At 43.7% G+C, this 288358-nt stretch overlaps 1 protein-coding gene across 1 annotated transcript; it reads left to right on the top strand.

Moving 5' to 3' along the window:
- The first annotated feature begins 85614 nt into the window (after nucleotides 1–85614).
- KITLG (KIT ligand) lies at nucleotides 85615–241222 on the top strand. The gene is made up of 10 exons (XM_060245157.1): nucleotides 85615–85852; nucleotides 149234–149347; nucleotides 182488–182550; nucleotides 197722–197898; nucleotides 199218–199380; nucleotides 199899–199982; nucleotides 233503–233612; nucleotides 234943–235019; nucleotides 237909–237988; nucleotides 240300–241222. Exons 1-9 carry the CDS (start codon nucleotides 85838–85840, stop codon nucleotides 237946–237948), a joined length of 843 nt encoding a protein of 280 aa, XP_060101140.1. The 5' UTR covers nucleotides 85615–85837; the 3' UTR covers nucleotides 237949–237988; nucleotides 240300–241222.
- The last annotated feature ends 47136 nt before the right edge of the window (nucleotides 241223–288358 follow it).

Raw genomic sequence — 288358 nt, 5'->3', positions numbered from 1 at the left:
GTCAAGGCCATGAGGGAACCAGCAGTGGTGCTAACATGCACCGCACTCAACGCGTCCCAGGCAGCCTTGGGAGTGTCCTTCCCTCGCACATAAACCAGCTGGTCATCTCCTATAGATAGCACTATGTTGGCCAGTGCCTTATCCGATAACACAGTCTCGGCAGGAGATAAGTCAGCAGGGGGGTTACTCACGAACAGCCATTGCCCTTCACGCTTGAGGTAGTGTTGCATTCTCAGGCTCCACACCGCGTAGTTGGCTGAGGTGAGCTTCTCAACGGCTACTCCAAGCTGTTGCTGAGCCATCGTGCCGACTCCTCCTCACAGCTGGCTGCCGACGTCCCTCTGGCTCTCAAACAGAGAACGGTGGTGCTTCTGTGTCCTTCACCGGCGTTGCTCGCCTCCGGCTCTTTCCAAACTCACAGTCAGCTCACCTCTCAACTCTCTCCTCCGCGCAGCGGAAGCGTGCTGGGCCCATAACCCTATCGGAGCGGGAGTAGCAGAGTGAGGGAGATGACTTGCCCGACACAGGGCTTCAGGAAAGAAAATCAGGCAGACACGTGCAACTAGTGCCAAAAGGTGTATTAACATATATACACAACAAGTGCTCTCTTGTGCAGTCTATACAATATCACCTCCACGGACAAAGTGCTTCGCCTAACCACCATCTCACAGGGAGAGACCTGTGTGATGCACACACAGATCATATATAGTCCAAGCAGCCAATCCTGGCCGTGCTGACTCAGCAGATTGCATCACTTGGCTTCTGCCGGCTCAAGCCGGTCTGCTGATCAGGTCACTGTGACCTAGCCTGGCAGCTAGATCACCAGCTGTCATGCTGTAGCTGTCAGACTGGGTTTATGTAGATTCTTGCTCCAACAGGTACATCATATAATTAGAGGCCAGAACATTGACCAAGCCAGCCAAAATGGCATTCTGGTGCGTTCCAGCTCAAAAAAGTCCTGGCTACAATATACATCTGATTTTTAAATTTCCATCCATTTCTTTTCCATGTTACCAACATTCAAAAGGGCTGTACAGCAAATTAGGAATAACATTATTAACTTCATTTGACAAAGTGCATACAAACAATTTAGTCTCTTCCTGGCCTTGGGAAGTAAGGGTTGTGAAAGTTTGCCTGAAGCTCTAAATTTAAATTTAAATAACCATGCCAAATCATTGATTTTTGGAAGACAAGATGAGGCAATCAAGATCTTATGTATTCCCATGTCCCAGTACTGGCTCAAACGCCTTCAAATGAGTTCAAGACAAGATTCTCCCCCTCCCGCATGCTGAAAAATGAGTATTTGTTGGATATGAAACAAATACATATTTGGAAGAGGGAAGAGATCATACTCCTCAGAAGGCTATCTACATTTTATATGTTGCAGACTCAAGCACACATGTATCAGTAGGTGACAGAAGGAAAAATTATGAAGGTGGTTCTACTAGAAGTTTCTTAATATCTGATGTCAATTTAAAAAAAAAACTTTTGAATTAATAACCCTGCCTGGAAACTAGAGTTACAAAGCATATAGTGCAATGCTTAGCAGAGAACCTCTCATCTAAGACCTTTACTTTCAGTGGGTTTTAACTGAAATAACACTGCATAGGACTGCACTGATATTTTTCTTAGTGAGACAAACCTAGTGAAATAATATTTATATAACCAGAGTATGCTAGAAAGACTTGCAATGGTAAAAGAAACAGTTTGAAAACAGGAGCTTGTGACAATTAGAGAAATATTGAAGGCACACGTTTCTTAAACTTCTAGTGCTGAATCTGCGCTGTAAAATGTCTTAGTATTGTTGTATTCTTTCATTACTTCAAAATTATTATCAATGGACCAAAACAAATTTAAGAGTGGTTATTTAAGTCAAATACCATCTCCTCTGCTTGCCAGGATTAGAATGCAAAGCTACTGAAAGTAAACACATTCTTTCACCAAGGACAATGAGAATGGGAAGCTTTGGATCTTTAACAAAAAAGGTGACTGGCAACCAACCTTATCTGCCCTGTGATTTATTGTTTGTTTCAAATACAAAGAAATCCCCCTCAGTTTATACCACCATGCCTTAGAAATTTGAGTATATGCAGGCCTCTTTTTAGGCAGGAGCTCCAGGACCTCTAAATGTTGTGTTCTTTCTCTCCTCCCTCCCCAATATTTGCTTCTGGGCTCCATTGCTCAAACCCCCTGTGAGAACTTTGCTGAACTCTAAGATCTGACAAACTTTCTAATATTTCTCCCCACAAAAAAAATGGGAAAATAACCAAAACACATAAAGCAGACAGATGGAAATTTTAATGCCCCTGTGGCCACATAGGAGAAAGTAATTTAAAAAGTATGATGGGAGTAAGGTTTAATTATGACAATTATAATTCAAGAAGCATTTTAAGGTAGATGCTGAGCTGATATAATTTAGTATACTTTCAGAAGTGTCAGATGTCAGAAGTGTGTGGTATATGAAAATAAGTTGTGCTAATGAGCTACATCACCTCTTTTTTAATTAAATGAACCCTGAGTATATGGATCAAATCTCTCTGAATCAATATAGTTTATCTTCTTCCAAAATGCAAAATCTGGAGCCCTGAATCACATATGCATAGATCCACTCACAAAGATACTATAAAATCCTAATCAAAGTTGGCTTCTAATCCAAATCAGACAGACATAGGTTTCTGATAAACCTGAGCAGGTTTCATTGGATGTAAGGATTCACCAAATCCTGCAGGTGGAGGAGGCCTGATATGTATGTTCTGATTCTGGAGACAAGGGCTTTTTTGGTAGACATCACCATTGTTTCACACAGGGTTTTTAAAAGAAAAACTCCAGCAGGAACTCATTTGCATATTAGACCACACCCCCTGACTATGTGTTCCTGCTTGAAAAAATGCCCTGCTGGAGACTGTTCTACATGCACCCACGCTAGTCTTTGCCACAATGGGGTGATTTAATAATCACAAATGGGGTTAAGGTATTGAAATGCCAACCAGTATCAACTCTCCTTCACCTCTTGCATTATAATTCAGTAGACAGTGATTCCTGGAATTATCAACCCCCTGTCCAAGATTTGTGCAAATTTATGAAGGGAAGATTGAAATTTAACTTCCTCCAGCATTATTCTTCACTACCATCTCAGGAAAGTGACAGGGCCTGGAGCAGTGCAACTGCTGCATTCCTCGGAGCATTCCTGCACTCACTTCAAACAGTAGTGACCTCAAACATATTAGCTGCCCTCCCACCTAACCCAGTTTAAGGGACTGCAGAATTCCTCCATCTACTTCATTTAGCCTCCATAGATGTTTCTTGAAAGGGGTTTTTGAATTTGAACTGGAATGAGTAGTCACTGCACTTAGATACTTGAATGTTAGATACTTCATTGATTAGCAAAAGTCAAGCATGCCATCCTGGAGACCTTCAAGCTGCGCATTAGGAAATATATCTTGAAATGGAAGCATTCACCTTACATACAGCAGAAGACTGCTGCATTTTGAATTCGCCAAAGTCCATATCATTTTAACACATACAATAATATATGTCTTGCTTTTTCCACAACACAGTGCATTTCTCTTTACACTAATTGCTATCTCTTCATGAAGCTTACTATAATGTAAGAAACTTGTCAAAATATTGTATGTCTTTTTAACTTGGCCTGGATGACCAGTTTTAAATAATGATTAAAAATGGCATTTTTGTAAAATGATCTCCTTCCATGGAGGTTTTTAAACAGAGGCTAGATGGCCATCTGACAGCAATGAAGCTCCTATGAATTTTGGTGGAGGTGTATGTGAGTTTCCCGCAGTGTGCAAGGGATTGGACTAGATGACCCTAGAGGTCCCTTCCAACTCTAAGATTACCTCTAATTACATTTCCTGGTTATGACGTAAGTTTCTTTGAAGTATCTGTAAAAACAACAAATAATATTTCTTTTGATCTTAACAGTGATCTCTTAAATGTCTAGAGTTATTTGATAATTTCAAAATTACATTATATAAAGTAGCTTCTATCTGCCCATTTTACATTCAACACACAGAAAGTTGACATTTATTTGGAATGACGATAGTTTCATTTCCTGAATGATAGTAAAGCAAACTGAGAATCTGGCATTAGTTTTTTCCTCTCCTTTATTAGTAAAACAGTCAGCTTTTTGGATTTATAAAGTAAGTACTTAAAGATCCTTACAATTGAAACTACATTCAGAATAAGATATGTACTTATCAAATGGGCACCTTTGCAGTATACACATCTAAAAAGGGCTGACTCTTTTATATTCTGCACCCCCTTTTCAAAACCAGTTTGGTGTAGTGTTTAAGTTTGCAGACTCTTATCTGGGAGAATCGGGTTTGATTCCCCACTCCTCCACTTGCACCTGCTGAAATGGCCTTGGGTCAGCCATAGCTCTGGCAGAGGTTGTCCTTGAAAGGGCAGCTGCTGTGAGAGTCCTCTCCAGCCCCACCCACCTCACAGGGTGTCTGTTGTGGGGAAGGTAAAGGAGCTTGTGAACCGCTCTGAGACTCTTCGGAGTGGAGGGTGGGATATAAATCCAATATCTTCATCTTCTTCATAATACATAAATAATTGTATTTAGTAAACATATACACTGAGACACAAAAACGATATATACACTAAGAGGACATGAGAAAATTCTTTCTGGGAATTATGTGTAATGAGAAAATAAATGTGAATAATACTTTCAGTCACATATTAACCCATGTCCACATGATTGGTTTAATCCACAGGAAAACTGACTGAAAGTTGTGTGGACTGTCTTTAAACTTCAGAATCAAGTTAGTTATTAACTTTTTGCAACTATGTTTAGTTCTGGGTTATAGATAAATCAGTACAACACAACTTTTGTGTGCTTCTATTTTGTTCTTATTTTTTTTTTAAAAAAAAAAAATGCTTTCTTATTTTCTTAAGTAAATCTTCCCTCACCCTACACATGTTTCTTTGTTTCTGGTTTGCTTCTATATATGTATTATGCTTTTATTGATCTCATAACATCACTCACACTTACCTTGAGTGTGGAACGTAAGGTACTACCTGTTTTTGAAATGGAAGTATTTGCTTTACATACAACAAATGTAAAATTAATGTAAAATGGGCAGATAGAGGCTTTTAATGTTTTGCACTAGTTGAGATTGAGAAAGACACTATGGAATATCAGGAAATTAAACCCACTAGAGTAGTAACCCTTTTGCTGTGATCGTCATATCATTTAAAACATCTAAGAGATACTTTACTGCAGGGTATCCAAAGCAGGAGTACTTCCCACAATAAATTCCTTTATGGGCTGGCGAATTGTGTTTTGTAACTCAGGTCATTAAATATGGAAAAAGGATACAACCACTATAATTAAATAATTAAATGACAAAGGCCATTTTTCACTAATGGCGATATTATAACATTTCATTACTACAATAAGTGATAACTGGTAGGCGCTGGAAACCACTGTTACTTTGGTGGTCTTGATTCTGTTTTTCATATTTGTGAGAGGTAAGGAGAATAAGAGAGGCAGCGAGTACAGATAGGTTTTGAAGGTGGCCATGTTAGTTTGAAAAAGAGCATCTTTCTACCAGGAGAGTTTGTGGGTGTTATGTGAGAATAATGCCCCTATTTCCAGAACATCATAGTCACCCGCTTGGTTGCCAGGGTGCCTGGAGACTCAACTCACACACATCTACCAGGAGAACGTGGGTTTTGTCTACTAAACTGGAAGGGACTTATGAGTACTAACAGCCACAACACTGCAGCAGCACTCTGTTTCTCTGGAAGAGTGCTAACCAGAAGAACAGATGGTTTCCAGTCGCTCCATGTGATCCCCATCTTGGCCTTGTAACGGAAGAAGGTGCGCCGCCAGGAACTGTCCAGGCAAGCGGTTTCCAGCCTCGACCATACAATCCATCTTGGGAGGCTAACATCACCAGCAGCTATCTTCCTGCAGTGCCAGACTCCATCACAGCGAAGCGGGAGGCTCACGTACTCAACAGATGTCACCTATGCATAAAGCCATCAAGCTTATCTTAGGTGTGGATCCTGTCAGACTGCCTAAGCCTTTGTCCAACAGAACTCAAGACAAAGACTGGTGCCAATAGAAGATCGAAGAGGAGGAAGAACATCTTCACCCAGAGCCAAGTTTCTTTGTATAGACAAGGTGTTACCTAGGTAGCAATTTGGCCATCTATTGTCACCTTTTTAGATAAGTTTGATAGACCTAAATACCCCCTACCTTAACAATTTTTCCCATTCTTTCCCTTAATGGTCATCCTGGAGCCTCCCCCTTGGCCCATTATTACCTGGAAGTCCAATCAGGTAACAAAGGCCAAGTCTGCTCATTGGCTAGCTATGAGCATCCAATCAGGGACTGCCAATTAACTGGCTATTGGCTACTGCATAAGTCCAGCCCTTATTGTCATTGCAGAGCCTCCCCTTTTTCTGAGGTCATGTACCAGCTGACCACTGTCATCCGCCCCTTTACCTCCCATCCCCTAAGGGCTCAAGGTAGTCCTTATAACCTGTGACCCAGCTCCTCACAGGTGTGCATCTACCAGTTCCGCTGTCTATATACATCCCCAATTCCTGATCAGTTGAGGGTCCCCTCCCCCTAGTCCTCGTTTGTTGCCATTGGAGCCTTCCTTGAAGACTACGATAGGTGAGTATCACCCTGTTTGTCCATCCTTGTGTTATCTCTGAATCTCTCTCTATTTTTCTTAGGACTGTAAGTATGTTCTATGAGTTTATTACCTCGTATGTATGTCTATATTTTTCTACAATAAATTTAATTGTTTTTACTTAATTAGTGTCCCTGGTAATTTTAAGCAATAATTGCTGGACGTGTATCCTGTATACAAAGATCCTTTTTAAGCCAGGTGCCCACTTGTCAATTCCCCAACCTCGTTTTGAGGGCATTTTGGCTTACAGTTACTATAGTGGAAAATCATCTCAGTAGGCATTTCTACATACTACTTTCCTATTGATGGCTTCTCCTTCATTAATTTGTTGCAAATAATATTCACAGATAAGAAGAGGTGTTTAAATATCACTACTGCAGCGTGTCTCTAATTTATTTAACGTTTATAGAGCATATAATGAAATCTAAGAATGCTCATTAGCTAAAACACCACTTCCTTGCCCAAATTGGAACCAAGAATATTTCCCTAATTTTGTTTTTCAACTAAGATTAGTGAAATGCAAAGAAATTGGCACTACATCTCCAATCATTAAAGATAATGTAATCCAATAATCAGCTTGTTATCCAAATTAAGATAAGGAACTGAACTGATGAAACTGATCTACATGCAGAATTAAAATTAAAATTTTGGCACCCAGTTTCTACAGTAAAATGTTAAATTACTTTAAAGTTTTACATTTTCTTTCCTGAATCAGTATCAGTCTTCATGAATACCAGAAGCTTTAATTAATGATTGCATTTAACTTTTCACCTTTTCAATAATCCAACTGCTGTTTAGTAGGAGCCATAAGGAGGAATAACAACCATATATATTTCAGTTGGCAAGTTAACAATATAAATAATATGTCGCTTTTAAAAAACACTCATATAAAATATGGCTTTGCAAAATCAAAGCTTAATTTCACAATAGCTGAAATGTACCCTTATACAATCAATTTACGTTAAAAGAGGCTTGGGGGTAAGAGCTGGTGAAGAGTCGTGATTAAAGACAAAGTGGGAAACCTGGGCTTGAATCTCCACCCCTGAACCTCACTAGGTAATCTTTGGCTAGTCTCTTTTCCTCAGTCCTACCCATTTTACAAGCCTGTTGCAAGATAAAATGGGAGAACCAGGTTTTTCTTTTCTTTTCCTGGGGGACTGCAGCAAAATGGAGTTCTGGAACCTCTTTGTGGAAACAAAATTCTGCAAAAAAAGTTTAAAAGTTTATGAGGGGCACCTGTATATTTTGCCATCATTTCCCTCTTGAGAGTTCCAGAACCTCTTTTTCCAGAAAAAAAAGCCCCGGGGAGAACCATGTATGCTTATCACCCTTTCTTAAAGAAAAAGCAAGATTAAAAAATGTCAAAACACCACAGTAAGATGCCTTTCAGCCTAAACTGCATTTATGTTCAAATGTATTTGGCACAAAAATACTTGTAGAACAGGTATTTCATTTTCTTGAAGTTTTCAAATGGATAAAAGTCATCTGACCTATATCCTTATATTCTTTACATCCAAAGCTGTGTTTCAAACAACCATGCTATGCTTTCTCTCTTATTTTTCACATGAGGTAAAGTAATACCAAGGCATCACTCAGAGGAAGAGCACATACCTTGTATGCATAAGGTCCTTCATTCCACAAAATGTGTGATGTAAGTCCAGCTGGAGGATCCTCTGACCCAACTTGCAGACATATGTACGATGGAGGAAGACTCACCTTAAGAAGAAGAAGAAGATATTGGATTTATATCCCGCCCTCCACTCCGAAGAGTCTCAGAACGGCTCACAATCTCCTTTACCTTCCTCCCCCACAACAGACACCCTGTGAGGTGGGTGGGGCTGGAGAGGGCTCTCACAGCAGCTGTCCTTTCAAGGACAATCTCTGCCAGAGTTATGGCTGACCCAAGGCCACGCCAGCAGGTGCAAGTGGAGGAGTGGGGAATCAAAACCGGTTCTCCCAGATAAGAGTCCGCACACTTAACCACTACACCAAACTGGCTCTCCAGTGCTGTATAACCCAATTCTGCTCCAAAGAGTGGTATAGTGGGAGGAGGGGCTTCATCCTTCCCCCCATTTTCCTCTAGTACGATTTTCACTAGAAAAAGTGGTTTCAGGCAGCCCTGTTTGTCTCACTGCCAGGTTCCACATGTCTGCCCAGAACATGTAGACAAACAAATGAACACCATCCCCACAACCATTTTGCTTGTAAAAAGAGCATTGGAAGGAAGGAGGAAGCTCCTCCTCCCAGCACACCACATTCATGAGCAGAACTGGGCACAGCAGTACTTTTTAAGGTGAGTCCCCCACATATGTGTGATTGTAAATTGGGTTGGGGAATCCTTGACCCATCTTTCATCACATATCTTGTGTAACAAGCATCTAAATGCCGAGCAAAGTGATTGCAGATCTTTCAATAGGAAAGGCTGAAACCTCAGAGAGCTACTTCCAGTCAGAACAGACAATATTGAACAAGATGGACCAATAGCATGATTGGGCATAAAGTAGTTTCATAAATTACTATGACATCAAGGTCTTCCAAAAGTATTTATTTGTAACTTGGGTTTCTAATATAATTGCCCTGACCTGAATAGCCCAGACTAGTCCGATTTCATCAGATCTCAGAAACTAAGCAGAGTCAGCCTTAGCTAGTATTTGGAAGGGTGACCTCCAATGAATACCAGGGTTGTGATGCAGAGGCAGGCAATGGCAAACCACCTCTAAAACATCTCTTGACTTAAAAACAAGTCTAACTCACTACCTAGTAGTGCATAACACTAAAAGAGCTAGAACTTCTGGCTGCCAGACAATCTTAGGATCTCCTGGCTATATTACACACAATACCATATGGTAATTAATCAATTCTAATGTAAACTGCAATTTAGGACTAGCTGAACTAATTCGGATAGCTTACTTTCCTGTCTTTCTATTTGACAGTGGAAGCTGTTCTGCAGGAGACCTTGTGTAGCCCCATTCACTGTTCCTCCCTCTGCCTTTTTTGCATGGAAAGTATGAATGGATTTTCAATTAAGTTAATGACTGAATGGTGCATGGTAAACAGAATACATACAAAAACATTTTATTACAATTGCCTTGTCACAACATGGTTGATAGATATGATCCCAGTGCTTTTTGTTTTGTTTTTTTGGCTTGGAGGACAATTTCATCCATATGAATTTCATCTCATAAATTTTCACTTGCTTCTCCTCTCCTTTTCTTTCTGGCCCTGATGTTTGGCATAAGGTTTACACAACTTTTCCAAATGAGATCAAAGTAGAAATTTGTGCCAAGCTGCAGGAAAGGCTTGTACATTTTGCTACAAGCATTCCCTGGTTCCAGAACATCAAGCTACTGGCTATAACTAATTGGTCTCTTAAATCAATTTCTAAGACTAGCATCAATGCTAAGATTTTATATATGTGCATATTATTTTCAGTAAGTTCTCAATACAGCTATACATTAATTAATTTCATTAGTTCTCAATACAGCTATACGTTAAACTGCTTATTTGGAAGTATATTTACAATATCACTTTTAAGTACATTGGTAAGGGACTGATTCCGTTTGCCATATAGAAAAGAAATGCTGTTCTTCTACTGTAGTACACACTCCCAACATTCTTTCTCTGTGTTTATAAATTGGGGCTCAGAGTTTTAAGTGGCTATTCAGTGTGACTGAATTCATTGTGGCCTTGTAAAACAGATTCTTTTCATGCTCCAAAAGGTATCCTACCTTGAAAACATGATATAGCTGTGATTTCAGTGCTTTATGACACTGTATTTACACTTCTGGTTATTGGGAAGCAGCTACACTTGACTCAGCCCAAATTGACAAACTGGTATGTTTAAAATCAAAGAATGAGAACATCAGCTGATTGGAAGAATGAAATTGTCAGCCCTATCCATTTTTAAGATATTTCAGGTAATTTAAGTGATGTCAAGCCTTTCTAGGAATTGGGGGGACACTCTATGGTTTTACGGTGATTCCAAGAGAGACACGGCATCAGTAATGGTCACATTGTTAGCTCAGCTATCAATTTCAATTTTACTCTTCTGCTGCTGCTGCTCCAAGCAGTGGCAGGAATTGCCAGATAGAGGAATCAATTGTCCCCTTAGGGGGATTAGGCAACCTTTCCCCACAACAGAACTGCTCAGACACTGGGATTTAATAGATGGCACTGATTTATTCCACAATACTTTGTAGCTGCAGGAACACATGTAATTAAGGCATTTTCTTCCTATATCTACAAGTGGTGTGTGTTTTCTCTTACAGCTGAACAGATTCTTGTAAGCAACTGTGAAGGGGGTTGCAGATAATGTGTCCATTTTTACAGAAAAGAAGTATTTCCAAAGGAAATATGAAGGGAACTGAATTCCTGTAGGCTTCATGAACAACAGAAGACGGTCTGGAAGAGAAACTCTGCTTGCCAGAAGGAGTAAGCAAGGTGAGAGTGAGGTGCTTGAAGAACTGTCCATCCATTGGAAAGAACCCTGCTGCCCTTTCTTGGAAGTTAGTTCAGGCAGTGGGGAATCTGAATACATGTGAGGAAAAAATGTCAATATTAGCTTTGAGTATGTGGCCAAGGCCAAATAAAAAAGATAATATTAAAAAGAATTTAAGAGGAGTCCTGCTAGATCAGACCAGTAGTCCATCTAGTCCAGTATCCTGTCTCATACAGTGGTCAACCAGTTCCTCTGGATGGCCAACAACAGGGCATAGAGACTGAGGCCTTCCCCTGATGTTGCCTCCTGCCTCTGGGATTCGGAGGCCTAGTGCCTCTGAATATGGAAACTCCCCTCAGTCACCATGGCTAGTAGCCATTTATAGACTTATCTTCCATGAATCTATCTAATCCTCTTCTAAAGCTGTTTATTCCTATGGCCATCACTACATTATCTGGCAGTAAATTCCACATTTGAATCACTCTTTGTGTAAAGTAGTAATATTATTTAGATTACCTCAGGGCTAGGCATTCTCCTGTAATCAGCTGGAGGCATCTTTGGCACTTTAGAAGTGTGCAATTTGCAGATGCAGCAGATTACTGGATGACCTTTGTAGACAACATTCTTTCTAAATACCAGACATAAATCTAAGCACCTCCACCTTAACATTTCTTTTGCATCCATCCCACACCTGTGCAAGGTGAACCCATATTACCTAAGCATTGACCTAGGCCTTAATAAAATCAAAGTACCTCTATCCAGCCAGCCCTTTTACTTCTTTTGGTACTTGAAGTATAGTCTGTGAAAGAGGGTGGTTTTTTAAAAAAAAAATGCCTACAGAGTTCTTGTCAGCGGTGTACCATATGCAAATATAGTTATTGCTGAGGTTGAGGTTAACTGCCATTTCCCTTCTTTTGGGGGGAAACAGAAGGAAAATGGTAGGCTGAATGTCATCTAAGCCAAGATGATATGAAATCCAGGGAGTCTTGGGCTCAACTTGTAACACCTCTGAGCTACTCAAACTGAGGATGTCTTTTTTTGATCCACCCCTTTTAAAATTCTGCTCTCAGTGACACCATCCTTCAATCATTACTTTTAAATGTATTTATTTTCTCTTAACTGTGTTCAAAATGCATACTTGGGGGGGGGGCATCAAGTCCCAGCCAATTTATGGTGACCCTGTAGGGTTTTCAAGGCAAGGAACATTCCAAGATAGTTTGCCATTGCCTGCCGCTGCATAGCAACTCTGATATTCCTTGGTGATCTCCCATCCAAATACTGACCAGGCCCAATCCTTTTTAGCTTTTGAGATCTGATGAAATCAGCCTAGCCTGGGCTATCCAGGCAAATGTGTACTAAATCATATCTATGCACTGTGGCCCAACATGTGCCTTTTTTTTCTTTCACGCAAGCCTAATGCACAGAGAAGCATAGTTCTCTGGTGGTCCTAGGAGTGAGGCAGTCCTTACTCCTGGGAACATAGCTCCTCCTCTCTGAAGGCAGGACTGGCTGACAATTTGATCCCGGAGGAGAGGGGCTTGTCCCCTGGTTTCTCAGTTGTACCAGCCCTGCCTTCCCAGCAGGACATGCTTCAATTGTGCTCTTAAGCACAACAATCCCGGGGGGGGGGGGAGATTTGGAGGCAGCCTACTGGTACAAGGGACAATGGTCTACTCTCATCCAGAGATGCTCTGCCTTACTGCTTAAAGGTTAAGCAGCAACAGCTGCTTACAGGTTTCAACCACACACAGGGAGTGGTTGAAACTATGCTAGCATCTAGAAAGGGGTCCACAAATAGGGTGTACAACAATACTTGGAGGGTCTTTCAATCCTGGTGTATGGACAGGGGGTCCGATCTGTTAACAGCCCCAGTGGGTGACATCTTATCTTTATTGGTATAAGCTTTTGTGTGCAAGCACACTTCTTTGGGAGGGAGGGTGGTTGATTGGCTAGTTTCTTCTGACAATCATGATTTACATTGAGGAAATTATTTTGGCTTATTCTAAAAATGGGTTTTTTTAAGATTGGATTTCTCTCTTCCTATCTAGATTTTAATTTCTTTTATAAAAGACCCTGATTAGGAATTTGAACATTTGGATTGGTCCTTATATCTTGGAGAGTGGAGTGATTTCTGATGCAAAATGATAATGGCACACATTGGTAATGAGACAGGAAAACTAGCTCTCGGTTCAGTCCAAGAGGATGCATTGTCTTAAGCTTCATTATCAATTGCAGTTCAACAGTATGTTTCTAATCTCTCTTTGAAATTCCTTTGTAAGAGCACTGCTAATCTTCGGTCAGCAAGTGAATGTGGTAGTTTCTAATGTCAGGCTTAGGTTCATTTATTCTTTGCATCCTCCTGGACTGAATCCTCCTGGATGGAATTGAGACCTAGGTTTCCTGTTTGATTTAACAATGCTAGTATCTCCATGCCTCCTACCCCTTGACATATCACGCCTAATCCAATCAAGCCTGCTATTGCCATTTGACATCTGAAATCACCTTTATAAAATTTATATATCCAGTACCTTACTTTTTATGGCATACATGGCCCAGCCCAACAAAGTGACATTTATATCAGATCCAGCCCTTGTAACAAATGAGTTTGACACCTCTAATATAAGGAGTTGTGTGTTTTTCATAATGACAGGTTAGTTCTCTGCCTAGACCAGCATTCACCCCTAAGGTGAATTCAATTTTTCACGTCAGAGGACATCCTTCTGAATATATTAATACAGTTAACGGTGGCAGAAAAACAGCCTATCTATTTCCTATCTTCATGACCAATTATATCAAGATACTCCATAGAAGCGTGACATCCGATCTGTGCTTCATGGTGGTCAGGTCACTTTGTTCAATATAGCAGTCTCTAGTCTTAACAGTCAAAGGCCTGGTGGAAGAGCATAGTCTTGTAGGCCCTGCAGAATTGAGATAGATCCTGCAGGGCCCTAAGGGAGTATTCTTTGATATAATGGTACAGTCAAATATGAATTGGCTACATATTGCTAAACAAATATGTTACACACACACACACGTTGTACAGTTAAAACTTAAATACATATGCCATATCAAAGTTCAGCGAAATATTAGCATGCAGGCGAAAATAGAGAAGGAAAACACCTTTTTCCTACTGACTCATAAATCAAAATGTTCTGCAAAAACCAAATCCAAATGATCAACACAGAGAGAAACTCTGCACACACTTTCTCCCCAGAGTTCTCTTATCATTTTACATTCATAAAACAGAGCCAGAGCCATAATCAAATAAAAATGTTTTATTTTTATTTTATTAAATTCTACTTCACATGCGCCTTCACAAGATAAATCCAGTTTGGAGCTCTAAAAGTTCCCTACTTTTATTGTTGCCTAGAAACACAGTAAAAATACAGTAAGGCATAGTGCAAGGTTAGATAAGGCTGGCACATAGGTACTCTTCAGTCTTTTTTTCTTCTCAATCAAGCCTAGCTGGGTGTTAACCCTTAAGGGTGTTGCTTCAATGTATTTGTGGCTTTCCCAACTAATGCTGAGTCCTACATTACCACCATTTGAACAATATTAGAATAAACAGATTCCCCCAGAAAAATGGGCTGGATCCAGACTAAATTGGCAATTTCCTGCTAATTCCTCTTTCCTGCTGCAGATCCCCTCAGGGTCTCCTATCATCCAGAAGCAGAATTTCATGGAGATCAGTGGGAGGCAGAAAAGTTCCATTCTGCCATTGAAAACTATAGTCTGGATTCTGCCCAGTATCCTGATTAATTCTCTGTGACATGGTACTCTCCTGTTCTAATTGTAAAGTACATTCTGTGCTTTTGTGCATGCTACCAATAGATCAAATCTATCCGCTGCTGGGAATTTGGCTTTAGTACTAAGTCATGTGATATCAGTCACCAGAAAAACAATTCTACTCTATAAGATATGAAAACAGATTTGGAGAACTATCTTAAACAGGTCTACACCAGACTAAGTCCAATTTTATTCAGCGGAGCTTACTACCCGGAAAATGTTCTTAGGGTTACAACCTTGTTAACCTAGCCTTATTATCTTTTCCATGAGTGGGAATTAGGGTTGCCAATCCCCAGGTAGGTTATACAACAACACAAAAAAACTGTGGGAAATAACGAATAAATCATGAAAATTACTTCAAAATATAATTAATTATTTTTTAAACACTGCAACATCACATATTATTGCATATTATCAAAAATTCATGAATACAAGGTCTACAATGTAGAGAATAAATTTTCAAAAGTGCTTGCAGTTAATGATGTCCATTTCCGACTTAAGACGCTTGAAGACTATTCACCCAACTCCGCTGGACAAATTAAGTGCCAGAGTCAACCATGTTGCAAATGCAGATAGTTCTTGTTTTTCAAAAAAGTTTTTGATATTTAGAAATTACTTTAGACTTTCATCCTTTCAAGAAGTTTGATATATAGTGGATAGTCATCAGCCTCTAACAGTAAAGCCTGTAATACTGTTTCAAGTGTCTTCATCTGGGAGACGTTTTCCACTTATCAGCACCCAGCATACCACATTCCTGTGACACTAGCTCTGGAGAAAACCTCCAGAGCGTCTTAAGTCGGCAATGGACATGATTAACTGAAAGCACTTTTGAAAATTTGTTCTCTGCACTTTATACCTTGTATTCATGAATTCTTGATAATATGCAATAATATGTGATGCTGTAATGTTTAAAAATGAATTAATTATATTTTTGAAGTATTTTTGAAGCAATTTTCATAATATATTCGTTATTTTCCACAGTTTTTTGTGTTGTTGTATAAGTTGCTTTGTCCTGTGAAACTCTAGGCTTCTCTCTAATTCCCAGGTGGGGGCAGGGGATCCCCCGGTTTGGAGACCTTCCCCCCACTTCAGGGTCATCAGAAAGCGGGAGTGGGGGAAAATAACTGCTGGACACTCCCTTATACCCTATGGTGACCAATTCCCATAGGGTATAATGGAAAATTGATCTACAGGTATCTGGGGCTCTGTGGGGGGCTGTTTTTTGAGGTAGAGGCACCAAATTTGTAGCATAGAATCCAGTGACTCTCCACAAAACACTATGAGTCCCGAAAGAAGGTGTCCCTATTCTCCATTATTTCTAATTGAGGGAAAGAATTTAAAAGGCACATGGTTCCTTTAAATGTGATGGCCAGAACTCCCTTTGGAGTTCAATTATGCTTGTCACACCCTTGCCCCTGGCTCCACCCCCAATGTCTCCTGGCTCCACCCCAAAGTCCCCAGATATTTCTTGAATTGTACTTGGCAACCCTAGTGGGAATCCTTACAACCAACCTTTTATTGTCATACACAGAAGAAATTTATTTGGTTCAAAAATCATTATTATGTAACACATATTCAGTTTTATTATTTGATTACATCAAACTGTACAAGAAGCCACTTGTCTGTTTCTTCCCATCTTAATGGAATAATTCCAGAATGCCGCCAACACTGCTGCCTGCCACCACTCAACTGGGTGACAGGAGGAAACTGCCACAAAAAGGGGAAACTGATTGTCATCCCCAATCTGCCATGCCCCAAAAGTGACATAACCATTCCTGTTTAACAATAATGTTTTGGGCAAGTGCTAGACAATCTCCCCAACATAATGATGGCACTTCTTTTTGTTGTTGTTGTTCAGTCACACAGTTAAGGCTGACTCTTTGCAACCCCATGGACAAATTCACACCAGGCCCTCCTGCCTTCCATCATCCTCCGAAGTCTGCTCAAATTCATGTTAGTTATATCAGTAACACTGTTCAGCTATCTCATCTTTTGCCATCCCCTTCTTCTTTTGCCTTCTGTCTTTCCCAGCATCAGAATCTTCTCCAGGAAGTGCTCCCTTCTCATTTGGTGGCCAAAGTATTTGAGCTTCTGAATCTGACCTTCCAGGGAACAGTCAGGGTTGATTTCCCTTAGGACTGACTGATTTGATCTTCTAGTCCAAGGGACTCTCAAGAGTCTTCTCCAGCACCACAGCTCGAAAGCATCTATTCTTCCGCGCTCAGCCTTCCTTATGGTCCAGCTCTCACAGCCAAACCTTACTACTGGGAATACCATCGCTTTGACTATATGGATTTTTGTTGGCAGAGTGATGTCTTTACTTTTTATTATACTGCCCAGGTTCGCCATAGCTGTCCTCCCAAGGAGCAAACGTCTTTTAATTTCATGTCTACAGTCACCATTTGCAGTGATCTTGGATCCCAGAAATGTGAAGTCTGTCACTACTTCCATGTCTTCCCCTTGTATTTGCCAAGGAGTGATGCGGCCGGATGCCATGATCTTAGTTTTTTTGATGTTGAGTTTCAAGCCTACTTTTGTGCTCTCCTCTTTCACCCTCAACAAGAGGTTCTTTAGGTCCTTCTCACTTTCTGCCATTAGAGTAATGTCATCTGCATATCTGAGGTTGTTGATGTTTTCCCCAGCAATCTTAATTCCATCTTGTGCTTCATCCAGGCCAGCATTCCGCATGATGTACTCTGCATGTAAATTAATTAAGCAGGGTGACAATATTGTCGAATTTCTTTTCCTATTCTAAACCAATAAGTTGTTCCATATCCTGTTGTGACAGTTGCTTCTTGACCCTTATACAAGTTTCTCAGGAGAATGTGAGGTGGTCTGGTACTCCCATCTCTTTAAGGACTTGCCACAGTTTGCTGTGATCCACACAATCAAAGGCTTTAGCGTAGTCAATGAAGTAGAAATAGACATTTTTCTGGTACTCCCGTGCTTTCTCCATAATCCAGCAAATGTTGGAAATTTGATCTCTAGTTCCTCGACCTCTCCGAAACCCAGCTTGAACTTCTAGTAGTTCCCCATCTACATACTGCTGAAGCCTAGCTTGTAGGATCTTTAACATGACCTTTTCCAATCCTGTGGCCACTGCTGCATGTTCCAAATTTGCTGACATAATGAGTGCATCACTTTAACAGCATAATCTTTTAGGATTTTGAATAGCTCAACTGGGATACCATCATCTCCATTTGCTTTGTTGTTAGTAATGCTTAATAAAGCTCATTTGACTTCACACTCCTGGATGTCATAGAACTGATCCATTTGAGCCTCTTCTGCGTCAGTGGTTGGGGCATAGACTTCCCCACCCCAGGTCAATTTCAATGTCCGGAAGGGAGCTGCTCGACCCCCCCCCCCCCATCACCTGATCCTTGGGGAAAACTGTGCTGAGCTCACTCAGCCCAGTCAAGCCAGTGGCAATAGGAACCAGCCTCGTCCTGAAAGAGCTCTGCCGCTGCAGCTGGTAGAGCTGAGCCCCATTGCTGCCGACCCCCCCCCCCACCACCACCACGGGATCAGAGGGACACTGCGAGGAGGCTCTGGAAGCTTCAGCTCAGGAAGCTTCGGCAGGGCCGGGCTGATTTGAATCGCGCTGAAGGAAGTGAGGGAGGGGCGAAACTCCTCCTTCTTCAGCCTGCTTTTCCAACAACGTTGAAGTGGGTAGGGCCTCTGAGCTTCCTCTGATTGCGCGGGTGAAGGAGGAGGAGGGAGGATGGAGCCCGACGCTGGGGAAAGGAAGGGAGGGGACAGGCGGTGGCAGCAGCCGAGCCTCGTCGTGCTGGGGGGAGCGTGACTGAGTGGCTCGTTGCCGCACTGCAAGGGCAGGGGACAGCAGCAGTGTGGGGGGGTGTCAGAGGGCAGGGAGTGGTGGCCCGGTTGCAAACAGGCCCTGGACTGGGACCGATCCCCAACCCAGCGTTTGGGAACCCCTGCTTTAGTATTTATTTAGCCTTTTGTTTTGTTTGATTTCACTTTCCATTACTGGATCACTAGTTAGCATTTTTATATAAAGCTTGAAAGTCTTGAGTTCACCATCGACTGGAAGAGAAAATTATTATTAAATTTATTTAAACATCCGTACATCTCAATCTTCGGTATATATTATCTCAATCTTTTGTAATTTATTAAAGTCATCTGTACATCTCAACCACTGAAAGAGAAAACACCTTTGACAGACCTAAAGGTTTTGAAGGGAGGCTCCAACTGAGTTGGAATTAATGAGCAGATCTGAGACTAATCAAACCTGGTAAGGACTGGGAATGGCTAACTCACCACAGGAAGTATTTATGTTCCCTCACCTGTATGCCCTGTTTTACACAAGTGCTTTGTGGAGGGCAAACCAGGCTGCACCACAACATGAGCACCCCTCAGTAACACTTGGCACCTGTGACACTTGTACTCTGGACATTCTCTGCCATGCTTGGCACACAAAATGGAATCTGACAGCACCCTGGACAGGCTGCTTCTGCTTCTCAAGTGCTGTGTCCTCAAGGTCCAGCTCACGTAAGTCTTGAGCAATGCAGATAAGTATGCATGAATCTCTTTGTCTCTGGCTAAGGTATGGCCCCAAGGCTCGGGAGTAAGCAGACACCTAGTAATATCACTGTTTTCAGCTTCCATGAAATGCACAGCCTAAGAAAAGTCTTCTTCACTTGAGTTCCTGTTGTCTCCTCAAAATCTTTTTCACTGTTAATAACACCTCTGGTTATGTCAATATCCTACCAATGTTTCCTGTCAATATCTCACGTTCCAGTTTCTGATTCCCCTTCCCCCTTTCCCAGAAATTCCCTCCCTCCACTAAACTAATCTAATCACCCTACCATCTTCAGTTCTTCTCCCCATTTCCAGCAACAAGCAATCAGCATCCTACCAATGTTTCCTGTCAATATCTCAATATCTCAAATTCTAATTTCTGATTCCCCCTACCTCTGTCGCAGAAATTTCCTGTCTCCACTAGACTAATCTAATCACCCTACCATCTTCAGTTCTTCTCCCCTTTTCCAGCAACTGGCTATCAGCATCTATTAGTCATACCCAAACCCATCAATCTGGGTTCCTGAGACCCTTTGTCTATCTCAGCAACAACCATCAACTCACCATTGTACACATTGACACACAACTTCATAATCCAATCTTACATAGTTCTAAGGAACATCCTAACCACCTATGCCACTAGGATATGTTTTTGCCTATTTAAGGAGACACTCTAGCCATGTTTAGTGCGTCTAGTTTCAATGCCTTCAGACTTGCATCCCCAAATTCTGTTTGGGTAGCTTCCACAGTAGGATGCTGTCCTTTCTGCTACCCTTCTCTATGGACTTCAACCATCCAGGACAGGCAGCTATTGAAATCTTCCCCCCCCCCCCCACCCACCAACCTTGTCCTCTATCAACTCTGCTAACCCCTATTTTCTGGTGTTCTTTCGTGTGTGTGAGTTTAATTCTCTTATTCTATCTTATTTCATTTAAAAAACCTTTTTTATTGAATTGGTTTGGTTATTTCAAAATATCCCTCAGTTATTACTGGTATATACTTTGCAGAGATTCCACTTCATAAGAGCTCTATCTAGGTTTCCCTCTGCTAAACTTCCCAATCAAAAGAGGAGACCCCCCAGCATTTCTGGTGACATTTTATTTTTATTATTGTAGTTTTTATTGTCATCATTATCATTGTTATTATGTATTGGCATACATTCCTGTAACAAAGCTTGCTTCTGCCCTCCAGGATCCTAGAAGATGAAGAAGATATTGGATTTATATCCCGCCCTCCACTCCGAAGAGTCTCAGAGCGGCTCACAATCTCCTTTACCTTCCTCCCCCACAACAGACACCCTGTGAGGTGGGTGGGGCTGGAGAGGGCTCTCACAGCAGCTGCCCTTTCAAGGACAACCTCTGCCAGAGCTATGGCTGACCCAAGGCCATTCTAGCGGGTGCAAGTGGAGGAGTGGGGAATCAAACCCGGTTCTCCCAGATAAGAGTCCGCACACTTAACCACTACACCAAACTGGCTCTCCTAACGCCTAAGCTGCAATTGGTCATTCCTGGCGAACCGGCCAATCATGGCTCCAGGCATGTAACTACTATATGCAAATAATAGGATCCTGGAGAGACCAATAGAGCAGTTTCCCACTGACTAATGGGTGTGTTTTGGTGTTTTCCCACTGTATATATTCCCTGCCTGTCTGTGTATCTCCTCAGTCCCCGATTCGAAATAAAATAGAGTTGCATCAACCCACGGCTGATCTCACTACACAAGTTATTATTTCTATACACCATGTCCGTGTGTGGCACTTCACAAAATAAGAAGTTTCCTTAAGAAGAGGATTTAGGTACACTTTTTTGAGAGTCATGCTGCAGCAGTTTTTCAACACTGGGTGTGTTCCATGCACACACTGACTGGCATGTGTACTCTTCTTTCAGATCTGATTTGCTCTGCTCCAGCAGGTCAGTTGCTGAGCAGAAGAAGGATGCACATGGCCTCTCCCACCCCCGACTCCATTCTCCCACCCACCAGTCCAGGACAGCTTTCCATTGGCACCAGTGAGGAGAACCCCACATCCCCACCCCAGGCTCCAAGAGGATGGATCTCTATATGTACCTTCCTCCTCAGTCAGGGGCTTTCACAATAGCTACATGGCTCTCTTCTTCCAACTGGAGTTGTATGGGTTATCTAGGTGGCAGCAGCTTGGTTCAAGACAGCAGTTCATGCAACCTGTCCTCTGCCCCAACCCTGGCCAGAAAGAGTGCTTCCAGGAGTGTTTGTGTGCGTGTGTGTTTGGAGGGGTGTGTGTGTCTTTATTGAAGGCAGTTGGATGGAGTGGTGGCGGGGTCACTCGCCCATCAGAGATGAGTTGAAAGAGATGCACTGGCTGGGGGGGAGGGAAATCAGTGTGCTAACACAGGCTGGTGGAACCAGGTAGTCCTCTAGCAGCCATGGTGTTTGTTCTAGCTTTCCAACTCTACACCTACCAAAAAGACTAGTAGGAGGAAAGACCAGAGTGTCACATGACACTGCCATTTCCCTCTGCCACCAGATTCTTCCAAATTGGTGGAGGAGTTCTGAATGCAGGGGTTCCCACACCTCCACATGGGTCTGGCAGCCCTAACACTTCATGTTTCTATCAAAATAGGGTTTGGTTCCCAAAAGCTTATGCCACAATATGTTTTCTAGATTGCTATTATTTAATGTACCATGAGACTCTTTGTTCTGGCTCTGACTGCCATTGCAATTATAAAACAGAGTTATATCCTTCTGAATGGGTTTAGAAGGGTGTAACTCTACCTACGATTGCACTGTAACACAGGCTACTCTTGTTATATTACATTTCATTTGCCCCGTAGAATATCTCTAAGTGATCCAAATTTTCTTTGTGTCTCAGCTTATTTCTGATTTTTTTTAACAGCAGGAATATATTTTCATTAAATTTTTGTTCTGATTGTAGGATATCTGAAAGTACTGCCAAACACAATTTCATTAATATGATAGCTATAAGCAAGTAGTGCAGTTTCTTTCTAAAATAATTCTATTATCTCAAACATAGTTCTTTATTTATTGAGTGCAAAGTTCAGTACTCATAAGTTTCTTTTGAGTGATGGAAGCACATGTGTAAAACTTTCCCAATACAATCAATGGGACTTTAAAGTAAGGTTGGCTGGATAGTGTCAAATGTGTTCATTCATAAATTAAACCACTTAGTTCTTAGTTACCCAGGCACAGAAATGAGTTGGCCATTACATTTACAGGAAAGTTTCCAATGGCCCATTGCCCTGGAGGCCCATTAGTCTCCAGGAGAAATCAGAGTGAAATCCCCATAGCTGTAGGGGTCACTCCGTTCAGATCTAGCAGTGACAGCTATGGGTTGCTATTGGCATATTTGCCAGGTCCTCGCTGAGTGGCCCTTTCAGTGCTATCTATCTTGATACTGGGTCATTTTAACTTTGCACAATGCTGTGACAGCAAAAGAAAGTTTATTTATTTATTTATTTATTTATTCCGGGATTTATATCCCGCCCTTCCCAGGAGTGGCTCAGGCATAGTTATACTGGCATAATGATACTTTGTAATGGAATCTGTTCACCAACATAACTCTTACACTGCTGGCACTCTGAAGGGGAAAACTGAAGAATCAAAGGTATAGTGGGAGATGATAGGCCCTATGCTCTGTCAGGGATGGCTACGTTACTGACTTTGGCACAGCATTACATCTGCCAAAATGTTGGTATAAATTAAAACACTTCCCTTTGGAGTCAGTTGAAGTCCCCAGAACCACAGTGAAGTATAGGATTACAATGAACTCTGCAGCCAGTTACAGCACTTTACTAGGAATCCATATGCTATGCCCCAGCTAAGAAAAACAGATATCTTACACAATAATTAAGCATGGAAGAAAGAAGGAGGCAGCCTCTTCCTGGCTGCCTCTGAAGTTGGAGAGGGCCAGGCCAAGGGTTTGCACAAAGCGTGCGCAGCCCGATGATATCATGTCATTGTCCTGTGCACAATGTGTGCACACAAGAAGGATCCCTGCAGAGGGCGGGGTTCGGCCTTAGTGCCAGGTCTGGGTTGCCCTTCCTATCTGAGGCTTGAGGGTGGCAGTCCAAGAGAGGGCTTACTCAGTTGTGGTACCAAAACTTTGGAACTCTCTCCCCAGGGAGATTCATCTGTCTCCGTCATTGCCTTTCACCAGCAGAAGACTCTTTTTTGTTTAGTTTGGCATACAGCCAATAATGGTTTCTGGCCCTCCTTCTTGGTTGTAGTGTGGCTTATGTGTTTTTATTGAATTATTTTATCATTCAAGACATTGTTTTTAATGGTAAAATGTTTTAATGTTTGTTGACTTGGATATCCTGATCAGGTGGAAAGGCAGCATGAAAAAGTTTTAAATGAATAAATAATAAATGCATCCTCTTTAATATCAAAACTGTTCTTTCCCTTTCCAGGGAAATAAAGTTCTTTATTTTATTACCTCTGGACTTCTTGATTTTTTTTGATAGTTTTTAAAAATTTTTAATTGTATTAATGTTTTATAGATTTTATTGACTTATTGTTCTTAATTTGTGTAATTGTGTAATTGAATGTTGTAAGCTACCCTGAGTCTGCTTGTGGAGAGGGCGGGATAGAAGTTTAATGTAATAAATAAATAATGTAATTGATTCTAATGAGCAGACAAGGTTGTTTTTTCCTGAATTACCCCAGCAAGGGAAAAGTGATATGCACCTTTGCAGTAAACCTTTGGAAGGTAGCAGTGTCCTTGAAACCACAGTAATATGATTTAACTCTCAAAATGCAGCCTATAGAGATTCATAAGCAATTTCAATTAGTTCCTAAATATCTTTCTAGCCACTTGGTTATCTGAATTTTTCCTGAGATGGATGATGCTGGGAGGTGACCGTCACATTCCTTTACAAATCATAAGAAAAACATTGAATTTTGTCTCGTTTAAATATACACCATCTCTATGACCCCATCAACATGCTCTTCATATACATTATCATAATATACTCTTTATGCATCCTTGCATCCTATTTTATTTTATTTTATTTTTAATTTTAAAAAGTGTTTTACTATTGTTATGTATGTGAAGGCATGCCTGGACATGTTGGGTGTTGTGTCCTGAGCTTGAGGCACAACACAATAGCCTGAGAGGATCATAAGAACATAAGAGAAGCCATGTTGGATCAGGCCAACGGCCCATCCAGTCCAACACTCTGTGTCACACAGTGGCAAATAATTTTATATATGGCAAAAAAAATTATAAATACACACACACTGTGGCATAAGCTGTAGTAGTGAGTCCCACAAGTCAATACCAATTTTATTTAGCAGTATGTATTTTTATCTTGAATCCACAGCAAATCACTTTCATAGGGTGACTCCAAGTTCTAATGGATAGAAAAGTGTATGTGTCCACTTTCTCTGCACCATTTTGTAGATCATTATCAAGGGAGGACTGTCAGTTACATTTTTTTTCTAAATTAAAGCCCTCACTGTTTTACCCATTCCTCACAGGATGAATGCTATAATTTTGGGATCATTTTGGTTGCTTTATTCTGTCAGCTCTTCACTATCCTTTTTGAGATGTGGTGACCAACATTGTATGTAGTATTCCACATGTGTCCACACCACAGACCTGTATAAGGGCACGAGTATATTGGCAATTTTATTCTCAGCCTTTTCCTTATGATCCCTAGCAGAGGTGGGCATGAACTGGGGAAATGGTGGTTCACGTTAGTTCATGTTTCATTTGATTGCCTGAACTGGTGGTTGGTGTTGATTTGTGGTTCATTTGAGTTCCCAAACTGGTTCAAGCTTCATTTGGTTCAGGAGGTGTATAATAACCCCCTCACAAGTTAGAGATGCCAAACTCACTGAAAGTCAGCAGGCTCTCCTTCACCCATCCTCCAAGTTTGGCGAAGATTGGATTTGAAATGTCTTGTGTTATAACCCCCAAAGCAGGTGCCCCCAGGAAAGCTCAGCTTCAGCTCTTACACCAATTAACTCTTCTTTCTTCATGCTGCAAAATGAAAGCAACTGAGTCAAGGTGTCTGCTCCCATAGAGCAGAATGGGAACTATGTGATTGTCTTCCAGAGCTGCCAATCAAACTATGGATTGGCTCCCAGAGCTGCCAATCAAACGATGGAAAACTGCTATGAGTGTTTCTAAAGTTCCCAGAAGTCCACCACCAGCATTGCCTAGGAATTGATTAAATTGGCATCAGGCTGTCTGGGGAAATGAACCACTATGGAAAAAAGGTGGTTCATTTTCCGGTTGGGCATGGCATGCCCAAATGAACCAGTTCAAAATGAACCATGGACCTGCCCAGTTCATGTTTGAATCATGGTTCATTTTTAAGTTTGTGCTAGTCCCTAATCAGTTTGTGCCACGGAATTTGCCTGTTCTTAAAATCGCTGCTGTACACTGAGATGGTGTTTTTACCACAATCCTAAGGACTTTTTAAAAAGTCTGTAATATAATGGAGCCAAGCAATCTATATGGGAAATTAGACTTCTTTTGCCCCAACATGCATTACTTTGAACTTACTTTCATTGAATTTTTGTCTTCTATTTTGTTGCTCAGAACTCTTCACAGTCTAAGTCTCAGAACTCTTCCATTTCATTAGTCAGAACTCTTCAGAGTCTCTTTGTTGCTACAGAACAAAGTTAGGGTCCAGTGGCATCTTTAAGACAGTTTTATTATAAATATCTTAGATCTATTTTTGATGCTGCCATACTGAATGAGGAGTTGTTATCCACAAATTTCACTAACACGGTTTTTACTCCATTCCTGGTCCTTTATGTACTCCTTGTATCCCAATATAAATCCCTAGGGGATCCCACTGGCCATTGCTCATCTCCTTCCACTGTAAAAACTGTTTATGCCCATTCATCTATCTTATTTTTTATCAGTTACCAACCCATGAAAGGATTTCTTCCCTCAGCCACTCAAAGAGGCAGTTATCTGTCCACTATTTTAAAAACCATACCTACAAAAAATGGTGAGGCCAATTATCACCCAGTCTCTAACCTATTTGGGCTAGTTGATTGAGAAAGTAGTAGCAGACCAGTTCCAGGTCTTCTTGGATAAGACATCTGCTCTAGAAAAGATCCATTTTAGTCTGGCTTCGAGAAGGGGTGTGGAACAGATGATTCTGCTAGCTTTAGTTGACAACCTCTGAGTGTAGACAAAGGTCATACCTCTTTGTTGCTCTTATTCCACAGGTCTGCAGCCTTTGGACTTACCTGCACACACACAATGAATGTAGATTTTATAACCAGATCCAATATATCTGTCAGAAACTCTGTGAATAATATCCTCTCATGATTTTCATATCATGCTAGATGGACATGTTCAAGTAGCCTAGCTTTCACTGTGCCCCATTTCCTTGGTGTCCCAAAAAGAATAACATCAGCAGCACACATTACAAAGTCATTCTGTGGTTGAAGAATACTTGAAAGAAATTCATGTGGTTTTAAAGCCATGAGTTATGACTGACATTTTAATAGATTTCATTTATTTTACCATTCCTTTCTGAATTTGCAACATGTTGAAGGACTTCAAGAAATCCCCCCCCCCCCTAGTCTGGGGTGTGGGATTATTTGAATGGTCAACACAATGTATTTATTTCCACAAAGAAATATTATGGGGAAATAAAGTTAACCAGATGTGTTTCTTCAAATGCAAACAGCATTGCTGTCTTCTTAAATATTTTCTTTCAGTTCCCCCCCCCCCTTAAAACAAGAAGAATAAGAGTTAAAAAATCTGAGGATATGTCAGGCTCATCCCCACAATAAGAAACGATGGTGTGTCTTTACATATGAAATGGGCCTGTAAAACCACACATAATCCAGACAAACAAAATGGGTTTCAGTCTAGAACCTACCTCAGAAGACTGCAGAGATTCAAAGTGCTACATAGTAAAAACATGCAGTAGTATTAATATATGCCCAACATCAAAGCCCAGCTTAAAATGGAAGGCATAGAGCGTTTTCCCACAGAGTTTACCTCGGAGCGACATCCCTCTTCACCGCGCAGCGTCTGCGCGGATTTCCCACCAACTGCTCCGCATAACCAGGAAGAGCTGTGGCTTTTGCGTCGCTAACGTAAACTGGTTTTTAGTGGTTTACATCTGCGATGCAAAAGGTCCAGCACTTCCTGGTTATGCGGAGCAGTTGGTGGGAAATCCGCGCAGACGCTGCGCAGTGAAGAGGGACGTCGCTCCGAGGTAAGCTCTGTGGAAAAATGCCCATAAACTTTTCTTTCCAGATCAAAGCAATCCCTGATATATGTAACATAAGACCTTTTGCTTGGCACACAGTGCTGATTCCCTATCCAAGGGACCAAAGTGATCCCGAGGCATTTGCAGCACTATTGAGCTCAGTTTGTTCCCAGTGTACATGGTCACATTACCTGTTTTATTTCAAGCTATTTGATTTCAAATTAGGGTAAAAAAATGAGGGGACTAGTTAGAAGGAAGCTGAAAGGGAGGGACTGTGGCTCACTGGCCGAGCATCTGCTTGGCATGCAGAAGGTCTCAGGTTCAATCCCTGGCATCTCCAATTCAAAGAATCAGGTAGCAGCTGATGTGAAAGACCTCTGCCTGAGATTCTGGAGAGCCCCTGCCAGTCTGAGTAGACCATACTGACTTTGATGGACCAAGCGTCTGATTCAATATAAGATGGTTTTGTGTGTTCATGTGAAGGGGAGACTCAAGAGAGCCAAATCCCTAGAAGCTCCCAGGAAGCTATTTAAAACCACAGGAACTGAAGCCTAGATAAAAAAAAAATGCACTCCCCAAGTTAGGAAAGGTACTGCCAAATCTAAAAGGAGGAGCGCATGGTTACCCATGTATCTAGTTGTAAGAACATTGGAGAGCTGCACAAATTCATCTATGCTCCCTATAGCAACTTCCCCAAAAGAAAAGTCCTGAATTAGTGCAACATTGCTCTCCGTTCTGTAATCAAAGGGTTGCATAGATGAACCCAAGCATTTTCCCTCAAGTTCCTGTACTGAATAAAAACCTAAGCCAATATCTAAACAAAGGGCGGGACGGTTTAAGTTTATTTCAATATGGAAGATATACACACTACTGTAGAATGACTCAGTTGCTGAAGGGGAACTGAAATTTTGATGGGAAAATCTGCCTGAGAGTTGGGGAGATACAGGGGTCTGTCATAGTATGCAAGCTGGAGCAGCTGTTTTCAGGAATGGAGTCTGCAGAATTGAGTCACATTACATAAGAACATAAGAGAAGCCATGTTGGATCAGGCCAATGGCCCATCCAGTCCAACACTCTGTGTCACACAGTGGCCAAAAAAACCCAAGTGCCATCAAGAGCTCCACCAGTGGGGCTAGAAGCCCTTCCACTGTGTCCCCCACCCCCAAGCACAAGAATACAAAGCATCACTGCCCAGACAGAGAGTTCCAACTATAAGCTGTGGCTAATAGCCACTGATGGACCTCAGCTCCATGTGCTTATCCATTCCCCTCTTAAAGCTGTCTATGCTTGTAGCCACCACCACCTCCTGTGGCAGTGAATTCCACATGTTAATCACCCTTTGGGTGAAGAAATACTTCCTTTTATCAGTTCCAACCCAACTGTTCAGCAATTTCATTGAAAGCCCACCAGTTCTTGTATTGTGAGAAAGGGAGAAAAGTACTTCTTTCTCTACCTTCTCTATCCCTTGCATAATCTTGTAAACCTCTATAATGTCACCCTGCAGTTGACATTTCTCCAAGCTAAAGAGCCTCAGGCGTTTTAACCTTTCTTCATAGGGAAAGTTTTAATCTTTCTTCATAGGGAAAGTAGGTCTAGAACCTCATCTCACTTTGAAGTGAGATGAGGTTCTAGACCTACTGGTAAAATTTAAAAAACAGCAAGTCGCTAGGTTGTGAGGCCAAAAAGACTGGCTTCCCCCCCTTTGTTTATCATTTGAGTTCATTGTATTAAGAGATTTTTTACAAAATGTAGATACATCCTGTGGGATAGCTACATTAGTCAGTGATGGATTTAAAAGGGAAATCTTCCAAGACACATGAAATTGTCTCAGAGGTATAGAGTTGTAAGGAAAATTGGGTTTAGAATAAACCAATTAACTGAAGAAACCATTTGGAGAATTTTCACATAGACTATTTTTCAGTGTTATATATATTTTATTTAAATTTTGAAAATGGGGGAGGGGCAAGGGAATATAGAATGGGAAGGGAAAAGGGGTAAAAGTAAAATAGAGTCATTATTTTTTCTCTGGATCACTAAAATACATAACAGTATAAGTTTTAACAAGTTTATAGCCTATAGATTATAGTAAATAGTTTGCTACTATTCAAACATATCAAAATGAAGAATACATTAGAAAGTGCAACATGTATTAAACAAAATCAAGTTCATGCGTTAAGCCACTCATAAAAAGGTTTCCAGAGATTTTCTCCCTCTTTTAGGGAGCCTGCCCTTAAGTTGAAGTGCAAGTATATTCAAATAAAAGTGCAAGTATATTCAAGTGCAAAGTATATTCAAATAAAAGAATTTTATCAATCAAATCTTGTTTCTTTGGAACATCATGGTGTTTCCAGCATTGTGCTACCAAAAGTCTTGTTGCTGTTATAATATGTATCATCAAATGTACCTTGGAAGGTACGTATACTAAAAACAGGATGACCATTCCTCTTCCTGGGTTAGATCCAGACTAAATTATCCATCAGTGAAAAATGATTGCCTGCCTGCCTGCCTCCCTCCTCCCACCACAGACCGCTGATCTCCATGAAATGCTGCTTGTGGAGAATAAGGGACCCTGAGGAAGAACATGAGTGGGGTATGCTGTGGGAAAGGGGAACTGGCAGAAATTGCCAATGTAGTGTGGACCAACCCCATCACCCACTCATTGCACTCAGTCACATAGCCCATTCACATATATAATGGCATATAGAGAAAAAACTGCAAGAGATGACTAGTGAAAAAAATAAGCATTCCCCTGATGAGTTTCATTACTAAAATGTTAATACAATTCTACACTTATGGAAGTATAGACTTTTGGGATATCTAGGATTCTACTTGATTTAAAATATATTGAGATGTAACTTGCACATTTGAAACCCATTTTCTGATTAATGACATAATTCAGATAGCAAACAGAAAGTACAAATGTACTGTGGATGCAATTGATCTAAACCTTAATGCTACAGTGTTCACTGAGAAATGGTATGGTGAAGGGAGTTTTAACTCTCAGAAGTTCATATCCTGAAAATCTTGTTCGTCTACTGGACTTGAATCTAGCTATTCTACTGCAAATCAGCACAGCAACCCTCTGTGACAAGGATCTGGGAGACCCAGCTTCAAATCTCTGCTCTGCCATGAAAGCATGCTGACCTTTGACAAGTTATACACTTTTATTATCTATCTTACAGGTTTGTTGTAAGGATAAAATGGAGGAGAGGAGAACAATGTAAACTGCTTTGTTGTTGTTGTTGTTCAGTCACACAGTTGAGACCGACTCTTTGTGACCCCATGGACAAAGTCACGCCAGGCCCTCCTGTCTTCCACCATCCTCTGAAGTCTGCTCAAATTCGTTTGTTACATCAGTAACACTGTCCAGCCATCTCATCTTTTGCCATCTCATCTCTTTTCCTAGCTTCAGGATCTAATCCAGGGAGTGCTCCCTTCTCATTTGGTGGCCAAAGTATTTGAGCTTCAGGTTCAGCATCTGACCTTCCAGGGAGCAGTCTGGGTTGATTTCCCTAAGGACTGACTGATTTGATCTTCTTGCAGTCCAAGGGACTCTCAAGAGTCTTCCCCAGCACCATATCTCAAAAGCATCTATTTGTCATGCCTGCCCCTGCTGACTCGGAGCAGGTGCCTGCTTCAGACCCAGCCCCTGCTGTGCAGATGCCTTTACCAACATCGGACGTAAGTCCCGAAGGAGCAAGCCAGCAGCAGGGGCCAACTGGAACCGATCAGGCTACACCAAGCACTAGCTCATCCCCTCCTGAATCACCACCACCTGGAGACCGGCTACGCGAGAGGAGACGGCTGGAGTTCAGGAACAGGCGTAGAGAGGCACGCAGGCGTGCTAGGAGGGATCTGAGCCCAGAATACTAACAAGCTAATTAGCCAGCACAGTATATCTGGAATCCTGGCCTCAGTACAAACTGTGCTGGCAACAAATGATCACCCTCGGACGTGACCGCGCCCTGCACTCTCTTGCCTGCTGAGCAAACCTGTCTGTTCCCGACCCGGCTTGACTTTTGGACTGGACACTGGACCCTGCTTTGACTCTGCGACTTGGCTAAGTACTTTGGATATATTTGGCTTGCTTTCCCCGGTTATTGACCCTTTGCATTCCTGACACCGTGCTTTGCTACTCCCTTCGGCTGGACTGATTTATGGTGAAGACCAATTAGGACTGTTAAGATAACGCTTGAGCTCCCTTTGCAAGCACTACAGACGGCAGCCCGCGTCCTGGCCGATTGCCAGGGCAACAGAAGCTGCCCGTCGCTGCCTGCAGGTCTGGGTCGTGACAGCTTGCCAGCACCCAAAACTCACCAGGCACACCCATGACTGACCCAGCGGCAGGAGGCGCGGACCCCCTGCCGGGGCTCTTAGACCAGGTGCAGCAGCTGACACAGGCTGTAATTACCCTCCAGCAACAGACTGCGTCCAATGCCATGGCCTTGGCTGCTGCCGCCGCTCCCCGCTCTCGCTGCCCGGTGAGCGTCCCTGAGAAATTTGCCGGAAGCCTGGAGGAGTTCCCTGCCTTCCTCGCCCAGTGTGAACTGTACATGGAGATAAGGCAGGGCGACTTCCCTACAGACAAGACCAAAGTCTGCTTTATCTTGAGCCTGCTTAAAGGGCCAGCGGCCAAATGGGCCACTCCTCTGCTACTCGAGCCCTCACCGCTGCTAGCAGACTATAACCGGTTCAAGGCACACTTCACGGCTGCCTATGCCAACCCTGTGCGTGCTGAGACGGCTAATCGCAAGATACGGGCTTTGCACCAAGGCCAAAACTCTGTGTCTCATTATACCACAGAGTTCCAGTTGTTGGCTCAAGACCTGGCCTGGAATGAAGCTGCCTTGGTGGACCAATATACTGAGGGTCTCTCTGATGCTGTCCTGGATGAACTAGCACGCAGTGACCGCCCAGCTGCCCTCCAAGACCTGATCCTGTTGTGCCTACGCATCGATGGGCGGCTGCAAGGTCGACGCCAGAGGCAGAAGAGGGGCGCTACTCCAACCAGAGTTCCCACGGCGGCTCCCGTTTCAGGCACCCCAGCTCTACCGCCGGCTGTAGAACCCATGCAGCTGGGCGTCGCCCGCCCTCGCCTGACACCCGAGGAAAAGAACCGACGGCGCACCCACAACCTGTGCCTGTATTGTGGTGGAGACGGGCATTTTGCAAGCTCCTGTCCGGCCAAACCGAAGCGCCCCACAAGCTCCGCTGCCTCGGTAAAAGGCCAGCCCCAGGTCTAGTTGGATCGCCTGACCTGGGGCACTTCTTGAGGTCCTCCAGCTCCGTCCACCCACCACCCACCCCGTTCCTGGTCCCGATTCGTCTGCAACTCCCTGACGACCGGTGGATCTTCGTCCATGCCATGTTGGACTCAGGGGCTGCCTGCTGCTACATGGACAACCACTTTGCCAAGGAGCATGGCGTCCCTGTCCGGGAAAAGAAGACTCCTACACTGGTCGAGGCAGTGGATGGCCGTCTGCTGCGCTCTGGACCCATCTGCCACGAGACTCTACCACTCGTTTTATGGGTCCAGCAGCACCAAGGGAAACAGACCTTTGACTTGGCCCGCATGCCCCGTTTCCCTGTCATCCTAGGCCTGTCCTGGCTGCAGGCCCACAACCCCCGTGTGGACTGGGTGCAACGCGAACTGAGCTTTTCGGGTGCCCTCGCGCCCTGCTCCACGCTACCACCCGCCTCGGCTCCTGTGCCGTCTGCCAATCAACCTGGCTCCCCACTCACCACCAGCCTCCTGGGGGCCGCCACCGCACTACCAGCTCCCTATCAGGAGTTCGCGGACGTCTTCAACGAGAAGGAAGCAGACCAGCTTCCCCCACATCGGCCCTACGATTGCACCATCGACCTGATACCCGGCGCCCCGCTACCAGCAGGCCGCCTTTACCCTATGGCGGACCCGGAACTGGCTGCCCTCCGGGAGTACTTGGAAAAGAACTTGGCCCGAGGGTTCATTCGACCCTCCACCTCGCCCTTGTCCTCACCTGTCCTATTCGTCAAAAAGAAGACCGGGAACTTGCGGCTCTGCAACGACTACAGAGCCCTCAACAAGATTACCATTCGGAACCGCTACCCGCTTCCACTGATCCCAGAGCTCCTCGACCGCGTCAAAGGGGCCACGATCTACACCAAGCTCGACCTTCGAGGGGCCTACAACTTGGTTCGTATCAAAGCCGGGGATGAGTGGAAGACCGCCTTTGGCACCAGGTATGGCCAGTACGAACACCTGGTTATGCCCTTTGGGCTCACCAATGCCCCCGCCGTGTTCCAACGATTCATGAATGACGTGTTCCGCGACCTACTAGACCGGTTCCTGATCATTTACCTGGATGACATTTTAGTCTACTCTACTTCCGAGCAGGAGCATGTCCAACACGTCCGCCAGGTGCTACAGCGACTCCGAGCCCATCGCCTGTATGCCAAGCTGGAGAAATGCGTCTTCCACCTCCAGTCCGTCGAGTTCCTGGGGCACATCATTTCCCCCCAAGGAACCCAGATGGATCCGCGGAAAGTTGACGCCATCCTTCAGTGGCAGGCCCCGCAAAATCGGAAGGACGTCCAGCGTCTCCTGGGCTTTGCCAATTATTACAGGCAATTCATCGCAGGCTACGCCGACCTGACCAAGCCCTTGACCAGACTCCTCCGACCTAAGGAGCCCTTTCGGTGGACCCCAGAAGCCGACCAGGCTTTCCGCCACCTCAAGCATAGTTTTTCCTCAAGTCCCCTCCTGCGGTACCCTGACCCCTGCTTGCCCTTCATGGTAGAAGCAGACGCCTCCAATGTGGCCCTCGGAGCCGTGCTCTCCCAGCGGGACGATTCCAGCCAGCCGTGGCAACCCTGCGCCTACTACTCCCGGCAGCTCTCCGCCGCCGAACGCAACTACACCATATGGGAGAGGGAGCTCTTGGCTATCAAGGTGGCTTTTGAGGTGTGGCGTCACCACCTTGAGGGAGCCAGACATCCGGTCCAAGTCTTCACAGACCACCGCAACTTGGAACACTTGCAGACCACCCGCCGGCTGAACCAGCGGCAGATCCGGTGGTCCCTGTTCTTTTCACGGTTCAACTTTACCATTGCCTACGTCCCGCACTCTCAGAACCAAAAAGCCGACGCTCTGTCCCGTCGGCCGGACTATAGCACCTCTAGTGCTACCGAAGCCCCCAAGGCAAGCATCCTGCCACCTTCGGTCTTTGCTGCCACTCTGACCGCACCCGCCTTGGTGGCGGAGATACAGGCCAGTCAAGACACCGACCCTTGGGCTCAGAAACACCTGCAGGAACCGCAGCAAGACCCTGCCGGAGAACTATCCACCCGGGATGGGCTGCTCTACCATCGGGAGCAGTTGTACGTCCCTCCCGGGGCCCTCCGTTCCCGCATCCTCCGTCTTGCCCACGATGCACCCCCGGCTGGCCACTTCGGGCAACACAAGACAGCTCACCTACTAACCCGAGACTTCTGGTGGCCTCGCGTCCGAGCAGACGTTAGTCGGTACGTGGCTTCTTGTGAGGTCTGCCGCCGAGCCACAAGCGTACCGGCCAAGCCCTCCGGTCTCCTACAGCCTCTGCCTACTCCCGCCGGCCCCTGGGACGTGGTGTCCATGGACTTCATCATAGACCTACCACGATCCCAGGGCCCTACCTGCATTTTCGTTGTGGTGGACCTGTTCACCAAAATGGCCCACTTCGTCCCCTGCGCCAAAGTACCGTCAGGGCCGGAAACTGCCCAGCTATACCTAAACCACGTCTTCCGCCTGCACGGGTTGCCCACGCAGGTCATCTCGGATCGGGGCCCGCAATTTACCTCCCGCTTTTGGCAAGCCTTCCAGCACGGTTTGGGGACGGAGCTTCACTTGTCTTCTGCCTACCATCCCCAGACCGACGGGCAGACAGAGCGGACCAACGCCACCCTGGAGCAGTACTTGCGCTGTTATACCAGCTATCAACAGGACAACTGGGCCTCTCTGCTACCCCTGGCAGAGTTCGCGTATAACAACGCAGTACACAGCTCCACGCAAACCACACCGTTTGCGGCCAACTACGGACTGCACCCCCGGTTCTTCCCTCCGCTCGGCCCACCCGCCAATGTCCCCGCGGCCGACAACCGGATCGAGGAACTCCACGCACTCCACGATCTCCTGCGCACCCAGCTCCAACGCGCCAAAGATGCCTACAAACTGGCCGCAGATCGGCATCGCCAGGGCGGAGCCCCCCTCAAGGTTGGGGATTCCGTCTGGCTCTCGACCCGGTACCTCCGGACTCCTGGCCGATCCGCCAAGCTGACCGCTCGCTTCATCGGCCCATTCCCCATCGAGGCGCAAATCAACCCAGTGGCGTTCCGCCTACGCCTCCCCGCCCACCTTCGGATCCACCCAGTGTTCCACCGTTCCCTCCTCCAACCAGTGGCAACGCCGGACCCGAACAGGGACGAACCACCACCGCCTCCGCCACCGGTTGTGGTGGACGATGAGGAAGAGTTCGAGGTCCGTCAGATCCTAGACTCCCGGCTGCACCGAGGACAGCTCCAGTACCTGGTGGACTGGGAAGGCTACCCTCCCGAGGATCGTTCCTGGGAACCGGCTACCCACCTGCATACCCCTGACCTGCTCCGGCAATTCCACGAGGCCTACCCAGATAAGCCAGGCGGCTTGGATGAGGGGGGGCCTGAGGGGGGGGGATAGTGTCATGCCTGCCCCTGCTGACTCGGAGCAGGTGCCTGCTTCAGACCCAGCCCCTGCTGTGCAGATGCCTTTACCAACATCGGACGTAAGTCCCGAAGGAGCAAGCCAGCAGCAGGGGCCACCTGGAACCGATCAGGCTACACCAAGCACTAGCTCATCCCCTCCTGAATCACCACCACCTGGAGACCGGCTACGCGAGAGGAGACGGCTGGAGTTCAGGAACAGGCGTAGAGAGGCACGCAGGCGTGCTAGGAGGGATCTGAGCCCAGAATACTAACAAGCTAATTAGCCAGCACAGTATATCTGGAATCCTGGCCTCAGTACAAACTGTGCTGGCAACAAATGATCACCCTCGGACGTGACCGCGCCCTGCACTCTCTTGCCTGCTGAGCAAACCTGTCTGTTCCCGACCCGGCTTGACTTTTGGACTGGACACTGGACCCTGCTTTGACTCTGCGACTTGGCTAAGTACTTTGGATATATTCGGCTTGCTTTCCCCGGTTATTGACCCTTTGCATTCCTGACACCGTGCTTTGCTACTCCCTTCGGCTGGACTGATTTATGGTGAAGACCAATTAGGACTGTTAAGATAACGCTTGAGCTCCCTTTGCAAGCACTACAGACGGCAGCCCGCGTCCTGGCCGATTGCCAGGGCAACAGAAGCTGCCCGTCGCTGCCTGCAGGTCTGGGTCGTGACACTATTCTTCTGCACTCGGCCTTCCTTATAGTCCAGCTCTCACAGCCATACATTACTACTGGGAATACCATTACTTTGACTACACGGACTTTTGTTGGCAGGGTGATGTCTCTACTTTTTATTATACTGTCCAGGTTTGCCATAGCTGTCCTCCCAAGGAGCAAACGTCTTTTTATTTCATAGCTACAGTCACCATCTGCAGTGATCTTGGATCCCAGAAATGTGAAGTCTGTCACTACTTCCATGTCTTCCCCTTCTATTTGCCAAGGTGTGATGGGACCAGATGCCATGATCTTAGTTTTTTTAATGTTGAGTTTCAAGCCTACTTTTGTGCTCTCCTCTTTCACCCTCAACAAGAGGTTCTTTAGGTCCTTCTCACTTTCTACCATTAGAGTAATGTCATCTGCATATCTGAGGTTGTTGATGTTTTTCCCAGCAATCTTAATTCTGCCTTGTGCTTCATCCAGGCCAGCATTCCACATGATGTACTCTGCATATAAATTAAATAAGCAAGGTGACAATATACATCCTTGTCGAATTCCTTTTCCTATTCTAAACCAATCAGTTGTTCCATTTCCCGTTCTGACAGTTGCTTCTTGACCCTTATACAGGTTACTCAGGAGACATGTGAGGTGGTCTGGTACTCCCATCTCTTTAAGGACTTGCCACAGTTTGTTGTGATCCACACAATCAAATGCTTTAGCATAGTCAATGAAGCAGAAATAGACATTTTTCTGATACTCCCGTGATTTCTCCATAATCTATCGAATGTTGGCAATTTGATCTCTAGTTCCTCTACCTCTCCGAAACCCAGCTTGAACTTCTGGTAGTTCCTGATCTACATACTGCTGAAGCCTAGCTTGTAGGATATTTAACATGACCTTGCTAGCATGTGAAATGAGTGCAATGGTGCGATAGTTTGAACATTCCTTGGCATTACCCTTCTTTGCGATTGGAATATAAACTGATCTTTTCCAATCCTGTGGCCACTTTTGTGTTTTCCAAATTTGTTGACATAATGTGTGCATCACTGCTTTAGGCCCCTCCAATCCTTGAATACAACATCCACAAATGGAGAAATCTGAGAAATATTTAAGCAAATGATTCTCTTTTACAACTTGCCTTGCACCAGTTATGTGTAATGTCATGAAAAAAAGCTGATTAGCCTACATTTCCTCTAGCTTTTGGATCCCTGGGTTATGACTGAATACATTAGTAATAATCTGAACAAAAGAAAAATAGAACACATGTCATTCTTTTATCATTAAAGTGACACTTCCTTTCATGTGCAGCACATGAAAAACTTAATTCTTCATTATGTACCAGGATGAAACATTTTTTCCACTTCATGTTACAAGGGTTGTCACCAAGTTACTTTTGTTTCTGTATAGGCAGATGAGTCCTGCCAGTTTGCTGGAATGGTTTCAGACTTCTCAAGCACCTGAGGGTGTCTAGAGCATTATGAATAGAGATGAATGACACACTCTAAATCATACTTGCCAGGAAGGATGGAACAATATAGCAAAGAATATCACAGGAGCCAACAACTTCCACTAAAATTTGAAGGGGTGTAATATGGATTTTGGCACAGTCTGATTCAATATATACATGCACAGGATCCACCTGAATATGCTTCAGATTCCTTTTCATTGGCAATTCAAGTGACTGGCAACAGCAGCAAAATTAGCAGTGATCTGAAGTTTTGTAGAGGTACAAATAGATTGAGTCTTCTGAATATTTGGCAGCTAGATTCAAATTCAGTAGCACTTTAAAGCAGTGGTATACCTAGCCTATTTGGTGCTCAGGACAGATAATCTTTTAAACCCCCCCCCCCTTTTTTTTGTCATCAAGTCACTTGCCTTAAGGCAAGCCCTATAGGGGTTTCAAGGCAAGAGACATTTGGAGGTCATTTGCCATTGCCTGCCTCCATGCCACCCTGCTAGCTTTTGAGATCTGATAGGATGGGGCTATCCAGGTCAGGGCCCCTCCTCTATATGACAAAACAACAACAACAAAACAATAATGATAGCAGCAGCAGCCAGAAAATAGATTCAGGTGGGTAGCTGTGTTGTCGGAAACAAGAGAACAAAGTTTTGTCTTAAAGGTGCTACTGGATATATATTTAATCATGCTTGTGCTTGAAGTGTTGGACTAGGATCTGGGAAATCCAGTTTCAAATCCCCACTTGTGCCATGGAAGCTTGCTGAGTGACCTTGAACCTGTAACACGGCTTAACCAATCCTAGAGCTTTTTGCTCTGCTCAGACTTCCCTGCACCCCTAGTGGTTGCAGCCAGAACTGCATTTTAAAAAGAAAAAAGAAAACATTTGGCTGGAGGCTGCAGGACAACACTAGCTCCAAAAGTTCCCTTCAAAGGCTTTCCTTAAGCTACACTCGGGTGGACTGCCCCCTCCCTGCACTCTCCTTGGTACAGCACTGCCTTAAAGACCGACAAGATTTTGGGGTATGAACTTTTGAGAGTCAATGTTCCATCAGATATTTGAATATTTGGCAGTATTGAACCACAAATGATTATTGTGGTATTTTGCGGACAAAATACTTGCCTCGTTGACACAACACCTTCTCAAGTTGTGAAACACAGACATGAACATTATAAGTTTTCCTCATTCCATCCTGCTTTATGTACTGAAAATCTTCTCGTACCATGAAGTCTTTTAAGTATGATTGATCAGCTGTTACACTTAAAAAGATATTTAAAGGACTGGTCAGTCAGCTGCAGACTTTCCTGGCAGAAAAGATCTAGCCACCATGGTACAGGCCCTGCTTACATCTAGATTAGACTACTGCAATGCACTGTACATATGGCTTCCTTTGAGGAATGTTCACAAACTTCACTCGCTGCAGAATACAACCTCCAGGATTCTGTCTGCAGTGGGTTCTAAGGGACTATAACACTCCATTCATGGCCTATCTACACTATCTCACAGTTTCTTTCTGGGCACAATATAGGGCACTGGTGTTGACCTTCAAAACCCTATATGGTTTGAGATCAAATTCCTGAAGGACCACCTAATTCTTATGAACCTACCTGAACATTATGATAATCTTCAGAGGCCCTGCTTCAGGTACCTCCACCTTTTAAGATAAGGTAGGTAGCAACCCAGGAGAGGGTATTCTTGGTAGTGGCACCAAAACTTTGGAACTTTCGCCACAGGGTGGTTCATCTGTCTTTTTCTGCTGCCATTTTCTGCCAGCAGGTGAAGTCATTTTTGTTTCATTTGGCATTCTTTCAGTATTCCCTTCTTCCTCTCCGATGTTTTAAGTGTTTTTATGTCTTTGTATGTATTTTAATTCTATTTTAATGATGTGTTTTTGTTCTTTTGTGTCGAATTCAATGGTTTTAAAAATGTTATCTTATTATGTATGCTTTAATTTTGTTAGTCCTGGTTAGGGATGGGCATGAACTAGGAAAATAGAAGCTCATCTTGGTTCATGGTTTGTGGGGTCTCATGAACCATGAATCTTCACAAACACTGTTTACTGAACTAGTTCATTTCTTGAGGTTTGTGATAGGGTAGAATGCCCCCTCTCCCGTGGGCTAGAGATGTCTCTCCTCTACCTGCCCTCCAAGTTTGATGAGGATGAGGACTTGCTGTAGAGGGGGTGAGTTACAGCCCCAAAAAGCAGGTGACCCCAGGAAAATGCTCTCTGGAAAAATCATAGCTGCAGGTTCAGGAGGAGTGTGTCAACCCCCTGCAAACTAGGGGCATCTAGGGCTTTTGTTGTAGCAAGAACCTATTTGCATATTAGGCCACTCCTCCCTGATGTAGCCAATCCTTCAAGAGTTTACAGGTTTCTTATTACAGGGCCTACTGTAAGCTCTTGGAGGATTGCCTACATCAGGGGAGTGTGACCTAATATGCAAAGGAGTTCCTGCTGGAGAAAAAGGCCTGGTGGCATCAAACTTGCAGACCTCCCTGGGATACCTCTCTACCCACCCTCCAAGTTTTGTGAGGAGTACTGCCCACCTCCTCATCATAGACATTATTGTTTTAGATGGGCAATCTTTCTCCATAGGCCCAGGAAGTAGTTGCCCACCTGCCTCTCAATGGGTGACAGATTTTTTCTTTGGGTGGGGTGGCTAACCCTTCCCCTTGGGCCCAGAAGGCAGTCACCCACCTGCCTTCTTATTGTAAATATTGTTGCTGTTGATGGGGAAACCTTGGGTACAGTCAAACGAGTTCATTTGTATGGGTGGATGTTTGACAAGGTAGAGGTTTGCATAGGTGGATGTCGGTCCACAAGGTGAGTGTTGTGCTAGGAGGTAGATCTCAGTTAATGAGGTGGATGTTGTGGTATGAGGTAGATTTTGGTTCATGAGGTGTGAGGTGGGCGTTTTGTTATGAAGTGGATGTTGTTTGGCTTGTGTGTTGGCTTGTGTGTCCCCCCAGCTGATGGGGAAAAATAGGGGTACTGGATCTTTACTCCCCAGGGTCCAGAGAGGGGTAGCCCAGGAAGGGGAGGTTGACCTTGAGGAAGGCCAACTCATCCACCTGGGTTGGATCCAAGTTTGAGCAGTGGGGATTGAGGAGGTCTCTCAGGTGAGAGAACACCTGCTCACTCTGAACATTGGTGTTGGGGCAGGAGAGGAGACTCATGGTCCCCGAGGAGAGGTCAGGCCAGATAGCAGTCTTGCGTGACCAGAGCATACGGTAAGGACAAATCAGACTTTGCAAAATATTTCATCATGACTCAGTCTTCATACACTTTTCAGTTACTACAACAGGTCTGAGAAGTCTCTTCTAACTTTCAAATTCCTTAACTAAATTTGTACTTCATGATGACTATACTTTCTACCTTGAAGGAACAACTTTACCTTCAAGGTAGAATTTTAGAAGTCAGATGAATACAGCAGCCAAAGTGAATACCTTAACCATATATCTGTTCTACCACAGCTGTGTCCACATGGATATTCATGTTGTGACTGCTTATAACAATTACTTTGAACATGCATCAATGTTACTGGTCACACAAAAATGAAGCTCTCAGTTTCAGTGTAAGGTATTAAAATGTCATACCTTGAAAAAATATTTCTGGAATGCTTTTTAAAGTATTGAGACATTTTTGTATGACTGAAGACATAGCAACAATGGATTTTTATGCTTCTGATAATAAGAATGAATGGAGAAAATATGAACCTTGGAGAATTAAAAATGTATACTAGGAAATTTGTGGAAAAAAGGATACAGAAACCCATAAATTTGTGGGGGAAACTGTGAAAAAAATGAATATATGAATCCATAAATGTTCAGTTTTTTCTGGGATTCTTTATTGTCTTATTCCTCTCTGGGTTCCTTCCCCAAAATTGTAATTATTGTGAATTTTGCACTTTTAAGGTTGTTTTTAACTTTTTTTTTAGCTTTCTAGTTTAAGATATTTGTAAAGAGTTCTGCTTCACAATCCAGTGGATATTATTTCAAACTTGGTCTTCCCTCCTCACCCAAAATGTTTGTATGCCACTCTTTTCATTTTCAGATTTGTAAAAATCTGCCCATCCTTTAAAGGCACTAAATATTTTTAATGGATGAAAATAACATGAATTGACTTTATTTTGATCAGTAACCATGCATTTAATCTTCTCTTCAACAGAGTATGGTCATCTCCTCCAAGCTCCCACACACACATTTAACAGAACCATCTCTGAACAATTAGTGCCCAGTGAATAAACATCAATACTTTTGAACTGTTAATCAAACAAAGGAATGAATAGACAATGCTTGCTTATTTTGTCATCAATAGTTGTGATCAATAATTCTCACCAGATGCTTATCGAAATGTTACATTGTGATTGGCAGGGCTTTTTTGTAGAAAAAGCTCAGCAGGAACTCATTTGCACAATTAGGCCACACACCCCTGACATAACCATGGTTTCACACAGGGCTTTTTTTGCAGAAAAAGCCAAGCAGGATCTCATTTGCATATTTGGCCACACCCCCTGCCACCAAACCAGCCAGAACTGCATTCCTGTGCGTTCCTGTTAAAAAAAAAGCCCTGGTGATCGGTAATTCTACTACTGATCACAATGGAGCACTTTGATAAACATCTGATAAAAACATCACCCAATGGGACAATAATTACAATCCATGCTAAAATTAAAAAACCAAAGCAGTGGAGGAAAGTTTTTTTAAAAAAGCAGAACAGACTAAAACAGCAGAAAAGCCAAATTCAGGAGAATTATGACAGCATTTATGATAGAAATACAATAAAAATGTGCTTCTCAGTCAAAAAAGTTCACTTGTGCTTTCTCGCTATCATGTTACAATAGAAACAAATCAAAACATGATTGCATTTGCTTAACAGATGAATGTGGGGATTTCTTTGTATCCTTATGACACTGACAAACCATCTTGAACACATTTGTTTGAGAATGTGACACTTCAAAATCTATTTCTTTATAACCAGGGTGATGCAATTATTTCTTCCAATGCATGGACTGAGAATAAAGAAGAGGAACTATTCCTGTATTACAGTGACATTAAAGAGTACTATGGAAAATAAAGTTTGAAGACAAAACTGCCTCCGTTCATGAGGACTGGAAGGTAGTAAATGTCACCCCCATCTTTAAAAAGGGTTCCAGAGGAGATCCGGGAAATTACAGGCCAGTCAGTCTGACTTCAATACCAGGAAAGTTGGTAGAAACCATTTGTATAAGTAGAGAATTGCCCCAAAAGACCAGCACAACCACGCTTAACTTTAAAAGGGGTAAATTCTCTGACATGAGGAGGCATGTGAAAAGGAAACTGAAAGGAAAGGTAAATAAAGTCAAAACCCTTGGGGAAGCTTGGAGGCTATTTAAAACTACAATCCTAGAAGCTCAGATAAAATATATACCACAAGTTAGCAAAGGCACAAACAGGTATAAGAAAAGGCCTGCATGATTAACAAACATAGTAAAGGAAGCCGTAAAAGGTAAGAAGGACTCCTTTAAGCGGTGGAAAGCTAGTCCAAATGAGATTAATAAAAGGGAACACAGGATGTGGCAAATCAAATGCAAGACTGTGATCAGGCAGGCAAAAAGGGACTATGAGGAGCATATTGCAAAAAACATAAAGGCCAACAATAAAAATTTCTTCAAATATATTAGAAGCAGGAAACCAGCCAGGGAGGCAGTGGGGCCCTTGGATAACCAAGGGGTCAAAGGATTACTGAAGGAGGATAGGGAAATGGCTGAGAAGCTGAATGCATTTTTTGCCTCCGTCTTCACTGTGGAAGATGAGAAGTGTTTGCCTGCTCCAGAACCACTTATATTGGAAGGGGTGTTGAAAGACCTGAGTCAGATTGAGGTGACAAGAGAGGAGGTCCTACTACTGATAGACGAATTAAAAACTAATAAGTCACCAGGTCCGGTTGGCATACATCCAAAGAACTCAAAGTTGAACTTGTGGATCTTCTGACAAAAATATGTAATCTTTCATTGAAATCTGCCTCTGTTCCTGAGGACTGGAAGGTAGCAAATGTCACCCCCATCTTTAAAAAGGGTTCCAGAGGGGATCCGGGAAACTATAGGTCAGTAGAAACCATTATCAAGGACAGAATGAGTAGGCACATTGATGAACGCGAGTTATTGAGGAAGACTCAGCATGAGTTCTGTAAGGGAAGATCTTGCCTCACTAACCTGTTACATTTCTTTGAGGGGGAGAACAAACATGTGGACAAAGGAGACCCGATAGATATTGCTTACCTTGACTTCCAGAAAGTTTTTATAAAGTTCCTCATCAAAGGCTCCTTAGTAAGCTCGAGAGTCATGGAGTAAAAGGACAAGTCCTCTTGTGGATCAAAAACTGGCTAATTAAAAGGAAGCAGAGAGTGAGTATAAATGGGCAGTCTTCACAGTGGAGGACGGTAAGCAGTGGGGTGCCACAGGGCTCGGTACTGGATCCCATGCTTTTTTACTTGTTCATAAATGATTTGGAGTTGAGAGTAAGCAGTGAAGTGGCCAAGTTTGCAGATGACACTACATTGTTCAGGGTGGTGAGAACCAGAGAGGATTGTGAGGAACTCCAAAGGGATCTGTTGAGTCTGGGTCAGTGGGCATCAATGTGGCAGATGAGGTTCAATGTGGCCAAGTGCAAAGTAATGCACATTGGGGCCAAGAATCCCAGCTACAAATACAAGTTGTTGGGGTGTGAACTGGCAGAGACTGACAAAGAGAGAGATCTTTGGGTCGTGGTAGATAACTTGAAAATGTCAAGACAATGTGCGATTGCAATAAAAAAGGCCAACGCCATGCTGGGAATTATTAGAAAGGGAAATGAAAACAAATCAGCCAGTATCATAATGCCCCTGTATAAATCGATGGTGCAGTCTCATTTGGAATACTGTGTGCAATTCTGGTCACCGCACCTCAAAAAGGATATTATAGCATTGGGAAAAGTCCAGAAAAGGGCAACTAGAATGATTAAAGGGTTGGAACACTTTCCCTGTGAAGAAAGGTTAAAACGCTTGGGGCTCTTTAGCTTGGAGAAATGTTGACTGCGGGGTGACATGATAGAGGTTTACAAGATTATGCATGGGATGGAGAAGGTAGAGAAAGAAGCACTTTTCTCCCTTTTTCCCTTTCTCACAATACAAGAACTCGTGGGCATTCGATGAAGTTTCTGAGCAGTCGGGTTAGAACGGATAAAAGGAGGTACTTTATATATTTATATATATATATATATATATATATATATATATATATATATATATATATATATATATATATATATATATATATATATATATATATATAAATTTTGGCCACTGTGTGACACAGAGTGTTGGACTGGATGGATCATTGGCCTGATCCAACATGGCTTCTCTTATGTTCTTATTTTCTTAACCAGAAAAACAAAAAGCAGAGATTTAAATACAGTGTGTATAACAAAATCTATGTTTATGGAGGGCCTGTTTGTAAAATACAAATGACTGAAAGATAACACAGTGTTCTATCATTTTGCTACAGTATTTAAGGGCAATTAATCCCTCCATAGATCCTCATGATTTGTGGAATTGCAGAGATCATATGCTAGCACTCCCAGGTGCTCCAAGGTGAACAGATTTTCCAGCTAAGTAGACTTCAGCCTTGTAGATCCAGGACCCAACATTGATCCTGCCTAGACAACATCCAGCTTTAACTGTTTTCACCGTCTATTCATCTGTCTCTTCTCTCTGAGGTGAAAGACACAAATACTTCTACAGAAGAGGAAACTGTGGCAGATTGTCTCAACCATGCAGAAAGACTGCAGCTGCCACAATTGTTTCTTATAATTATCTATTAGAGGTCATGGAGCTCAGTCCTCCTGTGCATCCTTTCCTCTCTGCTTCCCTTTGTTTCTCCAAAAAAGAAAAGGAAGCTTAAACACCAGTGACAAAAATGGTGGTGATATTACCAGCAAAAAACATATTGTGTAAGGATGTGATTCCCTTGTAGGTCCCAGCTAGGGCTGCCAGACTCAGGAAATATCTGGGGACTTTGGAGGTGGAGCCAGAAGCAAGGTTGATAAGCACAATTGAATTCCAAAGGGAATTCTGGCCATCACATTTAAAGGGACTGGGCTCTTTTTAAATGTATTTCCTTCATTGTAAATAATGGAGGATGGGAGCACCTTCTTTTGGGGCTCATAGAATTGGACCCCCAGTCCAATCTTTTTGTAACATGGGGCTTATTTTTTAAAGAGAGGGGCCAGATGCTATGGTAAACATTTGGTGCCTCTACCTCAAAAAACCAGCCCCCCTCCAGAGCCCCAGATTCGCATGGATTGATTCTCCATAGGGCATAATGGGACCAGTCTCCATAGGGTATAATGGAGTGCTCAGGAAACATTTTCCCCTCCCCCTTCTGATATCCCTGAAACGGGGATCCCTGTCTTCGTTCAAATCTCAGCACATCTGTCAAATGTAAGGACAGCAGCTACAGAAATTTATTTGGGAGTAAACCTCTTTGGATACAGTGGCATTTAGTTCCGACCAAATGACTTCTTAAGCTACTTTGCCATGAATTCACTGGTGAGACGCCACTGTCTTCTAGCATCTGGTCCTATTTGTAATAATGAATTGATTTACAGGATTTTTGTTAGAATTACTGCAAACACTGGAACATTTGGAAAGCTCTACATGAATGCAAAGTTCACCTTGGTCAAACCAGAGATCTTCTGTTTGCTTCTCACCTGCAATATGTGAACACCTGCAATATGCTTTCCTGAAATGTCATTATGAGGATGAATGAAATTACTACACTTTTAACATGCCATTGGCCTATTTAACATACCAGTTTACCCATACTGTCTGGATCTAAGACAGAGTATTTCCACTGGATAAAATATGAAGGGTAAAGACAGAGACCTATCACGTAGGAAAATGGGTAATCTTGAGAATTTATTTCACCTCAGTCATTTCAATTGAATTTAGCAACACTGATTTAGCAGAATTAAGGCAGTGTTTGCATTATTCCTTCCTCCTGTTCTGATGCTGCAGAATTTTGTGCTTCATTAAGCAAAAATAATGTGGTTCAGGATTATAAAGTGCCATTACTGTTCTAAATTGTGCATGGAGGCAACCAATTTTACCAGTCATTGTTTTGGTCTTCGCTGTGCGTCATTTGAACATTACTGTAGAACAGATGCAGAACAGATAGCATAGATTACATAGCATGTCATATGTGCATATGGCATACTTACTCAGGGTTTTCCTGCTAGGCATTCTTTGAGGGCTAGGTTCAAAACACACTACAGATCAAAGCTTTGGCCTATGGGTCCTACAAAGTTCCAAATTGTGCCCCATGGTTTTTAATATCTATGTACATTTTCTGGGAGGGATCGTCAAATAGCCAGACATTGGATGCTCAGTTACCAGCATCAGAGGTTACCAGCATCGAGGCACTGCTGTTGAAGACGCAGCTGCGCTGGGCAGGGCATATTTCTAGGATGGAAAACCACCGCCTTCCCAAGATTGCCCTGTATGGCGAACTCTCCACCGGCCATCGAAATAGAGGGGCACCAAAGAAGAGGTACAAGGACTCCTTGAAGAAATCCCTTAGCACCTGTCACATCAACCATCACCAGTGGTCTGACCTAGCCTCAGATCGCAAAGCATGGAGGCACACCATCCACCAGGCTGCCTCTTCCTTTGAGAACGCACGCATAGCTGGTCTTGAGGACAAAAGGAGATTGAGGAAGAATCGCACTGCTACAGGACCAACCCTAAATCAGACTTTTCCCTGCAGCCGCTGTGGCCGGACCTGCCTGTCCCACATTGGTCTTGTCAGCCACCAGCGAGCCTGCAGCAAACGTGGACTATTGCACCCTTCTTAAATCTTCGTTCGCAAAGCCAAGCCGAGAGAGAGAGGGATGCTCAGTTCTATTTTGCACAGAGAGCAAGGAGGCTGTGGAAACTGTGAACCAGTGTTTGAAGGGAGTTTTGGAAGTGATAAGAACTAATACTGAAATTTAATTCTGACCAAGTGGAAATGCTACTGGTGGGAGGAAGGACTGACCCAGGAACTAAAGTGTCTCCCGTTCTGAATGGGATTGAACTCCCCTTAAAGGTGCAAGTTCATAGAATGAATGTGCTGCAGGATCTGAGCCTGTATTTGAAGGCTTGTTTAAATGTTTTTTTAAAAAAATCGTTGTTGTTTGCTGCTTTGGAGACTCTAAGCAGGGAAAAAAGGTGGATTTAATTTTTTTAAATTAAAATAGAATATGCTTCCTTACAAGATTGTAGTGAGGATGTAATAGATACAGATAGAACAATGTGTGTCACTCTGAGCTCCTTGAAGAAGAGGTAGGATGGAAATGTATTAAATAAATAATTTCATAACATGTAGAGGAAAATAAGAATGAGGGACAGAAAAGAAAGGAACAGTTTGATATTGCAGAAAATGAAAAGAACTACTCACTGGTAAGAAAAAAAGGACTGAGTACAAATTGGCTGGCTCCTGTGTGGATGAGGAAGGCAGCACAATGGGGCCACCCACACATAAAGTAGGAATCGCCACTTACTAAAGTTGAAAAATGTGACTGTACATGAAAAGGGGGAGGGGAGTCCTTTTCACAGGTTAAAAAGTCTTTTAGATTGGGATTAAGTAGCATTGAAGAAATCCTGATCCTAGTAAATCCCCTATGAAAATTTAATTTAAGATGTGGAGGGGCAGCTCTCTTAAAAAAATTAACAGGAGTCAATGAAGGAATGGAAACTGGTGGTGGTGGCTGCATTATTTGCTCAATTCTCCCCCAGCAGCCATCTGGCTCCCTCCCTTATTACATTCACCTATCAGGCTCATCTTCTATGTTGGCATTTGACTGGTTGCCTGCATTTCCATTTGCAGGAGAACTGAGTTGTGACTGAAGGGAGAAGTTGCTTCCCATCCCTCTATGCGTGGGAGATAACTGGAAGTGTAAAATTTAACTTTGATTTCTCTCTCTGCTGTACACACAGAGATCCTTTAACTTCCTAACTGCACATCCACCCAATTTATTTTATTTTTATTTTACTTCATTGATACTTTTCCTCCCAGTGGAGACCCAAAATGGCTTAAGTTACAACCTTCTTATTTTCTCCATTTTATCCTCACAACAACCTTCTGAGTTAGGTTAGGCTGAGAGTATATGGCTTACCCCAGGGCTTTTTTTTTTTTTAGCAGAAACACACAGAAACACAGTTCTGGCTGGCTTGGCATCAGGGGTGTGTGGCCTGATGTGCAAATGAACTCCTGCTGGTCTTTTTCTGCAAAAAAAAAGTCCTATGTGAAAAAATGGTGACATTAGGGGGTGTGGCCTATGTAAATGAGCTCCTGCTGTACTTAAAAAAAAAACGCTGCCCAAGGTCATCCAATAAACTTCATTGCAGACAGGAATTGGATATGTGAACCTTTGTCTCCGAGATCCTAATCCAACTCCCAGACCACTACAGCACACTGGTTTAAAGCAGGGATCTACAACCTATAGCTCAAGAGTGTGATACAGGTCAGCAAAGAAGCAAATATGGCCCTTTAAAAAGAAAATGAAATCTCTAATTGGAAGGGCAGGTGGGATACTAGAATAATATGTCATTGATGAGAATGGCAGGCAACATTTCATTAGTCTTCTTAGAGCTTCTTGGAAAAGATTTACAGAAAGGAAAATGAAGAGATAAACACAGGCCAGTAATCCAGGTGTGAGCCAACTACAGATTTATGCCAGAGCAATAAAATAATCTACAGGGTGTTCTTGTGTACATTTATTATTTGCTGTGAGATCTTGTGTGCCACTGCCTAATAAAGATCTCACAACAATCAGGGTTTGGGCTGCAGAAGCTTTGTGAATTATCAATCCATGTCAATTATGAGTACTGTTTAATTATACATTTTCATATATAAAATGGGTGTTTTTAGAACTGGCTGTTTGTTGATACTTTGCTCTGAATTTTGACATAGTCTGGCTCTTTACCTATGAAAGGTTTCTGAGTCCTGGTTTACTGGAGAAGGTTTTTGAATTGTACCCAGGGGTCATTTCATAGAAAAAGAGGTGCTGAAGCTCATTAGCACAACTCATTTCCATATTCCACACACCCCTGACATCACTGGAAGGTGTACTAAATTATATCAGCTCAGCATCTACCTTAAAATGTTTCTTGAATTATAATTGTCATAATAAAACCATATTCTCATCATACTTTTAAAATTACTTTCTCCTGTGGCATGATGATTTCTGTCTGACTGGTTTGTATGTTTTGGTTATTTTCCCATTTTTTGTGGGGGGAAATATTAGAAAGTTTGTCAAAATTCTCATGGGGGTTTGAACAATGGAGCCCAGAAACAAGTATATGGTGTAAGAAAGAAAGAGTGCAATACAATTTAGAAGTTCTGGAACTCCACTCCTGTGAACTCCTGCTCATAATGAGGCCTGATTGTACCCACTTAACATTTAACAGCACCCCACAAATTAACACTATAACGCATTGAGTGGGCTATCTTTCTTCTCAAGTTAAATATTCATTTGAAAGAAGAAATTAAAAAACCTCCATTCTGAATAAATCCTCAATCAAAGCCTAGTAAAGATGCAAAGAACAGTCCACTTAACATAGGGGAAGAGAATTTTTTTTCTCTTTATTAATTACTCATTGTTACTAGAAATGCTTGGGGTCTCTTATTTTTTATTGAGGAATTAGCAAGTGGTAAACCTAGGTACAGCTATTTTTGGAGCAGGGATCTTTTACCAATAATATAAAGGTCCAGTATCAGAAGGAAGACTCCAGACTTAAAATAGTTTTTAAAATGTTAGAAAAATATGTAAAAATACAATCACACTTAAGCAATCAAAATACACACAATCAAGAGGCAAGGAAATCATGGGTTAGGAATAGATTTTTAATAAAGATGTGATATTTACCTTTCTAGGTGTGGTTCAGGGATCCATGAAGCAGAGGATGTGAATATGAAAGTGACCCACACAGTGTTTGGGGGTGCAAATTTCTGGCAGGACAAGACACACTGAGCATGTCCTTATATAGGCAAAAACTTAACCTGGAGGTATAACTGGGTGTGTAAAGTGGTTTAAACAATAACTTGATTGTTTTTGGACCTCTTGACAAAAGCGGGGTCTGAGTTCTCCCAGGCGTTAGACAAAAAGTGTAATGTTCTGTTTGCTCAGAGAATGGAGCCAGGAGATGGGCTTTCCAAGGTGAAATAACTAGATTTTGTAAGCCAAAATGCCCTCAAAACGAGGTTGGGAAATTGTCAGGTGGGCACCTGGCTTAATCAGGATCTTTTATCTGTGTACACAGGATTCTGTGTCCATAAATTAATGCTTAAACTTACCAAGGACTCTAATTAAGTGAAACAATTGAAATTTATTCCAGAAAAATACAGGCTTACAAAATCATTCATACAGTCCTAAGAAAAAGAGAGAGAGAGAGAGAGAGAGAGACAACACATGGGTAGACAAACAGGGTGATAATTACCTATCGTAGTCTTCAAGGAAGGCTCCAATGGCGACGAAAGAGGATGGGGGAAATGGGACCCTCAACTGTGGCCAGAATCAGGGATGGATCTAGACAGTGGAACTGGGGTACTGCTAGATACACACATGTGGGGAGCTGTGTCACAGGTTATAAAGACTACCTTGAGCCCTTAGGGGATGGGAGGTACAGGGGTGGATGACAGGTGGTCAGCTGGTGCATGACCTCAGAAAAGGGGAGGCTCTGCAGTGACCATAAGGGCTGGACTAGTGCAGTAGCCAATAGCCGGTTAGTTGGCAACCCCTGATTGGACGCTCATAGCTAGCCAATAAGCGGACTTGGCCTTAGTTACCTGATTGGCTGTCCAGGTAACAATGGGCCAAGGGGGAGGCTTCAGGATGACTGTTGGGGAAAAGAATGGGGGAAATTACTGGGTGGAGGTGTGCCTAAGACTATTAAACTTATCTAAAAAGGTGACAATAGATGGCCAAATCGCTACCTAAGGCAACACCCGGTTTACACAAAGGAACTTGGCTCTGGCTGAAGATGGTCTTCCTCTTCTTCAGAGTTCTTCTTGACACCAGTCTTTGTTCTTAGTTCTGTTGGACAAAGGCTTAGGCGGTCTGGCAGGATCCACCCCTAAGAAAAGCTTGATTGCCTTATGCAAAAGTTGAAGCAGCTGTTGGATAAGTGAGTTTCTTGCTTTGCTGTAATGGAGTCAGGAAAACAAGATGGATTCTGGTGGTATTAGCCTTTGGTTCATGGAAACAGGCTGGAAACTGTTTGCCTGTACAGTTCATGGTGACGTGGCTTCTTTCACTGCAGAGGCCAAGACTGGGCACGCAAGGAGCAGCTGGAAGCTCATCTGTAGTTCTGGCTAACACCCATCCAGAGATGTAGAATGCTGCTGCAAAGCTGAGGCTTATAATATCCATATAAGCCTTAGAAACCGTGGGCAAAGTCCACTTCTTAGAGCAGATGTGTGCGAGTCAAAACTCCAGGCACCCTGGCAACCATACTGGTGATCACGATGTCCATGTGTATGAAAAGTAGGGGGCTTTTTCTTACAATTTTCAGTTCAAGACAAAAGGATAAGAATGACCCTTAATGTTTGCCAGGAAGGGCCTTAATGGGCTTAATGTCTAAGATCAATTTTAGTTTCAATACTCTGAGGAGAAGAGAGAAAGAGACAAAGGATCTGAACAACATGGTCTGCATTAGCATATAGGTAAGACAAAGAGATGCTGAGTTGGAACAGGAAGGTAAGAAGATTGGCCATTCATTGCTAAAAATGGTAAAGGTAGTCCCCTGTGCAAGCACCAGTCATAGATTAAGACATGAGCAATACTTTACTTGAGAATCCTTTTGTTCTTGCAAAATGAGGGTGGGAGGAACAATAGCCTGCCAGGAGGATGCCTATGTTGTAACCCTTGTGCAGTCAGAACAAGTCCAGACATGTCTCTGGATCGTGCAGAGTGTTTCCTTTGGCCTGTTTTCTGACAAGCAGCTTTCATTTTAGGCCACTGTCATGATTCAGGGGGTTATTACCAATTGCTGCCACCACTCTGGGTTAAGGTTTCCCCTTGAGAAGGCCCATGTTCCCTCCCAAGCCCTTCAGGCCTCTTGTAGCTTAGGCCAAATAAAAGGTGTGAGGACCAGGCAGAGTTAACAACAGGGGGGGGGGGGGGGGTCAGTGCAATATAACAACCAAGGTGCGTAAAACAGTAAAAGGGTGAAGGGGAAAATAAACAAATGCCCTAATGCGTCTAAGGCTGATAACAGACGGCCAGTTCGGGGCGGAAAGCCACCGAGAAGAAGAGCGCCCCGGCGCTTCTGGAGGGTGCCAGAAGGGGCGGGCCTTGGGTGGCCAGGGAGCATGTGGAAAGCTCCCGCATCCTGCTCATGGCTCCCTGGGCACTCTCTGGGCTTCTGGATGGCCGGCCACCACCTCAGAGCCGCCCCAGCAAAAAGGGACCACTTTCCAAGTGGTCCCTTTTTTGAGCCGGTTGGAGCATCTCTCAAGACGGGGTAAGTGCAGAAGGGGGCGGGCCGCAGATGTTGCCGTGTGGCTGGTTTTTTGGGTCGACTTCAGAGGAGTCTCTGACCCAAAGTGCTGGTCTGTAATCAGCCTTACAGTCCCTACTCTAATACCAACACATACCCCCTTGGATAAGGGTCTCTCCCCTGCTTCAAGCTCTCCAGGCTACAGCCTGCCTCCAGCTCAGCCTTCCCGGGAAAGAACACCCCCTTCCTGGGCTTGGCCCTTTTATCTTCTCCTCCCAGGCCCCACTCCTCACTGAGCCAGTTTCCCTCCAAAACCTGGCCACCCAATCAAAGGGACAGGGGGGATCCTGGGAAATGTAGGTTCTTCCCAGAAACTCCAAAGCAGGCTTCCCTGGGGCCTGCAGGCCTCTCTAAGGCCCAGGAACATGACAGCCACAAAAATGGGGACCCCACTACATATGAGGTGCTCCCACAGAGGCAGACAGTGCCTCCTGGCTACATCATGACCACCACCCCCTCCCCATCATACTTGGATTACAAGTATGTTGTAAAGTGCTTACAGATGTATTTTATTTTTCTATGCAAAGAAAGTATTAAGATATATTTAATACAGGATGACCTTGACAGGCTGGAAAACTGGGCTAAACCCAATAAAATGAATTTTAACTGGGATAAATGTAAAGTTCTGCATTTAGGTAGAAAAAATCCAATGCATGGCTATAGGATGAGGGAGACTTGTCTTAGCAGTAGTATGTGCGAAAAGGATCTAGGGGTCTTAGTGGATAATATGCTGAATATGAGTCAACAGTATGATGCGGTGGCTAAAAAGACAAATACAATTTTGGGCTGTATCAACAGAAGTATAGTGTCCAGATCACGTGATGTGATGGGATCACTTTACTCTGCTCTGGTAAGACCTCACCTGGAGTATTGTGTTCCGTTTTGGGCACCACATTTTAAGAAGGATATAGACAAGCTGGAACGGGTCCAGAGGAGGGCGACAACGATGGGGAGGGGTCTGGAGACCAAGTCCTATGAGAAAAGTTTGAAGGAGTTGGGGTTGTTTAGCCTGGAGAGGAGGCGGCTGAAAGGTAATATGATCACCATCTTCAAGTACCATATAGAGGATGGTGTGGAATTGTTTTCTGTGGCCCCAGAAGGCAGGACCAGAACCAATGAGTTGCAATTAAATCAAAGGAGTTTCCGGCTCAACATTAGGAAGAACTTCCTCACCGTTAGAGCGATTCCTCAGTGGAACAGGCTTCCTCGGGAGGTGGTGGACTCTCCTTCCTTGGAGGTTTTTAAAAAGAGGCTAGATGGCCATCTGTCAGCAATGAAGTTCCTGTGAATTTAGGGGGAGGTGTTTGTGAGTTTCCTGCATTGTGCAGGGGGTTGGACTAGATTACCCTGGAGGTCCCTTCTGACTCTATGATTCTATTTAATACAAATGTATTTAATAAAATGTATTTAATAAAAATCAGTAATATTTGTTCATGTTTTGTGACTCTCAAACATCTGACATTTATTCTATGTGGCTCTTACATTAACCGAGTTTGGCCACCGCTGGTCTACAACATCTTTTTTGAGATGGAGGAACCAGAACTTAATAATAGAAATGCAGCTTCAGTACAAAAGTTTTCTTTTTAAGTAGCATGATTTTAAAAAAAAAATTCAAAAAGCAAGCACTGGCATACTGAGGTTATATTTTAATTGAAGGGTCCACTGTAAACCTGAGATCTCCCTCCTAGTTAGTCACTGCTAATTTAGATTCCATCTGTGTAAACTGAATGCTTTCCAAGCCGTATTTATCCTAGAAATGTTACAGTAAAGAAGGTAATAATACTATCACATCTGTTAAGCAACTCTGTGCTTCAGTGTATCGAATAGGCTGAGGTATACATACAGTCTGAGTTTTATTAGTGCCATCATTACAGGTCCATGCTTGTTCACTCTCTTTTCAAATAATTTTTGCTGCGTTTGAAATATAGTTGAAGTATTAGATTTATGACATATTCTGTTTGAATATTTATTCTGTTTGCTATTTTTCCCCGAGCCAGCTAGTTATGAAAGGTCATTGTGCAATGGAAAAATGGAGTGCTCTATCAAAAATGACCAGTACAGTTGGCTTGTCCTGGAGATTCACATCGCTACGGTTATCTGTGTAGCTCTCACTGCATGCAGAAGCATTCACAGCAGCAACAGTGCTCACACAAGTTTTCCACATAAATTCCTTATTTCAGCCCCCTGCAGTCACCATTGTCCCTCCATAATTACAGAGGACATTTTTAGAATTAGCAATTGCTATAGCACTGTAGTGCAATAATATCACAGAGATCTATTACCATTTAGATTTCATTTTGACTTTTTTTTTTAATAAAATGAACGATGGGGATTTAGAGGAGCTAATAGAGAAGGAAAAAGATGCCCATGTTGCAGCCTTCAAAAATTTGCATCTTCCCATCCACTTGCTGTGTAAGGGCATGTTGACTGCAACCTCTCAAATATATCCTGAGTTGGATAGTGGTTGTAACGTAGCTCAGACAGATGATATATCTACAGTATTTCCTGTTTATGAACTGTTAAACCCAATCACCATGATAGATGTCAAGAGAATCTTGGCATTTATCAAATCCATCACTTGTGCTCTGGATCCCTGGATCATCCTGACTGCAGAAATCATGTCAGGATTACATTAATGAGCATTCAGTGTTCATCAGAAATCAATCACTGACTAAGGATATCTTCCCTCTACAACTCATGCAGCCAGTTACATACCCACAGCTTAAAAAACCATCACTAAAGAAAATTATGTGGTCAACTAATATGCTGTTTCTAATTTTTGCTGTCAATGCAAGATGCTTGAGAGAGTGGTAGTGGACCAGCTCCATGTCTTCTTGGAAAACTCATTTGCTCAGGATTCTTTTCTATCTGGTTTTAGACCTGACTAAGGGATTGAGATGGAGCTGGTAGCCTCAGTCAGTAATCTTTGTCTGAATGTAAACAAAATTCATGCTTCTTTATTGTTACTACTAGATTTATCTACAGTCTTTAATACAATGAATCACACCATCTTATCAAGACATTTAGGCTGTAGTCATAAACACTAAATAATGCACTTCCAATCCACTTTCCAACTGGATTTTACTATATGAACTGGCAAAATCCAGTTGGACATTGAGAGTGGACTGAAAATGCATTCTTTAGTGTGCATGATTGCAGCCTTAGAGGCCGAAGTAGGTATTGGGGATGTGCTTTCAGCTGGCTTAAATAATTCCTTATGAACCAGTCTCAAAGAGTTGCTATCAGAGACTGATTGTCATCAGAAGTATCCTGTGAGGATCCACAGGGAACAGTCTTATCCCCCTTACTATTCAACTTCTATGTAAAGTCCTTAAGAGAAATCATGGGTGATTACAGATCAGCACTTTGGGCCGACTCAGAGACGGCTCTGGAATCAACCCAAAAAATCCTTCAACTCACAAACAACTGCCTTCTGTCCCCATCCCATACTCACCCTGTTCTCCCACAGCCTCAGAGTGGCTCAAAAAGCTACCACTGTCGAAGTGGTAGCAAATATCTGAGCTGCACACCAGTCGCCTCCTCAGCATCTGGCAGCAGAAGGGCGCAAGTGAGGCATCTTGGTGGTGTAAAACCGCCAAGCTGCCCAAGCCATTTCTGGCTTTGAAGAAAAAGAAAAAAAACCTTACCAGAGCGCTTGAGCACATGAGTGCACCAGCACTTGACTCTTCAGGGGAGAAAAAGAGCAATCCAGCTTCTGAGGCGCCTCCCCATCTGAACACACTATGTCGCCTTACAGACGGGATGGGGCCATCTGACTCAGGCCCGTAGCTACGAGGGGGCCTGTGGGGGCACAGCCCCCTGGCTGCTAGGCAGGGCCCCCTGACTTGGGGCCCCTAACTAGCCTCCAGTGCCTCGGCTGCATCCTTCTCCATTCTGCCCTCATCATACACTGTTGCTTCTGCTTGCTTAGGGGGCGGAAGAATTCTCTGACCCCTCAGCAAGCAGAAGCAACAGAGCACTTTTGGAGCCCAGGACTGAAAGTTAAGCTCCCTGTTGCTTCAGCTTGCTTGGGGGCTGGAAGAAATCTCTGACCCCCCCAGCAAGCAGAAACAACAAGGCACTTTCAGTGCCCAGGACTGAAAGTTAAGCTCCACGTTGGGCTAGAGGGCGCCTGCAAGAAGAGGCTGTTCTGGCCCTCAAGTGGGGCGGTGGGGATAGAGGGTGGATGGCTCCATTGCAGACAGGGCAGGGTAGGGTAGGCTGGCGCACACAAGTGGAGCTCACAGCTGCAGTCCTGGGCTGGGGATCAGTGGAGAGGTGATGTTCGCCTGCAGGGGTTTTCTGGCCTGGTCTCGCTGGCCACCCGAGCGAGGGTGGGAGCTGCACTTGGGCAGCCTTGGCTCGCCCTCCGACAGGAAGAAATCCGAATTGGAGGTCTTGTAGCCCCAGAAGTCAGTTGCGACTTGGTGGTGCCTTCCACCCCCCTCCCTTGTCTTGCCGGGCTTGCCTAGCTGGATCATAGGTGTGAAAAACCTCAGCTTGAGACCCTGGAGAGCCGCTGCCAGTCTGAGAAGACAATACTGACTTGGATGGACCCAGGGTCTGATTCAGTAGAAGGCAGCTTCATATGTTCATATATATCATGCTACAGGTAAGGGCAGGAGACTGTGCAGCATGTATCTAAACCTCTGACTGGCTCCCCACCAGAGCTGCTGGAAGAGGGGTAGAAAGGGATCACCTTGGGGCAGCTGTGGGGAGGGGGGGAGGCTGTATGGCAGCGAGCTGGCAGCTTTCCTCAGCAGTGGTAGGAGAAAAGGCCATGGCGTTTGGGGCCACTATGTGCCCCCTGAAAAAAATCAGGGCCCCCCCAATTCTTCAAATCCTGGCTACGAGGCTGATCTGGCTGGAGAGCATGTGGAGTCTTCAGGGTGGCTCTTTTTGAGCCAGCTGGATTTGGAATGCCTGATTTGGAATCTGCCACAAACTACCCATCTGTTATTACTCCATTTGTAGCTTTGGAATGCTGATGACACTCAATTCTATAATCTCTCTGTCCAAATTTCCTGGCAATGCAGTAGATGAACCACTGCCTGACTACTGTGGTGAAATGGCTAAGAGAGAGCAAACTGAAACTGAATCCTGAAAAGATGGAAGTAATGCTAGTTTGGAAGGTTGAGGCCTTGAGTGACATAGTACTTCCTATCTTTGGGGAATTCAGCTGACCTTTGGTTGAGAGTCTAAGGATTATACTGGATTCAAAATTTCTTTTAGAGAAGCAGGTTAATGCAGCTCCAAATAAATACCTTCTTCTAACTTTGCCAAGCCTGGAAGATGACCCCTACCTTGATATGGTTGATATAGCAACCTGGATCAGTGCTGTGGTAACATCAAGTTTAATCATTGTAATGCATGAGTCTGTCCTTGAAGTCAACCTGGAGACTCCATTTGGTACAGAATGGCATAGCTCAGTTATTAACAGGAGCTTGACAAGGCTTGCACATCTTGCCCATTCTGCCATGAGTCCTTTGGCTGCCAGGGCTTTTTTTGTAGAAAAAGCCCAGCAGGGACTTATTTGCATATTAAGCCACAGCCCCTGATGCCAAACCAGCCGGAACTGCATCCCTTTGTGTTCCTGCTCAAAAAAAGCCCTGTTGGGTGCCATAAGCTATTGCAGGGGTGGCCAACAGTAGCTCTCCAGATATTTTTTTGCCTACAACTCCCATCAGCCCCAGCCAGCATGGCCAATGGTGGGGCTGATGGAAGTTCTAGGCAAAAAACATGTGGCGAGCTATCGTTGGCCACCCCTGAGCTATTGGGTTCAATTCAAGGGACTGACAATCACATACAAAGCCTTGCATGACCTTGGACCCTCATATCTGCAGGACTACCTCCCCTTCTATGTACATTCTTGACAGCTGTGCTCATCTATTCAGGGCCTTCTGTAAGTGACACCCTGCAAATGGGCAAGATCAACAACCTCCCAATAACCTCTGTTGTGGCCACCACCTTGTGGAATGGCCTGCTTGAGGAGAGCAGGAAGGCTCCCATCCTGCTGTCATCCCTCAAATTTTGTAAAATGGAGTTGTTCAGGACAGCATTTCTAGAAAGGTTAGGTAACTGGACTATAATATAACAAAATAGTTAAGCAAGGCTCTTTATAAAGCAGGGGTGGTCAAACTGGCTTGGGAGCCAGATGTGGCTCTTTCACACATTGTGTGGCTCTCGAAGCCTCCACCACCCCATTGGTGAACTTGGAAATGGCTTTTCTTTCTTTGTATCACTTCTCCAAGCCAAGCCAACTGGCGGCTTGAAGAATGCATTTAAAGTTGATTTCTTTCTACCTCTACCTCTCTCCATCTTCCTTCCTTCCTTCCTTCCTTCCTTCCTTCCTTCCTTCCTTCCTTCCTTCCTTCCTTCCTTCCTTCCTTCCTTCCTTCCTTCCTTCCTTCCTTCCTTCCTTCCTTCCAGTTTGGTGCAGTGGTTAAGTGCATGGACTCTTATCTGGGAGAACCGGGTTTGATTCCCCACTTGCAGCTGCTGGAATGGCCTTAGGTCAACCATAGCTCTTGTAGGAGTTGTCCTTGAAAGGGCAGCTGCTGTGAGAGCTCTCTCAGCCCCACCCACCTCACAGGGTGTCTGTTGTGGGGAGATAAAGGAGATTGTAAGCTGCTCTGAGACTCTGATTCAGAGAGAAAGGTGGAGTATAAATCTGCAGTCTTCTCTTCCTTCCTTCTTTCTCTCACACCTCTGATGTTCAGATCTTACAGCTCTCAAACATCTGACATTTATTCTATGTGGCTCTTATATTAAGCAAGTTTGGCCATCTCTGTTATAAAGGGAAAGTGACTGTGTATAGGACATATTATCAGTTTGTTACACATATAACATAGTTGTGGCTTCATTGTTTTCTACTCAAGTAATATAATTTTTCATAATTACAGCTTAATGTGTTATTCAGTTTTCAGTAATCCTTGTCCTAGTACATTGCTCATTAGATGATTGATTGTATCAACTGACAGTGTGCTTATCATATGTGCTCTTCATGCAGGCTGTTATCAATTTATACCATATAATCCACTTGAAGACTCAGTGAGGAAAGTAGACTATAAAGTAAATAACTATCTTTCAAAATATATTGTATCAAACCTTGTCTGGGAAAAATTCTATAAAAGCAAGGGGAAATCCAATAAGTGGATGGCTAGGGGATGTTATATGGATGCTCAAAAAAAGTTCCACTTTTGGATGCAAAACCAGAGGAAAACCTCTGTGTTTCATCAACCTCTTTGTGGAGATATGCCAGTAATTTAGTAAGTAAGTAAAGTATTCCATAGAGTTGCAACCAACTCATGGCAACCCCAATAAATTCCATCTCGTGGAATTATCAAGGCAAGGGATGAGCAGAAGTGGCTTGCCATTGCCTTCCTGTGCAACCCTGGTCTTCCTTGGTGGTCTCCCATTTAAGTATTAAAACTGCTTAGCTTCTAAACTCTGACATGATCGGGTTAGTCTGGGCTATTAGGGTGCTACACTGATTTATATTGCTGATAATCTTGTTTAATTGTGGAATAGCAGATTGACTTCATCCATTAATCCAGTGATTTCCAGATGTCCTCAAATTGCTATAGGAGACCGTCCAGAGCTAGCCTGACAGAAAGTGTCAGAAGACATGTAGGAGCACAGCACCCACCTACTCTTAGCCCCACTGAGGTTGAGGTTCCATAACAGAATGCTTGGCAAATGCTTTGCTTTTGATGCAGTTGGTAAGAGAACTCAGTAATTCAGGCACCATTTTGGTTGCCTTACAAATTGCATCAAATAGTCAACCTCATTGGTATGCAAGGCTTCTTCCATACATGTGCAGATAATAAAAAAAAATTATACATTTGGAGGGATTTTTCCTGAATAGGAAGATCAGGGAGAACCTAATATCTGTTCCTCAGGATATGTGGGACCTTTCCCTCCCCTTAGTACCTGGCCCCATTTTGTCATTGTCCACATGGAGGCCTATATGTCAAACCTGGATATAATTATGATGTCATTTCTGAGGGAGTGGGAGCATCTATTGCATACCTGGGGATCCCATGGGTATGTAGAACTTTTCTCTCTCTCTTTGCACCTGATCCTATTTTCTGACTTGTGTTATCAGAACAAAGTCCTGAATTAGTTATTGAGGATTTGCAGGAGGAATTCTTTCCCATCTCTATTTCTAATTTCAACCTCTTCTCCTGCCCAGTCTCCTTTCATCATCCCTGTCATCATTGTCTTTGGCAACCTTGTCATATTTCTACAGCAACATAAAATGGCAGTAGAAGACACTGGATGCACAAATGTTGAAGCTTCAGTCCAACAAGCCAGAAGAGCTACCTGAGCAGAAGGTCTAACCTGGGATTTAATGTTCTGGATAGAGTTTCAATTTCCTTGAAGGAATAGGTCCATAGTCTGAGGCTGTTCTTGGACCCAGGCCTCCTGTGGTATATGGAGGTGTCAACTGTGGCCAGGAGTACCTTTAGCAGCTTTGGCTAGTTAGCCAGCTGCAAACTTTAATGGGCAGAAAAAATCAGGCCACTGTGGTGCATGCCCTGGTTACATCCAGCTTAGAGTACTGCAATACACTCAACACTGGGTTGCCTTTGCTAAGTGTTCAGAAACTTCAATCGGTGCAGAAAGCTGCCATCAGGGTGTTTACAAGAGTGGGCCTAGGGTTGCCAGTTCCTACCTGGCAGCCAGTGGGGGGCTCCTGGGTCCTTTCTGGGATCTTCTGCTGTGCCTGCTTTGCGCACAGTGTGATGACATCAGGGGGTGATGCTCTAGTTTGTGGGCAAATCTCTATGGGTTTTTGCCTTCAAAACCATAGAGTTTGCCCAAAAACTAGAGCATCAACTCCTGGCATTGGTGACACAATGACATCACTTCCAGGTGCCATCACTGTGCCAGGGATGTTGCACGGTGATGTCCCTGTATGGGGGTGGAGTTCACCCACCAGCCGGTGAAAGGTGGGGGAAACCCTGCTGGGACCTAGGGGCTGGGAACCCTAAGTGGGCCACAGGGACCATATCACTCCAGGCTTGGCCCATCTATACTAACTCCCAATCTGTTTCAAGGCATAACTCAAGGTGCTGTTTTTTTCTATAATTCCTCTATGGTTTGGGACCAATATATTTGAAGGACCATCTACTCCCTTTATTATGAACCTGCCCAACCTGTGTTTTTGTTTGATTAAATGATTTTTAAGATGTCATTTTATTATGTATTTTTATAGCTGCCTTGGTGGACGTGAGGACACAAAAGCAAGGTGTAGATTTTGTAAAATAAAGAAATACATTTATTTTGTAGAATAAATATATAGCAAATCTGACAGATGCAAAAGATGTGCCATTGTGCTTGTACTTTGGGAGATCTCTACAGGCATGATGTTCTTGTCCAAGTATGGTGTAAACCATGTCGTGTCAAGGGCACTGTACTGTGTGATAAGGAGAAGACAGAGCTAGGATGCTGGGCTAAATGGACCACTGGTCTGACCCAGCAGGACTCTTCTTATGTTCTTATGACTCTTATGAGATGGATGCCAGATTGCAGAGTTCAAAATGGCACCAAAAGTCTCCAAGATTTCAAGTGCTATTTCAGTTGCCCTTGCAATCTTATCCATCTGTGATGCATCCCCTTCTTGAAGATTTTTGCTCCAAGTTGGGAGTTAAGGGTGTGCGTGTCTCTATTTCTTGGTATAATTGGAGATTCCCTTGATATCCAGAACTATCTTCCCTTTGTACCTGGTCCTGTTATACAGATATGCAGTCTGCAGGGGCAGGGGGCATCACTGGAATTAGATATAGTTATGATGATGTTTGTAGGAGCAGGTAGCTTTCCTTGTAAGGTCAGTTGAAATAAAACATTTAGAAAAGCCAGCCAGCTGACCACACGGGTAAGCACACCCATTTAAAGTCTCACTTGTGCCACACATTCTATACATACGTGCAGATTTTTTAAAATAAAATGATAGACAGGTAAACTTGCTTTTGTCTCCTTCACTTGACAATTTAAACATCTCATAAAACCAGCAGGATGTGTAGTTTTCTTTCAGATAGTTTTCAGTTAGGTTGGCAGGCCCTGACTTCCTATTACATCATGTTGCAGTCCTAGACAAATTCATTCATTCATCCATTTAATCAAAATGCTCTCATCCTGTTTCTCTCCCAGTGATTCTTTATTGCCCCACTACAGCAGTTTGATTTCCAGCCTTCTGGAATTTAGCCTAGTTAAATTACCAGCTCTGACATTCATGGAAGTATTTGATTAACATACAAAGCCTGAGACTTAAAAAGTGAGTACCTCATGCCTGGGGAAACAAAAAGATAAAACCCTGATCTCAGTGTTCAACTACAGGGAAGAAATATGTTAATTATGCCTGTGTAAGATTTTATCTCTGCAGTTAACTGTCCTTTGTGAGCAGCTTTCTCATGTCTCTGTGCATAGTAACACAAGTGAGTATGGTATCTTCAAACCAGAGTTCACCAGGGTCTTGTAGCTGGTCTTTCTAATGAAGATTTCAAAGAGATTATAAATGGATCTTGAATAAATGGTTCAAAAGGTTGTTCAGTAAGCTCATAAGCGCGTCTTGGTTAAGCATATGTTAATAATAAGACTCTCAGGCCAAGTAATATGGAGACATTAACTCTCCTGTTGTCATGAGTTCTTCCTACAAAGAGATTATTAGCTTCTTGTTTTCCCCAAAGAACCTAAGGATTTCATCACAGGATGACAAAATTCACTTAAAGAACTGTGCATATCCTTGGAAAACCATTAACGACAGAGGATACTCTTTCCTCAGTACCATTACAGACACCCTCATCACAGATGCGTCACCAAAGACTTAAAAGCTACTGTTTATGTGGAATTCATTGCTGATGGGATACCCTTATCAGCTTCTTTACAGACAGAGCAGCTGGAAACACAGGAGGCTGATCTTTAGTGTGACAAAAAATAAAACAAACATTGCTTAGAAGGGAAACAACATTGGCTAAGTATCAGTATGTCAGCTTTAATGCAGTACTGAAGTTGCTCATATTTCAAAACGTACTGATTTTAACAGCATTACAAAATGAAATAAATGAGCTTAGAATTGTGTAACTATGTGCACAAAACCACAGAGTTTCTGAGGAAAATACAATAGTTGAACCTTCCAGAGAATATTATTTTAGCCACTATGGATGTGGAATTTCTATATACCAACTTCCCATACCAAGATGGATTACAAGCCATAAGGAATATGATTTCTGATAATATAACAGCTGACTTTTCTACCAAATGATGTTGTTTTGTTTTCACTCATAACCACTTCAAATTTGGTGTAAACCCGTTCCTTCAGATCAATGGTATAGCCATGGGCATCCATATAGCCCCACAATATACTAACATCTTTATGGATGAATTGGAGCAATGTTTCCTAAGCTCCCAACCATTCATACCACTCTTATACCTACATTACATTGTTGACATTTTTATTGTCTGGACATGTAGTAAAGAAGCCCTGGATATATTACACCAGGTATCCAATGACTTTCAACCCACCATTCACCCGACGATGAACTAATCTATGCAAGAAATACATTTTCTGGACACTACTGTAAAAATACACAGTGGATGTATAGACACCACTTTATACTAGAAACCTACTGACCAGCAAACATACCTACCTGTCCCCAGCTATCATCCTAAACATACCAAATGTTCCATAGAGGCAGCTCTATGCTATAGTCGCATCTGTTCCAATTTTGCAGACAGAAATTCTCACCTTAGGGATCTGCTTCTTAGAACTGATGAAGTCAAGAAACAGATTAACAAAGCCAGAATTGTACCCATAGAAAACCTGTTACAAGACAGCCTACAAAAGACAATAATAGAATACCTTTAGTGGTTACATACAACTCTCAACTCAAAACAGTTCAACACATCATCAGTGACTTAACAGCCTCTACTGGACAATGACAGCTCTCTTTCACAAATACAGCTTGCTTTCACAAGTTCTTATGCACTAGGGCTGTTCTCTGCTTCCTCCTCTCTCTCTTGCTTCCTTCTGCAAACAGCTTACTTTGCAAGGCTTGCCCAATCACATAGGAGCTACAGAGCCAAGTCCCTCTTCCTTCTATTGACTGAGGTTTCTTCCCCTTAGTCCCATGGGAAAGGAAGGAAAGAGCCAGAGCTTCTTTTGCCCAGTTCCCTGAATCCCATGGGAGAAATACAAAGAAAGCACCTTTAAGACCAATGTGCTAACGTTTTAACTATGTTTTAAGTTTTTTTAAAAAAAATATTTGTGTGTCTGTGTCCTTTATAAAGTTTATATCTCTGCTACCTAATCTTAGATAGCCTGGCCTGACATGGCCTGGCCCAACCTGGCATGGCCAGGCCCAACAAGGTCTCATTATGTCAGATCCAGCCCTCATAACAAATGAGTTCGACACCCCTGGTGAGAATAAACTTATTCTCACCAAGAATGACTGTATATCTTCTGTAATTTTTTTTGGGTGGGGGGATAATATATTGGAATAGTGTTTGCAATGCAATTGGAGAAAGCTAGTTTGGTTAAGTGCACGGACTCTTATCTGGGAGAACCGGATTCGATTCCCCACTCCTCCACTTGCAGCTGCTGGAATGGCCTTGGGTTAATCATAGCTCTGGCAGAGGTTGTCCTTGAAAGGGCAGCTGCTGTGAGAGCCCTCTCAGCCTTACCCACCTCACAGGGTGCCTGTTGTGGGGGGAGAAGATATACGAGATTGTAAGCCACTCTGAGTCTGATTCGGAGAGAAGGGCGGGGTATAAATCTGCAATTAAATAAATAAATAAATATGTAATGTATAGGAATAGATTTTACTGACATAATACCTCTATAAAATAATATATTGGTATAGTATTTAGAACAACATATAGCAGGCAACTTCGAAAAGGTCGAGATCTATTTTTTCTGGACAAAAATGCTACCACCATGGACAAAAATGCTACCACCATGAAAATTACGTAAGTTTCAAAGTAGTTTCGAATTAGTTTTTAATTGGGTTCCACCACCCCCACCCCCATTTACAATGTACCTTCTGTCACTTACCGGTAAGCAAAATAAGCAAAAACAAAACAGAGAGACAAAGATCCAGAAAGAACTGCAAAGTTTTTCTTAAATTTCTATTGTTATAACTTTCTTTAACTGTCTTAATAACTTTCTTTAACTTTTATTGAGTAATTTGTGTTAAATGTAGGTCAAGTATTGATTCAGGCTGATCTTGCGCAATCTTTAAAACTTCCTTCTTGCTAATTAGTGAGACCTTTGAGCCTGCATTTCATCCACTAGCTTTTTGAAGTTGGGTGAATATTGCGTGAGGGCCAGTCTCAGGAAATCCTGGAGATGTTCATCTGTCACGTTGGAACGCTGTGCACTCTTTATCATGTTCAGATGGGAAAACGCAGATTCACACAAATAAGTTGAATTGAAACAGGAGTGTATAGCTTCACTGCATCTTTTCAAGTTGGGAAATTTGTCTCTAGGCACTAGCTTCCAAAACGATTCTTGCTCAGCATGGGTCTTAAGAAAAATATCATTTTAAGGGTTACTATTTCGTTTTCAAGAGATGCCTTGTTCAATGAGCAATTTTTACTGATAGCAGCTGTAGTTTCCTTAATGTCCATATCTGCTTTGAATGGGTATGACAAGTACTCCACAATTTTTTCAATTTTTTGGACGTCACAGAATCTTTTTTCAAATTCCTGGATAACAGAGCAGATTTCTGTCACATATTTCTTGTTCTGAAAAACAAAATTTGGATATTGTCCCAGATGGTCCTACATATTAGGAAAATGATCAAAAGTGTTGTTTGCAAGGTCAGTCATCATTAGCTCAAATTTGCTCTTGTAGGATGAAACTGTACTCATCAACTCACCAATGCATTTGTTTTTACCTTGTAGTTCAATGTTCATATCACTTAGTTCGCCTGTAAAGTCAGCAAGAAATGCCAGATCACATAACCACTCCTCATCTTCCAACTCTGCTTTATCATCTCCCCCTCCTTCAAAAACCTTATTTCATTCAACAAATCACAAAATCTTTTGCAGAAATTTGTGCCTAATTAGCCACCTTATATCTGTGTGCAAAATGATTTCCACTACCCCTTCATCAAGAATGAGATTGAAAAGCTGTCTTTGAAGTGATCTTCCACGAACTGAATTTACAATTTTGAAAGTGATATCCATGACAGTCTTTGTATTGAGTCTCTTGCTTGCCAAAACTTGCTGGTGAATGATGCAGTGGTAAGAAAGGAAATCTGGAAAGTTGTCATGCTGTCTACAGAGGCCTATGAAACCGTTAACCTCACCTGTCATTGCTCTTGCTCCATCAGTAGTGATAGGAACAAGTTTATGCAATGGAAAATTACACTTTGTCACAAAAGAATGGAAAGAGCTGAATATTTCCTGACCAGTAGTTCTCCCTTTTAAAGAAATCATTTCAAGCAGTCCTTCTTTAACACTGAAGTCTTCAAAAACAATCCAGATAAAGACTAGTAACTGGGCTATGTCTCTCATGTCTGTAGATTCATCCAACAATTGTTCAGTTGTGTCTCCACACATCTTTTCTGTTCGCCGCACGACGGTGTTTCTTGACAATGGTACATCTTGAACAGCAGCTATGATCTCTTTCTTATTCTTAAATCCTTCAAAAAGATTGTCTGCTGCTTCAAGAAAACAATCTTTTACAAATTCTCCTTCATTGAAAGGTTTGCATTTCTTTGCGATCAGGTTGCTGACCTTGAAGGATGCTATAGTTGCATTGACCAAATGTGGCCTTGACTTCACCATCAACTGTTGCTGTGCAGCCAATTTAGATTTAAGTTCTTTGAGCTTCAGTTTATGAATTTCACTTTTGGGTGGAAAATCAGCCTCAAACTTATTGCTATGCAGAGCCTTATAATGACGCTCCAGATTACCCTTTTTGGGCAAGGATATAGCGGCATTACAAAGTAGACAACAACACTTGTCTTTCACCATGATGAAGTAGTCCATTTCCCATTCATCATGAAAGTGTAGGTTTTGCTCTTCTTTGGAACACTCATCTTTGTTATACTGGGGCGGCTGGGGTGCTAAGTTAACACTGACTGAATCTGGACCAAAATTGTCACTGTCCCAAAGTATTAAAGATCAACAGGAACTGAAGACCTCTGGATGATGCCAAAACCACACATGCAGTTCTAAAAGTAAAAATAAGAATTCATCATACTGGCACCAATAATCAAATATCACCACACCAAACAATCATCAAAAAAACCCCAAACACCTGTCCAGCAAACCATGCGACCAAGTGGGGCTGGTTATGTACCTCTGACCCCTCCGCAACCTACTGGTAGATCGCGATCTACCTGTTGAACATACCTACATATAGTAATTGTAATGTAATACAATGAAAATTGAAATATATTTCCCTACATAACATGACACCCCACCCCAACAAAAAGCGGAAAAATAATGCTGCTTGTTAACTTCACGCTTGAGAGGACAAATGAGGCATTGCAAAGAAGCCTCAGTTTACTTCCCAGAATTAAAAAGGATTGCCTTACGCATTTATCTCCTATCTTGACATATTTATTGTTTCAACTGTTGTCCTCCCCTTAATTAAATCTATACAGCTGTTAATCCTATGCACTTAACTTGTTATTCCTGTTTTGTCTCTGCATTATCATAAAATTGAAGGAATGGACCATGTACTTTTGTCCTGTAGATTCTACTGTGATTTACGTGCATTTTATCTGGATCCTATATTGCAATTCCTGGGGGTTAAATCTGATGAAAACAAGATAGTGAGTTTACTAGTCTCAAATAAGGCTGAAACCATCGAAGTGGTGGCAAACTTCCTTTACTGTGCTTGCAGGAGAAGTCTGTTTAGAGTGTTTAGTTAACCAACTTTACTTTTCCTGCTTCTTTGATTTGATACTGCTGTTGTTATGCCAATAAAGGTTCTGTGACTGTGAAAAAATCTTCATCACATTACATGCTAATTTGCTGTTCAGCTTCTGTCTATAAGTTTGAATGGATTTTCTTCCATTTCTTTATATCTGAAGTGTGTGTGCATACAAAAGCTCACACCTTAAATAAAACTTTGTTAGTCTTAAAGGTGCCACTGGAATCTAATATAGATTCTGCAGTTGCAGTTGCAGTTGCTCTGCTTCTGGGCTTCTGCTTTCTTTGGATCAAGTGACAGATTCCCCACCAGCTGCTGCATGTGCACATTTTGACCTGCGGCTCCCTCCAGTTCTCCCTGCACCTTCCCAATCTTGATTTTTTAGAGATCAGGAAGGCACAGGAAGAATTGGAGGAAGTTGTGGGTCAAAATGTGCCTGTGCAGCAACTGGTGGGTTGATCCGACAAAAGCAGAAGCCCAGGGGCAGAGCAACAGCAACGGCAGAATTGGTATAACTTTTTTCTGTTAGCATATCAGTTAGCGTACATTTATCAGACAGGTTGGTGGTCTATAAATGATGATGTAGAACATACCAACATATAGCTGTCAAATCAGAGTTCAACACCAATTAATCCTATCAAAGTATAACTTCCACTTTCCCTCTGTTCAGGGTGTATCTCTTATTTGGAAAGAGAAAGAAAGAAGACAGGGTTTTTTAAAAATCCTAATCAGCAAAAAGCAGAAGGCACTGGTGGATGCAGATCTCCCCATGTTCTTTTTCCTCCAGCAATCCATTGTGACCTCTAATTCCTAGAGTCACACAACTCAAATGGACAAAAAAATACACCTATCAAGGAATGTGTACATGACAGGCATGGTGTGAGGAGAAGAAACTGCCAAAATCACTCTCTTCCCTCAAATCAAAAAGGTCTGCTGTGAGGAGGGAAATGTGGGGAAAATCTTTCCATTGAGGTCTGATTGGATCCAATTCTTAGTTTTCAAAGGAGAAAATCAAGAAACTAAATACGGTTAGACGCCATTATAATTATATGTTTGATCCCTTTCCAATGAAGCTGGGATATAGAGGAAAGGAGATGAATGAGAGATGTATGAGTTATTTGGATGGGAAAGAGTCATCTCGATGTTTTGAAGTTAGATTGAAATAAAACACTGGAACATCCCTTCTATATATAATTCTTCATATCTTGCATATCTGTTTTTTATCCCATCTTTCCTCCAAAGAACTCAAGGTGGCATATATGGTTAATCTTAAGAGATAGAGAGAAAATTATAAAATCATAGAGTTGGAAGGGACCTCCAGGGTCATCTAGTCCAACACCCTCTGTGCTCCATGCCCAGATGGCAAAAAGCAAACTAACAAACAAAACCCTCCAGGATCCATAGCCAAACTGGCCTGGAGAAAATTGCTTCCTGATCCCAAAGTGGTGATCAGCATGTCCACTGGGTGTGAAAGAAAGGTCCAAGAGAACTAAGCATTGATGCAACTCTTCCTGCCCTGTCTCTCATGATCTACCTAAGTTCACAGAATCAGCATTGCTGTCAGTTTGCCATCTAACCTCTGTTTGAAACTTCCAAAAAAGGAAAGTCCACTACTTCTCGAGGAAGCCTGTTCCACTGAGGAACCGTTCTGTCAGGAAGTTCTTCTTAATGTGTTTCCAAAAACTCTTCTAGTTTAGTTTCAACCCATTGGTTCTGGTCTGATCCCCAGGGGCAACAGAAAACAATTCTGCACCATCCTCTATATGACAGCCCTTCAAGTACTTGAAGATGGCAATCAGGGCTTTTTTTCAGCCAGAACACACTGGAACAGCATTCCAGCTGAGTTGCCCTGCATTCTAGCTGCAGAAGGCAGCCACGTGCTCCCAGACCAGCAGTTCCTCCCCCCAATCCCAAATTCTCATAATACCTATGGAGGTGTGGCTGAAAGGTCTCAGGAAAACTTTCTTCTGAAGCCTGGGGTTTTAAAGAAGGCAGGGCTTGTTGCATGGGTGACATCAGGCGTAGCAGGCCACTGCGCTGACCCTCACTCTGCAAGCACACGTGGTTGGAATTCCCACCTCTCTGTGTGTGCAGTGCTTTTCCTTCTCCTGGAGCCAGCTTCTTTTAGTGGCCTTGCTTGCCGCTTACAACAGGGCTCTCCAGAAGTAAGGGCAAGGCCTGACTGGGCAATGCTGTGGGGGGGGGGGGGGGTAAAAGCTCCAAGTGCTTACTGCTGCCCTGGTCACCAGCGCAAGCCATAGATTCCCCCTCCAGGTGGGGCAGTGTGCTTGAGCATCCCCAAGGTGAGGTGGGTGGGTGAGAGAGCCAAGCAAGTGAGTGCCATTGCCAGGCACACTCTGCCAGAGCCCAGCATGGTGATATGCAGCAGCTGAGTGGGACCTGTCCCTCCAGGTGAGGTGGCATCACCCCACCAGCATGTCAGGGAAGGGCCAAGCCCAGTGAAGCTCCTGGGTCAGGGAAGGGCCAAGCCCAATGCATAGGAGTCTCCATGGGGCAGTAGCATGAATCTAGAACCAATCTGTTCCAGGATCCTCTCACCCTCAAGCCCCTTTTCTCTAGCCACCTCCCCTGTGCCCTCCTCCTCCTCCCCCACTCAGTTCAGGACCCTGGCAGGTGGGAGCAGTGAGAACTTGGTCCAAGCCACCAATGGGCAGGGAGGGGGGGGGAGCTTGAGCACAAGAGTCTTGGCTGATCCTTGTTTGATTTCTGTATGCCTGTGCCCTCTGTGTGCCTTTCTCATGCCTTAGGACTGCAATTTTCTGGAGTGTGTGGGTGCTTTAAAGGAGCACATTGGCTGTGTCCAGGTCCAGTGTGCGCTGGGTGCATAGTGACCAAGTCTGGACAGGGCAGCAGCCGCATGCTTTCTGCCACCACCCACCATCATCGAGCAGGAGGCCTGCTAAAGGCTGCGGTTGCTGCCTAACCTGCCCACATGAATATCTGATTATTATTATTTTTTGCCTTTTTAAACAACAATTCTGTGTGGTTGGCCAATATCAAATAGGGGGATGAGACTGTTATCCTTTAACTCCATCCAATGATTCCAAGCTGAGGTTAGAATCAAGAGTGTCTAATTAATCACAAGAGCTAAACCACTAGGCAAACAACACCTGTTCCTCAGGAGGATGTGTTTCTTTATTTTAGTTACATATTGTACATTTGCCCAACTCTGGTGGCAGTGACCGCCGCAGATTATGCTTTGGCAATGTTTGTCTCTTTTCTTCAAGCACTGTTGTGACCCATTAATATATTCTGTGTTTCAGCCACAGTTCCCTATGAAATCATTTAGGCAGTTTATTATTTGCAACTATTAGCAGACATCAAGCATTGTGCTGATAAAGTGAATTTAGGCAGATAATGAGAGAGGGGGCAGGAAGGGTTGCATCAGTGTTTAGTTCTTGTGGCCCTATCTTAACATGCCCAGGGAAATGCTGACAGCCACTTTTGGGGTCAGGTAGCAATATTTCTCCAGGCCAATTGGCCAGGGGTCCTGGAGGTTTCTTGCCATCTTTTGAGCATGGAACACAGGGTGCTGGGGTGGGGGCAGGTATCTGTGAATTTCCTGCACTGTGCAGGGGGTTGGACTAGATTACCCTGGAGGTACCTTCCACCTTTATGATTCTGTTCCTGAAAGGGGTTAAGAGTTCTTCTTGTGCTAAAAATACACTATACTTCTGTTGATACAGCCCAAAATCACATTTGCCTTTTTAACTACCACATCACACTGCTGACTCATGTTCAGTGTAAGGTCTACTAAGACCCCTTGATCCTTTTTGCACATACTACTGCTGAGACAAGTCTCCCCCATCCTAGAATTATGGATTTGATTTTTCCTACCTAAATGCATAACATTACATTACATTTATCCCCATTAAAATTCATTTTATTTGTTTTAGCCCAGTTTTCCAGCCTGTCAAGATCATCCTATATCTCGACTCTGTTTTCTTTTTTTGTTATTTATACTTTATTACGTTTTTCATAAAGCATATCACAGACGTTCATTCCGTCGAACGAACGGAGGCACTTATCCAACACCTTGTGCACCGCCACCATATATTCTCCTAATCTAAACTGCCTGAACTGATCGAGTTAATTAGATGCCGGCATGCCAGTTCCCCATTCCGAGAGCCCCCGGGTAAACAAGTCCCAGATTTCAAAATGCAGAGCTTTAAACATTAGATGCTTCTAGAAAAGCGGACCAAATCTCTTCAAATTGTTGTTGTTGACATTGCCGGCGATATGCTATCCTTTCTTGCACAGCCAAAGCATACATTCCCTCAAGCCAAGTAGTAATCGTGCCGGTGAAGCCTTCACGCCACTGCAGCAGGATAAGCCGCTTCGCAATCATTATCGCACGTGCCGCCCATCTTCGCTGCCAACGAGTCAGTGACCAGGTCGTCGGGAAATAATTCAGTAATATCTGCATGGCAGAAATAGACTGGTCAATGTTAAGTACCTTTTGCATCCATCGAGCAATCCCATCCCAGAAATATTTTAACATCGGGCATTTCCACAGCATATGAACCAGGCCCGCCTCTGAGCGTAGACACCGCCAACAAGCCGAAGATTCAGCCAAATTGTGCTTATACAGACGAAGAGGAGTCCAATAAATCCTGAACAAAAGCTTTTGTTGAATTAAAATCAAACGAAGATCTTTCGAACAATGGCGGAGACCACTACAGATAGCTGCCCATTGAAAAGGGTAAATAGGGCAGTTAATTTCCTCGCTCCATTGACAACGCAAGTCTTCCATAGAGTATTGCACATCTTTTTTCAGGCATAAATATAAAACACGGACTGGCTTATTTTGTTCAATTGCATGTTCTAGGGTCTGCAGGAGAGGCGGAGCATCCGGAACCGCCAAGGCGTCTATGCCAAAAGAAGTAGACAGTGAATGCTTCAGTTGCTGGAATTGCAGCCATTGGTTAGCTGGTAACCCAAAGACACTTTGTAAATCCTCAAAAGAGAGAAATGCGTCCTCGTTGCTGTCTTTAAGCTGATTGAGAGTTAAGAGACCCCTCTGCGCCCACGACTTCCAAATCACCGGCCGTCCCCCTATCTTCACTTCAGGGTTGCCCCATAGGGTCATCCGACTATGTGTGTAATTGTCAAATCCGTAAGTGTCACCCAAATATTGCCATGTTTGTCTTGTCGCCCGAATCGATGGAAGAAGCGACTCTCCCTGATAGTATGTTGATCCAAGCGCGTTCCATGTCGACAAAGGAGTAAGAACAGCAGTTTCCAGGTTCATCCAGGGAGACTCGACAAAATATTTAAGTGGGGCCCATCGCTGAATACCAGCCAGCAAATATGCCCGATGGTATAGGCATAAGTTTGGCAAGCCAAATCCACCTCGGTCAAATGGTAACTGTAAGCGTGCCCATGACAGCCGAGGGGGTTTCCCCTCCCACAGGAAATTCGCTAATATTGAGTTGATTTTTCGAAACCACTTCTGCGGTATATATTGATGGATACCACGCAACACGTAAAAAAACCGGAGATAGATAATCATCTTCAGAGCATTTATTTTACCCCAAAGCGACAAGGGGATAGCGGACCATCGCTCTAGTTCTGGCTGTATTTTCCCTATTACTTTGTTTAAATTTAACGATATTAGCATCTCAGGCTGTTTAGGAATAAGAATGCCCAATACTCTGTTTTCTACCATATTTGTGACCCCTCCCAATTTAGGATCATCTGCGAATTTAATAAGCATTCCCTCTACTCTTTCACCCCCCCCCCAATTCCTCCACTCCTTTGTAAAAAAACATTTATAAAGATGTTGAATAAAACAGTTCTCAGGTCAGATCCGAGACACTCCAAGCTTATGAATGTGCTCCATGGCTGTGGTTTCAATTCAAGCCTGCCTAGTTTTAGTCCAATTCCAACCACTCTCAGATAAGTCAGATCTCGGCTCAGTCATCTGGGACCCCAACAAGGAGAAAAGAAACTTGGAGAAAGCAAATCTGAGAAGATGATGGGGGTGAGGTAAGTTTGTTTCCCAAGTTTATGGAGGATTGCTATGGAAGAAGTACTTCACTAGCTTTCCTGAAGATGACTGAATGTGACACAGCTATTTCTGGAAGATGCTGAGGTAGTTCACTTTTTTAAAAAATGCTTTGACAATCAAAAAATGCTTTGTGCAGTGCCACTGTTGCATCTACAAAGTGCCTTCCCATTAACATTTTCAGGGAAGTTACTGGATTGAATAAACAAGACTGTTTCTTCTTACAATTCCAAACAAATCAGGCTGTTGTCCTCAAATTTATTCCCTCTTTAATGGAAGGGAGTGGAGGTATGGAACTTCTTGGACAAACTTTAAATCATGTGATTTCTTAATGAGTTTGCTATCTGTAGAGTTTACACTGGAGTATGAGACATATCAGATAAAGTGATAAGAAGGTGATAGTTAAAGCTTCCGTCTACATGCTTTAGCTCTTTTATTGTATTTGCACTGTATTACTGTGGCCTGAAATTTTAGCTGTTTTTAATGTAAATTACTTTGCGGTCCATTAATTTGTAGAAAAGCAGAATATCAATATTTTAAATTAATTAAATAATTTATTTATATTTATTTATTTATTGCACTTGTATCCTACCCTCCCCAAACGGGCTCAGGGTGGCTAACAATGGTCACAATTCGATGACAGATTCACATTATAGCAATAAAACATTATTAAAACATTAAAATATTAAAACAATTAAGCTCATGAAGTAGAATTTTTGCTCACAAGATGTCACATTTTAGAGGGAATATCAGCCATGAGTGAACTTGTCCTGAGAAGCTGATTGTTCACATTTCCACAGTAACTGTTGTAGAGGTGGAGAAAGGATACTGGTACATATACAGTTCTTTGATCCTTCTCAATTTTCAACCGATTTCCCTGAGATGCTGCTTATTAAGATGCTAGGTGTTCTGAAGCTGCTGTCTAATACAAAAATAAATAAATAAAACCAGGCCAACAATCCCAGTGTGCTTTGAATACTGAGAGAAAACTCACATCTTAGGAAGCCTTTGTGTAACATATTTGCCACAGATTCTGCTGACCAGATATGTCCTGGGAGAAGTTAATCCCCAAGTAATTGAGGGCCCAATATGGATATGGACTACAGCACTAGGAGAGAAAGGATTAAGCTTTCTCCCTATGTTGTTTCTCCAACCTGAAATGGCCATGAGAGCTGGGTTTTGCCATATTGTCTAAATTGTTATCCTATGTGCACAAAACTCCCAGAACATGTTTGTTGACAGGGCATGTCAGAGACACAAGATTTTGTAATATAGCAATTGGCCTTACATTTGTCTCCATCAGGAGAACACTCCAAATCCCTGCAAAAGTTCCCAATGTTATGTATTTTGGATTGGTCTCATAGAGAAATGTTTTCCTCTGATTGTACATAGATGTCTTTAACTTAGTACTAAGAAGCAGGTAGCCACCATTGCAGGGCCAGCATCAGCATACCCTGAGGTGGGGCAGCTGGCAGGACTTAAAATTTCTGGTGAGGCCCACAGGCACAGATTTTCCCCTTCTGCTTGTGAGCACTCCACCAGTGCTACCTGTGCTCCCAGGTGAACATACTGCCCAGTGTTACTGAGGGCCATATACAGGCAGTGCACAGTGATGGCACTGTTTCTGGCAGTCATGAAGGTGGCACTTCCAGTTGCACACTCTGCACTTCCTGCATTGTCTGGGAAAGGGCTGCTGGTGGTGAAGGTGGCTGTGAGCACAGGGAATGAGAGGGCTTGATAACAGGTAGAGGCACAGGATGGGGAAGAGGCACAGGATGAGACAAGCAGGGGCCCGGTGTAGGCTTGCCAGTCCCCAGGTCCAGGTGGGGAGTCTCCCCTGATTTTTCAGGCTCCTCCCTGCTGCCAGCCAGCTGGCTGGTGGGGGGAAGCCCCACCCCACCAACCATCATGTGCCTAAGAAGGACATTTTAGAAGAAGCTTGCAAACTGTTTGTGTTTGGGAATATGTGCGTGCTTTTAAATCTCAGCAGGAGAAAACTGCATGGGAGGTGGGTGAACAGGCATGAGTCACATGGTTTTTCCGCTTGTGTGTATGTGAAGTGTGTGAACAAGGAAGAGAGCACAGTCCTTCTGTTTTGTACTTGTTTCAGAAGTTGTGTGTATAGTAAAATGGATAGTGAAGAGTTAACTAGACCACCACCACCACCAAATTTATGGATTGCCCAATATCTGCTACTGCAGGGCTCTGGGTGATTTACAATATTATTAAAACTTTACAATAAAACATAATGAAAGTATATTTCAGAACATGTAAACATTTAAGAACAGATGGCAAGTTGGATAACTTTATCCAAACTGCAGACTGCTGACTACTTTGTGGGCAGGAGGAGAGAGGGTAACAAGCATGAAACAAACAGACAAGGTGACAATTTAGGATGAAACCATTGCTGTCCTCAATCTAGGGTTGCCAAGTCCAATTCAAGAAATATCTGGGGACTTTGGGGGTGGAGCCAGGAGACTTTGGGGGTGGAGCCAGGAGACTTTGGGGCGGAGCCAGGAACAAGAGTGTGACAAGCATAATTGAACTCCAAGAGAGTTCTGGCCATCACATTTAAAGGGACAGCACACCTTTTTAAATGTCTTCCTTCCATAGGAAATAATGAAGGATAAGGGCACCTTCTTTTGGGGCTCATAGAATTGGACCCCCTGGTCCAATCGTTTTGAAATTTGGGGGATACTTTGGGGAGAGGCACTAGATACTATATTGAAAATTTGGTGCCTCTACCTCAAAAAACAGCTCCCCCAGAGCCCCCGAAACCTCCAGATCAATTCCCCATTATACCCTATGAGACGTTTCCCTCTCCACCCCCCTCCCCCCCGCCCCCCCCTTTCTGGGAAATCTGATGCAGGAGACAGAACTCACTCACCTCCGGAGGTGCAAAGGCACATGGTCCTTTGGGGGCGTGGCTGGGCTCCCCTCCCTTCACCGGCCAGCTGACTGGGGGCGGGAAGCAGCCTGAGAAAACGGAAGAGCTCTGGCTGCTGCGATCGGGGCTGGGTGCGAAGGGCTGCCGTTCTCCTCCTCCCCTCCCCCCCCCCCGCTTTCCCTTTTATGGCCAGCGGGGGGAGGAGGCTCCAAATCGGGAGTCTCCAGGCCTACCGGGGGATTTGGGACCCCTACCTCAATCAAAGGCCTGGTGTAACATCTCTGCCTTACACGCCCTGTGGAATTGCAAAGCTCCACCCTCCTAGACTGCCCTCTTACTTACTTTCATTTTTCTGTGTTAGTCTTAAGAAGCTGGTTGAAATAAAGCAGATTGTTACATTCAGCAACTCTGTGAGTAAAGCAATTTATACCATTTACCCAGGGCTTTTTTTGTAGAAAAAGCCCAGCAGGACTCATTTGCATATGAGGCCATATCCCCTGACATCAACATTGTTTAACACAGGGTTTTTTAAATACAAAAAGCCCAGCAGGAACTCATTTGCACATGGGGCCAAGCCAGCCAGAACTGCGTTCCTGTGAGTTCCTGCTCAAAAAAAGCCCTGCATTTACCCAGTGAGATCACAAAAGTGTGGGCTTGCAAAAAGTGTTTGGAAAAGGATTAATTGATTATTTTGGCTGCTTTGTGAATGTTTGTGTGTGTCCCATAATAAAGCCATGCTTGGAAATGCTACCAAAGCCTGACAAGGGACTTGTGGAGGTATGACAAATTACACTTTCATTTAGTGTCTTGTGGAGGTATGGCAAATTACACTTTCATTTAGTGGAAATGCAGCTGCTTGGGAACCCTTTGACTATAGAGAAAAAGGGGGACTCCCTCAGTTTAAGCAAGACTATAAAAGAAAAAACGTCAGGGCGAAACTATACTATCAAAACATATACGTAATAGGGAAAACCCTTTTGGCCTTTACTTCTGAGTAGATTCTGCTCCTAAATAATCTAAAATAATATAAATGTGCACAAAAGGCACTTTAATAATCCAAAGCTTCTACCTTAAACAGAGTGCAATATGAAACACAAGAGTGCACGCAGGCACTTAGACATGACCTCTATTCTCAAACAGTCTGCACCAAAATGAATTCAAAACAGTTTGCAGAAAAATCATAGGCACTTTTAAAGTGTACGCAGGCACTTTTAGAAGGTTAAGAGTCTGCTGTAGACTCATGAATCAAAATCATAAGAGAACAGTCTGTAATGAATTCTTTCATCCAGATTGTACACAGAAACTTAAAGAAACCAATTATCCCACTTCACAGTCATGCTTGTTCAGTCCACTTTTTTCCCAGTGAGGTGTAGGATAAATAATAAGTTCATCCACATTAAGCCAGTCCACGTTAGCCGGTATCAAATGTTTCATTGCCTTTTTCAAGACTGATGGCTTTTAAGTGGAACCCAAAAATCCTGTCTCTTCCTCACAAGGCTCTAGCTCATTCTTTGTAAGGACAGAGTGGGTTCCTTAGTAGAGGCCAAAAGGGTTTTCTCTATTACATATATGTTTTGATAGTATAGTTTCACCCTGATGTTTTTTTTCATTTATGGGAACCCTTTGACGGCAAAAAAGAGGACAAGGAATGGAAGACTGCATTGAGAGGAACTGCCCTGCTGTATTTTTTTTTTATTAATCTGTTTATTTTAGGGAATGGGAAAGTCTCCAGACTCCACCCCAAAAGTCCCCAGGCATTTCCTGAGTTGGACCTGGCAACCCTAGCCTGGTGGTAGGCATAGCGGGGGAGGGTGACCCTAAGATCCCCTAAACTCTGGAACCCTGCACCAATGAACAGGTTTAAGCCAAGGCAATTCTGTTTATGTACATTAAACATAGCAAGCAGACATTTCCTCATGGAATCAGATTAACTATTGTGTGACTGCCTTGGGGACATGTAAGGATAGAATGAGAGCATATAAAGACAGACTGATGTGACCTTTATTGCTCCCAATGCACTTAAGTTCCTTCATTTGAGTCCAGTGGTACCTTTAAGACTGGACTCAGACTTTGCTTTGCTTCTTCAGACCAACATGACTACACACTTGAACCCAAGTTCCTTGGTTGTCACTCTCTTTCTGTTCTATGTTGCCTCCTCTCAGTTTCTTTCTGGAATTGATCCTTCTCCAACATTTCTACCACTTTTTAAAATCACACTTCCAGGGTAACAGTGCATATGGTTTTACCATTATCATGGTGTTCTGAGATGCAAGAAAAACTGGGTATAAAGCAGTATTTGAATAGCCCCAAGACAGAAGAGTGTGATAAGAAAGGTGAGGTTTTAAGCCAAGGAAGAAATGGGAGAAGAGAAGAAAAGGCAGCAGCAGAAGCTATATTTCAACTACTCATAGCCAGGATCCTTCTAGAGCAAAGCTAAAGTCAAGAACTGTGCTCCTCTCTGAGAAGAAGCGATACACAGAAAATAATGAATAAAAAGCAAAGTAGGGTTGCCAACTCTGGTTTATGGAAATTTCTGGAGATTAGGAGGCAATGCTTGGCGAAAGTGGAGGGAAGGATCAATGGGGGATATATCTTGTGGTAGGTAACACTAAAGCAAAGTATAACATACTCTTTCAATCTCAAAAGACAGCTTCTTTTCATTCCCAAAACTTTAGTTTTTCCTCCAGCCACTAGAGTCTACGTTTCAGCTGAGCATGTCACCAGTCACAAATACTGAACTGCATGTGAGGAGGCTTTGTGCATTCTATAGTGAACATTAATGGCATCAAGAAATAATTAATATGAGTTAAAAGAACTTGAGGACATAGCATGCACCTTTCAGAAGGTAGTGGTACTCTCCAGTTGTTGCTGGATAGTGCCCCCCATCTGCTTCCTTAATATGGCACTGCCTATTACAAATTGCATAATAGGCATATGGGATAAAGCATTGTTAATGACAGTTGTAATCCTAAAAGGAGAAAAGGTTCTGTTTCCCTGTAATTCAGGCCATTTTAACATAACATTTTTTCTTTACTTCATTTAGAGTTGACCTTTATCACAAGAGTCATGGCAGATGACAGTTAAAAATAAAGTAGGGGTAGTATAATACATACAACTCTCCAAACATTGCCAGTCTCTGGGACTAACATAAGCATTTTGGGACCGGAATAATGATCCTCAAAATGGCAGAAGCAGACAAAGTACTCTGGGACTGGAATGGTAGCCCCCAGAATGGAATGGGCTTGGGTGGAATGGGCCTGTAATTACACTTGGGGGCTGTCATTCCAGTCCCTGAACCATTCCGCTCAGGGTTTTTTTTTTTTATGGAAAAAGAGGTGCTGAGCTCTTCAGAGAGAAATGAAGGACAAACACATGGGTGCCCCTCATGAACTTTTAAATTTTTTGAGAATTTTATTTCCACAAAGAGGTTCCAGAACTCCATGCTACTGTGTTTCCCCAGGAAAAAAAACCCTGATTCTGCTACTCCAGGATCATCATTCCACTCCTAGAACTCTTCTACTCCCCGGGGGCTGTCATTCCAGTTGAACCAAGATAGGTAGCCATGTTTGTCTGTAGCAGTCGAAAAGAGCAAGAGTCCAGTAGCACCTTAAAAAGACTAACAACATTTGTGGTAGAATATGGGTCACTGTTCACTTATTCAGCTATCTGAAGATATCTTCAAGTGCTACTGGACTTTTGCTCTTTTCTATTATTCCAGTTGAAGAATGACAGCCCCTGGAGTGCTACTTCCAGGGACTCTCATTTCACTCTGAGGGTTGTTATTCCAGGATCAAGGGAGGTTTCTCTAAATCCTTTCTGCATTTTCATTGTAACTTCTGTGCATTGTAACAACTGTAATTTGGAGTTTGCTATTTTGGTTTTAATTGAAAATGCTTTTAATACCCTGACCTGCATAGCCAGGAAAGCCTGATCTCATCAGATCTCTGAAGCTAAGCAGGGTCAATTTGGCAAGTACTTGGATGGGAGACCTCCTTGGAATACCAGAAGTCAGGAAGTGCGGGCAAGCTTTATTTAGCCACCTCCCTGAATATCCTCCATGCCCCCAGTAGGGGTCAGTTACTTGAGGTTGCCATGACTTCCAGGTACACACAAGCACACTCACACATATAAATGCAAAAAAAGAAAATGTTTTAAATTTAAACTATTATTTCAATTATTATTGTAAACTACCTTGAACCATGAGGAAAGGCAGATATAAATATTTAAATAAATAAATTTCAATGGAGCCCATGCCAGTCAACTCGTATTCCTTGCTCCCATTATATCTAACAGTCTTTCATAAATGTACCATTGTTCCAAATGGGCATTTTTGTCATTTGATCTAGTATATCCCTATCAATATACTGAGAGCAATATACTACACTGAGAGCAACTGGGAGAAACAAATCACCATTAGTAGATGGGATATCAAGCTATTCCAAGGTACAGATTTGGAGTCCTTCAAAATATCAAGAACAACATGACAACAAATATTGAAAACAAAACAGTGGCCCATAAACTGGAAATGCTCAATTTAAATTTTAATTAAAAAAAAAAACCGCCTGAGATGTCAAAGAATGCTGTAACCATTGGACCATTACATTAATTTCTCATGCGAGCAAAGTGATGCTCAAAATTTTACAATGAAGAAATGCAGATGTTCTAGAAAAGAAAGAGGCACTAGAGATCATAATGCAAATTTATGTTGGTTACATGAAAGACAATTTCAGAGAAAAATCAGCTGGTGTTTTATAGATTATGGTGAAATTTTTGACTGTGAATCATGAAAAACTATGGCTGGTTTTAAAAGATATGGGTGTTACACAGCATCTGATTGTTTTGATGTGTAACTTGTACTCCATACAAGAAGCTACTGTTAGGACAGAATATGGAGAAACAGAATGGTTCTCAATAGGCAAAGGTGTCAGACAAGGATGTATTTTATCTCCCTATCTCTTCAGTCTACATGCAGAACACTGATTTAGATGAACGCAGCGTTAAAACTGCTCGAAGGAACATTTACAATTTGAGATAGGCAGATGGCAATCCATTACTGGCAGAAAACTGTAAAGAAATGAAACTACTACTGATGAAGGTTAAAGCAGAAAGTGCCTAGGCAGGATTACAGCTGAACATCCAGAAGACAAAAGCAATGACTACTGAGGAACTACACAGCTTTAATTAAGGCTGATGATGAAGAAACTGAAATTGTTCAAGATTTTCTATTCCTTGGCTCCATCATCAACCAAAAGCAAGTCTGTAACTAAGAAATCAGAAGTATTGAGACTGGGAAGGGTAACCATGAAGAAGCTAGAAAAGATCTGTAAGATTATACCACTGGCAACCATCCAAGATCAAGTTAAATTAATCTCATATATTTCCCATTACTTTGTATTGGGTGTGAAAGTTGGACAATGAAGAAAGCTGACAGGAAGAAAATTGATTCCTTTGAAGTGGAAGAGTTTTACAGAAATGGAAGAGTTTTACAGATACCATGGACCACCAAAACAACAAATGGATAGTTCTAGACCAGGGGTGTCAAACTTGCGGCCCAGGGGCCAGGCCCCAGGAATGCTTCTATCAGGCCCCTGAGCAACTGGCTGTAATCTGGTTCCTTCTCCCTCTCACTTGCTTCCTTCTGCATCACAGCTTGCTTTGCCAGGCTTGCTCAATTGTACAGAAGCTACAGAGCAAAGCCGCTATTTTCTCCATTGGCTGAGGCTCCTCCCTTGGGAAGGAAGGGGGGGAGGGAGAGCTTGCTTTGCCAGGCTTTCTCAACTGCACAGCAGAGTTACTGAGCCAAGCCTCTCTTCTTTCTGTTGGCTGAGGCTCCCCTGGCCCAGTACCCTGGGGAACGAAGGAACGAGCCAGAGCTTTTTTGTCCAGTTTTCTGGATCCCTTAAGAGAGATACAAAGAAAGCACCTTTAAGACCAAGTGCTAGTGTTTTAAGCATGTTTTATTTATTTTTTAAAAATTAATTGTATTTGTCTGTGTCCTTTACAAAATTTATATCTCTGCCACCTAATCTTTTTATAGGTCTCATTTAGTTCAGATCCGGTGGTCATTACAAATCAGTTTGACACCCCTGTTCTAGACCAAATCAAACCTGAATTCTCCCTAGAAGCTAAAATGATTAAACTGAGGCTATCATAGTTTGATCACATAATAAAAAGCCAAGAGTTATGGGAAACAACAATAACGATAGAAAAAGTTGAAAACAGCAGGAAAACAGGAAGAGTCAAGGTGACTAGGATTGATTCCATCAACGGAGCCACGGGCGGACCTCACTTTGCAGGACCTTAGAATGGCTGTAGACGATAGGACGTTTTGGAGGGCGTTAATTCATAGGGTCGCCATAAATCGGAAGCGACTTGAGGGCTCTTAACACCCCCCCCCCCCAACAGAATGCTTATGTTAGTCCCAAAGCTGTGATCGCCCAAAGCAAAAACGACGGGTTAACCGCGTGCACTAATCTTGTCAGAAGCTTGTGATGCTAAAAGCAAAGGGTTGAATGGAAAGAACCTCCAGGCGCTCAAAAACTCCAGCCCTGCCCTCTTCCCCCCGCCCGCCCCCGGTGGCACGCAGAAAGTGTCCCGAGACTGCTCCCGGCAGCGTCGCGTTTCTGAAGTTTCTCAGGGCTTTCCCCTCGCCGGCAAGGACGCACGAGGAAGGCGTGTCCTTGCCAGGGCTGCTGCTGGCTTGCCGTCGCCAGAGCTGCCGCTGCCGCCGCGACTGCTGCGGGAGGCAGCTTAGCGCTATAAAAGAACGGCTGAGCGGCTGGCTTGGACTGCACTCGCCTGCTCCGCTGGCTGATGAGGCTCGGGCCGAACCGGACGGACCTGAGCTGCCTGTGTGTGTGCGTGCGCGCGCGCTCCTGAAGGCCAAGCGAGGGCGGCAGCGAGACGCACGGCCGCAGAAGGAGCGGGGCAAGCCCAATGAGTGGACTAGCTTTGCAACATGCTGGAGCTACAGAGCCGCTAAAAGGAGTTTGCACGCAGCTGTCGGGGCCGGATTGCAGCGCTCTCTTTCCTTATGAAGAAGGCACAAGTGAGTACCGAGCCGGGGGAGGTTCTGCCTCCACCAGACCCTTGTTCAGTGCCTTTGCTTTATTGCATCGAATTGTAATAGGGGTGGGCGGAAGGCGTCTGATACAGAGGCATTGCCAAGTGAAGCCCTAGCAGGCGTCCCCAGGTACTAGCGATGGACAGCCGCTTGGCTCACTTGGGATTAGCCTCAAGGCGCAGATTAGATGCCGTTGCAGAGGCTGGGAACTTCTTGCACATGGCTTGGGAATCGGTGTCTTGCCATCACCTGACATCCTCAGCTGTTTGGCACCATCAGCTGGGATCCCACCGACTGAGAAACTGCCGGGGGCCAGGCTGCGCTTGCAGAGGTGCGTTGACTGCAAAGGTGCTGTGGAGACTTGGCAGCGTTCTTTCTTATCTGCACTGTCCTTTGTACAATTGGCAGAGTCCCAGACCAAGGACTGATAGGAGTCGCTTAATAGATGATCTATTACAGAGCAAACGATGCAGGCCGCCCATAAGTAGCTCTGCTGCTGTTTTAGTGAAGCTGCCCCGTGGAATGACTGGAAGGTAGTCCCTGGGTCATGACTTCATTCAGAATCAGATTGCCTTTTTCTGTGCATCATGTCACTGACTATTTGCATCTGTCAAGACTTGCCATTTTTCTCGTTGTCTTTTTTGCCCCAGTCATAATGCATTGGCCTTTATGTGCTGTTAGATCCTGTTCAATAATTTTTCTAAATTGTGCCCTAGATTGCTGTTCTGTGTACATTTTTTAAAGAGGAGAAAGAGACACTTGCAGGGAAAAGGAGATAATAACCTCTCTTTTCTTCTCCTGTTTGCTGCTCAGAACGCCCCCCCCCCCAACTGTGTAAAGCATGAGCTTTCAGGAGAAGAGTGGGAGTGGAATTTGGTTCCATTTTCCTTTTGGTGGCTGGTATCATTTATCTTTTCCACAGAGCCGATGCCTTCCCCTCCCCACCCCTTTATCTCTTTCCTGCTTGTTTCCTGTCGTACCTGCTGTGTTCTTGACCCCTTTGTCACTTCAGGTCTCTCATGTGTCTATCCTGTGGAAGAGAAGCAAATCTAAGCAGGAAAAATCAAACAAAGCTTCTTGAGTGGTATTTTTGCATGTCTAAGGAAATCATGATGAAAGAGGAAGACCCTACACTTCTCTGCAGTTCTCTGATGACAAGAGAAATTATCACTTTATCATACTAACATTGAGATTTTAACATTAAGACTTGGCTGTCTGACTTTGTAACATTTGGCAGAAAAGTTCCTTGAGGGCAGATTGTGCTGCAGAGTCTCCCTGCAGATTGTAATGTGGACTGGCCAGGCTTGAACTATCTGATGAGGCTGCCTGCGCAGACAGTTCAGTGTCTACAGCCTTATGTGCCTTGAACTAGCAAGAACACTCTCAGTGTTAAGCTAGTGAAGGAGCTTTGAATTTCAAAACTCTTTGTGGACCTTGGAGAGGATTAAATAAAAACTTTACACAAGACAGAGACCCATTGTGTCTTATTCCATCTAAGACCTGAATGTAAGCACTTTGGGAAGAGGGAAATTTACTTTCCCAGTTAGTGCTGTGTCTGAAAAAAAAGCTGGTTTTTAGCAGAAAGCCTTGGCCTTCTGGACTGTAGCTCTGCTCTGGAGTGCTTTCAGAGACCTATGGCACCATGTCTGACCTGTTAGTAAAGCATCCATCAACTCTTGAGCCATATAGGTTTCCTGCAAGCTGCAGACCAGTCACAGAGCTGTGGTTAGATAGCATTTTCCCATTTACTAAATAACTAGAGGATGGAGAGAGAAGAAACAGCACACAAGGACAAAAACCAATGTCTAATTCCTCCCCCCAACCCTGGGAAAGACTAGAGCACAGAAGAGGCTTCAAGTAAAAAAAAAAAAAAGTAATTTTTTCCCTCCACTTGTCAAAAAATGAATATTCCATACTCAAGGAAAGTGAAAACCCATTGGTAATAAAGGGAATCTTGTTTCTCCCTGCTTTCTTTCTATGTTGGATAGATTTGGGTAGGTAGCTGTGTTGGTATGAAGCAGCGGTATGGTTTTAGTCCTGTAGCACCTTTTAGGCTAACAAAGTTTTAGTCAAGGTGTGAGCTGAGAGCAATTAACAGAGAGGGTCAGCATTCCAGAATTAAGGATACATCAGTCTTCAGTTCTGACATATTTATTTCCTTCACTATGTTCCTCCCCCCCCCCCCAATTGAACCCAGACAAATGGTAACCATACAGACTAAGCTTGTTATTCTTGAATCTGTTAAACATCCTTGCTATGTTGCATGCTAATTTACTGCTCTACCTATATATATGGACTGATAATTTCAATTTCATTGTATCTGAGGAAGTGTGCATGCACACAAAAGCTCATACCCTGAATAAAACTTTCTATGCTGGAGTGAAGGTTTTTTCTTGAAGTCTGGAAAGAGGTTGAGAGGCCTTTGAGCGAAGATTGTACTGAATGATCTGCGCAGTTGCCTCAAAGTGTGATGTCATCAGCCACTACAATTTACCCCTTCAGCCACTTTTTTATATTGTTCCTACTTCTGCCTTCCCTCTGTAATGTGCTGTGCTGTTTATGTAGCCATGCAGTGTCATTGATGGAAAAAAAGAAGGAAGGCGAAAGAGAACAAGTCTCCGCTTCAGGGTCTTGGTTTTGCAAAGTAGATGTTTAAATTAAGGTTTTCAGCCTGATCCTAGGCATGCTGACTCAGAAGCAAGCCTTTTGAGAGTTCAGCAGCTTTTACTTTCTAGTAAGCATACTTAGTTCTGCAGGCTAGGGCTGCAATGGTGGACAGTGCAGTCCAAAGTACAGTTACACCTTCTAAGTCAATTGAAGCCAGTGGGAATTAGAAAGGCATAACTATTTAGGATTGCACTGTAAGCAGTCTCGTTGAACTCACTGGGATCTGCGTATTTATGACTGGCTGTAAAAAGAAGGTTTTTAAACAACTTTTAAGAGCTCATGCCTTGAGCAAGAATAGATCAACCTTATAAAATAAACTTCAAGTTTAATTAAAGACACAGCAGAAATGAGGAAATACTGATGTACACAACTGGTGAGTGCTTTTGGAACTGAAAGTTTGTTGATATGGAAACCTATATAGGAAAATGAAGAAAATAGTGTTTAGCCTCATGAGAGTATATCACAAAATAGCTTTGTTGTGTTGTGTTACAGTAGCATCGCACAGTTTGTAAACTAAAACCATTGACTGAGCCGGTGACATTTTAGTTTACAAAAAAAATTGAGTTTTTAGAACTGAGAACTGTATATGGACATTAAAAAAATCCCATTACCTGTGAAAGGTTTTGGAAATTTCAGACTGTTGTATTGCCTTTTAAATTAACTATTTAAGATTGGATCACAGGTTCTCATTTACAGTAATAACACTGATGGAATCTTATTGAAGGATTACTTTTGTGAGAGGCTTTGTGGGATTATATGCTCTAGTAAATAAACACCAGAACCAGAAGTGAATCTATATAATTTCTACTGTGATGTTCAAAACAATAAGAGTGTCACAATAGTTATTATAAACCGATTTTTTAAAAAATGTGCTTAGTGGGAATGTTTCAGTTTTTAAGACTCTTGTAAAAATTAACATGACAATGTTAATTTGACATAATGCACTGAGAAAAATACTTTTTAAAATGCACTGCAAAAATCTAAGTATAAGATACTGATGTGTTTGGAATATTAGCATTAATGACAGATTTGGGAATGCTTGCCAAAGACTGTCAGAAATGTGACCTGCCGACTAGACATACAAACTTTAGGAGACCTTAGTGGTGGAAAAGAGCTAGAGGCAGCTTTCCTTTGTTGAATGCATGCATTCATTGCCAGAAGTTTCATGACCTTCAGAGCTCCTTGAGAAGGACAGTCCTAGTAGTACGGCATTCTTGCAGTTGGAAAGAGGTCTTTGGAAAGAAGTAGGCAGTGCATACTATGCAAGACAAATCCTGTAACAAGAAAACTTTTATTCTGTCCTGGAAGGCTTGCTGCAAGAGCACCATATGACCTGCACACTTGCTCTTAAGTCCTCCTAAAGCTCCAATTTTGTTGATCAGTTTTTATTCACCCAGCAGTCATTTGCTGGCAGCAGCAAATTGCTGATGCCTGTGCAAATTCATTTTCAGAAGACTTAAAATATGATAGACTTGTTGAGTGTGAGAGATAGAGAACATTCAAAGCAAGGCTGAGCAGAAAAGAGAAGGTCAAATCAGACAACTGAGTATCGGACATAGTTGCAAAGGAACTGCACAGACAGTTTGGATTTTTATTTCGGCTGCTTTGACTTCAGCCGTTGTGAGATTTCTCATTGTCATAAACCTAAATCTAAGAAATAAAAACTTTTATTGAGACATATACTGAAGAGAAGAGCTACTAATTATTTGCATTATTTTATTAAGGTAAAGGTAGTCCATTGTGCAAGCACCAGCCATTTCCGACTCTGGGGTGACGTTGGTTTCACAACATTTTCACAGCAGACTTTTTATGGGGTGGTTTACCATTGCCTTTCCCAGTCATTATTTTATTACTATCTGAAATATTAATGACTTTCCTAATTGTATTTTGTACCTTTGGATTTGCCTGCTGTGCTCAATCTATGTCAGGGTTTAGCCTCTGTGCTCAATCTATGTCAGGGTTTAGCCTCAGGGTTTAGGCCCTGAGACCTACAAAAATAATAATAAGAAAAGGTGTCTATAACATGTGCTGAGTGAATTTTTCTTAGTACCGTGCATAAACTATTTTCACAGCTGGGATTAAGTGAAAAGACTTGGAATGCTGGATCTGACTTTTTGATAATGCTTGTTCCCCAGTGTCTATAATTTAGGTGTTGTACCAAAGCTCTGAGCCTCCAACAAAGATAATTTCTTTTATAACCCTTGCAAGAATTACTTATTTATTGATGTATTTTTGTAATAAGTGGTGAAAATCTCTTATGCAATACTTCAGTTGTTGAAGCTATATTGGAAACTCTGCTGGAAACTGTGCTACAAGCTAGGTTTTTAAAAAAGGTCAAGCAATGCATTATAACATTTTACCAAATAATGTCCTAAATCAAACTATAGGCAATACCAGCAAGTTGAAATTTAAAAATGGCTCTTATTTTAAGAAAAGTGTATTAAATCGCTCTACTTTCTATTGTTTGAATGGTAGAGGAGCTTCTGTTCATGGAACTGTACACCATGGGTGTGTTTTCTGGAATTTACCAAATGGCAGATCAGCCAGCATAGCTGATAAGAGACAGAAAAGACAGATGAAATAAATGTTATGAAAACAATTTTCATTGCATTGTTTTTATCTTTACTTTTTATGATATATGGAATATATTGGAATGTGTAACAAATAAGAATTGTCCCAAATTCGTGTTAAATATAAAAAATAATATTTTATCAGTGTAAGATTTAACATTGAAAATGAATTGAAGAACTGCTACAAATGGAGGAAGTCTTTAATTATTTGATTTTAGAAGTAACAAGCATTCACAGGTATAGTTCTCAGATGACTCCCTCTGACATAGAACCACTAGGTCTGTTTCTCAGAATTTGGTTTGACCACTGTGATCTGAATTTATTTCAGTGTCAATTAACAGTGACTAAAATGAAATCCTGACTACCATCTCAGGGGTGTCAAACTCATGAGGGCCGAATTTGGCATAAATGAGATATTGTCGGGCCAGGCCATGTGTGTCATAAAATGTAATACCAGGTAGCAGACATATAAACTTTATAAAGGGCACAAACACAAAGATTGTTTTTACTTAAAACATGCTTAAAACATTAGCACACTTGCAATATGTTATTTTACCGTCTCTGATAAATGTCACTTCATACTATGAATTATTGCATCAAAAACTACAGACAATATCTGTGCTGTACCAATCTTGAATATGCAGTTCAGGAGTTCTTCAGGTGTGGACTTCCGGGATTAGGGAAATGGCGAGCTGACCTGTCTCTTTAACGGGGACAGACTGAAGCCTCTGTTCTGGGTAGGAAAAGGCTCTTTCTGGCCTTCTACCTACATTTCTCAGCTAGAGATTTGTCCAAGATACACACAAGAACTCAGAGGGGGTTTTCCTTGGCTGATAGAGAGCTCCAAGATACGCACAAGAACTCAGAGGGGTTTTTCCTTGGCTGATAGAGAGCTCCGTTGGGGGCTCTTTTGAGGCTTTGAGGGGCCCCTGGAGAAGAGTGGCGTTTTCATCATCTACAGAGGCTTTCAGAGCCATTCAATTGGCATAAGCTTGGCAAGATCCTAATCTTCTTTGGGACTGGTGAACATCTGATAGTTGGGAAGATCGATGTTAAGCTGGATATCAGCGGAGAGGTACCGATTACAATCTTTCGCGCCGGAACTTTTTAAAAGCAAATAAAATAATTTTGGAAGGTGGAAAGGAGTGATTTAGAGAGAGGGAAAGAAGAAGAAAAGAAAGATTGAATTTTGGATTTTGTTAAAAGAAGGATATTGCTAAAAACTGGGAAAGAAGTTATTTTTTGGATTACTTGTGGTCACTGAAGAATGTATCATCGTCACAGCTTTGCATTTCCTACAAGCAAAACAGGAAGTACATCAAAGATCGTGAGATTTGGATGTCATTGAGAACAGGACTTGGTGCCTAGCAAAGTAGGAAGTAATAAGGGAAAGATCGCGAGATTTGGATACCATTGAAAATGTGATTTCGTTCCTAGCAAAGAAGGAAGTAATAAGAGAAGAGAGACAAACAACAAGAAGGCCTACACTAGGGCTTTTTACTATAGAGAAATTGCGTTCGCCATTTTGAAAAAAAAAATAAAACTTTTAAAATTAATATTTGAGCCTAGGAAGATCAAAGAACAGTGAAATTAGGTTCATTTAAAAGGGCAAGTATTAAGCTATTGAATCTGATATTTGGATTTTGATTTTAAGATACGTAAATTTTTGTGGGTGATTTTAACATCAGAATCAAAAGCAACACATGCAAGAGCTCTTTCCTTGGAAAAAAATGCAAGACCAACTAGAAGCAATGTAAGCTAGGATAATGAAAGGAGTTGAGAAGATGTTAACGGCTTGTAAAAAAGAACTTAAAAAAGACTTTGGAGCTCTTAAAAAGGAAATGGAAGACTTTAAAAATGAGGTGGTGGTGGTTAAGGAAAAAGTCCAGGATGTAGAGGAGAAAGTTAAAGTGCATGCTTCTACCTTGTTAAAGCTGCAAGAGAAGGTGACAATCCATGACTGCAGACTGATGGAAACCCAATTTCGTCTGAGAGGAGTACCTGAGGAAGAAGGAACTGACTTAAAGGGATATATTGTGAAAATAATTGCTGACTTCTTGGAGGAAAATCCTGAAGGGACTAGAAATATGTATGACTTTATGTATAGAGTCAGCTCATCATATGCCAAGAACAAAAAACTGCCAAGAGATGTAGTCATAAGATTTATGACAAAAGAAATGGTAGGAAAAATCTTGAACCAACGTTTTCAAAAGATTCTGACAGTAGGAGAGAGTAGAGTTAGAATAATGAAAGAGTTGCCAAGACAAGTGATAAACGAAAGGAAATCTTACAAGAAACTAACAGAGAAACTGTGTGTTAATGGAACAAGATACAGATGGATAATACCTGAAGGTTTGAGTTTTGAGCTACATGGAAGAAGGATTACAATTACGAATACATATGAGCTGTGTAGTTTCTATGAACAGAATAAAGACTGCACCATAATGGATTACAAATTATTATCTTGGAATGTAAATGGACTAAATTCACCACAAAAAAGGAAAGCAACATTTCATTGGATTAAAAAGCAAAATTGTAATATAATTTGTTTACAAGAAATCCATATACAACAAAAGGATTACAAATATTTATGGAATAAACAATTAGGATTGGAATTTTTTCCATTGGTGGAACAAAAGAAAAGGGGCTTGATTTTTTATATTAATCAACAATTAGAGCCAAAATTGATATTTAAAGACAAGGATGGAAGATAAGTGGCGGTAGAGATAATGATAAATGCAAAGAAAATGTTATTAGGACTGTATGCACCAAATGGCGCAAAAGATGCTTTTTTCAAAGACATTACCTGACAGCTTGATGAAGTGACTTATGACCAGATATTGATGATGGGAGACTTTAACGGAACAATACATAACAAAATGGATAGGTTTGGACAAAAAAGTAACAACAAGGAAGAAAAACTGCCAAAATCTTTTTTTGAACTGTTTAAACAAGAAAATTTGGAAGATATCTGGAGAAAATTCAACCTGGAAGTAAGAGACTATACTTTTTTTTCAGTGATACATAGCACTTATTCCAGAATTGACATGTTATGGGGTACTAAAGATTTGGGCTTCATAACTAAAAAAGTAGAGATTTTACCAAAGATAAGTGCAGATCATAACCCAATATTATGGATTGCAAAATTGCAAAAAAAAAAATCAAGAAGATGGAGATTAAATGAAGATTTACTACAGAATAAAGAAATAGTGACATCTCTAGAAAACGAAACTAAAGCTTTCTTCCAAACAAAGAAAGATATAGAATTTCAGATGGTATGGGATGCTTATAAAGCAGTAATGAGGGGAATATTGATTACTTTGAATAATAAAGACAAGAGGGCAAAAGAAAAACATGCTGGACATTCAAAATGAAATAAAGAAAAAAGAAGGGAAACGGAGAAAAAGGACAGGGAAAAAGAAAATTATAAGGGAGATTACTATTTTACAAACTCAAATGAGACATTTGCTGAACAAAGAAATTGAATGGAATTTGAAAAAATTGCAACAGAAATCTTTTGAGGGTGCAAATAAGCCTGGAAAGTATTTAGCTTGGCAATTGAAGAAAAAGAGAGAAAGTAAAACTATTAGTAAAATTGTGACTGGTGGAAGAGAGATAGTAGATCAAGAAGGAATAAAAAGAGAATTTTTTAAGTATTATGCCAACTTACTTAAGGGTGTGAAAATAAAAAAAGAAAAGATTGAAGAGTACTTGCAAAATGTTAAAATAGCACCCTTAACGGAAAATATGAAAAAAAATTTTGAATGATCCAATAGAAAAAATTGAAATTGAAGCAGCAATTAATGCAATGAAAATTGGTAAGGCGCCTGGGCCAGATGGATATACAGCTAAATTTTTAATTTTTTTAAAGAAGAATTAGTACCAAAATTACAAAAATTGATGATATGATAAGGATAAAAGGGAAAATAGCAAGTACCTGGAAAGAAGCTGTAATTTTGTTGATACCTAAAGAAGATAGAGATATCACGAATGTACAGAACTATTAGGCTTCCCAACCCTCCAGCCCTGGCGGGGGACTTCTGGGTTCGCAGCCTCATCTCCCGCTCCCCAGCAATCGGGAAGCGGGGGTGGGGGGGTTGAGGGGGGGAAGAACATACCTGTAGGCTTCATATTGTTGAGATCCTGAGCCGTTTGTAAAATGTGTGGCCCCTTTAAGGCTGGGCAAGAAGCAGGAAGGGCTTCGGAGAACAGCCCCTCCCTTTTTTTCCCTTTCGTTTTCAGAGCAAGTAGAGTTCTCCGGAAGAAGATATAGTGAGTATTTGTGTGTGTGAGAGAGGGAGGAGGCAGGGAGGGGGGATTCCCTGGTTTGAAGGCCCTCCCCCCCTTTAGAAAGCGTGTGTGGGGGGGAGGGAAATGTCTACTGGATACTCTATTATTCCCTATGGAGAATGATTCCCATAGGGAATAATAGGGAATTGATCCGTGGGTATTGGGGGCTCTGGGGGGGGCTATTTTTTGAGGTAGAGGCACCAGATTTTTAGTATAACATCTAGTGCCTCTCCCCAAAATACCCCCCAAGTTTCAAAACAATTGGACCAGAGGGTCCAATTCTATGAGCCCCAAAAGATGGTGCCCCTATTTTTAATTATTTCCTATGGAAGAAAGGCATTTTAAAAATGTGTGCTGTCCCTTTAAATGTGATGGCCAGAACTCCCTTGGAGTTCAGTTATGCTTGTCACATCCTTGTTCCTGGCTCCACCCCCAATGTCTCCTGGCTCCACCCCAAAGTCTCCTGGCTCCGCCCCCAAAGCCCCCAGATTTTTCTTTAATCGGACTTGGCAACCCTAAGAACTATAAACCAATTTCATTATTAAATACTGATTATAAGATATACACAAGAATCCTGGCAGAACGACTTAAACAATATTTGATGAACTTTATAAAGGAATATCAAGCAGGATTTCTCCCTAAAAGACAAATAAGAGATAATATAAGAACAGTTGTTAATATTGTAGAATATTATGAAAAACATCCAGAAAAGGAAGTTGCATTATTCTTTGCGGATGCAGAGAAAGCTTTTGATAATTTGAACTGGGAATTTATGTTTGCAGTTATGGAAAAGATAGAACTTGGAGAGAACTTTATAAGAATGATAAAAGCAATATATACGGAACAGAGGGCAAAGTTGTGTATAAATGCAGACCTTACAGATAATATGATGATTAGTAAAGGTACAAGACAAGGTTGCTTGCTTTCACTATTGTTGTTTATTATGACTCTTGAAATTTTACTGATACAAGTACAAGATGATAAAGAAATAGAAGGGCTAAAAATCAGAGGATCTAGTTACAGATATAGAACATTTGCTGATGACATAATGTTTATAACTCAAAATCCTGTACAAGTAACACCTTTGTTGTTAACTAAGATACAAGAATATGGTGAATTGGCGGGATTTTATGTTAATAAAGAAAAGTCAAAACTTTTATGTAAAAATATACAAGCAAACAAACAAAAGGAATTGCAGAGATTGACAGGATGTGAAGTTGCTTCCAAAGTAAAATATTTGGGCTTGGAGATAACAATGAAAAATATTGATTTGTTTAAAAATAACTATGAAAAGCTATGGCATAAGATGGATGAAGACTAATGAAATGGAATAAACTTAATTTGACATTGTTGGGTAGAATAGCTGCAATTAAGATGAACATTTTGCCGAGAATAATGCATTTGTTTCAAACTATTCCCATTGTGAAAGATAGTAAACAATTCAATAAATAGCAAAGGAAGATTTCAGAATTTGTCTGGGCTGGGAAGAAACCAAGGATTAAAATGAAAATTTTAACAGATGCTAAAGAGAGGAGGATTCCAGCTACCAGACTTAAGAATATATCATGATGCAGTTTGCTTAGTATGGATAAAAGATTGGGTGATGCTGTCAAATAAAAAACTTTTAATGTTGGAAGGTCATGGAAATAAATTCGGCTGGCACGCTTACATGTACTATGGGAAGAAAAAAGGGATGGTTTTTTCTTTCACCATTATATAAGAAATAATCTGTTAAATACATGAAGTATAAGAAGTATGGTGATGAGAGAAAGCCATTATGGATAGTGCCAGAAGAAGTGATAAAAATAACAGCTAAGAGCGATGAAGAAAGAGGGTTGTCATACAATCAACTATTAAAAATACAAAGTGATAAAATAGAATTGAAATCCACGGAGGAGTTGAATAACAAATATGATTGGTTTCAAATGCAACAAATAAAGAGCCTGGTGGAAAATGATATTAAAGCTGTAGGAATAAGACGAGACCAAACAGAAATGGAGAAAGTTCTGCTTGGAGATAATGAAAAATTAATTTCAAAAATATATAAGTTACCCTTAAAATGGTCTACGGAAGATGAAGTAGTAAAATCTCAAATGATTAAATGGGCAATCAATGTAAATAAAGAAATACAGATGGATACATGGGAATATCTTTGGAAGAACTCTATGAAACTTACAACATGTCAGAGTATTAAAGAGAACTGTTTTAAAATGATGGTACATGACCCCTAAAAAGTACAGATGGTATATGACCCCTAAAAAGTTGGCAAAGATGAACAATTAGATGCCAGATAGATGTTGGAAATGTAAAAAACATGAAGGTTCTTTCTACCATATGTGGTGGACTTGTGAAAGAGAAAAAAAGTATTGGCAGATGATTCAACAAGAAATTTCTAAGATCTTGGGATATGAATTTAAGAAAGTAGCAGAAACATTTCTGTTGGGATTACAAATGGAAACATTTCCAAAAGAAGATAGAACTTTGATTTGGTACTTGCTTTCAGCTTCCATTGTATGCACAGTTATGGAAGCAAGAAAAAATACCAGAAAAATGGGATTGGCCTACAAAAGTAATAACATGGAGTGAGATGGATAAACTAACAAGAATCTTAAGAGACTATGATTTGGAAGTTTATAGAAAGGAGTGGAAAAAGTTTAGAGGTTATCTAGAAAAGCAATGGAAAATAAAAGGCCATTGGACAATTTTTAATACTGATTAAGTATTAGAAAAAAGAAGAACATGAATCTAGGCTTATATGGTTCATATGGTTTAAGGGTACCTTTAAGTGTTAATATTTTAAGTTTATAACATCGGTGGGAGTCAAGTAACGGGGAGAGGGGGATTTAGAAAATAGCATATGGGGAAGATAATAATAAAAAGTTATTAATGGATAATGTTACCATATGTTATTAATATTTTTTTTAGAAAAACAAGGAGTTGTTCAGGTGTGCACATCTATAAGTTACAAATCTACTTTTGATTTATTGACATTCATTACAGAGATCTCATGGTCAGCGCTTTGAGCCTAAGACCCAGAGGAAAACAAGCAGCTGGGCATTGTGAACAAGCTGCTTTATGTGCTACTCAAGAACATGTGAAGGCACCATGGCACAGACTGAGGGCTATGTGCTTGTCTACAAAACTATAGTCTTCCCCAGAAAAATAACTAGAACTCCTATGTGGCAGTGCAAGAACAGAGAGACAGCCATGTACAGTGCTCAGTATCGGCCTACTTACTATCTGGGAAGTCTGAGTTCAAGATCACCAATCAAAGGAAAATGTGAAAGAAAAATCAAGGGAAATTTGCTGGGTAAACCTGGACTGCACACACACTCTCAGCCTAATGCTGGCTTGTTATTTCTCTTCAAATAGTTCACATGCTTTTCTATTGAGAAAGACTGAAGGGCATGAATACAGTGAAAAAGAGGAGGGAAATCTAGTTGTACCCATAACAAGCCCAACAAAACTCACTCTCTCTCTGTACAGCAAGGCAAAAAGCTTATACCTTCAATAAAACATCGCTAGCCTTAAAAGTGCTTTCTTTGTATCTCTCTGATCATGGCGACTGGGCAAAGGAAGCTGGAGCTCTTTCCTTCCTTCCCCAGGGGACAAGGAGAGGGAGGAGCTTCAATCACTAAAAGGAAAAGAGGCTCGGCTCAGTAGCTCTGCAGGGTGATTGATTGACCCTGGCAAACTTAATCAACACAGCAGAGCTATACAGCCAAGCTTTTTATTGGCTGATGCTTCTCCCTTGTCCTCCCGTTCTGAAAAGGGAGGGGGAAGATGGAAAGAGAAGGGAGAGGAGAAACATAAAATGGCGACCGGACAAAGCAGGCAAGGGAGAATGAAGCAGACAACAGTCATTTACTGGAGGGCCTAATTGGAACCCTCTGGGGGCCAAATCTGGCCCACGGGCTGTATGTTTGACACCCCTGACCTAGATTAGCAACAAATGTATGCAACAGAGATTAGACATGGCCTACAACAGACTTGTAATGGGACACGATTTTGAAACATAAGTATGAGTCTCTTTGTGTTATTCCTGAAGAATTTATCTATACTTGTGATATTTTTCTGTGACAAGGGTGTACAAGTATTATAGATCATTTTATGTTTGTTATTTTCTCATGTGCTTATGCTATTCAGCTTTCCCCCCTCCTTTGTATGTACATGTTGGGTTATACAGGTTTGACTGGTGTATTTCTGAGAGTTGGTGGATAGAGGGGAAAAACATAGGGTAATATATAGTAGGACCATGGTTTATCTGGGAACATTTATCCCTATGTGTGCTGGCATATTAAACACAGGAATCAAGGGAGTGGCCAAGACTACAACCCACCCTGCCCACATCTAACAATTAAGATGTTCCATTGGATTAATGCAAAGTTTTTGCATACATATCTTGTTGTGAAGTCAGACACAGTAGTTATATACAGTTCTTTAATCAGGGGTGGTACTTGGAATGTTAGTTGAGTGTCTATACCAATTTTTAGCTATGTGGTATGTTGTGGGACATAGTTGTGATGTTTATTGCATAGATACACATATTTGGAAAGAGGCAGTGAAAGCAAGCTTCAACAAGACCTCCGGAATATACTTTTGGATTGTAATTCCTAAATATTTGTGGCAGAAGTGGATTCTTTTGATTCCAAAAATGGAAGGACTGTTCTGCCACCAATGGATTACTATGTTTCTGGCAGAGTCAATACTTTGACAGGAGTCGGACAAGCTTAGATTTTGCTGGTTTGATTAAACTGTGGGGGGGAAAGATAAATAGGCTAAAGTTGGCAGTGTCTTTTTTAAATGATTGGATTGTTCAGTTCAGGTGAGGAAAAGAGCTGGACATTTCAGCCATTTCATTATATGCTTATTTTGTTATTGATCAATATTAGAGCAAGGATATAGAGTTTTATGTATATATGTATGTGCTGTCAAGTCACAGCCAATTTATGGCAAACCCCATAGGATTTTCAAGGCAAGTGAGTAAGGAAGGGTGGTTTGTCATTGCTTTTATCTGCATTGTTGGTGTCCCATCCAAGTTCTGACCTTGCTTAACTTCTGAGATCTGCTGAGATCAGGCTGTACCACATCACCTTCTCTTCCATGGAGTTGTTTTGTATAAGGTGCCATCAGGTTACAATTTGCAGTCAATTCATGGCCATCCCATAGGGTTTTATAGACAAGAGGGGGGGAAAGTGGCTTGTCAGTGCCTTCCAATACATAGTGATTGTGGAATCCCTTAATAGTCCGCCATCCAAAAACTAAACCGGGCCAACTCTGCTTAGCTTCCAAAACCTGAAAAGATTGGGCTAACCTGGACCATCCATAAGGAATGGTGAAATAAATGAGATATAATTTGCTAAAGCAGCTGGATGCAGTCAGTCACAGCCTATGCAAACCATTGAAATTTTTAAGAAGCATGTCTGTATGACTCAGCAGTATTCCCTCAGTCTCTTCAAGTCCTACGCTTAAGGCCTAGTTCTTGCTTTCAGACAGTAAGTGAAGGACTCCATTTATTGAATCCTTTCCCATACATTAATTGATGTGAGCAAGCAGCTACAGCCTGAAGTGATAGAGCCCAGAAATAGGAGAACTAGACCTAAACTAACACCAGAAGGACTATTCTAAACAGTATAGCACTTACTGGTTGAAGCTGTTTTTGGACTAAACTCATGATATGGAGGCTCTTTTCTTTAGTATCCATGAAGCTACATGGCATTATAAACTGGCCTTATGTAATAGTACTATTTGCCCTGATCTGAATAGCTCAGCCTAGCCTGATCTCATCAGATCTCAGAAGCTAAGCAGGGTCCACCCTGGCTGGTATTTGGAGAGACATCGAAGGAATACCAGGTTTGTGATGAACAGGCAGGCAATAGCAAACCACCTCGAAATGTCTCTTGCCTTGAAGTCATTAGTGACTTGATGGCAACAACAACAAAAACCCCCTCCAAACAATATTAACAGTTTACAAAAATATCTTACAGGGGTTCTCAAACAATTTCAATGAAGAATTCCTCGTGATTATATCATATGTAGTTGATGTTAATGCTGATTTTCTTGTCTTAATATTAATGAACTCATTATGAATTGCACTTTGTGCAATTGTCCTGTATTTTATTAATACGTTTTAATTCCTTTCAAAATGATATATTAAATATGTTTTTATATTTGTATCATTTTGATAGACTCCCTGACAAAGCTGCATGTGAAAAGCTTAGATTCTTTCCTTTGCACCATTCATCTTTTTATCTTCATTTGAAATCGTCATCTATACGTGAAACATCAAATGTAGATAAGGTTGTTAGGTCCTCAATCCATTGGGTTACTGGAGGCGAGCATTCATCTTTCCAGTGCAGTAACATTACTGGAGAAATCCAATAGGGAAAACTCAAAAATAGTTTAAACTAACTTTTCTTGGAATAGTCATTCGTGACTGAGAGTTTTTCCTCTAGACTAGGGAAACAGATACCAAGCTCATATTAAGTCAAAGCTGTAGTGATAATAGATTAACTTGTGCCCTTTAGAATGAAGAAGAGGTAAAGGGTGAAACAGTGGAACAGAGACCTAGATAGATAAGGTGCAGGGGAATGACTATTTGGATGAGAACAGAGGCTTTAGTTGTCCTGAAAATAAAAGATAGTTGCAATATCCCGAACCTAAAGAAGTATTTGAATAACTGTGACTCTGGAGCGTCATTAGGCTTTGTTCCATGGCACACATTCCAATACAAGACTTTGTTTCATTGGTACACATCTGAGAATTTTCCTTGACTCCATGGCTATTTAGCAGAGTACTTTCCTCACTGTCTGCTCAAGGTTTGTGAGGGTGAAGAAGTGTGATTGCTTCCTCGATCATATGTCCTATCCAAAATTGTTAAGAAAATGTTCATATACCAGACAGAGGCATTTCTTTAGGACCTGCATATTTTGTGAACTAGCAAATGTTCTATATGCAGGGGTGTCAAACTCATTTGTTATGAGGGCCAGATCTGACATAAATGAGATCTTATTGGGCCAGGTCATACATGTCATAAAATGTAATGACAGATTGTAGAGATATAAACTTTATAAAGGACACAGACAAACACAATTAAAGATTTTTTAAAAAATCTTAAAAGCAAGCTGTGACACATAAGGAAGCAAGAGAAAGGGAAAAGAAAGCAGATGACAGCCAAAAGTTGCTTGCGGACTTAATAGGAGCCCTCGGGGGGGGAGAGCATGATCCGGCCCATGGGCCGTATGTTTGACACCCCGGTGTAGTTTACGTATGATCCCCTTTCATTCCCTAAGAAGGGACTACTTTTAAGATGTGTCTTGGGAATGACAGCTAATGTAGTGTAGCAGTAACATTTTGAGGAAAAGTCTAAGGAGACCTGAGTTCAGATACCTACTCTTCTATGAAGCTTATTGATGAACTGGGCTACCACCTTTCTCTCTCATCCTAGCCAACCTCACATGTTGAAATGAGGGTAAAAGTTCAGAGGGAAGCCAACTATGAGCAATTTAATGTTTGGAGAAAGGGACAGATAAAAATATGATAATTATACAAATGTGTTAAAAGGTGCACATTTGTTTCCATAGCAGCAAGTGTGTTTTAAAACCATGCTAACACACTTACCAGGGGTGGAATTCTAGCAAGAGCTCCTTTGCATATTAGGCCACACACCCCTGATGTAGCTAATCCTCCAAGAGTTTACAAAAAAGAGTCTTGTAAGCTCTTGGAGGATTGGCTACATCAGGGGTGTGTGGCCTAATATGCAAAGGAGCTCCTGCTAGAATTTGATCCTTGACACTTTCTATGTTATATCTCCCTACATCCTTTGTTCTACCAAAGAGAGCAACAGTAAATTCCTTACAGTGCCATTCAAAATAGTGTCACACCCTCCTTCGTTCATTCACTTCAGTGGACATAGGAGAGTGAAACACTGCTTAGGATGCCACCGTTAATATAGCTGGAGTATTTTTTTGTTTAAACCATATAAAAAGCATGGTCTTGTGGATTACAGATATGGAGGCTCGAACTTAAAGCTTTATTAACTGTCAGCAGTGTTGACAGTAATGAACTGTTAAGTTCATGAATGGCTGAGTTTATTTTATAATTTGGAGAGCTATTTTGCCAAGTCCAACTCTTTCTTACACTTCTATTTATTTTCTCCAAATCCTTCTTGGTTTCTGCTGTGCTGTTTTTCTCGATAGTGGCTTGTGCTAATACTTTCAGAAATTATATCTCCTCAGGGATATTCTCACAGACCTTGTTTATACTGAACAGATCCCTCGATCTTCCCTTTCAGCTGGTTCCTAGACTGTATTACGAATTGTAAATTGAATTATATTGTGTGAAAACAGCAATTTCTTCTGGTGTGAAGGATTGTGTTTGAAGCTTAATGGAAGAAAGCCCAGGGGGCAAATGATACGCAGATGTTCAGGTTTACCAAAAGAATTGCAACAGGATTGAAAGAAAAGGTAAATAAAGATGAAACTGAAATAATTATCATGTATTCTGTAAAAGGGGAGGAAGTAAATACCTTTAAAATAACTGTTGGGGAAAATGTGTTTATATATTATATTATATACTATATTTGCAACCCTATGCACAATTCCTAACTCCAAGTGAACCTCAATGAGATATCCAGTTTAAGATTGTACTGTTAATTTCTTATGAAGCATACTACTATAAAGAGTAGTATGGGATGCATGAGAGTAAAGGCAGCAATCTCAGAAGCTAAGCAGGGTTGGTACTTGGATGAGAGACCACCAAGAGACTGCAGAGGAAGGAAATGCCAAACTGATTCTTCTTCTCAATTGCCTTGAAAGCCTCTTGTTGAATTTCCACAAGTCAGTTACAACAGAATAATACACAACATATGTATGGATTGGGTTCACATCCACAGAACTAGTCACATTGATCACGTTTGTTTCCTCCCCCTTTTTAAGGAAGTCAGGATGGCACACACAGGTTTGACTAATTTCATTCTTGCAATAGGTTTGTGAATTCAAGAAGTGTATGAAGACATGCCAGAGATTGGTCTGTAAACTTTGTGGCTGAGTGGAAATTGAAACTCAGGTCTCATTTATTCCAAGTCCAGTATTTCATCTGTTATGTTACAGTAACCCCACAATATGCTACAACTGGTAGGTTGCTAAAAACCAGGGGTGTCGAACTCATCAGTTATGAGGGCCATGTGTGTACTTATTTAAGATTAGGTAACAGAAATACAAACTTTATAAAAGACATAGACAAACGCAATTAATTTTTTTAAATGAAACATGCTTAAAATATTAGCACTCATTGGTTTTAAAGGTGCTTTCTTTGTCTTTCTCCCATGGGGATCCATAAAACTGGGCAAAGGAAGCTCTGGCTCTTTCCTTCCTTCCCCAGGCGATGGGGGGAGGAGCCTCAGCCAATAGAAGAAAGAGGGGCTTGGCTCAGTAACTTTGCTATGTGGTTGAGAAAGCCTGGCAAAGCAAGCTCTGCCTCCCCCCTTCCTCCCCAAGAGTGGAACCTCAGCCAATGGAGAAAATAGAGACTTTGCTCTGTAGCTCCTGTACAATTGAGCAAGCCTGGCAAACAAGCTATGATGCAGAAGGAAGCAAGAGAGAGAGAGAAGGAAGCAGATAACAGCCAGTTGCTTGGGTCCTGATAGGAACCCTCTGGGGCCCTGATTAAGCCACCAGACCATATGTTTGACACCCCTCCTACAAACTTAATTATGAGCAAATTCTGTACAGTATGTTTGCTCATTAGTTTTTCTCATTAGAATTGCAGCCCTAATTCAACTATCTTTTATCTGCTGGCTTTGAAGAACTGGAAAGAGCAGTTTCAGAATGATATAAGTAGAGATTTGTAGTTGCGCAAGTGCAAATCTGATAATCAGAAAACCAAGAGGAGGGACATTTTTTAAAAACTCCACAGTTTGTCTGTTCTTTTACTACAAGTTGTGAATCACTACAGGCATGCATACCAAATCCTTATTCAATCTATCCACATTTCTATGCCTGCTGAGGTTGTGTCAGATTTTTTTTACTTCCAGGTATGTGAAAAAGTATAAGAACTAGGAAGGCCCATGTTAAAGCAAAAACAGAAAATGTTTTTTCTTCTTCTTAAAGCCGTGGAAAGCCTGGCATGACAAAAATCAGCTTGTTCTATCAGAGTTGTTACAATAGTAAAGTATTCTCTTTTTTCCCCATTTTCATTCCACTCATTATCTGTCCCTACCCTTTCCTTAGCTTCTCCTTCAGCAGTTGCATCCCTAGACCCTGAGTTTAAAAATAAACCCATTGCATTCTACACAGAACGAAATACTTGCAACCATACCACTGAGGGCAAAATAAAGTGATTAGATTTTTTTCATCTCCCTTTTTACTGATCAGATGACACAGAATAAGCCTCATCCCCTAACATGATTTTCTCTTATCCTCCCCTGCTGTGAACATTTGCTGTCCTGCTGAGTGAGTGTTACACTCAAATTGCAACAGATGCTAACCTATTCCTAGGTGCTAAGCAAGCAGCTCTGACTGATCCTGATGCTTTGGTCATTAATAATATTGGCAAGTGGTACTTGAAAAAATGCAGTAGAGGAGATGACAGGATCAAAAAAGGAAAGCATGCTGGCTCTGTTCCCCCCCCCCCCTTTACTCCTTGCCCTATGAACCCTGGAATTGGCAGTCCAGAAATAAAATGTAACTGGATTTTTTCCTTTGCCTATATCCAAAAAGGACAGAAGGAGATGATGAGATTCTCTCTCCACTGAGCATTCTGCCCTTCATTAGAAATTTGGATTGGGGTAGTGTTGAGGATGGAGTGCTATAGAGCAGTTCTGACATGGATAACTCAGGCTAACACAATTTCCTCATATCTTGGAAACAAAGCAGGGTAACCTTGGTTGATACTTGGATGGGAGACCATCAAGGAAGTCCAAGTTTGCTATGCAAAAGCAGGCAATGGCAAACCATCTCTGAATGTCCCTTTCCTTGAAAATCCTATAGAGTCACTGTAAGTGGGCTATAATTTGGTGGCAAAGCAAACACACTCAGGAGAGAAATAGGCTCAGGACAGTGCCTTCATCAGCATACTGAACTAACACCTTCCTCTTATAGGCATCATTTATCAGGTGCTGATCTGACCTTTTCCAGCCAGCTAAATGTGGCAAAAATGCATATCAGTGTGGTGCAGTGGTTGACCTACCTCACAAGGGTGTTGTGAGAATAAAATGGAGGAAATGACTGTGTAAACTGCTTGAAAGAAAGGTGGGATACAAATGAAGTAAATAAATATTTTTGAGTCACTGATTTTGGGAAAAGGAGTGGGGAACTGGATTCACTGTGGAAGGAAGAAAAGGTGAAATGTGAATGAGCCATAGTGTAGCCATGTCTGTGAAGGCCAAATAAAGAACAGAGAGGAATGTTTGACCTAGTGCTGAAGGAAGCTTGACCTAGTATTTTGTCAATAATTACATGGGCTAGCCAATATGTTCCATTGTTTTGGTGGAAGATGAAGGAAAGCAGGGGGCATTCTTATATTCCCATGCATAGCAGTGATTCTGCTTTCAGGCTTTCTCACTGCTAATCTGGAATATAAGAAGTGTAGACAAATTAAAGCTCATGGGCTTTCAAAAAGTTTTTTCCTTGCAGAGCTTTTCCTTTCTTTCTTCCCATAGTGGCAAATATGTGATATGTGATCAAGTGGGGTGTTGGTTTTTGTTGTGCAGAACCTCATTGGTTAACTCAATCATAAAACAACCCTGTCCGGTGCTGGCACAGTTGACTATCTGTTGGTTGTCTGGGATATTGTAGATAAATTTGGCAGCATGCAGAGTGACACACACATCTTTGGATTAGGGCCTTAAGTAGAAACTTTCTCCCTGATGTGCTAGGTTTTTATTTGCAGTAATTTTTTTAAATGTAGGGAGTCATTAAAAACAACATTGTGCATTAGGCATTTGAAGTAGTACATGGCATGGAGTGGCCCAAGACGTTCTGTCATTTTATTCTGCTGCATAAATAGATGGTGTATCAGTCTTACAGGTGAACCAACGTTCTTGTCTTGTGTATAAAAAGAAAACTATTCTGACTACATTGTAGCCATAGGGTTGTGTAATTAATTCTCTTATTCCAGCATCTAATGCAGTAATTACATAGCAGTTCATTTTAAAATGCTTACAGATTTAGATGTCAGCTGAATTGCAACTGAGCAAGAAATTTTATACACTTTGAGTCATGCGTGGGAGAGTGAACAATAGACAACCCGCTTAATTTAGAAAGCTTGTATAATACATCTTGGCACGTTCCCTCTCCAGATTAAAAGGAAGAGGGGAAGAGAGAGGGAGAGAGAACCTCTGCTCACAAACTAAGCTTCCGTACGTAATGAATTCTTTCCTATACAAAACTAGTACCTGCTTTGCATTGTGAAATCTCTTGTGCTGTATAATTTATGAGAGTTGCAAAACTATCCACTGGAAGAACACTTAATCTTCAAATCCGAGGTTGTAATCCAGAATTGCAGAATGCAGAATAGCAGCATGGAAGTTCTGTGTGTGTGCTTTAGATTGTGCCCCAGTTTTTTTTCTTTTTATGCACCTTTTCACAGGGCCACACTAGATGGCATCCTTGTGGTGGCCACAAAGATGTTGCTGCCATTTTAAGTCATGTAAAAATGCCATAAAGGCCCAATCCAGATTGAACTGACAGCACAGCACTCTTTTCCTCTCCATGTCTTTGCAGTGCTGAAAACAGCCTTGGGAGGATGACCGGGGGGGGGGGGTGGACAAGAGCATCTCAGCCCAGTCCACTGTCCCCACTGCATTTTTAAATAACTTTAAAATGGCAGCATCTTTGTGGTGGATGCACAAGGGCACTGTCACACCTTGTTTGGGCACATACTCAGCAGTGTTCCAGAAGTAAAATAGATTGTAGATTATATGGAATTTTTTACTGCCCAGTTTATAAACATGATTTTCTAGTTCAACACACATTTTCCTAGTGAAATGTTGGGCATTTCTCAGAGAAATTGCTAGAACTTTTTTTTTCTTTTCCAGGATGAATGCTCGTAGCCACTTCTTTTAAGATAATGTCTCTTATTTCACTCCAACTCCACAGGACACTTTAGCAGAGATAATCCAGAGCTACTTAAAAAAAATCTTGCAATCTAATGTTTAGCAAGCACTTAGTAATTCTTTGTACTATTTCATGACCATCATATATGTAGGGTTGCCAAGTCCAATTCAAGAAATATCTGGGGACTTTGGGGGTGGAGCCAGGAAATATTGGGGGTGGAGCCAGGAACAAGGGTGTGGCAAGCATAATTGAACTCCAAGGGAGTTCTGGCCATCACATTTAAAGGGGCAGAACACCTTTTCAAATGCCTTTCTTCCATAGGAAATAATGAAGGATAGGGGCACCATCTTTTGGGGCTCATAGAATTGGACCCCCTGGTCCAATCGTTTTGAAACTTGGGGGGTATTTTGGGGAGAGGCACTAGATGCTATACTAAACATTTGGTGCCTCTACCTCAAAAAATAGCTCCCCCAGAGCCCCCAATACCCACGGATCAATTCCCCATTATTCCCTATGGGAATCGTTCTCCATAGGGAATAATAGACTGCCCAGTAAACATTTCCCTCCCCCTTCACACTTTCTAAAGCGGGGGGGGGGGAGGGCCTCTAAACCAGGGAATCCCCTGCCCCCTCCCTCTCTCTCACACACACAAATACTTACTGGGTCTTGTTCCTGCAGAACTTTACTTGCTCTGAAAACGAAAGCAAAAGACAGGGAGGGGCCGTTCTCAGAGGAAACTGTTACTGATCCTTTCCCATGAAGCCCTTCCTGTTTCCTACTTCCTGCTCAGCCTTAAAGGCACACATTTTAAAAACTGCAGGTTTCTAAACCTGCAGGAGCTCTAAAACTACAGGATTACTGTGGGGGTGGGGCTTCCCCCGCCGACCAGCTGGCTGGGAGCGGGGAGAAGCCTGTCAAAACGGGGGATCCCCCGCTGGGACCTGGGGATTGGGAAGCCTACATATACGGTTTGTACAAGTAGTCTCCCAAAGGTCACTTACAGTTCTTGGAAATCAGCTCTGTCAATATTATTTTATATATTGCTTGTTTGGCTGCCACTTATGAGGAGGAGGAGGAGGAAGGAGGGAGTCTGTGGATTATAGGAATTTCTGGGAAGGCATTGTATGATCCTCCAGCCTCTTTGGGGAGAATGCTGCTTTGGTCTCTTGATCTTGCCTTCCCTTCTGCACTGTGTGGTCAGAGGCCAGCGCTGAGAACAGACTCCTATGCATTCAATTTATTTTTCATATACCCTCCTATATTTGAAACAGAAAACATTGATTAAAGGTGGAATCTGCAGTTGTCAATTAAGTTACTTGACTGATCTCGTCATACCAGAGATGTTTCAACTTATCTTTCTAGAAGCATCATACACTATATGGAATAGTGTGCATAAAAATTGTCTCCAGGGGAATATCTGTCTTTCAGAGAGAACTAACTCTGTGGTCCAGTATTGCTTTAATATTGTAAACATATTTTTGCCCAGATATTGGACTTATCAAGATATTCCAAAACAGGCAACCACCCTGAATAAATTGTAATATCCAAGATCTATATTTGGCAGTCATTTCATGGTCATGCCATATTGAATGATTTAGGTGTTATAATCTTGTAAGGTGTAATACTGCAGACGAGGAATCTAAAGACAGTCTTGGTTAAAGAATAGATCCCTGTATAAATATAATCTTCTTGGATTGCCTTTTCTACCAGGTCTCATGCTAATCATTGTTCTGTTGATTTTTGTTGCTTTAGTAAAACATAACACTGCAGAACACATGCTTATTTTTAGTATCTATCCTGTTTATGACACTGCCACGTACCTTACATTTTATCACACAAGTTCAGCTGGAGAGCATTTTGTTTTGCTTCATCATAAAGCCAATGTTGCAAAGTACTGGCTTTCTGAGGGCTGTTCCATGGCTACATAGTTCCCCCAAAGAACAATCAAAGCTAGAACATCACAGGGTTACAGATGTGCTTGCTATGGTCAGCATCCCTTCCCCTCTGGCAAACAGCTCCAAAGCATAGCGCAGCTGTGCAGATGGAAAGTTCTAAAATGGAGAAAGAGGCTGGAGTTCATCAGTGTTTCATTGTGCTCCCAATCGTCTATAAATGTTTGACCTGGATTGATCTTAACTACTTTGAGACTTCAATTTGAACTAGATTTATTTATTTAATTCATTTGTACCCTGCCTTTCCCCCCAAAGCAGCTTACATCATTCTCCTCTCCTCCATTTTATTTTCACAACATCCCAGTGAAGAACATTAGGCTGAAAGAGTGACTGGCTCAAGGTCACCCAGCGAGCTTCCATTGGCACAAGTGGGGATTTGATCGCTGGTCTCCTAGAAACTAATCCAACATTCTTAACCGCTACACCATACTGGCTCTCCCTATTTTAAAAAATTGAAAAAGTGATATCCTGAACACTTGTTCATTGCCTTCCAATACTTCTGTGTACTAACAGTGCACCTCTAAGAACACATCACAGGGAGGAGTTCTCATTGAATAGATTTGAGAAGATTCTGAGTGGACCTGTTTAGGATTGCTAACTGTCAGCTAATAAGTGGATTGCAATGTCTTGCTTTTTTGCTATGCCTTTACTCTAAGTGATTCACAGTGCTTCATATTTAATAACTAAGACAAAACTAAGTATGTTGATTTGCTCACTTGAAATTCTTTTTTCTTCTTTTAGTGTAAAACCTGCAAGAAGTAACTGCTGTCCTGCTTGAATGTTTCCCAGCATCTTTTCCATTATTAATAAAAGGTTCCCAAGTCATGAGTAAAGCTAATCCAATTTGTAGCTTCCCACTTTATTTTAACTATCGCAGGAAGTCAAACTCGCCTTGCCCCCTGTGGAACTGCAACTGTAAGCAATTTACACTTCAGTGCATTTCCTTAAATCATGGCACTAAACGTGACTGTCAAACTGTGAAGTTTCACAGTTTAACTGCTTTGTGGTCAACACACTTGGTACATAGAAGATTTCTCTCACTGTTTCTCAGACACATTTTTTTTTATTGAGGATTGTTTTGCAAAAATATACTTGTAATGGAGCAATTCACCACTATGAACCCTTGACAAACAATACAACTCTTTTCTCCCAAAAAGCGCTTTCTATTTTGAAACATATATAGCAAAAAAAAAAAAAAATGTTATATTCATGTATTCAGCACATCTCAGTAGGGTTGCACTAGCCTTTTATACAGTAACACAATTTCTCTGTACTGCTATTCATGGGAGCCAAGGAAACTGCTTGCTTTCACAAGGCTGTTGTTATACAAAGACGTTTACAGATGAATTGTGGGAACCATGGTACCCTAGCTAAGTAACAGATCGTCTTGCAACATGGAAGGTATTACTGAACACTATTAAACACTAGGGAAGCAGACTGTGATTCATATCCCTCCTTCACACCTAGACCACTTATACATGCTAAAAATACATGTACAAGGGGAGGTAATTGGAAAGCTCTGCCCTTTGTACTTGCTCAGAGGCAGCTTTCCTAGGGTTTCCCATGGCTGGGTTTTTATAACTTGGGGTGGTGGCATGAAGAGAAACATGTGTTTACATGCAGGCAGTCATGCAACACACATGTTTGAGTCTGCGTGTTCTCAAAGGCTTTTGAAGGCAACATGGTCTAGCCCACTCTTGGGAGATCTCGGAGATTCAGTAATTGGTTGGGAGACCTCCAGAGAAGACTCTACAGAAGAAGGCAACAGCAAACCACCTTTACTTTTTACTTGCTGGGGCAGCCATTAGTTGGTTGTGACTTGACAGCACATACGTACATACATAGTATCTAACAAAGGAATCATTGTAATTACCACATCCTGGCCCAGATGAAATGTCTTTCAGGGGGCTTGGCTCCAAGTTGCATGATGCACATGTTGGTTTAACGTTAGTTAAGTACAATGCCTTGATTGTTTTGATTAATGTAGGCACAACTAAAAACTATGGAGACTTGTAGATTAGACACTGCAGGAGTTAAAATACGGTGTAATTGTGTTTTTTGAAAGAACAGTATGAACAGATTAAAGGTACTGTAAATGTAACCTTTTAAATACAGAATACATATACATGGGATAGGTGAATAACAGTGTGATTCTAAGCCCATTAATTCATTGGGTTTAGAATGATGTAACTCTACTTGGCTTGCACCATGGAATATGTCTACCTGTCGGCTGAGAGATCATTAAGGGCAGGGTGACTCCCAGCATAGACAGAACAGACAAAAGTAAACAAAAGCTTTTACAGATGGTCCAGTGGAAGGCCTATGACTATCATTTAATATATTTATATGCTTTTCAGCCAGTTTGGGTTACAACTCAAAGGTCTTAAAAATGTGGTGCAAATTATGATTGGCCTGAAAGGCCTTGTCTTCATTTCATCATTGAACTGTTGGGCTCTCATCGTCTTGCCAAGTCTCCTACTGACCTGATGTTGTTACTGATGTTTCTATATAAAAAGGCCCATAATCAAGGTCATGGCAAATCTGTAGGATCAGGATCAAAGACCAGATATGTCTGCATGATTTGTAGTATTCCCACGGGTCTTTTGTACACTATGCAGATCCAGATGAGGAGTTGTATTAGGCATTGGTTAAAGTGTTGGGTTTGAAAATAATGAATTGGAAGGAAGGAACACCTGAAAATGTAAGAAAGTATTAAGAACAGGACAGAAAAATAGATGGGATAGCCTGCCATCTCAGGAGATAATATATATCAACAATCATAAATAACTGGAAATGGTATAACATGATGGGGAGTCTTCTGAATAATGTAAAATTCAGTTTGTTTTTATTGCACCCATTCAGATAAAGTTGACCTTGAGTTCAACAAGCAATTGCCATGTTTTAAAGATGAGAGAGCTTGTCTCTTACCAGTTATGGGTAAAAGAAGTATGCTTATTCCTGGCTGCTTTGTTTCTTTAGTAGATTTCATTTATCTTTTTGGGCTGTTTTGTGAATAATGCTACAACACAGGGAAATCTGGAACAGGGGAGTTCAATCATTCAGGCTTTGTTTTCTCATTGGGAGGAGCTCCCTGCACTCTTCTGGTGTCACATGATGCCCAGAGTTATTCTTCAGTGTTGGCATAAATAGTTCTGTTACAAGAAAATAAAGAGCCTCACCAGTCACAGGAGATAAAAAATAGGGCCAAGGCCAATGGTGCAAAATCAGGTAAAAGTATATTTTATCATTCAGATAAATTCCCAAAAATTCCCTATGTGTTTCCTCAACAGGCTTCATCAGGGAGATCTGTACTATATAGAGGGCTTTTTTAAAGAAAAACCCCCCAGCAGGAACGCATGTGCATATTAGGCCACACCCCCTGACACCAAGCCAGCCAGAACTGCATTCCTGTTCAAAAAAAAGCCCAGACTATATATAACAACAAGTTTATGTAAGTATAATTAAAATTTATATAAATTAATAAGGTATTATATTAAAAATTAAAATATAGATCCTAAAATATCAGTCACATACAAAACTGCTAGAGCTTATTCTGTCTTTGGGATTGCATGAGAAAGAGAAACTCCCTGTAAAGAACAGATATAAGACAAGGCTGTCCAGCACCCAACACATTTGGGCTCAGTATTAAAGAAATTCTTTTTCTGTGCCTAACTACTGGACTAGATCAGGGGTAGCCAATGGTAGCTCTCCAGATGTTTTTTGCCTACAACTCCCATCAGCCCCAGCCAGCATGGCCAATGGCTGGGGCTGATGGAAGTTGTAGGCAAAAAACATCTGGAGAGCTACTTTTGGCCGCCCCTGGACTAGATGAACCACTGGTCTAATCCAGCAGAGCTCTTCTTATGTTCTTAAGATGGGCTCAGTATTAAAGAAATCCTTTTTCTGTGCCTAAATGAATGTTGCCAACCTGTTCATCTTGCAGTAGTTCTTCAAAAAGAGTAAAAGATCAGTAGGTAATTATCACTGGATGAATTTTATTATATTCTGGCACACAGCTGACCTAATTTCTCCCTTTTATTTTTTTTACAGAACCTGATGCAATTCTTAAGATAAATTTAACCCTTTAGGTGTCAGTGTCTGAAGTCTAACAATCCAAGCTGCTTTTTCTTTCAGTAGCAGCCTTTCATTTTTACAGGTTAGTTTCTGCACACCCCAAAAAATAAAATCAGAGGGCCCATGCCCAGCCAAACATAAAATTCCAATTAACTTCTGTGGTCACCTTTCCATAATAAAAATACATCATCTAGATATCACCACCATTTAATGATACAGCTATGGAAAGGATTATTAAAATTGCCCATATATAAATTGGCAACTTCTGGGGCCATTGAGGATCCCATTGCAATGAATTTAATGTGCAAATATAATGTGTCATTAAAAGAGAAGTTGTTTGCGAGCACTATTTCAGACAGAGATAACAAGAAATTAATTTGAGGATTCCTGTTATTTCTCTTCATCCCCCCCATATTAGATAATGTTTCTCTCTGCTGGTATAAAGTGATACCATATCTAGTGTAACCAAAAGGATTTTCCTTTTTTATTAGCTATATTCTCCAAGTAGTTAATAAAATCAGTAGTGTCTCTTATATATGATGACATTAAGGACACTGGACACAAATGGTCTGAGGGAAAAAAACAACAATACTCATCTGTAGCATAAAGCATGGTCTTGTATTTAATGAGGTTTTGGACATTAGATTACAAAAAAGATAGCTCTCTTATCCTACAAGATTTCAAAGGTACTGTAAAAGTATAATAAAAGTTGATCAAATTTTTATAAAAGCAAATCATATGGCTTAATCACAGATTATTGTTTTTATAAGTAGCACAATTTCTTAATAAATTAAAACAGTATCTGTAGGGATGTGGTATAAGATTTCAAATATTAGAATACATTTAAAAACAAAATTGTCCAAGGATACTTAGTCTTTCATTTTACAAGTTGCTACTCTAATGATTTCATAGTTGGCCATTATGTGGCTCCTTGTATTTTAAGAACATAAGAAGAGCTCTGCTGGATCAGACCAGTGGTTCATCTAGTCCAGGGGTGGCCACTGGTAGCTCTCCAGATGTTTTTTGCCTACAACTTCCATCAGCCCCAGCCATTGGCCATGCTGGCTGGGGCTGATGGGAGTTGTAGGCAAAAAACATCTGGAGAGCTACCGTTGGCCACCCCTGATCTAATCCAGTATCCTATCTAACACAGCAGCCAACCAGTTCCTGTGGAGGTCCAACAATGGGTCTTAGAGGCTGAGGCTTTCTTCTAATGTTGCCTCCTGGCACTGGCATACAGATGTTTACTGCCTCTGAATGTTGAGGATCTCTTCCGTCACCATGGCTAGTTGCCACTGATAGACATGTCCTCTGTGCATCTGTCTAATCCACTTTTTAAAAATGTCTATGCTTGTTGCTATCACTACATTCTCTGGCAGCAAATTCCAATTTTAATTACTTGTTGAGTAAAAAAAACATCCCTTTTGTCCATCCTAAATCTACTGCCCATTAACTTCATTGAATGTCTATTTCTAGGAATTTGAGATAGGGAGAAAAAGTTCTGTTTTCTCATTCACTCTATCCCATGCCTCTGTCATTCCCTGCTCCCCCCACCCCCACTTAGTCATCTCTAATTCTCAATGGCACACTGAATTGCTTACTAATGTGAGATGGAGCATAAGTTTGAATACCAGTTAATAGAGCTGGTGCTAGTTTCCTATTCCTAAGACTGCAAACTGTTCTCTGACACTAAATTCTGAACTTTGCATCTAAGTGACGCTGGCTACACGATGTGGCTTCATAAAATATTCAGGTTGCAGTTCTTTCTGGTGAAGTTCATATTTTCCCAGAAACACGTCTTGTCTAGAAGCTGGTGAATCCTTTCTTCTTCTTCCTCTTCTCTTCCTCAGAATTTTGATGAAAATATTTCTGATTTAAGTTTTTATGAATAAATTAACTGCTCCTTAAATGTACCATTCCCTGCATTTTTGCTCTGAAGATATATACGAACACTTTCCATTTTGCTGTGCTGCTCTTTCTCTGTAAGCATGCACATAACACTATTAATGGCAATATAAGCTAACTTGGGGAAATGTCCTCCAACCTTACACTCCTCTGATATGGAACTCTCTTTCAAAGCACCCAAACTTGTTCCAGGCTGTTATGCTGCTCAGTCTCTTCTGAGTTTGAATACCTTTCTTGAGAAACTACAGCTACTGACAGTCTCCCGGATTGGAAGGCATCATTGCTCCTGCCCTCTAAAACAGACAGGCATGCTAGTACATAATCCTGAAATTGTTTGTTAGAAGTCTGTCTTCCTCTCCCACATACAACCTTTGCAGGAACAGAACCCCTCCCCCCAGTGAGCTATTCAAGTTTTGCCAGACTGCTCATCCTCTTCTTTGTCAGAAGAGATGGCCAGCACTACCTTTTTAGGGGCAACCTTTGGTGTTCATTGCTTTCTATTTGAGTGGCCTTGCCCTTTCTTAGGAGCTATCCTACACAATAAAGGCTAACCAACCCCAAAATTGAACCTAATTTGGTTGGAGACAAAGACACCAGGGCCCAGGGCCTTCTGGTGAGAAACCAAAGGCTACACACACACCAGCTACCAATGTGGGGGCTGGGGACAGAAAAACCACTCCAGTCAGGCTATGCACCTTCTAGTGGAAGTACCAACTGCCACCTAATGAGAAAAAAAGGGGAGGGGGGTCTCAACTCTGATTGAATCAAGAGCGGGAGATGAGCTAATTGCTCTGAGCCTCCACAATCCTACAAGGTCACTAGCCCCTCTCTCAGTAAGGCACAGGCCCTTTTATGCCACCCACATATGCATGGATGATTTAATGACCCAGAAGGCCAACAAGCCGAACCTTGCTGCCTTTACAAGCCATGGTGGGGGGAGTTTGGACTGCTGCCCTGCCAGCCCTGAGCCCAAGTGTTGCATCCTCTTCTCCCTTGGAGTCTCAGGGAGGGGATGGTACAAGGCCCAAACTGCCGCCCTAATGACTTATGAGCTGATGTGCTTCGCCCAGTCAGCACCTCCTTGCCCATAGAGCTCTGATCTGACGGCAGGAGCGTTGCGCTGAGTGCAGGTAAACCACAGCAGTAACTTGCCTTAGCACTAGGAACATCGATATGAAGAGCCAAGACACCAGTTTGGTAGTATAACAAACCGTGTATTATACAGATATTTACAGTGAAGTTATATACAATTATAGTCCAGAGCAGCAAAGTGCTTCGCCAGTAACCCATATACATAGAGAGAAAAACCACTCTGTTAGTCTGCTTATATAGGACAGCCCACCAATCAGCTAACTGCTGACTCATGCTGACTCCTCTGAACAGATCCAGATATTACCAGTCCTTACATCAGCCAGGTTAATTAGTCTTGTGACTCTTGTCATGTGATTAGCTGTCACTTTGACAGTTCTTGATCTAGCATGCTTCATAGCAGGCTACATAATACTAACATGATCATCTTTAAGTCTGAGCATGTGGCAAAAGAGAAGGAGGCAGGGCGGAGCCACCTTTTAACCATGCTGGCTCTGCCCCTCACCTAAAACTTCACAATGCAAGCATCAAAAAATTAAGTTCCAGGAGAGGCAAAATGGCCCCCATCCAAGATTGTCTCTTGGCTCCGGGGGGGGGGGGGGCGGGTAGGAGCCAGAAAATGCACATTGTAAAATGTTTGTGAGCATAGGGTGAAGGCAAACAATGAGACATCCCTGTTGTCATGAATTCCATATTTAACATGATATATCATAATTTCTTGTAAATCAATAAGCTTACAAATCTTCATGTGTCTATCATAAACACACACACACACACACACACACACACATATATATATATATATATATATATATATATATATATATATATATATATATATATATATATAGACCATTCTCTTTTGATACCACTAATATCTGTAATGTAACTTGGAGTGCTTTACAGACTTGTAATTGTTATACTTCTCTCCTTACTTTTGAGTGGAGGTTTTTGTATAGCATTAGTTTGGTTAGTGGGCTGCAGAAGATACCGCAGACTATGACACGTTAGTGTTCACGATCAGCACAGGAACAAATATTTTGGAACATGTTAATCCATTCAGTCTGTTTTCCATTTTGAAGTAGCTATTTCAGGGGTTCTCCTATACAAAGTTTTCAGCTTGAAGAAGTACTAGATAGCGTGGGAGGAACAATGTTGCAATATTTGCTGTTTCAGAAGAGATATTGAAAGTTATCTGAGTAAAACATTTAAAACACACATCACAATGCTGTAAATAAATTATGATGAATGCCATTGTTGAAATTAAAATATATGGCTCTTCCTCTGACTCTTTAGAGGGCATTATACAAGATAGGGGTAATGTGTCTCTAATGAAATCACACTGTAAGTGGCTTTTCATGTTAAAGGATTTATCCTTATTCAGTCCCATTTCCTTGAGCTATTTTAAACCTACAGTTTTATTGTAACTTGCACAGTTTCTGCTATTGTTCTTCCTTCTTGAAGCAAAGCCGAAACCATTTCCTTTTCTCTTATTTTGAAAAGGTTCCAACAAAGTTTAATATTATTCCTTTTTCTCTAAAGTAAGTAGTATACACATCACTCACTTCAGATGAGTCTATGCTAGACATACAGACATACACACAAAATCTCCTTTATGGTAAAAGCCTTTTTTATCCAAATAGGCTGGGAAACATCTATTACTGAAAATGGGCAAAAGTTGTTTGCACAGAATAACTGATATTTTGCTGTGAACATTCTATTTGTGATCAGTGTCCAAGATTTTGTTAAGTCTTTTAAAAAAAAATTAGGGGAAAACAGTGAGTTTGGTAATTCCTAATGCACAGATTTTAATTGCTGTAAGTGTTTGGGGTAATTCATTACCAGGTCTTAACATCTCAGATAAAGGGCTTATCACAGGTTCCACACATGTATTTAAGCTAAGACTTGTTAGTGAGATTTGGAGATTAGTCTCAGTTACTAATTTATCGACTTCCAGGCAAGTTAGCTTTTGGACTTGGAAGATTATATGGCTTATATCCATGTGTAACTAAAGATAAACATTCCTTTATAATATAAGGAAATTCCCTGCATACTGTAATGCATGAACAGAGGTAACACATTAGCTTTAAGTGTTGGCTGCACCCAAGTTAAACAAAAGTACATGGATATAATTTCAGTGTGTAAAAAAGATGTAGCAGTAGTGGAGATCTTAATGTAATAATTTAAATAATAGTTTCTGTATCTTTTCCTCATTGTGTTTACAGATCTTATAGTATGTATACTTGCAGTCTCTAAAATATGACTTCATACAAGTATGCCATTAGAGAACCTTTGCCTCAAAGAAGAAATAAGTGTATGAAATATTTTTATTTGTTTCTTCTTACTCAAAATTTTACTATTTGAAGAACACAAAGTTACACAGTCACTAGAAAGATTTTTGAGGCAGTAAGAATATGAAGAACTGAAAGGAGGGAATCCAAGAATAATGGTCAAAAGTCACAGGATTGTTCCCAATAAACATAGATTTTTTTGTAATAATTGATTAATTGATAAAACTTATGGCTCTTCCCATCCTTGCCATAGCAGGGCTCTGGGCGATATACAGAATATTCAAACAATTACAATGAAACAGCTACAGTAAAAACATAATTTAAAACATACAAAGCATTAGAACAATATAAAACAGATGGCAAATAATATGTCTATTTGAATTGCAGACTCTTGGCTACTCTGCAAGCAGGAGTGGGGGAGAGTGAGCTGAAGTGAACAAACAAGGTGCAGTTTGAGATGAAACTGTCAGTGACCTCAATCAAAAGCCTGGAGGAAGATCTCTGTCTTGCAGGCCCTGCGGAATGGCATAAGATCCCACAGGACCCTGAGGGAAGTTGACAGAGAGTCCTACCAGGTTGGAGCCAGGACCAAAAAGGCTCTGGTCATCATTGAAGACAACCGAACATCTTTTGGGTTGGGGAACCACTAACAGGTTACTATCCTGAGAGTGCAATGCCCTCCTGGGGACATACTGGAAGAGATGGCCCCATAGATATGTTGGTCCCTGACCACTCGAGGCCTTGTAGGTCAATACCAGAACCTTGAACCTGACTCGGTACTCTGTTGGAAGCCAGTGCAGGTAGCAAAGCATAGGCCATATGTGGGCCATCTATGACATTCCTGTTGGACTCATGGCACTCCATTCTGGATGATTTGGGGTTTCCAGGTCAGTCCAAGGGCAGGCCAATGTACAGCGAGTTACAGTTATCCAGTCCGGAGCTGAAATTCCTTACAAATCATGAGTGAAATGCATTTTTACTCTTTACTCCTTCAAAATACTTTCAAATAAGTATGCAAGACATTTAATTCACTGGGAAGGCTCCTGGTGGGCTGGTTGCTGTCCTGAAGGGTCATGAATAAGCTGACCCTCATAGCTCTAATGGCATTCTTGGAGTCAGTTGACTCAGGTCTTCAGCAGCATCAATGATCACTTTAAGCTCACCAGTCGCCTCCTCTCACACCACCATGGAAGGTAAGGCATAAGTGACCCTCATCATCAGCCCTGCTGGTTAGATCGGGGTTGCCCCTGCAATGCTGGTTCTCTGCTTGACGTGTTCAAGGGCCACGTAAGCTTTCCAGGCTGCTCTAGTCTACTTCTCCGCTGTATTGTAGACATGTACAATTTAAAGCTTTTCTCACCACCTTCAGAATCCTGCAGCATATTAAAAGAACCATACCAAATGAATAAGCAAGCTAAGACATGAAAAAGTATAAAAGTTTGTTCCAGCCTGTACAAAATAATGTCTACAGAGCACTGACCAATCGTACTTCTTTTGGGGACAGAGATAGATCACTTCCAGAGGTGTCAAACTCATTTGTTATGAGGGCTGGGCTAACATAAATGAAATAAAAGTGAAAGTTCGGAATCTGAAGCTGGTGAGCTTTCAGAAACTGATTTATAAACCTTAGAGGGTTTTTTACTTTCAAAGATTTTTTTTATTTTCTGTTTATATAATATAACATGGATTTGATTCAGCTGATTACGTGTGCAGTTACTTTGATAATTGATTCAGCTGATTATGTGTGCAGTTGATTCAGCTGCTTATGTGTGCAGTTACTCTGATAACTGTGTGATGTAAAGTTAAAGTCAATATCAAATTTACTGTGAATCCTGTAACGATTAAGCTAAAACCAGACATTAAAGTGTTCTCCCCCAAGGGCTGGAAGCAGTTTAAGATTGGGTCCCGACCGCCAGTTTGGGGAGGCAGCGTGCCAATCCAGAAGTGAGCTGGCACAAATAGAAGTGCCCTGGGATGGCCAGACGGAGCGTGGCCCACTGCCAGAACAGGGATGGGCTGCAGGCACCCTGGAGGAGTGTCCACAGCACTCATGCATCTGTCCCACCACTCCCTGGGCTCTTCCTGGCCATCCAGATGGCTGGGGAGGTGCCTTGAAAATGCCTTGCCCATTTGGTATGAATTCTGAAGTGGTACCTTTTTGAGGCGGCTGAAGGGCAGGTAGGGACAGGGTGAGGGCAGGGGCAGGACAGGAGCCAGATTTGAGCATTTGGACACACTTTTTTGATCCATTTGCCAGCAGTCCCTGGGGTGACTTATACTGCCTGTCTGGACCCAGCCTAACAGAGGAATTGTTGCTTATGCTGCATGCATACTTATGTTGTCAACTCTTAATTCAGGTGCTATGATTTTTTTGTACTCTGTTTTTCCATTGGTAAATAGGGGAAAGATCATTGATCAACTTCTCAGTAGTCTACATAGTCTTCCTTTTACTGTGCCTGCCATCTTCATACTCTTGTGGGTATACAGCAGTCCCTTCTCAGAAGTCAGTTTTCTTCTGGCAAGTATCTTGTGGCATCACTAAAGAATGTCCTGTGCCATTAAAAACATTGAGTGACAAGGTGGTCACCTATCTTACAACTTTGTGTGAACACCTCTCTGCTCAAGTTTCTTTCCCCAAGAATTCTTTTGGCAATGAGTGGAGCTTTTCCTCTCATGAAAATCGCACTGTGAGGGGATTTTCAGATGCATGGTGAGGAAGGACACGCATACCTACATGTACAAAAACACTGTCTTCACCTCACTCTTCTTAAAATTTCAGTAGATAAAAGGTTGACTGAGAGCTCTGTTGTCTAGTAAATTATCGTAGGTTTTCAGAATTATTCTCAAAACATCAATGTGAGATTGGTCTCAAACAAGGTGTAACTTGTCCATAATTTAACTGACCTCCATAATGGCCTGGCATACATATGTACCAAATGAATGCATGTCTATATCATATTGTTTTGATAAACACTGAATTAATTTCAAAGCACTCAAATATGCTTGAACTTTTCCCTACCTCTGAAAATTATAGTCTGAATTTTGTAAGGCTACAGATGGGTTTTTTTGTGCAAGGGGATGGAGAGCTTTTTCAGTAACACAGAGTCACTTCCTCTGTAAGTTTCAGTTACTGAGTGAGACCTGAGTGGTAGTCTTGTTTAGCACAGAAGCACTGACCAATCATACTTCTTTTTGGGACAGAGATAGATCCTTTTCAGAGGTGTCAAACTCATTTGTTATGAGGGCCGGGTTAATATACATGAAACTTTGTTGGGCTGGACCAAGTGTTCATAAAATATAATGCCAGGTAGCAGAGATATAACTTTATAAAAGACACAAACACAATTAAAGGGTTTTTTTAACATAACATAAAACATACTTAAAAGACTAGCACTCTTGCAATATTTTGTTTATTTAACAGTTTCTGATAATTGACATCTCTTGCTCTGAATTATTGCATCAAAATCTAGAGAGAGTGTCTGTGCTGCAGCAATCTTGAGTATGCTGTTCAGGTGTTGTTCAGGTGTAAATTGTAAATTGCAAACCTACTTTTGATTTATTGACATTCATTACAGAAATCTCATGGCCAATGCTTTGAGCCTAAGACCCAGGGGAAAACTTGAAAAAGTGAGCTTTTGTACATAAATTGCTTCATGTGCTGGTCAGTCAATGGAGAAAATAGAGGCTTTGCTCTGTAGCTCCTGGGCGATTGAGCAAGCCTGGCAAAGCAAGTGGTGATTCAAAAGGAAGCAAGAGAGGGAGAAGGAAGGAGATGACAGTGAGTTGCTTGCAGACCTGATAGGAGCCCTCCAGGGGCCTGATTCAGCCTTCAGGCTGCACGTTTGACACTCCTGCTTATATCTTCTTAACAAAAAGATGTCTGCAGACTGTGAGTCTAGAGCAAAATGTGGCTTAGCAAAAATCGAAACCCAAATTTAGCTCTTTAAAAAAGAAAACCAACATTCAGGTATATTGGAGTGGTATGTGGCATGTGAGAATGACCTTGATGTGAAAAGAATGACAGGCAAAGATATGTATGGGACCAAAGGATTTCTCAGAGATGGATCACAAAGCAAACAGTTGCCAGTAATCCAAGAAAAACCATACACAGATCTGTGCTAGTGTACTGAATCATCATGCAGGATGTTCCTGGATATATTTATTACTTATTGTGATATCTTGTGTGTACTACTTCCTAATAAAGGACTTGCAACAACCAGTGTTTGGATTATTAATCAACATTTCAACAATCAGTAATGTTAATTTGTAAAGATTCAGTTATGCAAACAGGCATTTTGTTAATCTCGTGTTTTAAATTTTGATGTAGTTTGGCAGTTTAATTGAAAAAGGTTGAAAACCATTAGGCTAGAGCCCTACTTTTTAAAATGGAGACTGGGAATTCAGAGGAAGTTGCAGATCATTGGAATAGATATTATTGCTCCATCGTGCAACGCAAAAGTAGTTGTCAGTTTTTATTTCACTACAGAAAAATAGCAATTACTAGTTTTTAAAAGTCCCCAAATAACCCTCCATGGACATGGTGGGAAAATGGCAGCCGCAAGGGGCTAATGGAAGGAAAATGACTGTGATGTAAACAGTAGCTTTGAAAATGTGCCCATTCCCATCCAGATGACTTGCTAACATGCTTGGGCTGTGTTGGTTCTGGAAATATCAAAGCAGATTTGAGAAAGAACATATAGAGAAATGGGAGAACCTGGAAAGTGAATGCTTAGAGGGCAACACTGTGGGGATGCTCAAAAAAATCTTCTGCAGTTGGGAAGCACCATGTAGAGGGGGAAAAAACTCCATGTGGATGCAATTAAAGTCCATTTTATCTGTTACAAATGAGAGGTCAGCCTTCTAAGAGCCAGCTTCTAATTAATGAGGGGGCAGCATTAAAAATGGAAATATAAAATACTGGCTGGGTTGGGACAACCTGAGCTACTGAGCACAGAAATGTAGCATGCATCATCCACTGGTTCCATAGGACAATTAAAAGAAGGGAAATGCTTCTAGCAGTTCAATTAATTAATGTAGTTTAAAATGTTTGGGAAATGTGCCTTCCCTGGAGAGGATGCATTTGCTGGATAAGCAGCCACTGCGCATACTTTCCTGACATGGAAAAATTAATCTCTGGAAAGTTCCCCCTTTGACCAGTTCTGGGATGCTTACGACTGCTTTCATCATAAAATCTATTCCTTTGACCTTTTTGCATCCACAGCTGGAAAAAAGTGACATTGTTATAACTAGCATGAATATGGATGTTCTCCACAAGGAAGAACAAGGACTGGTTTGAGGAGAACAATCAAGAGATCCAAGATTTACTGGCGAAAAAGAGATCTGCCTACCAAGCACATCTTGCTCAGCCCTCCTGTCCTGGGAAAAAAGCAACCTTTCGCGCTGTATGTAGCAACCTCCAGTGCAAGCTTCGAGACATTCAGAACGAGTGGTGGACCAAGCTTGCTGAGAGAACCCAGCTGTGTGCAGACACTGGTGATTTAAGAGGGTTCTACGAAGCCCTGAAGGCAGTATATGGTCCATCATATCAGACTCAGAGTCCCTTGCGTAGTGCAGACGGCCAAGTGCTCCTCACAGACAAGGCATCCATATTGAACCGGTGGTCGGAGTATTTTCAGGTTCTCTTCAGTGCCAACCGCGTAGTTCAAGATTCAGCAATTCACCTCACCCCACTTCAACCAGTGAAAACAGAGTTGGATGAGATCCCCACTCTAGAAGAGACTGTTAAAGCCATCAAGCAACTGAAAAGTGGCAAGGCAGCAGGAGTTGATGGAATTCCACCAGAGATCTGGAAGCATGGGGGCACAGTACTACATAGCTCACTTCACAAAGTACTTGTCACCTGCTGGGAACAAGGCAAATTACCACAGGACTTTCGCGATGCAATCATCATCACCCTATACAAGAACAAAGGGGAAAAGTCAGACTGCTCCAATTACCGGGGGATAACCCTGCTCTCCATCGCAGGCAAAATCCTTGCCAGAATACTCCTGAACAGACTGGTGCCCGCCATTGCAGAAGAACTCCTCCCAGAGAGCCAGTGTGGCTTCAGAGCTAACAGGAGCACCACCGACATGGTATTTGTTCTCAGGCAGCTCCAAGAGAAATGCAGGGAACAGAACAAGGCTCTGTATGTGACTTTTGTCGACCTTACCAAAGCTTTCGATACCGTTAGCAGGAAAGGCCTGTGGCAAATCTTGGAACGTTTAGGATGTCCCCCAAGGTTCCTCAGCATGATCATCCAGCTACACGAAGACCAGCGAGGCCAAGTCAGACACTGCAACGACCTCTCGGAGACCTTCCCAATAGGCACAGGTGTAAAGCAAGGCTGCGTTCTCGCGCCAACTCTCTTTACGATCTTCTTTAGCATGATGCTTCAAAGAGCCGCAGTAGATCTAGATGATGACGATGGTGTCTACATCCGCTATCACACCGATGGCAGCCTGTTCAACCTGAGGCGACTAAAGGCCCACTCCAAGACATTGGAAAAACTCATCCGAGAGCTACTGTTTGCTGATGATGCTGCACTCGTCTCCCACTCGGTATCAGCTCTGCAGCATATGACGTCCTGCTTTGCAGAGGCTGCCAAGCTATTCGGCCTAGAAGTTAGTCTGAAGAAGACAGAAGTTCTCCACCAGCCTGCACCCCAGGAAGATTATCACCCTCCCTGCATCACTGTGGGTGAATCAATTCTGAAGACAGTCCAGCAGTTCAGCTACCTGGGGTGCATCATCTCCTCAGATGCTAAGATCGACAAGGAGATTGACAACAGGCTGGCAAAGGCAAACCGTGCCTTTGGCCGACTGCACAAAAGAGTGTGGAGCAACAAGCATCTGAAAAAAGGCACAAAGATCAATGTTTACAAAGCGGTTGTGATGACAACCCTCATCTACGGCTCCGAATCATGGGTTTTATACCGTCATCACCTGCGACTCCTTGAGCGCTTTCATCAGCGCTGCCTTCGCACCATCCTCAACATCCACTGGAGTGACTTTGTGACCAACACTGAAGTTCTCAAGCGGGCGGAGGTTCCCAGCATCGAGGCATTGCTGTTGAAGACGCAGCTGCGCTGGGCAGGGCATATTTCTAGGATGGAAAACCACCGCCTTCCCAAGATTGCCCTGTATGGCGAACTCTCCACCGGCCATCGAAATAGAGGAGCACCAAAGAAGAGATACAAGGACTCCTTGAAGAAATCCCTTGGCACCTGTCGCATCAACCATCACCAGTGGTCTGACCTAGCCTCAGATCGCAAAGCATGGAGGCACACCATCCACCAGGCTGTTTCTTCTTTTGAGAACGCACGCATAGCTGGTCTTGAGGACAAAAGGAGATTGAGGAAGAATCGCACTGCTACAGCACCAACCCTAAATCAGACTTTTCCCTGCAGCCACTGTGGCCGGACCTGCCTGTCCCGCATTGGTCTTGTCAGCCACCAGCGAGCCTGCAGCAGACGTGGACTATTGCACCCTTCTTAAATCTTCGTTCGCGAAGCCAAGCCGAGAGATGGATGTTCATGCTATTGGGGGAAAGCATAAGGCCCTTAATTAATTAAACTTCATAGCAGTAATTGTGTGTGATATTTTTTTTAATGTACATCTGACAAAATAATATTGATAATAACTGTCTCATATCAACAAAACCAGTGTATGCTACCAGAAAATGCAGTAGTTACAAATTATACTGAAACACTGGCTGGTTTCTACTGCTTTCAACAGATACCATCATTTCATTTTCAAACATACAGCCTGAAACCATGTGTTTAATTCAGAGCAGTCCAAAAAGCTTTCTTTGGAGCAATTTGGGAAAGAACCACATGGGGTTCCAAACAGTTAAGTAAACTGTTGACAGACACTTTGCACTTTCTCTCCTGATGCTTCAGTTGTGGCTCATGGATGTCAGGAAGGGTTCTTCCAAATAGTATTTTTAAGGAAAATAAAGAATTATACCATGATATGTGATTATGATTTGTGCTAGTGTGTGCTTGCTGTAACAGGCTTGTGGAGCGTGCAGGGAGTGCCTTTGACAGAGGAAAAAGAAATGGGTCAGGGTCTGGGGCACCAAGAGTTCTGGACCATTCACTTTTCAGTGTTATTGGTCACTTTATATGTCAGCTATAACATTTGTGTGGCTTTAGTTATTGTATTGTACAAAGATTCTTTTCAAACTTCACATTTTCTTATTCTTTGACAAGGGGATGCATTTTGACTATTCCCATGAATGCGATCACAAGGAGAATATAAATTGTTGCCCAGCCCATCCACAAATACAGTCACAGCAGTGTGGCAGTGATTCCTGAATAGGGTTGTCAATCCCAAGGTGGGGGCAGGGGATCCCCTGGTTTGGAGGCCCTCTCCCCACTCCAGGGTCATCAGAAAGTGTGTGTGGGAGGAAATGTCTCCTGGGTCCTCTATCATTCCCTATGGAGACTAATTCCCATAGGGTATAATGGATATCTGTGGGCAACTGGGGCTCGAGGTGGGGGGGGGACTGTGTTTTGAGGTAGAGGTACCAAATTTGCAGCATAGCATCTGATTCCTCCCCTCAAAACACTCCAAGTTTCAAAAAGATTGGACCAGGGAGTCCAATTCTATGAAGGTGCCCCATCCTTCATTATTTCCAACGGAGGGAAGACATTTAAAAGGTGTGTGGTCCTTTTAAGTGTGATGGTCAGAACTCCCTTTGGAGTTCAGTTATGCTTGTCACAACCTTGCTCTGGGCTCCACCCCCAACATCCCCAGATATTTCTTGAATTGGACCTGGCAACCCTTTTCCTGAAAGGGTAGCAGCTTATCAAATACCAGTAGCAATCAGAATTGTTGCCAGGACTTTGCAGCTTTTTTGGTGGGCTGCTGAGTCGTCTTCAGCATGGTCACAAACCTGTGTGCAAGTGCAGATGGCTTGACATGTAGTGCCCTGCAGGAGATTTTGACCATGTGTACCAGCTGTGTGGGATCTAACCAATCAGCATACATGGGATTACATTGGTTAAATATAATCTTTTTGGCTTTTCCTGTAACGTTCTTCTTAGACAGCCCCTGCAACTGAAAGAAGTTGGACACAGGGCCGGTGCGTGGGAGTAGGCAAATTAGGCGATGGCCTGGGGCGACGGCTCCTGCAGGAGTGCCCCTCCCCATCCCTGCTCACACTGTCCCTGAGCCTTTCTCGGCTCTAAGGGGTCAGAGGATCTCCCCTAATCCCTCAGAGCCAAGAAAGAGCACAGCTTCCCCTGCCCAGCATGCTCCAAACTTGGAGCACGCTGGGTGGTGGAAGGTGTCCTGTGTTCTTTCTGGGCTTTAAAGGATCATGGGAGCTCCCCCAATCCCTCAAAGCCCAGGAAGAATGCGGATTCCCCTGCCCAGTGTGCTCCAAACTCAGATTACACTGGGCAGGGGAAAAGGCGCCCAGTAGCCCTGTCCCGCTTTGTAGGGAGCTCAGCGGGGGGGGGGGGGGCATTGTCTTTTCGCTCAGAGCAATCAGCGAAAAAACAATGCCCCCACAGCCCCTGTTCTGCTCTTTACAAAGTGGGACAGGGTTGCTGGGCAGGAGGCACACCACATGCCGTCCCGATGATGTCACTTCAGGTGACATTATTGCAGCGTGCACGTTTTGTGTGCACACTTAGACAATGGAGGGGGGGGCGCTGGTGCAGGGTGCTGCCTTGGGCAGCAGAAACCCTAGCGCCGGGCCTGATTGGATAACATAGCTTTTTGATCTACACCAGATTTGCATTTCTAGGAGTATGTGTTCATATTATAGAACTTTTAAAAATGTATATATCATGGGGGGCAAACATGCAGTTCGGGAGCCAAATCAGGCCCCCAGAGGGCTCCTTCCAGGCCCCCAAGCAACTGGCTGTCATCTGCTTCCTTCTCCCTATATCTTGCTTCCTTATGAATAACAACTTGCTTTTCAAGGCTTGCTCAATCCCACAGGAACTACAGAACAAAACCTCTTATTTTCTCCATTGGCTGGGACTGCTCCCTTGGAGAAGAAGGGGGGAGGCAGAGTTTGCTTTGCCAGGTTCTCTCAATTGCACAGCAGAGCTATTGAACCAAGCCTCTCTTCCTTCTATTGGCTGAGGCTCCCCGCCCCCAGTCCCCTGGGGAAAGAAGGAAAGAGCCAGAGCTTCCTTTACCCAGTTCTCTGGATCCCATGGGAGAAATACAAAGAAAGCATCTTTATGACCAATGTGCTAACATTTTAAGCATGTTTTAAGTTTTTAATATATATATATATGTGTGTGTGTTTGTGTTCTTTATAAAAATTATATCTCTGCTACCTAATCTTAAAAAGGTACACACATGGCCTGGCCTGACATGGCTCGACCCAACAAGGTCTCATTTATGTCAGATCTGGCTCTCATAACAAATGAGTTTGTCACCCCTGGATATATGTTGTAACCTTGAAAATCACAAGACTTGCAGGGGAAGAAAGCCCCTTCCCTCAACATACTGTCCTCTCTCTTCCCAGCTGTTGTTCAGCTCCCTCTCCCCATCTTCCATTCTGTCCCACTTCCCTTTTTCCACTTTCTCTCCACCTCATTCCCCACTCTGTTTTACCACCACTACTACCACCACCACCTTCTATGTTTTTTTCTCTTCTGGCAGTCTCAACTGTTTCTCACTTTTCCTGCTTTATTCACTCTTACCACTTGCCTTCCTGTAGCTGTACCAGTCCATTTTCACCTTTCCCTCCTTCCCTGCCCCTGAACCTGTCCCCTTTCTTCTGTCCCACCCACCCACCTTTTACTGCTTTACCTCCTTCTCTTTTCTTCCTCTGTTTTTTACCTTTTTCGGTCTTTCTGTCTACCCCTCCCCCCGCATCACGACATGGAAGCCAGTTGCCAAGCAAACCTTCCATGGCCACCAAACTCACTATGTAACCTTGCTATATTTTGATACCATTCTTATTTCAGGCCTTGCATCTGTGATTTAGGGAAGGAGGATTTAACCCTTATTTTCTTTTTGTTGTTGTTGTTAATTTCAGGTTTTTCTGTAAACCTGGGAGTTCCCCCAGCTTTGTACAAATTTTTTCCATGTCTGTCCTTGGCACACCTGGATGGATTTTTCAAGGGCCAAGTTCAGAATTAGCTGTATAGACTGTATATGATAGTTTTCAAAGTCTTCACTAGATTCCTGATCACAGGACCTCTTATATTTCCTATGGTAGATGTGTGTAGTTTCTTATCTTCCAAAACGTATTTCCTGCTATGCTGGTGGACTTGTAAAAAGTGACAAAACTAGAGTAACTGTGCTTTTAAATGGTGTCCTGTAGTGCAGAATATTGAGAATTGGAGGAAATGGAACAAGCACCCTTAAATAGCGTGAGAATGACTGTGACCTCAGGCTGTCATTGAACTTTCAGAACAGATATGCCTGAAGGATCTCTGTTCTGCTTGCTTATCCTCTACATGTGTCTAGTCATTCCAGCAAGGAAGGACTCCTTTGAGCAATAAAGGCAAGGATCAGTTCCTATATTTTTGCTACAGTAATAGTAGCTATCTTAAAGGGGTTTTTTAAATTTCAGGGCAGGGGTGTCAAACTTATTTGTTATGGGGGCTGGATCTGACATAAAGGAGACCTTGTTGGTCTGGGCCATGTCGGACCTATCTTAAAAAAAGCTTAAAATAAAACATGCTTAAAATATTATTACCTGTTGTTCTAAAAGGTACTTTCTTTGTATTTCTCCCATGAGAGCCAGGGGACTGGGCAAAGGAAGCTCTGGCTCTTTCCTTCCTTCCCCAGGGGACCAGGAGGAGGAGAAGCCTCGGCCAACAGAAGGAAGAGAGGCTTGGCTCAGTATCTCTGCTACTCAAGGGAGGTGACTTAGCCAATGGAGAAAATAGAAGCTTTGCTTTGTAGCTCCTGTGCAATTGAGCAAGCCTTGCAAAGCAAGCTGTGATGCAGAAGGAAGCAAGAGAAAAAGAGAAGGAAGCAGATGACAGCCAGTTGCTTGGGGGCCTGATAGGAGCCCTCAGAGGGCCTGATTCAACCCCCAGGCTGCACATTTGACACCCCTGTTTTAATGTATGGTGCCAAAATTGTTTATTAATGGAATTCTGGTTCTTAGAAACTTCCATAGCTTTTTGATAGAAGTTCAGGCTTGGTTTCTGTCAATAAAAGGTGATGGGAGGAAGACCGTTGAGGGGCCAAGCCTGTCAGCAACCACTGGACAATGATATCGTGCAACTTGCATAACTCACCCAGGCTTGGCTGCTTACTACTTTTCAACAGCAGACATCCCACAAAAGGTGTAGTGGTTAGAGTTGCAGAATAATATCTAAAAATCCAATCCAATAGCTATAAATCCAATCTCTTCTTCTTTCAGATACCCTGGTTCCAAACCATGTAGGGTTCTAATGTAGGAAATGGCTTTTCAACATGGTGCATGCAGACAAATGAGTCTGGCACGTAGCTTTCCTTCCTCCCCACTGTGCTTAATTAATAATCATAAAGCCCTGTTATGGTGACTTTACTAACACACAATGGCTCAGAAGTCAAATCTTGACTCTGCTGTAAAAGCTTACTGGGTGGCTTTGAGCCAGTCACACAGTCTAAACCTAACTTACCTATCTCACAGGGTTGTTGAGAGGATAAAGTGCAGGAGAGGAGGATATTATCAGCTGCTTTGGGCCCTCATTGAGGAGAAAAGTGGTATGAATGAAGTCAGGGGTCATTTTGTAGAAAAAAGTGGTGGAGCTCATTCAGGGATTGTTATGCAGCTGCACCTACTATTCAGTGGACAAGGTGGGAAGGAAAACTGTCAGAAAGGTTCAGGAGCTTTGCTCCTGTGAGCGCCTGCTGAATCGGAGGCCTGGATGAAGTAAAAAAATAAATAAATATAAGTGAAGATGGGCACACATAGAGCATAGGTTGATTGATGCATGGAAAGAAGGAAGCAGAGAAAGGTGAGGATATGGGGGTTACCAGGAGGAGCTAAAAAGGAAATCGTGGGGGAGCACATTACAACAGAAATCATGATGCTCCCAGCAAGTCCTTGTGGCTTCCTCACCATGCACTGCACAACTTAACCAGAGTTTTCCTAGGTAGAAGCTGTTCCGAAGATGTAAAGCTGAAGACAAAGGGAAAGTTAAGGTAGCTTGGCTGGTGGGTGGAAAAGAGAGAAGAAAGCAAGAAAATGGGGCTATGGGGCTTTCAGGAAAGGGAAAGAGGAAGTAGGGTGAGATGTCCCCTTCAAATCTTAGTGGGGGCCCTCTTGTAAATATAGTTAATATGGCCCCTTGTGCATATTTCATACTGCGGGTTGGGGCCATGCAGACAGAAAATAGATTTTCTTGAAAGTTGGGAAACTCCCCAGTTCTTAAAAAAAATCTTTTTTAAAATGGGGGAAGTTTGCCCCCCCCCAGTTCTGTTTGCCCAGTTCAATCAATGTCTGGCTAGCAGCCAGAGAAGCATTGGGGGGGGGGGTCAATGCTTTTTTTTGTAGCAGGAACTCCTTTGCATATTAGGCCACACCCCCTGATGTAGCCAATCCTCCTGGAGCTTACAGTAGGCTTTGTACAAAGAGCCCTGTAAGCGCTTGGAGAATTGGGGGTAAAGGAGCAGGAATTTCCACTGCTACCACCTTAGTGTTCCCTCTAAGCTGCAGAGTCTTGTGAGCAAAAATTCTACTTTGTGAGCTACTGGTATTAAAGTTGTGAGCTACTGGCTTTAAAGTTGTGAGCTACTGCATAAATTATTATGCTCTGGGGTCATCCTTCCTGAGGTCACAAAAGTGTATGAGCTGGTGGCTAAAAATCTGTAAGATAGCTCACACTAACTCAGCTTAGAGGGAACACTGGCTACTACCATGTTAGCTGTGGAGGTGGTGGTGATGTGGACCAGAGAACCAAAGAATTGCATAGGGACAGCAATGCAGACAGGCAGAAGAGGAAAGAGGTAGTTCTGCTCCTCCCCTGCCATGTGATGTGGCAGTGATGCAGACTAGCTGGCACGTGGGAGAGTGAGAGCTGGTGAGTGGGCAGCCCATCAATCCCCATCTCTTCAAGTCTTGTGGGTTCCAGCTTGTTCTTTTTTTAAAAAAGAGAGATATTGTTATAAATGAAATTGAAGACCTACTCATGAATGTGTGTAGCATATCTATTATCCTAAACATGAGTTCACACAGGGGGGGGGGGGGGGTTGTTGAAAAAGCCTAGCAGAAACGCATTTGCATATTAGGCCACACTTCTGATGTCATCAGAATTGACATCACCCATTCAGTGGGTAACTTTCCACATATTGACACAGAACAGTACAGTGCCATCAGCTGCATTTCATGGATGTATATTCTCACACAGCTCAATGAGAGACCTTGTTTCACTCCCCACACCAACGTGGCCAGAGAGAGAGAGAGCCACTTGCAGCACAGTGGGCAGTGGCAGGCCCCACTTCTCTTGGGAGGTGGTGCTTGTGGCGGCTCCACATCTCTCACTCACTTCACACGGCCATTGGAGGCTGGAGGTGGCAGAGAGGTGGCAGTCTGGGAGCATGTGGCTGCCTAGTGCCTTCCCTCTGCTGGAGACCTTTTTTTGAGCTGGAGCCCTGGACAATCCAGCCGGAACTGTGTTCCTGTGCATGCCTACTCAAAAAAGGCCCTGAATTCACATGTAATCAGCAATGAGGATGCAAAGCAAACAACTATGGAATCCTCCCATATAGTAATAAAAGCCAGATGTGTATGACAGCTAATCTTTTTTATTCCCTTTGCATATACTAAACAAGGCATCTGTAATATATTAAAGAAATGTGCTGTTAATATAGATATTTGCAATTTTGAAGGAAGGTTTGGATTCCCTTCCTCAAGTATTGCTTATGTTCTTACACACTTCTGGGCAATTACTAAATTTTCTTGTTTCCCAGTTCCTTGAAAGAGTTGGCTGTGAATGCTTAAGAACCAAGGGTAAACTGAGGTGAATGCAGCATGTTGACTTCTCAGTTGGCATTCTCAAGAGCAATTTGTATGCATATTCACCTTCAGGTCAAGTCAGTTCATACTGGAAAAATATGATTGAGTAAACAAAGCTAAAATTTTTCTGTGTCAATTTATGTTTTTACCTGAGGAAGCACCAAAATGGTGGGGTACACTCCTTCTGAGTGAGGACTTTCACCCTGAATTCTGCTGAGGCCCCAACTGTACAATTTTTTTCTGCTCCTTTTAATTATTTAAGCCCATGCTAACCAAGTTGCAACATGGCCCTATCCTTTCCATTCCTGAAGAAGGCTCTAAAGACTTGGCACACATAGTCATGGTAGTTCAGTAGGCTGGGGTAGACCTTCACTTCAGACATTAAGGCCCCCCCCTAGTTCTAGCCTTGGGTCCCTAACAATGACCTAAGAGATCAGCCTTCACCACAAAGTGTGTATGTGCTGTGTTTATATGAAGGACTCCATCTTGGGCACTAGCTTCCACACAGTCTTAAATGGCATCCATCATGAGAAAAGGGCTGTTGAAAGACAAAACATTAAGTCCTCTTTAGTTCCTTCCAAGTTCATTTTACAGAGTTTTAATGTGATCTTTTAACACTTTTCAAATTCTGTAAAGGCAGGTGACAGGAAACTTAGGTTCATGAAAAACTTTTGTGATTATTCTTTGTCTTTTGTTTGAGTATCTTGGCATGTTACATATGCACATTAAAAAAATCTTATTCCATGTGGCATGCATTCTTGCATGTTTGTGCAAGAACTATGGTTGAACCTCTGTGTTGAGTATATTCTGACAGGAACTTAGTAGCAAAACTGGTTTTTCAATAATTTGGAAATTGTATGTGAGAACAAAATGACAAAGAGCACAAACTTTCCTCTAGATTTATATTTGTAGCTGTAATTCTGAACATATGAAGTTGCCTTATATAGACTCAGACTACTCAGGGGTGGCCAAACTGTGGCTCAAGAACAACATGTGGCCCTTTCACACACATTGTGTGGCTCTCAAATCCCCCACTGCCCCATCTGCCAGCTTTGAGAAGGCATTTGTCTCTTTAAATCACTTCTCCAAGCCAAGCCAGCCAGCAACTTGGAGAATTTTTTCCACCTCTCCATCTCCCCATTTTCCTTCCTTCGCCCCTCCCCTCCCCACTCTCAAACATCTGATGTTTATGTCTTGCAGCTCTCAAAGATCTGATGTTTATGTCTTGCAGCTCTCAAAGATCTGATGTTTATTCTATATGGCTCTTACATTAAACAAGTTTGACCATCCCTGATCTAGCTCCTCTACCTGACAAGCTGCTCTCAAGCGTCTTGCTTCTTGAGTTCCCTTAAGGAAAGGTGCCTGGTTGGACACTCTAGCGTTTGGAAAAAACTCTGATAATTATAGAGTTTTCCCCCAAAGTGCTAGAGTGTCCCCTTATGACATACCTGGTGTGATAACATCATTTCTGGGTGACATCATTGCATCACATGCACAAAGCGTGCAGGAATAGGCTCCCCCACTAGGAGACAGGTAAGACCTGGCAACCCTATGTGACGACCTGGGGAAAAGTGACATATACTATAATGTGTTTGATGATATGTAATTAAAGAGTTCCATGTTTTCAGTGTTATAAAGTAGCTATTGATATCCAGGTATAGAAATGGGCACAAACTGGAAAAATGGAGGTTTGTCCCAGTTTGTGAAACCCCCGTAAACATTCCAATTTACTAAATTGGTTCATTTTGTGAGGTTTGTGATTCAGTAGAACAGCTCCCTGCAGGCTAGAGATGCCAAACTTAATGCAAGTTTCCAGCTGACTCTCCTCTACCAGCCCTCCATGTTTGGTGAGGATTGGGTTTAGAGGGGCTGAGTAACAGCCGCCCAAAGCAGGTGTCTCCAGGTAAGTGCTCTGGGGAAATCACAACCACAGGTTCAGGAGTTTGTCGAACAGACCCCCCTGCAAGCCAGAGTCATCAGACTTGCAGAAGATCTCTCCAGGATGCCCCTCTACCTGCCTCCCAAGTTTGGTGAGGACTGGCTGGAGGGGAGGGGCAAGTAGCATTCCCCCAAAGCAGGAAAGTGTTCTCCAGGGAAATCAGAACTGCAGGTTCAGGAAAAGTGTGTTAAGCAGCCTTCCTGCAAACCTAGAGGCATCTAATATGCAGTGGCGTAGCTAGGGCTTTGGGGGCCTGGGGCCCAAGATTTATGTGGGCCCCCCTATGTGTGTGCACGCCTCCAGAAACAGGATATGATGTCACTTCCAGTGATGTCACTTCCGCAAGATGGCCACCACTTGCGAGGGAGCCCTGCTGGAAACAGGAAGTGATGTAACTTCCCTTTTTTGTTTCCTCTTCTGGGCACCACTGAGCCCCTTTTGTCCCTCCTGTGACATAATGAAATAGCCTACACACAGAAAACAAGAACTAGGCATCACTTTTTTGTGTCGCTGCTTTGTTTTGCAAATATAAAAGAAGAATTGGAGGTCGGATAGCCCACAATTTTCTCAGCATTGGAAACCACCTTGCTCCAGTTTGGAGAGCCAGTTTTGTGTAGTGGTTAAGTGTGCGGACTCTTATCTGGGAGAACCGGGTTTGATTCCCCACTCTTCCACTTGCACCTGCTGGAATGGCCTTGGGTCAGCCATAGCCCTGGCAGAGGTTGTCCTTGAAAGGGCAGATGCTGTGAGAGCCCTCTCAGCCCCACGCACCTCACAGGGTGTCTGTTGTGGGGGAGGAAGGGAAAGGAGATTGTGAGCCGCTTTGAGACTCTTCGGAGTGGAGGGCAGGATATAAATCCAATATCTTCATCTTCTTCATCATCTTCCAGTGGGAAGCAGATGTTGGAGAGCCGGAAAAAAGGAACCGCCTCTGCCTCTCCTTTTCTCCTCCTACCCAGAACTGTACAAATGCCCGAGAGCAACACAAGACACAAGGCGGGCAGGCAAATAAATGGGAGGAGGGAGAGGTGGAAAGAAAGCAACTTTAACTTTAGACGCATTCTCCGAGCCACCAACTGGCTTGGAGAAGTGATTGAAAGAGAGCAATGCCTTCTCCAAGCGGGCCAACAAGGCAGTGGGAGCTTCAAGAGCCACCCAAGACATGTCAAAGAGCCACCCCCAGCTTTGAGGAAACCCTGCCAGTAACCCAGACACTGAAATCGGATTCACTGCGGCGTCGGATCCGATGAAGGGCTCTGAGCAAGTTGGGGGCTTGGATCCCAGGAACTCTCACTGGGAAGCGCCGGTGGCGCTCCCGGCTGCCGGCTCGGAAGCGCCCACCGCGCCACGCGTCTCCCTCCTCCTAAACTCGAACTTCTGGCTTCCCCTCCCGGGAAAGTTGGCAAGCGGCACCGCAGGGCTCCTCCCCAGCGCCCGGCTCGGGACCCCCCCCGCCCTTTGGGGCTGCGCGTCACGGCGGGGGAATACGGTACCTGCGCTGACCGCCCAGGGCTTGCCCGCTCCATGTGCTCCTGCCGCTGCTGCCGCCGCGGCTCCTCCCCGGCCGAGGAGCATGAAGGTGGCGGCAGGAGGCAGCTGGGCTCTGGGTCCCTCCCCTCCCCGCCACTCCACTTCCTCGCTGCAGTGCAGCATCGTCCGTGACCACTATACCCCACTGGCTTCATAGAACTATCTTGGTGAAGTGTGCCAACTCTTACCTGGGAGAACTGGGTTTGATTCCCCACTCCTCCACTTGCACCTGCTGATGTGACCTTGAGTCAGTCACAAGTTCTCGCAGAGCTGCTCCTCTCAAGAGCAGTTTCTGTCAGAGCTCTCTCAGCTCCACCTACCTCACAAGGTGTCTGTTGTGGGGAGGGGAAGAGAAAGGAGATTGTAAGCTGCTCTGAGACTCCTTTGGGTAGTAAAGGGCAGGATATAAATACAATCTCCTCTTCCTCCTCTTCTTCCATGCTGCTACCAAAATACACCTTTTTAGGAAGTTGCCTCTGGTAGAAGCTGTAAGCTCTAGAGGTTCTACTGATCCACTGGGCTGTGGATGCGGCCTTCTCTCCCCCCTCCCCTTGCATTTTTGTCTTGCTTTTGTTCCAGAGAGCTCAGGATGGCATATGTAATCTCTCCCTCTCTATTTTATCCTGGGAAGTGGGTTAGGTCCAGTAAGATGATGAAGAAGAGGAGTTAGTTATATACCTCACCTTACACTACCCAAAAGAGTCTCAGAGCAGCTTACAATCACCTTCCCCTCCCCTCCCCACAACAGACATCCTGTGAGGTAGGTGGAGCTGTGAGAGCTCTGAGAGAGCTGTGACTAACCCATGGTCACCGGCTGGCTTCACGTGGAGGAGTTGAAAATCCAACTCCACATTAGAGTCCACTGCTCTTAGCTACTAAAACAAGCTGTAAGGAGGTCACTGCCGGTAGATTAGACTGGTGGTGGGGCCAGAAATATATACAGGAGGATGCAGTGCCCGGCTCGGGACCCCCCCCCCGCCCTTTGGGGCTGCGCGTCGCGGCGGGGGAATACGGTACCTGCGCCGGCCGCCCAGGGCTCGCCCGCTCCATGTGCTCCTGCCGCTGCTGCCGCCGCGGCTCCTCCCCGGCCGAGGAGCGTGAAGGCGGCGGCAGGAGGCAGCTGGGCTCTGGGTCCCTCCCCTCCCCGCCACTCCGCTTCCTCGCTGCAGTGCAGCATCGTCGCTCCGGCGGGCATCTCGGGCCGGTGCCCGGGGACGCGCCGCTTTTAGCGCTCACCGGGGGGGGGGCGAGAGAACAGAGGCGGGCTGGGCCGGGAGGCGGTCGGATGGCGGAGGCGGGGACGCCAGCAACTTGAGTGGCGGCGGCGGGGACGCTAGGCAGCCGGCTTCTGAGGGGCCCCTTGGCATTGCCAAGGGGCCCCCCAGACGGCCCAGACCTGGGGCGACCCGCCCCCCCCCCCGCCCCCTCCCTACGCCACTGCTAATATGCAGACCTCCCCGAAATGCCTCTACTTGCCGTCCATGTTTTGTGAGAATTTGTTTGGGGGGGGGCGGGGAGGGAACTGCCTGCCTCCTTATCGTAGACATTGTTGATGCAGATGGACAATCCTTCCTCCTCAGGCCCAGAAGGTGGTCACCCACCTGCCTCCTTCCTCGAGTATCTGGGGTCCAAATCGCAAAAAAAAGGGGGGGGGGACCAACAGGAGGTCTGGCCAGGAGTGGGGATGGAAAGTTGGAAAACTAAAATGAGGTGCAGGCACAGCAAGGGCGGCTGATGATGCTAAACTGAGGGGGGAGGGGTCTCCATAGGTGCAGAAGTTGAGGATCAAAGGTCCAAACAACAAAAAGAGAGGGAAGAAATTGAGGGTTCAGTAATCCCACTGAGTGGGAGTGTGGGTCCTCAGACTTGCTGAATCTCTATGCTTGGCTTGAGTAGAGAGACACCCCCCCTACTCCACTGTTTCTACACTGAGGAATGACTTCCAGTTCCTTTTTCTCTCTGCCTCTCTCTTTCTGCCTGTCTTGCTGCAAAGTAAAAACAGCTGTGTGAGAGCTAGGGGCCCTCTAATTGGTGGGCAGCTTTGCCTGTTGAGCTTTGAAGGCTACTATTGGTGTTTCCAGGGCTGCTTCGATGATTAATTGATACGTGCTAGTGTATCTGCTGCACAAAGTGCTGACATGAACTGCACAAACCTCTCTGAAAACCATGGAGGTCCATGGGAGGTTTGTTGCAGATACAATCACATGATCCTCAGCTCGCAAACTGGGCAGTTTTCATGATGAATTTAGGTTCAAGATGAGGTTTGTGCCCATCCCTATTCAAGTACACTGATAGCCCAACCTATTGTAGCTCTTTATGTTTCTGCCCTCAAATACCCTTTTTTACTACAAAATTTCAACTTTTTTTAAAAATAGCAAAAATTAGCATATGTATGCCAAAGTAATATAGGGCAGAGCAATTTGCTGCTGTCTCTCAAGTATTGGATATATTTGCAATTTCACTTTTAGAAAACTATGGTATTTGTACTTTCAAATTCCATAAATACGCCAATTAGTACAATATTATATGCTAACTAAGTTATAAATAATTCATTCTTTGTTGTCAAAGCAATAAAATAAGCATGGGGGCTTGATAAGAAAGTAAGCATTGCATATATTTCAGTTTCCTCCCACATTTCTACTCTCTACCCCCCACCCCCAATGGTTTCAAATTTTCTGGAAATTTTATTCCTCAAGCTGAGTGATCTCTGGTTGCATAATGCCACCTCTTGAATTCATTGCTGAAACAAGATTTGATAAGGCTCACAATTCGCACTTTCCTAACTGTGACATTACACTAGCTATAATTTACACAAAGGTCACTTTACAACAGTAGTTTGGCAAGACAATCAAAAAGATTTCCCCTGTAATTCTAGGACATGCCATCATATCCCACCATTATGGTCTATCTTGTTAGTGTCTTGTAACATCATTGTAATATTCTCAGATTATGATGTCAAGTTTCAGTGGGAGTGTTGTGGTGTCAGACTAGGATCGGGGAGACTCAGGGTTGAATCCTCGCTCTGCCATGGGAGTTGCTATTTGACCGAGGGCCAGTTACACACTTTCTACCTAACCTATCTCACAGGGATAAAAAGTTATGTCAACTGTTGACAACTTTTAGGGTTGCCAGGTCCAACACAGTTAATATCTGGGGACTTTGGGGATGGAGCCAGGAGACTTTGGGGGTGGAGCCAGGAGCAAGGTTGTGACAAGCACAATTGAACTCCAAAGGGAGTTCTGGCCATCACATTTAAAGGGACCACACACCTTTTAAATGCCTTCCCTTCAATGGAAATAATGGGTCTCATAGAATCAGACCCCCTGGTCCAATCTTTTTGAAACTTGGGGGTGTTTTTGAGGAGAGTCACCAGATGCTATGCTGAAACTTTGATGGCTCTACCTCAGACAATAGTCCCCCCCCCCAACAAGCCTCAAATACCCACAAATCAATTTTCCATTATACCCTATGGAGATCGGTCTCCATAGTATATAATAGGGTTGCCAAGTCTAACTCAGAAAATACCTGGGGACTTTGGGGGTGGGTCTGGGAGACTTTGTGGCTGGAGCCAGGAGACTTTCCCATTCTCCAAAATAAATAAATAAAAATACAGCGCTGCAGTTCCCCTGATTGCAGTTTTCATTTTGTCATCTCCCAGAAGCTGGCTGTACTTCCACTTCCCCTCTCTCCCCCCCCCTCTCTTCACACACACACAAACACAGTACTTTGTGGTCTCACTGGGGCAATTTACTCACCCATGGGAGTTGTTGACTGCTCTATACTCAACCCAGTTCATCAGACTAACACAGGGAAACCAGAGGTTACTATTTTAGTGTGCAGATTGCTTATTAAAGGACTGTAAAGTGAACAGAAGTTCTGGGCTCCTTCCCCTCTCATAGGCATGTTGTTCTGCAGGCTCACCCCGCCCCCATTCAGCCTGACTTGAAGATTTAAAGTCACACATACCTTTCTAGAAGCAAGGTGTTCCCAGTGTCATCTTAAACCTTCCAAGGTTTGAAGGCACGTAGAGACTGTTGGGGCAGGGTTTCCCCCTCCCACCTACCAGCTGACTGAGGGCAGAAAAGAGCCTGCCAAACTGGGAGGCCCACCGCTGGGACCTGGGGATTGGCAAGCCTAGGACATAATGGAGACATTCAACCCCAGCAGACATTCAAACCCCACCCCCCTGCTTTCTGATAACTCAGAAGTGGAGGAAGTTCCTCCAAACGAGGTGATCTCTGGTCCCTAGCTGGAAATCGGCAAGGCTAGCAACTTTGGGTCCCCATCTGGGTGAAAGGCAAAGTGCAGATGAAGCAAATAAATAAACAAGTTAACCCTTGTTTGGTTTTCTAGTTGAACTGTGAATTTTTAAGGAAAATAAATGTCTAAACCAGGGGTGGGGAACCTCCATCCTGAGGTTGGTGTGGCCCTTGGGGTGGGGAACCTCCGTCACTTGGTGTGGCTTTTGGGGATTACTGGGCTAACCGAGCCATGTGGCAGCCTCCCTGGGGCCTGGCTGGCCAGCGAGGAATGTGGGGCCCAGCTGCACTGTGCAGCAGCCTCCCCAGGCCAGGCAGGGATCACAGGGCCCATATATACCGTGCGGCAGCCTCCCTGGGGCCTGGCTGGCTGGCTGGCCAGAATTGCTGCAGGGCCTGGAAAAGTTACTGTCACAGTTCAGTTTGCACTTGATTATCCCAGATGGTGTGACCTAATATGCTAATGAGTGTGTGACCTAATATGCTAATATTAGGGGATGTGGTCTAATATGCTACTGAGTCCTGCTGGGCTTTTTCTACAAAAAAGACCTGGACCTATGCATTTGCCTAGGGTGGTGGACTGGGTGTGTGTGCCAGATTAGGCTCTCCCCACATGACTTCAAATAGAAAAATAATTATTTGCATTAATTTTGCCGGCCTCAATCGTTCTCCCTTGGCGGAGCACTGTTTTTTAAGTTGATAATTTTTATGGCCCGTGAATGATGTTATAAATATCCATATGGCCCTTGGCAGAAAAAAGGTCCACCACCCCACTCTAAACAATAAGAAAAATGTCTAAACAATAAAATACAATGAGTTTGTATTTGAAAGAGGAACAATCTTTCTTAGTTTTTATACAGTATATTCCCCAGTTTTGGACCAGCTCTTGCATAAAGTTCTGCATCCTGTATAAACAAGTCTTTTGCTGCTGCTAAATTGTTCTTCCTTTGAACAAGGAATAGAGTTGTTAACCACAAATACAATGTAAATGCTGTTTTACAATATTTGAAACATATTATCTCTTATATATGGAAAAGGCTCTTCAAAATGGGAAGAATTTTTGAGAAGCTGTGAGAGAATGTTGACCACTAGATGGATGTCTTCCAGGATTATTTATAGCAAAAGTTACTGGGTTTTTTTAAAAACATAAAAAGCAGCTCCATATAAAGTGAAAGCATGAAACCATAAGCTGAAACCAGTCATGGAGTTGTTGTACATGTATGATCAGAATTAAAATTGAGCTACATGTACTACTCATACTTCCCTACCTGGTTTTCATGCTGGAAATACATGTCAAGGGAGGTCTGTTAGCAGCTAAAATTGTTTAGGACACACTGCAGAGAAATCCCACTAGTTTCTTAACTACTTAACTGTCATGGTATGTGGATGCAAAGTTGAACTGTAATGGCCAGTTTCTGTAGTAATAGACAAACTGATACGTTCTGTTCTAGAGTCAGTTTTGAAGTCTTTTGCCTTTAACTTTATATGAGGTTTCAATTTTTCTGCTTAGGAACTCTCCTCAGAATAGAAACTGAATCTTAAAGGCAGCCATAGTACTGAACACATTGAATGAGTGATTTGGAAGGTTACAAATGGATGGAGATGGTGTTGGTCTTGGAGGTTCAGGAATAAGTAGTGTGTAATGGAAAGTGCAAGAATATATATTTAAATCCAAACTGAATCCATGGCAGTTTAAGTCTTACACTACAGCCCTAGCACTATTACCACTTCATTCAATATGAGGTGCCTCTTCCTTCACTCTGCCCTCCCCACCCCTGTATTGGTGGGTAGGACTTCCATGTTTTACTTGTATTGTTAAAGCTTTAAAAACCTGAAATAAGGATTATTATTATTATTATTATTATTATTATTATTATTATTATTATTTATTGCATTTCTATACCACTCATAGATGAAGTCCTCTGGGCTGTTTACAATACAAAACAGTAAAATATGATAAACAGGAATTAATATAAAACAGTAAAAACAGTATTCAGTGTGATCAAAGTACTTGCATTTTATTTTTTATAATAGTTATACCTCACCTTTTCTCTTTGCTCAAGGTGGCTTATAAATGATAATTAAAATATTACAGATGAAAACCAGATTTTAAAAAGCCTGTTTACATCCCACCCCCTTAAAAGGTGCAATCTGTTTATACATCCTCAAAAGCCAGGGCAAACAAACACACACATACCTTATAGTGCCTCCGAAAGACTTCCTAAAGAACCCCGTGGTGCAGAGTGGTAAAGCTGCAGTACTGCAGTCCTAAGCTCTGCTCACAACCTGAGTTCAAACCTGGCGGAAGCTGGGTTCAGGTAGCCAGCTTGAGGTTGACTTAGCCTTCCATCTTTCCGAGGTCAGTAAAAGTGTAGATGACTGGGGAAGGCAATGGCAAACCACCCGGTAAAAAAAGTCTGCCATGAAACGTGAAAGCAACATCACCTCAGAATCGGAAATGATTGATGCTTACACAGGGGACTACCTTTACCTTTTAAAGACCTCCAAGGAGAGGACTCCCTCACCTCTCCAGGGAGCACATGCCACTGTTGTTGGGTGGGGTTTTTTATAGGCACACATTTGTTTCAGGTGGAGGGAAATTTGATACTTTGGATCCAATCTTGTTACTACACATTTCATTCACTACCATTTTGCACTCTGAGATTGCAGCAGGCCCACCAATATGGCAGTCCATTTCTCTGTGAATATGTAGACTTTTAAAGCAATAATAGTATATTTGTAGCTAATTAGCTGTGCGAGTTATCTTGTACAGTGTTAAGGGGGACCTCTCCGTGAATAAAACTGACTCTACTCAAATTTTGTTTCATCCTGTGATAAACTGTGCAAACTGAATTTGCTAAAGCAAGGAAAAGAAAAAAAGCTGAGCCAAGAACGCCTGGGAGCACACTGCCTCCTCACAAACCTATCCCCATTTTGTTTGTAATAATAAACTGTTACACCAACTGTTTCTTAATAGTCCATTGTTTGTGGAAAATCACTCTAAGAATTAAAAAAAAAACACAATGTAGTATGTCAATTTCAACCATTCATATCAATACAGATTTCACCTGTTAGCCGGATTAAACCTAGCCATCAAGAGCCACCATTTTCTGAAAGATACTTGAGTCATACTGTATACCAAGAGTAAAGGATCACAGTTGTGGCATTACTCAAGTTTAGTTTGACATCTCTTCAAACTTTTAGAGAGAAATCCTCGGTTAAAACAATTTTATTGGTAACATATAGTAACAAAATTATTTCTTCTTTTATCTGCCCCATATATTACTTTTTACCCACCCCTCCCCTCATTACTTGACCCCCACTGGTGTTATTTACTTATAATGCTAATATTTAAAGGTACCCTTAACTATTAAAACAAAAACTTATATCATTAGGGATTGTAGAATCTTTCGGGCTCAAGTGCCATGTTCTACTGGAGAAAGTTTTTCTTCCAGACATTTCGTTCTCGGCTGCGGAGAACATCCTCAGTGGCGTTGCAGCCGGAGCAGGCGCTCTGACCTTCTTGGCTGCTGTACATTGAGTGAGGCCAGGCTGCTGGAGAGCTGCTGTTTCTAGGCTGGAGGGGGTGTGGTGAAAGGGCAATAGGTTTGTGGATGTACCCATTGTTTGGTGGGGCTTCCTGGAAGGGTAGTGATAAGGAAACTGGCTGTTGAATGTGCCCATTGTTCTGTGTTAATTGCTGGGAGGGTTGGAAGGGGTGTGAAGAAAAGGAAGATGGTTGTTGACTGTGCTGATTGTTCTGTGGAATGTACTGGTTGTTCTGTGAATTTCTGCAATTTATAGTCTGTAGGGTGGATACCACTTTACTAGTAATTAAAAATTAGTAATTAAAAAGCAATGACTCAACTTTTTGCTTCAGCTACAATGATTGGCTGTCAAAGATAAAAGATATCCCGTACTTTTCCTGGAAAGGTCCAAATTTCACCTTTTCTTCCCTTCTTCTTCCAAACTTTCTAAATTTTCATTTCCCACCTTGGAAATTTACTCCATTAAACAGTAAATAGTCCCAGAGTGAGAGATAGTAATCTGTACCTTTTCTTCCAATTATCCAAGTTTCCACCGGTCTTGTGTAGCTTAGCAATGTCCAAGAAGGTTGGGATTCTGTCGAGCTTACGTCAAATAAATGACTCTGAAAACCTGCAGATGATTAAAATGCAACTCTTCCTGGAGACCCCTCAAAGCCTCAAAGGAGCCCCCCCCCCCAGGACTCCCTTTTAGCCAAGGTAAATCTCCTCAAAGTTCCCTGTGCATATTTTGGACTAATCTCTGACTGAGATAAGCAGGCAGTAGGCATTTATTTGCCTTCCACTACCCCGAACAGAAGTTCCAGCCTGCTCCTGTTATGAGAAGCAGCTCAGCTCAACATTTTCCTCCCCCGGAAGTCTTTTAGAGAGCAATCCTAAGCAGGTCTACTCTGAATTCTACTAAGGTCTATTCAATGGTGCTTACTCTGAGGAAATTGGTTTTAGGATTTCACTGTAAGTCTCTTAGTTTGCTGAAACCATTTTTGTATATCAAAGTTCTCAGAGGTGTGCTTATGGCCGTGACATGGTAAAGGGTTACATAATTATAATATATGGAATAAATAATCCTCTTTCCCTGAAAATATAAGAATGAGAAATTATCAAATAGGTAATGGGTAGAATAAACCTAAAGCTAATACAGACAACCAGACTGATTTCACACTAGACTTGTTCTGGGTGGAGAGCCCTTTTGCTCCCGGGGCTTCTCTGTTTTCGCACAAGTTGTCCCAGAGCTGCGAGTTGATGCACCACTATTCCACAGCAAGCGAGATCCTCTGACAAGCAGTTTCTGCTTGCTGCAGAAAAGCAGTGCTCCAACTAGCAGCTCCGCTGCAGCTTATGTGAAAATGAAGAGAAGCCCCAGGGGCAAAAGGGCTCTCTACTTGGAACAAGCCCTAGTGCGATATCGGCCCCAGATTTCCCCAGGGTCAGTTCTTTTACCTCTGAGTAGTTTGGCCACTTGGGGCATCTTGCTAAGTCAAGATGGGTATCCATGTTAGTCTGTATGTAGCAGTAGAAAAGAGCAAGACAAATTTGTGGCATGGTATAAGTTTTCCTGAATCACTGCTCACTTTGTGAGTCACTTCTGAAGAAGTGAGCCAATGACTAATGAAAGCTCATATTCACCACAAATTGTGTTAGTCTTTAAGGTCCTACTGGACTCTGGCTCTTTTGTGCTAATTTCATTGTGTTACAAAGAACAATACTGCAGATCAAGTACAGGCAGGAATTCTTACAGGCCTGGAGAAAAACATCCTGTCCCTTTAGTAGATGCTTAATTTGTGGGAATGGGCAGCTGAAGCTTTTCATGGCATGACAGTAAATAGCATCACCTAGTAAATAAGTTCCAATTAACCTTTTTTCCCTTCTGGTGATTGGCAGTCCTAGGTGCAGGTGTTAATATGTTACAAAAATAGTTACAATTGGTAAGAATGCTGTGGCCAGAACATTGACTGGCTCCCACTTCAGTCTTGTTCTATCTACACTGGCTCCCGTTTGCTTCTAGGCCCAATTAAAACCCTGTATGGCTTGGGGCCCACATATCTGAAAGACCACATACTCCAGTAGAAATCTACCCAACTACTTGGGTCATCTTCAGAGGCCCTACTTCAGATATCGCTGCAATCTGAAACTAGCCTGAGATCAACCTGAAAAAGGACCTTCTCAGTCATGATGCTGAAACTTTGGAACTCTCTTCCGAGAGAGATTCATCAGCCTCCTCTATTGTTGTCTTCCACCAGTAACTGTTTGGTTTGGTGTTCCTCATTTATACTTGCTGTGCTTTCTGCTTGTGTTTTTATGTGTTTATATATTTTATTTAATTGTTTTAAATTCTTCGTATGTATTTGTATTAAAATTATTTTTAATGTTTAAAATGTTTTGGTGGTGTTCACCAACTTGGCGACCAAGAACTGCGTGGAAAGGTGGCATTGATATGTTTTAAATAAATACATATTCATTATAGAGAAGTGAAAATACAGTTTCCATGTTCAGTAGGTGTACTAGTTTGCCAAGTCCTGTGACATATGAGCAGTACCATCTTGCCTTGCCTTTGAACTGCTGCTCCTTGCCTTTGAACCAGCATGATCATTATTGAAGATTTAACACAGAATTAGATGGACCTTTATCGATGTACCATGAATGTTCTTATCCATACTAATGACTTGATAACCAATTAAAATAGACTTCAGATAAATATCTATAAAATAGTATGATACTATTTTTTTTTTTTTGCAATGCAAGATAGTTATTTTTTTTAAAAAAAAAACTCTTCACATTTTTGTGTGCTTCCAGAAAGGTCTTCTCTGTGGAAATGTTCCATATGCAACACAGTTGCATCAAAATTATTTTGTATGACCACCCAAGTGTTTCTAGAGACTATATGTTGACAACAGTAGTTGCCAAGGAAGTGCTCTTGGCATAACTTAGGCAGGATGCCTGTGGAATCATTTACATGGCCACCACTTTTTGGTGAACTCTTCCAAGAAGGTAATAATATTTGAACATTTGCTTAGTGATGAAAATGTTGAATCGGAGAAATTAAGTATTCCTCAATAGCATGCATTTCTTTCCAAATGCATTTGTAATGAAAATGATAGAATCGTAGCCCATATTGTGTTTGCTGATAGTTGTCTGCACTTTTATAACTTAATAGCCAATAAAGTGTTTTAAAGTATCCATTCTTTCACTTCTAGGTATTAAGATTTTATATGGTGCACTTTGTAATGAGTATGTGTAAAGATTACCAAGCAAATATTCCCTCTCTTTTACAGACTTGGATTATCACTTGCTTTTATCTTCAGCTGCTCCTATTCAGTCCTCTTGTCAAAGCTCAAAATCCCTGCGGGAATCCTGTGACAGATAATGTGAATGACATTGAAAAACTGGCAAGTGGCTTTTTGTTTAAACTCCTCTCTAAATACTAAATGGAAGTGGACTAGACACTTCGGGGAAATGTGGTCACTGAAGAAGCTCTGCTTGATTTACAATGGAGAGAGATTGACAAAAAGTAGTACACATTTAACAGCACGCAAGTATTGCTGAATTAGGCAGCCTCCCATCAGCACTTCCTTTTTAATCTGAACAGTATCTTTTAACACCAGAAATATCTCAGATTTCCTTATTATGTTTTCTTTGGGGAGTTTTTATGTCTTCCAGTGAATTCCCCTAAGTGCTGCATTTAGCTTCCCTCGAATGCTTGGTAGGTACCCCAGCACAGTCTCTAATAACAACAAAAACAAAAGCCGTTTGTTTTGGGCTTGTTTATTTGGATGGTATTTTAGGTGTATTTGCTTTCATGAATGTTACAGAAGGAAAATGGAATGTATGCTTTTAGTTTATTAAAAAAGACTACTGGGATATAATCTTTTATGAATTGCATAAAAGGTTAAGGTAGTTCCCTGTGCAAGCACCAGTCATTTTCGACTCTGGGGTGATGTTGCTTTCATAACGTTTTCACGGCAGACTTTTATGGGTGGTTTGCCATTGCCTTCCCCAGTCATCTACACTTTCCCCCCAGCAAGCTGGGTACTCATTTTACTGACCTCAGAAGAATGGAATGCTGAGTCAACTGGGGGCCAGCTACCTTCCAGCTTCTGCTGGAATCAAACTCAGGTCGTGAGCGGAGGGCTCTGACTGCAGTACTGCAGCTTTACCACTCTGCATCATATACTATAATATTTAACTAAATAAATGTTAAGTGTTTTTGTGCACTTCTAAATTAACCCACTACAACAAACAGAAACAATTCATTGGAAGGCTATCTGACACAGCAAGTTTTCATGCGACACCTTGAGTATATATCAAGTACGTATGTGGGACATCATGAACAATGTACATTACTGTTTCAGAAGAGCACTTTAGATTATAGTAGTGTAGCTTTCTTAGTGCCACTCACCTCATCTAATGCTTCAATAAGGAATTGATTATTCACTTTATGAAGCAAAGTGTTTAATCAAAACAAAGGGAGTGTCAGAATCTGTGGCTCCATGTTGTGGTAAGATTTGGGTAGATTGGTGGGCTGTAAGTCATCCTGAGAAGCATGCTTGCAGTTAGCCAGCTCCAGTTTAGCAAGGAGGCTTTTCATCATTTATCTGAATACTTTACCTCATTTTTCTCCAATGAGCATGAATTCAAAGGGGCTTACAATATGAGAAAACAATAACAAGCTATTGAATACAACAGAGCTACCAGTTAGCAACAAAGTAATCCACAGGGGAGGGGAAGGGAGTAAAGCAAGTGGTAAAAGCTCTGCCCTGATGACAGAAGGCTCTCCCGAGGTCCATCTGTCCTTCCTTCCTTGAGGTAGCTTCAAGGAGCTGGTGGAGAGGTGCAAAGCAGGTGATAAAAGCTCTTCCTCATGGTAATAGTCTCTCCGCATGCATGCGTTCATGTAAACCAGTTTCATGTAGATGCCTATTTCTTCTGCTAAAAAGATTGCTAAAATAAATATAGAGAGCATTTACAGAGATTGCCCTGCTGTATAAATTTTCCTGATTCACTGCAATCAATAAGTTTCACCTTTCCATTGGAAAAAAGCATGGCTTAAGTGCCTTTCACATATAGAACAGAAATAGACACATATGTTGGCTGCTGGACACCTGTACCCAGGTTAGAAGAAGACATTTGCTCCATCATAGGTACATTTGAAGTCCATGCCTTTTTTGATTTATATAAAGACTGACACTTTTGTTAAGGGATAAACAGTTTATAGAGAGACCCACTGCATTCTTTTCAAAGGCATGTTTGGTTTTTATTAGTATCCAATCTATAACCTCTCATCCCAAGATCATGTGACTGAGGTCAAGGTGATTTAAAACTTCTTCATCTGCCTAAGGGCACAGGATTCAAATACGGTACTTCAGCACTTCCAACTGTGAACACCTGGCCATGCTTTACCTGATATTCTTTAATAGCTATCAGGTTCCAAATATTCAAAAAGACTTGGAGGGTATGAAATGCAAGAGGGACATACTATATATATATATATATATATATATATATATATATATATATATATATATATAAATGCAAAGTAGTAATTAAAACTCACTGCAGAACAAAGAAACACCTGGAAAACTTGAGCAGTGCAGGTGCTTTATTTCACAATGAACAGCTAAAGAAACAAACAAACTGAGGAATTTGTCTAAACAGATGCCCAGGTTCATCTTAATTATCCTATGGTCATAGATGAGTATCACACATTTTATCAGTGGAATAATGAATGAGGTTTACATTCCATATTAGTAACATTCTATTCCAAAAGAAAATAACAACTCCTTTTCTGTTTAAAGGATTATCCATGTGTCAGTGCCAAATGTTAGAACATGGATCGCATCTGAATTTGCATAAAGTGATGGGTGGGCAATATAAAACCATGGTGGCTCTTCTTTTCCTACTGTCTTTTCCTTACAATCCCTTCCTTTTAGCTATTTCAGTAGATTGAAGAAGAATGGGAAGAGGGGACTGTGAGCGAAAAGGACAGATAGAGACAAAGGATACAAGCCCTTCCCATAATTTTATCTGCTTTAAATTACTCCCTCAATTCTTATTAGAATCTTTTACCACCCACGTTCTTATACATGTGTGGCTGTCACAAGTGGTTGCAAAGTACCAGTGTGTAAATGTATGTAAAGTGCCATCAAGTTCCAAGTCTGAGCAGAATCTCTTGTAAAATACTTCTGGAATTAATGGATGCAAATCAGAGCTTGCATTTGAAAATTTTAATTAGTGCTTCTTCAGTACACAGAAGCTGTGTAACCACGCCTCTGACCCAGCTTTTCCAGCCCAAGGAGCCATTTCATTGGACTCCAGAGGCAGACAATGCCTTCACCACCCTGAAAACCTGCTTCACCACCGAGCCACTCCTGTGTTACCCAGACCCTCAGCTGCCATTCACAGTAGACATTGACACCTCCAGTGTGGCCCTCGGCACTGTGCTATTCCAGCAAGAGGACCCCTCACAGCTGCTCCAACCTTGCACATACTACTCATGGCAGCTGATGCCCACAGAGCGCAACTACACCTGCGGAGCACTTTGGCCAACACCAGACCCTGTACTTGCTCACGTGGGAGTTCTGGTGACCTCGCGTCCGTGCCGATGTGGCTCGCTATGTTCGTTCTTGTGAGGTCTGCCAGTGGGCCAAGGATGTACCAGCCAAGCCCCCAGGGCTTTTGCATCCCCTACCCACGCTTGCAGGACCCTGGGACACCGTCTCCCTGGACTTTATCACCGAGCTCCTCAAGTCCAAGGAGCACACTTGCATCCTGGTGATGGTGAACCTCTTCACCAAGGCGGCTCACTTTGTTCCATGTCCCAAGCCGCCCATGGCTCCTGAAACAGCCCAGCTGTACCTCCAGCACGTCTTTCACCTGCACGTCTTTTCACCTGCTCCCGGCACACTTGATCTCAGACTGAGGCCCCCAGTTCACCTCTCGATTCTGGCAAGCTTTGCACTCTAGCTTAGGCACCCAGGTGCATTTGTCCTCAGCTTACCATCCCCAAACGGATGGGCAGACAGAATGCACCAATACCATGCTGGAACAATACCTGCGTCGCTACACTAGCTACCAGCAGGATGACTGAGCCGCCTTGCTACCTCTGGCTGAGTTTGCCTACAACAACACTGTACATGCATCCACGCAACAGACCCCATTTGCAGCCATCTATGAGTACCATCCTCGCTTCTTCCCTACAGTCCTGCCCCCCACAGCAGTCCCTGCTGCTGATGCGCACCTGCAGGAACTCCAGGCTCTCCAGGACTTGCTGCGAGAGCAGCTCCAAGAGGCTAAAGAGGCCTACAAGACAGTTGCTGACCGAAAGCGATAGGTGGGGCCCCCACTGTAGCCTGGGGACCACGTCTGGTTCTCCACCTGTTACCTGCATCAGCCTGGCCAGTCTCTCAAGCTGGACTTTTGCTTTGCGGGGCCTTACCTGATCATGGACCAAATCAACCCCGTTGCTTTCCGGCTACAGCTTCCAGTCACCCTCCGCATCCACCTGGTCTTCCACCGGTCCCTCCTTGTTCCTGCTACACCACTGGATCCCATCCGACTGTCGCCTTCAGCGCCGTCTCCACCTGTCCTGGTCGATGAGGAGAAGGAATACGAGGTCCACCAGCTCCTGGACTCCCATGTCCACCACGGGGACTTCCAGTACCTCATGGACTGGGAAGGCTATGGCCCCGAGGACCGTTCATGGGAACACGTGGACAACCTACACGCCCCTGACCTTGTGCAGCAGTTCCACACAGCCTTCCCTGACCAGCCTGGCCCGTCTGTGGGGGGGGGGGTCCTGCGGGGGGGGGGATAGTGTCATGAGCCCTGATGAGGAGGATCTGGAAGGGTTAACAGACCTGAAAGAGTTGCCAGCCAGTTCCTCAGCTGAACAAACAGCAACTGGTCGATCAATCACTCTCCAGGCACCAGTGTCAGCTGTTGATGATCAGCTGTTGATGATCAATCTCCCCCAAGCTCTCCTCCTCCCATCTCAAGAGTTCGAAGCAGACTCCGGAAAGAACTTGCGGAGCGAAGACATGAGGCACGCCGATGCTTCAGATCTCTTAGCCCCGAGTTCTAGCAGAGTCACTGCCACCCAGGGAGCAGGCTGATTGAGGCTCCTATGTAGCTCCCACCCAGGACCTGGCAACCTTGTGGAAGCAACAAGTCTATTCTGATCACTGATCCTGACCTGCTTGATTTCCTTGGCACCCTGACCTTTTGGACATTGACTTCTGATTCCGGTTTGTGATTCTGCATTGGTGACTTGGCTCCTGCTTGACTTCCTGGACTTTGACCTTGGACTGGCTTTGGACTCCTGCCTGCCTGCACCCTGAGAACGTGGCATTCTTATTAGGTGCATGAAAGCTTGCTACCTTAATCCCCCAGAGGATTCAGGGCCACCTCACCTGCTTTCTTTAGAGCCCCTGAGGTGCTGAAAGAGCTCCCAGAAGCCTCCACCAGCCCAGGCTTGTGCGAGCCAGTGAGGACTGGCTCGCACAAGCTCGACTCCTGGTCCTTCAGGCAGTAGTGCCAGAGCTTGCACAGCTGCTGCAGCCAGTGCTTCTTGTCCAGCATATAGCCCAGCACTACTCTAGGCAGCTCCTGCTCAATCCCTGATCCCTGCAACATTTCTTCAGCCCTCCACTCCCTCTCTCTTAGCCCCACCAAAAAGCTGGAAACATGACCTTCTCCAGACTAGGATAACACTGGGGAGATGGCCAGTAAGGGAAATAAATAAATAGATTGTGTTTTAGAGCTCCCAGAGCTGTGAGCTCCTCGTCTTCCCCCGCAATGAGGCCTGGTTGCTTAACAGATCATTTTACAGAAATTCTCTTATGTGTCTCTTCCATTGTATCTCTCCTATTCATTGTATGTAGTTTTGATGGAGGTTTCAGCTAGGGGTGTGCATTTGGTTTATCCAAGTCAGACACCTCCACCACCACCCCGCCCAAAAAAAAATACCTTATGGATATTTTTATAGCTGGGTATCAGCTGGAGTACTAGTTGATATGGCCAAGTCTGAAAAATCTCAAAAATATTTGCGATTTTTGTGACTGCTAGATAGCTGGCATTAAAGGGTATCTAAAAGGATTGCAGTCCCTTTAAACACCTTCTGTGGCTTGGAGAAGGCATTTAAAGGAACCACAAGTCCTTTAAATGCCTTTGGAGTTCAGCTGTGGCTTGCAAAAAGCATTTAAAGGGACTTCATTCCCTTTAAATGCCTCCCCCCCTCCACTGGAAACAATAGAGGATGGGGCACCTTCTTCTGGGGCAGTAGAATTGGACCCCCGATCCAGTGTTTTTAAAACTGGGGGAGGGGGGTTGAAGAGAGCATCAGCTGCTATGCTGCAGCTTTGATGCCTCTACCTCAAAAAACAGTTGCCCAAGGAGCCCCAGATAACCCCATGTAATGGTCTTCATAGGGTATAATCAGTATAATGGAGCTGAAAATAATAGTCCTGAGTGTCTACCAAATCTGAGTATCATAGCAGTTTTGGGATTCACGAATATCTGGAAATACTGACATAGGGGAGCGGGGTTTCAATATCCCAAAAATACATTTTTTTACATACCCCCAGGGCTTTTTTTTTATAGCAGGAACTCCTTTGCATATTAGACCACACACCCCTGATGTAGCCGATCCTTCTGGAGCTTACAGTAGGCCCGGTACTAAGAGCCCTTTAAGCTCTTGGAGGATTGGCTACATCAGGGGTTTGTGGCCTAATATGCAAAGGAGTTCCTGCTTCAAAAAATAAATAAAAGCCCTGCATACCCCTAGTTTCAGCCTGGGTAGAATATAAGAACTCTCTGTTGCTATTGTCATTTCTTAATTTTCATTATGATTCCCCTTCTTGCTTTTACTTTACAATTATAAATGAAATAGTGTCTTTCTTTTTGAGAAGCTCACCCAGTGTCTTGAAACATCCTGCACATGGAAGATCAAGTTTCTATTAATTGTCTTGGCATAATTCAGCATTACAATAATGATGGCTCTATTTGCAAGCCATTTACCATGGAATCCTCTCTTCAGTTTCAGTAAAATTGATTTGGAGCTTGTGGCTTCTGTCTTGCAGTTCTGAATAAAGTTCATTTACTACTTGGCTTAGAGAGAAGGCATAAAGAAATGTAGGAAGTGATCTTTGCTGGAGGGTGAAGGGAAGAAAAATATAAACAGGGAAAAGAGAGAAAAATCACAGGCTGAGGCAGGAGCATGCAACAAAAGCAAGGGGCGTTTTCGCACTGACCTTCAAGTAGCGCGACCACCCTCTTCACACCGGAGGATCTGCCCGGATTTCGCACAAGAAGCGCCGGCGCACCCAAAAGAGCCGGCTACTTCCGTCGCGAAACCCGCTCAAACGGAAACCGCCAAGAAGCAGGAAAACATTTGAGCGGGTTTCGCGACGGAAGTAGCCGGCTCTTTTGGGTGCGCCGGCGCTTCTTGTGCGAAATCCGGGCAGATCCTCCGGTGTGAAAAGGGTGGCCGCGCCACTTGAAGGTCAGTGCGAAAACGCCCAAGGTGACAGCAAGGGAAATGAGAGGGAAAAGCTCCCAGCTGTCCCAAAGAACAGGCACTGTTTAGCTATTTATTTAGTATCAAATAGTCTGCTGGTTCACAAAAGCTACACATTAACTGTGCTCTGAGTACAAACTTTCTTTTTGATGGGTCCAAGCGGGCAGCCGTGTTGGTCTGAAGCAGTTGAACAAAGCAGGAGTCAATTCGCACCTTTAAGACCTACCAATTTTTATTTAGAACGTAAGCTTTCGTGTGCTCTTAAGCACACTTCAGCAGATGAGGAATCCAGCACAGTGTGCAAAGCCATACATAGCTGAGCAGAGCCACACATAGCTGGTAGACAGTGACCCAGAATGCTAACTTCCTTGGTTATTATGGCGATCAGTGCAAGGTTAGTAGTGGATTCTGCACTGTCCTTTGCCACAGATACATTAGCTTTGGTGACCATTCACAGAGATGGTCAGGGCAACTTGGCTGGTTGCACCTTTGGTGGCAGTAGAGGCTTCACCTTCTGCTTCGAAAAGATCTGTTAGGTCCTGGGATGGTCTTGGAAGATCAAGAGCTTACTACAACAACTCAGCTATCCATCTGTGGGTGGGCCACAGTTTGATCCCATACTGCAGCATCCAGGCCCTTTCACTCCCAACCCACTTTACAGATAATTAGGCAGCAATCATGGGGGTTGGGTGGGTGTATTATGTCATACTCTGTATGCTGGAGGGAGGAGCTCCCACAAGGCACCTAGGGTCACCTAGAAGTTAGCCTACTAACTGGTTGATATATCCATGTGGGCTGCTTTTAAATGTCGAAGAGCGCATGCATATGGTAGAGCAGATCTTAGCTTCTGAGATGACAGAGATGAAGAGGATCAGGGTATCAGCCTAACCCCACTATCTCACTTCCTAGGCTAGTGAACCTGAGTGGAATGTGACTCTAGACCAGAGGTGTCAAACATATTTGTTACGAGGGCCAGATCTGACATATTGGGCTGGGTCATGTGTGCCATAAAACATAACAAAAGGTACTGGATATGCATTTTATAAAGGTGATTTCAGATACCATATGGCAATAGCAGATGAATTACAATACCAGGCTTGATTGGATTAGGTGTGATATGCAGAAGGGTAGTAGGTGTGGAGATGCCAGCATAGGTAATGTGTCAGGAAATCTAGGTCTCCCTTTGGAGTTCAATTGTGCTTGTCACAACCTTGCTCCTGGCCCCACCCCCAAAGTCTCCTCCTGGTTCCACTCCCAAAGTCCCCAGATATTTCTTGAGTTGGATCTGGCAATATCTATGCAGCCTCTCCTAGTGAACCTAGTCAAAGGGTGGGATCACACAAGAGATTTGGCAAAGCAGTTTCCCATCTCTGAAAAAGCTGGTTCTCTTTGATCCATGCCCCTGCATTCACACAGCTGCTGCCCTGCTGCCAGGAGAGGCACCTGCTATACATGCACAAGAGGAGCATTCAGATGCTCATGCGAGTGTGGGGTGGATGCATTGCATGCCCAGCAGTTCAGACAGCCTGGAAACTCACTCTACATACAGTTTAGAGGTTTTAATCTGGTCCCAGATTAATCTGGTCCCAGCCTGTCCTAAGACGAGGTAGGTATGGGCGGGACTCAGGGGGCAGATGTGCATGTGTGATTGTGTCCATTAAATCCAGGTGGGCGGCATGGCTTGGTTGGGCAAAATCTCTCATGTGATTGTACCCAAAGTGGGTTCATAAAGTTGCTTGCCTGAGGCAGACCAGTAGAGTCACTCTTAAAGACATGATTCCACACTGTAGAATCTTCTTCATGGTCTCTGTGCATCACACTGATGGGATTAGGCGCCAGCGCCGATCTCGATCGGTAAACTTGAAAGCTGCGGATTTCCATGCCGACGTCCCAGTGCGCATGCCCAGAAGCCCCACTGTGCATGCCCACTGAGACGGGAGCGGACATCCCGCCAGTTCTTTTTTGACCGCCGCACTGATCAGTCGATCTTTCCTTGCTTCGGTCGGTGAACTTTTCTTATTCATAAATCTGTTAGAATTATAGTTAGTATAGTTAGTTAGTAGTAGTAGTTAGTTAGTTAGTTAGCAGAGTTTATTAATATTGTTCGTTGGGGAGAGTGGGGCCTGAAAAAACTTTCCGTTTTCCAACCCCCACCCCCTTCTGCCCCAACCAGTCCTTTCCTCTGTCTGCATATGGAAAGACGGTGGGGATTTTTCAGAAGGTGCTTCAAGTGTGGGAGTAAAATAGCCCCACCAGACGGGCATTCGCTGTGTCTGCTGTGCCTCGGAGAACTGCATAGAACCGACTCCTGCACGCATTGCGCCAAGTTCTCGAAGCAGACCAAGAAGAATAGAGTAGCAAGGCTCACGGCAGCCCTCATGGAGCAGACGCTTTCCCCCCGGAGGACGACCACAGAACGGGCCGAGCAGCCCATCGCTACCGCTGAACCATTGACGGCGACAGTGGTCGATACCGATCATCTCCCTTCCGACGCCGATCGCCCTAACAAGCGTCCAGGCTTGGCTGTTATGTCGGAATCCTCCACGCCTGCTAAACGGCATAAGGAGGATAAGGGATCACACGGGGAGAAGAAAAGGAAGGCTAAAAGACTGGATAAACCGAAACATAGCAAATCCGTCTCCTCAGCCTCTCCGACCTCCCCATCGGACCTGATGGCACCGATCGTCCCACCACTGAAGTTATTCGCCTTGCCGGGACATCGGGCAAGCCCACCGATTGCTTCGATGTCGATGGAGCTCGTCATCTCCTCGGAATCAGACCAGGAGATTGAACTAGCGCAACGATCCGGTGCCGACAGGAGCCCTCCGGATCGAGCCAGAAGCTTCCGATCCTGAAGCCCACTTCCTCGGGATCAAGGGAAGGAACCTCGGGATCGATTCTCCAGAAGCCACTCTCCTCGACATCGAGAGGTCGATCTTTCGCGCCCTCCTACTCAGATTCCCTGAGATCAGAGGCAGTGGCAGTATTTGTATGGAGCGCACCCCATGCAACCTTCCTTTCTCTGGCTTCCTCGTGTCAGATCGACTGGGATCAGTCCTCTGAAGCGTCCTATCGGTCCTGAACATCGTACCGACCACCAAGACAAGCTCCATTGGCTTCGGTGTTGAAACCGCTCAAGATTGAAAAACATCATCGGGAGCATAGGCAACGGGTCCCTTCAGAAAGGCGGAAGGCTGGCTCTGCGGGCCCAACTTCACCCCCAGTTCCACACCTGTCTGAGCAGTCCGACTCACCGGACGCATCTCCTAGATCCCACGAAGGGTCTTCTTTAGAGGAGCAAGAGACATCCTCACCCGGGGAACCCTCCCCATCACAGAAGACCATGGAGGAGCAGCCTATATCGCCTTCTGAGGACTTAAAATCCTATGGAGACCTCATTAAACGAATGGCCCAGTCGTTGTCCCTCACCACCATTCAACCACAACCAGTCCTCACAGATAATGTCTTTGACATTGTCCAGATGGACACGTCCACCGCAGTAGCCTTGCCCCTTACCAACGTCATGCTGCACACTGCAAAATTTTCGTGGGATAAGCCGGTTTCCACACCCGTATCGTCTCGTCGGCTGGACCACATGTACCGCATTCAGGAAGCTGGCGCGGAGTTTCTGTACAACCATCCTAAGCCGAACTCTGTAGTAGTATCTTCATCCTCCAAGGCAAAGAAGACTCACTCTACTCCCGCAGATAAGGAGGGGAAGAAGTTGGACAACATGGGCAGGAGACTGTATTCAGCTGGGTCGCTGGGAGTCAAAATTGCCAAATATGCAGCCTGTATGGGCCGATACCAATATGCCCTTTGGGATCAGGTCTCGAAGCTCCTACCTAGCCTTCCGGAACAGAGCAGAAATGCTCTTAAGAAGCACCAAAAGGAGGGAATGACCCTGGCCAAGCAGCAGTTGAATTCATCCAAACATTCAGGAGACACATGTGCAAAGACCTTGACTACAGCCATCGCCTTAAGACGCCATTCCTGGTTGCATTCCACTGCCCTCCAACCAGATACGCAGGCCTACATTGAGGACTTGCCATTTGATGGCACAGGTCTGTTCAGCTCAATGACAGATACTGTGTTGCAGGAGATCGACAAGAGCATCAAGACGTCCAGAAATCTGGGAATCTCTACACCTCGCTCCCAAACTAAGCGACAGTGGCCAAAACCATGGAATAGGAAACCATATTCCAAATCGCCGGATCAACCATGGTGTCCAAAGCCTACGTCACCTTTCTCCAAGCCGCCGTATGCGGCCAAGGCAAAATACTCTCCATCCTCAACCCAGTCGTCCCGACAGAAAGGGCCGAAACAGTCTAAACAGGGACTTTGACTGCCCTTTGGCCCTGCCCCCATGCCAGACTTTCACTATGGGCCATACCCGCCTTTCCCCATTTTTCCGGACTTGGTCCAAGATCACCTCAGACCAGTGGGTCTTGGGCATAATCAAACAGGGTTATGTAATAGAGTTCTTCCAGAATCCACCCACTCCCACCTTTGTTTCCACCAGACCCACAGACACCTTAAAAGAAGAAGTCCAATCCCTTCTTCAAAAGAACGCCATCGAACAGGTTCCTCCACATCTAAGGGGTCTTGGCTTCTATTCCCGTTACTTTGCAGTTCCAAAATGGGATGGGGGTATCCGTCCCATCATGGACCTTCTGAATTTGTTTATCACCTACCACAAGTTCAGAATGACCTCCTTGCCAAACATTCTCCCTCTTCTAAATCGCAGGGACTGGATGGCTACGCTGGACCTAAAGGACGCGTATTTCCACATTTCCATCCACCCTCTCCACAGGAAGTTTTTGCGCTTCACAATTGGAGCAGACCATTTTCAGTACCATGCACTGCCCTTTGGCCTCTCCACGGCCCCCAGGGTCTTCACCAAGACTATGGTGGTGACTGCAGCCCATTTACGTTTACAGGGTATAACTTTGTTTCCGTACATAGACGACTGGCTCCTGGTGGCAGGGTCAAGAGACACTCTGTTGCAGCACATCACCACCACTCTTTCTCTTCTGCGGGAACTGGGCCTGCAGGTGAATCAGAAGAAATCGCATCTGCAGTCCTCTCAGAGGGTTCAGTTCATCGGTGCTATTCTGGACTCCCTTGCTTGCAGGGCTTTCCTTCCACCGAACCGGGCAGATGATATAATACATCTAGTCCTCTCGCTCCAGAGCAACCCAACGGGCACAGCCCATCAAATCCAGTGGCTGCTGGGTCTTATGGCTGCCACCACCTCGGTTCTGGTCTTTGCAAGCATGCGTATGAGAACCCTGTAGCTTTGGTTTCTAACGCACTTCAGATGCGGTCGAGACCCTCCCTCACATCTACTGACCGTTCCGCCAGAGATCCTGTTGTCCCTTACCTGGTGGGCACAGAAGCATCACCTGACGGAAGGCGCGCCCTTTCACAGAGAGTCCCCGTCAGTTACAATAACCTTGGATGCCTCTCTGTGGGGCTGGGGTGCGCATATGAACGGCCTATGCGTGGGAGACAGATGGCCCCAGTACCATGCGCACCAACATATAAATTTCTTAGAACTTCTAGTGATTTTTCATGCAATCCAGTCGTTCCACAAGTTCCTCAAGGGTAAGACAGTGGCTGTCATGACAGACAACACTACAGTGATGGCATATGTGAACAGACAGGGAGGTACAGTCTCCTGCAGACTCTGCATGCTTGCCCTGACCATATGGGAGATGTGCATCTCGATGGGGGTGTCGTTGGTGGCTACTCACCTTCCGGGAGATCTGAACGTCTGCGCAGACTTCCTCAGTCGGGGGGGGGGGGAGCCTCGATGCACGAATGGGAACTCAACTGGGAGTTCCTGCATCCCGTCTTCCATCGCTGGGGGTCACCCGTGCTGGACGTGTTTGCCGCCCGCAACAACAGAAAGTGCACACTCTTCTGCTGCTGGGGAGGGGTGGATCCCTTGTCCCTCGGGGACGGTCTCCTCGTTCCGTGGAATCATCACCGAGTGTACTTGTTTCCTCCTATCCCCTTAATCACCAGGGTGGTTCAGAAGATCCTGCGGGAGGGACCGGTGGGCATCCTCTGACACCATGGTGGCCCAGACAACATTGGTTCCCACTAGTCCTTCATCTCGCCAACAGAGTGTTTCACCACTTTCCCCAGGCCCTAGATCTCCTTCTTTCGCACAGAGGTCAGGTGGTACATCACGATGTCCCACATCTAAAGCTGACTGCTTGGTGCCTCCAGTGACTCCTCTTTCTGACAGGGTTAAATTTGTCATGCTGAACAGCAGGAAACCCTCTACATGGAAAGCCTACTCCTATAAGTGGGCAAAATTGGTTCAGTTTTCCTCTGGTTGTTCCAGGGATCCAGTTGTGGCAGGCTTGCCTACAATTTTTGATTTTCTGCTTTCCCTTTTGGATAAAGGGTTAACAGTTTCATCGTTACGAGTTTATTTGGCAGCCATCTCAGCTTACCATTCACTGCTTGATAGACATTCCGTGTTTGCCCGTCCTGATACCAAGCGGTTTCTTAAGGGTATTACTAGATTGTACCTAGCGGTTCGACAACCTACCCCAGCTTGGAACTTGTCTTTGGTTCTTCGGGCTCTGTCGGGGAGGCCCTTTGAGCTGATGGCTACTTGTTCTCTCCAATTATTGGCTTGAAAGACGGCCTTTCTAGTAGCTATTACGTCTGCAAGACGGGTGGGGGAGCTAGCAGCTCTTCGATGTGACGTTCCCTATTTGTGTTTCACCAATGAAGGTGTGATTCTTCGGCCTGATATCACCTTTCTTCCCAAGGTGGTCTCGTCGTTTCATTTGAACACGGAGATTTGCTTGCCGGTGTTCTTCCCTAACCTGGCTACTGACAATGAGTGCAGGTTGCATGCCTTGGATGTTAAGCGGGCTCTGCCGTTCTCTCTGCATCGCATGCATCCCTCTCGGAGGGATTCCAGACTTTTTGTTTCCTATGCCCAGTCTTCTCTAGGGCAGAGGATTTCATCTCAAAGACTGTCGAAGTGGATAACAGAAACCATTAGACTTCGTTATCTACTGAGTAAAAAGCCTCTTCCAGGACCCATTCAAGCTCACTCCACCCGGGCCATGGCGACTTCGGCAGCGTTTATGAAGGGTGTTCCACTCCAGGATATCTGCAGGGCTGCCACCTGGTCCTCCGAGCATACCTTCGTGCATCACTATGCACTGGACTTGCGTGGACTCCGGGAGTCTTCGGTGGGCCATGTGGTGCTGCAGTCTATTTCCTGCTGATGGACCGTTGCACCCTCCTCCAGGTAGGACCTTGGCTTGTTAATCTCCCATCAGTGTGATGCACAGAGACCACAAAGAAGATAAACAGGTTTCCTACCTGTAACTGATGATCTTCGAGTGGTCATCTGTGCAGTCACACTCCCCTCTGCGGCCGGTCCATCTGTGGGCTGATGCAGCGGTCAGAAGGAACTGGTGGGATGTCTGCTCCCGTCTCAGTGGGCATGCGCAGTGGGGCTTCTGGGCATGTGCACTGGGACGTCAGCGCGGAAATCCTCAGCTTTCAAGTTTACTGATCGAGATTGGCGCTGGCGCCTTATCCCATCAGTGTGACTGCACAGATGACCATTCGAAGATCATCAGTTTCAGGTAGGAAATCTGTTTTTACTTCCTTGTCAGTTCAGCCTTTTAAGAGTACTGCTACCCATGCCTATTCAGGAGGAGTATGATAGAGAGGTAAAATAATGTGTACACAAAGGCTTTAGGAATATTGTTGTGGATGATACTTTGTCTTGTACAACATGAGATCCAACAAACTAGATACAACCCATGAGTCTTTTATTGACTACATTCTCCCACACCCCCAGTAGGTTTTCTTCCAGTAGGTTGTAAAAACTGGGTTTATAAAATGCTTGCCAAGAAGAAGCTGATTTCTGTTGAGGGTGGGGAGGGGTCACAAAAGTTGTACTGGTCTATATTCTATACCAGGGCTTTTTTTTTTGTAGAAAAAGTCCATCAGGAACTCATTTGCACATTAGGCCACACCCCCTGATTCCAAGCCAGCCAGAACTGTGTTCTTGTGCATCCTGCTCAAAAAAAGCCTTGACTTACTGCCATCATCACCAAATGCAATTAAAAAGTTTATACCAAGATCAGCTGAACTTCCCTTTAATTCAGAGACTCTGTTTGCCTAAAGTGCTTCTACCGACATGTCTGACAGTGATCTGAACAAAGTAGTACTTAATTCCATGGTACATGAATAAAATGTATGATGTTTAATTATTAAAATGTTGTTGACCTTGGCTTTCTAGTTTTAAAGTCTACCAAGTGCCATATCAAGTGCTTAGCACTCAGTTGCTTGGCCCAAGGCTGTCCAGGTGCTTTCCAACATCAGATGCAGGCTGAGAAGGCATGACATTTCTGCCTCCAAAACTCCTCTTTGACTTCAAAGTAGATCAGCCAGTGGCATCAAGAGAGACAGGGCTGGCAGGCATTTCAGAGGTTAAGGACAATGTTGCTAGGATAAAGCAGTCAGGTGGCAAAAAAAGGAGTGCAGGCCTATTAGAGGCAATTTCAGAAGTTTTAAACATCAGTATAATTCTCAGTGTAGGTCCATCTGGGAATAGTTAAATCTGGAGACGGGGGCCATGAACAGACAAGACAGCTCTTGCTGCACTGTACAGCTGGGCCCAGCCTAGCGTCTGGATCAAGGCAGAGGAGAGGCTTTTCCAGGGAGAGGCTGCCAAGGGGAGGGGAGGAGAGAAAGCTGAAGATGGAAGAGGGCAGATAGGTAGGTTGGCTGGTGGGTGGGAAGGACAGAAGGAGGCAGAAAAAGGGAAAAGGGTATGGGGGCTGCCAGAGAAGGAAAAGAAGATGTCACGAGGTGAGAATAAAATAAGATGTCCCATACTAATCCTTGTAGTTCCCCCACTTCTGTACTTTCTAAATTTGCCATGTAGATAATGGGTACTGCTTTGATCTCTTCCTGTGAAGTGGACTTCACTATAAACTAAGGAAGCTTTCTCTTATAAGAACATGCTTATTTTTCCCCAAAACTAATTGTCAGGCAGAAGCTGTCTAACACTGAGCTGTTATCCTCAGCTTTTTGTTTAGAAGTTGTTAAAAATGCTTTCAGGCCTTGAATTTGTAGCCTTGAACGCTTATGTTTTATAACTGTGGGTGAGAAGTGCTTGACAGGCTTTGATGTCAGTAAAGTAGATTGTATACATAATGCATGTCAATTCTTGTAGTGCTTGTCGATCTGGAATAAATTTCATCTTGTGGTGACCTTTCTTAAAGGAATATATGCTTGCTGACACAGCTAAGTATCAGCTAGCATACTGAGTCTGGAAAACTGCACCTGAAGCTGTAGTCTTCACTTTTGGTTTGGCATGCGGCTAATATTATATCCCTGAGCACAGCGAAAGGAAAACAGCTGCCGATATGGGATGGTGAAACACGCACAGAAGGAAAACAGTGGAAGAACATGTAAAATTGAGTAAAACAGGCTTGAGAAAATATCTTTCAATCAGGAAAGCAGCACTACGAATGGCTTTCTTTCTTTCTTTCTTTCTTTCTTTCTTTCTTTCTTTCTTTCTTTCTTTCTTTCTTTCTTTCTTTCTTTCTTTCTTTCCTTCTTTCTCTCTTTCTCTCTCTCTCTCTCTTTCTCTCTCTCTCTCCCCCTCCCTCCCTTCCACAGTGATTTCAAAGATATTTGCACCCTGTACCTTTTTTCATTATATGCATGGTGTGCAAGGTAAAGGTGCTGGAATAATGTTTGATTTTCAGTTAAAACCAAAATCAGACTATGGATATATGCATGATGAATGTGTCTCAGTATTAAAATTAAGAAAAAACTCAAGAAAATGTGAAATGACCATTCAGACTTGGGTGAATGCTTTCCCTCTTATGGTGCCTACTTTCAAGTGGGTTTCAAATCTGACACCCGCCTTCGGAATATACTCTCTCAACAGTTCTTCTCATTCACCTTCCCTTGTCATCAGCCTTGGCCCTGGGTTAGCATTACTTTATTTTCATTACTTTTTTAAGAGTTAACAATCATTAATAAACAAAAAAGAAGGCATACAATGTAAGCAATGCTAAAGCACACAAGGGCAAAAACAATACAAGTATACAATAAATAAAGTATCGTGGCTCCTTTACAGACTCAGGCTCAAACCTGTGGGAGTAGCCTCCATAGAAATTACTTGGATTTGCTTCCAAGTAAGCATGCAAGCAGCCCTGTGGCGCATAGTGGTAAAGCTGCAGTAAAAAGGTAAAGGTAGTCCCCTGTGCAAGTACCAGTCGTTTTCAACTCTGAGGTGACATTGGTTTCACAAAGTTTTTCACGGCAGACTTTTTACAGGGTGGTTTGCCATTGCCTTGCCCAGTCATCTGCTGGGATCAAACTCAGGTTGTGAGCAGAAGACTCTGGCGGCAGTCCTAAGCTATGCTCATGACCTGAGTTCAATCCTGGCAGAAGCTGGTTCAGGTAGCTGGCTCCAGGTTGACTCAGCCTTCCATTCTTCTGAGGTCAGTAAAATGAATACCCAGCTTGCTGGGGGGAAAGTGTAGATGACTGGGGAAGGCAGTGGCAAACCACCCCATAAAAAGTCTCCCGTGAAAACACTGTGAAAGCAATGTCACCCCAGAGTCGGAAACGACTGGTGCTTGCACCTTTACCTTTTTAAGCATTCAAGGCACTTGGCTTCAAAGGCACCATATGCTGCTAAGGGAGGGGAAAAGTGTTTTTTTCCTCACCATTCTATGGCTGTGTCCCCAAAATCAGGAATATATTTATTAAATCTCTTTGGGGAAACTTTTGGGTGACTGGTAAGGGCGCCATCAGAATCTGGATGGGGAATAATGCAGGAAGATGTATTTGGGTTTGGGCTTGCACAGCTGCAATCTCCCTTTTGGTTGAGGAAATAAGCAAATGCTGTGTTATTATGACTGCATTGCTTTTTTTCTTCAAGGTGACATATTTTGGCAAGCTTTGGCTCCCACAACTGTAAACAAATACAGAGGGGGGAGGAAGAGAGACAGAAAGAGAGATAAAGAGAGAGAGAAGAAGAAAGACAATAGTTCGGGAGGGTGGATGGAAGAAGGAAACATAGAGAAAGACATGAAAAAAGCAAATAGATGGAGAGAGAAAGGAGGCGACACAGAGAGAAAGGAAAACAAAGAAAGCAAACAGAAGGGGGACACAAGAAAAGGGGGGGAGAGAGAGAGACAGGAAAGAAAGGAGAATGAGAAGACTAGACAGACAGGGGGGGAAAGCAAGTAGATAGGAACAGAAAGGGAGACATCCACTCCTCTTCCTCCCTCCATAAAAAGACTCCCACCCACCCAATCCCAAATGGAGCAACGGCACTACCGCTAAAATGCTCATGGGTCCCAAAGAAGGAAGCTCTGTATATGCTGCTGCCAGCTCTCTGCTCCCCACCTTACACTTGTCCCAACCCACCTCCAGCAACCACACCTCTAAAATGCATCTGGGTCCCGGGAGGAGAAAGTTCCTTCCCAGACCAATGTGCAAGTTTCTGTGGACTCTCTGCAACTACCCCCCCCCCCCACGGAGAGATTCCCATCCCCCCCAACCCACCTCCACACCACCTCCAAACTGCACATGGATCTGGGGAGAAAGTTCCTTCCCAGGCCCATGTGCATGCTGCTGCTGGTTCTCTGTGCCCCCCCCCCCGCAACAGAAAGACTCCCACCCACCCCAATCCACCTCCAGCAACCATGCTGCCACTGCCACCCCCAAGTGCACATGGTCCTGGGGGAGAAAGCTCCTTCCTGGGTCCAAATGCATGCTGCCACTGGCTCGCTGGTCCTTCTATCCCACAACAAAGACTCCCACCCGCCAAATCCCACCAAAAGCGACTGCACCCCGCCCAACTTCCTCTTTTGGCACAGAACTTGTACCTTCCCAACTTGTCCAGGGCCAACTGAGGGCTGCTAGAAGCTGGGGGCGGGGTTTGGCTATCAGAGGAGAGGCCCTTCTGGCTGCCCACCCACTCATCCACCTTACTAAAAGAAAAAAAAAAGTTTACTTGTTTGGCTTTGAAAGTGGCAAGTAGAGGGGGGAAGTGGGGGAGGGGGGAATGTCCCTGAGAGCCGCAGAGGGAATGGGGAAGAGCCACAAGAGGCTCGCGAGCCGCAGTTTGGCCACCCCTGCTTTAGAGCAACATGTTACTACCATATGGTACTATAACAAAATGGTGAACTCAGCATCAGTCACCCTCCTCTAGTTTTTTGGGGGGTTCTTTATTGTTGTTGTTGTTGGTGGTGGTTGTTGGTTGTTGTTGTTAGGAAAACAGTGGGGATACAGAAAAGAAAGGGAAACTGAAAAGGGGTTATGCAATGTAATTGTATTTGTTGAAGACAATCATATAGTTCAAGATGTATAAGACAGAAAATACATATTCATTCTAATTTTAAGCAGGGGGTTTTTTTGAGCAGGAATGCACAGGAATGCAGTTCTGGCTGGCTTGGCATCATGTGTGTAGCCTAATAAGCAAATGAGTTCCTGTTGTTGCTTTTTTTTTACAGAGAGCCCTAATTTTAAGACATTTTCTATAAAATACAGTAGTTATTATTTCTGTTGAGCTACAGTTGTATTCAACATTTAAGTTTAAGTTTCAAACTTCATAACTAATCTATTTTGAATACATTAGTTTCATCTTTACTACATATTCCATATAACATATTTTTGCCACTTCTACATATTTGTTAGATAAGTAATAGATAATATATCAAGGTGCAAAACAAATAATATAGGTAATATATCAAGATGCAAAAGAAAGTCTATTATATATCTCATATCAAGAACCTATTTGTATTCAAGATATTTCACATGGAACAGGTTTTAATTCTACTTCTATTTTATTGCCATACTTTTGCATATTATATTTTCTCACTTTAAGTTTGTCTTCTGCTATTGTGATTCACATAATACAAACTCCATTCTTCTCAAATTTTGCAATGGACCTGTATCTCAAATAGGTTGTTAATTTTGCCATTACTGAATATTTAGCAAATTTATTTTCTCATTCTTCTAAATGGGAAGAAACGTCTTGTTTCCATTTTGTTATGTAAATGGCTCTAGCCATTGTCACTATGAATTTCATTATCTCTTCTAAAATTTTTGGTAATTTATTAGGCAGAACACCTAATGGCATACTCTTAGTTTCCATTAGGAATTTAAACTTTAATACAATCCACATTTTTGGTGTCTTTCTTTCCAATATCTTTTTGCGTTATTAAAAGTCCACCACATATGAAAGTTCCATCTATGTCTTGATGTTTCCAGCTTTCTCATGTTTTTTGAAAATGTTCTGTTGGTGATATATTGATGTTTGTGACTTAATGATTAGAAGATAAGCTACCTTTCTCATATATATATTGTATTCATTCAGAATATTCATTACTTGCTACATTTAGGGTTTTTTTTTTAGTAAGAACTCTGGTTAACATCATTATTTAATGGCAATACACTCTAATTGAATTATTTAAATAGTATAAACTTTGAATGCTGTGAATTTGATATATGCATTGAAAAAAGTATGTGGAAAAATATATGGAAAGTGTGTACAACATTTTAAAAACAGAAGAGCAAAAAGGAAAATGACAAGAGGAACACATCAAAGAGAAAAAGATAAAAGGAGTCTATATTAAACAGGTGAGGACCAGAGAACTGAAGAAATGGTGGTAAAATTATCATGAACATTGGTGTACCAAATGCAGCATTTAGAAGAATGAACTCAAAAGACCATTCACAATTCAGTGAGAAGATCCTTAAAGAATATTGAGAGCATTCAGAGAAATATTCAAGAATCTGAGGGGGGGGGGGGACAGAAGAACATTCACAAAGTCTTTCAAGAAATTTCAACTGGACTATCAGAAATTAATTTAAAATTACAAGAACAACACAAGGAATTATAAAAATCAAAGAGAAGCAAAAAGATAATGATATACATTTAGAAAGGCAGGATCTTCAAACCAAGAAGGCAGAACTGAAATCCTGGAAACTCAATTCAAATCCAATAACCTGTGTTTTAGAAGAATTCCAGACTTTGGAAGGCCAAATTTAGAATTATTTGAAGGTAGAAAAGTTTCCTGACATTGACCAGATTTTTAGATTGAATTCAAGATTTGCATTCAAAAATAAATTACCTCAAAATATACTGGTTCACATATAAGAAAACATGAGATGCAATACGGGCAGCCCAATCCAGACATACGAGGTGGCAGGCCACTAGGGCATGGGTGGATCTATGGCACCGCTTGTTGGCTTCCAAAGGGGAGACGTTACGCCACGCTTGGAGGGGGAAGAGCAGCCCAACGAGCGAGAGAGAACCCGTCACCATGGTGATTCTGCCCAGGTGCATGCCATTGGCCCGCTGCCAAGTCGGGGGTGGAGGAGGTGCAGGCTCACGCAGGACCACGGGATTGGCCAGCCTGTTGCACGTGACCAGGTGAGGGGTCGGAAAGCTCGTGCCTGAGAGGCTGTCAATCCCCCCACTCCCTCCCACTGTCAGAGACTCTGCTAAAGGCAGGCTGGCGGGCAGAGGCATGTGTGGACGAGCAGGAAGTGCCAAGGGCAGGAGTTCCCTGTCCTAGACAATGGCTGGAATGTGTGTCTAGGAGTGGCCAGACCAAGGCTGAAAGACACCCCCTGGAGTCCCCCCCCCCCACAATGTTGCCCTGCTGCTGCCCCCTGCTATGTGCAAGGAACACCTCTCCTGGGGGCTGCAGAACTTAGAGTGCGAGCCGCTGGGCATGCATCCACTTCAGCGCCCCACAAGTGTCCAACGCACAATAACCCTGTGCAGTCAGGTAGGTCGTCAGCCCGGGCAGGCTGAGGGGTGGCACCCCCCCTTCCCCGTCCAGCCACATGGGGGGCAGCGTGGCAGCTCATAGCCCATTCTTCCCCAAGAACCAAGTCTGCCCACCCTCCCAGGCATTCTTTCGAAGGGGCCACTGATGGGGGGGTTGCCCCAGGAACGTGCAGCAGATGCCAAGCAGGAGAGACAACAGAGGCCACAGCTCAGACTTTATTTTTCTGGAACAAAATGTAACAGTCTCCCTGGAGTGCGCTGGGCAGTGTCATCGTGGGCGGTGCTCCATTACGAGCTTCAGGAAGAAGCAGCTGAGGGAGTGAGGGGGTGGTGGAGCAACACACGCGGAAGCCTCTGTGTTGGAGTCCCACCTGCAAAACGGAGACAGAGATCAAGAACACCTGCAGGGGCAGCAGCTGGAAGAGCAGGCTGCATTTCAGCCAGGCGGTCTCTTAAAGGGACAGTCTCTGACCCACCTCCCTGCATTGGGGCAGCTGCCACACACACACCCCACCCTTCCAGGGGTTGGGAATGCGGCAGAGGGCAGACCAAGGGAAGGGAGCAGGCAGCAGCACAGGGGAGTGGGCTCAGCAAATGCCTCCTGCTGGAGCCCACTGCCTGGTTCAAGTGCCAGAGATGCTCACACACCGAGCGGTCGAGAGCGAGGGGAGGGGGAGGACGGGGGGACAGCGGAACTTATCCAGCTATGGGCGACAGTCCTCGCGTGCAGAGCCTCTGGGAGCCCTGAACCTGTGGAGCCCTGGAAACTCCTCACAAGTCAAAGATACTGTCAAAGCAACCACGCAGTGCAAAACCCATCACCAACGTGCCTGCCTGTCCCTCACTCTAAGTCTGTATGGCCGGGAGCTTGCCAGCAGAGCTTCCCGCCACGCGAACCTTTCCCTAACAACTGAGTTGTGCGAGGCAGAGCGGAAGTATTTCTAGAAGGGGAGGCGTGATGGGGCACCGGGGAGGGGGCTCACCAGGCTGAGGTGCAAGGGGATTGCTGAGGCAATCACACTGCTCCCTAAGAGGTTTGCGAGCTTCCACAGCGGTGGAGGCAACCTTTGTTTTTGGTTTCAATTAATGCCTATGGGACACACCGCTATTTTTGTAGGCGTGACATTTTGCCTCTCGGGGAGGGGGTGGGTCATGAGCCAAACTGCTCAGGAAGCCACCTAAGCCTGGCCGTGCCCCCAACTCCACCCCCTCCTCCGCCTGAATGCCGCGCTCCACTTCACGTCCGCCCTCGATCGGGCGCAGACCTCAGGCGCCGCTGCCCTCGGGCAGAACGGCGCTTGGGCGGCCCCCCACCCACGTAACTCCCCTCCACTGTGGCGGTGCCGGTCATAAGTCAGCACACACCCTTCCTGTTCCCACGTAGTGGCTCATCTGCTCCCAAAAGACTTTCTGCCCCCCCCCCCCCCGATTGTGCTGTAAAGAACCAAAGGAAATCACCACTTAAGGTTGCAGGAAAAGAAGTGCAGAGCTTTCAGGATTTATCAACAAGGGTATTAAAGGGGGAAAAAAAACTTTTTTGAGAGAGATTTTTACAACATAAATAAAATATAGTTGGAAAATAGTATTTGCCAGTGCAGGTATACTTACTGAAAGGAAGAAAAGTAACTACAACACAGGAACAAGCTAAGCAACTGGCAGAAGAAATGCAAGTGGAGAACTTACATAGAGGAACAGAAGGAGAATTTCCAAGTAACTCTAGCGGCTCAAAGCAAAGTTTACATACCAAAAATTCCAAAGAAGAAAGAAGCACAAAAAAGGACAAGTTGAACGTGGCAGCAAATCAGGGCAAAATTAATAATTTTAAAATAGCATCAATAAATATCAATGGACTAAATTCTTCAAAACACATGAAAATCTTCAACCAACTGAAAAAACACATTTATACGCCTACAAGAAATTCACATAAAGAAGAGATAGAAATATATTTTAAATAATAAAAAAGCTAATCAAAATATATCTTGCTTCAGCACAAAACAAAAAATGTGGAGGAGCCATTTACATAAACCACTCACAAATAAAAGTATTTGAAGAATTAAGAGATTCTGATGGAAGATACCTAATTTTAAAAATGAGATTCCTGGAAAGCAAAATATGCATAATAGCAATATATGCAAGACTTCCAAGGCAAAATATGCACAATAACAACAAAATATGCAAGACTTCCAAGATGAGGAAATAGTGATTCATGGAAATATGACTAGACTCCCCCCCCCCCAAAAAAAAAGCCAGATCAAAAATATAAAAGGTGGAAAATTATCTAAAATGTATTTCAGTACATGAGGATGTTGAAATTAGAAGACTCCTGGAAGACCAAACAGTCAAAGGCAAGGGAATTTACCTTGTTTTTAGACAGACATCAGATATATTCAAGAACTAAGAATAAGGTCCATTGTGAGGAAAAATACAACGGGCTCTAGAAAGAGGCTCTGGGTGAGTGCCCTCCCACCCTTGCTGTCTTTCCATTCCCAAAGTGAAGGCATTCATTTCCCCCCACCTCAAGGGGAGTTGATCTCTGCCATCTGGAGAGCAGTTGTAATTCTGAGTGATCTCCAGCCCTCACCTGGTGATTGGCAACAGTAGTTCTCCAGGAGGAAATGGCCATTTAATAAACAACTCAGAAGCAATGTCTTCAGCCGCAATTTGGGAAACAAGTAAAACTTTTAATAGAGGAATTCTACTAGCAGTTGTTGCTAAAAAAAAAAAAAAAGATTAGAACAAATTAAGATAATAATAGGAAAAAATCAGAGGTTAGAACAAGAACATAAAAACAATCACAATAAAAACACTAGCAGAGATTAAACAATTAAAAAATAAGACATGTTAGAAGTAGAAGTTTAGGGGAAAATTCTAAAACAAGGATATTTTGAACTTGCAGACAAACCTGGCAGATATCTGATGTCTCAGGAAGGAAAGATAAAAAAGAGTAATTATAGGTGTAACCAATTACCTATGCAGAAAAAGAAATACAGGAAAATTTTATCAGTGTTCTCTCAGGATTATATAAAAAGGAGTCTTGTTTCAGGAGAAAGAATAAGAGAATATTTAAAAGATTGCAGCTCCCAACCAGAGGCAGGCTGCGCAGCCTTGTCTTCAGGGGCCATTTTGCCCCTTCGTAAGGAGGAGAAGCGGGCAGGGCATTATGGGAGGTGAGCGCAGAGTAGGCACGCCTAAACGGCTCTCTCTGCTTCTGCCTCCCAGTCTTCACCTCGTGCTCAGCCCACCCTCCTGCCCTTGAGGCAGTGTGGGCGATAGCTGGTTGCTCTTAATTTATAGGGGACCAGGTAGGAATTTTTTCATCTCTTCCTGTTTGGCTGTTGGAAGTGGTGTTTTTCGCCTACCTCACACTGCTTGTAGCAGGGATTGTGGAATTGGCTAGGGTGTAGGCTAGGGTGTAGGCTGGTCACTTTCAGGTTGGCTGAGTTTTTTGCCTAACTTCCGTTATGCAGCTTGGTGAGCACCAATAGCACCCCATTTTTTGGGGCACAGGGTCTAACTAAATCATTCCTGGCCCATGTGGACTAGTTGAATGATGAAGCGGACTGCCTCGGGTTTGCATGGATTGATCCACCCTTCAGCTGTGTGGATGGGGGCTGGAACTCCAGGGCATAACCTTTGCTAGGCCGGCCGGGTACGAACCATGCATTTGGCTATACCTAGGGGCAGGGTAGCTCGCCCGTCATGCTGCAGGGGAGGGTATTTCGTCCCCTGGCCCTGCTGTGCTGCCTGTTAAGTTTATAGCCCTTGTTGTTAATTTAATAATAAAGAAAGTGGCCCTTAGTTACCCAAACCCTTGTGTCCGTCTCTTTCTTCCGTCTGTGGGGGCAAATCCTAATTGCAAAGTTTACAACAGAACATAGAATAATATTAAATAAAACAATAGCAATTAAAGAAATCTCTCAAGCACTAAAGAACATGAAGAAGTATAAAGCACCAGGCTGGACAGGTTGACAGCAACATATTACATATATCTTGAAGAAGCAGTAATAAATAGTTACAAAAAGTTATGAATGAGATAAAGGAGGTAAAGACAAAGCCCCTGATGTGACAAAAGGTGTGTATAATGCTACTACAGAAAGAGGGCAGTGATGCGTTGCTACCACAGTCCTCTGCTAAATGTAGACTACATTTTTTCCCACAATAACAACAAAAAGATTAAGAAAATGCATACCAAATTTAATACACTCTGATAAACAGAAGTTACATGAAAGATAGTATACAATTCATAATAGATAATGAAATTTTTAACACAAGAAGAGATTATAAAAAGCACAGAGTGCTCAACAGCCACTGATCCTATTCAGTATTTGGGAATAAATGTGTCTGGGAAAAACTGTAACCTTTTTTTAAAAAAAACTACTGGAAAGCTTGAAAATCAATACAATCAAAGTTATTAAAAGAGCAATCTCAAGCAAAAAAAGAAAAAGCACTAAAAAAAGAAAGCACTAAAAAAGAAAGCACTAAAAATCTTCCTGGGAAGAATCTCTGCAATCAAAATGAATTTGCTGCCAAAACTTAACTTTTTGTAACAAATGTTACCCATATACGTAGAAGAAAGAATACTGAAAGAGTGGTAAAGACACATAAATCAATTTATATGGAATGGCAGCCCCCCCCCCCCCCAAGAATAAGCTTCAAAATACTACAAGATGAAAAAAAGGGAGGAGGATTAGCAGTTCCAAATATAAAATTATATTACCAAGCATGTCTGGTCTGGATTATGGACTGGATTAAAAGCACAAAATTAATAGTAAAATTAGAATCAGCAGATCTCAATGAAGGCCTACACAATTATTTAAGGATTATGAAAGTGACTAAAGAGATCATACAGAAGTCACATTATCAGAAATGAACTTTTGAGAACATGCCGGAATTTATTGAGCCCCTCTGACTTTTGCTTATGTCCCTAATAGAAGCTCATCCTTCTATCCAGGGATCGTTTTGTAGAAAAATAGATGCTCATCCAGGATTGTTATACAGCTGCACCTACTATTCAGTGGACAAGGTGGGAAGAAGGAGGTGGAACTCTCAGAAAGGTTCAGGAGCTCCTGCTGAATCCGAGGCCTGGTTCTATCCTTCCGAGGTCGATAAAATGAGTATCCAGCTTGTTGGGGGTAAAGCATAGATGACTGGGGAAGGCAATGGCAAATCACCCTGTAAAAAGTCTCCCGTGAAAACGTCCTGATGTGACGTTACGCCATGGGTTGCTCATAACCCAGTGCTTGCACAGGAGACTACCTTTACCTTTTATGACAAGAACAGGAGAAATAAAAATGATTTTTAAACAAATGGCATGATGGTAAATGCTCAGAGGAAAATCAGGTCTTGGCAATATATTAAAGATGAAGGTGTAAACATACAAAATGTTTTCTGAGGGCTTTTTTGTTCAGTGAGGTTCTAATTATTGTTATCGTGCTCGCTTAAGAAATGTGAACCATGGCAGTAAAAAAAGGGGGGGGGGATAAATTGCTTAATAAATATTACAACATTGCAGCAAAGACATAAAGCATATTCTAAGATTTTAACCATGCTCAACTATATAATACTAATTAATTCTGGACTTAAATCCTTAACTTTCGATACACAATCCACAGTTATTTATAGTGATGTAAGACGTAGAGGTCTTAATCTTCCCTCTGGTGTTAATATATTCAAATAATTAAAAACATGCCTCCACCTTTTCACAAGTAAACCCTGAGTATGTAAAATCATTGCTCTTGACTGTTTGCATACTACAATTTTGTCCATAATCATATTGTACCAATGCTTCCTTAACTATAATTCTATTGAAAGTGTATTTTGCAATGAGTAATCATGCTGCAGCTACCATATTTTCCAATAGATTATTCCATTTTTCCCAGTCTTTTCTCCATCTTTTCAAAAGCGTTGGACTACAAGCCACTTTTCTTTTCACTATCTTACTAAATACAGTACAAATAATTTGCCAAAATTGCTTCACAGCTGGACAACTCCATCATGTATGATTTGTTTATTTACAAAATTTATATCCTACCTTTCTGGTCTCACAAGGGCCAACAAAGCTGCTCCCTGAGCCTGCCCCATCAGGGAGGGCGGGATATAAATCTAATAAACCTATAAAAGATACATGATAAAATTACACTTTAAAACCATTGAAATCAACCCATCAGAAAAACAGTAAAACAAAATGATATGTTTAAAGACATAATAACAGTGGTTTAAAACATTGGTCAGGAAGGAAGGATCACTGAGGGAGTGATAAATGAAACAAAAAAGTCTTCTGCACTTGCTGGCAGAAGATGGCAACAGAAGGGGATAGATGAATCTCCCTGAGGAGAGAGTACCAGAACTTTGGTGCCATGACTGAGAAGCCTCCCACCTAATCTCAGAAGATGGGGAGACTCAAAGCAGGGCCCCCAAAGATAACCATAGAGGTCAGGCAGCTATGAACAGCAGCACTTTTTGCTTGTAAGTAGCATCAACATCAGTCATTGCTATTTTCATTCCTCTTCCTTTCTGGAGTGTAGTACCATCTAAAGAGCAATTTCAGACCATCTTCATGTGTTGAACCAAGTTCACAGAACTCACTTTTCTTATACAAGAATGAGAGAGGATTATTCCCCTAGACCAGTGGTGAGTAGCATCTTTTGAACTGGGTGATTGCTGGTACTGACTTGTGCCCAGCCAAGGATAAAAAGAATAGCCATCACTGTTCTGTCTTGGTTTAACAATGCCCCTTTCCCTAATGATTTTATTGCAAATATCCTCAATAGCTAACTCTTAATACTTGGTTTCCTGTGTAATAATTTCTTCCAGTACCTCAGTGTTCACCCCATATACCTATTCCTGCAGTAGACAGCAAGCAGACAAGAGGGCCAGGTTTGTCCAGACCTTGGGTGGGATTTGCAAAGGAAACCCACCTTCCTTGTGTGATTCTTTTGACACACCCCAAACCCTTCTAAACCACTCAGCACCCCTTGGATATCACCATTTCCATCTGGGCACTGGGGAAACACCAAACCAGAGGAAATTGGTAGTGCAGAAAAGCAATCTGATTGTGGGTGCGAAATTAATGAACACGTGAACACATGAAGGTGCCTTATACTGAATCGGACCATTGGTCCATTAAATCAATATTGTCTGCTTAGACTGGCAGCAGCTGTCCAGCAGTTCAGACTGAAATCTTCCACATCACCTACTGCCTGGTCCTTTTAACTGGTGATGTTGGGGGTTGAATCTGGGACCTTCTGCATGCCAAGCAGGTATATATGGAAGCAGATACATGCAAGCAGATGCATGCATTGGGCCACAGCCCTTCCCTGCAGTGTTAATTCCTTAAACCCCTATTAAAAGATCAACAAAACTTGATTATAGTTATGCAGGCTACAAAGCTAGGTTACAGTCTCTAAAAAAACAACAGTTACAGTTGCCAGCCTCCAGCAGTAGTTGGAGATCTCCTAGGATTACAACTGATCTGTAGAACAAACCTTGAGTCCAGTGGCACCTTTAAGACCAAAAAAGAGTTAGCTTTCATGTGAATGCACACTTCCTCAGGCAAACTGGAATGAAACTTAGCAGTTCATACACATTGTTCTTGTTGACAAGTTGGTAAAATGATGGATCTGAAACTGGTTGACAGATTGCTCCCAAAGAGTGCTTGTAAATGGCTTCTCATCCTCTTGAAGAGGAGTGACAAAAGAAGTGCTTCAAGGATCTGTCCTGGGGCCTGTTTTGTTCAACATCTTTATAAATGATTTGGATGAAGGAATACAGGGAATGCTTATTAAATTTGCAGATTATACTAAATTGGGAGGGGTTGCGAATGCAGTAGAAGACAGACAGGATCCAGGATGATCTTGACAGGCTTGAAAAATGGGCTGAAAACCAATAAAATGGATTTTAACAGGAAGAAATATGAACTTCTGCATTTAGGTGGGAAAAATCCCATGCATGGTTATAGGACAGTAGTATGTGTGAAAAAGATCTAGGGGTCTTAGTGGACCATACACTGAACGCGAGTCAACAGTGTGATGCAGTGGCTAAAAAGGCAAATGCAATATTGGGCTGTATTAACAGAAGTTATAGTGTCCAGATCACATGAAGTGATGGTATCACTTTACTCTGCTGTGGTAAGACCTCATCTGGAGTATTGTGTTCAATTTTCGGCACCACATTTTAATAAGGATATAGACAAGCTGGAACATGTCCAGAAGAGGGCAACAAAGATAGTGAGGGGTCTGGAGACCAAGTCCTACCAAGAAAGGTTAAAGAAGCAGGGCATATTTAGCCTGGAGAGGAGGCGGCTGAGAGATGATCACCAAGTACTTGAAGGGCTGTCATATAGAGGATAGTGCAGAATTGTTTTCTGTGGCCCCAGAAGGTAGGACCAGAACCAGTGTGTTGAAATTAAACCAAAAGAGTTTCTGGCTCGACATTAGGAAGCACTTCCTGACAGAGAAGTTCCTCAGTGGAACTGGCTTCCTCAGGAGGTGGTGGGCTCTCCTTCTTTGGAAGTTTTTAAACAGAGACTGGATGGTCATCTGACAGCAATGCAGATCCTGTGAATTTAGGGGGGGGGGGTCTTTGTGAATTTCCTGCATTGTGCAGGGGATTGAACTAGATGGCCCTGGAGGTCCCTTCTAACTCTATGATTCTAAGGCAGAATCATAACATGCAAGCATACAATATAATGAAATGTTTTAACAGATGCAAACAGGAATAACAAGCTAAGTTTATAAGGTCGTTATTGTTTAGATTTAATTCCAGGGGAAAGCAGTGAGGCAAATAAAGATGTCAGAATTGGGAGTAGATAGGTAAATGTATCCATTTTAACTATGAAGTGTTAAGAGCAATCATCTGACGCTGTCACGCTATCACCTGTTAGGGTTCAACTGGGAGGGGGGCAAATCACAAGGACATAAATACAGTATGTCACAGAAGTGAGTACACCCCCTCACATTTTGTAAATATTTAAGTATATCTTTTCATGTGACAACACTGAAGACATGACACTTGGCTACAATGTATAGTGAGTCTACAGCTTATTTAACAATGTAAATGTGCTGTCCCCTAAAAATTACGCAACACACAGCCATTAATGTTTAAACTGCTGGCAACAAAAGTGAGTTCACCCCTAAGTGATAATGTCCAAATGGGGCCCAAGTAGCCATTTTCCCTCCCTGGTGTCATGTGACTCATTAGTGGTACAAGGTATCAGGTGTGAAGGGGAGCAGGTTATCTCACTCCCTCATACTGGTCACTGGAAGTTCCACATGGCACCTCATGGCAATGAACTCTCTGAGGATCTGAAAAAACGAATTGTTGCTCTGCATAAAGATGGCCTAGGCTATAAGAAGATTGTCAAGACCCTGACACTGAGCTGCAGCAGGGTGGCCAAGACCATATAGTGGTTTGACAGGACAGGTTCCACTCAGAACAGGCCTCGCCATGATTGACCAAAGAAGTTGAGTGCCCGTGCTCAGCGTCATATCCAGAGGTTGGCTTTGGGAAATAGACGTATGAATGCTGCCAGCATTGCTATAGAAGTTGAAGGGGGTGGGGGGTCAGCCTGTCAGTGCTCAGACCATACGCCGCACACTCCATCAAATTGGTCTGTAGGGCTGTTGTCCCAGAAGGAAGCCTCTTCTAAAGACGATGCACAAGAAAACCTGCAAACGGTTTGCTGCAGACAAGCAGACTAAGGACATGGATTTCTGGAACCATGTCCTGTGGTCCGATGAGACCAAGATAAACTTATTTGGTTCAGATGGTGTCAAGCGTGTGTTGCGACAACCAGGTGAGGAGTACAAAGACAAGTGTGTCTTGCCTACAGTCAAGCATGATGGTGGGAATGTCATGGTCTGGGGCTGCATGAGTGCTGCCAGCACTGGGGAGCTACAGTTCATTGAGGGAACCATAAATACTAACATGTACTGTGACATACTGAAGCAGAGCATAATCCCCTCCCTTCTGAGACTGGGCCACAGGGCAGTATTCCAACATGATAATGACCCCAAACACACCTCCAAAATGAGCACTGCCTTGCTAAAGGAGCTGAGGGAAAAGGTGATGGACTGGCCAAGCACGTCTCCAGATCTAAACCCTATTGAGCATCTGTGGGGCATCCTGAAATGGAAGGTGGAGGTGCGCAAGGTCTCTAACATCCACCAGCTACGTGACATCATCATGGAGGAGTAGAAGAGGACTCCAGTGGCAACCTATGAAGCTCTGGTGAACTCTATGCCCAAGAGGGTTAAAGCAGTGCTAAGCCTGCCTCGGCAGGGAGGGCGGGGTATAAATAAAATTTATTATTATTATTAAAATAATGATGGCCACACAAAATATTGACACTTTGGGCCCCATTTGGACATTATCACTTAAAGGTATACTCACTTTTGTTGCCAGCAGTTTAAACATTAATGGCTGTGTGTTGCGTAATTCTGAGGGGACAGCACATTTACACTGTTATACAAGCTGTAGACTCACTACTTTACATTGTAGCCAAGTGTCATTTCTTCAGTGTTGTCACATGAAAAGATATACTTAAATATTTACAAAATGTGAGGGGTTGCACTCACTTCTGTGACATACTGTATGTTAAAATTGGAGATTGAGATCAAAATGGGTTTAGCATATGTAATATGTTGTAAGGGAAACTGCTGAATTACAAATTATTACAACACTTGAAACAAACACCTCCGCAGAATTCAACTGGGACATTGGGTTTTTGTAAAATCTTATTACACATGCTAAACCTATTCTCATCAAATAGAGCTAGACTTCCACTGTATTCTAATGTATTTCTTTTTTTATTCATGCTTTTTAATACTATGTAGCATATAAGAGTAGAGATCTCTCTGACAGAACAAAACATCTCTAAGATGTTCTGTTCTGTCAGAGAGATCTCTACTCTAATATGTTACATAGATGTTGCTTATTTAATCCATGCTTGTGAGGAGTCCAAAGGAGTGCAACAGACTGTAAATTTATTACACTTTACAATTAAGAAACCTGTTGACAGACTTTCACATCAAAGACACATCAGTCCAATTCTAACATACTTCTGTCCTTCCATACACATTACAGCATTAGGTGCTAATGTTATACCTTGCTTTAGTGAAGTTAAGTAAGCATATGTGTAAATTTAAGTTTTGTATCAAAATCATGAAATAAAATTTCAGCCTTTTATTGTCTCTTTGTAGGTTGGTAATCTTCCAAATGATTATAGGATAACCCTTAAATATGTCAAGAAGATGGACAGTCTGGTATGTATAACCATTTGATTATTTTCTGTAACACAGCTGACAAAAATATAAATAGGTTCTTGCTTTCTAATCTTACGTCATGTGAAATTCATAGTTTTAAGCTCATACTAACCAGAGGCCATTCAAGAACTCTTATCTCAGAAAATATAACCGAAATTGAGCTCCATGTAGGACAGTTAGAAAATTAAAATTAAAGTCATTCTAGGTTATGTATTAGATCCTTTATGTAAATAATTTAAAAATGCAATATATTTTCACCAGTGATCAAGAACAAGGAATTATATAGACGGTAAGCTGTATCAGTGGTTTGTATTTTAGATCATATTATACAATAACTGGCAGAAGTTAAAGCAACATGTGTATAATTATTGTAAGATATTGCCAGAAATGAAGAGAAGTGAACAACTGCTAGCTGAAGTAATTACTATTATTATCTCTTTTAATGAATTTAATCAAAAGAATATTTTTGTCTCCTGACTTATGTGTATTGCCTTGATTTTTCCCCCCTACCTAATTCTTTAGTTTCTCTTCTAAGCACTCAAGGATCCATTGTTACCGTTCAGATCTTGTAATGCATATGAAATAATATACATTTTCAAATATTGCTCAAGGATTATTCTGTTAGCCCTTTGTAAACACTCCCAATAAGCTTTATTATTGGGGAATGTTAAGGAAGACACGTGTTCTTTGCTGATTTTTTTAATTGCCTTGAGTAGCACAAATACAAACATCAAAATAATCAGATACATTGATTTTGTATGGTACTCATTATGCAAGGAATCCTGCATCTTTTGTATATAGGCAGTGTTACTGCTATGTTCCACTTTCTTCTTTTCTGAGTCTAGCGCAAGCTGTTTATTTTTTTCTGGGGAACACGGCAAAACAGAGTTCTGGAACCTCTTCATGGAAACAAAATTTTCAAAAAAAAAAAGTTTAAAAGTTCATGTGGGGCATTTGTACGTTTCTTCTTCATTTCCCTCTTGAAAGTTCCAGCACCTCTTTTTCCAGAAAAAAAACCCTCTTGCTTATAACCATTAACAAAAACTGAGTCTTAGGTTCAGATAGTCTCTGGGACTTCTACATGCAGAGAGGTCCCAAACTGCAGGATCAGACTAAGAACCATGGAAAGGAAAGCTTCAGCCTGTCCTCCCCCTGCCATATTCCCTGCCTACAAAGGAGAGCTCATGTTTGACTTGAACAAGACCTGAACCAGGATCTGTAATAGGGCTTTCAGGTTGTTCCACTGGGACAAACAGCACATCTATTTGGCTGTTTCAGATCAAGAAAACAGCATGGGAGGAAAGGTTCAACACTGTCCTCCCCGCCCATAAAACTCGGGATCTTCACATCTTATCTTGTTTTGCCTTAGGATAGAGAGACTAATTTCGTCAAGTATGTAAAGATCCTTGATGATGAACTAGGTTTCCACCTACACTTGAAATCAAATAATAGACATACTAGCAAGTAAACCAAACACTAATGTAGTCAGTTGCCTTAAGAGAACATAAGAGAAGCCATGTTGGATCAGGTCAATGGCCCATCCACTCCAACACTCTCTCACACAGTGGCCAGAAAAAACCCAGGTGCCATCAGGAGGTCTACTAGTGGGGCCAGGACAACACTGTTGCCCCATTCCCCAAGCACCAAGAATATAGAGCATCACTGCCCCAGACAGAGAGTTCCATTTATACCCTGAGGCTAATTGCCACTGATTGACCTCTGCTCCATAAGTTTATCCAATCCCCTCTTGAAGCCATCTATGCATGTAGCTGCCACCACCTGTGGTGGCAATGAATTACAAAGGGTGTTGAACACATGAAAGTACTTCCTTTTTAAAAGAAGTACTTCCTTTTATCCATTCTAACTTGTCTGCTCAGCAATTTCATTGAGTGTCCATGAGTTCTTGTATTGTGAGAAAGGGGGAAAAGTACTTCTTTCTCTACCTTCTCTATCCCATGCATAATCTTATAAACCTCTATCATGTCACCCCTCGGTCGACATTTCTCCAAGCTAAAGAGCCCCAAGTGCTTTAACTATAGGGAAAGTGTTCCAACCCTTTAATCATTCTAGCTGCCCTTTTCTGAACTTTTTCCAGTGCTATAATATATTTTTTGAGGTTTGGTGACCATAATTGTATACAGTACTCCAAATGAGGCCACACCATCAATTTATACAGGGGCATTATGATACTGGTTGATTTGTTTTCAATTCCCTTCCTAATAATCCTCAGCATAACGTTGGCCTTTTTAAAAATTCACACACTGTAAATGGGTATCCTTTTGCACCAAGGAACCATATCGGGGCATGGAGGGAGGGGGACCCTTGGTAGTTGGTGATTCAGTCCTTTGGCAGGTAGACTGCTGTGTGGCAAACCTGCATACTGACCATATTGTGACTTGCCTGCCTGGTGCAAAGGTAGCTGACATTATGCATGTTCTGGATAGGCTGGTAGACAGTGTTGGGGAGGAGTCAGTGGTTGTGGTACATGTTGGCACCAGCAATGTGGGGAAATGTAGTTGTGAGGTTCTGGGGAAAAAAATTAGGCTGCTGCAAGGTTGCCTTCTCGGAAGCATTACCTGTTCCACGCACAGGGCCAAAGAAACAGGCACAATTAGGAGTTTCAGTGTGTGGATTAGACAATGGTGTAAGGAGGAAAAGTTCAAGTTTGTTAGGCACTGGGATGCTTTTTGGAACAAGCAGAAGCTGTACAAAAGAGATAGTCTGCACTTGTCCCAAGAAGGAACCAGGCTGCTGGCACAACATCAAAAAAGTGGCAGAGCAGTTTTTAAAATGAATCTTAGGGGGAAAGCCAATAGGAGATGAAATGTCTCATTTCGAATTGCTCATGTCAAAGAGATGAAGGGTTTTTTACTACAGGGCAATGGTTTAGAGTTGTCCACTGAGATGGTGACAAAAAATATGGACTGCCTGGCAAGATCTCGAGGCAATAGGAGGAAGGTTGCAGGCCTAACGTGCCTGTGAAATTATAGATGTTTATATACAAATGCTAGAAGTGTCCAAGGTAAAATCAGGAATGCTTAATGTTGGGGAAAATATAGACATTGTGGGCATTTCAGAAACTTGATGAGATGAGAAAAATCAGTGGGACATGGTGATTCCTGGATATAAAATATCAGAAGGACAGGGAGGGAAGGGTTGGAGGTGGGGTGGCTCTGTATGTCAGAGAGGGTATACAGTAAGACTGAGAAGATTCGCTTCTGGAAATGCTATGAGTTGAAATAGTGGGCCTGAAAGGAAGCTTAGCTCTGGGAATTTGTTCTTGCCCACCAGATCAAAAGACAGAGGATGATGACAAAATGATTAAAGAATGAAAGATAGCAGCTAGATGTAAAAACTGTTACTGATTTCTTGGGAGGAACTTTGGAAGGCAGTTAAAGAAAAAACTCAGTATTATTCTGGAAACTAGTCTCTGATCCATCACGTAGGTCACCAAATATATTTAATAGCCCTATTTTGCCAGATGCCTGGTTACATCATTATAAGGTGGTATATGGGGAAACAATTACAAGCCCACTTAATTTTGATATCATCCATAACTTACCAACTTGGCCTCTAGGGGGGTGTACAGAAGTGAATCAGCTCATTGATACTGGGGAAAACCCCAGTAATTGACCTAATTCCACCAGAGCTATTTAAAATGAATGCAGAATTGTGGGCCCTAGTTTTGGCAGCTTTGTTTTCACAAATTGATCAATCAGGGAAAATTCCCAAGGACTGGGGAGCAGCTATCATTATCCCCAAATATAAAAAAGGTAACAAAGAAGATCTTCTTCGTGGTCTCTGTGCTTCACACTCATGGGATATAGCACCCGCGCCGATCCCCCAAATCAGTACCTAAAAAGCCCAGGATTTTTTCGCGCTCAGCACCAGTGGGCATGCGCAGGTATCCCAGTACACATGCTCACCAGAGCCAGCGCACAAATCCCACCAGTTTCTTTTTGACCGCCGCGTTGATAGGATCTCCTTTCGATTGCTCCGGTCGGTATTTGGTAATCCTTTGTATTTTCTCCTTGTTATATAGCCCGTTTGTTGTTTTCTTAGTATAGTAGTTATTGTTGTTTGAAAAAAAAGACTTTTGTTGGACTTGCTTTTCAGGGGTTTATTTTACCCCCATTCCTTCAGAGATCGTTCTGTGTGGGTTCCAGCGCCTATGGAAAGACGTTGGGTTTTTTTAAACATTGCCGCAAGTGTGGTAGCAAAATTGCACCTCTTGACAGTCACTCCCTCTGCTTATTGTCTCTGGGCGAGGGACACCGAGTCGATTCGTTGCATTGCTCGAGTATCTCGAAGCAAACTCGCTAAAACCGGGCGGCAAGGCTATCGGCGGCACTCATAGAATCAGCTCTTCGTCTGCTGAAAATGGCAACGGGCCTGTCAGTATCAATGGGGGAAGAGGTGCCGACGATTACATCGGTCGATCCATCGTCACCGGTGTGGACCGATATGCCAACCGAGCGAGGCCTACCCACAAAACGACCCTCTGAAGGATTAGTGGCGACCTCGGCCAAGAAACGTCGGGATGATTCAGGGACCCGATCGTCCCTCCCAAAGAAGTCGAAGCAGAAGAACAGACTTTCCCGCACTCCTTCTCTGGATGCTTTGGTATCAACACAAGCTGCTCCACCCTGGAAGATCCTGGCGTCTCTGCATCCACGGAGACCTTCGATGTTGAGAAGCAGAGGTTCACAACCGATCTGACTGTCAGGATCTGAGCAGGAGATAGATCTGACCCTGTGCACCCATTCATCGGGATCGCGTCGTCAGAGCTACAGTGGTTCGGTATCGGAGATTGAGGCTTTGATGCCGAACGAACCCCTAGCACCTCTTCCACCAATGGTGGGACAGAGAGAGCTTGAACCGGCTGCTGTGGTTAAACATTTCCCACCACCGCTGCTGTAGAATCAACGTCAGTGGCCTTGTTCCTATGGTTACCCGTACCCGCCATACCAGTGGTGCCCTCCACATGACTTCCCCGAATTGGACCAGCGGTCGGAAGCCTTGCATCTCTCGAGGGTTTCACATCACTCCACCCATCATGCATCGGCATCGGTGTCAATCCCTCCCGAGTGACGCAGAGAGCGGGTAGAGAAAGTGCAAGCGCGTTTGTCAGTGTCACTGCAATCACCTGAGCGAGCTTCGACCCCGATACTGTCTGAGCACTCGGTGAGAAGAGACTCATCATCGGATTCTTGAGGTCGGTACTGATGATCCTGACAGGGCAGTGGAACCTTCGCCAGAGTCGCATATTGCTGAGGACCTTCCCATATCTCCATCGGAAGATCTGAAGTCTTATGGGGACCTGGTGATGCGGATGGCACACTCCCTCTCCTTCACAGTGGTTCAACCACAGCCAGTCGTCGATGACACCACCTTCGATATAATGCAGAGAGACACATCAATGGCTTTGGCCCTTCCAGTGACCAAAGTCATCCTGCAGGCGGTGAAGAAGCCCTGGGCAAAGCCGGCATCTACACCGATCTCTATGTGGAGACTGGACCATATGTACCGGATCCAGGAGGCTGGTGCTGAGTTTCTGTTCGCCCACCCCAAGCCCAACTCGGTGGTGGTTTCTTCATTCTCTAAGGCGCACAAGACCCATTCTTCTCCACCTGACAAAGAGGGCAAGAAATTAGACAATGTGGACAGAAAATTCTGTTCAGCTGGAGCATTGGGAGTAAAGGTCTCCAATTATGCAGTGTGCATGGCTCACTACCAATACTCCATTTGGGAAAAGCTTACACCGCTATTGTCTTCCTTGAGCGAGGAGAAGCGATCTTCATTTAAGAAGCTGCAAAAGGAGGGCTTTGCTGTGGCTAAGCAACAACTGGCTGCAGCAAAGCACATGGTGGATGTATCGGCTAAAACCATCACCTCTGCCATTTCCCTGCGTCGTCACTCTTGGCTAAGGTCTACAGCTCTTCAGCCTGACATTAGGGCCTACGTTAAAGACCTGCCTTTTGAAGGTGAAGGTCTTTTTAGTTCAACCACCGACAGTGTCCTTCAAGAGATGGACAAAAGTATAAAGACCTCAAGAAACCTGGGTGTCCCAGCTTCCTCTAGGGCTGGCAAGCCTAAGCAATGGCATAAATCTTGGCCCAAGAGGCCCTACCAGAAATTCTCCCCCGACCAGCAGTGGAGGCCTCACTCTTCACAACCAGAGAGTAGGTCCCCCTATAGGGGAAATAACAAAAATAGATTTGCTTCAGCATCTCAAACCACTGGCAAATCTTAGGGTGCCTGCCCACAGAAGCAGGGCCTTTGACTTTTCTGTAGCACACATTGCAGCCCCTCCTTCGTCACATATCCGCCTCCATCAATATCTTCCGGCTTGGGAGTCCATCTCTACAGACAGGTGGGCTCTTTCCATCATAGCAGAAGGATACAGGATAGACTTTGTTCAGGTTCCGACTCAGTCAGTGATTGTCACCACACCCCCTTCCCCACCTCTGCTGGTGGAGGTTAGCAACCTCTTGCAGAAACAAGCCATAGAACCGGTCCCAGTAGAGGCCAGAACGGGGTGGGGGGTGGGGTTCTACTCTCGTTATTTCCTGGTTCCCAAACGGAATGGGGGATTGAGACCAATCATGGACCTTTGAAATCTGAACAAGTTTATCATGTACCAGAAGTTCAGGATATCCACCCTGCAAACAATCCTTACCCTTGTAAGCCAAAATGCCCTCAAAATGAGGTTGGGGAATTGTCAAGTGGGCACCTGGCTCACTCAGGATCTTTTTACCTGTGTATACCGGATTCCACGTCCAGAAAAGTAATGCTTAAAATATTGGGGACTCTAAGTCCCCAATGGCCTGGGACCTACCTACCTTAGGGACCGTCTCTCCCCACATGTTCCCCAGAGAGTGCTGAGATCGGGGTCTCAGAACCTCCTTATAATCCCTGGGCCAAAGGAGGCCCGTCTGAAAGCGACCAGAGATAGGGCCTTTTCGATTGCAGCCCCCTGTTGGTGGAACCAGCTCCCGGAGGAGGTGAGGGCCCTGCGGAACCTTGAACAGTTCCGCAGGGCCTGTAAAACAGCCCTCTTCTGGTTGGCATACAACTGATTGATACCGGGATGCCTGAATATTTAAACTTACAAACATCAGAATATTGAACATTGGAATACTTGAAGAATTGATTTAAGGAAGAGGTAGCATAGTATATTGATGTGAGTTTTATGTATTTTATTGTATAACCATTAATGTATTTTAAACTGATTTATTGTTAGCATTCTGTATTGTAAGCCGCCCTGAGCCCGCCTTGGTGGGGTAGGGCAGGATATAAATCGAACAAATAAATAAATAAATAAATAAGTAAAACAATTATAATTTTTTTAAAAAGATATAGGCTTCCATACAAGATAAAATACTCATAAAAACACACATTCAGTCCTAGGAGACATAGATAGAGAGATAGAGGAACACATGGGTAGACAAACAGGGCGATATTTACCTATTGTAGTCTTCAAGGAAGGCTCCAATGGCGATGAGCAAGGAAGTGGGAGAAGGGACCCGAAACTTGGCCTTAGAGTCGGGGATGGATCTATGCAGCGAAAATTGGGATACTGCTAGAAGCACACCTGTGGGTAGCTAGTCCACAGATTATAAGGACTCTCTTGAACCCTTAGAGAATGGGAGGTACAAGGGAGGAGAAAGGTGGTCAGCTGGTGCATGACCTCATGAAAAGGGGAGGTTTCGCAGTGACCATAAGGGCTGGACTACTGCGACAACCAATAGAAAGTTCATTGGTGTCACCTAATTGGGTGCTTGCTCTTAACCAATGGACTTGCCTGGATCCTGGATACCTGAGTGAACTTTCAGGTTGAAATGAACCAGGGGGAGGCTCCAAAATGACAGTTGGGGAGAAGAATAGAGAGATTACTTGGGTGGGGAGATACTGAATACTAATGGACTTATCTAAAAGGGTGACAATAGAAAGTCAAATCATGGCCTAGGTAACACCCAGTTTGTACAGAGGAACTTGGCTCTGGCTGAAGATGGTCTTCCTCTTCTTCAGTCTTCTTCTGGGCACCAGTCTTTGTCTAGAGTTCCGTTAAAGAAAGTGGCAGTTGGATGATTAACCACTCCTGGGGTGGGTAGGTTGCTTGCAGGCATAGGTGACATCTGGTGTGTACGTGAGCCGTCTGCTTCGCTGGATTGGAGTCAAGCCTGGTAGGAAGATGGCTGCGTGTGGTGTCAGCCCTCCACGGTGGATTCCATGGTCAGAACTTCAAACGGTTCATCTGGATAGCTCCTGGTGGCGCAGTCTCTTCTGCTCCATGGCTGAGATGGACATCATACGGAACGACAGGAAACCATCCGTTCTCCTGGTAGGCACTCTTGTACCGGTTCAGAGTGCCTTAGTAGCGTTATGGCTGCTAGTACAGCATAAGTCCCTTTTGCTTCAGGATAGGTTTACCCACACTCTCTGGCAAGATGTGTGTGAGTCACTTTCCCAGTTGCTCTGGCAACCAAGCTGGTAATCACGATGTTCTGTAACGGGGTTTTTCCTCACACCCTGATCAACCAAGGGGACTGGATGGCAACGTTGGATCTCAAGTATGCCTACTTCCACGTCAGCATCCATCCTTCGTACAGGCATTTCCGTTTTACAATGAGTTCCAACCATTTTCAGTACAAAGCCCTCCCATTCACCCTGTGCACTGCACCTTGGGTGTTCATCAAGATGATTAGTGTTGTAGCTGTGCATCTTCGACTTCAAGGCATAGTAGTCTTTCTGTATATCGACGACTGGCTCCTTGTGGCAGAGTCAGAAGAATGTCTATCCGGCCATATTGCAACTACTCTTCATCTTCTTCACATCCTAGGTATGCAGGTCAACATGACAAAGTCTCATCTTACACCATCACAGACAATTCAGTTCATAGGGGCCTTGCTGGACACAAGCCTTCACCGTGCTTTTCTGCCTCAGCAGAGAGCAATGGACATTATCAATCTCATCCATCTCTTCCAAAGTCAGAAATGGGGCATGGCACAGCAGCTGCAGCAGATGCTGGGGCTGATGGCGGCAACTACAAGCGTGCTGCTGTTTGCAAAATTGAGAATGAGAGGTCTTCAACTGTGGTTCCTCAGACAGTTTCGGCCTTTATGGGACTCACCTTGGAAGAGGTTTACAATTCCACCCTTGATCCTCCAGACCCTGAAATGGTGGAAATCCAGAGACAACATCTTTCAGGGAGCTCCCTTCCATTTACCTGTGATGACAGTTACGATCACCACAGATGTGTCTTTGTGGGGCTGGGGTGCTCACATAGATTCTCTGTGTGTGGGGGGCCCTTGGCCTACACAGCTGACTCGTTGCCACATAAACTATCTGGAATTATTGGCAATTTATTTTGCCCTTCGGTTTTTCCGTCCCATGGTGGCGGGGAAGGCTGTGGCGCTGTTGATGGACAATACTGCAACCCTTTGTTATGTCAACAGGCAGGGCGGGACAGTTTCTCGACGGCTTTGTGCGCTAGCAATAGAACTGTGGATGGAGTGCCTGGAGCATGGCATCTATGTAAAGGCTGCACACCTTCCAGGGGCGCTCAATCTGCAGGCGGACTCGTTGAGCAGAGGAGCAGCATCTCCACACGAGTGGGAGATGCAGTGGTGCTTCCTTCAACCGGTGTTTCAGCTCTGGGGGTATCCTCAGGTGGATGTGTTTGCCACAGCCAGGAATCGGAAGTGTCCTCTGTTCTGTTCCAGGGGGCCATGGATCCAGAGTCATTGGGAGACGGCCTGATGTTCCAGTGAAATGATAGGTTCCTAAATCTGTTTCCGCCTCTGCCGCTGCTGACAAGAGTTGTCAACAAAATTGTGAGGGAGAGACCGCGGTGCATTCTAATGACGCCGTGGTGGCCTTGGTAGAACTGGTTCCTGATCTTGCTTCAATTGGCGAGGGGGGTTTTCTATTGGTTTCCAGCAGAACCGGACCTTCTGTCGGCCCGGGACAGACACGTGTTTCATCACAACATGCCTCATCTAAAGCTAACGGCGTGGTTCATCAACCCTGTGAGTTCTCCAGCAGAGTCCAACACGTCTTTCTAAATAGTAGAAAGTTGTCTACCCGTGCTTCCTATGACAGGAAGTGGGGGAAGTTTCTTCAGTTTTTGACTGACCCTACAGTCTCACCCCAACGGGTGGGTCTGTTGGTGATTTCTGGTTTTCTGTTATCTTTGGTGCATGCTGGACTTTCTTTTTCTTCTGTTAAAGTTTATTTATCAGCAATATCAGCGTACCATGAGCCTGTTGAGGGGCATTCAGTTTTTGATCATCCTCATTCGAAGAGGTTTCTAAAAAAACTGCTCAGATTGCATCCTCCATCAAGATCACCTCCACATTTGTAGGACGCCTTTAGTATTGGACAGGTTGACTTGGCGTCCCTTTGAACCAATGGCAACCTGTTCTCTTCAACTTCTGTCATGGAGGACTGCCTTTTTGGTGGCTATCACGTCAGCACGCTGTGTAGGGGAACTCATGGCTATACGTTGTGACCACCCATATTTATTTTTTCATGAGTCTGGAGTGTCGTTGGCTCCTGATGTTTCTTTTCTTCCTAACGTGGTTTCCCAGTTTCACCTTAAGTTGGACATTTGGTTACCCACGTTTTATCCCACGCCTTCCTCGGATGAGGAACGTCGGTGGCACGCTTTGGACGTTAAGCGTGCGTTACTGTTTTATTTGAGTCGTTCTAAGAGTTTTCGCCAGGACCAGCATCTTTTTGTTTCTTATGCTGCTCCTAAGTTGGGTGCCAGAATTTCATCTCAGCGGCTTTCGAAGTGCCTCACTGAGACTATTAAACTGTGTTACTTGCTGGCAAAGAAGCCATTGCCTGGGCCCATTCGTGGACACTCTACTAGAGCGATGGCGACGTCGGTGGCGTTCCTGCAGGGTGTTTCCTTGACGGATGTGTGCAAGGCTGCCACCTGGTCCTTTTCGCATGCTTTCATGAAGCACTATGCTCTGGATGTGCATACTCAGCAGAGGACTCATCTGGGAGCTGCGGTGCTGCAAGCTGTTTTTTCTGGTTGACCATCTTCCCGCCTCCAGGCATGTCTTGCTTGCTAATCTCCCATGAGTGTGAAGCACAGAGACCATGAAGAAGATAGACAGGTTGCTTAACTGTAACTGTAGATCTTCTAGTGGTCGTCTGTGCATTCCCACTACCCGCCCTCCTTCCCCACTGCTGACAGTCTCCCTATGTTAGGGGCTTCCAGCGGTCAAGAAGGAACTGGTGGGATCCATGCACTGACTCCATGAGCACGCGTACTGGGATGCCTGCGCATGCCCACTGGTGCCGAGCGTGAAAAAATCCCGGGCTTTTTAGGTACCGATTCGGGGGATCAGCGCAGGTGTTATATCCCATGAGTGTGAATGCACAGATGACCACTCGAAGATTTACAGTTACAGGTAAGAAACCTGTCTATCCAAACAACTATAGGTTGATCAACCTGTTGAGTGTAACAAACAAGCTATATGTTAGACACTTACTGTGGAAATTTAGAGACTGGCTTGAGAATGATTTTTGCCTAGGTGAGGAACAGGTTGGCTTCAGAGAAGGTTGTGCCTTATTAAACCACTGCATGCTGTTGAACCACTTGATTGTAAAATATTCCTCAAACTCAAGTGTGTCATTATATGCTGCATTTCTAGACCTGAAGTCAGCCTTTGACTCTATCTCTAGGACCATCCTATGGGATAAATTAAGAGCCACCAATATTGATAGATGGCTGTTATTTCTTATTCAGGCCCTTTATGATCAAACAACCATCCGGGTCAAATATTCCCATCAAGGCTATTTGACAGACCCCATTTCTACCAACAAAGGGGTTAAACAAGGATGCCTCCTGGCCCCCTACTTATTTAACTTCTATATCAGTGATTTGGCATCACATATAAATAAACCAGAATGCCACCCACCGAAGCTAGGTAACAAACATATGGGGTGCTCCTTTATGCTGATGATGCTGTTTTACTTTCAAGGACTCCCTTAGGCCTCAGAAGAGCCTTGAAAGCTTTCGCTCAATATTGCCTGGAAAACAATCTAGAAGTAAATTACACTAAAACCAAAGTAATGGCCTTTGGCAAAAAGACACCCAGATCACACCATTGGTACTTAAATTCTATTCCCATTGAACAAGTTTCATGCTTTAAGTACCTGGGGGTCATGTTTCAAGCGCATGGAAGAAGAACCACCAATATAAACATGATTACCTCAAATGTCAAAAGGAGTGCCTCTTTCCTGACACTCCCTGTTTCCTTCCTCCCTTCAGCCTCATTCCAGGATGATTGGCTGAGAAAGAGATAGGGTTGCCAACTCCAGGTTGGGAAATTCCTGGAGATTTGAGGGGTGGAATCTGGAGACGATTGGGTGTGAGAAAGGGTGGAACCTCATTCAGGTACAATGCTACCCTCCAAACCAGCCATTTCCTCCTGGGGAACCACCATTGCCAATCTCCAGGTGAGGACTGGAGATCACTCAGAGTTACAGCTGCTCTCCAGATGGCAGAGATCAGCCCCCCCTTGATGTGGAGGGGGAGTGAAAGTTACCCAATGCTTACTTGGGTTGGTGGGAAGATAGCAAGTGTGGGGGAGGGCACTTGCCCAGAGGCCTTTAGTGATACCTTTCCAGGTTGGTGGGAAATTCCTGGAGATTTTGTTGTGGACTTTGAGGAGAACATACAAGTTATAGCTTCAGGGTGGGGTCTGCCAGACCCAGATTCTTTCTGTGGAAGCTGACTGCGTAATTTTGTATCAGTCACGGAATTCCAGCCTAACCTGCCTCACAGAGTTGCTGTTCAAATCAAATGGGGGAGAGGAAAATGATGTAAGCCCCTATGGTCCTCCCCCCACTATAGAGAAAGACTTTCCTTTTCCTGTGTAGAAACTGCAGGGAAGGGGAAGGCAATGGAAAGCTGAAGTCAGAGGGGCAGATAAAGAGGAGATAGGGTTGCCAACTCCAGGTTAGGAAATTCTTGAAGACTTAAGGGGTGCAGCCTAGAGAGGGTTTGAGAAGGGATGGGACCTCAGACAGGTACAGTGCCATTTCTTCCTGGGGAAGCACTGTTGCAAATCTTCAGGTGAGGGCTTGAGATCACTCAGAATTAAAACTGCTCTCTAGATGGCAGAGATCAGTTCCCCATGAGGTGAGGGGAGCAAATGCCTTCACTTGAGAGGGTGGGAAGTCAGCAAGAGCTTCTTTCTTGTGCCCGTTGTATTTTTCTTAATGGGCCTTATTGCTAGTAATCAATCTAACAGCAGTGTCCATCAACATACATAATGATTTGTCTAAATCCATTGCGTACTGAATTACTCTATTCAGGGAGGTGGATTGAGAACATTAGTGTAGTATTCATTCAGTCCTAGAAATGCACTGGGTATTATTGTAATACATTACAACAGGGGTGACCACACTTGCTTAATATAAAAGCTACAGAGAATGAATGTCAGATGTTTGAGAGCCACAAGACATGAACATCATATGTTTGAGAGCTGGGAATAAGGAAGGAAGAAGGAAGGAAGGAAATTATATGGGGGTGGGGGGAGAGAGGAAAAGGTGGAAAGAAAACAACTTTAAATACATTCTCCAAGCCTTTGGCTGGCTTGGCAGAGAAGTGATTTAAAGAGAGAAATGCGTTCTCCAAGCTCGCCAACACGGTGGTGAAGGCTTCGAGAACCACACAATATGTGTGAAAGAGCCACTTGTGACTCCTGCACCACAGTTTGGCAACCCCTGCATTACAAATTACTTTCAGTAGAGTATCCAACACTGCTAAGTCAAAAGAAAATCAGAAACTGCAGATGGTGGGGGGGACTGTGTGCCTAAAAACCTAATGACATATGCTCACTGGCAGAAAGAATTATTTATTTATTTTGTCAAAATATTTATTTGCCATCTTCCTTCCAGGTAGGGTCCTCAAGGCAGCAAATATCAAATCATTAAGACATTTCAACATTAAAAGAACATTTAAATTAAAGTGTATATAATGTAATCCAATAAAAAGAGATAAACACACACAACACGAGAACCAAAGAGAAGGGCTAGTAACAGTTATTATGGGCATGCCAAACAAAACAAAAGTCTTCACCTGCTGGCAGAAGACAACAACAGAGGGAGAGAGATACATCTACCTGGGGAGAGAGGTCTAAAGTTATGGCTGCACAGGTTAGTGGACTTGTGGCACAATCCTAGAAACACAGTTTTTCTCCACACCAGTTTGGCAAGGTATCCTGGAGGTTTTGCCGTCTTATGGGCATGGATGTAGGGGGAGGAAGGTATTTGTGAATTTCCTGCATTGTGCAGGGGGTTGGACTAGATGACCCTGGAGATCCCTTCCAGCTCTATGATTCTATGAAATGGACTATGCTTCCTCTAGTTATATTAGAGTAAGAAGTTCAGTTACTTTTAGAGGATTCTGATTCAAAGTGTACACCTGTTTTCTTGATTTCTAGAGGCTGCAGAAAAGTATCAAAGGGAGTTATTTTTAGATGTGAATTTTATTTTTGTTTCTGTTTTATTGTTCAAGACCTTGGTCTAAAAACAAGGGGAAGTAAGTAAATAAGTAAGCATCAGAAGTTTCAGAAAGATTAAAATAGTGTGCTCCCCCAGTAGGCAGTCATCTAGGTTTCAGATTCCTGAGGCTTACATGTTGTGCTTCAAGTAATGGAATGTTTTGGTAGCTAGGATCCTGCTAACATTAATTTATCTTACTTATTTACAACTAAACAGTGAACAAGTTTTTCTTCATTAGAAGAATAATTTAAGAGTAAAATATATTATTGTTAATCTGGTTGTTCTTTTTTAAATAATAGCAAAATTAGGGAATAGATTCTAGCATAGAAAATATAAAAGTTGTTAAAAACTAGCTGTGATTTTTGCTAGTCCTCATATTGGTAAGCAAGGAAAAGCAGAAATGGTAACATCTGTTGACAGTCATGGCTGACCTAGTTATATTAAGAAGAGTTGTTAGGAATTGCAAAAGGACTCAAGAAAACAGCAGGTTACCTAATGACAGCTTATTTTCAATTCACCAAAGTGCAAGCTAATACTGATTGGAAACAAAGTGTTAATCTACTTTTGCATACTTAAATTACTTAAACAGTTGTTCTGTTTGGGATGTAATTCTACCCCCTTTTTTATCTTCCTTGACAGCCCAATCATTGTTGGTTGCATTTGATGGTCCCTGAACTGAAAAAGAGTCTGAATAATCTTCTCCAAAAATTTAAAAAAATTTCAGATATGTCAGATGTTTTAAGTAATTATTCAATCATCAATAATCTCACAAGGATCATCAATGATATAATGGCATGTCTGTCTCCTAAAAATAAGGTAATGATCTTAACACTGATTTTCCTTTTTGTTTCTAATACTGAGGATGTAGATAGCTATAATGTCTCCTCCACAGCTATCATTGGGTGAGGTCAGACAGTGCCCTGTAAGCCTGTATCATAGTGCCTTGGGCCAATGGTTGGTCGTCCACATCGCTAATGACAGGACTTTTTTGGTAGACTCCCAGCAGGAACTCATTTGCATATTATGTCATACCCCCTGATGTCACCATTGTTTTGCACAGGACTTTTTTTTAGAAAAAGCACAGCAGGAATTCATTTGCATATTAAGACACACACCCTGACACCAAGCCAGCTGTGTGTTCCTGCTAAAAAAAAAAAAGCTCTGGCTAACGCACCGCAATCAGAGACCCACAGCTGGATTGGTCCCCCCCAAAAAATTCCCACTGTGGGGGCACTGAAACACACATCAGAGTAGGGTTAAGGGTGGAAGGACATGCCAGAAACAGAGTGGAATGATCATACCACTCATGGGGTTCCATGGCTTGCTGGCTCAAGCAGACGGCAAGAAACCTGACATGGAAACGCTTCACTGGAGAAGCCACCAGAATTTACTGGTGGCTATTTAATCTGCATGGGAGTTTTTTTTAGTGCAGGGTAAGAACAAGTGGGACATGGGGGCTAGATGTGCATGTATGATCACACTCATTTACCGTAATCCAGAGGGGAGGGGTAACTATGTTGGGCCAAACTACTCATGCGCACTTATTGTGTCTTGACTCCAAGATTCTGTCAGTGTTTTTCTCAAGCCTTTTGACCATCTTTATGTTAAAAACACTCTGTGTGTCTTCCCACTGCCTTGTGTGTATATGCAAATGTGCAGAGGTGGGGATAGGACTGAGTTCACCAATCCCATGAGGGATTGAGCATATTCACTTTATGCTCTGCTTTTGTATATTCAGTGTAATGAGGACATAAAAGATACAACCATTGAAATGTATGGGCTTAGTCTATTTTCCAGTGTTATCCCCACAAACAGGAGCGCTGGAAAAGAGTCTAAGTCCAAACATTTTCATGACTGTAGCTTTCATGCCTTCATTACACTGAATATAGATAGGGAGAGCATGTTGGTGGAGATGTTTTGCATGTGTGTAAGCTCTGTGTCAAGTCATGACAAATACATGGGGGTAAAGCTTGATTTTGGGAAGGGTTGGACACCACCAACTAAAATTTATGCAACTTAGTGAAGATTATCATAGTCCATATTTGACAGGTCAAAGATGAATAGAATTTAATAATGGATTTTGATAGCTGTATTCACTGTATTTTTTTAACAAAATGAATTTTGTATTTTTATAGAATTTTAGAAAACAAAGTGATTTTCTTTATAAAGAAGATCGCCTCTTCCCAGAAGACTTCTTTGAGCATTTTTATAACACCATTGAAGTCTACAAAGCCATTGCAAATAAACCAGAAGAAAATGAGTGTGTTCTGCTTTCAACCACAGAAATACCCCAAAATGGTAAGAGTTCTTTTCTATATGGAAATATCCTCAGCTGGTACAAATTCCTATAATTTCTTTAAAGAGACTTCAGTCTTCTAGCCATGCCCAAATAAAAGTCAAATGATATTGGGTGTGGGTATTTCAGTAGCCAAATCAGATTGTCTAATTTTTATTTGGTTGAATAAGTACCTGAAAAATAGCAATAAGGTATTTTTCGGGTATTTATTTGGCTTGGTATATACTGAGTGCACACCCCTAATAACCACTCTGGCGGATTATAAAAACATTAAGCAGGCATAGAAGGCAGGAGGTGAACTTGTGTGTGTTTGAAACCCAGATTTCTTTTTTGCGGGGGGGGGGCAGATTTTGTTTGTGAAATGAACATTTTGAATAAGTAGTAATCTACAGGTTGAATAACTCAGCTAAAACCTGTTACTGTGAATCTTTCGTACATATAATTTTTTACCTTGTTGCAGTATTTACTAATTATCTGCAGTTTTCCAAAGTACAGCCATTGCATTCTCTTTTTGCCACAGAGTCAAGAGTCACCAAGCCATTTTCATTGCTTCCTGTTGCTGCTAGCTCCCTTAGGAATGAGAGCAGTCGTGATAACAGCAACAGTAAGTACAAAGGATTGTTTTACCATTGTGAAGGATTTCTTTCTTTATGAACAACTCTTTTCAATAAACAGCAGTAATTGTTCAAGTTGATAATTCATAATTGGTATTAGTAAGTGCAAAAATGCAGTTAGTGGCATATTGATGGTCATAGCATAGATGGCTTTAAAGAGGAGTGAGAGATTTGCAAAGGAAAGGTCCATCAAAGACTACATGGTAACATCTGAAACCCAGCCTAGGAAGCATGGGAAGGCCTCAGTCTCTGCGCCCTGTTGTTGGTCCTCCAGAGTAACTGGTTGGCCACTCTGTGAGACAGGATGCCAGACAAGATGGACAATTGGTCTGAGCCAGCAGAGCTTTTCTTATTGCAAGGATTCAGTGGTGGTGTGCCATTCAGAGATCCCAAGATTTTGCCAGCACCCATCACAGAGTAGTCTGATAGTTCAGGGATAGTTCAGAGTAGTCTGATAGTTCAGGGATTTTTTTTAAATCCATTGAATTGTACTAATTTCCAGATTCTCATCCTAATACAGCAGTCATAAACTGAATTGTGGAAATTATGTGAAAGGCAAAGACAGTAACTAAATTAATAATTAGAACACAGTAGGAGTCAAGTAGCACCTTTAAGACCAACAAAGTTTTATTCAGAATGTAGGCTTTTTTATGCATGCATACTTCTTCAGACAAAGGAATGAGGTACAGTGAGCAGAACATATAGCTGATGGGCAGTGGTTAAGAATTCAAAGTGATATAAAGTTAGAATCCAGTGGCAAAATAGTGAAATAAACAAATCTAAATTAATCATTTGTAATGCAGCAATCCCCTTGTTGAAATATAATGGCACTTCCTTTGGGTTGACTTTTCATGCTATTGCTGCCGTATGATATTCTACATATAATCATATTGTTTTACATGTGACTAGAATTGTATCTATGATATGGAGTTCTTGCCTGGCTCATTGGAGCTTGTAGGACTAAGCTTGGGGACTCAGGAACAATAGGGAGTAGGATCCAAATTCCTGTTGCCCTGCTCCATTCACGAGCCCCTGCTGGTTTGAATGGTCCAATAGCATGCTAGCGCGGGAACTTTGTATATATATACATATATATAGTTGGCCCTGTGGGCCCAGTCTTCAGTCTTTTAAGGCAGCACTATACTATGCTGTATTCAATAAAAGAGCTATGTTCACTCCCACCTTGCCACATCATTGCATAGATCCCACTATATTATAGTGATGACGAAGGTGGGATCCTGGTAAGCGAGGCCAGCTGCCACTGGACTGCACCATGCACCACTGCACTGCATCCAGCCCCGCGCAATGCAGTGCCAATGTTGATGATGGCTGCGATGCCAGGAACAATTCCAGAGTTCTACATGACCAGCCCTGAGCGATGGGAGATATGGTTGGAATGACTGGAAAACATCCACTACCATGGGGTTGAAGGGGCAAAGAAGAAATCACTACCACTCAGCTCGTGTGGAATGAACACCCAGGAGCTGACACAGGGTCTAATGGCACCTACCACCCTCAAGGACGCCTCCTTTGAGGACATCACCGCCACCCTAACGACCCATTTTGCACTGCAGCTGATGGTCCTGGCCCACCGCTTCGATTTTTCTGAGCGCCATCAGCATCCCAGCAAGTCCGCAGGGGACTTAATTGCAGTCTTCTGGCACCTGTTGCTTCGCTGTGATTTTCCCCAGCTGGACAAAGCCCTAAGGGACCGGTTTATTTTTGGACTGCAGGACAAGAAGCTTTGGAGGAAGCTGCTCGGGAAAGATGACATAAGCCTCACCAAGGCGATTAAAGAGGTTATCGCCTATGAGAAGTCGCAGAAAGAGTGCACGACGGCCGTGGCCCACCAAGCTGCCACATCATCTTCGGAATCAGATGACTCGGGAAGACGATGCTCTCAAACTCCACCCCATAACCGTGAAGTGCCAGCTGCCACATGCGACCGAGACTGCGCCTGCCCAGGAGTATGCCAGCTGTGGGAAGCATCACAAGTGCCGTTCCTGCCATTTCTGGGGCACAGTCTGCCACCAGTGCAGGGAAACAGGTCACCTCGCCCAAGTTTGCTGCTCAAAATCAACCTGAGAAGGCACCACCCAAAGGAGGAGCAGGAAGAACGTCATCAACACCATCCATTCGTCGGTCGGTCTGGTATGTGACATCACCATGTCGTCCCCCGATAAACTCAAAACAATGGTGTTCATTGAGGACGCTCCATGTAGAATGGAGATTGGCTCTGGGGCCACCCACACCATTATATCGGCCCAGACTCTTGTATTTTAAAATTTTTATTAAGTTTGAATATAAAAAGGGTAAGAAATACGGGGTTACAGAAGCAAAAAAGGGAAGGGGATAAAAGATAGAAAAACATAAGCAAAAATATAAAGAGAAGCAGTATATATACCTGTTACATTTCTACCTCAAGACAAAATACCAAATTCTTTCTACCTGGAAGCCTTAAAATGTTATCCATTATAGCTCTTTAATTCTACAGTCTTCTTATTTTGTTATATACTTTTAACTGTTCTGTAGCTTATAATATAAATCTAAACTTTTCGTCTTCAGTACATACAAATGAGAAAAGCAGAAGAACAACCTCTGAAACAGAGCTGACTGGTTAATTTTAACATAATTAAAAATAAAAGCTAACTAATTAGTTTAACAATATTAGCAGTTAACATAAGCATAAAAGGTAAATATCCTTAATGTTAATTTACTTAATTTTAGCACAGAGAGAAAGCAAAAACAGAAAACATAGTAGTTTATCTATTTCGTTATAGACAGTTTCTCTTGTCAAAAATGTCAGGAGCAGACTTAAGATTACAAAATCTTTGTGTAGCCTGTCTTATTACCAATTTACCCAAATTGACTTTTTAACTACTTTAAACACAAGTTAGTATGCAATAGTTATCTCATCTCCCATACTTGTTTATTTTGAAGTAAATAAAAAGCCATACAATCTCCTTAGCCCACTCTTAATTACATTGTTCTATTTAACTTCCGTAGATAATTATAACAAACTGAAAAAGAGCATCCCAATTCTTAAAACCTCATTTGCCATTACGGAAGTATTTATTTGCTCCTTTTATTGATTCAATATTAACCAGCTGGATGTAAAAAAGAGGGCGGAGCGCAAAAAATACAAAAGCAGTTTAAAATCTCTTCTTTTTGAATGCTTTTCAAATTTGATCCTCTTGATGAAATTTGCCTTTTCTCTTCTTGATATCTCCCTTCGTTTTGCTGAAAGTGGTATGATCACTGCTTCATCGCTTCCTTCTGTGCAAGCTTTAGTCAATGTTAATTTCCGTTTCAGTTTTATAACTACACAGGCTGTCTCCATTTTGATTTTCTTCCAGACCTTTCCCAACGGATCATTAGCTTTTTTTCCCTCAGCTTGACATCACTGGGAACTCTTTAATACTCTGCTCATGCAGATTTTCATTTTCGCTGTATTTCAAAATAAAAGTCTCCATCTGTTGTTGCATCAATTCTGCTAAACGATCAAGTTCCTGCTTTAAGGAGATTATGTTAATCATAATACCACATGCTTTAGTTTGAACTGCCATTTCTCCCAGAGAAAAAACTCAGTCTGATCTTCTTCGTGGTCTCTGTGCATCACACTGATGGGAGTAGGCGCCAGCGCCGATCTCGATCGGTAAACTTCAAAAGCTGCGGATTTCCGCGCCGACGTCCCAGTGCGCATGCCCGGAGGCCCCCCCCCCCGCGCATGCTCACTGGGACAGGAGCGGACATCCCGCCAGTTCTCTTCTGACCGCCGCGCTGATCAGTCGATCTTCTTGCTACGGTCGGTGAACTTATCTTTGGATAAAAATTTTCTTCTGTTTTTTGCTAGTTAGATAGTTGTAGTTCCTTAGTTTAGTTGTAGTTAGTTAGTAAGTAGCTGCGGGAGAGTGGGGTACTTTTCCCGCCCTTCGGGGCCCCCTCTCCCTATTTTTCGGTTTCCCGCCGTTTGCTTTCCCTCGCATGGAAAGACGGTGGGGGTTTTTTCGCCGCTGCTCCTCGTGTGGGAGTAAAATCGCCCCTCCGGACGGGCACGAACTGTGTTTTCTGTGCCTAGGCGAGAGACACCGTCCGGACTCCTGTCCTCATTGCGCCAAGTTTTCGCGCCAAACGAGGAAGAACAGGGCAGCCCGACTTGCAGCGGCCCTGATGGAGCAGGCCCTTTTTCCACGTCGCCAGCAGGAGCAGGCGGAGCAGCCCTCCGGTCATTCCGACCAGTCGGCACCGAAGTCGGTCGATACCGACCAGACCCCTTCCGACGCCGATCGCCCTACAAAAAAGTCGGGCTCGGCGGTAACTCCGGAATCCTCGACGCCAGCAAAACGGCGCAAGGAGGAAAAAGGGGCATCGACTGCAAAGGGGAAGAAGGATAAGAAGCAGAGACACAAATCGGTGCCACTCTCTGCACCGGTGTCTCCCGTGGACCCCACGGCTCCGATCGTCCCTCCTCTCAAGCTCTTCGCGTCCCCGATACGTCATTCGGGCACCCCCTTGGAGTCGAGGTTGACGCAGTTGGTCATCTCGGATTCTGATTCGGACATTGAACCGGGCCAGCGGATTGGTACCGACCGCAGCCCTCTCGGCCGAAGCACCCCTCGGCAGCGAAGCCCGCAGGTCAAACCGAGTGATCGGCCCCAAGACCGTTCGGCCAGCAGGTCACGATCTCCTCTCGGTAAGGATGACGGCCGATCGCCTCGCGGAGCACCGCCCCACGTCCCGTGGGACCAGAGACAATGGCAGTACTTGTATGGGGCCTATCCGGTACAGCCACATTTTCAATGGCTGCCGCCGCGACAACCCGAATGGGACCAAGCTTCCGAAACATCTTATCGGTCCCGAACGTCGTTTCGTACAGTGAAGGCGGCCCCGTCGGCGTCGAAATCCCCAGAACTACGCACGAAGGAGCACGACGTCGCCCCACCGGTGAAGCCACGGTCGACCCCGACAGCCCCAGCATCTCCGAAACCGAGGCAGCCGTCGGACCTCTCGGACTCCCCGGACGATTCCCCCAGGTCACCGGGAGGCTCGTCTCCTGACGGAGGACCGTCGTCGCCGGATGAATCATCGCCACCGGGAAAGACTTCAGATGAGCAACCAATCTCGCCGTCGGAAGACCTCAAGTCCTACGGCGACTTAGTCAAGAGAATGGCTCAAACCCTCTCGCTCCCGACGGTCCAGCCACAACCAGTCGTTACCGATACGGTGTTCGACATTGTGCAACAGGACACTTCCACTGCTGTGGCATTACCCCTGACCAACGTTATGTTGCAGACTGCCAAGTCCTCATGGGACAAGCCAGCGTCCACGCCTGTGTCCTCCCGCAGGCTGGACCATATGTATAGGATTCAGGAGGCATCAGCAGAGTTCCTGTATGTGCACCCGAGACCGAACTCTGTGGTAGTGTCTTCTTCGTCGAAGGCGAAGAAGACTCACTCCACGCCCCCCGATAGGGAGGGTAGGAAGCTGGATGCAATAGGAAGGAGACTGTATACCTCAGGCTCCTTGGGAGTCAAAATAGCAAACTATGCGGCCTGTATGGGCAGATATCAATATGCCCTATGGGACCAAGTCTCCACCATTCTTGGCTCTATCCCGGAGCAGGCTAAGACCTCATTGAGGAAGCTGCAAAAGGAGGGCATGGCCCTCGCAAAACAACAGCTGAACTCAGCAAAACACTCGGGGGACACGTGTTCCAAGACATTGACCACGGCCATCTCCCTCCGCAGACATTCTTGGCTCCGTTCCACGGCACTGCAACACGACACGCAGGCCTACGTGGAGGACTTACCGTTTGATGGTTCGGGATTGTTTAGCTCAAACACAGACTCGGTTCTACAGGAGCTAGACAAAAGTATAAAGACGTCCCGGAACCTGGGGGTCACAAGTCCCCGCACCCCAGCTAAGAGGCAGTGGCCAAAGACGTGGCACAAGAAGCCATACTCAAAGTCGCCAGAGCGGCAATGGCGCCCCAAGCAACCAGCTTTTCCGCGGCCCCAGTACCAGCAGAAGTCCAAGTACTCGCCACCCTCTACTCAGGCTCCCAGGCAGAAGGGCTCCAAGCAAAAGCAGGGCCTTTGACTGCCCCCCACTCTTGAATGGCCCTGTGGACTTGCACAATATCCGGTTGGCACGTTTCTTCCCGGCCTGGACCCGCATCACGTCAGATCGATGGGTGCTGTCAATTATCCGGCAGGGCTACGGGATAGAGTTTTCCAGCTCCCCACCCACCCCGACCTTCGTTTACACCCCTCCTTCGCAGACCCTCCGGGAAGAGGTATCCTCCCTCCTCGACAAGGCCGCGATCGAAAGGGTCCCCACGCACCAGCTCCGGCGTGGCTTCTACTCCCGATACTTTGCAGTCCCGAAGCGGGATGGGGGTCTTCGGCCAATTATGGACCTACGAGCCTTGAACATGTTCATGAGATACGACAAGTTCAGGATGACGACCCTGCAGTATATCCTCCCGTTGCTGGGACAAGGGGACTGGATGGCCACGCTCGACCTAAAGGATGCATATTTCCACATATCAATTCATCCCTTCCACAGACAGTTTCTCCGCTTCACGGTGGGAGAAGAGCACTTCCAATACAGGGCTCTTCCCTTTGGACTATGCACGGCCCCGCGAGTGTTCACCAAGGCTATGGTGGTGATTGCCGCCCACCTGAGACAGCAAGGGATAACACTCTTCCCGTACATCGACGACTGGCTCCTGGTGGCGGAGTCCAGGGAGTCGTTGTTGCGACACATAGAACTCACCCTTGCCCTGGTGGAGGAGCTGGGGCTTCAGATAAATCTGAAGAAGTCTCATCTCCAGCCTGCACAGCGCGTACAGTTCATAGGGGCGATACTGGATACGCGGGAGTGCAAGGCATTTCTGCCTTCAGACCGCGCGGACGCCATTGTGCGGGAGGTAGAGGCGTTCCGGCGGAATCCGGTAGTCTCAGCACGGAAAGTCCAGAGACTTTTAGGGCTTATGGCAGCCACCACGGCGGTGCTTCCTTTCGCGAGGCTGAGGATGCGGACTCTGCAGCTCTGGTTCTTGCGGAGTTTCAAATGCAACCTGGAACCGTACTCCCGCCTCCTGACGGTGCCGCCGGACGTTCTGGAGTCCCTGCAGTGGTGGGGTCAGAAACAGTGCTTGGTGGGGGGGGCCCCCTTCCACAAGCCAGTACCAGTGTTGACAATCACGACGGACGCCTCCCTGTGGGGCTGGGGTGCCCACATGGGGGGAATATGCGTGGGGGACAGGTGGCCGAGTCGCTACAGTCAGCAGCACATCAACCTGCTGGAGCTCCTACCCATCTTCAATGCCGTCTTCTCCTTCCAGAACCTTCTGAAGGGAAAAGCAGTAGCGGTGATGACCGACAACACCACGGCAGTGGCGTTCGTCAACAGGCAGGGGGGGACAGTATCCCGAAACCTCTGCCACCTGGCCATCTCACTGTGGGAGCTGTGCAGATCGTTGGGGGTTTCCCTGCAAGCAGCCCACCTGCCAGGGGTGAAGAATGTGCAGGCAGATTTCCTCAGTCGCGGAGGAGCCCTGTCTCACGAGTGGGAACTGAACTCAGAGTTTCTGGATCCGGTCTTCCTCGGCTGGGGAACACCGGTGCTGGATGTGTTTGCTACAAGGTACAATGCGAAGTGCACCCTGTTCTGTTGCAGGGGGGGAGTGGACCCCCTGGCTCTTGGGGATGGTCTCCTAATCCCCTGGACTCATCATACGGTGTACCTGTTTCCACCCATCCCGCTGCTGACCAAGGTCGTGCAGAAGCTTCTGCGGGAGCGCCCGCGGGGGATTCTGGTGACGCCATGGTGGTCGCGGCAGCACTGGTTCCCCCTGGTCCTGCGACTGGCCAAGGGGAGGTATCACCGCTTCCCCCAGGCCCCGGACCTTCTCCTCTCCTATCAGGGCAGGATCCTCCATCACGATGTGCCGCATCTCAGGCTGACGGCATGGCGCCTTTGATCTCCGACAGGGCACAGTTCGTCATGCTGAACTCGAGGAAGTCGTCCACGAGGAAGTCATACGCAACTAAGTGGGCGAAGTTCGCGGAGTTCGCGGCCAGTCGCTCTGTATCCCCCGCTAGCGCGGGGCTGCCCGTGATTCTTGACTTCCTGATTGCGCTGCTGGACAAGGGCCTCGCCCAATCGTCCGTGCGGGTCTACCTGGCGGCTATTTCGGCACAGCATGAGCGTATAGAGGGCCGGTCGGTCTTCACGCACCCGGACGCAAAGCGGTTCCTCAAGGGCGTGGCGAGACTGTACCCGGCAATCAGGAGCCCTGCCCCAGCCTGGGACTTGCCCATGGTCCTGAGGGCCCTAACGGGGAAACCCTTTGAGCCTATGGCCTCCTGCTCTCCTCACTTGTTGGCCTGGAAAACGGCTTTCTTGGTGGCCATCACTTCGGCGAGAAGGGTGGGGGAGCTGGCGGCGCTGCGCTGTGACGCCCCTTACCTGAACTTCTCAGCGGATGGGGTGATGCTCCGCCCCGATATTAAGTTTCTACCAAAGGTGGTATCGTCGTTCCACCTGAATTCAGAGATTTTTCTGCCGGTGTATTTCCCGTCGCCGGCTAACGACACAGAACGGCGCCTTCACGCCCTGGATGTTAAGCGGGCGCTGTCTTTCTATCTCCACCGCACAAGTCAGTCGCGGAGAGACCCTAGACTGTTCGTGTCGTACGCTGGACCCTCCATGGGTCTGCGGATCTCCTCGCAACGTTTGTCCAAATGGATCACGGGAACAATCCGCTTGTGCTACCTGATCCACAAGAGGCCACTGCCCGGCCCTCTGCGGGCTCATTCCACGCGAGCGATGGCAACCTCGGCTGCCTTCATGAAGGGAGTGCCACTGCAGGACATCTGTAAGGCTGCCACTTGGGCATCAGCTCACACCTTCGTGTCCCACTACGCGTTGGACCTGGGGCGGAGACGAGCTTCCTCCGTGGGCCACGCTGTTTTGCAGTCCGTTTCCTCGTGATGGACCGTCGCACCCGCCTCCAGGTAGGCTTGAGCTTGCTAGTCTCCCATCAGTGTGATGCACAGAGACCACGAAGAAGATAAACAGGTTTCCTACCTGTAACTGATGATCTTCGAGTGGTCATCTGTGCAGTCACACTACCCGCCCGACCTTCCCCGCTGCTGACGGTCCCTCCTGAGGGGCTGACGTGGCGGTCAGAAGGAACTGGCAGGATGTCCGCTCCTGTCCCAGTGAGCATGCGCGGGGGGGGGGGGCTCCGGGCATGCGCACTGGGACGTCGGCGCGGAAATCCGCAGCTTTTGAAGTTTACCGATCGAGATCGGCGCTGGCGCCTACTCCCATCAGTGTGACTGCACAGATGACCACTCGAAGATCATCAGTTACAGGTAGGAAACCTGTTTTTATTCAGAGTTAGAGAATAGTTCAAAGACCCAGTTAACCTCTTTCCTTCAGCTTCAAATTTTCTTCCTGCATTTCAATTGTAACCATTTTAGTCCTAATTAAGCATCACATACATTTCTCTTGTAAGCATATCCTGTTTTTGTTCAGACCGTGTTGTAACCAGAAGGTGATCTCCTTGACGCTTATTTATTTATAAACCAAATCAGTTCAAATATCTTTGCTCAGTCCAGTTTAAATTGTTGAAAGTTTTCAAATTGGTTCCTTGCTTTCTGAAGCCTTCCTTGCAGAGAAAAAGGGGGGATTCCCTCCTCTTCACCTTTCTTTTAGAACGTTTCCAATTGTTGTTATGTTAAAAGATCCATTAACCAGTATTGTTAGAAAGCTGACTTACTTTCATGGTAGAGTTCCAGTGATTAAGGTAGAAGAATGATGCATCAGAAGTTTATTGAAAGAGAAAAGCAGTTGGGCAATCACCTCTTGCTGCCATCATGGCGTTCTTGGCGGCAGGAGCACCGGAGCAGACAGGAAGAACAGGGAACAGCTGCTGTTGTTTCTCTGGGTCCTGTAAAGTTCCTTGCTGACAGGAGGGCCCCCCAAGGCCCCCTTCGGGATGCTACGGCTGTAGCAGCCCTCCTACTGCCCGATTTGGGGGGCTCATTGGAGCCGAGCTCCTCTGACCACCTCCGAGTTCGAGGTGCTGAAACCCAGGACATCGGTCCAGACTCTTAAGAAGCTGTGCCCAAGGGAGGGACCCAAGCTGCGCCAGTCCCTCGTAGTCATCTAGGACTTTCAGAAAAGGGCAATTGGCATCCTAGGGGTTGAGGTAGTCAAAGTACAGTACGGAAAATTCTCGGGAAATCTTCTTTTGCTGGTAGCCGAGGGGAACCTGAGCAGCCTGCTAGGGCTTGGTTCGCAGCCCTGAGGATCCGGGTAGAGGGAATCCACCACATCCCAGCAAGCATGGATTTCCGGTACATATGTGAGGAGTTTCCATCCATTTTTGACAGAACTCTGAGTAAATACATGGGTCCCCCCGTGTCGCCACAGATCAACCCCAATGTGCAGCCCATACGGCTGAAAGCCCGGTGGGTACCCTTTGCTTTAAAACCCAAAATCAAGGAGGAACTAGACTGCCTTATGGCACAGAGTGTCCTGGAATCAGTGGCCAATGCACATTGGGGAACCCCGATCGTCACCCCTGTGAAGTGCAATGGGAGTGTTCGCATCTGCATGGACTACAAATCTACAATCAACAAAGTGCAGCAGGACCATGCTTACCCAGTCCCGGTGGTCAGCCATGTGTTAGCAACCCTAGCAGGCGCCAGAATTTTTTGAAAGCTGGATCTGGCCCAAGCTTACCAGCAGTTGCCAGTGGACGCCGCTACGGTCGAGGCCCAAACCATAGTGACAAATCGGGGTGCTTTCCAGGTAAAGCACCTCCAGTTCAGGGTCAGTGTGGCCCCGGAGATCTTTCAGAACTCAATGGATTCTCTCTTAAAAGGCATCCTCGGGGTCCAGCCATTATTTGACAAAGTGCTGATCGCTGCAGCAGCGGAAGAGGAATTCACCTTCCGCCTCAGCACCATACTCCAGCGCTTCAACGAAGCAGGTCTCAAGGTAAAGAGGGGAAATGCCTGCTGGGGGTCCCTATGATAGACTTTTTGGGGTACACGGTGGATGCGGGGGGAATCCACCCAGCTAAGGACAGAATCACAGCCATTTGTGACCCACCAGCCCCCACCAACAAGCCTGAATCACAAGCGTTCCTCGGCCTGCTCAACTTTTATCACGCCTTCCTTCCCCACAAGGTGATGGTAGCAGAGCCCTTGCATAGGTCTTGGACAAACGGGCTCCGTGGGTTTGGGGTTGCCGGCAAGCTGCTGCCTTCCGGGCGGTTAAGTTTTAACTTCAAAATGTTTGCTGCCACACTTTGACGAGCAGCTGCCTGTCATCTTGGCCTGTGATGCCTTCCCCTACGGGGTGGGCGCCATCCTGGCCCATGTGCTGCCGGATGGCCGGGAGGTCATGATAGCCTATGACTCTAGGACATTGCAGAAACCAGAGCACAACTATGCACAAATAGATAAGGAGGGCCTGGCAATCGTGTCGGGAATTAAAAAATTCCATGATAACCTGTACGGACGGCCCTTCACCATCCTAACATACCATAAGCCTTTACTCGGCCTCTTTGCCCCCATCTGCCAAACGCCCCAGATGTTGTCACCCAGGGTACTGTGGTGGTCCATTTTCTTGGTTGGATACCTGTATGGCCTTCAGTACCGGCCGGGGAAAGCCATTGGAGTTAAAAAATTCCATGCTTACCTGTACCGCTGGCCCTTCACCATCCTAATGGACCATCACCATCCTAACGGACTTTACTTGGCCTCTTTGCCCCTGACCGCCAAACGCCCCAGATGTTGTTGCCCAGGTTACTGCGGTGGTCCATTTTCTTGGCTGGATACTAGTACAGCTTTCAGTACCAGCCAGGGAAAGCCATCGGCCACACAGATGCCCTCCACCGCCTGCCACTGCCATTGGACAATCCAGACCCTGCCCCGGCGCACCAGATCCTACTTCTGGAGTCCTTTCTGGACCGCCCAGTTCATACTAAGGACATTGCATGCTGTTTGGCTAACTCTCTTGAGTTTTCAACTATGTGTGGAGGGGATGGCCCATGGGCCGGGTGGGTCCGGAATTTGCTACATTCGTGACGAACTATCTGTCCATAAGGCGTGTTTGTTATGGCGGAGCAGGGTGGTGGTGCCCCCAGTTTTGTGACAACAAGTCCTCATGGCACTGCGCAAAACCCACCCAGGGATTGTGCGCATGAAGGCACTCGCTCGCAGTTATATATGGTGGCCCAGGATAGACGATGTGATCGAGTCTTGGGTCTCCCAATGCCAGCCCTGCCAGGAGACATGCCTGGTGCCTCCCCGGGCTCCAGTGCAGCACTGGAATCCACATGAAATCCCTGGTCCCTCCTGCACCTGGACTTTGTGGGGCCCTTCCAGGGACAAACATTTTTTTTAATTGTGGGCTCACACTCAAAATGACTAGAGGTGCTTCCAGTGGTTTCCACCTCCTCCTGGGTTACCACCAGCGGCCTCCACTAGGTGTTTGCCACACACGGCCTCCCAGACATGCTGGTTTTGGATAATGGGACGGCCTTCACTTCGGGGGAGTTCTAGGACTTCTGCACCAGGAACTTCATTAGGCATATCAGGTCAGTCCCCTTGCACCCGGCCACCAATGGCCAAGCTGAAAGGATGGTGTGCACGCCCGTCTTGCATACTATCCCAGCACATCCCCTCCACAGCCATGGGTCGCAGCCCAGCCGAACTCATCATGGGCCGGCAGTTAACCACCTTACTGGACTGGTTACACCCAGACAGAGTCCTCGACCTGCAGGAGGTTCCAGAGGTGATTAGGGCATCCTGGGGGTTTCATACAGGGGACCTGGTTATGGCTAAGAACTTTTCTTTTTGGGGGGGGCTCGCTGGATTCCAGCAAGGGTTGCTTGGGTTTTGGGATCCGTGATGTATGAGGTAATGATGGGGGGGGGGTCAACTCTAAGGTGGCACATAGACCAGCTGAGGTCCCTCGAGGTCCCGCGAGGTGGAGGTCTTGGACTACAGTCCTGACAACCTGCTGACCACTCCCACTCCTTCCCCCGACTATCTTGGGCAAGCCAGAAACACAGGACCCTGCCCTTCTGGCAGAGCCGACAGTCATAGAGACCAGGGAACCATCAGCCAAAAACAATGCAGCGCCATCTCCCCCGCTCACCACCGCATCCGCTCTGCCATACACTCCGGTGCTCAGGCGGTCAACGCGGGAACATCGCAAGCCAGCCTACCTCTGGGACTATGTCAACTAGGCTTGCGAACTTGGGGGGGAAGGGATGTTATATATGTGACTAGAATTGTATCTATGATATGGAGTTCTTGCCTGGCTCATTGGAGCTTGTAGGACTAAGCTTGGGGACTCAGGAACAATAGGGAATAGGATCCAAATTCCTACTGACCTGCTCCAATCACAAACCCCCTGCTTGGTTTGAATGGTCCAATAGCATGCTAGCACAGGAACTTTGTGTGTGTGTGGATAGATAGATAGATAGATAGATAGATAGATAGATAGATAGATAGATAGATAGATAGATAGATAGATAGATAGATAGATAGATAGATATAGATATAGATATAGATATAGATATAGATATAGTTGGCCCTGTGGGCCCAGTCTTCAGTCTTTTAAGGCAGCGCTATACTATGCTGCATTCAATAAAAGAGCTATGTTCACTACCACCTCTTCTCATCATTTCATAGAACCCACTATATTGTACATATAATAATACACTTCATTTAATTTGGAATTTGTTTAATTGGTTGAATGTAACATTGAGCCAAGCTGGCCAGCCTCCAAAATCTGAGTTAAGGGCTTAGATTGACCTGATTCCACCTCTGAGCCCAACTTCTTCACATTCCCTTCTTGTTTATCTCATTTATATACTTCATGTTTTAGATTGTTCTGTTGCAGTCATTTGTACAGGTATTTTGTATTGTTTTAAAAAGAATTTGTTCACAGTCTTGAAGATTTAATTTGATGGAAAAGCAGACTTGATTTTTTTTATATATGATTGCACATTTAAAAGTAGATATATGGTGGGTCTTGGAGATTCATGTATCTAACTTAGGGAAATCTATAATTTACCATTTTTAATGTGACGTTATTCAGCAAACAGGATGACTATGACTACTTTGGGATTTGCTGTTTACAACATGCAAGACAGGTAGCTATTCCATTGGTCCCAAGTTCGCGGAAAAATTTGGGGGGAAATGAAAAAAACCTGGAGGGGAGATGAGATCCACCAAAATAATAGAAACAGCACCTGTCGCTTTAAGGGAGAACACATATGGCTGCTGCTAGGTAATCACAACAGAATTGCCAGCTGAAGCCTTGATTTTATCAATAAAAGGCAAGGGGTTGTCAATAAAAAGCAGCATTGTTCTGGCCTTTGAGGGAGAATTCCTTGCGGCCAGGTCCACTGGCAACCACTGATCAATTTGCTACCATACAACATGCATCCAGGCCTGGCTGCTTATTACTGTTCAACAGTACCACACAACCTGGTGTGATATAGTGTTTAGTTTCAGAGTAGGACTTCAAAGACCCAGGTTCAAAACCATGTTCTGCCATGGAAGCTCACTAGGCGACCTTAGGCCAATTACACATTCTGAGCCTAACCTCACAGGGTTGCTGTGAATTGAGAATGTAAGATGCTTTGGGTCCCCATTGTGGGGGAAGGTGGGGTATACATCAGGCTAATAATAAATATAGATGAAGGCGGGCAGATAAAAGGTTGGTGGGTGGGTGAGTGGGAGGAGAAAAGGAAGTAGGGAAAGGGGAGGATGTGGGTGTTGCCAGGAGGAGGGAAAGAGGAAGTAACGTGGAGTAGGGATGAGCACAAACTGAAGCATGAACCAAAATTCATGTGGAATCAGGCTGGTTCATGCTTTGGGAAGCATGGGTTTGGGAGAACCTGTCTCCCCACCACTGAAATCCACCCACAAACCTCACAGAAGGCATTTAAATACCTTTGGAGTTTACTTCGTTTCCAGTGGCTCAACTGGAAGTGAACACTGAAGACATTTAAGTGCCTTCTGAGCCCACCTCTGGGTCAGACCTTTATAGGCCTTTGGAGCTCACTCTGGGAGCTCAGTCAAGTCAGACCACCTGACTTCGGAGCCTACTTGGGTATGGCTTGTAAGTGGGATCCAAAGGCCTATAAAAGCCTTCAGAGCTCACTCTCTGAGCTCAGTCAGGATGGCCTGACCCAGAAGTAGGCTCTAAAGCTATTTAAATGCAGGTGCGCATGGTGGGCTGCAATGGCATTTAAATGCTTTCAGAGTCCTCTTCTGGATCAGGCCCCCCACAGACTCCTTGAAGCACAGATTGGTTCATTCAATGGAGAAGTTCATGGAAGTTTGTGCTTTGGTGTTCATGAAAACCTCCAAAGCATGAACCTCCACGAACTTCCATTTATCCAGTTCATGACCATCCCTAATGTAGAGAAGTGAATACAGTAGAAAATTAGGTGTCTCTGCAAGTCTTTATGGGTTCCTATTTGTTTATATTTATCATTAACCTCTGAATTAGTGGCTTTATTTAAGAGAGTTCAAATGGTATTTGGTTGGACTGTCATTTGCTGACAGTTTTCTAGCTCCTTTTAGAGACCTCCTACATAATTATGTGTTTTCAGAGAGAACTTTGATGTGCCTGGTTGTTGCGGGGGGGGGGGGGGCGGGGGAGAGAGAAGATCTTTGTAATTATATCAGTTAAAATCCCTCACATTTGTGCATTTACACTTGCCAGCAAACAGAATTTGTATTGCTTCTTTGTTCTTTTGCCAGTTTTTTAAATTATAGCACCAACAATACTGTTCTGAACAGAGTTACACTCTAGTAAGCCTATTGACTTCAAAGGATTTAGAAGGTGTACTTCTGTTTAGAATTGCATTGGAAATAACTGTGAAGGTGAGAAATTAATTGAAGTAGTATAGATAACAATCTTGTTTTAATTAATTTGGAGCAAATCCCTGAGTAACACACGCAAAGCATGTTAACTGATATGTGGTTTTCTATGTTAATAGTTTTCAACAACACACCTTATTAACTGCTCCTTCTATGATTAGAAAATCCACATTAGAGACATAATTCGGCCTATTTTTTAGGCTTGTCAGAACGTCTTTGGAAGACTTTTCTATCAGAGTTGTCTAAAGAGGTAATTCCAAAAGATCTTGCTCCAGTATGTACACTGATGTCATGATTTTCTTCAAAGAGGCACATAAAAATGTTATCAGAAAGGTCATAGTTGATCCATATATTTTAGTTTTGTTTTGTCAGCATAGTTGACATAATTGTCATTTTGTATATTATCATCAAAGGCAAACTATAGCTAGGGTTATCTGAGGTAGCTGAATTTTGAAAGATGCATAATATTAATATTTGATGCCTATCTTGATATAGAAATGTAAAATCTTGATAAATAGATGTATAAGTTGAGTAATATAGAACATAAAATCTTATGTGGTTATCATGACCAACCTGAATACCCATTTCAAACCATTCATTAAGAAAGGGAGAGGGAGTGATTTATGGAAAGCACCTATTATTTACATGACCAGCATTTTTTTGTGTATCTGACAAAGTAGATTTTGCATTCTGTCTTGAAGTGGTAGAAAGGAAATGTCTTCACTGGCATACCATCTATTTCTTATAACTATTACTGGTTTCCATCCCCCATCCCTGCAAAAAATATTTTCATTTTAGCAGATTATAGCTAAATTCAAAAGTAATCTGAAATTAAAGGGTTAGTATAAATATGAAATGCACAGATGTTTGTTTGGGGGAGTGTAATGTGCAAGATGAAGTTTGATTCTGTAACATCTATTTTGTCAGTGTTTGGTCCTGCTCTTCCAATATGGGTATGATTTATTCATTTAGGATATTTCTATATAACATCTTCAGAGTCCTATTATTGGCAACTTATAATTAAAACAATGTCACAGTATTGAAAAAAACAGTCAATTAAAAAGCCATCGGACAGCATAAAAACTATCAATAACACAGAGACGGACCATTAAAAACTGGTAAGGAAAAAAAACCCTAATCAAATGTTTGGGTAAAAAGATGTGTTTTGGCCTGGCACCTAAAAGAAAATAAAGTAGGTACCTGGTAAGCCTGAAGGAGGAGGGTGTTCTAGATGTGAGGCATTACTACAGAAAATGCCCTGTCCCTAGTCACCACCTGCCTCGCTTCAGAAGGTGACGCCATAAAGGCTTAGGAGGCAGATCTTAACTGGCAGTCTCGATAGTATGGGGAGAGACAGTCCTTCAGGTACTCTGGTCCTAAGCTGGGCCTTAAAGATGAGAACCAGCACTTTGAATTGTGGCCAGAAACAGATGTGTAACCAGTACAGATCTTTTGCCACAGGGGTGGTGCTATCCCTGTAACCAGTCCTGATGATAGCTTTCTGAACCAATTCAAGTTTCTGGACTGTTTTCAAAGTAGTTTCAAACGGTAGTAATCTAATTTGGATGTGATTAATAGCATAGTTCACTGTGGCCAAAACACACTTTTCAAGAAATGGTCATAGCTGGTGAACCATCTGGAGCTGATAAAAGGCACTATATGCCACAGAGGAAACCTGAACCTCCAAATGAAGGCCAGGATCTAGTAACACCCCCAGGCTATGAACCTACTCCTTCAGGGACAGTATACATCTCTTCAGGACAGACTGATTTCTCAGTCAATCACATGTTGAGCTGTACATGCATTAAATGTGACATGAGACTTATTTAGGTGTACGTGGTACATGGATTGTATGTCCATTCACTGTAACTTGTAAACAGGCTTCTTCCTAATGGGATCTGAACTAGTGGTAAGTTACTAGAAAACAGATCATGGTAGATTATTTTCACCTTAGTTTGAAGTGGTTGTGAAAAAGAAAAATACTACAGGTGATAAGGAAGGCCAGTATTGTCATAACTTTATATAAACCTTTATATAAACCTGTCTCATTTGGGATACTGTGTATATCTCACAGAAAGTTTAAACCAGTGAGAAAATGTATTTTAAAAGGGCAACCTAAATGTCTGAATTAGTGTCAATATAAAATATATTTGGAACTTTTTATTTTTTAAAAAATATAACTTCAGGAGACATGATACAGGTTTACAAAATTATACATGATGTGGAGAAAGCACAGAGAGAATTTTATTTTTTTGAACTATTATATTGAAATTGCTTGGCAGTAGATTAATGACAGAGAAAAGAACTACATAATGGACTTGGACTTCACTGACTTAGGAACTTCACTGATTGCTTCTGCTTTTTTGATTAGATAGGGTTACCAAGTCTGACTCAAGAAATATCTGGGGGGGAGGTGAAGCCAGGAACAAGGTTGTGACAAGCACAATTGAGCTCTGAAGGGAGTTCTGGCAATCATATTCAAAGGGACCATACTCTTTTCAAATGCCTTCCCTTCACTCGAAATAATGGAGGATAGGGCACATTCTTTTGGGCCTCACAGAATTGGACCTGCTGCACCAATCTTTTTGAAACGGGGGGGGGGGGTGTTGAGGAAAGACACCAGATGCTATGCTGAAAAACTGGTGTCTATACCTCAAAAAACAGCCCCCCAGAGCCCCAGATACACACAGATTGATTCTCCATTATACCCTTTGTGGACCAGTTTCCACTGGGTATAATGGAGTGCCCAACTGACATTCAAACGCCCCCTCCCGCTTTCTGATAACCCTGAAGTGGGGGGGGGGGCAGGCCTCCAAACCAGGCTATCCCTTGCCCTCAACTGGAGATTAAGCAACCAAAGTGAAACACCGATAAGGATGGCAGAGATACAAAGCAGCACATCTGTGTATAAATTAGTCTCAATCGTGCTTCTGAAAGCTAACACAAATAAAGTTACTCTAACACAAAAATATAACTGGCCTTATCAAAATATACTTATAGCAAATGAAACCTCAGCAGGAAAAGAACCAAACGCCTAATGTTGTATATATATATTTTTTTTAAAAGTCCACTGAGGCAATTTCCTTTTCTTAAGTCAATTTCATAGAAGGTGCAGGTTCAGTCTCCTGTGAAGCAAATAGAATGAAGAACCACCTTAAGAACGCCAAGGTGAACGTCGGCTGGTCAATGTAGATTCAATGAGATGTCCCACCTCAAACCCGTTTAGGTGGCGAACATATTTTGACTCGCCCGCGAAGCCTGATGGACCCAGAGCGGCTCCAAATGGCTCTACGGGATCCCTGGCCCCCTGCTGATTCTCTCAATGACCTGGTTGAGTCGTGGCATAGTCGGCTCACCAGAGCCATTGATGAGATCGCTCCTCTGCGCCCTCGTGTTAAGCTGGCACCGTGGTATACCTGGGAATTGTGGCAGCTGAAACGAAGGCTCAGATGACTAGAGAGGCAATGGTGGTGTATTCAATACGAAGCTACTAGAACATCCTATAGAGAGTTTATGAGATGGCAGTCAAGGCCACAAAGAAAGCTTACTTTACGGCCAAGATTGCATCTGCAAACTTGCACCTGGCACAGTCGTTTAGGACAATTTGGACTCTTACAACACTGCCACAAGGCAGGCCAAATGCTAGGAAATTGAAGATTGGCTGTGAGGCTTTTGCAGAATTTTTTGCAGATAAAATCTCATCGCTCCATCACGACCTTCCTGCCACATTGGAGACAGTATGTGAACTCAAGGACCCGCGCCTGTCTTCTGGACCAGATCTTCTTCGTGGTCTCTGTGCTTCACACTCATGGGATAGTGCACCTGCGCCGATCCCCGAATCGGTAACTGAAAAAGCCCGGGATTTTTTCGCGCTCGGCGCCACTGAGCATGCGCACGCGACCCACTGCGCATGCCCACCAGCGCCCGCGCGACAATCCCGCCAGTTCCTTTCTGACCACCGCGCTAGAGAGGTTCACTTTCTGCTTTCCCGGTCGGTGAGATTTTCTCTTCTCTCGTTTTTGCCCGTTTTCGCTGTGTAAATAGTTCCTTAGTTAGTCATAGTGTATAGTTAGATAGTGTTGTTTAAAAAAAAAAAAGCGTTTTTTTCCGTTTGTCTGGCGGCCTGCCCCTTGGGGCGCTCCGCTTTCGCTTTCCCCCATTTTTTCTCTCAGTCGTTTTTTAGCTGAGAGTTTTTTCTCGGGCGCCTGCTTATGGAAAGTCGCTGGGGGTTTTTCAAGCGCTGTCGTGCTTGCGGCAAGAAGATCGCCCCTCCGGACGGCCATTCCCTTTGCCTGCTGTGCCTTGGAGAGACGCACAGGGTAGAGTCGTGTCCGCATTGCCTTCGGTTCTCTAAACAGACCAGAAAGAACCGCGCGGCTCGATTATCGGCGGCACTGACTGAATCGGCGCTTCGGCCTCATCGACCGATGGAGTCATCGGCACCAAAGTCGACCGACACCCCGGCACAGGAGCTCGCATCGGCCGATGCCGCTCCGATATTGACTCAGCGGGCTCGGGTACGCCCGCTGAGAAACGCCGAGAGGACTCAGGGACCCGAGCTCCTAAGAAGGCGAAGTCGAAGGAGAAGCGCAAGCGACCCCGCACTCCTTCCCCGTCGGGCGATGCATCGACATCGACAAAACCGTCAAAGTCGGCGCGGGTCTCTCCGATTCGGAGTCCATCAGTCCGTCGGCTGTCAGCGTCGGAGCACGAGCCGGAGATCGACCTCACACAACGGTCCTCATCTTCCGGCTCCCGTCAGCGGTCGATCAGTGATTCGGCGTCGGAGGTGGATGCTTCGGCACCGGTCATAGACCCGCCGTTCAAGCCCCGACAAAGGCGAGAGCGATTTCCCGTTCCCAGCGCTTCCCGATACCACCATGGGAACAGCGCAGGTGGCAGCCTCCCTACTCCAGATATGAATCCGGTCGATGGTACCCCGACGAGTATCCAGACTGGGAGCAAGCGTCGGAGTTTTCTTCGATGTCGAGGGTTTCGCATCGATCCCGGAAGGCGTCGGCATCGGTTTCGGTTCCCCCAGACCGTCAGCTGGTTCCGATCGAGACCCCGCTAAGACCACCGCTGACTCAGCTTCCACCTCGAGAATCGACCCCGATGCTCTCGGAGCACTCGACCCAGCGAGACTCCTCTTCATCGGAGTCGGAAACTGAAGAACCGGAGTTGGAACCCTCACCGGGTCCCCAAACGGCGGAAGATCTCCCGATTTCGCCGTCGGAGAATCTTAAGTCTTACGGAGACCTCGTGAGGCGAATTGCTGCTACCCTCAAACTGCCTGTGACTCAGCCGGAGCCTGTAGTGGATGACAACGTGTTTGACATCATGCAACGGAACACGTCCACTGCAGTGGCCCTGCCGGTTACCAAGGTGATCCTTCAGGCCATCAAGGAACCTTGGAAGAAGCCTTCTTCGACACCGGTCTCTTCCAAACGGCTGGACCACATGTACAGGGTCCAGGAGGCAGGGGCCGAATTCTTGTTTACCCACCCGCGTCCGAACTCGGTGGTGGTCTCATCCTCATCGAAGGCTAGGAAGGTGCATTCTTCCCCGCAGGACAAGGAGGGCAGGAAGATTGACGTAATGGGCCGCAAGGTCTATTCAGCGGGGGCACTCGGCATTAAGGTGGCTAACTACGCTGCATGCATGGCCAGATATCAGTATGCAGTGTGGGAACAGCTCTCCCCCTTCCTCTCTTCTTTAAGCGAGGACAAGAAGACGGCGGCAATGAAGTTGCAGAAGGAAGGCCTCGTTGTGGCCAGACAGCAGCTGGCCGCGGCGAAACATATGGTTGAGGCTTCAGCCAAGGCTATTACTTCTGCAGTTTGCATCCGCCGGCACTCCTGGCTCAGGTCAACGGCACTACACCAGGACACCAAGACCTTTATTGAAGACTTACCCTTTGAGGGTGATGGACTTTTCAGCGCCACAACTGACACGGCGCTGCAAGAGTTTGACAAGAGTGTCAAGACGTCTAGGAACTTGGGTGTCCAGTCGTCCTCCAAGTCCCCTAAATCCAAGCAATGGTCCAAACCCTGGTCCAAAAAACCGTACCAAAAGTTCTCCCCGGAGCAGTGGCGTCCTCGTTCTCAACAGCCCGAACGACCATCCTACTCCGGTAACAGCAGAAACTGTTACGGGGGCCAGCCTTCCAACAAGTCTAAGGGGGCCCGGCCACAGAAGCAGGGGGTTTGACTTCCCGCTGGCACGCGTCATCGCTCCCACTGCCGACTCCTCCATCCGTCTACGCCCTTTCCTGCCTGCCTGGGAGTTGATCTCCACAGACAGGTGGGCTCTGTCCATCGTGAAAGAGGGCTACATAATAGAATTTATTCAGACCCCAGACCAGTCCGTGGTAGTTACCACTCCCCCTTCCCCACCTCTGCTGGCGGAGGTGAACAACCTCCTACAGAAACAAGCCATAGAGGAAGTTCCATTGGAGGCCAGGACAGGAGGTTTTTACTCCCGCTACTTCCTGGTCCCCAAACGGGACGGGGGCCTGAGGCCTATCATGGACCTTCGGAGTCTGAACAAATTTATTCGGTACCAGAAGTTCAGAATGGCCACGCTGCAAACAATCCTGCCCCTCATCAATCAAGGGGACTGGATGGCGACCCTGGATCTCAAGGATGCCTATTTTCATGTCAGCATTCATCCTGCGTTCAGGCGTTTCCTAAGGTTTGCAGTGGGTGCTCGGCACTTCCAATTCAGGGCCCTGCCGTTTGGACTGTCTACTGCCCCTCGAGTGTTCACGAAGCTGATGAGTGTGGTGGCTGCCCATCTTCGTCTGCAAGGAGTCGTCGTCTTCCCATACATCGACGACTGGCTTCTTGTGGCGAAGTCGAGGGAGAGTCTAACAACACACATTGCTATCACTCTGCGTCTTCTCGGCACCCTGGGGCTGCAGATCAACCTGGAGAAGTCCCATCTCACTCCTTCAAAGACAGTCCAATTCATAGGGGCTCTATTGGACACACAGCAGCATCGAGCATTTCTTCCTTCGCAGAGAGCGAAGGACATCGTCGATCTGGTACAGCTTCTTCGAAGACGGCAGTGGGGCACGGCCCAGCAGCTCCAGCGGATGCTGGGGTTGATGGCTGCGACGACAAGCGTGCTACGCTTCGCAAGACTGCACATGAGAGGCCTACAGTTATGGTTCTTGCGCCATTTTCGACCTCTCACTCACCTCGAAAGAGGTTCACCATTCCACTCGGGACTCTCCGCTCACTGCAATGGTGGGGAGTAGAGAGCAACATCTGCCAAGGGGCTCCTTTTCATCTGCCGACCCCTACAGTGACCATCGCTACCGATGCTTCCATATGGGGGTGGGGAGCTCATCTGGAAGATCTATGTGTGGGAGGCAAGTGGACACCGAAACTGAGCCGGTGCCATATAAACTATCTAGAACTGCTGGCGGTTCACTTCGCCCTTCGATCTTTCCGCCCGCTGTTAGCGGGAAAGACTGTGGCATTGCTTACGGACAACACCACTGCCCTGTGCTATATAAACAGACAGGGGGGGACGGTGTCTCGCAGGCTATGCTCGCTGGCGATAGACCTCTGGGAGGAGTGCCTCCAGTGGGACATTTTTGTAAAGGCCACACATCTGCCGGGGGTCCTCAACATACAGGCGGACTCTCTCAGCAGGGGGGGAGCCTCCCCACACGAATGGGAATTGCATTGGAGGTTCCTAGAGCCAGTGTTCCAACTTTGGGGCTACCCGCAGTTGGATGTTTTTGCCACAGCGCAGAACAAGAAGTGCCCCTTGTTCTGTGCAAGGGGAGGTGCGGATCCGGCTTCCTTGGGAGACGGACTCCTACTTCGGTGGGATGGCTGGTTCATGTACATGTTCCCGCCCTTACCTTTGCTGACGAGGGTGGTTCACAAGCTAGTGCAGGAGAAGCCACGCTGCATCCTAGTGACTCCGTGGTGGCCCCGTCAGAGCTGGTTCTCGATTCTGCTCCAGCAGTCGAGGGGGACTTTTTACCAGTTCCCGGCAGAACCGGACCTGTTGTCGGCCCAGGGCGGGCACGTGCTCCATCACAACGTACCTCACCTGAAACTGACAGCGTGGTTCATCGACCTCTAGACTTTTCTTCTAGGGTCCAGCAGGTGCTCCAAAGCAGCAGGAAGCCTTCCACCCGCGCCTCTTATGAGAGGAAGTGGAAGAAGTTTAGCAAATTTGTGGCTGACTCCCCGATGCCGCCCGCCTCGGTCGGGCTGTCGGCAATCTTTGAGTTTCTTTTGTCTTTGGTGGACGAGGGACTGGTGTTCTCCTCCATCAAGGTCTACCTAGCAGCTATTTCTGCTTTCCATGGTTCGGTTGAGGGTTACACCGTTTTTGCTCACCCGCAGTCAAAAAGATTCATGAAGGGGCTGTTTCGCCTCCATCCCCCTTCTAGATCCCCCCCACAGTTGTGGGACTTGACTTTGGTTCTGGACAAGTTGACTCGCCGTCCTTTTGAACCCATGGCAACGTGTTCCCTGCAACTTTTGTCTTGGAAGACTGCATTTTTGGTTGCCATCACTTCAGCACGTCGTGCGGGGGAGCTCATGGCAATGAGGTGTGACTACCCATACCTTGCCTTTCGGGAGGCTGGGGTTTCTTTGGCTCCGGACATTACATTCCTCCCGAAAGTGGTTTCCCAGTTTCACCTTGACTTAGAAGTCTGGTTGCCCACTTTTTTCCCTAACCCTTCCTCGGATGAGGAATGCAGGCTGCATGCGTTGGATGTTAAGCGTGCCCTCCTGTTTTATTTGAATCGTTCACGGGGGTTTCGTAAGGACAATCAGCTTTTTGTCTCCTACTCTGCCCCCAAGTTAGGGTCCAAGATTTCGTCTCAAAGACTTTCCAAGTGGCTCACTGAGACGATCAAACTTTGTTATTTGTTGGCTAAGAAGCCTTTACCTGGACCTGTTCGTGGACACTCCACAAGGGCGATGGCCACGTCGGTGGCATTCCTGAAGGGCGTGTCTCTGTCTGATGTCTGCAAGGTGGCTACCTGGTCTTCTCCGCATGCCTTCATGAAGCACTACGCGCTGGACGTGCATGCTCAGCAGAGGACTCGGTTGGGAGCTGTGGTGCTACAAGCTGTTCCTTCGGGCTGACCGTCTTCCCACCTCCAGGTATGCTTGCTTGCTAATCTCCCATGAGTGTGAAGCACAGAGACCACGAAGAAGATAGACAGGTTGCTTACCTGTAACTGTAGATCTTCGAGTGGTCATCTGTGCATTCACACTACCCGCCCTGCTTCCCCGCTGCTGACGGTCTCCTTCCAGTAAGAGGCTCTCGGCGGTCAGGAAGGAACTGGCGGGATTGTCGCGCGGGCGCTGGTGGGCATGCGCAGTGGGTCGCGTGCGCATGCTCAGTGGCGCCAAGCGCGAAAAAATCCCGGGGTTTTTCAGTTACCGATTCGGGGATCGGCGCAGGCGCACTATCCCATGAGTGTGAATGCACAGATGACCACTCGAAGATCTACAGTTACAGGTAAGCAACCTGTCTTTCTGGATCACTTCAAGATACTCAGGGTGCGGTCACACTCACCATTAAATCCATCTGCAATGCACCTCTATTATAATCCACACAACCAATTTTCCGATCAGACAACAGCCAGGCTCCCGTTCTATCCCATGTGGGTCCCGTCGCTGGTCGATCAGAGTGCTCTACCGGACTTTGTTTCATGAGATGTCAATCTGCATTAGCACGGGCGCAGTGATGCCCACTATCTGCAGCGCGTCACTTTTAAATGGGTCGGATCACTAACAGTTTTGCTAGTCCGTTAGCAATACTTTTCCAGCATGAGCACTACGTGTGCAGAAAAAAACCCAGGAATTCAAATCAGTTCACATCTAGTTCACATCTATTTTCAAAAGTGAGTTTTGTTTCCAGACATGGGGCGGGTAAACGATTTATCGAGCCAACATTCGCTCGCTCATTCACTGGCGCAGTGATATCACTTGCAGGGGGCTTTGGGAGGGAAGCGCTGGTGTGCTTCCGACAAGTCGCCAACGATGGAGAGTTCAAACAAAGAAATTCCGCTCAGGAACTGTCAGAAGAATTTTGTTCCTGATTTAAAGCAGTATCAAATTAGTCCGCACCCCAGTCGTCTGAACACAGGACTCGAACGAGCTAACCACCATTCGCGGATGCTGACGTTTGGACAACCACTTAAAATCCAACATGCTTCCGGACTCCACTCATGCCCGTAGCAGGATTTTATGAACATCTGACTTCACCCTCAGCCTGAGGAAGTCGACAGAATTCTCTCTACTGTACCCCCAGCAACTTGTGATCTGGACCCCTGCCCTTCCTGGCTAATTAAAGCTTGCCAGAGGGAGCTTAGATGTCCTATACGGGACATTGTAAATAGATCCCTCTCAGAGGGGCTTTTTCCAACATCTCTAAAAGAGGCTGTGGTCCGTCCCCTCTTGAAAAAAGCTACATCAGACCCAGCCGAATTGGCAAATTGGCCAGTCTCGAATCTACCCTTTTGGGGTAAAATTATTGAGAGGGCAATAGCGCTACAGTTACAGAGTTTTCTGGATGACACTTCCATTTTAGACACCCACCAATCTGGCTTCTGCCCAGGTCATGGGACGGAGACAGTGGTAGTCACCCTGGTGGATGACCTCCAGTGGCATCTGGATCGAGGATGCTCGGTGGTGCTGATCCTGTTAGACCTATCAGCTGCGTTCAATATGGTCGACCACCAGCTACTGACCCACCGCCTCATCGATGCAGGGACTCAGGGGCTGGCCTTGCAGTGGCTTTCCTCTTTCCTTGATGGTCGGGTACAAAGGGTGGTGATTGGGGGAGAACTGTCCTGGAGGCACCCACTTAACTGCGGGGTGCCACAAGGGGCACTGCTCTCCCTGATGTTGTTTAATATCTACATGCACCCCCTTGCCCAGATTGCCTGAAGGTATGGGTTGGGTTGTAACCAATATGCTGATGACACCCAGCTCTATCTACTGATGGCTGGCTGGCCTGACTGTGTCCCAGAAAATCTGGATTTGGTGTTGCAGGCTGTGGTGGGATGGCTCAGGCTGAGTAGGCTGAAGCTAAATCCAGCAAAGACAGAGGTACTTTGCCTGAGCTGGGGCGGTCTGGGTAGGGAAATCCCCCTTCCAACAACTGAAAATGGCACACAAGGTCAAAAGCTTGGGGGTACTGCTGGAGCCTGCCTTAACAATGGAGGCCTAGATAGCAGCCACTGCTAAATCCACTTTTTTCCATCTTAGGCGGCTGAGGCAGTTGGTCCCCTTCCTGGAGCGCGGTGACCTGGCAACAGTGATCCATGCAACTGTCACCTCGAGGTTGGATTACTGTAACGCCCTTTACATGGGGCTGCCCCTGTGCCGAACCCGAAAACTGCAGCTGGTGCAGAACACAGCGGCCAAATTGTTATTGGGGCCCCCTAAGTGGGAGCACATACAGCCGGGGCTGCCAATAGTGTACTGGATTTGTTACAAGGTGCTGGTTATTACCTTTAAAGCCCTATATAGCTGCGGACCTGCCTACCTTAGGGACAGTCTCTTCCCATATACTCTCCAGAGGGTGCATCAATCCAGTTCTCAAAATCTATTGGTATTCTCCAGGCCAAAGGAGGCCAAATTGAAGGTCACCAGGGAAAGGTCCTTTTCAATCGCTGCCCCCCACTGGTGGAATCAAATATGGGCCCTGTGGTATCTTGGTCAGTTCCGCAGGGCCTACAAAGCAGTCCTCTTCCAGCTGGCCTTTAATTGACATGGAGTCTACATCATAGATGGAATACCATCGCATTGTCAAATTGAACAAGATAATATAATAGATTTGATATGATATGTTGTTTTAATCTTTAACTGTATAATTTTATAGAGTGTATTATTTTATAATATGTATTGTTTTTAACTCTGTGATGTTTTATGCTGTGAGCCACCCTGAGCCTGCTTTGGCGGGGAGAGTGGGATACAAATAAAATAAAATAAAGTAGATTCTTAGACATGCAGAAAATTTCTATTTTTACTGCATAAGAGCTAAACGAGGTATCTGGAAATTCAGAACCTGTTTTCGCCTTCCAGGCTTTCTCTAAGATCCAATCATGACAAGGCACTTCTCACTAAGATCCATAGCTTCAGTTTTTTACAGTGTTAGAGTAACTTTATTTGTGTTAGCCTTCAGAAGCACAATTAAGACTAATTTTTACACAGAAACATTGCTTTGTATCTCTGCCACCCAACTGGAGATTGGCAACCCTAGGATTAGACCTTCCAAGCAATAGGGTTTTGGTTTTTTTACCCAGGAAGTCATGGGAAAAAACTGTTTCACCAATTTAAAGCTTTCTACAGGAACCAAACTCCTGTTGAACTTTCTCCTCAGTGAATGGCAGTGCCCTGAAGTCCATCTCTCCCTTTTCCAGTGCCTTTCTTTTTTATTTTTAGTTTCATCAAAATTGTAAATGGGGTCCATCTGGCCCCCAATATATTTGGGCTTGAAAATGAAAGCATTAGGCATAATCATTACTGGGATTTCTGTTTACCCCAACAAATACTGAAAAAAATGTGGACCAACACATAGGAACATAAGAGAAGCCATGTTGGATCAGGCCAATGGCCCATCCAGTCCAACACTCTGTGTCACACAGTGGCCAACCCCCCCCCCCAAAAAAAGTGCCATCAGGAGGTTCACAAGTGGGTCTAGAAACCCTTCCACTTTGCACACACACACCCCCAAGCACCAAGAATACAGAGCATCACTGCCTCAGACAGTTCCAATAATACCTCTGCTCCATATTTTTATCCAATCCCCTCTTGAAACTGGCTATGCTTATAGCCACCACCATCTCTTGTGGCAGTGAATTCCACATGTTAATCACCCTTTGGGTGAAGAAGTACGTCCTTGTATCTATTTTAACCCGACTGCTCAGCAATTTCATTGAATGCCCCCGAGTTCTTGTATTGTGAGAAAGGGAGAAAAGTACTTCTTTCTCTGCTTTCTCCATCCCATGCATAATCTTGTAACCCTCTATCATATCACCCCGCAGTCACCGTTTCTCCAGGATAAAGAGCCCCAAGCATTTTAACCTTTCTTCATAGGGAAAGTGATCCAAACCTTTAATCATTCTAGTTCCCCTTTTTTGGACTTTTTCCAATGCTATAATATCCTTTTTGAGGTACAGTGACCAGAATTGTACACAGTATTCCAGATGAAACCACACCATCAATTTATACATGGGCATTATGATACTGGCTGATTTGTTTTCAATTCCCTTCCTAATAATTCCCAGCATGGCATTGGCCTTTTTATTGCAATTGCAGACTGTCTTCACATTTTCAGTGAGTTATCTAATAGCACATATTATCTCCATTTTATTCAAAAGTAGACCAAGCAATGAAAGCAATTTTTTTCTCATAATGTATATCTATAGACATTTTTGGCTTTGAGGTTTTACACTACTTTTGGAATTGGGAGTTGCAACAACCCTCAGAGAAACCAGTCTTTGCAACCTAAATTGTTGAGTATAAGTAGGAGCAGGTAAAAGCCCTGTGTTTGTGCTCTGCCAAAGCTTCCCTCATGCCCATAGCCACATGGAAAAGCTCAAACTGAACTGTACTGCAGTTCTGGAAATGGGGTTGTTCTATCCCCCAGCAGGATAAGACTGGATGTGTTTGAAGGCATCCTCTGATCCTCACATTTTCCTGACTTGAAGAAGTCATGAAGCCTGGAACTCTTGATTATCCCTGGTCACCTGAGCTAATTGTTTCCCTTTGTCCTTCAAATTTTGCAAGCCTTAGAGTGATCGTCTCAACTTTACATATCTGGGGTGTGGAAAATACTTCACTTGACCCCAGCCACCTGTCCACTGAGCTGACCTTTGCACTGAACTGTTCACCTTCAAATTTTCCAAACCTCTGATTTGACCATCTCAACTTTACAGAGGGAAGTTACTCTAGATGACCCATAGCCATCTGTGCACTGAACTGTTCACCTGTGACCCCTGGCCACCTGTTTTCTGAGCTAATTGCTTCCCGTTGTCCTTATTTATTGTTTCACTATTATCACATTACGTTTCAGTGTTGTAACAGTTAAAAATAAACAGTTTTATAGATTCCCAACTGTGTCTGCTGTTTTAAAATGTAGGGTCAATTTGACCACATTTACGTTTTTGCAGAGTTTTGATTAGGAGTATTTTTAACCCAATTCCAAATTTTGCTCTCCTTTGTCCTGCATTTCTGAAGGAAGTTATTCTTGAGGCCTGATTTTTTTTAGTAGCTAATGCCATGACTGAGAGAACTATGAGGTTTCCACTGGTTTTTGCTGTAATGTGGGGTCACTTTGACCCCTATGCCAAAGTAGTATAGTTAGAGTTTTTTTCCTTGGGAGGGTTAGAGAAATTAATGGTCTGTTGGTAGATATTAACCATGAGAACCAATTGCTTATGGGCAAACAGCAGGTGAAGACAATTACCTTCATGTTTTCTTGTGGGCTTTCTGGAAGCACATGGCTGGCCAGTTTTGCACATGCAATGCTGGACTCTTTTTAATAGTACAGTGTCCTGGGTCTTTAATCTGAGTTGCATAAAAATACAAACAATAACATTATTATGAAGCAAAATAAGAACAGAATACTCATTAGCCAGTAAAGATGGTACTTTTCACAGAGTACTCCTTTTTTACATTCTGGTTAGCTAGAATGGTTTGTTTTTTTAAAAAAAATTACTTTCAATTATGTAAGCATGAAGTATCTGTTCTGCTTGACTAAAATTTCTTTTTAGAGTTGGCACACCTACAGGGCCTAAACAAAGTTCAAACAATGTTGGCTATAAATCTGACTGGAAAACAAGATTTAAAGTCTAAGACAGCTTTATAAACTGTACATTAGCATTGTAATGCACAGTTTGCAGTGAAGCTCAAAATGTGGTTTGAACTAGACTGGACAAGATTGTTGGGGCAAAAGGAAAGTGGGAAATAAAGCCCATAAAATATGTCTGACAGTCATTAAACAAGAAATTGAAATGGTGAATAACATATAGCATATTGTACTGGAACTTCTGGATACTTATTTGTCTTGTTTCCCAGCAGTTTCAGGATGATGTTGTTTAGATAGAACTGTCTGTTATTTGTCTATGAAATATAATCAAAACTAGAAAATACATTATAGGGTTGCCAACCTCCAGGTGGTTATAAATCAGAAATATACCAGTGCGGGCACAAGAAGAAATAATTTAGTAATTGCCAATCATTTTTGTACAAATATATATACAACTTATAAATCACAAATTTAAAGTATGGACCACGGTAGGTCAATCCAATACACCATTTCAAATCTTCCTCAGGTCCAAGGATGAATAAATTGAATTAAAAAAACCTTACAGTCTTGTTTGTTGTTATCACTTTGAAGTGGGACCAAACTGGACTCCAAAGAGCTTACAATCTTAATAATTGTTATCAGTTTTGGAATGGGGCCAAAGCAGACTCCAGGGAACTTACAGTCTTATTTGCAAGCCTGCAATTATTATACAGGGAAAGATTCCTGTATGAGAAGAATCTTTCCCTGTATAATCATTGTAGACTTTGGCTACTGGTGAATGTTTGCAATGAATGTATGCGAGTTCTTGCATACAAGATTGGTGTTCCCAAAGTGATAACAGTTATTAAGATTGTAAGCTCTTTAGAGTCTAGTTTGGTACCACTTCAAAGTGATAGCAACAAACAAAACTATAAGTTTTTTAGATTCAATTTATTCATCCTTGGACTTGAGGAAGATTTGACGTGGTGTATTGGATTGATCTACTGTAGTCCATACTTTATTTCTGGGATTTGTATGTTGTGTATATATTTGTACACAAATGACAGCCAGTTACTAAATTATTTTTTGTTGTGCCTAGAGCGGTGTATTTCTGATTTGTATTCTCCATGCTGTGGCCCTTTGTTTTGACTACTTAACCTCCAGGTGGTGACTGGTGATCTCCTGGAATTAGAACTGATTTCCAGGTGACAATAGAGTTGTCAGCTCTGGGTTGGGAAATACCTGGAGATTTGAGGGATGGAACCAGGGGTTCCCCAGCATCACAGAGACCCCTGCCACACCCCACTCCCATGTTTTCTGCAGGAGAGAGGACTCACTTGAGACATCCATGATCTCCTGCCTTTCCCTTTAAGTGTATACATAAGTGCACAGTTAAAGTAGCATATAAAACACTCTCTTATGTACCACACACATCCCAAACAGTCAAAGGATAAACACCTGTGTAATTATGATAGGACATCATGACTGTGATTATAATGATTTCTTTCTGTTCAGCAACACTATTCTATGTGTCACTTAGAGTTACCAGTCCCCAGGTTCCAGCGGGGATTCCCCCAGCTGACCCCCCCCCCCCCAACCGTGACATTGCTGTCTGACATCCCCAATGTCATGACATCGCCTGAAAGTGACATGATCACATCAGGGAAGTCACACAAAGATGCTCTGGCTTGAAGGCAAAACTCTGTGGTTTGAAGCCAGTTTTACCATAGAGTTTTACCCAAAACCCAGAGCATCATAATGCAACATCCCCAACATAATGTCGTTACTTCCAGATGACATCATTGCATTAGGGACATCCTGGACCCGCCCCCCCCCCCCCCCGCCAGTGTGATGAGGGGACCTGGCAATCCTAGTGCCACTACCAGATGGCTGATTTTAAATGTAACCTCTATGTTGGGAAATGTGAGCATTCTGATCCAAAGATCAATGGCATAGCAAATATGCTACTTATAGAGATTTGAGTTTATATTGCTTAGTCCTGGAGAGAATTACTGTTATGCAGGGATTGTTTCATAGCAGGAGCTCCTTTGCATATTAGACCACACACCCCTGATGTAGCCAATCCTCCAAGAGCTGACAGGGCTTTTTTTTTGTCTAATATGCAAAGGAGCTCCTGCTATGAAAGAAGAAGATGAAGAAGAGATTGGATTTATAACCCACCCTCCACTCTGAATCTCAGAGCGGCTCACAATCTCCTTTATCTTCCTCCCCCACAAAAGACACCCTGTGAGGTGAGTGGGACTGAGAGGGCTCTCACAGCAGCTGCCCATTCAAGGACAACCTCTGTTAGAGCTATAGCTGACCCAGGGCCATTCTAGCAGGTGCAAGTGGAGGAGTGGGGAATCAAACTCGGTTCTCCCAGATAAGAGTCCGCACACTTAACCACTACACCAAACTGGACCCCTGCTGTTGTGTAATTTGGTATGGTTTATTAAAGTGCCCTGGGAATTTAATATGAGGGAGAGATACTCTAGTAGAAAATCCACAGAAAAGAAGGGAAGAATATTGATAAACATTGCTTTGTGGATGGTAAAAGTACTATACCGTTGCCAGAATGTTTATCTTCCCTGAGTGAGTGCAAATAAAGCTGTGAGTATACAGCAGCCAAACAAAAATTTTCTGCAGACTTCTAATTTACAAACCAGACATCTTTTAAACCCAATGGATATTTTGCCAAGGTGATCCTTTAACAACATAGACTTTATGACAATGCTAGCTTAATTTAAAAAAAAAAAAAATTAAACTGCTTCACTAATTAAAATGTTTTTAATTACAGAGGAGGCACTGGGCTTGTTGAGCAGCTCCAGTTTACAAGGAATTAGTATAGCACTGACATCACTGGTGACCCTTTTTGTTGGTTTTATTTTGGGAGCTCTATGCTGGAAGGTAAGCATTATCAAATTTAACCATGAGTACTAAATTTAAGTTCCTTGTAAGTAAAATATATTGAGTAAAGGGCTGTAGCTCAGTGGCAGACCATCTTCTTGGTATGCAGATAGTCTCAGGTTCAATCTCCAACATGTCCAGTTAGAATATTCAAGGAATCAGTGATATGAAAGACCTCTTCTTGAGACCCTGGAGAGCAACTACCAGTCTGAGTAGACAGTGCTGACCTTCATGAACCAATGAAGTCCTCAGTATAAGGCAAGAATCATTAAGCTTGATATTGGTTAGGGCAAGCTGTATATGATGTATCATTACAAACGTTGTATGGTGACATTCCACCTTTTTTTTTGTGGTAGCATTGCTGGCTGATACAAATATTTAGGATCAATTTTCATCAGGAGTCATTTCATGGCAGTAAAACCATTAGATCCAGTTCCAGCAACACAGTGTTTTATCTCCATATAATGAAAAAGGGTTACATGTGAAGATGCTGATTGATCAGTCCAGCCCAGAATTGTCCACTCTGCCTTGCAGCAGTTTTCTGGAGGCTCAGGCAGATTCAGGTCTATCTCAGCTGTACCACCCTACAGATGCTAATCATGTGCTTTACTACTGACCTGTGTCTTTTTCACCCAACATGTTAATGGTACCTCTGCTCTATTTGGGGTCATAAAAGTCCCAGATGCCAGTAACTATAAAGGACATTTTATGATATAAGATAAAGCACTATTCTAGCTGTAGGAGCTTACCAAGGCAAGGGTTGTCTCAGCTTGTTATGAGAAATTCATGGTTGATACCATGCTAAGGAAATAAGGGTTGTATCTGTAAGTTCATCTTTGTGGCTTCTGTGCAGTCTCACTTACACAGGCCCACCCTGGAGATCTATTATCTAAAGCTCTCTAGAATGTTTGGAGCACTCAGTCCCCTCCCTTCATGCGCTGGCTCATTCTCATCCAGCCAACACAGGGTGGAGTGAGCACTCCTTCTCTCAGTCCCTTCTTGCCACTGTGGAAGGACCTCAAGAGCCTGAGGATCCCACAGTATGGAAAGGAGAGAGGGATGTGTGCCTGCACAGAAGACCCATTGAAACCAAACAGATAAGTGGCAGTTCTCCCTGCTCAGCTGTTTGGAAACCCCTACTTTCTTCTCTCATAGCTTTTCATGGGAAGCAGACAGCAGGGATTTAAATGTTTTATTGTATAACACACTTAACAATGTAAAAATTAGAATGCATATTATTCAAAGGACAACTAACAATAATATTTTGCTTATTTATATTGTAACTTTATTTCTTTTAGAGTTGTAAGTGTCTAATGCAATTTTTCCATAGAGAACAACCCGCAGACACATACTAGAGAGTGACCGGACTGCACAGTCTGATGTCTGCCAAGAGGATAACGAGATAAGGTATTTTGACTTTATTACAGTTTACCAGAGGAAATTTTTATACTTTTTACCTACTAGCTTAGGATCAAAGTCATTTGCATACTTCATCGTTCTTGTTATGAAAAGTTTGTAGTTTGTAAGCAGGAGTCTTTGTGTGAGAAGAAAGGCATGCACATGTCAACTGAAAGTGGCCTTGGAATGCAAGCTAAGGTCCTTTTCATATGGGTTCTTCATTCCACTTTAGTTTCTGAAGACAAATGTATTTTTAAAGGCTTCAGACACCTTTAAAGATAAAATATACTTTTGCTGCAGTTAATGAAGCTGTAATCTGAATTTTCCCATACCTGTTTTGCTCCATTTTTGTTCCTTTTGCATTTTATCTTTAAGGTGTGAGAAACCTTACAAAATAAACATTCTGAAGCCAGAGTGGGTTAAAGAGCAAGGGTCCATAAAGGCAAACCATATATGTTCCTGGGAGATCTGTGATCTGGTGTGTTTTTCCTATAGCAGCTATAGAAAACCATAATTCAGATTGTAGGAGATAGTTAACTTAATCATGTGCTATTTTCTATCTGGCCGTTTTCGCACTTAGCGTTTGCTCCCCTTTTTCCGCGGCGCAATTATGTCCAGAGCATTTTTCTCGTTTTCCCACTAGTGACTCTTTGCGGCGTCGCCTTCCCTGAAGCCCCGGCTCAAATCGTTTTCCCACTGGCATCGGCTTGAGTCCGATGCCCTGTCAATCATTTTTTTTTTAAGCGCAAGTCTGGTCGCGTAATGACGTACTAACGTACTAACGTAACATCGAGCTGCTGCCTCCCCTTCATTTCTTGGACAAACCGCATCACGTGTGCTGCTGCTGCTTATGGATTGGCTGCAGCTGTAGAATCCTCCACAGCCCTTTATGTATTAACGGAAGCATTCACAGTGGAGAATCCTAGCACTAGATTCCCCCCCCCAAATTCTGAAGCACTAGATCCCCCCCCCCCAAATTTCCTCCGCTCTCTTTCCCCTCCCCGGCTGGCGCTTGCAACGGGGACCTGACTGATTCCTGCTGCCAGAGCTCCCCCCCCCGCTCCATTCTCTCCTTCCCCTTCTGTGGCGCGTGTGAGGAGCTCGGTCGCGTCTACTTTCTAACCGAGCGGAATGTAGCCAGGGAGAAGAATGCAGGACTCCAACTTCCCATTTTATACATGGCGATTTTGTGCAGGTCCAGAAATCCTGGTGGCACAGCTGAGGGAGGCATTCCCTTCTTAAAACACACACACATGGACGCTGTGGCCCGCACCGGCACTACATTCCCCCCCCCCCAGCAATGGTCGTTTTCGCATTATCGAGATAACGCAACAGCGGAATAACGCAACTAAAGTCAATAATAAAAAAAAATTCTAACGAAACCAATTGAAGTGCCAATTGAGGCTATTCCAGGAGGGTTTTTTTTTTTTCTATTTGTTAATTTCGAAATATCGCTATTACGCAAAACTGTGAAGTTTAAAAAAAAAAAATGGCCGTGCCGGCACTTTGGGGAAGCGCCGCGAAATGCTGATGATTGGCCAAGCGGGTGGATGGGGTGGGAGGACGGAAAGGGAGAGGGTGACGCCCCCAAAGCAGTCGATCCGGCGTGGATGGATTTCGCACAGGAAACTCCGCTGAGTGGATCCGGAGTGGATCCGGAGGTTTTCGGAAACTCCGGCAACTTGCTGAAAAACATACTCCGGCGTAAAATCCCTGAAGCGCCGGAGCAAAGCGCAGCGCCGGAGCAACATGTGCGAAATCCAAGAGAAGATCCGGAGGTAAATGGGGCGCTACGCCGGAGCAAACGCTAGTGGGAAAACGGCCTCAGTGTTTTCATGCAGCAAACAGAAATCACTAAAAACCAGTTTCTGTTTGCTGTGTGAAAATGCCAATCCTTGCTGCAGCCCCAGGACAGATAGTGGGAAATTGGGAGGAAGCCACACTAAGACGAACGTGAGAGAGGCATAAGGTGAGTGCAAAATCAGTCCCCCACTTTCAGTGGACATTGTCCATCAGCACTCCAATAGTGTATGGGGGGTGGGGGTGGGGGGAGAACAACATCAGCAATGGCTTGACAGCACTTCCAGGAAAAACCTAATGTGACTAGAAAACACTGGAAATTCTACTATAAAAGCTTTATCATAGATTTGCTGGTGATTCCTAGAGAGGTATGATGTGATATGGGTTTTTCCCACTGATGGTTATCCCCTCTTGTCCTGGCAAACCTAAGCCTGGCAACCCTGAAATAAACTTATTCAGGGGTCATTTTGTAGAAAAAGAGGTGCTGGAGCTCATTAGCACAACTCATTTGCATATGCCACATACCCCTGACATCACCGGAAGGTGTACTAAATTGTATCAGCTACCAAATTGTAAGCAGCTACCTTAAAATGCTTTTTGAATTATAATTGTCATAAGAAAACTTTACTGCCATCATACTTTTTACATAATTTTCTCCTATGTGGCCACAGTGGCATGATGAAGATTTCCATCTGTCTGCTTTATATGTTTTGGTTATTTTCCCATTTTTTGTGAGACAAAATATTAGAAAGTTTGTCAAATCTTAAAGTTTAGCAAAATTCTCACTGGGGATTTGAACAATGTAGCCCAGAAGCAAGTATTGGGGGGAGGGTAAGAAAAAAGAGTACGATGTAATTTAGAGGTTCCGTAGCTCTGCTCCTGTGAGCTCCTGCCCAAAACGAGGCCTGAACTTATTGATTTTCTAGTGTGTGGCTTGACCTGTATTCTGCCTAAATAAATGTTCTTTTGCTACAAACGTTTTTTAATTTTTTTTAATATTTTGAATTTTTTTTTTTGCTACAAAAGTTTAAAACATGTAAAAACTGAGCCTCCCCCACCCAACATGGTGGCACAAAATTATGCTTGTTTGTCTTTCAGTATGCTGCAGCAGAAAGAAAAGTCGCTTCTACAAGTGTAGCTGTTGTTTTTATTATACACTGTTACTGTTTCATGTCTGGGTAAGTTCTGCAAAAAAAACAAGTCTTTGACTTTCCCTTCAGGTTTTCTGAAGACTGGTACTTTGAAATATAGAGTTACTATTCCATAATATTTCCTTTTTTTTGATACAGCTAATTCTCAACATGATCTCATCTGTGGATACTTAAATCCAGAGACTGGGGACATTTGCAAAATCTGAAATCTAAAAACCAATACATGGGGAGAGGATATGGAGGCTGTTGGAAGTAGTGAAAGAGGAAATGATGTGGAGAAGGGATACCGGGGAAATTGAGGTACCCCCTGCAAGGCTTTGCAGGTCTAGCACCAAACATTTGGGCCAGAGTTTTCCCAGGGAGCTATCAGGAGAAAGAAGGATTGAACAATGAAGGCTTTTTTTGCTGGGGGGAGGGACATGAAGATAGTTGGCTGATGAGTGGGAAGGAGAGAAAGAAGCAGGAGAAGGGGAGGGACTATGGGGGCTGCCAGAGAAGGGAAAGAGAAATACTGGAGAAGGGGGAAATTAGATGCCTTCCTTAGCTCATTGAAACTGCCTTTCCTGTAATTAACGTTGTACTTGGGGAAAGTTGCATAAGGTTTCACTGCAAAGGTCTGGATAGGCTGCTAGGCCTGAGAGCCAAACATATTCAGTTCTGTGGAAGAAAGCTGAAAATTAATTGAAACATAGATATGAAATATTATAGTTGTGTAATTTTATATATGGATATTAAACCTATGAGCCATTGCAACATCAATATGGTCATTTCATTAACAGAGCCACAGTCTACAAAAGCAGACTCTTTTTGCGTCCCATTGAGAGAGGCATGCAAATTAAAATTCTGGTGCTTCTTGGAAAGCACAACTTGATCTTGTTCAGACTCTGCACTTTGATCCAGTTCTGGAATAGCAACTGTCTTGGTTACAGGCACTTCCCACTAACTCAGCTATGTTACACAAGGAGCTTCCATGGATGTTTGCATACCCTATAGGACATTTGAAGCCATGAGCTTTTTCCCACACAGCTTACCGTGGAGCGAAGTCCCTCCTCACCGCGCAGCGTCTGCTTGGATTTCCCACCAACTGCTCCACAGAATCAGGAAGATCCGCAGCTTTTGCGTCGCTAACGTAAACTGGGGTTTAGCGATTTACATTTGCGACACAAAAGGCCTGGCACTTCCTGCTTCCGCGGAGCAGTTGGTGGGAAATCCGAGCAGAAGCTGTGCGGTGAGGAGGGACTTCGCTCTGTGGTAAGCTGTGTGGGAAAAAGCTCCATGTCTTCTGGAGCGAGCAGTAAAACAGTTCCATGAATTGCTGTTCCAGAGTCTGGTGCCTAGTTTGTCATGATACACATTAGCATAGCAGAGGTTACTAGGATGCTAAACAGAGAATTTCAAATTTCATATCAAAAATTTCTTAACTTGTTTATTAAAATCTTTTTATGCCACCTTTCCTCTTGGTTCAAGGAGGCTTACAAAAATAGTCAGGAAAATTAATATTGGATGCCATCTGTAATATTCAAGAGGATTGTAATCTTTTTATATGGGGAGTGAAAAAACTTAAAAGGCAATCTAAGCCCTGTCATTAACTGGGCTTTCTGGTGGTTGAGCTCTTTGATAAGGCTGAGCTAGCAGATATGTTTCAGATGTGAGCTGAATTGTTTTGGATTCTACAAGCTGTTCCATGTTGTGATAGAGGAAGGAAGGGTCTCTTTTGGCCACAAAAAAGGGCTGCTCTGAGGATCATGGGACCAGTGTGGGGGAAACAGCATTGTGGAATGGGTACTACAGTGAGTAGAGAAGTTAGGTGAAACTAAGTGAAAAAGCTGTTTGGATTTAATTGAGTCTTTACAATCTGGAAAAAAAATGTCTTATGCTTAAAATTAGATGCCTAGTATCAAGGTTGGTCATAAATGCCTATGCACATAATATGCACATATACATTGCTCAGTAAACAGTTCATGGACGTCTCTCTGCCTCCCTGCTTCACACATATCACAAAGTCTTATCTCCATTCTTTCTGCCACCTCATAAATACCATTCCCTCATTCATTTACAAATTTACCCTCTCCTAGTCACATTTCAGCTGTCTCCATCTTCTTTCATCTGCCTTCTTTACCATTGCATGTTTTTGCTACTCTCTGGATGTGGGCCTTGGCTTCACCACTGGAAATGTAAACAGTACAAGCAGAGTTGAAAAAAAAATTATGAAAGAGAATTGTTTTTAAAATTTATTTTGGGGACCTTTTATCAATTTGTGAAATTGAAATTTCAGGAAAATACCTCCCATATGCTACTGAGAGTTTTCTTCTCTCTCTGTCTTTCTCCCAATCACCAGGCAGCTAACAGTTCCATGTTTGCTTCATAAATGAAGCAGCTTTAAGCATATTTGTATTCCTTCTGGAGTGACAGACTGAGTCTGCACCTGCTGTTGTTGTTACCGTGACTCCATATTGAGAATATAGAGCTGTGGACAAAGAGTGTGCTGCTGTGAAACCAATGAGAGTGCACCAAGATGGACTGTATTTTATATGAAGATAAGGATGGTTGCTTTGCATCTTGGAATTGCTGTGGATTTTAACAATTCAGTAAATACATGAATAAACAAATCTGGATTTATGTGATCCAACACCAAAAGTCCAAAGGAAGTTTCATTTTATGGAAATTCTGAGTAGAAGGAAAATACTGAAATGGATGAGAATAATATAATCTTCAGTACTGTACATAAGACTCTCAAATAATGTTATGCAATGGACTAACATGCTAGATTTTTTATATCTGGAGAACTGGGTTGCATTGAGGGATGGCCACATAAGATTGCTTTATCTCTTGAGGAGCAAGAGAGAATGCATTGAATTTCATAGAAAGTGATTTATAAACTTGGCCAAAACTATTAGAGACCAATCAAGAGGCATAATAAACATTAGATCACTGGAACAATTGCAAACATGGGGCTATTGCAATAACATGAAATATTGACTGCTGGGATGTCGGGAGACTCCCTTTAAAGTTCCAGTGAGAGAATAGAGAAAGAATAATAGTCAACATCTGGAACAGAAAATTACCATGATGCTTATTCAAAATGCTTATGGATTCTTGGCATTTACAAAAAAAAAAGGTATCAAGGTATAGTTTAGCTTTTCCTGTATGTCATAAAATATGCACAAAAAAAATTAAAAGTAATACACATTTCATCACTTAGTATTCTCCATTATTTATGATTAGTTCAGCTCAAATAAAAATGAAAAGCTTTCTTCTGAATAGTTGTCAGTGTCTTGATATTATTTGTAATAAGGGCATGGAAAGCAGAACGAAGGCTGAAGCATGCTACACTGTTATATACAAATATAAAGGGGACACTAAATGTTACCTTTCAGCCATGTAGTGTAGTTAAGTTATTTCCCCCTATACACAAGACTGTGTTCTGTGAAATAGTAGTTTCACCCCGTATTCCAAATTACTAATACAATAAGCTTAAAATATTATAAAGTTAAACTATTGTTAAAATGCTCATTTGTAGTGCATTCACAAATATATACATTAAGAAATGCTTTATTTAAACGTAAAGATTTTCACAGATTTATTTATTTTCATATCTGTCACAAACTATTAGAAATAATATATGGGAACCTATAGAAAATATTTCAGGCTGATCTATAGAAAATATTTCAGACTGGATACATCATTCCTAAAACCACTGTCTATAAATTATTTTGGCCTAGTTTTAAACCACATTAAGGCATAAAGAATACTGTTCCAATACTGGGAAGAACTATCTGTGTGTATGACCCATGAAGATGCATAGAGATGGGCTGAGTCTTAATAGCAGAGCACCTGTTTTGCATTCACAAGGCTCCAGGTTCAGCCCCCATTATCTCTAGCTAAAAGGTCTCAGGTTGCAGATGTTGGGAAGGAGCTTGCTTTGAAAGTCTGGAGAACCACTGCCAGTCAGAGTAGATGATGCTGAGCTACAGGTACCAGCGGTCTGGCTTGATATGACAAGTTTATATAGTTGTATGACATGGACTTCAGAAGCACTCTCAAATCCATGTTATGATGTTAATTTTTGGGTTTGCTAGATGGTGTCTTTCAATACAAATGAGGGTGTGCTTCCAAATCTGGGTCCACTGGTTGTTGCATATGTAGTTGCTCACAACTGCATCTCAATCAAAACATACAACTGCAAATTCCAACCAACTTTTTCAAGTCACTATCTTGAAATCTGCAAATCTAAGGTATACAGAGAGATTTGCTTGAATTGTGTTCTAGCACAGGTCCTGACAAGGAGGAAACCAGACCCTTGGTCAACAGTAACATGCCCCAATAATTCACTAAACACGCACAACATTTCACATTCCAGCAAGTGTTCTGAAAGAAGATTATGTCTGCAATACCTGAAACCTGCTTTTTTTCTCACTTTCAGTAGGGAAACAAAGAACCTGTTGTATTCCATCGATATGATTGTGAAGGTAATATTGCAGACTTGTTGGAAATCATAGTACATACTGTGCAAAGCTTAGTTAGGGTTTATAACAATGCCACATTCTCTTTACCCTTGCAATGGAACAAGACAAATTTAAGGTCAAGAGGCATTCACAGAGCCAATCTAAAAATTCCAAGTATAATCCTAGTGGCATTACATGCTTGCATAACTATCATTGTTCTCATTTTGAATTTAAATAACCTCCATTAGCACAAGTAGAATAGCATTCCATCAAAATTGAAGCTGAATAATTATTTTGACAGTTTCTACATTTTCTGGGCTTTTTTATTTTTTTGCTTGAGAGGTTTGGCTGAGTGGTTTAGGCCATCTCAGCTAAATGTCATGAAGATGAAATGTCTGGAGAGTATTTCACTGCATAGGATCACCATTTGATAATCCAATTTTGAAAGTTATAATGTGCTTATTTGGCATTGTGATAGGAAAAGAATGTGAATTCTAGAGTTGCCAGAATATCTTTTATTAGGCTAAAGTGACTCGACTGCACCACAAAAATTGGTATCCTTATGCTATTTCTGTCACAGCAGCAACCTGTGGAGAACCAAGAAGGCAAATAGATTAGCTCCATTATGTTTTCAGATTTACAGTTTTCATGGCAAGCTTGGCAGACATGAAGACTTTTGCCAGATTCAAATTTATGCTTTACTTTCAACAGTTCTTGAATATTTCTTTAAGGAAATACACTGGATAGAGAAAAGACATTCTTCAACAAGAAGAATAAGCATGTTGACAACAACACACAGTGGAGATCTCTTTATACAAATGAGTTACCCTTTAATGCCTTTTACATAATTGTGATAATTCAGAATTAGGACTGTGACAGGATGGATTTCTTCTGTCCTTTCAAAACATGACATGATTTCTTCAGAGGAAATGTATTTAAAAAAAACTCTCTTGGGTAAGGTAAACAGCACTTTGTGGAATGAGGAGGAAAAATATACCTCCACAGCAAGAATAAGAGGGAATTCTTTTAAAAGTTTTATTCCAGTTCCTTACAGAGTTTGTGAAATGTATACCAGGTGAATTCATTAGAATTTTGTGTGTCTGCTTTGTGAGAATAGACAGCAACTACTGGTGGACAGATTTTAATATGCCTTTTTACAATGGTGTTTACTTGAACAACTTGCAGTGCAGTCTTATGCAGTTATTCTAGTCTAAACCCATTGAAATCAGTTGTTTTACACTGGAATAATTCAGCATAGGATTGTACTCTCTTTAGTACTTGCTTCATTGAAATTCTGTTTTAGACATATGCTTAAAATCAATGTCCCATCTAATGAACTATGTGCATATTCCTTTCTCTTCTAAATATGTTGAGAGTCTCCAGACTAAGTATCAGCTACATGTGTATTCCTTTCTTTCCTAAATATGTTGAGAGTCACCAGACTACATATCAGCCAATAATTTAATTTTAAAAAAACTACTTTTTCATTATTTCAGCCATTTGAAGTGAGAATTATGTGATAGTTCTCCTGTATGACTAGTAATTGCATTCACCTATATTTCAAAAGAAACCATGTTAACATATTTAAGTTCTTAGAGCTCAGAAATTTCAGGCTCCTCCTTGGAAAGAGTACAGTTTGCTGATTGTATCATGGTTGAGAGCATGTATATATTGATGTAAACATCAACACAAACTTGTGCATTTGTATCCTGACTGAGGATTAATCAACCAAGTTCATAAAAATGTAATGTGTATGTATATATGTGTCCTCTTAAAAATAGCTGTATACCATTGTCCTTTTTATATTGGTTGAATCTGGAAGTGCATTATATATATATACTTTATTGTTCTAAATAAAGAATTTTATGCACTGCTGTTTACTGAATACTTTTGTTGTCACTCATTCATAAAAGCATCAAGTCCTGGAATACCTTCTTCTGCAGTGGTATGCAATGGCACACAATGGAAATACATAGCCACTAACACAATTGTGTAGCCCATACTGCTTTTCTGACATCTTCATGTTTTATTATAAGCATTGGTATACCCCTGAAAGGGTTTTCATAATTTATTAGGTAGATGGTTCCAACACCAGAACAAAAACTGTTACAAGACATATTTCCACCAACATATTCTCATACAGTGCCTGTGCATATTGCACTATCATTTGGAATTTTTCTAACCTCAAAAAGTCTAATATATGTTTTTAGATACAGGATATATATGACTAGTTATATTTAAATCCAGATAAAGAATGAAGAAATGATTATGAAGAATCCATGAAACTTTAAAAGGTTGTTTGATGGGATCTATACATTCTGTCTGGTGTTAAGATTGATGAGTTTTGTGCCTGGCAGCTATTATTCATACTGCAGGACTTCACTGGATGACTGTTGATATTTTCAGATGTAAAATGAGTTTATAATTTTATGCATGTAAGAAGTCACTGTAGAGATCCCATAACTGTAGAATCCACTGTCCTTGGACACTTGGCCAAAACACTCTTTAAAACAGTTCCATGTCTTAAAAGTTTGGGCTACTTTTCAGTGATTTGGAATCAGCAAGCACAATAGGGTTCTAATATTTGTTGTATCAATTGACTCCAATTTCTTTTCCTTCTTTTTTGCACACACACACACACACACACACACACACACACACATATATATATATATAAAATAAAAGAATTTTGTGATTTAACAATACAAACAATTCCTCCACCTGCTCAGCCCCCACCCACCCTCGGCTGCTTCTCTTGTTTTATGGCTGTATTGTGATTTTAGCTTGTTCTTTTATAGTTTTGTAAACTGCTTTGCACCCTGCTTTATTTTAAAAGATACTGAAACAAAAAAGTTCTGCACAACACTAATTCAGACTGTTCTGTGATGCTGCATGGTGTCCAGTGCACATTCCTGCACGAGCTTCAATTATACAGTTCCCCAAATATTCAAATATGAATATTAGTCCTAGCAAATTATGCAGTGATCCCCAACTCACAGCTTTTTCCCGCCAATAGGTTGATTCCCAAGGAACTGGACAGTGTTCTGTGCAATGTCTGTTTATTGGAGATGTTCCACAAGCAACCCAATCAAGTTCCTACTTCAAGGAAAGAATCACATTCTTGCAGCCATAAATAGACCCCAAATGGAAGGTCGTACAAACTGCACCAGCTGTTTTGGGGATAGCTCTCTGGGCAAAAAGTAACTGCAGACATTATCAACATAACATGTTGTGGTGTGATTCAAAGTACATTGCTCCAGCACTGTAACTGAATCAACTTTGTATGTTGGAGGGAAGGCAGTAGAGCTAGTTTTGCAGACCACCCACAAAAGAATAGTATAAACCATAACAGACTTGTAGAATGAAAGGTAGAACTCCTGCTTGCACCTATAACCCAGATTCTCAGATGATGTAAAACATCACTGCTCTATGCCTTTTAGCACAGCTACATCAGTTTACATTAGGGGAAAAATGCAGTCCAGTGACTCAAACATAATTCTAGCAGACACACTAACACGGAGTATTTTCCATATGAGCTATCAAAAACCATTTCTGCAGGACATTTCTGAAACTGAAGACTTCAGGGTTTTAACTTGTTACAAAGAGGCAGCCTAGTTCAGCAGTTCAAGCTGTACAGTAACTTTAAAAGTTCAAACTCTTTGGCTGATTTACCATCAATTATTTACACATTTAAACAAAAATATTGAAACATTCTGAAGTTGAAACATTCTGATAATATTTACATAGGTACGCACCCCCCATTTTTAAAAGTGCAGGCTCTTACATGTGTTCAAAAAAAAAGTCAATAGTATTTCTCTGGCCTAGATTTTTAAAACTCATCGTATGGGTTTATATCACTTCTGGATATGCCTAGGACTTGCCTAATTTTTGCTTCCAGCTGAGTCTCATCACCCTGCAAAGAACAGTTCTCCAGCCTCATGAATGATTTTGCAGGAGATCACTGAAGCAGAGGCACAGATGGAAAACTCCTGATGCACATGCAAAAAACCCGCCATGCAGTTCTTTGAATTCCAACCTCTGCTTGGCAGAAATTGGAACTGTTAAAGCAAAATAATCTTATTTTTAAAAATCACATAGAATGCTGGGAGGAATATAGCCATGGACTTCTGCCTACAAAAATGCATGTCACAGTTTACCAGTTAGGGCCAATTTCCATAACCCAGTTTAGACCTGACATCATACCCTGATGCTATTTTGAGTAGACTGAGTAGATGTATTTCTCAGTTGTTTACTCAGAGCCTTAATTACTGATAAGCACATGATTTTTAATATGATGCATCAAATTTACATGCAGTCTTGGATGTTTTAAACCAGTTCACCTCATACATCACTTGCTATAAAACTTAGGATCACTTGCTATAAAAACTTGGTGAACCTGGGCAGGATATCCAGATAACATTCAGGGCAGGACTGAGAATGAAGGCAAGAGACAGAGCCCAGTAGAGCCCAGACACATGTGTAATGTTCAGCTAAATGAAGGTAAAAAGGAAAAATATGGACTTTGTTCTCTTGCTTTTCTAGCAACTGGTCCAACAACCAGGTCAGGGTTCCATTCTGCTCAGTTGACAACTCTATTGACAATCCAGCACAACAAAAATGTTGGCAGATATGTTGCTAAAATTCACACTGAACCCTTAATTCCCAATTGTGCATCTTTTATCTTGTAAAACTTTTTTTCTCTTGTTTCCAGCAATTTGGACACTATATAGCAGGGGTGGCCAATGGTAGCCCTCCAGATGTTTTTTGCCTACAACTCCCAATAGCCCCAGCCAGCATGGCCAATGGCTGGGGCTGATGGGAGTTGTAGGCAAAAAACATCTGGAGAGCTACTGTTGGCCACCCCTGCTATATAGAACTGGCTCTATAAACAAGGGTTGAACTGTTGGCTTGTTGCGCCTTCTCCATATCCCATAGAAAGAGTCTAGAAACCCAAAGCAGAGATTGCATTTTTCCTCCAAATATATGTGAGATTTTGGGCTTCTGGCCAGTTCCAAACACAAGGACAATTTTCTGTTTTTTATTGGCAAAGTAAGGCATTTTCTTGCGCTCATGGGAAAAAAATGCTTTGGAGAACCACAAGTGTCTCTTTGTTTGTAGCCTATTGTGCCATGATGAATAAAGCTTCATAGTAAAATAGGCCGAATTAAAGATGTTGAAAGAAAGTGTGTGTGGCTTGTATCAGTTTAAGTAACTACAGCTGAAATGCCAGACTGTCCACATGTTAGATATTCCTCCTTGTCATGCCTTACATTCCTCCTTGTCATGCCTTACATTTTACTGGTCCAGTATAGTAATCTACCTTTTCCATAAAGCTGAATAATAAATGTCTTGGAATACTTATTATTTTAATCAGATAATCTTCAAGACTGTTCACTTGTGTGGTTAGTATATGCTGGATGTTGACTACTGCAGAGACAGAAGATGTAAGTAGTTTACACCATCATTGTGGAGAGTTCTGAAAAAGCAGGATTCACAGTTGCATAAAAGAGTCCTTTACCACTTTCTTTATGCTTGAATAAGTAGCTTTGAGTAAATATATGTCTTATTTGACCTTTGAGTTAATTAACTAATGATCAAACCAGATCTGGAACAAAAAGATTTGCCAACAGATCTTCAGTGTGGTTTTTCTTGGTAAATATGTGATTGACAGTAAATGGTTAATGCTGCAACCAATCTGAGAACCCTGAGCAACAGGGTATTCAAATGGAATTCTTCAGTTGAGAGTTCAGTTGGAAGTTGACAGTTAACAGTGGGAGAGCAAAACAGACTGTGGGTGAGGTCACACAAGAGATTTGGCGTGACAGTATCCCAGCTCTGAAAAAGCCAGTTCTCTTTGATCCTTGCCGCAGCAATCACACAGCCCCTGCCCTGCTGCCAGAAGAGACATAGGCCGCATACATTCAGGAGCATTCAGACTGCTCATGCACATACTGGGCAAGTGCGGGGTGGGTGCAGCGTGCACCCAACTGTTCAGACAGCCAGGAAATGCACCCTGCATATGTTTTCAAGGTTTGCTACCAGTAGCTTCCTGGCAGTTATTTAATCTGATCCCAGCCCATCCTCGGACAAGGTTGCTATGGGCGAGACTCAGAGGCATATGTTCAAATGTGATCATGAACATTAAATCCAGAGGGGAGGCATGGCTAGGTCAGGCCAAATCGTTGTGTGATCACTCCCTGTGAAAGGTTAGAGAAAGATCCTGAGTTAGGGAGATGTAGCCCATCTCTATCTAGAAAGCCAGTTTGATGTAGTGGTTAAGTGTGTGAACTCTTATCTGGGAGAACCAGGTTTTATTCCCCACTCCTCCACTTGCAGCTGCTGGAATGGCCTTGTGTCAGCCATAGCTATCTCAGAGCTGTCCTTGAAAAGGCAGCTTCTGGGAGAGCTCCCTCAGCCCCACCTACCTCACAGGGTGTCTGTTGTGAGGGGGGGAAAGGTAAAGGAGATTGTAAGCTGCTCTGAGATTCAGAGTGTACGGCAAGTTATAAATCAAAATTTCTTCTTCTTCTTCTTCTTCTTCTTCTTCTTCTTCTTCTTCTTCTTCTTCTTCTTCTTCTTCTTCTTCTTCTTCTTCTTCTTCTTCTTCTTCTTCTTCTTCTTCTTCTTCTTCTTCTTCTTCTTCTTCTTCTTCTTCTTCCTCCTCCTCCTCCTCCTCCTCCTCCTCCTCCTCCTCCTCCTCCTGAGGGAAGTATCTCCTAGAGGATGGGGGTTATAAGCAAGGAAACTGGAATGTGTGTGAATGTTCCTGCCCTCACTGTTAGTGTTTGTATGCTTGTTTTTGCTTTGTTTCATTTTATTCAGGTTTAAAAGCTTGTAGGCCATACAACATAGTTTAAGAATTAAGAAAAACAAAGCAAAAATTAGCCACATTGAAAGTACAAGTTTTGTTGGGGGCACTCAGAACTAAACTTATGAGTGTCCACAGTGGCTGAATATTTTAATAACCATTTCAAAAGAAATTTCTCCCTGACCTCAGCATGTTTCAGGCAATAAAGAAAAGTGTGCATTAATTAGTCAATTGCTGATAAAGAGCAGTCACAAAAACACTGTTCTGGGGATGCCCTTGTTTATGTAAGAGAAAACTGCCAAGAAATCTCTCTCCTCAAGGTTTAACAACCTGTCTGAATAACAGAAACAGTTACTTGTTTGTGACAAATTATCTGGTGTGTATTTTTATATAAAGTTACCTCATTCCTTTTGCATGTTCATCTTGTAAGTCCTATACCTGATTCCTACCTGACCATTTCATTCAAAGTTAAATAAAACAGTTACTTTTGATTTACCATGAGCTTCTCATGTGCTATGATAAAACAAGAAGAAAAGAAAGATTTGGGGCAAAATCATCATAATTTGTAATATCAACCATGAAGGATCCTGCTTTGTATAATTTTCAAGCGATCACCTTTAATATCCCACCCTGTGAGCCATTTGCTGTGATAAAATATGCAGATTGCTTGTAGAGTACCTGCATTTTGTTCTAGAAAAGTAAGGTGAGGTAAAGCCTGGGGAAATGTGATCTAGGAGTGGAAAGATAGAATTTGCAACCAGCAGGGCTTTTTTTTGTAGCAGGAACTCCTTTGCATATTAGGCCACACACCCCTGATGTAGCCAATCCTCCTGGAGCTTACAGTAGGCCCTGTACTAACAACCCTGTAAGCTCTTGGAAGATTGGCTATATCTGGTTGTGTGGCCTAATATGCAAAGGAGTTCCTGCTACAAAAAAATCCCTGGGAACCAGGATTTACAGAGAACGTCTTTGCCATTTATTCTTGATTTTGTAGTAGAACAGTATTTGTCAAAGAGGTTGTCCCTGGTTTTTTTCCCCTTAGCATGGCGAATAGCAAGGGGAAGCTGGATGGAGGGGCAGGGAGAGTTAACACCTTTCCAGTTGCCTTGCAGATCCTCATCAATGATCTGTCATGTTTCATTTGGTTTGCATTCTGTTTTGGGAAACTGTTATACTGCAATTCACATATTTTATTAAGAGAAGAAAGCATAATGGCATGCTGATTGACACTGAGAGTGACATGAGGTAAAACATTTGCCATAATCCCACATCTGCTGTGCAGCCTGCTTGCATGTCAGCATGAACAAATAAAATATCAGTCCCTGTGCGTAGCACTGAAACAAATGGGCAGCCAATACTTCAAAGACTGGGGTTACCATAATAGGGTTGCCAAGTCCAATTCAAGAAATATCTGGGGACTTTGGGGGTGGAGCCAGGAGACTTTGGGGGTGGAGCCAGGAGACTTTGGGGGTGGAGCCAGGAGACATTGGGGCGGAGCCAAGAGCAAGGGTGTGACAAGCATAATTGAACTTAAAGGGAGTTCTGGCCATCACATTTAAAGGGACTGCACATCTTTTTAAATGCCTTCCTTCCATAGGAAATAATGAAAGATAGGGGCACCTTCTTTGGGGGCTCATAGAATTGGACCCCCTGGTCCAATCTTTTTGAAACTTGGGAGGTATTTTGAGGAGAGGCACTAGATGCTATACTGAAAATTTAGTGCCTCTATCTCAAAAAACAGCCCCCCCAAAGCCCCCAATACCCGCAGATCAATTCCTCATCATTCTCTATGGGAATTGTTCATGGAGGTGCATGATGGCTGTGGGGGTGGGGCTTCCCCCGCCGGCCAGCTGGCTGGAGGAGGGGGGAAGCCTGTAAAACCGGGGGATCCCCCTCTGGGACCTGGGGATTGGGAAGCCTATACCATAACTGCATAGCTGGGCCTCAGAATAAAAGCCAGATCTGAAGATTTCTACATTTTACTAACTGTAGATAATTTTTACTAACTGTAGATAATTTGTGAGCCTGCTTTGGCAAGGAGGGCGGGATATAAATCTGAGAAATAAATAAATAAATAAATTGAAGTATTTTTTAAAATAAATTCATTTTCAATTAGCTATAACTATATTCTGGTTTGGATTAGTTAATATCTCAGTGCATTTTCATACATCTTCTTCCAGGTCTTAAGACTGTTCTAATCATGCGTCTATCAAGTTCATGGCTTCAAGCTGCTATGTATTGCAGCTTGCTAGCTTAATGTTATTTAACATTAATTGGAGGATTGATTGTGTAGATGATTGATTGCAGTATATGATATAGTGCAAGTGTATACAGCCTAGGCTTCAATTGACAGATCTTATCTATATTATTGTTGTAAATGATTTTACTTTAAATATAATGTTGGGGGGACTCATTAAAATATGAATTATTTAATTTTTACTGAAAGAGAGAAACCAAGAATTTGTAATGAATGAAATAAAACTGTATTTTTAAATAATAAAATAAAGGACATACAAAAGCTTATTTTTTAAAAAATAAGGTGAAATAAAATTATATCAAAGTTTTGAAAGCAAATAAATTCAAATAGAATGTAATTGCAATTTTTTAAAGCTTATTTTTGTGTATTTTATGAAAATATTTATACACTTTCTTTTCTCATCGTTCAAGGTAGCGTATTGATTTTTCAGGAACAAATCCAATTACCTAATTGTTTTCTAATTAACAATGCAGGGATGGACTGTGGGAAAGTGTGCAGAATCAGTATGGGATATCTTTTGTAAACCCCATTTCAGTGGCTCTGGGGAAGGGCTCAGAAAGCCTGGCCAGACAAGGGGGTAAGAACCAGGTGAGGGAGTGGGTGCTTTTTTCCCCAACCCTCACTACCAGCAGCTATCCTTCAAGTCCAAGCCAAGCAGGCAGGGCAGAGTCAGGCACCTGCCAAAGACCACATGCTGCTTGGGGAAAGGGTGTGGAACCAGGGATGGAGTGAGTCAGGTGAGCTAATTTGCCTTCTGATGCTTTTGCAGGTTGAGGGGGCAGCTGCAGGACAAGTCAACTCCCCTACCCAACTCACCTGTCTTGTGAGGGAGGAGGTCTTGAGAGGCCCCTACAGGCTACTTTAATTAAGTGCCCCCTGAAAAATTTAAAAGCCCCCCCCCCCAAAAAAAAAAACATTTTAAATCCTGTTTATGGGACTGGCTGTATAATGCTGGAAAGAACAAGTTATTTTTACATTAAAATAAATGTAGATACTAAGTCAACTCAAGAGATATTCACAGAGTAAATGGATGATGCCCTCCTCACTTTGCCACAGTCCTCCTAATTATAGGGCCAGATGTATGTAAATGCAACATTCGATTCATGCTTATTTATAATTCACAGTTTGCAGTATTCATTATGCACCCGCTTCCCAGTTTGAGATCAGATAATGAGCTCTCTCTACATGTGTGACCTTCATCAGAGACAAGGCTAAAGAGTTATGATTTAAAATGACGGTTTATTGAGGGTTTTTTTTTTAATTGTTAGCTATCTGGAGAAATGTAGTGGATACATTAATAGGGTTTTTTTGTATTTTTAATGTGTATCTCTCTCTCTCTTTCTCTCTGTACCCGGAAGTCATGGTGACCTCTGGTGACTGATCCTTACTAGAGGCCTGGAGGATATTCAGAGAAGTGGCTGAATAAAGCCTGCCACTGCCTCTGGTACTCCAAGGAAGTCTCCCATCCAAGTACTTGCCAGAGTCAACCCTGATTAGCTTCTGAGATCTGGCAAGACCAAGCTTGACTGGGTTATCCAAGTCAGGGCTGATAAATGAATAGTTCTGATTTAAAAAAACCCCACAAGCAATTATCTTTTAACTTGATTTACTGTTGTTTTACACCAGCACTCAGATCTTTAATGAACTGGTGACTGTTTGTTTTATTAAATAAGTAAATAAATAATACTGCAAAAATTACTACAAACATCCACTGGAAATTTAAGCAAGTTTAAATATCAATTAGGCCCCCTATGTACCGCTGCAAAGGGCACATTGGGCAAAACACATTCCTCATCATCTTTCACTCCCAGTTCTTTCACAGTACAACTGCCAGCCTTGTTTGGTTCAGGAGTGGGCCAGAATGAGGTCTGGAAGTTACAGTAAAAACTAAGATAGAGTAGGGCCAAATAAAATTGTTCCTGGCAGCTAAGCAGGAGTATTTCCTATTTTGAGAGGTGGCTATGGGGTGTCTTCAGGTATTTGGTTTCCCCACATCTAAAACAAAAGAGGCATTCCTCTGTATTGTGGAGCCCACGGGAAAGAAGAGATTCATCCTTATTACAAAACTCTACAACCTGGTTCCTACCTTCCTGATCCAATCACCCTAACTGATGGGCTATTCACACAGCTGGTAGCCTTTTCTCTTCATCAGTCTAAGGTCATCAGCAGACATTAGCATTCTTATCTTCTTGGAAAAATTACATCAAGAGACATTTACAGTTTCTGTTTACACTCAGAAACCCATCCTCTCACACAGATGCAATTATGACAACATCTTTGTTGTTTCCTGGGAACCACATTATGCATTTCCCAACATATTGGTTTACATTCAGCTAATCCCTTCACTACCAAGAGCCCCGTGGCACAGAGTGGCAAAGCTGCAGTACTGCAGTCGGAGCCCTCTGCTCACAACCTGAGTTCAGTCCCAGCGAAAGCTGGTTCAGGTAGCCGGCTCCAGGTTGACTCAGCCTTCCATCCTTCCAAGGTCGGTAAAATGAGTACCCCGAGTAGCCAGCTTGCTGGGGGGAAGTGTAGATGACTGGGGAAGGCAATGGCAAACCACCCCATAAAATGTCTACCGTGAAAACTTTGTGAAAGCAATGTCACCCCAGAGTCGAAAACTATTGGTGCTTGCACAGGGGACTACCTTTTTTTAATCCCTTCACTACATTGTTCTACAGGGCAATCATGTCACCCTACTTCAGGACACATTTTCGTCTATAAAAATAGAATCCAAAGCTTAGTCAGTGTGTGTTCATGTATCCAAACAGCACACCCAAGATGCTGGTCATCTTGCTCTTCTCCCTGGACCTGGACCACATCTAGATAGGTAGCTATGACCCCTCCCCCCAAAAAAACCCTGCTATAATCCCTTCTCTGCAACTGGTGTGTTTGTCTGTGTGCATTATCCTCTGATTGTGTGCATTGTTTTATAATTTCCTATTAATAAAACAACTTCTCTTAGTTAAGCAACAGTCTAGTTAATTCTGAGAGTTCTCTAAGGAAAAATCCTAGTATACAATTTGTGTAAAAGATCCCACTTATACCTCCCCTCACTAAACCTAATGTCTCCTCTAATATTCTCCAGATATTAGGAGATACCCCCCCTTTGAGTAACAGATCATGCCAAATGTTCACCTTTAAGTGACAGTTATTTGCACTATATTAACTACTGTGGTACACATAAATTTAGCAAACATAATTTAGTACACATAAAAACACAAATCTTTGTCTACCAAGCACAAGTTTAAGTGACTGGCAACAAAATCCTACCCAAGGGGTCTGATTAGATGATATATTAAATGTGAGTTCTAATCAGACACATGAACTCTATCTCAATTTGGGATTAGGATTTCTGTTTAACTTTCCGTGCAGACTCATAGCTAGGATGTATGACAGCAAAACAAATAGTAACTGGAGAGTTCAAATGCAGTTCCTTATATTGACTCCCAAAATATAGACATCTGGTACTATCAGGTGACTGTTCATTCAGCAGGCGAGTGGGAAGTAGGACTAGTTCAGGAGAAATAGAAAGACAAGGGCAAGGACATCTTGTTAATCACTCACAAGCCTCCAGTACAATAACTATTTTCTTGTTTCTATAATCTCTTCACAGGAAACCATGCAGCCCATCCAACCCAGAAAAATTTGTGTTCCCCAATAGTGCTATGAACATTACAGATGAAGCGCACAATTGAAGCAGTGACAGCTTTTCTTATTGCTCTTTTTTTCCCCCTCTCAGGACTCGTTTTGACCCTAGAGAGACTGAAATGTCAGGGAATTATACAATCAGTGCAAGTCAATGTGGGAGTAATGGGTAGAGTGTCGCACTAGGAACTGGGAGACCTGGATTTGAATCTCCTTCCATAGAAATTCACTGGGTGCCCTTGAGCCAGTCACTGTCTGTCAGCCTAACCTACCTCACAGAATTGCTGTGAGAATAAAATGGAGGAAAGGAGTAAAGAAGGATATAAATATCTAAATAAAATAAATAACTATCCAATATCCTACTGATTCACATGTACTTCAAAACTAATGATGTATATGTTTCATTTGGATTTTCAACATGTGAGTTATCTATATCTAGTCTATAAAAGAATAAGAGAAATGGATAATAATACTTAACATTTATATTGCATACTTCAGATGTTCAAAGAGCTTCACATGCATTATTTCAGCAATCCTTAGAAGTTGTAAGAAAAGCCATTATTGAGATTGTTGTATATTTTATTCCTTTCCCTCCAGTGAGAAAACAATGGTGCTAATGCTATCTAGTGAGCTCATGCCAGAGGTGAGAATTGAACAAAATGCCTTCTCAGCTCCCATTCTAAACCTAATAGGCAAAGCAGCACTTACAGTGAGGTAAAGATGAAAGTCTCAACATGTTTGTTATTTAAACAAGCATATCATTTTCCCACAGCACAATCTCAAAGAATGACAGCATTATAAATCTGACAGAAAACAATAGTGTAGTCAGAGATGACAGCTGGACAACCTCTGCTGAACAAATTATGCAAAATCTTTCATTATTCATTAAGTGGATCTGGTGTTCTCCAGTTCTAGGCACTGCAGAACTGTAAGACTCAGCTCTTCAGCTGACAAAGGGATATGCAAACTATATGCATCTATGTCAGTATTGCTTTCACAATAACTAATTAACAGTGCAAGCCTAAACAGAGATACAAAGCCACTTGTAATCAATAGGTTCGGAAAGATTAGGATTGTGCTGCCTCTCTCTCTCTCTCTCTCTCGGCTTGGCTTCGCGAACGAAGATTTAAGAAGGGTGCAATAGTCCACGTTTGCTGCAGGCTCGCTGGTGGCTGACAAGACCAATGTGGGACAGGCAGGTCCGGCCACAGCGGCTGCAGGGAAAAGTCTGATTTAGGGTTGGTCCTGTAGCAGTGCGATTCTTCCTCAATCTCCTTTTGTCCTCAAGACCAGCTATGCGTGTGTTCTCAAAGGAAGAGACAGCCTGGTGGATGGTGTGCCTCCATGCTTTGCGATCTGAGGCTAGGTCAGACCACAGGTGATGGTTGATGTGACAGGTGCTAAGGGATTTCTTCAAGGAGTCCTTGTACCTCTTCTTTGGTGCCCCTCTATTTCGATGGCCGGTGGATGTGATAGCAAAGGCGAATGCCAAACAATGATCAATAATGAAGAACTGAAATGAAATTTTTAAAAGTTATCCAACTGAACAGTTTATTTGTCAATATATTTGCAAATTATTAAGCTACTTCTTTTGATGAATGACTACTTCAAGTTAAATATTTGAGTGTCTATATTGGTTAGATTGCTATAATGTGATTTTAAGTTTCCCTCTGCAATGAAATTCAGTAGTAACATCTGTTTAAACAATACTCTAAAACAGAGGTCCCCAACCCCCAGGCCTTGGACTGGTACCAATCCGTGGCCTGTTAGCAACTGGGCCGTGAGTTGTATAATTATTTCATTATATATTACAATGTAAGAAGAAGAAGATGACATTGGATTTATATCCCACCCTCCACTCTGAATCTCCGAATCTCAGAGTGGCTTACAATCTCCTTTATCTTCCTCCCCCACAACAGACACCCTGTGAGATAGGTGGGGCTGAAAGAGCTCTCCCAGAAGCTGCCCCTTTAAGGACAACTCTGCTAGAGCTATGACTGACCCACGGTCATTCCAGCAGCTGCAAGTGGAGGAGTACGGAATCAACCCCAGTTCTCCCAGATAAGAGTCCTCACACTTAACCACTACACCAAACTAATAGAAATAAAGTATACAATTGTGTCATCCGTAAACCATTTTGCCTCCCCCCCCACCCCAGGCCATGGAAAAATTGACTTCCACAAAACTGGTCCCTGGTGCCAAAAAGTTTGGAGACCACTGCCCTAAATTATCACTGTGTGCTGTGTATTAGGGATGCGCAAAAAAAAAAAATCGGAAGTACACGGATTCGGAAGTATACGGGGGGGGGGGATACGGAATCCCGTATATTTCTGAATGCCGTAGTCAAAATAGCCGCGTAGTTCAACCGCGTAGTTCAAGATTCAGCAATTCACCTCACCCCACTTCAACCAGTGAAAACAGAGTTGGATGAGATCCCCACTCTAGAAGAGACTGTTAAAGCCATCAAGCAACTGAAAAGTGGCAAGGCAGCAGGAGTTGATGGAATTCCACCAGAGATCTGGAAGCATGGGGGCACAGTACTACATAGCTCACTTCACAAAGTACTTGTCACCTGCTGGGAACAAGGCAATTTACCACAGGACTTTCGCAATGCAATCATCATCACCCTATACAAGAACAAAGGGGAAAAGTCAGACTGCTCCAACTACCAGGCGATAACCCTGCTCTCCATCGCAGGCAAAATCCTTGCCAGAATACTCCTGAACAGACTGGTGCCCGCCATTGCAGAAGAACTCCTCCCAGAGAGCCAGTGCGGCTTCAGAGCTAACAGGAGCACCACCGACATGGTATTTGTTCTCAGGCAGCTCCAAGAGAAATGCAGGGAACAAAACAAGGCTCTGTATGTGACTTTTGTCGACCTTACCAAAGCTTTCGATACCGTTAGCAGGAAAGGCCTGTGGCAAATCTTGGAACGTTTAGGATGTCCCCCAAGGTTCCTCAGCATGATCATCCAGCTACACGAAGACCAACGAGGCCAAGTCAGACACTGCAACGACCTCTCGGAGACCTTCCCAATAGGCACAGGTGTAAAGCAAGGCTGCGTTCTCGCGCCAACTCTCTTTACAATCTTCTTTAGCATGATGCTTCAAAGAGCCGCAGTAGATCTAGATGATGACGATGGTGTCTACATCCGCTATCGCACCGATGGCAGCCTGTTCAACCTGAGGCGACTAAAGGCCCACTCCAAGACAATGGAAAAACTCATCCGAGAGTTACTGTTTGCTGATGATGCTGCACTCGTCTCCCACTCGGTATCAGCTCTGCAGCATATGACGTCCTGCTTTGCAGAGGCTGCCAAGCTATTCGGCCTAGAAGTTAGTCTGAAGAAGACAGAAGTTCTCCACCAGCCTGCACCCCAGGAAGATTATCACCCTCCCTGCATCACTGTGGGTGAATCAGTTCTGAAGACAGTCCAGCAGTTCAGCTACCTGGGGTGCATCATCTCCTCAGATGCTAAGATCGACAAGGAGATCGACAACAGGCTGGCAAAGGCAAACCGTGCCTTTGGCCGACTGCACAAAGGAGTGTGGAGCAACAAGCATCTGAAAAAAGGCACAAAGATCAATGTTTACAAAGCGGTTGTGATGACAACCCTCATCTACGGCTCCGAATCGTGGGTTTTATACCGTCATCACCTGCGACTCCTTGAGTGCTTTCATCAGCGCTGCCTTCGCACCATCCTCAACATCCACTGGAGTGACTTTGTGACCAACACTGAAGTTCTCAAGAGGGCAGAGGTTACCAGCATTGAGGCACTGCTGTTGAAGACGCAGCTGCGCTGGGCAGGGCATATTTCTAGGATGAAAAACCACCGCCTTCCCAAGATTGCCCTGTATGGCGAACTCTCCACCGGCCATCGAAATAGAGGGGCACCGAAGAAGAGGTACAAGGACTCCTTGAAGAAATCCCTTGGCACCTGTCGCATCAACCATCACCAGTGGTCTGACCTAGCCTCAGATCGCAAAGCATGGAGGCACACCATCCACCAGGCTGTCTCTTCCTTTGAGAACGCACGCATAGCTGGTCTTGAGGACAAAAGGAGATTGAGGAAGAATCGCACTGCTACAGCACCAACCCTAAATCAGACTTTTCCCTGCAGCCGCTGTGGCCGGACCTGCCTGTCCCGCATTGGTCTTGTCAGCCACCAGCGAGCCTGCAGCAGACGTGGACTATTGCACCCTTCTTAAATCTTCGTTCGCGAAGCCAAGCCGAGAGAGAGAGACAGAATAGCCGCATATACGGTAGATGTACGGCTATTTCCGAATATACGGTCTCATTATACCCTATGAGCCATTGAAATCAATGGCAAATAGGGTATATTTGAAGCCACCTGGAGGGGAGGGGGTTTGAGGGAGAGCCCCCCAAATTTGCAGGGGACCTGCAGGGGACTCTCCCCTACAAACCCCCCAAGTCCCAAAAAGATTGGGCCAGAGGGTCCCTGTCTTTGGGCTTGCCAACAATGATGGGGAAAGCCCAATTAGCCACTTCCTCCACTATAATTGCTGTGGGGAAAGTGGCTCTGGCCAGAGGGGAGTTTGAGGGAGAGGCCCCAAAACTGCAGGGCAGCTTCAGGGGACTCCCCAGCATGAAACCCCCCTGGCCTAAAAAGACTGCACCCATCTGTGGGCACCCCAAAAGGAACACTGCTCCCAATGGTGAGAAAAACCCAATTAGAGCCACTTCCTCACTGTAATTGCCGTGGGAAAAGTGGCTCTGAGGCGCAGGAGGTTTTGAGGAGAGCCCCCCAAACTGCTGTGCAGCTTCAGGGCACTGTCCCACACAAAACCCGCAAGGCCAAAAAAAAAAATTGGACCAGGGGGTCCAATTCCTGGGGCACCCAAAGCCAAACCTAACTTCACACCAGAGAATCTCTATAGGACCCAAATGCACTACATCCCTCTATCTACTCTATGAACCCTGCAGGCCTGGAACCAATATAAACCCAGTTGCCAACATCACCACCACACAAAACACAATCTGCTCAAGGTCTGCTCTGCAGACCTGGCTGCAGCAAACCCAGATGCCAGCTCTCCAGCCCTGCCCCAAACAACACGGGGAGAGCTGGCCAAGCACAACAAGCATGCTGGTTCTGGGTCTCTCACCCAGGTGCCAGCTTCCCTGCCACAGAACACACAATCTGCAGATGACAGCTCTCCAGCCCTGCCCCAAACAACACGGGGAGAGCTGGCCAAGCACAACAAGCATGCTGGCTCTGGGTCTCTCACCCAGGTGCCAGCTTCCCTGCCACAGAACACACAACCTGCAGATGCCAGCTCTCCAGCCCTGCCCCAAGCAACACGGGGAGAGCTGGCCAAGCACAACAAGCATGCTGGCTCTGGGTCTCTCACCCAGGTGCAAGCTTTCCTGCCACAGAACACATGATATACAGATGCCAGCTCTCCAGCCCTGCCCCAAACAACACAACTCTCAAAGAAGAGAAGTGGTGGATCACCACACCTAGCTCCACATCATTCTGTATCTGACACAAAGCAAGAAGCATTTTGACTTACCTTGAGTGATGGATGGTTGGCTGGTCCAGGCTCTTTTGCGTTACCCAGGGTGCACCATGAGGAGGCGAGCCAGAATTGCACTCCAAATGAGGAAGATCACTGGGAGGGCCTCAGATTGTGTGAGAGGAAGGCAACCATTCCTTCTCTCTCAGCTCAGCAACACACCAGCATCACTGCCTCATTAGAGGGACCTCAGCATTGGTATGGCTGCTGGCTGCCTGTCATCATCACTGGCACCTCCTTCTTTCTTCCTCCTGCCCCTGAAAAAAAACCCCTGGGTTATCCTGGCTGGGCCTGTGTGTTGGGGGCTGCAATGGCCCTTTCAGTATTATTAGGCATGTGTGGATAGGGGACTGGGGAAATTTGGATCGCTTTGCAGTTTTTAAACCAGCATTCACTTTTGGTTTGGGGAGGGATGGGGGGGGGATGCACTTCCAATCAATTTGTGAGTGAGTTTTTTGGCTGTCTTTGGACTCTAGTCTATTTTTAGTGGAGGAGCGTTTTACAACCACCTTCTAAGCGCGGGCCAAGAGAGGATGCAGGCACAAGTAGGTGCTCACTTCATTCACTCTCAAAGTCTACGTTCGGGGAGCCAGACAGAGGCAAGTTGACCTTCAGGAAGACCAACTGCTCAACTGTCCAGGGTTGCAGGCAATTGCGATGTGGGCAGACAATGTCGCCCATATACAAAAAGACGCGCTCACTCTGCACGCTCGGTGGGCATGAGAGGAACATCTTGGCCACGGAGGAGAGGGCCAGCAAGACCTCCTCCTTCATGACCCAGTAGTCCAAAGGAGACGCTTCCTGCAGCTCGAGGGGCTCCAAAAGATAGTCCCTCACCATCGCAGCACCCGTCTTCGCTCTCGGTGCCCTACCACTCCTAGAGGGGCCAACGACCCACACGATGAATGTCACCTCAGCACTCTTCATGTCGTAAGTCTGGTGGGAAGCACTGCCTAGCTGGGGAGGTTGGGGATGAACAACAGCAGTGGAAGTGGCAGATGAGCTGCTTCCACCCCCCTCCTCCTCAACTACTGGCACTGGGCTCGCTCTGACTCTGGAACGCTTGACCTTCTGGGAGAGCTCGTCTCGCCAGCGATCGAGCTTGTTGGCCCGCTCGGTGACTGTGCCCTTAAGGCGCAGGTCTAACATGGTCGCCATCATGTAGACCCTATCCTGGGTGAAAGTCTGAAAGCGGGCCTCAAGCCCTTCCTGCAGCCTAACAACCAGGGCGCGCACCACTGGAAGAACGTCTGCACGGCCTTGAGCTGGCACTAGAAACAAGGCCAGGTCCTCATGGGCCAACTGGACCACGGGGACAACCAGTGTGATGCTCGCCGTGTCAGACGAAAGCATTTCTGTGTAGGTCTTGAAGGGCCCAAGAACCTCCACAGTCTGAGAAATGACCACCCAGTCCTCTTGGGTGAGACAGTTCTTATCCTGAAAGACCCTTGTCTCAGAGACAAAGGCATCTAGGGCTGCTCTCTGCTCCACCATGCACTCCAGCATGGCACAGGTGGAGTTCCAGCGTGTGCTGACGTCACCGATCAGGCAGTGCCCTGGCACGCCTGTCAGTGTCTGTTTCTCACGCAGCCGATACGAGTCCGTATTGCTGCGTGAGAAGTGACCCATGATGTGCCAACACTTCTGGAGCAGAGGTCGGTACTCATAGGTCGCGGCTAGATACAGACGATCCTGAAGGTGGCTATACTTGTGGCCGCCACCACCTCCTGTGGCAGTGAATTCCACATGTTAATCACCCTTTGGGTGAAGAAGTACTTCCTTTTATCCGTCTTAACCTGTCTGCTCAGCAATTTCATCGAATGCCCACGAGTTCTTGTATTGTGAGAAAGGGAGAAAAGTACTTCTTTCTCTACTTTCTCCATTCCATGCATTATCTTGTAAACCTCTATCATGTCACCCCGCAGTTGACGTTTCTCCAAGCTAAAGAGTCCCAAGCGTTTCAACCTTTCTTCATAGGGAAAGTGCTCCAGCCCTTTAATCATTCTAGTTGCCCTTCTCTGCACCTTCTCTAAAGCTATAATATCCTTTTTGAGGTGCGGCGACCAGAACTGCACACAGTACTCCAAATGAGACCGCACCATCGATTTATACAGGGGCATTATGATACTGGCTGATTTGTTTTCAATTCCCTTCCTAATAATTCCCAGCATGGCATTGGCCTTTTTTATTGCAAACGCACACTGTCTTGACACTTTCAGTGAGTTATCTATCATGACCCCAAGATCTCTCTCTTGATCAGTCTCTGCCAGTTCACACCCCATCAACTTGTATTTGTAGCTGGGATTCTTAGCCCCAATGTGCATTACTTTGCACTTGGCCACATTGAACCGCATCTGCCACGTTGACGCCCACTCACCCAGCCTCAACAGATCCCTTTGGAGTTCCTCACAATCCTCTCTGGTTCTCACCACCCTGAACAATTTAGTGTCATACGCAAACTGTGCATAGCATGGATCCTCCATAAGTTGGAAATGCTTCCAGACTTTGGAGGTGAACGGATGCCCAAACTGACTGGCAGCTTGGGTGTCCGGAGCCACCTCCTTTGAGGTGCTCAGGGCAGACACATTGCGTCTCGGGGTGGCAGGAGGGGCTGGCCACCGGGGGGAAGTGGGCGGAGATGGAGGCACCTCGTGTTTCTCCGTCTCTTCCCCCTCCACCCCATGCGGCCTCCCCTCCTGGCCATCCCCTGAAGGACTGCTGGTGCCCGAAGGAACCAAAGAAGGGGGCTGGTCCTCCTCAACCAGCTTCTCCTCCAACTCCTGCACGACACTCTGCACCCTCCTTGGGGTAATTGTTTTGGACAGAAAACTGTCCCCAAAGCTCATCTCCAAGGAAGGCTGCTCTTGCTGCCCCTCCTCCAGCTGCTGAGGCCGAGCGACATCAGCTGGAGGAGAGACTGCCCGAGAAGCAGACCCCTGCTCAGTGCCAGCACCTACTGGCACCTCTGCTGAGGGCGCCCCAGCAGCAGCCTCGATGAAGGGACCAAGGCGGGCCTTTTTCTTCATCACACTCCTGTCACTCATGTCACCCTTGGCCAGTCTCACACAATCTGAACTGAGAGTGGGTTTTTTTTACAAACCTAACTCAGTGCACTTTACCCTGAACTAATAGGTGCCCTGACTTCTTTTTAAGAACCCTCCCACCAAAACTTGTGTGTTTGTTTTTTTGGTCCCTAACCTGTCCCTCTTTGGGTTGGGGTAGTAGTAGTCTGGTAAAGTTTAGGAGACTAGGTGATCCTGCCTCTACCTGGCTACAGTTTTTAAAAGGCTACCTTGAGATGAAGGCAATCCTTGTTATATCCTCCTAGTTAAACTTCTCCTAACTAGATCCTGGGACAAACCTGATTTCCTTGCAAACTAGAAATCAGGTGTCCCCTATAACTTGAGAGAAGCTGTGGTTTACCCTATGGAAATCTAAGGATGCATCAGCTTTCAGTGGCTGAAAGCAAGATGCACTGCAACCCTAGTCTTTTTAAAAGGGAGCCTGATGTGGCCTAGTAGTCACGCTGCCTTTTATGAGAAACCTAAAATCTTTTCAAATCACCCCTATCTGGCCTACTTGAATCTTGAAAGGAGATAAAGCCCTAAACTGGATTAATTTTTTTTTTAATTTCAAAAAACACAATCCCTAAAAACACCCTTATTAGTGGGGCAGCCTATTTAGTGGCCCTAGCCAAACCAAAAGCACACTCAGACTCCAAAAATAACTCTTTAAAAACATGAACGTGACCCAGCCTACACTGCCCACACACACCCTCACCAACCCCCACACCAACCAGAGGTAATTTAAAAAAAACAAAATGTGACAGAAAGAAACAACTTTTAACCCAAACAGAAGGCCAACACAAACTCAACTGTTAAAAAAGTGGCCTTTTAAACAATGAAAATTAGGACAAACAGCACCACCACCCCAAGAACCAGAACCATAAAAGAAAAGGAACAACAGCAGCACAACACAGCGGCAACAAATCAAACACAGAATCCTTTTGAAACAGTAAAAAACTTAACTTTTAACAATACAGGAACTTTACCAACCCCTACCCCCCCCCCAAAAAAAACCCCTTCAACCTAACCCCAAGAAATCCAAGCCACCCAAATCAGGAAAAGTAAAAGGACACTGCACTTTTAAAAGTCCTCTCACTAAAGTAAGATATGGGCAAATTGGCAAAAAAAACCCACCCCAGGCCTCCTCCCCCAGCAGAACCCCTAACCCCAAATAAGCTACTACCCAACCCACCACCCAAATCTGGATAAGTAAAGGGACTCTAAGTCTTAAAAAGTCATTTTACCAACTAAAATAAAAACAAGAACCCCAAGACTGTCTTATCTTTGATGTCTTCTCTACTCCAGGCAAGTCTGGTAAGGCTGAGAGAGAGCAGCAGCAGCTGAAGCCAAAGGCCAGCCAGCCAGCACACCACAATCTCTCTCTCACACCAACACAGCAGCAATGGAGGAGTCCAGCTAGGCAGACTCCTCAAAAAGGTTCTCTGGCCCTACAGAGAGCAGTTTAAAAAAATCGCACTGCTCTGTGATTGGCCAGACAACAGTGCTTACTTGGATACCCAAGTAAGCAAAAGATCAAAAGAACAACTATGTTGCTGATGGCTGAGGGATCAGCTACACAACAGCCCTGCAAAGCATGCATTTGCAATGCATTTTGCTAATGCATGCTTTGGATTGGCTGCTGGGGCTCCTCTTCCCCCTCCCTGATCCCAGGAAGGCTATGGGAGAGGCGGGAAAAGGCTACCAAAGGCGGGAAAGGAGGCAAGCAGCTCCCCTGAGGCTGCAGAAGCCCCTTTCCCGCCTTTTCCATTGACTTCCATATACTTCCGAATATCTATACAGAAGTATACGGGGAGCCATACTCAACTCCCACATAATGGGCACCAATTGGAATTGGCTGTATGTGATTCCATATACAGCCGAATCAGTGGTGATTTGGTGGTTGATTCAGTTCTGCCGAACCGAATGCACACCCCTACTGTGTATATTAAGTGCCATCAAGTCACTTCCAATTTATGCTGACCCTATGAATAAAGGTAAAGATAGTTCCCTGTGCAAGCACCAGTCATTGTCGACTCTGGAGTGATGTTGCTCTCACAATGTTTTCACGGCAGACTTTTTATGGAGTGGTTTGCCATTGCCTTCCCCAGTCATCTACGCTTCCCCCCCCCCCCCAGCAAGCTGGGTACTCATTTCACCAACCTTGGAAGAATGGAAGGCTGAGTCAACCTGGAGCCGGCTACCTGAACCAGCTTTCGCTGGGATCAAATTCAGGTTGTGAGCAGAGGGCTCCAACTGCAGTACTGCAGCTTTACCACTCTGCGCCACGGAACTCATGACCTTATGAATAATGACCACCAAAACATCCTATTGATAACAGCCTTGCTCAGGTCTTGCAAACTGAAAAATCATTACTTCCTCAACTGAGCCAATCCATGTCACATTGGCTCTTCCTGCTGCCTTCCACATTTCCTAGCACTATTGACTTTTCCAGTGACTCCCATAATGTGACCAAAGTATGATAGCCTCAATCTAGTCATTTTTTTAAAAAAATAAAAATAAAAATAAAAAAATTAGCTTCTCAGGAGAGTTCAGGATTGATTTGATCAAGAACACCCCCTATTTGTCCTTTTGGCTGTCCATGGTATCCATAATACTCTTCTCCAGTACCACATTTCAACTGAATCAACTTTCTTATTAACATTGTCCTTCACTTAAATGAGGTTTGCCCACCATCTGGAGCACCTGCTGTTTTTCATATTAGCTAAAGAGACTTGTTAGAATCCTGTTGTGGGATAGATCGGTTAACTTAAATGTGTTAAAGTAACTCAAAGGGTAATTAACGTGGCTACGGAATAAAATATTTTACTTTTATTGGCCCTCTCACATCAAATTCACTTTCCAGTGGTGGATTTAAAAAACACAGAAAAGTATACAAACCTTATTTTATAATTTACAACCAGATTTGATTTTTGTAATTCAAACACTGAAAAGTCATCATTCTGCATTGTATTCTGCTTTGAAATAAAAGATTATGTGAGCTGGAAAGTAGTTAGAAAGGGAACAAAGAGAGAATACACATCCAAGGAAAGCTAACATTATCTAAGAATAGGTTTCAACTTCTTATCAGTATTAATTAAACATTATATATTAATTACTAAAAGAAAAAAATACCCCCAAAAGGAATTTATTATTCCTGCAGCCCCCATCCGAATCCTTTAAAGTCACAGTCCTCTACCAAACAACAAAGGCAGTGACATGAGGAGGGGAAGGGGCCCCTCCAGTCTGCATACCATCACCTAAAGCACTCCGACACCCTGGGGTCCAACCCAGGAACAGGGGGCTGACATGGGCACCCAATATTCAGTGGCAGGGCACATTGCACGGCCAGCTCCCCAACTCCATTGGCATGTTGGTGAGGTCAGCTCTGGGGGCCACCCTGGGATCCCCAACTGCTACTGCTGGTAGAACAGAAGAGGGACAGCAGGAGTGGGGGCAAGCATGAGGTCATAAACTGCCACCAACATATCTGTGAGCAGCCCCTCAATGCATATCTGCCACCTGTCCACATCCCCAGCTATCCCCTGAATCACTTCAAAGCCATCTAACTAACCTGGGGACACATCCCTCCACTTGTGCTGGGTCTTCAGCTGTCCCTTCTCAATGGCTGCTCACATGGATCAAAGGTTATGAGAATACACTTTGTAGCCTATGGGCCCTGCACCTAGGACCAGGCAGTAGTTCCAAGTTTCCAGCTGCATCAGGGACTGCACTGATCGCAACAGCCAAGGACCTCACCTTGTGGCCCCCATGACACCCTATCTCAGGGAGTGGAGACTGCCGGCTGTGATGCCTTGACCTCCCCATGTTGCCCTAGAGGGTCCCCCATGCCCAATATCCAGAGGATGACTGACTCAGATTCAATGGCCCATCTCCAACAGGTGAGGGCACAGATGTTCCACAAGAGAGAAAGGGCAATGAATACCAAAGCTTCAGTCAGCAGAGTCTGAAGAAGAAGAAGATGAAGATATTGGATTTATATCCTGCCCTCCACTCCGAAAAGTCTCAGAGCGGCTCACAATCTCCTTTACCTTCCTCCCCCACAACAGACACCCTGTGAGGTGGGTGGGGCTGGAGAGGGCTCTCACAGCAGCTGCCCTTTCAAGGACAACCTCTGCCAGAGCTATGGCTGACCCAAGGCCATGCCAGCAGGTGCAAGTGGAGGAGTGGGGAATCAAACCCGGTTCTCCCAGATAAGAGTCCGCACACTTAACCACTACACCAAACTGGCTCTCCTGGGCAGATGTCATGGGCAGATCCATGGCTAGACCCCACACTCATGGCCACCTCACCTCCATCCTTGTCCACTTCTATAACCATTGTGTTGGGGGTGGCTGCCCCATAACTGACCTTCATCTCCACCATGGAATAGGTGGTGGGAACTTATCAAGATGGAGGCTCCACCGTGGGGTTCATCCATCCTCCTCCCTCAGATCTATGATTGGGTTTGCAGTCACTGAGCAACCATACAGACCAGCCTCCTTGCCAATGCTGGCACCCAGTGTCCTGGCAACTAGCAGGGGATGGGGGGGTTAACAAGAGAAAGGCCCAGGTCATGTTGCTGGCATTGCACAGGAGGTAGTGTCATCATTCCAGTGACTTTTGGGGGAAACCCTGGTATTTGGGTAAAAACTCTATGAGAAAACTGGCTTCTATCAGAGTTTTTGCCAAAATACCAGAGCATTACCTGGAAGTCACTGGCATGATGATGTCACTTCCTGTGTAACACCAGCAATGTGGCCTGGGCATTCTCTTTTCTACCTATAAGTCCCTTTTCTGGCCAACTGATGGCAACTGGGGGGGCAAGGCCTGATGGTGGGGGACTCTTTCCTCTGCCAGGTGATCTGGCAATTCTATACTGGCCTCTCTCAAGTGGCCTGCAAAGGAAAAGGCAGGCGTGGGCAAATGGCATAGGGGTGCACTGTAGCTGCATGACCACAGACGCACTGGTTAGGCCTTAGTGCTGTCCACTGATCACAATGGGTGGAATCACAACATCAGCACTAGGCAGACCCTCCATCACTGTCCACTCAAAGGGAATGCTCTGAGTCATGAGGATATGCACACAACTCTAAAATGGCCCAAAGATGACATTCCACTGCATCAGGCCAGTCAGCTCAATCCACAGAACATGGCCCAGTGCACAGAAGGTATGGAAGAAAATGGTCACAGAGATGCTAGTGAGAGCCACACTGGCATGCTCCAGCACCAATTCATATCTGTTTTATACAGAAGAGAGTGAAAAAGGGATCTATTGTGTCAGGATGGATATAGAGTATTTTATATGGGCTGAAATATGAAATTCACAAGGTCCTTGCATGCTGAGGCAGACCTTGTGAAGTTTGATTCTGAAGAGCTGAAATGTTCTATAAAAGGAAAGGCAGGGTTTTGTTTATTTGTTTTTTGATCTGCCTGGCAGTACAATGGTGGGAGATGATTTGTTACAACTGTTCCCACAGACCAATCCCTGGGAGTATACAACTATTAAAAATCTGTTCTTGTGGTTCTACAGAAATAGTATCTTGAGCATTCTTTTCTGCTTAAAATAATTAGATTGGACTTCTTCCAGATTTTCCCCCCATTTAATATATTTTCACTGTGTTACATCCTGCTATACAACATGACTTCATTTTACTAACTACAACCTCCTCAAAACAAATAATCTACATTATTTATTTATTTATGATGAAAAACTTTGGAATTAATTGGCACATTCAATGATTACACAAGGTTTGAGTTTAAGGATAAGGCTTTTTCCTCTCTTCTTATAAAATATTACAGCCCAGTACAGCCTCTCCACTTGTCAGTTTTAATCTCATACAAAAAAAAGTTAAGAAATATTTATACAGCTTCACAGAACATTCATCAGCCCTTTGGCACTAAGTATATACAATCTGTGAAGCAAGTGGCAAAGAGTGTGAGGCCATGCTAAATCCCAGAGGCACTAATGTGGAGTACTCCAGATTTTGCAGACTGTCTCCCTAAAGCCAAGCCAATGTTTGTTGCTTGCGCTGCTTTTGTGGGATATATACAGCTCTGCCAGATTTCGGGGTGGGGATCCGCACAGAAAGGTCAGATAATTTTATTCAAAGCTTCTCTTTTCTCAGGGTGAAGTTTTTCATCTTTTCCATGAAGTTCCAGTTTATTCCCTGTAGATCGTATTTTTTCCTCCCACTTACATAACAACGCTGAAGATATGCTAAATCCTTACAGACTTTTTTCCAGCATCGTCTAACCATTATTGTTAAAATAATCTCAGCAGTAAAGTTAAATGTAGAGAAATTCTAATTATGTGAGAGCACCCGCTATTAAGTATATGAATATTTAAATTAAGTTTATAGTTTTCATACTGATGAAATCAAAATCTGCACTGCACTGATGAAATCAAAATCTTCTAGAGTGGCATTAATATATAACACTGCTAGCTTATTTATAACCACTAAGGTTATTTAATTTCTTCAGACTTCTCTTACATGATTAATTGACAAAAAATGAAGTGTTCTGTTGAAATTGTGTGGACAATCCCATGCTTTCCCTCCTCCCCACCCCCCAAGAAAGTGATGAGTTTCAGATTAGTAACAGCACCCTGCAAGCTTGCCAAATCTGTCTTATCAAATTCATAATGTTAATTTCTATTTCAACCCAGGAATAATGCAGTCTCCCATGTCCTTTTAAAAAGGAAGTACTGCAGTGAATGCAGCAGGATTACAGGATAAATGCCTTAAACAACTGCAGATTATTATTGAAATTGAAGAAAATAGTTTTTATTACAGCTTTTGTTTAATTAGCTTATCCCAGAAAAGAAGATAAAGTGGATCCTACACTCTGATTAGAAAAAGTAGTTCACACTATAGTTCACACTAAAAGTAGTTCACACTGTAGTCACTGAAGCAGGATGTGTAAAAGTTACAGCTTTGTGTGGAAGAATTAATGGTATTACTCGTGGTACTGCATATAGTTTACTGGAGTGGGGAAAACTGAAATATAGTTTACAATACTGTGCATACTCCTAAGAAAATGGAGTGGCATGCCAGGTTGTTTTCAAATCCCACTTTAGAAGCACAGATTTTGCAGTGTCCAAAATAAACCTGTGAGACAAGGATGAAAACTTTTTGCTAGTTGAGAAGAAGCAGAAGGCAGGGAAGCATCAACTGCTAGGGAAGAAAAACCCAAACAGTACCAGTAGATTTGGGGATTCCTTTGGCTTGTTTCCCCAGCTAAGCTCTGAATCAAATTAATAACGCAGGCATAAGAAGCTGTTATGCTTCTGCCAAGTCAACACGGTAAATTCTCAGAACCAAGGGCACCTTACTGTATAAATAAATGGCTTCTGAAAGCATATTTGTGAAGGGAAGAGCTAGAAACTCTGTATCACACTTGCTTCCATGATGATCAAATTAGTTTGACCACTTTATACCAGTAGATAATACTTGCCACTTTGTGCTAATTGAGCAAGCACCAGGCATATTTTTGAAGAAACACAGGACAGAAGCCACCCTAGGGAAATGTATTATCTTCACTAACTGAATTCCAGCACAAAGAAACAAAGCCATTTTACAAGTGAGTTTCAGGATATTTTAGATAAAGAATCTTAATTTTAAATTCTGTCAGAGACTAAGCATTTACGCTATGAATCATTCTTTATACTTTTTGTCAGAGGTGCAACAAAAATTCAATGATAGTGCACTTCAATATAAATTAAAGATAGATTGCTGGATTCACAGGCAGGCTCATTCCTACTGGCATCAGGTAGGAAGTGAGTCACTCGCAACTTGCTAGATATTCAGTATGAAATAAAAGGATGTTTGATAGGCTGTTTCTGGTCAAGCAGAATGACCAATTGTCAAAAGAGACAATTGCTAAAAGAAGCATGGTACCTCACTTCCTGCTTTAGTCTTTGCACTTTGGGAGCAAAGTAATTGACAGTATACTACTAATATGCTAACTCTAAATATTTATTCACCTTTTAAAATTTTATTTAAGATATTTCTTAGGCTCCTTTTCACTTAAGAGGGTCCTCAAGCCAGTTAACAAGATTAAATGGAAAAACAAGCAATAAAACACAAAGCACTGAAACACAACAATAAAATCATAACATTTGGGGACCTCAACATTAGCTTCCATCAGAGATCAAGGCTCTGTGGAATCTATTACAGATCCACAGAGTCTGTAAAATGGAGGTCTTCTGCTCGGCCATTACTTGAGGCAGCAGGCATCCCCTTGCTATTTGGCTTCCACCTAGGCGGTAGGGCCCTGAAACAACTATTTGTTAGCAGTCTGTGTTGAGGCACTGATTACTATCCTGAATTTTTAGATGTTTTAATCTGTGAATCTTAAATGTTGTGATTTTAATGTTTTAATGTTTATTAACATATGATGGAACCCACCCTGAGCCCACTTGCAAGGAAGGGCAGGATACAAATCTAATAAAAAAATAAACAACCATGGAGATGTTCCTAATATTTAAGCCAATCTGAAGTAAAGAAAAGTGTGGGGAGGCAAGGCATAAACCTGAATACCAAAAGTCAACAGAGAGACGGATCACTGCCCACATGACATCTTAGCCCTGAGTGACCTGCCAGCCACAGGAAAAGTGATTTTTGGGAAGTGTTTCAAGCTAGTAAATTCTCCAGAGACTAAACTGTTACCAGAACACTCCTGTACTGACAGCACTTCTGTAGTTGTGGAGAGTGAGAGTCTTGAGGGTGTCAGTCTGAGGAGGGTGTCAGTCTGAGGAGAGGGATGTGATCACTTAGAGGGGATCCCTTTCTTGGGTGATGGACTGATATCCTTTCATACTGAGGATACCCCTGGGATGCCAGGGGAGGCGGGTTTCTAGTAGTGGGTGATTCAGTCATTAGGAACATAGACGAGGGGGATTTGTCACAGAAGTTTTGACAGCATGGTGAGTTGCCTGCCTGATGTATGATGTGGACATCATGTGCTGTCTAGATAGGTTGATAGGGAAGGAGTTAGCAGTCATAGTGCATGTTAGCACCAATTATATTTGGAAAAGTAGTCATGTGGTCCTGGAGGCAAAATTTAGGTTACTAGGCAGAAAGGTAAAGGCCAGGACCTCAAAGGCAGCATTTTCAGAAGTGCTTCTTGTTGCACACACTGGGCCAGCTAGACAGGCACAGATCAGGGGTCAATGTGTGGATGAGAAAGTAATGCTAAAATTAAGGGTTTAGATTTGTTAGGCACTGAGGAACTTTCTGGGAAAAGCTGAACTTGTACAAAAGTAATGGGCTTCATTTAAACCAAAAGAGAACCAGGCTGTTGGTGATTAGTATCAAAAAGGTAGCAGAACAGTTTTCAAACTAATTCTGGGAGGAAGCCAACAGGAGCTGGGGAGCTTCCAGTTTGGGACGTCAGTACAAAAGGATGATCGTGTAGATACTCAGGGTAATATTCATAGGAGCGTAGTAGAACTTGGGAGTGGAGGCGCAATGGTGATTCAACGCCATGTGTTGCAGCTAAGGAGATAAGGGAGGCAAGGGTTACTGAAGAGGGTAACACATTACAGGTGTCTGTATGCCAGTGCTAGAAATCCCCAAGCCAGGATGAGAGAGCTGGAGTGCTTGATGTTCAATGACAATTTAGATATAGCAGGTATATCAGAAATATAGTGGAATGGGGAAAATCTATGGGATATAGTTACTCCTGGGTATAAGCTCTGTACGCAGGACAGGGAGGAACAGATTGGGAAAGGTGTTGTATTGTACATTGAAGAGGGCATCGGATCAAATAAGTTATAAGGGCAATTAACTCCACAACAGAAGTTATATGGGTGGAAATACTTGGCCCTAAGGGTTACTTACTTACATGGGGATGTACTATCATCCACCTGATCAAACCTTAAGACTGATCTTGACATGGAAAAGGAAAGAGAGGAGGTGACTAAAGCAGGTGATGTTATTTTACTGGGAGACTTCAATTACCTTACACTGACTGCAGGAACATGTGCTCAAATCATGCTGTAGAAATGAGATTTCTAGACATCACAAATGACTGTGCACTGGAACAGTCAGCCAAAGAACCAGCCAGAGGGGCAGTGATCTTGGACTTTTTCTGAGTAGGTTTCAAGACCTGGTGAGAGATGTAGAGGTTGTTACACCAATTTGTAACAGTGGCCAAAATGCTATTACATTCAGCATCCAGGTTAGTGGAAAGTTACCCCTAAAGTCCATAACTGTCACATTTGATTTCAAAACAGGGAGCCTTACAAAGATGAGGGGAATGGTAAAAAGGAAGCTGAAGGGGAAACACAAAAGAATCCTATCCCTAAAGGATGCTTGGAAGCTATTTAAAACCATACTAATTGAAGCCCAAATAGAATGTATTCTACAGTTGAGGAAAGGCACTGCATGGTTAATAATGCAAGTCAAGGAAGCTATAAAAAGTAAAAGAAGCTTCTTTTAAAAAGTGGTAGGTCTGTCTTAATGACTTGAACAGGAAGGAGCACAGGCTCCAGTAAAAGAAATGTAAGTTAATAATTAGGCATGCAAAAAGAGATTTTGAGGAGCTGGTTGCTAAAAGCATCAAGACAAACAATAATTTTTTAAAATATATATATCCAAACAGGAAACCAGAAGAAGCAGTGAGGCCTTTGGATGACAAAGGAATAAAAGAGTTGCTAGAGGAAGATGGGGAGATGGCAGAGAAGCTCAATGACCTTTTTTGCTTCTGTGTGCAGTGTGGAATGTGTACCCCTGCCAAAGCCCCTATTTTCAGGAAGGGAGTCAGAAGAACTGAGCCAAATTGAGGTAAAGTTCTAGACCTACTGGAGAAATTAAAAACCATTAAGTTTCCAGATAACCAGCACAAATCTTTGATAGGATTTATTTGTGATGAACTGACATTCGGATATGATTTATCACATACACTAACATTTAAATAAAATAACATGAAAAAATGACACTGTGGTTTAACCACATCTAATATGACAGATTTATGATGGGAAATAATAATTATATTCTTAATAAACACCAAAACGCAATCAAATCCTATGAAAATACATGCAATCAAACAATGCTGTACCAAGGGTGGTGCTCTGAGGAAGGCCTTTGAAGGGGGCCTGAAGTCAGCATAATGCTACATCCAGCTGAATGTTTTTTTCCTTTTATTTTTAAAATTCAGTTCTGGCTGCAGCCACTAGAGGTGCAGGGAAATCTGAACATAACAAAAGGCACTCTATGATTGGCTAGATTTCCTTTTCCCCAAGACTTAAGCAAACTTGCTTAACACATAGTACAACCAAGCCAGCATAGCTGCTACAGTAATCGCCAGCCCGCAGGTTATTTTCTCTAATAATCTAGCCCAGGGGTGTCAAACATGCAGCCCGGGGGCCAAATTAGGCCCCCGAAGGGCTCCTATCAGGCCACCGAGCAACTGGCTGTCATCTGCTTTCTTCCTCCTATCTCTTGCTTCCTTCTGCATAACAATTTGCTTTGCAAAGCTTGCTCAATTGCACAGGAGTGTGAGGAAATGACCCCTCCTTCCCCAAACATCATAGTCACAAACATGGTTGCCAGGGCGCCTGGAGAAGTGAGCTTGCACCCGCCTGGCCAGTGAGTGCGAGTGAAGCTATCCAGGAACTATATAGGACTCATGTGTACCAACCGCCAAGTATATAAGTGCTTGAGACAGGCACAGAGTGTCTGCAGACGCACACGGACGTTTCCCTGCTACCGCGTGGAGTCCGCCATGGCAAGGAGGAGGCTACGCCGCCACGGAGCTGTCCAGGCGACCAGTGTTGAAGCGCTAAGCATGGAAGCCACTGTGTTTCGCTAACACCACTTGTAGCCGTCTTCCTGCCTGGTTGGGCTTCATTCCTTCTTAGTGGGAACCTCACGTACACACCTTGAGTCATTCCTAGCCCGCAGGCAACCCATCTGTTTTATGAATGGATTAATAGCTCAACTGTTGATCCTAATTGCTCAGTAATATCCTGAACAGCAGTCCTCACCCAGGAGATGGTGAGAAAGAGGAAGGATCTCTCCTGCCACATCCAAGCCCTTTGTCTACACCGGGGATACCTAGGTCCATATCTGATTCCCTATTGTCACATTCCCAGATAATCCCATCTCATCCCAATCACCCAACCATTTCCATACTGATATCACTGGAGCCGCCCCAGGCCCTGTCGCAACTTGGAAGTTTCCAGGATGCCCAGGACAAAGGTGATGTTTATTGGTTGAAGCATACACCCAATCAGGTGTCGCCATGGACTCACCATTGGTCCAGCCGATGTCCAGCCTTCTTGGTCATCAGCGGAACCTCCCATTACCCCTCCCAGTCACCTCCTATCCCCTCAGGTCTGAGGTGACTCTATATAACCTGTGGACTAGCTACCCACAGGTGTGTTCTCTATTCAGCAACCCCCATATCCCGCTGTATAGATCCATCCCCGATTCCTGATCAGTTTTGGGTCCATTCCCCATTCCCTCATTCGTTGCCATCGGAGTCTTCCTTGGAGTCTGCGAGAGGTAGTATCACCCTGTATGTTTATCCTTATATGTACCCCCTATCGATCTCTCTTTATTTCTTTAGACCTGTGTGAATGTGTGATTGTTTTTGTACCTTGTGTGAAAGAACTATTATTTCAAATAAATTACAATTGATTTTATTAAATTAGAGTCCATTTTATTGAGCATCACTCTCTGAACGGTTGAGCCTGGTATACATAGATAAAAAAAGATTCCTATTAAAGCCAAGTGTCCATTAAACTAATTCCCCAACCTCGTTTTGAGGGCATTGTGGCTTACAGGAGCTACAGAGTAAAACCTCTATTTTCTCCATTGGCTTAGGCTCCCCCTTGGGGAGGAAGGGGAGGAAGGCAGAGCTTGTTTTTCCAGGTTCTCTCAATCACACAGCAGAGCTACTGAAAGGTGCTTCCTTTACCCAGTTCCCTGGATCCCATGGGAGAAGTACAAAGAAAGCACCTTTAAGACCTAGTGCTAACGTTTTAAGCATGTTTTAAGGTTGTTGTTTTTTTTAATTAATTGTCTGTGTCCTTTAGGTAGCAGAGATATAAACTATATAATCTTAAATAGGTACACACATGGCCTGGCCCAACCCAATATGGCCCAACCCAACAAGATCTCATTTATGTCAGATATGGCCCTCATAACACCCCTGGTCTAGCCTTTCTCTCTTCCTTTCCTTGCACCAAGCTTCAGCCAAGTATTGCAAAGCAGTAGTTAGGGTGTTGCAGCAAGATAAAACAACCTTTCCCCTTTCTTAATTTATCTTCTTCTTTTCCACACATACCTTATTTATTTCTGTCTCTCTTCACCTAGTTTTCCCAAGCCCTCCCATCCTTCTTGGTCTCAGGATCTTCTCATCCCTATCCTGCTTGGTGACAGAATGTATTTAAGAGTAGTATAGTAGTAGTAGTAGTAGAAGAAGAAGAAGAAGAAGAAGAAGAAGAAGAAGAAGAAGAAGAAGAAGAAGAAGAAGAAGAAGAAGAAGAAGAAGAAGAAGAAGAAGATATTGGATTTATATCCCACCCTCCACTCCAAAGTGTCTCAGAGCGGCTCACAATCTCCTTTACCTTCCTCCCCCACAGCAGACACCCTGTGGGGTAGGTGGGGCTGGAGAGGGCTCTCACAGAAGCTGCCCTTTCAAGGATAACCTCTGCCAGAGCTATGGCTGACCCAAGGCCATGCCAGCAGGTGCAAGTGGAGGAGTGGGGAATCAAACCCGGTTCTCCCAGATAAGAGTCCTCACACTTAACCACTACACCAAACTGGATCGCCTAGCAAACATTTGTTAATACTATAAACAGAAGGCACTGTACAGTTTGGGTTTGCTGGGCACTGTACAGTGTGCTGGTTCTGCTGAGCTTCCACTTGCTTGGACTGTGATTCTATGCTTGGCATCATCTGTCATTGCACAATGACACTTGGTTGGGCATTACACTACTTTTGTTGGGTTTGCAGAAATGCCCCCCTTTCAGTTTCTACTGCAGAGATTCTCTGGCTTAACTTTAGTCCTTTGGAAACAATTGAGAATGGGGGCACTTTTGTTTTTTTTTGGGGGGGGGGGGTAATGTGTTTCTTAACATTCAGTCTGATAAAGCTTGTGATCACTATTTTTAATGCTTTGGCTAGACTCCTAGCTCTCAGGAATATCATGTAGATATTTGGGATGGTCAGCTTTTGGGCTTCAAAATAGAGAACAGAAGCCCTCCCAAGTACCTGCTCCGAACAGGAGTGATATGATGGCTTTTTTTTTCTTTGGCATCAGGTCACAGCTGACTGATGGTGACCCTGTAGAATTTTTAAGACAAAAGATGTTCAGAGGTGCTTGCATCTACATCAGTCATACTTAGCTTCTGAGATCTGATGAGATCAGGCTACCCTAAGGTTATCCAAGTGTGGGTTAGACTGAGAATAATGTGACTGGCGCAAGGTCACCCAGCAAGCTTCCATGGCACTAGTGGGGATTTTGTTAGGGAAATTGCTGTGGCTCTCCTTTTAGATGGGGGAATTAGCAAGAGACCCTGGCAAACAGCTTAGGAGCAGATCTTTTTACCTATAATACGGAGGAGCAGCTTTCTGAATGAAACTCCAACAGTCAAATATATTTTAAAATGAAAATGTTTACTTAGAAAATTTATAGAAACACACTTACAATCACACATAATCAAACATTCATACACACCAGAGCTAAGGAAAAATAGAGATGAAACATATAAGGACATTCAGGAATATTACAGTGGTGAGGGTTGATACAACCTGATCCATGGATCCTTTGAAGCAGAAGACAGGAATGTGCCCAAACAGAGTTTGGGGGTGCATGTCTGTGGGATGGGGAGAGAAGACAAGATCCTGAACTACCATGTGCTTGGCCTTATATTACCTGATTTGTGCCCTCAGGGGATGAGGACATGGGGTCTGTGACCCGTAGGTCAGATGATCTGTGACACTGTGTCAGGTGGGCTATGATGCTTGGTCAGGTGGGGTGTGATGCAGGATCACATGGGTTGTGACATAAGGAAGTGGGATGCTCCAGGATGACGTTGGGAAAGCTTGCTAAGGATGATGGGATTAGCATTCCTAGATAAGGTTATCTAAGGTTATATTCAGTCAATAAGGTTATATACGGTCAATATAGGGCCGAATTGTTATCCTAAAGTGACAGCCAACAAACACAATGGTGATGGTCTCCTCCTCTGGAACACCTTTTGTCCTTAACACATCTGGTATTTGCAGTCCTTTGGTGTCTGGTTTGGGATGTCTGGCAGGATGCAGCTGACAACAGGTTTGATGGATTTATGCAAAGTCCGATGCACACCCTGTGTACATGGTCCTCCTGCTTCACTCCTATGACTCCCAAGAAACAAGAGGGTGACAGCTTCTGTTGTTGGCCTGAGCAATGGCTTCCCTTGCATGGGAAAGCTGGAACCACGAGGCTGGAGCAGCTATGCTGGAACCGCAAAGCTGGACAGCTCATGGCCTGCACACTTTCCCTCTGCACCATAGCTGTGAGTTGAAGCGATGTTGATTGGAGAGTCTTTGAAGCTATCCATGCTGTGTGATCATTGCTTGGGTGACAGCAACCCTAGAAGTAGTTGGCATAAGCAAGGCTTATACCTGCAGCAGATGTTTGAAAGTTCTGCTTATCTTAAGGCACCCTGTTTACTAAACCAGAGATCACAATGTCCATTTATAGAATAAAAGGGGGACCCTCACTCACAATTTGAACCTGGATTTCCCAGATCCTAGTCCAATACTTTAAGCACTACATCACACTGGCTCTCATGATGGAACAGTGTGTTGGAATTTGAATCTTTTTTTTACTGGCATGATTATATATACAAAGTTATATATACAAAGATGTTTTTCACCTTCTGCATTTCTTTTCTGCCAATGAAACAAAGTTTGGATCCAGCAACACCTTTAAAACCAGACTTTGTCCTGCTGCTTCAAACCAACGCAGCTACCCACTCAAATCTATTTTCTGACCATTATTATTATTCATTTTATTTCATGATTATTACTCAAAATAATTGTGTCATATAGAGGAGGGAACCCTGACCTGTATAGTCCCAGCCTAGTCTGATCTCATCAGATCTCAAAAGCTAAGCAGGGCCAATGTGGAGGCAGGTAATGGCAAACTGCCTCTAAGTGTCTCTTGCCTTGAAAATTCTATGAGGTCACCACAAGTCAGCTGTAACTTGACAGAAAAAAAATACAGGAGGGGAGTGTTGAAAAATAATCTGCCCTGAACACCAAACAGGCTAAGTATGCCACTGCAAACAAGATAATTTGTTTTTAAGAAAAACTCTGTTTCAAAAGACTTGGATTTTAATTCAGGTATATACAAAAAAAAGACCACGTGCCTGCTGCTGTACATAATAATTCTATTTCACCCCAAGATTTATTTTAACATATGTTTAGAATCTTGCTTATGACCAATTGATCTGTGAGCCTTAATAAATGGAATGCCTGCACTGTGCTGCAAACAGTGTTACAGGCACACTACATGTTGTTGTTATTGAAAATATTAGTCAACTAATGAAAAAGTAAAATTGGTTACCTGTAGATAATATTGTCTCTTTATCCTTATCACATCATTCATATTATTTGACTTTTCCTAATTCAAAGACCTGGACCTGTACAGCCCAGGTTAGCCTGATCACATCAGATCTCAGAAGCTAAGCAGGGGTTGCCCCTGGTTAGTATTTGGATGGGAGACTAACAAGGAAGTCCAAGATTGTGACACAGAGACAAGCAATGGCAAACCACCTCTGAAGCCTCTTGCCTTGAAAATCTTACGCGGTTGCCATAAGACATCTGTAACTCAGTGGCACTTTCTGCCAGCAATTCAGAAGAATTTGAAAAAGTAGTGAAACAACCAACAAAATTTTATGTGGCAAAATTTTATGTTAATTCCTAATGGCATTACATAGTTGTTAATAGCATTACATAGCGCCTTATGAATTTCCAGGGCTTTTTTTGAGTTGGAATGCACAGGAATGCAGTTCCAGCTAGCTTGGCCAGGGCTCCGGCTCAAAAAAAGGTCTCTGGCAGAGGGAAGGCACTAGGCAGCCACACACTCCCAGACCACACACTCTGTCCTCTCTGCCACCTCCAGCCTCCAATAGGCTTGCAAAGAGAGCAAAAGATGCAGAGCCACCCACAAGCGCCCCCTCCAGGGAGAAACTGGGCCTGCCACTGCCTGTTCCACTGCATGTGGCTCTCTCTCCCCGGTCATGTGGGGTGCTGGTGACTCTCTCATTGGGCTGTGTGAGGTCTCTCATTGGGCTGTGTGAGGACACACATCCATGAAATGCAGCTGATGGCACTGTACTGTTCTGTGTCAATATGTGGAAAGTAACCTACTGAACAGGTGACATCACTTCCAGTGATATCATGGGTTGTGGCCTAATGTGCAAATGAGTTGCTGCTGGGTTTTTTCTACAAAAACGCGCTGGGCGTTTTCGCACTCACCTTCAGCCGGCGCGACCCCCCTCTTCACCGTGCAGGATCTGCGCGGATTTCGCACTAAACGCCGCGGAGCAGCCGGAAACTCCCAGCGCAAAAGCAGCGCAAACAGAAACTGCTTTTTGGCGGTTTCCGCTTGCGCCGCAAAAGCGCCGGGAGTTTCCGGCTCTTCCAGCTGCTCCGCGGCGTTTAGTGCGAAATCCGCGCAGATCCTGCGCGGTGAAGAGGGGGGTCGCGCCGGCTGAAGGTGAGTGCGAAAACGCCCCCTGTGAATCTCAATTTGCAACTGAATGCCAAGAAATGTTATCACTACAGTGCATCAAAGAAAACAAGTAGTACTTTATTTTATTATGTTTCAGGGTGGATTTTTTTTTTTGAGGATTTGAAGTCTTCATAACAAACAAATTTCAAAAATCCTATGTATACATTAATTCTTGTTTCATTATTTTTCAGGCTTGCAAGCAGTTAAAACATATGCCTGGTATTTACAGTCCTGCTTGCTTGCAGTGCTATCTTAAATGGGTCCTCTGTTTTGGCACCCACCCCAGTAGCATATTATGAAAAACATCTCTAACAAATGGTGTTTATTAGCTGTCATCTTCTAAGGCAAATGAAAGCAACATTTCAGTCCCAAACTCAGAGATATTCAAGCAGTCAGATTTTGGCCCCAGAGGGTGTAATAATTTATGAACAACCCAGGAAGTGAGTCTGCATCCTAATGCACTGAATGGATATATAATGAAGGCATCTATGCGTAAATTAGGCAATCAATATATGTTATGCTTTGGGCTTTTAGAAACAGGACATATTACCTATGCTTAAGTACTTACTGATTTCAGTAAGACCTTATTTAAATTACTCTAGACTTTGCAAGAAGTTTTAGGACTATTCTGAGAGCATCAGCTATATAATAATAATAAAAAAGCCAGATAATTTGTATGTCATCATTTCCGCCCCCCCACCCTAACTTTCAAGCACTGTAAAGACACAGTCTATCTTAATTTCTAAGTTCATAGTTGCAGGAGAATGGTTAAAATTGTTGCAATGGTACATGGAATTGCTAATGAACTTACCAATGAACTTACACAACTTGCTGCAAGTATTAAGGTGAGAACCACACTGCCACTGCCAGTATGGATTGGGCCCCTAGAACTGATGGTGATGTGAGAAAAAGACCCCTAATTTCAGAACATCATAGTCACCCGTTTGGTTGCCAGGGTGCCTGGAGATTCAACTCACACACATCTGCCAGGAGAAAGTGGGTTTTATCTACCAGAATGTAGGGACTTATGTGACTACTAACAGCCACAACGCTGCAGCAGCACTCCGTGTCTCTGGAAGAGTGCTAACCAGGAGAATAGATGAGTTTCCAGTCGCTCCATGCAATCACCATCTCGGCTGTTGCAGTGGAAGAAGTTGCGCTGCCAGGAACTGTCCAGGCAAGCGGTTTCCAGCCTTAACCATAGAATCTATATTGGGAGGCTAACATCACCAGCAACTATCTTTGTGCAGTGCCGGACTCCATTACAGCGAAGCGGGAGGCTCACGTACTCAACAGATGTCACCTATGCATAAGGCCATCAAGCTTATCTTAGGTGTGGATCCTGTCAGACTGCCTAAGCCTTTGTCTTACGGAACCCAAGAGAGAGGCTGAGGCCAGTAGAGGAATGAAGAAAAGGAAGAACATCTTCACGTTTTAAGGTTTGTTTGGTTTTTTTTTTTTTTTTTAAATAATTGTCTGTGTCCTTTAGGTAGCCGAGATATAAACTATATAATCTTAAATAGGTACACACATGGCCTGGCCCAATCCAATATGGCCCAGCCCAACAAGATCTCATTTATGTCAGATATGGCCCTCATAACACCCCTGGTCTAGCCTTTCTCTCTTCCTTTCCTTACACCAAGCTTCAGCCAAGTATTGCAAAGCAGTAGTTAGGGTGTTGCAACAAGATAAAACAACCTTTCCCCTTTCTTAATTTATCTTAATTTAAGAGCCAGTTTGGTGTAGTGGTTAAGTGTGTGGACTCTTATCTGGGAGAACCGGGTTTGATTCCCCACTCCTCCACTTGCACCTGCTGGAATGGCCTTGGGTCAGCCATAGCTCTGGCAGAAGTTGTCCTTGAAAGGGCAGCCGCTGGGAGAGCCCTCTCCAGCCCCACCCACCTCACAGGGTGTTTGTTGTGGGGGAGGAAGGTAAAGGAGATTGTGAGCCGCTCTGAGACTCTTCGGAGTGGAGGGCGGGATATAAATCCAATATCTTCTTCTTCTTCTTCTTCTTCTTCTTTTCCACACATACCTTATTTATTTCTGTCTCTCTTCACCTAGTTTTCCCAAGCCCTCCCATCCTTCTTGGTCTCAGGATCTTCTCATCCCTATCCTGCTTGGTGACAGAATGTATTTAAGAGTAGTATAGTAGTAGTAGAAGAAGAAGATATTGGATTTATATCCCGCCCTCCACTCCAAAGAGTCTCAGAGCGGCTCACAATCTCCTTTACCTTCCTCCCCCACAACAGACACCTTGTGAGGTGGGTGGGGCTGGAGAGGGCTCTCACAGTAGCTGCCCTTTCAAGGACAACCTCTGCCAGAGCTATGGCTGACCCAAGGCCATGCCAGCAGGTGCAAGTGGAAGAGTGGGGAATCAAACCCAGTTCTCCCAGATAAGAGTCCTCACACTTAACCACTACACCAAACTGGATCGCCTAGCAAACATTTGTTAATACTATAAACAGAAGGCACTGTACAGTTTGGGTTTGCTGGGCACTGTACAGTGCACTGGTTCTGCTGAGCTTCCACTTGCTTGGACTGTGATTCTATGTTTGGCATCATCTGTCATTGCACAATGACACTGGGTTGGGCATTACACTACTTTTGTTGGGTTTGCAGAAATGCCCCCCTTTAAGTTTCTACTGCAGAGATTCTCTGGCTTGACTTTAGTCCTTTGGAAACAATTGAGAATGGGGGCACTTTTGTTTTGGAGGGGGGGGTAATGTGTTTCTTAACATTCAGTCTGATAAAGCTTGTGATCACTATTTTTGATGCTTTGGCTAGACTCCTAGCTCTCAGGAATATCATGTAGATATTTGGGATGGTCAGCTTTTGGGCTTCAAAATAGAGAACAGAAGCCCTCCCAAGTATCTGCTCAGAACAGGAGTGATATGATGGCATTTTTTTTCTTTGGCATCAGGTCACAGCTGACTGATGGTGACCCTGTAGAGTTTTCAAGACAAAAGATGTTCAGAGGTGCTTGCATCTACATCAGTCATGCTTAGCTTCTGAGATCTGATGAGATCAGGCTACCCTGAGGTTATCCAAGTGTGGGTTAGACTGAGAATAATGTGACTGGCGCAAGGTCACCCAGCAAGCTTCCATGGCACTAGTGGGGATTTTGTTAGGGAAATTGCTGTGGCTCTCTTTTTAGATGGGGGAATTAGCAAGTAAGTAAGTAAAATTTTATTTATATCCCGCCCTCCCCCGCCGAAGCGGGCTCAGGGCGGCTAACATCAATAAAATACCATACATTAATAAAACATTACATTAGTAGGCATTAATTTGCCTTAAAACCAATTAATACATTAATTAAAAACGATTATTAATCCAAATTACTTTAAATTAAAACAACCATAATGTTATCATTGACGCTATACCTATCGGTTGGTGTTGATGGCGAATATTCTTCATTATGCACTTGCAGTTCAGCTATTCATAAATGCCAGTTTGAAGAGGGTGGTCTTGCAGGCCCTGCGGAACTGGTCGAGGTTCCGCAGGGCCCGTACCTCCTCTGGGAGCTGGTTCCAAAGGTGTGGGGCCGCAGAAGAAAAGGCCCTGGCAAACAGCTTAGGAGCAGATCTTTTTACCTATAATACGGAGGAGCAGCTTTCCGAATGAAACTCCAACAGTCAAATATATTTTAAAATGAAAATGTTTAAAGATAGTTGCTAGAGCCAAGTGTCTTTATATAGATCTGGTGTTACCTTAGGTAGCAATTTGGCCATCTGTCACCTTTTTAGATAAGTTCTGATAGCCTTAATCACCCCCACACTAGTAATTTCACCATTCTTCCCCTTAATGGTCATCCTGGAGCCTCCCCCTTTGGCCCATTGTTCCCTGGAAGTCCAATCAGATAACCAGGGCCAGGTCTGCTCATTGGCCAGGTATGGGCATCCAATCAGGTGCCCCCAATAAACTGGCTATTGGCTACCGCATAAGTCCAGCCCTTATGGTCATTGCGGAGCCTCCCCTTTTTCTGAGGTCATGTACCAGCTGACCACCTGTCATCTGCCCCTGTACCTCCCATCCCCTAAGGGCTCAAGGTAGTCCTTATAACCTGTGATTGAGCTCCCCACAGGTGTGCATCTAGCAGTACCCCATTCCTGCTGTTTAGATACATCCCCGATTCCTGATCAGTTGATGGTCCCTTCCCCCTAGTCCTCATTTGTTGCCATTGGAGCCTTCCTTGAAGACTATGATCAGTAATTATCGCCCTGTTTGTCCATCCTTATGTTACCTCTATGCATTTCTCTCTATTTTTATTAGGACTGTATGTTTGTTGTATGTATTCATTACCTTGTATGTGTGTTCTATATTTTTCTGTAATATTTTTTAATTGTTTTACTTAATTAGTGTCCTTGGCAAATTTAAGCAATAATTTCTGGAAGTGGAATCCTGTATACATAGATTCTAGATCCTTTTTAAGCCATAGGTGCCCACCTGTCAATTCCCCAACCTCTTTTGAGGGCATTTTTGCTTACAGTGATGTACTCTTTGATTCTGGAAACACTGTGGGGAAGTCTTTCAATTTTCCTGCAAATTGCTTTCAAAATTATATGTGGCCAGCACTTCTTTTGATGGTGGTTTTTACTGTGGTCACGTGGTAGTTATATGTATACTTTTCTGTATGTGAGTTTTGCCCTTCTACTTAGGGGCAAAAACAAGTTAAAATATAATGAAATAAACACTACTAATTTGGTACATTTGATCAAAAATATTATTGATTAAAATCTATTTTAGAGGCATTGGATATGAGCCTCTGAAATCTTATTAATGAAATGTTATTTATATAAGCATATCTTATTTTGGCCCCTGGATTTCTGCTTCTTACTTTTGCATTCTTTTCAAATCCCTTTTTGTTTGTTTTTGCAGACATTTGTGTATTGATAATTTCCTAAAAATCTATCCATGCTATGAAATGGCAGCATTCTCAGTGCTTGTTAGGGCAGGAGCTTTTGTCCAAGCCCAGAGATTGCCACCAGCAAAATCCTCGTATGGCCAGTTTTTCTCTATTGAACTAATTAAAAAACACACCTCCTCATGATTCTCTTTATTGTACAGTCAATTACTTGGTGGTGAATATCAGATGTTTCTTGAGAACATCATCCTTTCTGTGTATCGTTATTTCTTCCTAACTTGCTGGCACCTTAAAGATGATTCAGTCCCAATAGGCTAGCCTAAAGCACGCCTACATGCAAAGTGGAAGCCGTGAGAAAAAGCCATGAGAAAAAGATTTGGAAGTCCTGATTAGAGACCCCGGGTTGTATCAATTCATCTTTTGCTTCCAAGTTGGGAAATGGAATTTTTTGACCAATGAATGTAATCAAGATATCAGAAGCGGGGAACTATGTGGCCAATCTGTAAGTTGGTCTTTGTTATGAGGAAGCTATAAAATGTTATGACTATGTTGAATGAGTTCGAAGGAAAACGGAGGAAGGATGAGGGAAGGGTGAAAGATTGTTTTCCTTCCCACATTAATGTGAAAATAATAAAGACCTGCAGATTCAACTCTCTACACCTCTGTTGCTGAGTCCCTTGATTGGAAGAAAAGAGGACTCTGCCATTGTGCAACATCCCCACAAGCAGGCTCCAAGGAGCACACATGCTGCTGGGCCACTTTTGCACTCCCTGGGTCTCTACAGACCCAGGGAATGCGAAAGCAGGTGGCACTTGCACAATGTGCTCCTCGGAGCCTTGGAGGCTCTGAGGACTGCAGTGTGCAGGCGCCACCCAACCACTTTTGCATTCCCCAGGTCTGTAAGACCCAGGGAACACAATGGTGGCAACCCCCTGCCCTCACCTAGCCTTCTTGGGCCCTGGGAAGGCTGAGCAGGTTGGCAGGGCACCTCAGGAGTAAGTGCGCTCAGAGCCTGGCTCCAAGCATGCTCACTGCTGCCCTGACCCTGCTCAGCTTTCCTGACACCCAGGAAGGCTGAGCAGTATCAGGGCAGCAGTGAGCACACTCGGAGCCTGGCTCTGAATGCACCCAGTGCTGCCCTGACCCCACTCAGGCTTCCTGGGTCTCACACAGCAGGACTTACTTCCAGGAAAGTGTTCTTAGGATTGCACTATGAGACCATTAAAGGCTTAGAAGGGGTTAACTCTACTTAGGATGGCACTGCAAATCATACACTTTAAAAAAAATTAGGTTAAAGAATATATCATATAAAAACATAGGAGCTTAAGTGATTTGCTGTCAGGTTATACTTTGAGACATACTACATGTTTTTTTTAATTGTTTGGGGGGGAACAAGTAGGTTGCCTCACCCAGGGCACCAAAAAGCCTGGCACCAGCCCTGGTTATAAATTCTCTGGGCCCAAAAAAAAATTCTCTCTTCCTAATCACTGTAACTTTGTTCTCATCTCTGGACTCATGCTAGGTGGCATGAAGAACTTCCTTGGACTCCATTTTGCCCATGTTTAACCACATAATGGGGACCTCAACCTCAAGGAAATGGAATTTCTTTGAGGGCTTGTACCTCTAAGAATAAAGTGTCTGTTTGTTTAATTAATGGTTAGGGACAACTCTACTCAGGGAAAGGTGAATTGCAGTTTGCCGTTTTATTTTCCATCTTTTGCTCTGTTATGTTACCTATAAGTAATTGGGAATGTTTATTTTTTTATTATTAAATTTTCAAGAATGTCAAAACATATTCTTTTGTGAATGATGCTATAATATAGTGGGTTCTTAGGCAATGATGAGGCGAGGTGGAAGTAATAAGCTCCTTATTGCATACAGCATGGTAGGTGACTGCACGGCCAACTATATACAACACATTATTGGGACATTCAAACCACCAGGGGCCTGTGATTGGAATGGGGCAGTTAGGATTTGGATCCTACAGCCCATTGTTCCTAAATCTCCAAGCTCAGTCCTTCAGGCTCCAATGAGCCAGGCAGGA

Source organism: Heteronotia binoei, chromosome 8 (genome assembly GCF_032191835.1).
Source record: "Heteronotia binoei isolate CCM8104 ecotype False Entrance Well chromosome 8, APGP_CSIRO_Hbin_v1, whole genome shotgun sequence".
Lineage (NCBI taxonomy): Eukaryota > Metazoa > Chordata > Lepidosauria > Squamata > Gekkonidae > Heteronotia > Heteronotia binoei.
This window is presented reverse-complemented; position numbering and strand designations above follow the sequence as displayed.

Excerpts from the sequence above, each read along its gene's own strand:
- KITLG (XM_060245157.1), top strand. Across the intron at positions 197,899-199,217 it reads GTCTGTCTCCTAAAAATAAG|AATTTTAGAAAACAAAGTGA; the intron begins GTAATGATCTTA and ends GTATTTTTATAG. Across the intron at positions 233,613-234,942 it reads TGGGAGCTCTATGCTGGAAG|AGAACAACCCGCAGACACAT; the intron begins GTAAGCATTATC and ends ATTTTTCCATAG.